The sequence below is a fragment of the Simochromis diagramma genome, unplaced genomic scaffold, assembly GCF_900408965.1.
Source record: "Simochromis diagramma unplaced genomic scaffold, fSimDia1.1 OVJJ01000753.1, whole genome shotgun sequence".
NCBI lineage: Eukaryota > Metazoa > Chordata > Actinopteri > Cichliformes > Cichlidae > Simochromis > Simochromis diagramma.
This window is the reverse complement of record NW_024387523.1, coordinates 10,977,445-11,239,201: the sequence shown is the minus strand read 5'-3', so window position 1 is coordinate 11,239,201 and position 261,757 is coordinate 10,977,445. Positions and strand designations below refer to the sequence as shown.

Below are 261,757 nucleotides of genomic sequence, written 5' to 3'. Positions count from 1 at the left end.
ACTGAAAGCTTGTTGTATAGCAGTTGTAGGCTTTAGTGGTGTGTGAGTGGTGAAGATTACGTTTTTGAGCAGTATGTTAAATGTGAAAAACTGTGGAAAGCTGCATGATAACAGAGTTGTATTTAAAAAAAGAAGACATGCACTTTTTACTTCTAATGTTATTATTAATTTAACAAAAATGCAGAAGTGTGTAGCAGTAAGTGCACCTCGTGATTCAGCAGCTTGCAAAACCACCATTAGCAGCAATAACTTTAAGTAATCCTTTTCTGAATAACTTTATCAGTCTTTCAGAGCATTGTGAAGAAATTCCTTCAAGCTCAGCTTTCTTAAGGTCCCGCTACAGCGTTTTCAATCAGGTTGAGGTCTGGACTTTGACTGGCTCGTTGCAATATTTTGAATCTTTTGTTTTTCAGTCATTCTGTAGTACGTTTTCTGCTGCGCTTGGGATTGTTTTTCTGTTTGGGCCAAGCTTTAGCTGTCAAAGAGATGGTATACAGAGGAGTTCTCTCAGTGATTCTAAGACTCTCAGGCCCTGCGATTACACAGCAAGCCCAAGTATGCTGTGTTTAATTTTCACTAAACGTGGTGCTTTACATTATTACCAGACATATCCACTTTGGTCTTTCTGGCCAAAGGACATTATTTCAGAAGTCATGTGGTTTGTTCTGATGCTGTTCTGCCATTTTCTTCTGAAGACGCTGTCTCTTGGCAACCCTTCAGTCCTTTTTGCAGTTTCTCTGATGCACAGTCTGACTTTAGGGTAAATTTCCTGGGGCATTCAGTCCTGGAAAGAATGGAAACTATTTTCAGTGTTTTCCAATTGCGAATAATCGTTCTCACTGCAGAATAATGGACTTCTAATTGTTTGGAAAAGGCAATGTAACCCTTCCCAAACTTGATAGGCAGCAGCAATTACTTCATTTTACTAAAATCACTGCTGATGTCTTTCCTCCTTGGCATTGTGTTAACACACATTTGAATGCTCCAAACCAGCAAACTGGCAAAACTTCAAGATCCAAGTCTTGCCACTTGGCAGCCATCATGGCAACACTAATGCTTTTTTGGCTGAACCCCCCCCTTTTTTTTTTTTTTTTGTTGACTTTTCTCAGCATCATTAAGTATATTGGTTTGCCAACAGCACAAACAGGCCCAACAATACTGTAGCATGGGCATGCACTGCAGTAATGATTTGGTATGCCTGCCAGCACACAGCTGAAAGTGTTATCAACCTCAAAGGTTCAATGCGCTTCACGTTTCCAGGTTTCATTGTTGATGGGTAGAGCGGGGCAGGTGCTATCAAAAGCATTTAGGAATTCTCCTTTATTTTTCTGTTTGGGATTCTTTGAGTGCCACGGCTCTCTCATATAATTTGCCTGATGGGAATTTATTGGAAGGTTAAAATACACACATTTCTTGACCTTTATTCAGGATTGTCCTTTAATCCAGTAGTTGTTCCATAATCAGTGGGTGGATAGCTTGGAGAAAGTGAAAACATTTAATTGAGTAATAATATTGTTCACATTCTGTGATTAGTTCCATTGCCGGGGGAGACTGCAGGCCACATACGGTGCCTGAACTGTGCCAAAAAAGGGGGGGAGAAGGAGAAGGGATTAACCAATCCACATACTTGCTCGATGGCCTACATCTCTGTTTCTCCATTTATTCTGAGCTCCTCATCGGTGAGCCAGGGGGCTATGAACGGGGGAGCAGTACGCGAGGTAATCTTTCACTCCTTTGCATAGCACAAAGACTTAGCTGGAGATAAGCTGCACGCCGCAGCATGAAAATAATATGAAACACTGCGTGCTTGACAAAAAAGTTTGAGAGATTTTAGAAGATGTAGAAGAGCTTATACACATTCAGGTATGCAGGATCGAACATAAAGAGAAAATATGTATGCATACGTTACTTTTAAATGTAGCAGCACTATGACTTAGGCTGTAAAATAAAAGCTTAGGGTAAATTCAGCGTTGGAACATGTGGGTGGTACATGGTTTATGGGATCCTGTGGTTCATTTACTCACTTCTTTTTGCACATAACAGGTAGCTGCTACATTCATGAATCAGCAGGTGATGGATGGAGAGGCACTTTAAAGCACTCAAAGGCTGGAGGAATGATGGACACATGAAGAGAAAAGCGAGACAGGAGTCGAGAGGAAGACGGCAGAGCGTTAGGAGGGAGACAAAGGGAAGGAATGGAGCGGCGGGATGTGAGAGAAAATAAAGCAAGACTGAAGATGGAAAAGGAGAGGGAGAATAATAGAACAGCAAGAAGTCAAGAAGGGGTGTTGCAGCAAGCTGGGAGCGCAGTTTGCATGGCTCCACTCTATGGGGGACTTTAATTACTTTTCAGCGTCACTGCTTCTCCTGGTCATGAGCTACATGCTCCGATCACCAGCCTCTGATTATCAAGCCTTTGTGAGGGCCTCCACCCGCTGTCAGGCTGTAATTAGGTTTGCGCTGGAGAGCGTCTCAGCATGTCAGAAAGCTTACAAAGCCATTATCCAAGTGCTCTCTTTTTCTGCAGGCGTGAACTCCTCTGTGCCGAGGAACTCAAAGGTGAAGGCCTTTACATACATCGAGTGTGTTAAATGTTATTTGCAGATTTTTCTTTTTTTTAAGGGGAATTACTTCAGTTTCCATTTGTTAGCACAGTGTTGAGGTTAAAGAAAGTACGTTTTCAAGGCTAACTTTGAAAGAGTAGAGTAAAAATGGGAACTGATTGCGAGAATAAGTGAGATGATTCATAATGAGACTGCATCGTTGTGAAACTCTTAACTATGCTCAGTCACTCTTCTAAAAAAGGGAATTGCTGCCTCACGCAACCACCTTTCTTCACTGTGTAGTTTAAAAAATGTCTTAAATATAAGCATAAAGTCATTTCAAACACACCTGTCCCCGTGGTCACGATGTGTGGATACATTTGCAGAAGGCCTTGATCGGTCCAACACACTACACTGTGATTCACCAACTTTCCTCTCTTATCACCATTTACACATTTTTTAACTTTATTTTTATTTGCGCTCTTAGACTTTTCTCGTTTCTGTCCTCATTCAAGCATGCTGTTTTTCATCCTCCAGCTATACTCAATGAAGTGTAACACCTACTGCACTTAGTACTGTCTTTAGAGTTTGAAGTAGAAAAAAAAAGCTGTTTTCATTTTGTTGCACCTCTGCAATGCATTTAAAAAAGTCAGCCTTCCTCTACTCCAGGATCATCTGAAACATAAAGTGAGAATTCAGGAAGCATTTTATGTTTCAATCAGTGAGTTAATGGCATTGTTTTGTTATGTGGCATACCCCAAGTATCAGCAGCAGTTCCTATTTAATTTGCTGTGAAAAGGCGTCTAATGCACTGATATATTTTAGAACATGCATCTGTAATCTACTCTGAAAACGCACAACTATGTTTCTCCTTAAACTGGGGGAGCACATAAACCTCTCTTTTATTCTCTTTCGTTACTCAAATTGGGGTGTAACCACAGACTGTATATAAAAGATGGATGGGCTTCGGGCAACATCACCTCTTGCTTTGTGGACTCCTCAAACTGAAGTCTCAACGGTACCTTTAAGGCCACCTAGATGTTGACTTTTTGTAGCCAAATTTTGCCAAATTTGAATGTGAAAGTGTTATGTTGCGGTACAGTGAAAAACAAAGCACACGCCTCTTCAGATCTAAGGTTTTTATATATCAGGACATAATAAAACAATGCATAGCAGGCCTGAAAATTGGGTAAATGCAACCTCAGATAAACAGCAGCATGACATATTACACCATGAAATCATTTTTTAAACAGCAATTAAGGTAAAACGCAGGGGAAGTAACAACCAGGCGCTGAAACTCAAACCCACTTGGTTAATACATCATCACCAAGTGTGAGCACTTCTATAAAAACAGAAGTTTTGATCATTTGTTGGCCCGGAGCATTCGGGCGTGTTAACACAAAGCCAATGAGAAAAGTCATCCACAGTGATCTTAGAGAATCATCCGGGGAAAAGGTCAGTTTAAATTCACTGTGTATCCCTGTCATATAAACAAACACCATCCAGATGTATGAATATAAAAAACTAAATCCACCCACACACATCCATTTTCTTGACTGATTATCCAATGCAGAGTCATGGGGGTGGCACTGGAGCTGCTCCAGTGGTCACTGGGCTAGTGCTGTGGTAGACCCTGGACAGGTCACCACTCTACAGTAGACATAATATACTCCAATATAAGTTAGAGGTCCTAACTTATTTTGTACCAAGCTGTACACGTGCCTTGAAATGCTATGAAGTTGGGCGAATTCACATGCGAGTCTACTGAGTCTGACTCACTTAAGTAGCGACTGGAGGAACTGCAGGAGGTTTCATTTTTCAACCTAAGCGGTTGATACTTGACTGTAACCCATGAGCCTTCTTCTAATTCCCGACAAAGAGATAAACCTTGCTCGACACCTCACAAGTGCGCTGTTACCTGCACTTGTCTGAAGGGCACACCTCTCTCAGCCATGTCATAAATCTGCACAGGGTCTCTGAGCCCCGTCCTTACCTTACAGTCCAGGGTCTGCATGCAGAGGAAAATTAAAAGTGCCGGACACTGCGCTCCATCCCACCAGAGTCAAAACGTTTAAGCTTGTTGCTCTTCTCAAGATTAGACAGATATGCATTTTTTAAAGTAAAGTTACATCACGTGACTCACTGAACTTACTGTGAAAGGAAAGCACAATGCCACAGTTCACTTTTAATACTTTTATGCCAGTTGTATTCACTTCAGGTCAGATTAAACCAGTTCAGAAACTGATAGACAACTGATGACAACATCTACATTTAATTCTAAAGGCCGAAAGCCCTTCCTATGAGACAAAGCTGTGACATACCTTTAATTAAACAAGTTATGACACTGGCATGGTTTAGGACAGCGTGTCTTTTAAGGTCAGTCACTGGCACATTATAAATCCCAAATGCCAGTCTCTTTACAGGAGATTTGAAGTGGAGAAATGAACTTAAGTCTCACAGCCGACCTTGAGGTAATTTTACCACTGAGCACACACCGCTGTGAGGATTAAAAGGTGCAGGTCTGAGAGCCATACAAGCTAGGCTGTATGCGGAGAACAAAACCTGGCAACCCAGACAAAAACCGTGTCAGTGTTCAAGACGAAACAAAACAATGCAGTAAAACAGCCCACGTCACAAAACTGCAAAACACATTATGACCCTAGAGAATTATTTTAAATAAAATATTTATTTGACGTGTTAGAAATGTCACAGTTGTGGTTACGGCATCCTGCGCTGGGGATTACAGCACAGGGTGGGTTCAGATTGTTAAACTGCGCATTTTTTATGGATTACATGTGGAAAAAGAAATTAAAGAATTTCTGCAGCAGGTGCAGAAAGGAAATAAGTATCTTAAGGCTCTGTGTCAATACAGCAGGAAGAGGCGCTTTGTTTCCACAATTGCATATTTGAACAGCGATTCACTAAAACAGACCAGTCTGTAACATATTACATGATGATATTCATCTGAGATTATGTCTACCTAATTTTAATACCTCCTAAGGGCTTGATGATTTTTATTAGGTCCTGACACCTTGGAATTGATAACACGTTGGATACTGACAGACCCTTACTCAGACATTAGACATGGATCTATGCTCTCGCACAGCACACTGACATTAAACTTCTCACATTTGCTTCTTGCCTTATGGTTGGTGAGCTGTATTATCTGCACTTAACAGTTTTTAACCCAGTAACATGTGCGGTGCCTCCCCGACAAAGGTTAGTCTGCTTTGCTGACTCACTGTTTTGTTCAAAACGAGCATACAAAATAATACAAATAAGGAAATGACGAAAAACTTCTCTTGTTACCTAGTGTTTCACCATCACTGTCATATTAGACCAAGACCATAATCTAAAAGTTCCTAAAATGCTTAGTAAAAATTAAATAAAGAGGTAGTAGGGGTTACAATTTTCTCTCATTTTGAACCAAGAGATAAAGTAACGGTCTTCGTTAATGCCAGTGTCCTCGCCAAGTTTCAGCTCACCACTTATCAAATCTCCTTTGGCCAGTAGTCCAACTTTCAGCTGAGTGTCACTGTCTTCTAAAATATCCTGCTAATCGTGAAGGAAACAGACAAAGGGGGCAGGAACATAGCTTCCTTGGCACAGTTAACACAGGAGATTTAGAAGGAAGACGGTTAACTAGCTCCCTGATTTCCACTACTTGGCTCAGCTGTCTGTTCGTAAAGCCTGACTGGAACTACTGCTTATGTGGAGCTCTGTATCCTGGCAACCATAGAAATGGCCAGGAGATGTGATTGGGACTTATCTCTGGCCTGAAGCTAAAACATCTCTGGGGGTGATTTCTAAGGCACAAATATGTCAAATTTCAAACCATCTCTTCGGTCAAACACGTCCATTGTTAAGAGCAGTAAAACTCCAGGCCTGGAGTTCCTTTAAATACGCTTCATTACACCCACAATTTACATAGCAAGTAATATCTTCTCTGGGTGGCAGATATACTAAAGACTCCTCGTATGAACTGTTTTCTGGTTTGTTTTTTCTTTTCCCATCAAGAGCAAAGTGTGTCAGCCACCTTTGGTTGCTCTCATGCGTGATAGTGGCCACGTGCCTCTTTTCAGCTTGTGTGCTTGCGTCTCAGCAAAGGCAACCATCAGAGGAGGCTGTGCTCCCCGATCAAACCTCCCTGACACATGGCAAGATTTTTGTCAAGCTTCTCTTATAAGGCGGCAATGCTACCAATTACCTTCGTCCGGCCAGCCAGCCATCTCGACAGTCTGACAGATGACTTTGACCTCAGCAAACACAGAAGGCTTCTTGTGGTTGACACATGCGGAGGTTGATGGGTTGCAGCGCGGGTATGGAGGACGTGAAACTTATTCTCACACCGAATCCAGTACAGTACAAGCCTCCAGGCAGGCAGGCAAGGACAGGTGACTTACCTTGATGCCGGTTCCGTTCGACCCCCTAGAACAAATGCACCCCCTATGTAGTCTTTTCACAAACACGCACAAATACACACACAGTGACATATTCCCTCTAATGATAGGGTTCATAACCTTCTTCCTGCTGAGGCTTTAGAGCTCAGCCATACTGTTACAGAGCCGTGAGCCATGCAGTCTCTTGTGGGAAGAAGTGTTGAATGTGACGACTGCCTCGAGGTAGAAATGTCAATGTGAGGGCAATATTAACAAAGTTCATTCATAGAGCTACCCTTAGCAAAAGCACACTGCAAACCACCTCACATAAAGCTGAAATAAAAACCAAATTGCATCAATAAAATGCTCAACACCAACAAAGAAAACAATAGCAGGACGTTTCCTTCTGACGGACTGTTTAGCTCTGGAACCGTGCAGGCTCCCATTCCACTAAAAAGCACCAGTATTCACTTGACTGTGCAACTTGTATGAACTGTGAGTTTTGGAAAGCATATATCCCAAATCCTGACTCCAAACATTGTTATTAACACTTCCTCCCATGGCACACGCTGTTAAAACACCCTCGTGTTAATCAGAATAAGGCTCTCCAGCGTTACGCTCCCCATGCAAAGACTTTATCCTTTGTTTTTTGTTGCTGATGTTATTATCATAATCAACCTTCTTGCAGCAGTGGAATTTCCTCTCCTTTGGCTGACCCACCACCGGGCAGAGTGATGAAAATGCACCTCATGAGTGTGAGCTCATTATTCTGAGCTTTAACCACACTGTGAATACAAAAACAGAGTGAACTTACCTGGGTAGGAAACATCATGCCCAATAAATAACAAAAGAGAATTATTTATGAAGAGGAGGGGTGGTTTGGTTTTGTTCTAGCTCTTTCCAGTTAATGACTATGTGTTCACTGCCACACTTCTTAAAATCTGCATCAGACAGGATGCTTAAACATCTAAAATTAGCTAAATATTTTCAGCAATTAGCAGGATTACTGTGTGTTAAATATTTGGCTCTAATTTTCTTTTTTCTTGAGCTGCACAGATGAATAAAGCAAACAATGCAGTCATAGCTCACTAACATTTTACAATGATTGTCTTTAGATACTTCTAACTTGAAGTTGTAGCTCTTAAAATATGTTATATCAGCAGGGACCTGTGGATATCAATTAAAGCCTGATGCTCACTAGTGTTCTCCATCATGCCGGCCTTGGGTTAGTATTGTGTTTCAAGGTTAGAATTTGAAAGTGGCTCTTGCGTTTGCCTGGCAACACCTGCAGCACAGGAGGTGAACCACATGGTGAGTACCTGACACACACCTTTTCACTAATATGCTTCAGGAGGCAGAGCAGCTCAGCCATAAATTGGAAGGTCAGCAGTTCAATTCTGCCTCCTCTCAATGTGTTTTGGGGCAAAATACTGGAGTCCGAAAAGGGATTAAAGTGGTCAAAGAGATACAAAAGCATGTTGTAAATTTTCATTTACCATCTCTTGACTCAGTTTAGATTAGGTTAGGGAAAGTATATATGTATTATATTTTAGTGTTTTCCCTGCCGTAGGTTATCGTAAACCTCATGTTTTTAGCTTTTGTGTGCACATTGCTCTCACAGAGCCAGCCGCCATATTTAACGTGATACAACCTCCTGGAAACTGTTGCCTCTGAAACTGGATTAAAAGAAAGCACCGCACCAAAAGCAAAAGCCTCCTTCTGTTTTGCTTATAGTTTTTCATGTTTGTCTACAAATACTTGCTAATTACTGGCCAAGCGGTAGCACAACTTGCGACGCAAACAGGAAATGAAGAGAGTTCACTTTCAAAGTTAAAGTTGTGTCTCAGAACTGCAGCCAACGTGTTTCGAAAAGTGAAGCTTTTGTTTTGAAAGCAAATCCCACTTTAACCCTTAGAGCCAAGCGTATCGTACATGATACATGTTTTTGTGAGTTTTTGAGACGTCTACATCATCAGCGTGACTTTTTTACCCTTAAAAAAATGATATAAATTGCATGACACATTTTTAATGACTAAATTGCAAAAATATGGCAAATGTAGAAAATGTGATACAAATTAAAACTCATATATGCAGATTAAAATTTGATATATTTTTTTATATATTTTGTCTAAAGGTTCAACAAACACTCCATTGTCAAAAAATGGCAGTCATGTTAATGACATATGGTTTGTGGTCATGTGTCCGCAAAACGTCAGTAGTTTTTACTTGCATTTCTGTATGCAGCAATAAACAGTTTTCACATGAGCTCATTCAAGCTCATTCAACATGCCAGGATATTTTTGCTTTGCCTGCAATCCAGCTGAGCTGTTACACAAAGGCAGTCATTAGCTCAATAAGTGATACAAAGGTTTTCCAACATAACAATAAGTATGTTCACATGAAAGGGGTCACATTGGTCCATATGGCTAATCACAAAGATGTACAGACCCACTGGCAACAGAAAAGCTGATTCTGTAATAATAAAACTGTTTTACTAGGAAAACATGAAGAGGGTTAAACAGAAAACCCAGACTGAATGCAACACAGCTGCTGCAGACACATCAGTATAAATATGATCACCCTATAAAAAAAAAACACTGAATTATTTAAAAATTGCTTGCAGCCTGGAAAAAGCAGGAATAAAGTTGCTTATAATAATTTATATTTGGCACCAAATTATGCTGTTTAGTGGAAGACATAAACTTTAGACCCTCCAAAACTTTAGCTCATCCTAATTTCCATGTATTGAGATCTAAGAGATCTTCCAGGAGTGCAGACACTCTGCTCAAGAGTATTGATTAGTTGGTGATTGGTTTCATAAATGTTGAGCTCTAAACTTGAATATAGTCTGTTCTAATGAAAGGATTTTACCTTATAATATAAAGTGCCTTCAAGTGATTGTTGTTGTGGCACAATATAAATAAATTGAACTGAACTGAATTGTTAAATGTTTAACATAAGTTACAGTGATGATGTATCTCAGTTAGAATCCAACCACCTTCATAATACTGTAAAGTGTAGAAGTGAATTCATATGTCATTTGATAAATAGAGATGTGTTTATGATGTAATAATATGTACATTTCCGTTTATATTTACATCAGGGGTCTCCAACTCCAGGCCTCGACGATCACACCTGATCCAAAGTAAAAAAAAATGGTTCTAGAGACCCAGAATGTAACAACGGACAATAACACAAACTGAACTGTGGTGATTCTTAAAGCCCTTTGATAGAGTTATTATCAACAATAATCTTGATTCAGAGAGCTGATGTAGCTCTGTGGTTTTCAAACAAGAACAACTAACAACTAATTTTGAAGCAACTTTTATAACAGCAGAGGTCAGCTGTGGGTTTGACAGCCTGTTGTTAAAAAAAAAAAACATTCAACATTCAAAACATATTAGTAGGTTATGGCCTGGAAATGGAATACGTACAATTATTTAGACTTACATGATTTGCCACCTGCCAGTTATCCAGATTGTTTTTGCTGATGGAAATAAAAATAAAAAAAGGAAACAGTGCAGCACTCTTCTTTAGTATTTAGAGAATCTGACCAGCTCTTATTACGGTCGCTTCACTCAGTTAGGAAGCTTTCTAAACAAATCTGACGACACTAACACAGCCTTACTCCAGTCGTGTTATTCGCCTGTTTGCAGATGAAACTAATTAGTTGTGAGCTGTTCCAACAGGTGTTTATTATTTATTTTTATTCATTTATTTGCCCTTGTTGTCCTTTTCTGAAATGTTTAGTTGGAATTAAAATCCATATAAACATATTTCAGTTGTTGTCCTTTAATAATTTGTTTTTCTTTCCTTTTTTTCATATCACTGTATCCTGTATTTATTTCCACTTTACATGCTGTCACAAGATTGTAATTTGAAGTATATATATATATAAAGTAAGAAATATCCACCTGAAGTAAAATTACTTTTCCAAAGTGACATTTCTGAAAAGAGTGACGCAGAATTAGAGCCATGATAAAGGTCAGAGTTCACCCTCACATGTTGGGGAGGTGACTCAGCCAGCTGTTATCCTTGCATTTGACACTCTTGGCATCTGGAAGCCACAAATTTATGCAAATGAGCAGCAATTAGTTTGTGGATGCTCATTTGGCCTAATGTACTCCCCAGACACGACTAGAGATCAAAGACGAGATAGCCGAGGGGTTTCCAGGATAGGCTAAAATTTCATGAATACTGATATGTCATGTAACATCCTGGCTGACCTCCCTGCAGTCAGAATTCTGCAGAATTATGTACCATACCAGAGGAGTCAATTTTCTCTTTTGGCAAAGCTGTTAGTGACAGCACCTCAACCGCCTGTGGAATCATTAGCAGAGGAAGCTCACCATACTGACACTATCTGAACAAATAGCCTCTCAGAAGAGACAGGTAAGCCAAAGCCTCAGACCCTGTGGAGAGAAATGTGAGTGGCTACCTCCTGAATGCTGATTAAGTCACAGGGGAGGGCATTCAAGTCCCAGCTGAATATCAACGATAAAATTAAAATGCCCCTACTTTCTTCAGTTTTCTCCTCGGTTTCCCTGAACCCCTGACCTCAGCTGCTGAAGTGAAAAATGAACAACAACCTAAGATCAGATTCTGAGAGTGATCGATTGCTATTCCGCTCCCATTTCACAATGAAAATGATAATGACACGCACTTGGAGCAACACCTTGGTCCCCAGATCTCCAGACAGATGGCATGTGGCAGTTAGAGCATGTCCTCAGCTGCGTGCAGCTGCCCAGCAGAGAGAGGCTGTCGCTCAACCATCTACTCGTCCCCTACACTCCGTCGGCCATCAAAATTATATGACCAATATGCTCCCTTTCAGCGGAGGCTCAGGAGAACATGCCATTATGGCCCGTTTACATGATGTGCTCCATCCAATATAACAGAAAGTGTGAATGTTTTGAGTTTATTTAGGCCATAAACCTTAAAAAACACCAGATCGAAGTGGAACAGACTCATTAAGAGCGTGTATTTTCCTTCATATTCATAATTTAATCCTTTCATGCAAACTTGCATCTCTGAAAAGGGCCAAAAATCAGCTGATGGAACCGAAAAGATTGAGCAAAGTCAGAAAATTACTTTTTTTTTTCTTTTTGCTCGAAAATAAGTGCAAGCAGATGACAGTCAAGACGTCCATACATTCATAATTAATGTGAAAATTGGCATTTTGGTGCAGTGCAATTTTCTGTGCTTTCAAAAGCATCGCACTTTGAACAAGTAATTACTCAGGCAGCTTCGTGAAAGTTGCTGTTAATTTGTTTGTTGAGCGAAAGCTGCAGACACACGAGGAGGAGAGACAGAATTCAAACCAGTTTTGGAGTACCGCTTTACTGCCTGCTACTCCTTTTTCTTGTCAGCCTTCTTGTGCTTTAAACAGCCTCTCAAGACTTTAAAACAGACTAATTATTTTAGACAGTGGCACTCCTGTGGCCTGGAGGGATCCAGCCCGATGCGGTCTGCATGGAGACTGTCACATAATGAGGGCGCAAATGTCGGGATGGAGGCAGGGGAGCAGACCTGTTAGACACATGCACACCGATGGCAACACAATCTTTTCAGTGTTTGCAGAGCATTTCATGATAACACCTAATCTTTGATTCTATGTAACGTGCTTATCTTTGTTTAGCATTTGTTGAAAATGCATTAGACCCTTACATTAGTTTATCTAATGTTGTGTTTCTCTTGTTTTGCTAGTGCTGGGGGAGCGTCTGTCAACTGCTGAAGTTTCATCATTTCATGGTGTGATGACAGGAAATATTTACTCTGAATTTGAGTTGTTATTTCAGTTTGATTCATTTGATTTGAGTTATTTTGGATGGTGTGACAGCTCAGACAGGCTCCATCCCTCCAACAACCCTGAGCTGGGTGGTTGGATGATGTTAAGTTCAAGCAAGTGTTAAATAAAATGCTTTGTTTCTTGCATAGTTAGTTATTTTGTCTGTTTGCTGGTCCCGTGTTCCAGTTCCTCTTTGTGCTCTGTTTGTTTATTCCATTTTCTGGCACTTTAATTTGGTCTTGTTTAAAGATTTGCTGTGTTGCGTTTGTGCGTTACTTTATCATCCAGCCTGATGCAGCTTCTGTTTATTTCACGTCTTATAATCTGGCATTTTTGTACAGTGCCTGTCTTCCTCGCGCCTGATCAGCACACATTCCATGTTCGTATTAGATCTTTGATAAATATAGTCCACTCTCTGGGCTGTTTAAAGCAATGTGGAGTTTGAATCTTCTCTTCATGCTTCCTCCAGTTTCTTTCCACATGCATGCATGTTAACTGTTTGGTTATCTGCCTTGTTAGCCCTGTGATGGATCAATGATCTGCCCCGTGTCCACTGGGATAGGCTCCAGTACCCACTACTCCCACAACCCCATTTGGATAGTTGGAAAAAGCAAGACGGAAAATGAATACATGTTTAACTATGAAAAAAAAACTGCTAGCTAATGGCAGAATTATTTTGGATGACTTGATTTTTCTAGTTAATGGATACTGAATGGTGACAACGGCAACTGCAAAGCAGTTAAACCTTAAATATGGAACTAGTGCCAGATTAAATAAAGCTAGCATCCAGATGTTTAGATATGCCTCTCTAATTAAACTTTGTCATCATTCGTAGATGAAATAAAAGCATAAAGTATTCATTTATGTAATTTGTTGAGGTATGTTTGTTCCTCCCTTTGAAAGCTGCCTGTATATGCAGCTGTTTAAACAGATAAAGGAGCAATAAAGAAGAAATGTTAGGCTACCACATCCTTTGACTCACAGAGCCCGCCCTTGTGTCCTCCAATTTAGCGGCTTAATGGTGCGTTAACACCACAGAGAAAGGACTGTTTGGTTACAGTGTGCAAATTTGCGTTTGGTTTCCAAACCTCACATCTCACAGTGAAGTGACTTTGAGAACAAAGTATTGTTCTGCAAGGTGAGCTAGTCTTCTGGTGTACAGTAAACTGTAGTGAGACACGACATGCGACACGTCAGGCTGTTAAACACCACGGATCGTTTTACTCAAAGGAGTCAAGCTTTAACGAACCTGTTCGCCGAAAGCTTTCTGTGAACAAGAGTTTAATAATTGTGTTTACTTAGCTGATGCAAATTGTCCTGGCTCCAGTTGGGGGACATTAAAAACAACACAATTAATTTGACTTCAGTACCCCCAGTAAACACAAGGCCCTCTCCTCCCAAAATGACCAGTTCAAAGAGCCACTGCCAGCAAGCGTTGCCATGGGAAAGACCAGTATAACGGCAGCTATAAACAAAGCACACACAGACAATGAAGCCACCTGTCTCTTCTGCATCTTAGCCCGCTCGGCTGAGCCTCTCATGTGTGGATCTCAAGCAAAAGACTTCCGCTTCAGGCAACGCTTTGGGAGAAATGCTCTGGCAGCCTTCCCGGTAAAGGGATGCGTGCAAACTTAGTGAGATAAGCACAAAGTGAGTCCAACAAAGCGTATTCTGTCATGTCATGATTGCAAGACTTTAAATTTTAAAAGAACAATTCTTGGAATGAAATCATGATCCATGAAAAATACAGAACTCAGTGTAGTTTTACTGCTTCTACTTGACTTTCTTGGTCTCATCCGACCATAAACTGTCTAGATAACAGACGCTGTCATTGTGATGTCATGTGCTGATTAGTTTGCTTAGCCCTCTAGAAGTCTCACGACTCAGCAGTAATCTTGAAAGGCCAGTAGGAAATTATTGTGGCTGGGTGGTTAAGGCTAGAAAAGTTAGCTGACTTTAGCAGTTACACTTGCTGTTGTGAAAATTTCCCATAAATTCCACTTTAAGGTGATGTGAGAGCCAGCCTCTGTTTTATGCCCCCTGTCAGTAATTAGCAGACAGGCAGCTGTCTGCTAATTAGTCTGGCCATGCCCTAAATAATGCATAATTTGCAATTAAGTTCTGGAAAAATGGACCAAAATGTTTTTTTATACCATTCTATAAGCATATTTCTTTCTTCTTTGCTGTGAAAATTGGTATTTTAACAACTGGAAGGAGCCCCGTCCCGTGGCAGACTGAGTCTACCCTGCCTCTCGCCACGCGACAGAAACAGTCCAACGGATCTTTTGGGAAAACAAGAAAAACCACATGATAGTGGTTTTTCCACTACGAGTTCAAAGACAGCCTAGCAATGGGCAGGCACAAAACAGGACACTTCAAATCTGATTGGCTAACGGGAACAGGTATGACAGTTTAAACGCAGGTGATACTAATAAGTGCAGGGCAGACGTTTAAAAGCAGACAGGTGGACAGGAATAAGGAACAAATTAAAACAGGAAAGTAAACAAGAAGTATCCTAAAACCATTTCAAAATAAAATACATCAAATATCGCTGATAAATAGGAACGCATCAGGCTAGACAACACAACAAGTCAAACCACTGATGCTCACCCTGCTTTCTTCTACATTTATGCTACTGTCACTCTCTATGTTAGCGTTTGCTATTATCCACTAATTGCTGCTCCATATTGGCTGCTCTTCAGCAAAGGTCACACAGTCTTGCTTTCAAATGAACGTTGGATCCATCTCAGAATGACCGCCTCATAAAATCCTCATTATTCAACACACCAGTAATCAGTCATTGTGATTTGCTGAATTGCGTTCTAGTTGATTTTACCCTGATCAGTCATTTCTCATTTCGGCCGTCTTTCAACTATGACATCACGCTGTAATCCTTGTCCTGGAGGCACTGGGAAATTTTCCTGGAATGACTCAAAAGACACAGAGAGTGGTGGCTGCGTTGCACCCGTGGCTGTGTTATTCACTATCAAAAAAAGGCAGGCGCAATCAACAAAAGCCTTTCCCAGCATCCCCTCCCGTTTGTCTAGACAGGTCACGCCACAGAAACAACAGGGCTCGAATATTAAAACGTTCACATTCCTTTAGTGCTCACAAACTTTTTAATCAACTTTTTGGGGGGGAAATGAAACCGCGGCAGCCCTCAGTGTGGGGGCAGTTTGTTGATCTTTTTAGTTTATTTTCTCATTTCTAGTAAAAGCTGTGTGTTCGTGCGCCCTTGTAAATCTGTATGTTGCTGTCCTGAAGTGGATTAAACAAGGTTGTTTATTTGAGGGCACTGATCTGCAGATATTTTCACTGCTGTAAAAACATATATTTTAATGGAATCAAGTGGACTTGTTACTTTTTTGTTGCTTATAAGAACAAAAAAACACAGGAATTCAAAAAGCTATTATGTGCTGTAGATGATAATTTTGTTATTGTACTCTAGTGTTATCATCATAGAAGTAGTTGAGCGTCACTTTCTTATAAAGACTTGGATGAAAAAATTCTTACTTATGCTACATTAAGCTACATTAAAAAAAAGACACGGGGGTGTGGATGGGGGGTTAGATTGGCTCTTCCCAGACCCCAGATGTCAGTCTATCCTTTAAATGAGATGTTTTGCCTGAAAACAGTGAGCGTAATGAATATTTGCCCTCGGGCCTTTGGTTATAGACTTTAAAGGAGTACATTGCAGTGCCTCATAATCCAAAACCAAGGACAATGATCTTACCAGCCATAACATTAAACAAGTGCTGCGAGTGTCTAACATCGCCATAAAAGTAACGAGCAGCAGTTGCATTGCAAAATGAGATATTTTTTGTGGGAAATGTGAAATATTTTATGATGAGCATTTTACTGATAGATGCTTTTTCAGTATCCAGGTGGTAATTCATGCTTTCCGAAGCATATATGTTGTTGCACAGTGGTATAAATGGGCTGACAAAGATGTTCCACTAAAAGAAAGAAAGACATACTTACACAGTCTCATCCTTGAGTTCAAAGCTTTCTTGGTCTATTTATGAGGAAAATAATCTTGTTAGTAACTCTTTAAGTGTCTTTAAATGAAAGTTAATCATCCCCCTTTTTTAATCTGTGTTCTCACAAAAGGAGTAAAGAAGCCTCCATGTGAGCCTCACAAAGAAGGACTTAAAGGGGAACTGATCTTCTGATGTATGCTGATGTTAGACATGGCAAAGTGTCACAGTATGTGGAAGAAATGTCCATGAGCTAAAAGCTTCAGACTGCTCTAAACAGTAGTGTCGGTTGGAGTTTTTTCTACTCTTGATTCTGTATAATGTCAGTGAGAGTGGATATCCAGCTCTGGCTGTCAGCAGAGCAGCCCCACCTGACCTGGTTTAAAAACCTTTTGTTTGTGTGGGGTAGCCAATCAGGGAGGGAGGCCTTTTTTGTCCCCCAGATAGAGGAACTGAGTCACACTAAGGTCCAATATGATGAATAAGTATTATTCTGAACTGTGACTCATGCAAAGCAACTCTAAAAGAGTTCAAGAATAAAATATGGAGCTGGGAATAAGTATAAGGTTTGTCTTTTGGGCTGTTAACGTGTTTATGTGAGTTCAACTAATCTCAACAACTCATCAGCATCCTGTTGAAACAAAGCCTACACAGCAGTGGAAGCAGGCAGAGCTGCTAGCGCTGACAGTTCTAATTGGGTTGCCTTGGCAATATCCGAACTTTCACATCCCATCAGGTGAAAGGACGGAGGAGACCGTTAACTCTGGATGACTTCTGCTTCCCTGTAATAGCAGTCGGACCGTCCTTACATCTACCATAAGAAGAAGAAGCCAGATGAAAATAACACACACTTGGTGATAAGAGTAAAGGTTCCACATTGGCTACCAGGAACATCACAGGAACACCGGAGTTTACAATATACTGGCTCACATGTTGCTTAAGAACAGAATTTTTTGAAAATGGAATCTTTATATAACTTTTTGACAATTTTTTTTTATTAATTAAATATTCATTTGCATATCTGAGTTTGTGTTCTGCTATTTATTTAGGTTTTTCAGGATTTTTCGTGTCCACAGTGAGGCCACAATCTAGGAATTTTCTCCTTTTCAGGGGTCACGAGCTAAAAACCTCAGCCGACTCTAAACGAACCATCTTCAAACCTCAGTGAGGAAACAAACTAAAAGGACAGATAGATAAAAACAGGGTCTCAACTGTCTCTCAGTCATTTTTGAGTTCATGCCCTGTAATATTGACCTAATCTGTCTGCAGTGCCACTCACATGGAGGCTGTTCCATCATTTTCACATGAGAGGATATTAGCTCTTTGCAGCCACGGCAGTAACATCTGCACAGATGCACTCCTGTCTTTTTAAACGACTCCTGGCTCACTACAAAAGTGTCTAATATACTCTGGAAAGACTGAGCTCAACAAGACTCCAAGGATGGTTTACCGTGTCCTAATTTGATTAGAGTGCTGCAAAGAATGTGAAAGCAACCTCTGGGAAAATGAAACACAAAGTAGCTTTAAGAGCCCAGATATCTCTCACAGTGGTGAACCACGTGAACCAAGCTATTTTAGCATGTTAGTTCCTCTGATAGGTTTGACAGGATGTCACATTTAAGAACAAGTTAAAAACATCAGAAAGCCGTGGTTTCAGTTTTACTGTATACTTGACATGTCAATGCAACCTGCAGTCATTTTGCATTTCAGTTGAAGTAAATGAAATGTGAAGGACATGAGGTGTAGGTATTTGTTAGAAGTCCCCCAGTATTCTTAATTTTTGTGGGTGAAGTAAAAATCTATTTATGCAACGCCTTTCTTTTTAGTGCTCAGATTGCAACCTATATATAAGACACTGATGAATATTTGCCTTGCAGCAACATCTGAGTTCTTTCACGAATAATAAACTGCACAAATAAATTAATATGTTCAAAATAGTTTGGAGTAATTGTTTGTTATGCACGGGCTTCAAGAGAAAACTGCACAATGCAGACTACTAAAATTCTAACTACTTACGCTTATCACTGCCATCAGTGAGGAACAATGTGCAGTCTTTCTGCCGATGTAAAGCTTTATCATCCCACTGGGGCTTTTAAAAACTCAATAACCATGTTCCATCGTGTTCTTAAGAGCTTCAGTGGAAACGGTTTACTGTCTGGAACACTGCAAAACTGAAAAGTGGGTTTATATGCAAAAACCAATGCAGCTTTTTGTATGATGGTCCTTTTGCCACCTGTTATTTGTTTGGAGTGCTAGTTAAATAGGAAAGTGGACAGATGGTCTAAAAAACACTGTAAACACTCGTTGTAGTTTGAGGAGGAGGGATTCTTCATTCTGTGAGAAGTTCTTCATCCAAACTTTCCTCCAGTTTGTTCACAGGGCCAAATCTTCACCTTATGACCTGTTGCTTCTGGCTGAATACAGTGCATATCTCACTTCTGCAAGCAGGAACACAGGCATGACGTTAGGGTCCCCTGAACAAATATTGCTTAAGGCGCTTTTTGTTAATTATTAATTCTGATCTACTTCCGGCTCCCTCTCTCTGGCTCCTGGAATCATCTCAGATTGTGGCTCTGTGTTTTTTCAGAGTTAATTAATGCAGGCATTTTACTTCCTGATAGTCTAAACCAGGAGAGAGCAGATTATCCAAGCAGCTTAGGTTACTATGGTGACACCTCTAATAAAGGTGAGCCCAGATGAAATGCAAAGCTACCTCATAATAACCGGTAAATCATGCATATTTCCACTAAAGAGCACAGATTTCAGCTTGTGCCTTTAAAACCGTGTGGTCAAATCAAAGTTGGAACTTCATGTTGTACTGAAAGCCACTTTAAACCAGCAATTTGACCTATAAATCCATCAGGGAACTGTTTCCCAAAAATCACAAATCAAGTAGGCAGTACATTTGTTTTCCCCTTAGACTTCCATATAGCTGGGTTTATTTTTACAGTCAGACCATAGACCATCAGTGTAAAAGATGAACATAGCATCCAGGTCTGAAAAATGAAGCCAAAAGTGCCAAAAACCTTCATCAATTTTAGTCAACAGGGATGTTTCATCTGTTTTTTTGTTTGTTTTTTTTAAAAAACTTCTGTTCCTGTAGGAAAACGTTGTGCGGCTGAGCCCTCCAGCAACTGAGTCACTCATTTTGAGACATACAAAATAGAACTTTGAGTCCATTAATGGGTTGCAAGATGTGTTTTTTACTGGCCAAAACCCAACCTGGTCACTGGTGGTGTGACAGTGATATTGGACAAAAAGGCCTGGCTTACAGTCTCTGGTCTAATTCATCCCGAAGGTGTTCTGTGGGGTTGAGGTTAGGACTCTGTGCAGGCCAGTCAAGTTCTTCCATATCAAATTCACTCATCCATGTCTTTATGGACATTGCTTTGTGCACTGGGGTACAGTTATGCTGGAACAGGAACCCCACACCAACAGGATGCCCCCTCCACCAAACTTTACACTTGGCAGAATGCCATCAGACAAATATCGTTCTCATGGCAACTGTCAAACTCAGACTCGTCCATCAGATTGCCAGGAGGAGAAGCATGATTCATCACTCCAGAGAACACGTCTCCACCGCTCTAGAGTCCAGTAGCAATGTGCTTTATACCACTGCACTGGCTTTGCGTCACGCTTTGTAACGTAAGGCTTGGATGCAGCGGCTCAGCCATGGAAACACATTGCATGAAGCTCTCTACACACTGTTGTTGAGCTAATCTGAAAGGCACATGGATTTTGGAGGCCTGTAGTAAATGATTCTGCAGAAGGTTGGTGACCTCTGCCCGCTATGCACCTCAGCATCCACTGACCCCAGTCTGTAATTTTACATTAACTACCACTTGTGGCTGAGTTGATGTCGTTTCCAATCGCTTCGCCTTTGTTGTAATACCACTTACTGTAGTAGCAAGTGTGTAGTCAAAACTGCACTTGTTGCACAGGTGGTATCCTGTTATATTTTTGTCATGCAGCACTGATAAAAATAATCAACTTCATTTTAAACATATATTTCCACTCTATGTGCTAGATCACTAGATTGATGTGGCTTTAGTTTCCTGTATTGTTTGCAGCAGTGTTGCATTCCCCTTTTTATGTGATCACAGCTTCACAGCCTGAAACCGAAAGCCTAATTTAAGAAAGTTAAGAACCACAGATTTTGTCAAACCAGCTAAGGTAAAGAAAGCCTGGCTGTGTACAACTTCCTTTATCTTATACCTCTGGTGATTCTGAGAACAAGAAGAGAGGATTAGCCAGAATATGCTTATTGGTTAATGACTTGTAATTGACAAGTGATTAACCAGTAAGTGTGCAGTTTCATACTCAGACCTGTCCCTCACTCTTAACATCAACCTTCAGAACACAAAAGGTGTTGATGACAAAACTCTTCTCCAATGCTTCACAGCAGGACCTCATTAACCAGTGAAGTCCTGCTGGGGTATGTGCATCCATGTTTGTTTTTTTAATACTGTCTATGATCCAGAGTAATCACCCCCTGCTGGCCATTTTTAAAAAACACAACTTTCAGGCACTTCTACGTGGACTTTACTTTTGTGACCCAGCATCTACATCCATCTTTTATGGACAGTCAACCAACAATTAAGAAAATGTATCATATGCAATGATGCACTGAATCCATATTGTGTTTCTCTTACTCTAATAATCAAACATAAGAGCACAGACAACAAGACTCATTTCAAAAAGAGACAACGATTCGTGGTTTACTTAAACTTCGGGTACAGATAACAAAGACAAGCTCCACAACATTTTCTTCAGATGTGCTGGAGTGAGGATTACCCTTAAGGGCAAAACGAACACTGCTTGTATTCAGCGAGCAGCTCTGACACTGCTGTCTGGGTGAAATGAGATGAAGTTGAACCACACAAGGATCGAGTAACAAGACACGCTATAAATAGAGAAAAAAAAAATCTGCTCTTCTTACAGAGTCATGACAGTTTAAGTCAGATGTGTAAAGCTTTTTATAAAACTATACATTCTGTGATTGGAGAGGCTTTTGGGAGGGGATGAAAATCAGGCTATTCAATTTATCTTAGATAGCTGAATTCATATTTGCTAAGGCCATATGGCAACAGAGGATGTTGAAGATTGTGGCGTTAAGGCAGTAGCGTCGATGTAACTAATAAAAACATGATGGACCAAAAATCCACAGCTGGACTGACAATATTCAGGTAGGAATTATGACATCTGTGCTTAACAGAAAACAAAGATATGGATGTTTGCTACAGGCTGGAGGACAGTGTAACAGATTGTGTTCGGTAAAGGCTACTCTACACTTAAGTTGCAAAGCAATTAGCCTATTTTGAAGAGCACGAAAAAGCGGGCATCATTCAGCTCCCGGCTCGCTTTTGATCTCCTCCATCCTGCTGTAATGAGCGGCCAGCTCCCGAAGCACGGCTGTCCTGCCCAGGTGATCGTTCCTCCTCTTCTCCATGATCATGTCCTCCAAACTCTGAAACTCCAGCACGTGCGGCTGTTTGCCCGTCATGAATATTTTCAACCTGTAGGGCTGCTTGCCTATGCGTATCTCCCCACCCATTTTGAACTCCCTCTTGCCGAACCTGCACCAGGCTGCAAAACACTCAGAGTTTCTCCAGCTCAGCTCCCGGTCCTTTAATCCCACCTGCTCCATCGCGTTCTGCACCACCATGTCCTGACCCAGAGCTTTGAATTTGTACAGCTCGTTAACAATCCGACACCTCCTCCCTTGACTCGCATCGGTCAGAAAGCTGTTCTTTACCTCGGCTCTGTGCAGGTGCACCACCTGGAAGTCTCCCACATACACCGCCCAGTGCGGGTACTGACCCGTAGCCACAAACTCCACCAGATCACCTGGTTTGCATTTGTTTAGCAGATTCTCTGGGGAGTAAACTTCCAGGTTCACCGACTTTGCGCTCTTCTCGTAAATGCATTCGTCTCTGTTGTAGACGGCGCATTCCACCTCGTCGCGCTGGTCGTACTGTTTCTCTTCCTGATTCGGGTCTTTATCGGAGCAGTCTACCGCGCAGCCGTCCTCCAGCTCGTCGTCGTCGTTGGAAAATATGTAAGAGACGCCGATCCGCGGACCGTCCTCGGCGTCCACGCCGTTGGGGTCCACTGTGGGAACTTCTGCGTAACTTAAATGCGACAGCCTGTCCATCTGGTTCCCCATGCCGCTGCTCACCTGGTAGCAGCTTGTGTAATGTGATCTGATGCCGAAGGCTGTTACCGGTCGCCAAACATCCCAACCATCTGCCACAAAAAGGCTAAAAAAACTTCCTTCGCCCTGCCCTCAGACAGGGTTTTGTCCAAATTACGCATAAGAGTAACTCCGTTTACCGAATGCGCCGATAACCACTCGGTGCCCCATCAACAAGTGGAGTTGGGAGGAAAAGACAAACTGCTTACAGATTCGGCAAGGACAAATATCCCTCAGGTGTAGCCTCACCTCCTGTTTCCCTGCGTAAAGTTACGTCCGCCCTCTGTCGCAAAAGAAACGATGAAAGCAAAATCCTCCACAGACACAACGACAGAGCGACGTGTTTGCCTACATACGTAGATATAAGCAGCTCAGGAACTGAGCAGCGTGCCACACCGGGTGACTCGGCATCAGCAGGGACTCTCTCCAGCTACACGCAGCGCCGCTTTTAAAGCGGAAGTGCGCGTAATTTTCACCACCGCATCTTTAATATCCGCTCCTGCTCTCTAATGAGCCGTTTCGTTCACTCGGATGCTCAGTTCATGCTCAGACTGACTCATTAAACTGTAAAACAATATACACAAACATTTTATTGTGTTAGTTGTTTGCAGTCAGATGGATCTACTTTGAGTCTGTTGGTTATTTTAATTGTAAATATAGTTTTGGAACTGAGGATATATGTATATTTGTGAGAACAAACAGACTAATTTTATGATTACTTTTTAGTGCTCTGGTAATTACTGCAGGCACACTGTCATGGTCTTAACATGTATGTAAGTGTTTGTGATGTTCTTTGATTTGTGGTGTGTATTGGAATGAAAGAAAATCAGTTAGTCAATCAAACTAGATCCTGGAATGATGAATCTATAGATAAGTGACTGATGCCTTGGTACAAATTACCACTGTCCTATAAGGGGACAGTGGAGTGGGGTGTGGGGGCGGGGTTCTAACATCTGGAGATATTTTTACAGTTTTGACCACATCTCTGTCCTTGAATGAGCTGAAGCTGCCAAGTACTTTGCCTGCTATCTCCTGGAGGGACCATAATATTTCCATTATGTTTGTACTGGCTCGTAGAATGCCTGGAGGTGCTCGGTTATGGACTATTTTCTCACCACTGTATCCCCTCCGTCGAAGGGAATATGCTCCCCGAAATGGCACACACTGCTACTGCTGCTGCAGCAACCTCTGTGTGACAACACCTGTATGTGAAACGGCTTGAGGAACAGGACAGGTGCTGAGGGCTGCGAGCAAACTTGCAGTTTAAAGGAAACAAATGTTACATTATGAAGACGAGCGAGAGAGAGACAAACTTTGCAGGGTGAATGACCCTAAGTGTGACCTCAGTATAGTTTCAGTGTCATTCTGTCCTTGGTGAAATGCAGAGTCACCTATTACAGATTTCTGCAGTTTAAGCAGGTAGAAAGGTCTCATTTAAGGACTCAACAGATTAGGAAGGAGACCTTTCGGCAGCACTCCTCCAGACTATCAGGTTAATTAAGAGACTGACCTGTCGTAGAGCTGCAGAGGATCACATTAAGTTATTTCCCCATAACCCCCGAGTAGTCCAGGATGAATTTTTTTCCAGGTTAGTAAGACTGTGGCAGGGTCACAAAGTGCATCTGTAATGCAGATTTCCAGGTCACAACAGTGCCACTGAGCGTTAGCACTCCAGATATGGATACAGCACTGTATGTAACTGTAATTCCACTTTTAGAGTTACATCAGCACATTTTTTCCGAGTTGAACGAATGTAATTAATCTAATCAGGCACAAGAGTTTGTAGACTTGTGACATTTGTGGCCCCCAGATGCTCCAGATGCTCTACTGGAGTATGAGGGTGTGCATGTGTGTCATTGTTTGACCCGATACTGATGCAGCTTGATTCAACGATCATCTACTTCTGATGACATAAAATGACATAAAAATGACAAAGCAGCAGACTGCTGTGTGTAAGAGGCTGGTGTAATTTCACCATTCACAAGCGTTTCATCCACTTCGGCTCAAGTTTGTGCTCATTGTGTGAATAAGCACAATTTTTTTTCTGGGCTTTTGTGTGCAGCTGTGTGCGCACGTGTTTTACTTTCCTCTTATTTCACTCTGATGCCCTGCAGCAGCCTCAGTCTGACACTGCATAAGATAGGAGTCAAAAATAACATGCAGAATGAATTCAGCAGATGTATTACACCTTTAGAGGATGAGGTTTTATATCAACGCAGGCTGAAGGTGTTGGGAAAGAAATAGACTGTTAGAGTGGTGACATGCAGCCTATTTGACCGCTTCTTGGTGCTTCTTATCCTCCGGTGGCATGACCCAGTTTACGCCCCCGGTGCCCCCTGGTAACACTCTGTAATTTGTGGTGCTGGGAAATTACTGGAGCAGGGAGGCCTGGGAGACACACTCAATTAGACAGGGCTCCACCTGTCCGATGGGGACACAGCCAGCCTCAGACTGACACCTTAATCTCCCCCCACCCCAAAATTGCGGGCTTTTCATAGCTTTTTCAAAGGCTGCACAAGCAGGTATTCAACAATGCGTTTTTCAGCTCAGTGTCCGTTAAAATCTATGAGGATAGTTGAATATGTGTATACTTGAGGCAGATGGACAGAGCATCCGGACCGCTGCGTCTTGCACACCATCTGTTCCACCTGGCTTGGAAAACATCTAATGGCCTACTATGGTGTAATGTGATTGGCCACAAGTCAGAGGCTGTGGGCGGTGGAATCAGTGATTCAAAACCTTCAAAAGTGTACGAGAAATAAAATACACCACTGCAGGATATTTTAATGGAGAGGGGGGAGGACAGAGTTTGATCTTATTACATATTTATTTATATTTTCATATACTTTTTACATATTTATCTGTAATAGTATGTAACCGGAGACGAGGCAAGATGGAGAAAAGGATAAAGGAAGGGCATGGTGAAGGAATGTCACTTTCTTCTTCTTTTTTTGTAACCAATGTAATTACAAGATCATGTTTAAATCTGTCAAATATCCACAGTCCCATTAAACAAGCTACAACAAAGAGTTCCTAAAATACCTGCTGACATATAAAACTAGCATTTTAAACACTGCGGTGGATGTATATCTAGGGGAGGAAGGGGGTAGGGGGGTGTATCTGGGACGACTGAGTAACTGCAAGTAGATAACAAACAGGCAGGACTGGGAGGAGACTCTTACAGTGAAAGGTAGGCGTGTATTAAAACACACCCGTGACGTGTACAATACTCACGCAACATACTCACAATGGTTTCTACAGTCATCATGCTTCAAAAAGGTCCTTGTGACAGTCGTTTTTTCCCCTATTTTAGCGTCACGTATCAGAAACTACCACAAGTGGGTCAAAAACAGAATGTAGATTCCTTAAAAAAAAAAAATGGAGAGAGAGCTCAACAAACTGGGTTTCCATTTTAAACGCAATAAAAAAAAAAGTACTCTATATTCTCAGAGCAACACTGAAAAAATTCACGATAGGCTTCAGACACTTTTTGGGCCATCACATCTCTGAGATGCTGGGCAAAGCATTAGCATTTCCATCCCCTGGGTCTGCAACAGCCTTCACAACAAAGTTGCCTTCTCTCTAGACTACAAACCCCCTTATTTTTTTTCAAAACATGGTGTAAACAGAATCCCCTGGAGAGTGAGCAAGGCTGGCCAAGAGTGCACTGCACAAAAGCTGATCCACAGAGAGGCAGAGAGAGATAGCTGGCAAGCGACAGTGGCAACAGCCCTGGGTCAAACACGCAGAGCTAACTGTTCCCATTCTTTTCAGTTTGGTTCAGTTTGATTCATTTTGTCAAATTCTTGATAATGGCTGGCAGGTTTTTTGATCCGACGTTGGTAATTTTTATTAGTTAGACACACTACATCAAATGCATATTAACAATTTAAAAAAAGAAAAAGAAACTTGTGAGATTTAAAAAAAAAAAAACAACCCCCCAAAAAAGGAAATAAAAAAAATCAGGAGATATGATCCCAGACCTGGTAGTTTTTGATTGGCTGAAAATAATAAGGCAACACCAAAATAAAAGAACAGAGAAAGGAGTAAAAAGAAAATAAATCATTATAAAGAAATAAGGTCTTTGGTGTTCTCTAATGGATTAAAAAAAAAAAAAAAAAAAAAAAAAAAAAAAACGCAGTTTCTCAGATGCCTCGTATGACACTTTCCTTTTGGTGAGCTCTAAAATCACGTGCACACTACAAATGAGCCAACATTAAAAAAAAAAAAAAAAAATTACATGATGTTACTTCATCCACAGGTTTGAAGAAATCCTGCACAGTGCAAATAATAAATGCCCCAAATATTGATTACAAGTAAAGAGGAAAGATTTTTTTGTGCAATAGTATCATGCATTAGATCACTTAACATGAGACAATACAGGGAGGCAGCGGGGTCTTATCAACCTGGTTAAAGTCCAAAGAATTGGTCCTAGAATATGCATATTGTCAAATGATTCCTGAAGAAGTCTGTTCAACACTTTAATGTTTATTTTATAGGTCTTTTTTTCTTTTTTTTTTTAGAACATCTATGCAATATTAACCATTTTACACTCTGCTCTCAAGGGTCACAAAACATCCATCGACTGAAGGGGTGGGGGTGGGGTGGAGTCAGTGGGAAAACAGCGCATTTGTTTCCAGTTAGATGGTCTTCCAGGTTAAATGATGTTTACCTGCATCGCTGTGATATAGTGTGATAATAGCACCACTCCAACAGATAACACTGCCTTGCTACGAATACGAGGAATCACAGAGGGGAGGGAAGGAGGACAGCAAAGAGGGTTGGTACTAGCGTCGATGATTCCTCATACAGTAGGTGAATGACAAAGTGCTGACGGGGCCAATTACCTTTGACTGGATACTGATGGACAAGAAGGTGGGGCTTACGAATAAGGGAGTTTCCTTGTGACTGGATTTAAAGATGCAGGGCTGGAACCACGAACAGGAATTTCCACAGTGAGACGTGACGCTGCGAAAAGACATTAGCCCCCTTTGTTGGGACGCTGTTTCCTCGTTCCTAAATCTGGAAGTTTTGCTGATGCTTTATGTCAGTTGGTCTTTCTGCAGGGCTGAGATGTCTAGAGGAGGAGGGGCGCGCCCGCTCCATTCCTTCAGCTGCCCGTCCTTGAAGAGGAGGTTGAGGGCGGGCAGGGGGACACCGGACTCTGGCGGGGGCTGGCTGAGAGGGTTGGACACGCCACTGTCCAGGTCAGAGGGCTGGCTGCCATCCTGCCAACACGGGGTCAAAGGTGACAGATCAGAACACCAGGCAGCGATATGAAGGGCAGGGATATATTTTTATAGGAGGAAAAGCCAGCAGAAGGGTTCCTGTGTGATTCATGAAACAGCCCACCATTTCAACCAGTAAATACTGCTGCCACGTCCTTTCGCTTAATCATGTTACCTTCGTGCTGCAACACCCTGATTCAGCTCTGATTACTTCACTTATTTTTTCCTTTGTCTCCAATTTCTGTCTTTTCTTTCTTTCTTGCACTAAATGTTCACCCAGCTCCACTTCCTGTTTTGCATTGTAATGTTCATGTCTTTAATTGATCACTAAAATTAAATAAACACCAACTTAAAGTGGACCCATTATGCAGTTCCTTATTTTCTGTCACATATGTACTATTACGATGTTGGATGCTCCTATTACACTTGGCAAAAGCTTCAACTAATGAGGTCGGCGCATGTGTAAGTAATCGCAGAAGGCTGAAAGCCGAGCTTACAGACTGCTTAAAACACTCTGATTGAGACCATTTTTTTCTACTTTTGTCTCTTTATGATTACAAAGAGAACAGATACCATTAATATAGTCATCCAAAGGCAACCAATCAGAAGAAAGATGCCTTAATGAGACTAAGGGGCCATATCAAGGCCAAATAGAAATAAATAGAGATTGTTATTAAAATGTGAATGAAAATCAGCACAACAGGTCTGTTTGAAGGTTTTTCCTTAAACTAGCTGTGGGTCACAACAGTGTTCATGAAGAGTGTGAACGTGTGTTTAAAGTGGTGAATAAGAATCACTTTAAAGCACTGAGGTTAAAAGTAATAACAGTTGTTAATTATGCATAAAACTGAACCCTTCCTTAGTTGCACTGCAATCAGTCTGCATTCAGTTTCTTCTTCACTCCCTGTGCATTTGGATGCCATTTTTATATGTCATTAACTTTTATCTCATCTTTTATCGTGTTTGTTTTGTCCTCCTCTCTAAGCTCTGTTCTTTCTCTTTTCTTTCCCCTCTGACCCTCCAACCAATCACAGAAGATGATTGCCACTCCCGGAGCTTGGTTATGCTGGAGGTCTCTTCCTGTTAAAGAGAGTTCTTCCTTTCTACTGCTGCCAAGTGCTGCCCATCACCTGATTGTTTGGGGTTTAATGTTGTAGGGTCTTACCACACAATTTAAAGCAACTTGAGGAGGCTGTTCTGAATTGACGATATATAAATAAATTGAAAATGAACAATGCTTAAATGTTAACATTAATTATGCTAAAACAACATATTTATATTTTTACCACATTGTACTTTCCTGTTATTATCCTCTTTCTGTCTCATAAGGCCCACGTGGCTCGTGTCTTGACTGGACATTTGGATGGATTATCAGTCTGGGACGCTTTTTAGATACAAACTGTGGCGATCTGAATCGATTTAAACAGTTTATGAAAATAAATGGATAAATTATTGTCAACCTGACATTTGCTCTTTTCACTGGCCAAGACTTTTACTTTTGAGCAGGATTTCTTAAGCGGACACCTGAAGAAACTGCAAAGTGATTTTACCTGGAATGACTGAACGAAGCTCAACACCTTGAGTGACAGTTTTCGGCTCGAGTGGAGTAGCTCTTGAAGGCTGAAACAACAACAAATCTTTAGTCAAGCATCAACACACGTCAAAGCTCCTGTCACAGTTTTTATGTAAAAGTTAAGCTTTAGAGGATGCTGCCTGATTTTGGTTTTTACCTCTCGTTGCTGCAGAGCTTGTGCGAAGCAATCTTTCGACACACTTTGCGGTTGAGCTCAGAGCTGAAGAGGGGCATGCCAAAGCACAGTTCAAGAGGGACCCACTCGTCTTCAGATGAAAGGGCTGAGGGGGGAAAAAGAGATTGGCAAGGGAAAGATGGACACAAATTACAACATAAGACACTGACAAGAGCATTTTGGTGTTGAATTTAGCATGGAGCCTCTGTCACACTTTAGCTTTAGCTCTTAGATTCTTCCCAAACACTTTCAACTAACAAACATCTGATTAAATACTACTGGAGATATCCTAATTAAAAATAACACACACTTACTGTCTGTCTTTCCTTTGCCTTCACCGTTGTTCTCCTCTGTCACAAGCTCAAAGGACTCAGTGCTGCCATTAGTGTCCAAGCCTCCACCTAGATGGGTGTCTCCTGGAAGAGAAGTGACAAAATCTAAGTCACAGTTAAGGCTTTTGAGTGTTGTTTGTGGGTAAATGGTAAGAGCTAGAATAAAGCCTATAAGACCTTCAACTGAGAAGCTTTTTTAAAATCATTTCTTGCCATTTGCTGGATTTACATTGGAAATTCATCTGTTAAAAAGCAGACCTGCAGTGTTGTATCTTTAACTTGGCGCGTTAAATGAGATTTGTGATCATTTACATCAAGATTCAATCAGCTGATCTGAAGGTAAAGGCTAAAAGTGTTCGATCCATATGCATTAGCAAAGGCAATCACAATAAAAGAAACTATTCTGCAGACAAACGGCATAATTAAACTGGACTGTGAGCGATATTTATCCAATCTGCACCATTAGTGCTATTATGGCCATCGCAGGTAAGGGCACCACTGCTAGTTCAACCCGGCATGCTTTCCATCCAGCACCCTCACATGCACAGCCGTAAAAAAGAAGTGCACGTGCGAGCTCTTGTTACCTCTGCACTCAGTGCTGTCGCTGGGCCTGCGGCGGTGCCTGTTGTTGGAGTTGAGCATGGTGATGTAGCCACACTGGTGCTCCAGATCCACATGCTCCTTCAGTTTCTGCAGTGCCTTGTGCACGCACATGTTGGAGTAGGAGAACTCTGCACAGGAGGCACACAACACACACAGTGGGATCATGTTAAACACCAAACGGGGCAAAGCTAACACTCAAAATGACACGATGCAAAGATACGACCACAATTTATCTGCTGCATGAGGCTGTTATGGACTGTGTTTATTCATTTGGCCGGTTACATTTGTTCAGTAAGCACATTAGGAGGATGAGACTTAAATGGTACTTTTAAGCAAATGCACAAAGAGAGGGATTTTACAGGATTCAAAATCTAACAGTGTTTGATGAGTTAAAACCCTCAAAGCTGAAAACAGTGAATGTTTGAGTCAGCAGAGAAAATATCACAGTTTGAAGGTATGCTTGTAATTTATGCACACCCTGCCAGTGAAAGTATACCAATGCTGATATATCATTAGCGTATAATACAGTATAACAGTATTATCAGTTAGCAATTTAAGGCTGTAAACCAAGGACACATTGCTACACTTTACCTAATCTCTCTGTAATGTTAGGAAGTACGAACATGCAAATAGAAAGACGTGAATACGTTTTATTTTTATATAATAATTTAATGTTCATTGACAGCCCTTTTAAGCTACATTCAGAGTCACCTTTAAAGAGGACATCAGTAGTAGAGAGACCATCCTTTACATTTAAGAGTAGCCTTTCAGGGTTGTTCTGATATCTGATTCAGATTCCCTCTATGCATCTTACACCACAGGTTTTCTGGCTATGAGTCACCGAGTCCACCAAAAGCAAACTGAAGACTTTGTACATTTCCTCTTCCTTTGGAACACATGAACCCAAGGTCAGATTAGGAGCACGAAAAATGAGCAGATGGAAAAAGCCATATTTCACAACATCAATAAAAACTTCAAATGGCCTGATATCTGAGGTTTTTATTGTGTTAAAATCTATTTTTGAAATGTTTATATCTTATTGAAATATGCTGAATTGTAGGACGGGGTTCTATTCTGCACCATGAATAGCCATAGGAAATCAAATAAAGAGTCTGCGAGGCCTCCTAATCTCCAATCTGTGGGTTTGAGTTTTCCGTTTCTGGGGAGAACAGTAGCGTGTCAAGAATACTATTGTGAAGCAAAAAAATCATGGTTTCATATTTTCTTATGAGAAAAACCCCTTTCTCCTGTTATTTCACTATCACCTCTCATTCTTTGACAGCCACAGCTTTCTCTGCATAGGTACACTTATGGTTCGCCGATGTTTAGCAGTGTTTTTAAAACAGTTTGATTTATTCAAAAACTTTAAATCTTTAAATCAAAAATAGAAAAGAAAATGCTTTGATTTCTGTAAAATAAGACAACACAGATTCAGCATGTGAGACAGTCGCGCCTCTGTGCAAAGTCAGTCTCCAAAGGTCCATTTTGAGCCAAGAAAATGTCCCTTTTTTAACATTTTGTCTGATTCAGTAAAACAGGACTCTTCATTATGGTTAAATGCAGGTTGGCTATTTGAAAGCTGCTATATCAAAACAATAGTTTATGCACAGACAGGTTCTTACCTCCCTTCAGATCCTCCTCATCAAAAGGGAATGGGATGTGCACCATTTCTCCATGCCCATGCATACCATGACCCTGTGGATTACATGCACATGTAGTTTAAATTACAATCAGTGCACATTTATACACAAACACAGCAAGAGTTGGTACAAAACGTACAAAAATGTCATCAGACAGCATTAAATGAATATTAAGTTAAATAATCTGGTATTAAAGGCAATATTTTATCCTCTCAACTTAAATGAGGTTTAAGACAACAACATAGAAAAATCAGCCTCATCTGTGTGAGTTTACCTGGATGAGAACAGCAGAGTGTGTAAGGGCATCGTTAAGCATTGTCAGCACGTTGGACGTAGGGACCACTCCAGGGTCGTGACCCCAGGAAGTTATCAATAACCTGTCATAGACCTGAAGAGAGAGAAATGGTTCAAGGGATTCAGCAATGAATAACTTCACTCATCATCAGATCTTTCCAAAGCAGCTTTCAACAAACTGGACAAAAAATAATAATATGAAGAAAAACACATTTTATTTAACATAAAGCTTTATAAATCATAATAAATTCTAATAAATGATAGTAGATGTGTAAAAGTGGAGATAGGTTTGCAATTTTACACTTCTTTTTGCCCCCAAATAGCTTTATTGTTTATGTAAATGTAAATACAGGTTTCTACATGTAGGACAGCATCTCAGTTGAACCATCTACCAGTTTTTGTTTAATTTAGAAGATCGAAAAACAAAAAAGAATAAGAGGAAACACGATTTTCTTCTAGTTCAACTGTCATGCCATCTTGTCAACCTCCCACTAGGTCAATATTAGCCGGTTAAATTAATCAAGGTTCCACCCTGCTGCTGATTTTACATGCCAAGGATTTTGTTTGGCTCTCTCAAACTGAGAGAGAGCTTTTAGATGAAATTAAGGTGTTATCCTCATGTCTCTGGTTAATTATTTTCACTCCATAAGTGACTTATGGACTGAAATTGTTTAAATGTGTAACTTCCTGCACTGCCATGAGAAGGCAGAGCAAACAAACAACCAACTCCACAGTAAGAGCACAGTTCCTCCACCCTTCGCTCTTCAGTGACAATCTCAAGCTGGCCCAGTCTCTCCTTTAATCAACAGACTCACACACAGGGCTCAACACCAAACAGCACTTCAGACTTTACAGTCTGTGTCACTTTATCAGCTTCTCTTTTCATTACGGAGGAATTCTGCCCGACTCTTCTTTACAACGTTGTTTCAGTTCATTGAGATTTATGGATATTTATTTATACACAGCTCTTTTAAGGTCCTAAATTTCAATCAGCTTGAGGTCTGGACTTTGACTGGGTCATTGCAGCACATTGGTTATTTTCTTTTTCAGTCATTTTGTTGTAGATTTCCTGCTGCGCTTTGGAACATTGTCCTGTTACATGACCCAATTTCAGCCAAGCTTTAGCTGTCAGACAGATAGTCTCGCATCTGACTCTGGAATAGTTTGCTACAGAGGAATTTAAATACTGTACTCTCCCCGAAGGGCTGTGGCACTGGAGGATTCAGGTTAACACACTCCAGAATGCTTCAGACCAGCAAGCTGCCAAAACTTCAGCTTTTATGAATACACTCACACTTGCTGATGATCAGTTAATCAAGTGCATTTGATTAGAAGCACCTGGCTACAACTTACACTCTTATCACCTGTGAAAGCAGTAAGAGTGTACTCAGTTTTTCACAGGACTGTGAGATCGTTTTAAGGCAAAACATTTTCTTATTTACCCCCGCAAGCCTCTACTCCATATGTTATCCCAGCGTGAGATAACCTGGTTCTCCTATGGAAACTCTCTGTCCTTCCACAGTCAATTTGAAATTCCCAAAAAATCAAAAATTGCTTTCACATGATTCTTATTACATGTTAAGTGTTAGCCCTGCAACAGACTGTCAACCTGCTGGCTGGCTGGCTGGCTGGATTGGCAGTTGGATTGCTCCTAGTTAGCTTTTGCCTTAAAACTAGGTCATTAGTGTTACAATGACCCATTAAAAATATTTTGCATGTTTTCTGAACCTATTGAAACACCAACAAATTAAGAGACATGTAGATAAAAGGTGCAAAAATACATGCATGCAAGCTATGGTCTAATAGGTCCATTTGCATGACATTACACATCTTCCCCTGAGAATCTACTATATCAAGTCATCATTAGGTCCTTGTCTCACAATCCCAGAGCTATTAAAACAAATCCCACAACCAGTAGGAAGCCTTTGAAGAGAAAAATGCAGGTTAACAGTGAGATATGACCAAGGTCCACGAGAGCCTTTGTTTAGAAAAGAGCTAGCCAGCGCTCTGATTACCCGTCCTTCCGACTCACTGAAGGTCAAAGATTTGAGAGGGTAGGTTTTAAAAGATGAGTGAAAATGTGACTCAGCCAACTGCTGGTCCAACACAGTACTGCTGTTTTTTAATCTGACTAGACCATGTCTCTACGCCTCTGACTTACACAGCTGATTAATCATTAGTTTGGACAAACCTGGAAAATGTCCGGCAGCTTGCGGAGCCTGGAGCCTTTGGAGAGCAGCAAAGACGGCGGGCCTTGGCCAGTCACATGATACAGGTACAGCTTGAACCAGATGGAGCTCACCTCAGGGATGGCTGGGCCAATGTGCTACAAGGAGAAACAAAAACACACACGCACTCATACATAAGTTTACAGAAGCAGAACTAACGCATGCACACTGGGCAGTTTTCCCATCTCATTCCTCGCATAAACTCACACTTCACATCAACCTAAAAAAATAACACAGGCGCATGACAATAATTGCGTCCGTGTTGTTCTTCTGTCTGAGGGGAAACTGAAGCTGCTATTAGAGACGTGAGAAGAAAACAAAGACGAGAATTTGGTAAATTCCACTTCACTGAGTCGCAGCAGTGTTAGAATAAGCAGCAGCGTGAATGGCACAACAAGAGTTTAACTTCTTTCCCTCTGTCTCTCTGAGCTCAGCTAGAAAGCTGGAGTGTGGCCAGGCAGAGGAATTACTGGTGAGCCTCGCCTCCTTTCCTTCCCTTTTCTCTATGTGTAGCCTTGTTGTTGGGGCAACTGCAGGCTGAGCACTCGGAGCACACACACAATCACAAATCAATCCCGAGCGCATGAGTGTGTACACTACAAGAGAAGGCAAACACAACCAAACGGACAAACTCATTAACTGTCAGCTAGAACACAAACACACACACATAAACGCACTCGACATGTACCCAAACATCCCAGCATGCCAAATAGCAGCCCTTCTGCTCTCCTTCCTTCCAGGCATCATACCTGAGGGGTGCAGCTGCTGATGGGTCTGATCTCGTTGCTGAGCGGTGCCATCGAGACCAGCAGCTTGTAGTTCTTGTTGAGGACGCGGCTGCAGGTGGCCTGGTCTAGACCCAGCAGGCTCTCACAGCGCAACATGTCCAAGGGGAAACCTAGTGAGAGGAAAAACATGAGAAAATCCTGACTTACCTCCTAAACAGGCTAATGCAAATGTTTATGCGCATTAAATTTGTAGTGTTGTCTCAGGATAGAGAGACTTAACGCCACAGCAAAAAATTTGCACTCCACCGGACTGTTATGATGAACTGGGAGCTTTGTTCCAACCATGCCCTGTCATCATGCACTGTGGGTAGTGACTAAAATAATGGGATTACAGATACAGGGAGTGCAGAATTATTAGGCAAGTTGTATTTTTGAGGAATAATTTTATTATTGAACAACAACCATGTTCTCAATGAACCCAAAAAACTCATTAATATCAAAGCTGAATGTTTTTGGAAGTAGTTTTTAGTTTGTTTTTAGTTTTAGCTATTTTAGGGGGATATCTGTGTGTGCAGGTGACTATTACTGTGCATAATTATTAGGCAACTTAACAAAAAACAAATATATACCCATTTCAATTATTTATTTTTACCAGTGAAACCAATATAACATCTCCACATTCACAAATATACAATATCTGACATTCAAAAACAAAACAAAAACAAATCAGCGACCAATATAGCCACCTTTCTTTGCAAGGACACTCAAAAGCCTGCCATCCATGGATTCTGTCAGTGTTTTGATCTGTTCACCATCAACATTGCGTGCAGCAGCAACCACAGCCTCCCAGACACTGTTCAGAGAGGTGTACTGTTTTCCCTCCTTGTAAATCTCACATTTGATGATGGACCACAGGTTCTCAATGGGGTTCAGATCAGGTGAACAAGGAGGCCATGTCATTAGTTTTTCTTCTTTTATACCCTTTCTTGCCAGCCACGCTGTGGAGTACTTGGACGCGTGTGATGGAGCATTGTCCCGCATGAAAATCATGTTTTTCTTGAAGGATGCAGACTTCTTCCTGTACCACTGCTTGAAGGTGTCTTCCAGAAACTGGCAGTAGGACTGGGAGTTGAGCTTGACTCCATCCTCAACCCGAAAAGGCCCCACAAGCTCATCTTTGATGATACCAGCCCAAACCAGTACTCCACCTCCACCTTGCTGGCATCTGAGTCGGACTGGAGCTCTCTGCCCTTTACCAATCCAGCCACGGGCCCATCCATCTGGCCCATCAAGACTCACTCTCATTTCATCAGTCCATAAAACCTTAGAAAAACCAGTCTTGAGATATTTCTTGGCCCAGTCTTGACGTTTCAGCTTGTGTGTGTTGTTCAGTGGTGGTCGTCTTTCAGCCTTTCTTACCTTGGCCATGTCTCTGAGTATTGCACACCTTGTGCTTTTGGGCACTCCAGTGATGTTGCAGCTCTGAAATATGGCCAAACTGGTGGCAAGTGGCATCTTGGCAGCTGCACGCTTGACTTTTCTCACTTCATGGGCAGTTATTTTGCGCCTTGGTTTTTCCACACGCTTCTTGCGACCCTGTTGACTATTTTGAATGAAACGCTTGATTGTTCGATGATCACGCTTCAGAAGCTTTGCAATTTTGAGACTGCTGCATCCCTCTGCAAGATATCTCACTATTTTTGACTTTTCTGAGCCTGTCAAGTCCTTCTTTTGACCCATTTTGCCAAAGGAAAGGACGTTGCCTAATAATTATGCACACCTGATATAGGGTGTTGATGTCATTAGACCACACCCCTTCTCATTACAGAGTTGCACATCACCTAATATGCTTAATTGGTAGTAGGCTTTCGAGCCTATACAGCTTGGATTAAGACAACATGCATGAAGAGGATGATGTGGACAAAATACTCATTTGCCTAATAATTCTGCACTCCCTGTATAAATGAGCAAAATAAGAGTTGGCCTTGTAGGGTAGCTGGGCTCAGCTGTATAGATAGGGTGATGAGCTTGGAAAGCATGGAGCAGAGGCCATCTGATTAGGATGCCTCCTGACTGTTCTTCTTTGGAGATTTTCCAGGTGCATCCAGCTGGGCTGAGATCTGGAGTTTTTCAGAACTTGCTCGAGGGATTATATCTCTCATCTGGCCGAGGAATACCTTAGAAACCATAGGCTGAAGGATCTTTTTAGCTAATCTTCAGTGAAAAAACTGGTAATCATGTGTCCTAAAATGTTAACTATTCCTTTGAAAAAAAAAAAAGGGCTTGAATAGTTATTTCTAAGTGTGGATGCTTTAGACAATAATGTGGTTGATGATTGAACAGAGCAAAGATTTTTTTTCTTGCTTAAGTTTTCAAAGGATATTTTTGGCATCCTTGGATTTAAAATCCTTGTATCTTGCAGTGGAACCTATTGAATCTAAGAGATGTCTATGATATTAAAGGGTGAAAGACAGGAGGGCTGGTTTAGCTGACTAGGTGAGTAGACGATCCCATGTGCCATAAGACCAATGCACAGGCCCAGGTTTGCATCCTTCCAAACACCATTTACTGCCGTGCCTTCCCCCTGGTCTTTATCCAAGCTTTACTGCATTCTCTCTACTGTCTGATCAAAAAATCCCCCAAAATAGATTTTAAAAGGGGGTGAAAGATAAATAATTTCAAAGATGCATAAAGTGACTTATATTTAATTAACAAAACGGGGATTAATAATCTACAAGATTTGCAAATGTTCATTCTGACAGTATCAATTGTTTCTGAGTGTTTTGTTGTAAAAAGTGATTTACCGCCATAATAACTCATCATTAACTACACCTGCAACATGGAAAATGGCACGCACACTTCAACTTTCTATTCTCTTTATTCTAATACAGTTATGAATGGCTGGTCCAATAATTAAAAAAAAAAAAAAAAAGTCTCCTCTGACTTTACCAAACGTTTTTTTTTTTTTCTTTGCTTGACAAATTTCCTTCACTTCCCAAATTAACAATGATCATTAGACTCTTTGGGGGATTAGTTTAGCTTCAGCCAGCAGGCTCTTACTGCTCTCACTCCTCAGCTGAGCAGCAGCAGCATGAGGAGCACACAAAGATAAGACAATCAGAAAGGAGGCACACGGCCAAACCAAACAAACAGCATCTGGTGGCGCAATGGAAGCTACACAGAAACTCAGAGGCTTGCTTTGTCGATGCTGGAGGACATACTCTCTTCTGCTCCCTCTAGAGACACAAGCTGAACAATACAGGTTTACTCTGTGTACATAGTATGCCGTTGTCTTCAGTATTTTCTGTGAGCATATTTAAGAGACAGCAGTGAAGGCCAAAAGAGACAATAGTGAGAGATGCCAGCCAAAAGCAGCACAACCAGCACAACCAGCAAAAAAGTAATGATGTATTGATTTTCTGAGATCACAGAACAAGTTGCTGAATGGAAGACATTTACAATTTTCTATAACTGCAGTCACAGCAGCTCAGAGTACTTTCTTAGGTAACAGAGTCAGGATAAAAACATGAACTCCTGATCAGCTGAAAACAGACCACCAGAACCACTGATGCACTTCAAAGTTACACTGTGTCACATTAAAAGAGAGCTTATTATAATTATTTCAAGCTCAGTGCTTTTGTTTTTAGACCCTATTATGACAGCGTAACTTTAATATTTGACATTAAAAATAATCATTGTTTATTTTATAACCTACTTCGGTGCTGCTCAGCTCATTTTATCTGAAAAAAGCTGCTTAGCTCTTCTTCCTGTAAACCATCTTTGTGGCTGACACTTGTAAACAGAAGGTTTGAGAGGATTAGCTAATTACAGCCAGAGCTGTGTGCCTGAGACCTGATCCCTGAGATGACCACATTAGGGTCATCTCGCCCTTCTATCCCATTATTATGATTTAAGAGTAAAGAAAAAAACAAAAACAAAAGCTGTGTGAAACCAAATATTTAAAGCAGGCTGAATCCTGAGATTCTGGCTCACAATGATAATGAGCATCCACCACTATAATTATAACAGTAATTATATGGATGTAACTGTAGCTGTAGATAAGGTCATCTAATAATCAGAGTTTTGGTGTTTCAGTTCATGCATGCCAAAAGCAAAGATACTGAACAGGTTTCCCTCCATGATACTGAAACAACAAAATCAATATATTATAGTAGGGCTGGGCCATATTTTATTAATCCTTTATTTATCCAGGTAAAAATCTCATTGAGATTAAAAATCTCATTTCCAAGAGAGACCTGCCATATCATACCGTTCACGGTAATACCGGTGTAATGTTGGGCAATGAGGAGAGTGAAAGTGGTTCGTTGAATGAAACGGATGGACCAGAACTGGTTTGTAAAAATGCTGCAACTTCAGTGGTGTGGAACTGGTTTGGCTTTCGTCCGTCAGATACACAACAAAGCGCTATTTTTGGTAGAGCATGCTAGCGGGCCGTCGTTATTACTGTGTTTTTTGGAAAATACGGCACACTTAAAATCAATCCTTTGATTTTTCTGAAAATCGGCAGTGCCCCTTATAATCCCGTGTGCCTTACGTATGAATTCTGGTTGTGTTTACTGACCTCGAAACGATTTTATGTGGTACACGGCGCTCGAAAATCTGTCAAATGTTTCAGTACGACTTTGCTAAGCTACGAAGCCGCACCGCTTGATGGATTGTCGGAGCTTTACAGCTATCGTAGGCAGGAGCCTCGCGGAGTGATACGTACTGTGCTTCAACATAATATTACTGTATTGTGTGTGTATAACCTCTTTTTAAGTTTTGTGGATATTATACATGGTTATGCTGAGGATATGTCGGCCAATTTCCACTGGAAATGCCTTTTGGTTAAATTGTCAGCAAGAATTTCCATTTGCACGGTAAAATTTTTATATAGCTTTAATGCACTTAAAAAACAGCTGCTTGTTTAAGTGAAAATACATTGATGGGGTTTTTTGCACTAACAAAGTTGAGGAGTTGTAAAGTATTTTGTGTAGCGTCAATTATATCGTCAGTTATATCGTTATCGCAAATTTTCAAATGTATATAGTTATAAATATTTTTGGTCATATCACCCTGCTCTATATTATAGATAGTAACTCATTTAGCTCACAATCGACCACAGTTCATAGGTAATTGTCCTTAAAATAACAAAAGTGACCTTGCCTTTGAGCACACTTCTGGATGAAGACCCATTGGATGATCACTGTATACAATTTTTACTAAAATCTGACCAACACTGTAAGACGGGTAGCCAGTCTTGTAAACTGGGGATGGACGGGTGACTGGTAACAGACCCCGTGTCCTCGTCAAAGTGCTCATTTGAAAATAAAGGCGGTGTAACTGCATAATTACCTATGTTTGGAATATCAGGTCCCTGGTCCTGAGTGAGTTCTTTGTTGTAGCGCAAGAAGAGAATGGTGTTTTTCAGGGTCAGAGCGTGGTCAAAGTAACGCTGAGCCTCGCCCTCTGCTGTGCTCTCCACCTGAGAGAAACAGAAACGAGTGGAGAAGTTCCAACTCAGAGTTTGTGTGACTGTATTCAGATGTCTGCATGTAGTGTTTGATGTCTGTACATACATGTGTATTTGTTGCACCTAGTTAGCATCCTCTCAATTTAAGCTAAGCTTTTGATGAGAGATTTTCTGAAAACAAGAAAGAAATTCTGATTTCTGGTCTCACCTTCTCCAGCTCAGCCAGGAAGCTGTCGAGAGTCTCATCCGACAGCTTGCCCACTTCAAACATGGTCACAGCATGACTCTTCAGGTTCTGATAGCATGACAACAGAAAACGATTAGATCAACAGTAAACATCCAATTTTTTACAAGATAAGTTTTGTTTTTTGTGTTTTTATATGATTAACAGCAGTGATAATGATACAAACATAGTTTGAGGTACTTAATTGCTCCAGATTTTGCTACTCAGCAATTTAGACACAGAGATTTTATTTTTCCAAAATAAAAATAAAAAGTACACTCATATTATAGTTCAGACTGAGGCAAACATCCCTCTGCACCATTCAGCGAGCAGCAGAACTCACATGCATGAGCAACACTGCATTAATGAATATTTTCCCTCTGAGAGATCACAGCACAACCACTATCTTTATCTTATGCTTGTTACCCCACCCTACCCCACTTCCACTGATGCGAAGCCTTCACGTCCACACTCTTTCACTTACCGGCGATAAGTTGCCCATCATCAGGAAGGCTGTAAGGGTCGAGTCAAAAAGGAAGGCGATCCTCTTGGTGGGTGCAGCTGGGATGCTCAGGCTGCTAACGCTACCTGTGTCTGCTACAGAGACATAAAAATATGCTGTACCACTCATGCATACTGCAGCAAGTCTAACAGCACAGCTACATGCGAGTTATTCTTTTAAAACTAGTGTTTTTATGATTAACTGCATTTAGAAGACGAAAACTAAAGCCTCTCTCTATCAAACAGGCCTGATTTACATGGAGATGTGACTGATCAACAGTCACTTATATGACAATATCCACTAAAGCAAATTTAACAGTGCCACCTTAACATGTAAAACAAAGTTAAAATCAGCTTAAATATGAGAATGTTTTAGAGAAACACCTATTAATGTGAGAATGAGTTTCAGAAACATGACTGAGCTTTCTTAGGGATTCATTAACACTGCTGCTTCAAACTCAAATCATAAAGTGCTCCGTGTGCGCACATCAGCATTTGCATACATTGCAGAATATGCCTGTGTGTGTGTGCATGTGTGTGTGTATACAGACCTTGGTCTTCCAGGCTAGTGGTGTCTGTATCTGTGGCTGAGGAGCCTCCCTCCATTACAGGACTGCCCTGCTCCCAGGACAGCAGCATCTTCTGGGGGTCCATAGTGCTCCTACAACAGTACATAACAGTACACAGTACATAAAGGACACTGTCACCACACCACACACTGTCACCACATCACACACTGTCACCACACCCTAGTAGTTCATCATGTCCTAAAGCTGGAGAAATTAAAACTCATTAAACATTGATGGCATTGAATTTTTATAAGAATAACGTTGGTGTGTGGCGGTTTCTGGAGTCTCAAACGCTCGAAGCTTCCATTAAAATGTTGGTTTTTCGTGTGCTCAACTGTGTAAATGTAAAAATGTATTTCAACAAATTGCACTACACTGAGGTTTCAGATGGTGTTTCGCTGACTGACCGATGACAACACATACTTGAGCCTGTTAACAGATGGGGCGTTCTTCCAGGTGGGGTGGAGCTGGTCTGAGCTGAACACCTGACCTTTCTTCACGGCGAAGCCGAGGCGACAGTACATGGACACTGCGTTCTGATAAAACACAGGAGAAGCACACGCAAATGATGCTTGATCCCACAAATAACATATCTGAAACCATATGTACACTTATCAGCCACTTTATTAGGTACACCTGTTTAACTGCTCCCAGTCACATGGCAGACATGTAACGCATGTATGGAAAAACGTTTCCTGGTTTAATGAGCCTCGATTTCTGCTGTGACATTCAGATGGTAGGGTGAGAATTTGGTGGAAACAACATGAAAGCATGGATCCATCCTGCTTTGTAAGGGTTCAGGCTGGTGGCGATGATGTAATTGTGTAGGGGAGACTTTGTGGCTCACTTTGGATGCTTTAGACCCACTAAGCATTATTTAAACACCACACATCTGATTATTGCTGCTAACCATGCAAAACCCTTTACTGCCATTAAGGCTGTTCTGAAAGCAAAAGAAGTCCAACCAAGTGCTGGGAAAGTGTATCTAAAGAAGTGGTTGTTGAGTGTGATAGTGATACAACAGAGAGAGATGCAATAATAAGGTAAGGAAAGAAGAAAAGTGGGTTACAGATTTTGCTCTAAAATGTCTTGAGACCGTCACCAGAAAATTTGGTATTTTTATCTCTCTCTTCTGGGAAACATTTCTTCCCGCATTGTGCGATGGTGCAATCTCTGATGACAACATCGCCCTTAGCTTTACCGCTGACATTTTTCTGACTAAATTTTCTTTTCTAGTACAGAAATCCACCCTGCAGTAGTAAGAGTAACTCAAAACTACGCTGTCTAGGTTCAGGCAGTTATATCCATACAAATTACAAACTTTTAAAGAGTTTATTAGCAAGATATTTTAATTCAGACCTCATTTAACATTTTAATCTAAATATCAACAGTAAATTAAAAATCCTGAAAAAAACAACTGTATTGTCAAAAAAAGTCAACCGTTTCAGTGCAAAGATGGACAAATGTCATAAAAACGTGTAGCCCAAGAAAACCAACCCCCTCAGTTTGAATGGCTTTAAGAGGATTTGAAATTACATTGTCAAATTATACTGTAAGCAGAGATGCCTTGTGAGAGTCTCAAAGTGACTAAAAGCAATCTGAATAGTCTTTTGCTTTCTTTTCTCCCTAAGAGCATCATCCAATTACTGGCTGCTGACTCAACTGGTCTCAAAAACTGAAGAAAAAAGAAAGGTAGTACAGCTGTACTGTACAGCTGTCTGGCCTTTTCATTATTTCCTCCACTTCTACAGTCATCAACTCGCCATGCTGTTAAGTCTTTTACTCAGACATGAGCATAGTGAGCTTGATTGCTTTTCACACCTTTACACCCGAGAGGTGCAGGCTGAGGTCAACTAGTCATCCTCTTATCATATCAAAAGAGGCCCTGGGAGGAAGTTTCTTTCAAATGACTTAGGCCATGAAGTGGTTATTGCACAGGAGGAAAGTTCAAACTCAAGTCAGGATGGGAAAAGTTTCTGCACAATGGAGACCGCTCAGACATCTCAATCATCTCAGAAGCTACAGGCCTTCTGCTGGAGACTCGCTTTAAATCGCTGCCTTCAACCACTTCTCCTAAGTGCTGCTTTTCAGTTGCACCAATGAGATGGGACCAAGTGATGATGGAGTGCAGCTGGAGCAGCAATTCAACAGGAATGATGCCGCTCAGCCCCTCTGGTAGAGTCATGGGTCATGATGGATCTAATCGTGGCACTCAGATACACGTCTGCGTGGGTGTATATCCCAACCAAAACGGCCAAATTGTGCTGAAATGTCTCCTCACTTGGCTACATATTATCAAAAGCTTTTTCCCCACCTCAGAGTTAGTCTCTGAAATTCCAAGACAACAAAAGTCCGATGTGATAGCTGCTTATCAGATAAAATGCCACAACGTCACATCCTTGAAAAGCAAATTCCTATTCCTATGCGGCAAAACATATTTTTCAAAACAAGCTGCTCCCTTTCTTTCATTTAATCTAAACGCTGCTCTGCCATGTGTCTTTGCAGACAAAGAGAAGCAAGAAGTACGTTTAACAAATCTCTTCTAAAGCAACAGTGGACGCGCAGAAAATCACTTCTGCATTTTTCTGTGAAAATTTTAAAAGACATATTTCTCAGATCTACCGTTTCCCCATTTCTCTTCTGAAAAACTGCACTTCAGTTACAGTAGGATGTGCAGATGCCTACCTTCACTAAGTCCAAGTCGATCTCCAACACATTTGCCAGCTGGGAAGCGCAGAGGGAGGCAGGATCAGGAGACACAAAAAAAGTGTTTGGTTGAAATGTTGATCGATAAACAAACACACACACACTCTCTTACTATGATCGCAGCAGCCAGAGGATAATGAAACACATTTCTAAAGCCTACCTCTGCTACGTTTGTTTGCTCATCAATGGACACAAAGATTTTGTACAGAAGCGTTTCAAAGTAATCGCCCTGGACCCGGTTCATGACAAACCCTTCCAGTGGGGGCACTGAAAGACACAAACAGTAACCAACAACTGTTCAGCAACTCTTTAAACACAGAACTGTTTCCGTTCCCTTCTTTTTAAATACACTACAGTACTGTGCAAACGTGTGGACTGACCTCCTCATCTCCCACATTGATCCCACACTGCTTCAACAATGTTGAGATCCGAGCTCTGGGGAGGCCAATCCATGCCTGATTGTGTTTCCCAATGTGTGTTTTTCTATGCAGCTATGAATTTACTTGACTGACAGTGTGTTTGGGGTCACTGTCATACTGAAAAATGAAGCTTTTGTCAATCAGATGTTTTCTAGATGGAATTGCGTGGTGGATCAAAATCTGATTTATAATTCCATCAATTTACCACGACAGAGCCTCCACCGTGTTTTAAGCCCTCGCTGATTTGAGCATCACAGACCTGTTGCCACTGATTTTCAGTCCAGTTCTTGTGTAATTTGGCAAACCTCAGCCTTTCCTCCTATTTGACAGCTATCCTTCCACTGAGACCATTTCTGATGAGGCTTCAGTGAGCAGTAGATTTATCAACTGAAATGCCATCTATCAGGTCCTGTGTCAGGTCTTTGCTGGATTTTTGCTATTTCTTAAAGGCATGGCTTGAAGATATTGTTCGTCTCATGCTGGGATATGCCAGGTTTTCAGCTAATAGTTGTTTGGGAATCATCTTGTTGGTGCAAAAACACACAAACTGTGTCATGTTTGACATTTTTCATTTTTCGACTATAGAAATGGGAACAAAAGAAGTGTTTTTGAGACAGGCTGACAGTAGCAAAATAACAAAAGATACAATTTAAAATTAGCTCTTCGCTCAGCAGCCTGGTACGTATAGACACATATTTCAGTTAGATGCTTTTTTTGTGCTTGAATGATTCACAGATCAGGTGTTAAGTGGCTTAACAAACAAATGCATTCTGCTGAAAATGGTCAGTTACAAGGACTGGAATAAAAATAAGTGAAAAAGGTGCCAATGTCCAAAAGAAAAACTTTTGCCAGAGAGCCTCGAGAATTGTTTCTTAAAAATCACTTGAAAAATTATAAGAAAATCTGGTTTCTTTAAGAAAAACATAAAGAAACTCAGGTTAGCTTGAAACTTTTGCACAGTACTGTGTCTGTAATACTCTTATAACACGTGATTTCAGATCAGTGCAAATTCATTCCCATAATACTTTTTTAGCTTTTAGCATTTCATTTATGTTCAATATTTAGACAGCAAACTTTCTTAGCCAAAAAAAATAGAATAGGGATGTTTAAACACACACACACACACACACACACACGTACCTGAGATGCAGCTGTCATCAGATATGGGAACATCTAAGTAGATGAATCCCCGGTTGTACAAGCCTACAGCAGAGAAAAAAACAGTATAAAATACTCTCTTTGTATATTTGCTGTTGCTATTTCCATGTGGAAACTAATATTATGACAGAACCTGTGCAGTTACTGCTTCATCAGAGTAGAATAATAGTATGCTGGAAAAACCTCAACCCAATAAAAATCTCATCAGAATATCTACACATATTCAGATTGCAAAGCGTCTCAGTGCATTTTATTCTATTTGTTGCCACTCAGTTACCAGCACTCCTGTGTAGAGGTTCATCACACTCAAACTGATCTCTAATTAACATCTAAGTTGCAAGAACACAACCTTCATCCCTGTGTTTCACCTCCGAAAATCAGTCCAACACACTGAGGTAAGACTGAATCTGCTCTTACTATAAACAACTAACAAGATTTAAACATTTGCCACCTAATTTATGGTTGAGCACGAGCAAATAGAACTGAGTATTTTGCTCACTTAAGACCACGTTGTACTCCATGGATCCTGCCAGCTGAGGACCAGAATCTATCATCTTATCAATGGCTTTCTTCTCAGCGGGAGAACAGATCTGCAAGTTGATCCAGTAAACAGATGACATTAGCACACACCTGTACCACAGAAATATGCTTCAAAAAAGGGTTTTAAAAAAAAAGCACCCATGGTAATCCAACTTTATATTATGTGTTGATTTCTGTTTCTTTATTTTTCTTGTGGAAAAAAAGAATTGTTAGAAAAATTCGCTCATTTATGTTTTAGGTTGAAAACAAAAACATTACACCAGTAATTCTTCACCGTCTTCACTACACTCATTTCATGTTGTTCCTTCTTCTCTTCATGTGTATGTTATCCTTCCTATGGCACATAAACATCTAAACAGACAGAATTACGCTAAACTTCCAACATGAGGATCCAAGCTTTCTCATCCTCCCTACCTATGTTCACCCAGGTTTCTTTGGCCTGTCTGTAGCTTAAACCACATCGCTGTATGTATTCTGTACGGCTGTAAAGAGCTTGAGGCAAATATGTGATTTTTGACACTGAGCTTTCTATAAAAAAACTGACAGGGTCTTATTGTACATTATTTAACTGAAACAAATCAAGAAGAAAAGAGTCAAATTTCTGTCGCACCCTTATGTCGTCCTCGGTGATGTAGCCTGTCTGTGCCACCCACCACGGCTCCACGGAGATCTCGACTGGTTTGGCCGGCAGTAGGTCCCGTGCTGTTTTCCTGCGGAAAAATTTCTAAAGGTGGAGACAAAGATTATTAAAGAGGGCTCAGCAATTAGCAGGTGAAGTGAGAAAAGTTAAAGATATTAATATTCTAACTACAAAGATGGACAAACTAATGGACAAGCAATCAAAGTAAATAAAGCAAAAAGGAGAATTTACTTTAATTCAAGTTGCTAGTCCGTACTGACTTTACTAACCATCTATGGTACACTGTCGGGCCCCAGATTGCAAAGTATACCTGGCTTCGTTCAGCTTAAACAGACTAAAAAGAGCACAGGTGTAATAAAACACATTAAAATACATATTAATGACATCTTACTTTGGAGGACCTGCACTGGTTCATCAGGTCGATGTACTGGTTTCTCCCAATGCCAAGTAGCCTTAGACCTGTGGGATGGTTGGAAACATGAGCCAGTCAACTTATCACAGGTGTATAAAATCAAGTCTGCCTTTACCAAAAATTGTGAAGGAATGAGTTTCCCAAAAGAGTTCACTAAATTTAAATGTGGTACTTTTATTATTGGATTTGCAACAAGTCACTTTCTGAAATTTATTCCCCCCTAAATGTTCAACAGTCAGTTATAAGTGGTATTATTGCAACGTGGACGTTTTTAGGAACAAGAGTGCAGAGGCACATGGTGCATAAAAGTCACCAACGCTCTCCTGAATCAGTAACTGCAGTTTTAAACCTCCTCTGACATTAAAATCAGCACAATAACCGTGCACCAGGAACTTCCTGGCATGGATCTCCATGGCTGAGCAGCTCCTGTCGGTGTAATGTGTAGGAGGCTCAGTACTTTTGTCCAGTCTAACCTGGCTGCAATGATCCTGCAATATTCAGTCTGGCTTCTTGTAATTACAGACGTAAGACCTAAGACGTTCGTCAAGAAGGAAAGTTTGAGAATCAGTTCCTTTTTAGTGTTTTTCCAACTTCTTTCAATAAAAGTTATTTCAGTAAAAAACCCTCATGAGGTTTGTTCAAAGTTTGTGCAAGTCCAAACAAATCCCAAACAAGTCCCACACAGATTCTCCAATACAATTGCCTGACACACACACACACACACACACACACACACACAAACACAAACACACACAGAGGCACACACACACAAACACACACACACAATCCATCCCCCAACCGGCAGATAGAGATAACAAGAGTAAGCGTGTGCATGCATATTTATTTCTAATCAAACGAACACATTTTTTCTGAATCTGAGGAAATTCTGGGCCATGTAGCAAAAAGTTTCATGTTACACTAAAATATTCAAATTTGTCTAAAACTCCCACCTCGTCCCCTCCCCTGTGCTGCGCTGGGTTGCAGGGGGGCAGAGTAAAACGTGCTGGGACAGGTGCCAACGCAAACAGGAACGAGTAAGATCGCAGAATCCTACACTTGCACCCTGCTGCTACACTGAGACACAGACACAACACACAAACATCCACCCACGTAAAACTCTCTCTCACACACTCTCACTGCCTCTCCATCCTCCCACTTCTGCATGACACACTTCCAGACTTCCTCCAGAGAGATTAGTGGAGTGAGGCCCCTCCGAGTACGGCTACGATCGCCTGCTGGCGGCCTTCTGCTTCCACGGCATGAAGGTCCTGCACTGCCAGGACTCAGCCACTCACTAGTCAACACCAAAGCCCATTTCAGCTGACAACTAAAAATCAAAGATCACAACCAGTGCCCATGACTTTTAACTAATTTTAATCAGGCTCCACAGTCATTTCCCAGAAAAACGCGGGTCCTCAGAAATGAGGCCATTTTTTAGGGGGAAAAGCAATTTTCATTATAATTAAATAGCATTTACACCAGCCAATTAAAACCCATGGCAATGCTCTGGTTTGGTTATGGAAACACAAAGCAATTATTTAGATTTGTTATTGAATTTAATAAGCGGGTTACAAAAGCATTCCTGTAATAAAATAACAAAACCACAGCAGGGTTTGGGCTTTGAGAGAATTAACAGCAGTTTTACTAAGAAGCCTTAAACCTCCAATATTCAAGAACCAAAACACACTAAAAACACTTAGAAAAATGAGTCGAGAAAACTGTACAGAGACAAACAACATGTGCTACTCATGCCTAAAAGCCAGGGTGCCAATCTTCATCTTTATCATCAGCTTTTCAAAAGCCAGATTTTCTGAGAAACATTTTTGACACGTTGCTTTAGTTTATCTTTCAAATGTGATGTGTTACACAAGCTGTCTCCCCTAAATAGAAAAAAAGAAGTAGAAATTAAGTAAAATAAACTGCCAATTATTTCTCTTGATTAACTGCTTGGTGTGAAAAATGACAGAAAATAAAAATGTATTCAGTTTCTAATTAATAAAAATGGGGTGGGGGGGGATCAGGACATGCTGAAATGCCGAAACAAATGAATGTTTGCCAGAAGAAATTACTTACACGACTAACTTAATATCAAAATAGCTGCTGAATAACTTTCTGTCAATCATCTTAGAAACTAATGAGAGATCAGTTTTGGTACAGGTAACACAAGTACAAAGGAAGTGATAGGCACCAAGAATAACACAGAAAAGCCACGCAACCGAAAAAGATCTGCAAAGAGGTTTGAAGGGCCTCTCCAGTGAGCTCCTGACTCTTGTTCTCACCCCTAATCTTGGATCTCTGGATCCTTTAATAACCATTCAATAACAAAAATAAACAATCAATAAGAAAAAAAAATTAAACAAGAACTGGGAAAGTTGGGGAGCCAGAGACAGTCAAGCTATTTTAAAAGCGTAGAAGAGAAGAAAAATAACTCACAGTCAGCTGCAGTGAAGTTGGGCAAAGAGTCGTAACTCTTCTCACTGTTCATAATATCCTGGAGGTGGAAAGAAAAAAAGAGGAGAAAGGAGAAAAAAAGAAGAATTAAACTAATTTTGTTCTCCCCTTTCTATGTCCCCTGTCTCTGATTAATAACAGGATTAGCAGATCTGAGCAGCCGTGCTAATTTCGACTCCAAGTTTTCATTAAGTGCTTAAGACGGATTATCAGAATATGACATAGCCTTTGGCAATTTAGTGGTCACAATTAAAGCTCAGTCAAGTTTGGTTTAGCGTGCAGCAGAAAGTGGGTGAAACCCCTCTCAGTGAGCTGAAAAATAAATGCTGTTCCTTTATGTGTATTTATAAATTAGGTAAAAGAACATTAGCCACATCTGTCCTATGAAATGGGAAGTACACTAAATGTGGAACAATCGAATGTGACAGTTGGTATCTGCACACAGAGTTGTGGTAATGGAAATACATCTGAGAGCAGGCTGTATAAAGGAATTACACCAACTATGTAGTCAGCCACAAAATTGAAGTAATTCAATTACAAATGCATTATTTTCCATCTCCAGTCCCGTGAACACAAGAGCTCAGTCTTTGCAATCTAAATGAAAATGCCAAAAGTCAAGGAGAACCCTTCTCCCTGACAGACCGGTTCTCTCTGCTTTATCAGTGAGTGTGAGCTGTCGTGCAGGCAAAGCTCAGACTGACTGCAGAGCAAACAGCAAAGATTTTTCCCGGGTGTGTTTGCCCTGGGATCAATCCTGTGCATGGCCCTGAGCTGGTAGACGAGGCTTTACTAGACGCTGACTGACACCTAGTGCCTGACTGATGACAGATCTGGGGAACATAGGAAACATAGAATATTCCTCCCTAAACCTACACAATGTCTTATGACGTCCTTAATCTTACCTTTTAGGTTCAAAATGAACCAACACACAATCATTCTAACCAATGACAATACACCCATTTATCCTTTATGCAGGGTGACCATAATAATCCAGCACATCTACTCAGGTGTACCAAACAATGCCGTATACTCGTACTATTCATGCAACAAAAGCACACTGAACTAAACAGCTGGGAGCTGTGAAAAGCTCAGATCCCTCTGCTTGTATTGGTCTTTTGGATTCCTTGTTTTGTCCCTGCAGTTCCTGCACTCATTCCCAGGGATGCCAAAAACTGAAGACATTGTTCATTTTAAATGAACAGAGACTGCATGTTTCCAGTCAATTAGAAAACCTTTGCCACTGAACAATAAGTATGTCTGCTCTGTTCCTCTGGGTTTACCTGCCCCATCGTTCTAAAACCAACGGGAACTGACAGAACGACAGATGTTCAGGTATACGAGAGGCTGTTCACAGAGATTATGATAATGGGAGCAAAGTTAATGCTCTGGTATTGCACTCTTCAACGCAGCATGAGTTGCTTACCTCCATGATTCCTATGTAATACGAGAACGGGGTGACTCGTAGCCCTTTGACCATGATGTCAGACAGGTGGTAGGGGTACAGCATCAGGTGGTCCCGGCTGTACTTCAGAAGCTCCTCATAATATTTGCGCTCATCCTTCCTCACGTGGCGCACTGCTCAGAAAACAAACAGCAGTCAGAGTGTACATACAGAAACGATCTCTCTACATCACCATCACATCTAAAGTGATTCGATGTAATACATAATGCACTTTATTATACAGGTACATACACATGTTTAGCCACTGTATGATTATTAACAGTACAAGTATTTTCAGTTGTATATTACCTTTTCAGGTCAAATATGAAGGATAATCCTATGATCAACACCAAAAGCAGAACAAAACATGGACAGAGCTAATAAGACATCACCCACAGGTGAGTGGAGTCCCATTTTTAACCCGTGTGCTTCCTGTTTTTGCTGTAACTTTTTTTGAAACCTGACATAATGAGTGAAAGTTAGTTCTAAATGGGAACCAGAGGATACTGCATGCTCACTCGCTAACTGACAAGCAGGATCCAATAGCCGTGCCCTGGTTTATCCTCCTAATTATCACCATAATTTGCAAAATAAACTTTGTGTTTTGCTGAATTTGCTTTGAAAGCAGAGAGTGGGATTACAGTTCCATCAGAGAAGTGTTTACTGAGGTCACAGAGCCATGAAGCTTAGTGCTGTTTTCCCATAGACTTTTATGAAATCAGAAGTCTTACTGCAATGATAAAATAGCACTGGGGTATGTTTCTCTGCAAGGTGATATGGTGAGAAAGTTTTTGCCCATCATCAAGCACTCTCTGGTGGGGTTATATTTATCCCGCCACAAACCACTGTCTGTCTATTAATCTAACACTCAAACATCATGTAGCTCACCCTGTATGTTTACCCCTGCTGTGTGTGTGGGGGGGGATAATATTGCTCACCTAGGTTATTGCGGAATCGCAGCTGGTTGCGGATGCTGTACAGGAGCACTTGCTTCTCATACTCACGCTGAGAGTTCCCCAAACTCTGCAGAGAAAGGAAAATGCCCAGGTCAACCACATTAATGTGTCAGGGGATGAAACCAAACAGGGCCTCTTTTAAACCTCCTGTTCTCCAGCTGTCTGTGAAATATTTTTCCATACTGGAATATTTCCTGCTATTAGATGTGATGTCATATGTGTTGAGAAACGTGTGAAACCATATTAACTGCAAAGATGCAATGAGGGATTTGAATTTGACACAGGCTAAGAGGTAGGTAATAAAGCAAGAAGCATCGTCTTGTGCTTGATTTTGGTAGCACATACCTACAGCATACTTCTAGTTACTTACAAGGCCAATACACTGGTTGGTATTGGACCAATAATGACCTTAAGCAGATCAGATATCAGCAATGACCTGTCTGATCCTCAATGGACAGTTTATGTGTCATGATGTAATCCACAGGTTTTAGAGCCACGGTAGTCCCTGGATTCATGATAACTCACACAAAAAATGAGAAGAGATATTTTAAATTAAAGGAAAATTAACAATGGAATTGGGGCATAAGCTTAATATTGTATCTAAAGCTGTTTTGAGCGAGAGAAAACTTGTTATATTGTGCACATCAGGCCAGATGTGTACACCAGGGGCCCCTGGAGTCTCACTGTTTCTGATGAGTAATCCAACTTTTCAGAGGGTGTATGAGGATGCAGCAGCTCAAACTGCTCATCCACCCACCTCCTCTTCACCGAGACATGTTGGCGTAGTGGCACAAGAAGAGAAGGGGGGGTCATGCATTTTACTGACTAACTGTAACAGCACATTTCAATAGCATTAAATGCACCAGGCACAAATACGTAAAAGCCGTATCTGCAGGTGACATACACGCTCTAAAATCATGTGGTGCCCCCACCCCCACCCAATCAAACAAACTGTCATGTGATGCCAGTGTGGCTTCAGTAGCTGGAGTGTAATGATGGTCAGTTATGGCTCCGGCTGGATGGTGAAGCCCTGCAGAGGACGGGGAGCGAGCAGTGCGACACTGACAGTTGCCAGTATGACAGAGAGCAGCCCCGGTGACATTGACAGGTTCCCCTTGCGGTGTCCCCCCTCTCTCCGTGCCCACAGGAAACGTTAAAAGTCGGTACCTGTTTGACGTTAGCTGGGAGCTTGTTCCACGGGTAATTCTGCCTGATGTGAAATTCCACGTCCGTGTTCATCGCTAGCTAGCTAGCTGGCTACAAGTAGAATTCCTCGAGACGATCGGAAACGGGCTCTCGGGAAAGTCCACGGTGACCTCGTCCCCCCCGGACACCCAGCAACCGAGCGAAGGGACCCCCGGTTTGAGGAGAATTTTTTTCTCCAGCGGTTATTTTCCTTCACAATAAACCGTAACTTCCTTGTTGTATTTTCGAAAGAGCCGTTCGTCACGCTCGTGGCTACTTTCGTCACTTCCTGTTGAGGAGTGACCGTGAACCTGAATGGAGCAGGAGAGAGCGGAGTTTCAAATGAGAGATGATGTTAGCGCCGTCCAAATCAATGGTTTATCTTAAAGTGCGATTATTACTGCATTATTTTTAGTATTTTTAGCACATGTGGAGCATTTTCCACCCCCACGGCAGCCTGTTTTAATCCTAATGAAGACGTGAAGCCAGAAAGTCAGGGCCGTCCTGACTGACTGGATGGGCCACTTTGACTGGGGGGGGGTGCATAACATAACTTGTTTTAATAGGTCTCATTTGAGATCATGATTTAAAGATAGCCTCACAAGCTGATGAGGACCTTCTTAGTTCCACAGAGACAATAATAACCAAATAATTAACATGGGCTTTGTTGTTACTTCAGTAACATGTGTTAAAATTTTCACGACTAAACCATATGACTTTAGTGTCAGAAAAAATCAGCTGAGGGGCACAATGACATTTTGGGATGGGCCTCCATCCCCCAAAACCTGTCCATATCACTGATGATGCAGAAAAGATATTCTTTTGTTTGAGGGAAAAGTCTAAGGAATAGCCTAAACCTGCAGGGCTCTGCATGTTTTTGGAATCCTGCTCAAACTGGAGTAAATATTATATATGTCTGTAGGCTATGAGCATATTTTTCACACTCATACTGTGAGTATTTGCATTTAGTGTGGGTCAAAATATTGATACAGCAGTATCTTATTATTGCTTCCACTTTATTAGCTGGGGGTGGGGGTGGGGGGGTCAAAAGAGGTTATTATTTAACTGAGACATTATTGAAATATAAAATTTATGATAATACACACAAACTTAGATATTTTGATGTAGCATATAATGATACTATTGGTGTTGATAAATGGTCCGGTACATGTATGTTTATATTATTTCTAACCAATTTCAGTACTCATAACACTTTTTTCTACAAGTCTCCCCTGTGTATCTAACATTCAGATTCACAAACCGTCTGCAAAATGTTGTCATAGTATCATTGTCCCACTTATGACCAACTCTAGCTTCACAGAAAGACAATACAATAAAACACAGTGCAATACTTGCAGATAAATTTGGTTAAAAACATAAATTATCGCCTCTAATCTCTTGTTCTACATGATTGTCAGGTTTGCATCTGCACAACTCTGGATTGATGTGGGTTTAACTACACAGTCATCTTTAACACAGGGCATTATAATTAGCTTAAGTAGCTGGAAATGCTGCCATCGTTTTCCTGTCAGACATAAAAGTGCAAAGCCAAAATGATCTGTTAAAACACTTCTATCACCTGAGCTAATTTTTGGAAAAGAAATTCATTCATTTTTTAGGTCCCCCAATCTGTCTTTCTCTCATTTTCACACAATAAAAAATCCTTTAGTGTGATAATATATCTTCTGTCCCAGTAGGTCTGTTATATCTTTATTCTGGTCAGAAAATATATACAGTATATTTTAATATTTCAGTGAGTGGTTAATGTGATCATTGTTCAGCAGCGGAAACAAAAGCAAAATTCAGGTTTGAAGCCGGTATGATTAACTAAAAATAGAAAATCATAAATCTGTCCCTGCACCCTGACCTGGAGTTTTTACAAGTTGTTTTTTGTTTGATTTGCAGTTTTGTTCTTACAGGAATCCGACGTGTAAGCATGAAACTATCACTTAGTGACTGGTGACTCAGTGTAAGATTTCACTGCAACACCAAAGTGGCTTCTGCTCTTGGGTCATGATATCTGGCTTGCTGACAGCTCACTTTCTTGCAGCTATGTCATTCAATCTGCCTGCATGTAACTTCAGTTCCCTGTCATATGCCGCTAAGCAAACATGACAGTAATTCATCTGCCTGGCAGACAACCGGCATAACTCCATGGAGTGCAGAAAGGGGCTGCAGATTGAGAATCCTCATGACATTATAGCTCACAGATAATATAAGGAAAAGAAGGTTTAAATGTCTCTGTAAAGTCACACAAGACTGATTTGAAAAAATATCACAAGAGGCTCAATCTGATCTCTGAAGGAAAGGAAATCTTTGCACCCTATTTCTGTAACAGTGTTCCCCAGCCTTCTCTGGCGTGTGATCTCTTAAAATAAAGCGTTGTCTACTTGTGAAACACCTCATCTAAGGCTACAGTATGATATAAAAGCTGTGAAAACACACATTGTTTCTAAACTAGAAGCATAGAGGTGGAAGAATAGTGTTTCTTTTTTTGAATTAAATATACATTTTTAAAAATATACTGTTAAAGTTCTTCATAGTCTCAAGGCTTTAATGTGCAGGGACTAAAGTGGGATTTAACAGCAAGGGGAAGCCTAAGTATGATCTGCTGTAGCCATGCAACAGCAAACAATGACTCACCTTAAAATAAATACCCAACCTGATTACTACTGTGAGCTGCAGAGGACATTTTTGCTTTGTGAACAGCGATCAGAACTTCTGTAACCCTGAGCTTTTCTCCTCTGCTTGTGTTTAATGTAAATAATAAAAAGGAAAGGAAACAAACTGTCAACTTTATTTACATTTCAAACCATCTGACATAATGTCTTCCCACAGCAGCAGCAGCTTGTTTTATTAAGTAATGTCTAATAATCAATTTTTTAAATTTCTTACAACAGCTAGTCTTTATGTACTGATCACGTAATTCCTCTAGAGACAGTACTTATTATTGTAAGACTCATTCACACTCTGAGTACACACAGGGGAGTCACAAAAAGTGATTAACTAATAAACTGCTTGTAATTTTATGAGCCTCACAGTTAACTCTCCACCTGCTAATGCACTGAGGTCCAGGCCTCAACTTTCAGAGTCACCGATCGCTATCAACAAAACATTTCTCCGTAATGTATTCTGTGCTTTTAAATTTGCATGTATTTTTGAAACTAGTACATGCTCATGCTAGAAGGTTTTGGTCCGTTTGTGTTGTTTTTAAAGTGATATACTTAATCACAAAGAGAGAAGTTTTTTTAAAAATAGGCTGGCAGATGTTTATGTGCTAAAAATGAGTGACTGTAGCCCGTTGCTAGGTGATTGCCAGGCATGTAGTTTAGCTTTTGTGGATGTAAGTGATGTACTGTCATGAAATAAAAAAGAAAAAAGAATGGTTTCATAAGGTGCTACAGGTGCACAAATGCTACAAAACAGGTAGCCTGCATCTTTTATGCATCATTTTATACAGAATTAAACTTTGGGAATAGAAATTAGATGTTACTGATGCAAAATAAAAAATTATATGACACTTTTATAAGCTCTTAGAGATGCATAACTGCTAATAATAGGTCATTTTGGCCAGTTGCTATGTGGTTGTCAGGCAACATAATGACATCATTACACATAATTCAGCCTTTTTGGATAGAAATTAGATGTTACTGATGCAAAATAAAAATTATATGACACTTTTATAAGGTGTTATAGGTGCATAAATGCCAGTAATGGGTCATTTTAGCCATCATGTTGCCAAGCTAAGTGGTTGCTTGGCAACATGATGACATCATGATATAAATGTGGACCTCCACGTTTGGTTGCTCAACTCTTAAAGGTATGGCAAATACTTCTTGATGATTTGACACACACAGTGCAATGAGTTAACTGTCAAACGGGTGATTAATAGCAACAGTGGTCACGTCCAGTTGTGCACGTTCATGGACACAAACAGAAACACCACCACACCTTGAAAACTGAGCCCAGTTCTTACAGCTGTTTCTCCTGATCAAAGTGGCCCATCAGCACCGTTCTATATTTGACTACATCCTGGGTTACACACATGAGGAAGGGGGAAGAGGAGGAGGAGGGATGAACTTAGACGGCACTAGAAGACGGACAAGGGTTAGCAGCTCGGGGACACTTTGATGAAAGACCAGCCTGGGTGGGAACAATGCCTGAGTCAGGACCCTGTGATGGTTCCCCTTCCTGCGGCTATTGTAAACACTCCCTCCACTGGACCCTGGCTGAGTTGTTAAGCTGGCAGCTGGGTACCAAACAGCGCTGTGTCACATGAGAGGCCCGGCTGGAGTCACAGTGGCCCAGGATACTATTCTTAGCTGTAGGAATGTACACAGTGGCCTCATGGCAATCTCCACAGCGCCTAACTGGAAACCCTTCCCTGAGTCACTACCCATTTTCTCTCTGGGTAATGCTTAAACTGTCTTTCATTTGGAATTAATCCTTTTTTTCTGTCAAGACTGACGACTTTGGATAATATTGGTCCTCCGAGGACAGGAGGTAAGGGCTGAGCTAATCACAGATACTGCTGATGAACTGGAATCATCTTGTTCACACAGATGTTTGTCTCAAACTCCTCAGTTTAACTCCAGTTTTATTATTAAATCTTCAAATGTGAAATTTCTTTTGTATTAGCATAACTCTTAGTTAAGAATCTATATTTTCTGGTTAAAACGTTTCCTCTTGTTTATTGGGCATTTAAAGGAGTGAGTCATTGCATTTTATGACATTTCTTTATTTAGACTGGAAATGTTTCTCAAAATTATAATGCCATGGTATAAACTGTCTGTTAAAAGTGTAATAATTTAAGCTGCATAACATGATTAATTCATCACCATCACCACTGTTGACTAAGTGATTAAGGTGCAGATGGATTATTTTTAAATTCAGATGCAGTTTATCATGAGAGGTTCTGCAGCTCCACCAGCAGCTCTTGTTTGAAGTCTGAGTTAAAACTCCCAGTTGTGAAATGCCACTCACAGCTATTGGCATTTAATAATATACAATAATGATTAGTGGTCTAAATATATCAGACAGGCTGGACCATGTAAGTGGGAGTAAATCGGTAGCTGGCACGGAGATGATTTGAAGACTTAATGTTGCTAATAGCCCAATGAAATTCATGCTCTTTAAACAATAGGATCACCACAAACCCTCCAGCCAGAGAGAGACACACTGGGACTAAGAGAGAAAACATGACATATAGAAAAAATAACAAGAGAGACTGTGAGGCCAGTCCAGAGAGAGATGGGTTGCAGAGACAAACACAGATGGTCCGCTGATACAGTTCTGTTTATGTTAGTGATGATGGGCAGCTTGATTACTGAAATAAGCCCTAATGGCACACGAATCCTGTGAGATCATTTAGACAGGATTTGGAACAGAAATCTGTGTCAGTCATTCACATTAAAGACAGCTGCTACGTGGGAGGTTTAAGAGTTTGAGAGGAGACGAATAAGTGAAAGGCTTTGTTATGAACCACATCACACGGTTTTCGAAGCATGCATGATTAAGTTGTTGCAAATACAAATTTATTAAAATCACACTTGTGAATCTAATTGGTGCACTTTGTGGAGCTCATGAATAAAGAATATTAGAGAGGAGGATGGATGGAGAACGGTTAGTAAATCAGGAAGGAGAGGATTAGGAAGGAGGAAATGAGGGCAGCTATCACGGTCCTGGAGAGTGAGAGGATGACTGAGCAATGGAGAAGAAGTGTACTGGTACTGATTTTCAAGAACAAGGGTTACAGAGGGATGAAGCTGATGAGACGGACTATGAAGATAGAGGAAAGACTTGTTGGAGCTAGGATAAGAAGAGAGGTGAGGATCAGTGAGCAGCAGTATGGCTTCATGCTGAGAAAGAGCTATACAGATGTGAAGCAGAGGTGTAGAGGTCGGAAGGAGTTGCACTGCGTCTTTGTGGAGCTAGAGAAAGCATATGAAAGGAGCAGCAGACATGTATGAGGTCACCGGTGACATGTATGGTAGGAGTGAATGATGGTTTCAAGGTGGGGGTGGGATCAGGGATTGGTTTTGTGTCCCTTCTCGCTTGCAGTGGTGTTGGACAGGTTGACAGATGAGGTCAGTTCATGAGCTATGATGTTTCCAGATGACATTGTGATGTGTAGTGAGAGAATGGAGCAGGTGGAAGAGAGCCTGGAGAGGTGGAGGTATGCACTGGAGAGAAGAGGAATGAAAGTCAGGAGGAGCAAGACAGAATAATGTGTGTGGATGAGAGGGAGACGGATGTAACAGTGAAGCTGTGTAAAAGATCATGAATGTGGATGAGTTTAAAATCCCGGGGTCAGCCATCCAAAGCAACAGACAGTGCTCAAGAGAGGTGAAGAAGAGTGTGAAGGCGGGGTGGAGTGGGTGGAGACGAGTGTCAGGTGTGATTTGTGACAGAAGAGTGAAGGTTTACAAGATGGTAGTGAGACCTGCTGTGATGTTTAGTGTGGAAATGGTGGCACAAACAAAAAGACAGGAGGCTGGGCTGAAGGTGGCAGGGTAAAGATGTCAATATTTTCACTGGGACTGACCAGAAATCAGAGGGACAGCTCAGGTAGAGCAGTTTAGAGACAAAGCTAGAGGTGCAAGGTTGAGATGGTTTGGACATGTGCAGAGGAGGGACATTGGATATATTAGGAATACATGAGGAAAAGAGGAAAAACAAAAATGTTTGATGGATGTAGTGAAGGACATGGTTAGTGTGACAGAGGAGGATGGTACACAGAGAGTAAGATGCAAGCAAATTTTAAAAAAAATGTGGTCGTCACTAATATTTATGTAGATCATCACATCACACATCATCAGCATAGTCGGTCATCCACTTTCTCCCACTGGAAAACAAAAATACGACATCAGTCACAAAATGATTCCTGCTTTGTCATCCCTTGTGCAGAATGGCCACCAGACCACAAGATGTTTTCTCTTTCAAAGATGCTGAACTTCCCTCTCACCTGCTCGCAAAGCTCAACGTCCTCCGGCAGGAGCGCATCCTGACGGACGTCCTGCTCTGCACTGAACACCAGGAGATCCCCTGCCACAGGAACGTCCTGGTGTCCAGCAGCCCGTACTTCCGCGCCATGTTCTGCAGTAACTTTCTGGAGAGCAGCCAGGCCCGCGTGAATCTGAAGGGAATCTCTTCAAATGTGCTCATTGGCATTGTGGACTATGTTTATACGGGCTGCATCACCATCACCATGGACATTGTGCTCCCACTCATGCAGGCAGCTTCCATGCTTCATTACGGAAGCCTCTTTGAAGCCTGCTCTGTGTTCCTCCAGGAGCAGCTGAGCCCGGAAAACTGCCTGAGTATGATCCGACTGTCTGAGATACTTCACTGTGAGAGCTTGAAGGAGAGGGCCAAGGAGATGGCTGTGAGGTCCTTCTCTGACGTGGCCGCTACAGAAGATTTCTGTGAGTTGTCTCTCCCGGAGCTCATGTGTTACCTAGAAGACGACCGACTTTGTGCTGAGGAGGAACAAGTGTTTGAGACCCTGCTGGCGTGGATCCACCATGACCCGTTCTCACGGAGGGGCGCAATCCACGATCTCTTCAAGAAAGTCCGTCTGCGCTACATCCACCCAACTTACCTCTTCCAGTTCATTGCCAATGATCCACTGGTGCAGAGCTCCAGCCTTTGCACTGAGATAATCGAGTCAGTCCGTCGCCTTATGCTTACAGTCAGCGCCAAGTGCAGCCGTGAGCTGAAGCCTCTGTGGACCACACCGAGACGTTATACCTGCAGAGAAACGCTGGTGGTAGTTGGAGGACGCAAAAACAACGAACAGACTTCAAGGGAAGCGTTACTCTATGACGAAAGGACTCAGCGTTGGCAGTGGTTGGCCAAGCTCCCCTTGCGCCTCTACAAAGCTGCGTATGTGTGCATTCACAGTATCCTCTACGTCCTCGGCGGGCTCAGCCTCTGCATGGCATCAGGCGACAGCTCGGTCAGCGCTACAGTTTACACACTCTCCCTCAAAACCAACCAGTGGAGGACTGCCGAGCCCATGCTGGAGCCACGATATGCCCACCAAAGCGTCTCATACCTGCACTTTATTTTTGTGTTAGGAGGCATCGGTGTAGATAAGCGCATCTCTCAGTCAGTAGAGAGGTATAACAGTATGTTTAACCAGTGGGAGGCCATGGCACCCATGCCCACAGCCGTGCTTCATCCAGCTGTTGCAGCCAGTGATCAGAAGATCTATGTTTTTGGAGGGGAGGACGCCATGCAGAACCCAGTCAGGCTGATTCAGGTAAGGAAGGCTTCAGTCAAAGTTAGCATTCAGTGAAGAACAGCCTGCGATGCTCAGGAAATCCAAAAAGGCTGATTGATGGTGTTTGTGCTGTTACACAGGTGTATCACATCGCTCGCAATCTGTGGTCCAAATTAGAGACAAGGACTGTGAAAAATGTTTGTGCTCCCGCCGCCGTCATAGACGACAAGATCTATATCATAGGAGGTAAGGACGCATTTTTACTTTTAAAAAACTGAGAAAAAAATGTTGTTCTCAGCAGCTGTTTTACACTAAAATATGGACTATATATAATATATTGCCTATAATATAGTTTGACTCATATTTCGACCTGCTTGGTCGACTTTGGGATTTGTTGACTATATGTAATTTACTATGACTTACCAACCATCTAATCTCCAGGGTACACCACGCGAATGATTGCCTACGACACCAAAGCCAACAAATTCTTCAAGTGTGAGAACCTGAAGGAGCGACGAATGCATCACAGTGCTACAGTGATCAACGGCAAGATCTACGTCACCGGTGGACGCATCCTGAATGGCCACGACGTCATCGAGGACTCGGACTGCTTCGAGTGCTACGACCCAAAAACAGACGTTTGGACCTCTAAAGGTTCTCTGCCGTACAAGCTGTTCGACCACGGCTCTCTCCCGCTAGTCTGCGTTTCCAACAGACCCAACCCACCATGACCCACCATCTAATCACAGATTGCTCCTTTTTATTGTAATCTCCACCTGCCCTTTGCCATTATTTATTGGCTTCTAACAGAAATGGGAAACCATGTCAGAGTGACACCATTCTTCCACGCAGCTCAGTAAAGCGGCATTTAAGGTCGGGCTGACTTTCATCTGCATCAGAGAAGAAGAGCTCAGCTGGCATGCAGAGGTGTCATTTCTAAGCATCTGGGGAGGAAGTGAACCGAGAACCCCAGAAATGATGAGAGGCAGCTACTCGGACACGTGTGTAATCCAAACAGCTCTTTAAAAGCTGTTTCCGCAGATGGATACACTTGTATAAAGCAAACTAAATGTGTTAATACTGTATTTTCCAAGATATTTGAACACAGCCTGTCACTCTGCAGGGCAGCTGCACTTAACTCTTGACAAAACTGAAACTGGTTAAATAATTTGCACTTTATAGGTCAAAAAATAATACATTCCTTATTGACCCAGATGTGTATCAGAGGGAACTGATTAATGAGAATAAGGGCTACTGCAAAGTTGTACTTGCTCTGATGTTTGGTGAAGTTTTGCAAAGAAGAACTTTTTTTTTTCTCACCTGTGGCAACTTTATTCCAGTCTTGGGGGGTTGATTTTCAGTTAAAACCCAACAAAGCTTGTTCTGTTTTTAAGATGTCTGCTTAAAACATGGCAGAACCAGTATGCAAAGATGTGACGTTTTGGATCAGTCCAAGATCTGTGAGCAAATATTTCAATGGTGGTTTACATTCATATTTCACTGTGCATGCAAATGTCGTTAGATAAAGACAACCTGTGGCCTGCTGTGAGCGGCCATGAGTAAAAAATGTTGCTAGAGATACTTTTTGTGTGTTTACAGGCTACATCAGACTGCAGGGGCAACCTAAAGGTGATCTGGCATAATCACACCAACCGATCTGGAATTCATTTTTTTATTCATTTGGGAAATCATAGTCATACAGAAAGAAATCCTTACCTGTCAAGACTTTGATTGCCATTACATCCCTCTGTGTCCTGCAGCCCTCTTGTCCCTCATGGAGCAAGCATTCAGTGTTTTGCTCCAGCCCTTGGTAGCTCCATTATTGGATAATTTGTGGTATACATCTTAATGTTTGAGACTTTCTCACGAATCAACTGAACAATGCATTGCTGCTACTTGCACATTAAGAGACTTCCTCTTTATTTTTGTATGCGGTATTACTTGTACGATGTGCATAAATGTTGTGTTTATGTACTAAAGAGAGAGTCAAACTTCTTATTTGTTGCATTGATTCTTTCTGCACATGAAAACAGATCAGCTGTGGCAAAATCGCATCTTAGTTCAGCTTATCGGTCTTCATTTTGAGCAGGTTCGTAATTTGCCTGCAGACTAGCTGAGTCACGACCCCCTCGTGCATGAGGGAACACCATTAATGCAGAAACATGTTCTGGTTGTCAGGTGACACATTTTCTCTCCGTACATCATTAAACACCAGTGCAAAACCCATTAAAATATTGGGATGTTCCTGGAATGTAGTGAATGCATTTCTTTATGTGAGTGTCAACCTCTTGACCCTTCAGGGCACATTCTCCTCATGCAGAGCGTCTGGTATGAAGGCTTCATATCCGGTTACCACTGCCCCCCTGAGAGGCTCACTGTTTGCAAGGTATATGGCCTACTTAAAACTAGCCCTCCAGCAAAGCTGACCTTAGGGGAAGAGATTTGGGATCAGATTTCACTCTTACGCTTTAATGCTTGTCCATTAGTGTTAGTGGAAATGCTGAAACTTGCCTACAAGCACTAACCAAATGGGAATTTCATCACTGTCTCTGAGTTAAATGGCTCCTTGTTAGCCTGGTCCCTCTAAATGCCTCTCTGTAACCCTGTGTGAATGCATTCAACAACTCGTGCTTGCAAAATGAGCTTAATGTCTAAACTCAAAATGCTGAATCCACCAACGCAGTGACTTTTCTGATTATGTCACCGGCAGTCACGTGCTCGGCTCAGTCAAACAGAGCAGAATGTAAGAAAGCCCAGTGAAACCTTCCACTGAGCTGCTGCTCGCACAGCCTTCTCAGATTGTTTACAGACTCTGTGTTTGCTCAATACCTTTCCATAGATACCAGTGTGTGAGGGTCACCCTTAAGGGAGGCTGTGGCCTGGGCAGGTTATTTTCAGTATCTGTTACTAACCCATTAAGGGGTAGCATATCATTGCCTATTCTGTGTGTCTCCATAAACACACACAGTGACTGCAGCAAGAAGAATTATATACATTTATATATATGACTGACATGCTTCATGTAAAATCCATCATTGAAGTCACTGAAGTGCAGACTTTCAGCTTTAGTTAAATGGGTTTAACAAATGTATTAACAGTTCCCCATTTTCAGAGTCTCAGAATTAATAGGTTAAACTAACATAATTTTAATTATAAGGATTGTTTTAAATATTTAATATCCGTAAACTCCACCAGATGTGCTGCATTTCTTGCCTTGACATCCTCTGCCTCTTTACTTTAGCCACCGTCTATCTGCATTCAGTCACTAAAAAGCTGCTTTCCTGAGAGGAGCTCCGGTGAGTGACTTGGCCATTGAAGAACATGTTGTGGTTTGCCATTTACTTTGGGTTGCTATTAATTTGTGAAGCTTTGTCCAGTTAGTTTTACGGCATTTGTCTAAATCTGAGCAGAGAGTATAGCTCTGTACACGTCATAATTCGTCCAGCTGCTTCAATCAGCAGTCATATTATGTATACACAGTGGCGGTTGCAGCGGTAGCCCATGCCATAAAATTACCTCGACCAGGTGTAGTATGCATGAGCGGTTTCTCTCCTTCTCCATACTTTTCTCTTCCATTATCCAGCTTCATCTTGGTGTCACCGGAACAAAGAATTTGTTTCTTGGACTGTGCAGGATGTTTTCTAGCAAATCTGGACTTCCTGTTGAGTGTAATCAGTGGTTTGCTCCTCAAGAGTGTTCTTGACTCGGTCAGAGGTTATTTGCGTTTCTTAACCATGAAAATAATTCTGTCATCATCTACTTCAGTGTTCTTACATGGCCTTTTAATATTGAATGCATTCCTTTTTGATTTGGCCAATTCAGAAATTTTGCCATCACTTTGATGCGTCCCAGCATCTCATTGAATATATTTAATTGAAAAATGAAGTCCAGAGTTCAACATTTGTTATCGGTTAATTGTTCAATTATTTTAAGCTTCTGAAAATGGATGACGATACAAATGGTATAGAAATGGTTAAAATTTCTAAACCTGAAAGTCCTCTGCAGTTATGTCCACAGGCAAGATGTGAAAGAAACAAAAACATAACATGTGGACATCCAAAAACTTATGGATCTGTCTGCAATACAGATCCTTTACCACCTGATGTCCTCGTGTCTGCAGGCTGATGGAGAGGAAACACGTTTCATTTTTATTTTGCCTCTATCGCCCTCTGCTGCCTAACACAGGTTTGCACAGTGCTCTGTAAGCCTGCAGGCATATAAGGCTGAATTCTGTAACAGGGCAACCGAGTCAGACTTAAGAATCATGATGATTTTATTAGAATTTCCTTGATAAACAAAAAAAACAACAAAAAAAAGCACAGTACAGCATGCACACGTTCCTTTACAGATCTCTAAAATAAAACTTATCAGATGGACTATTTCATTGGAACATGGCATCATCGTTGAACCGCCTGGTTAAGATTTGTGTTCATTTTGTGACAGCTTTTTTTTACCTCCAAAAACACACTTTGAACACGTGTGAGACTGTGTGATTTGAAAAGGCTAAAATATTGGTAAAGGATGACAGTCCTATACTTAAAGTGCCTACATTCAATTCAGTGGTGTGTTTCTAGTGGATTCAGTAATTAGTCCTTCCTGTGAAGCAGCCAGAAGTCGCTCACACATTTTCATTCATGAACTCTGGGAAAAATGGCACTATGAACCCCCAAGAGGTGAAACAAAAAAACATTATAAATCATAATCATTTAAGACATAAATGAACAAAAATAAACAATAAATTGATCCAGTAAAAGTGCTATTTGTGATTTAGAAGGGTATAACACTGAGAAGTTTATAAACTATACAAGAACAGAAATAAAACTTTATTATATTGACAGAAACATAATAACATTAATAATAATAATAATAATAATAATAATAATAACCAACAACTTTTTCCAATAAAGAAACTCTTGAGGCAGAAATCCTAAAACGTGGTAAAATTATACTTTGTTACAGATTTATATTAAATCAAGTTTTGGAACAGTTAAGATATACAACATGTACACACTCACGAACCCAACACGTCTGTGCTTCTATTGCCAGCCTGAATGGTGAGAAACCAAACCTTATGCACAGTAGGTCCGTAACTACAAAAGGCATTCAGAGAAAGAAATTACATTTTGGCACCAGGCACAGAATTGATTATACATTTAATTAAATACTAAAACCCACCCAGAAAAATAACCAGGCTATTTTTAACCCCTCAACGTGCTGTATCAGCCACATGAGATCATAGCAAATATACATTTAAACTGGCTTTAAAAAAAAAAAAAAAGAAAAAAAGAAAAAAAAGAAGAGATGTAACTTTTGGCATAAGTGTTGCTGGAAGAATCAGAGGGGCAGGGGACTGGCAGACATCTACCCCAGCAGACCTGACGGGAGGATCTACAGTGCATTTCTGTCAAAAGACAATCGTTTGTTCTTCCTGAGTGCTAGACGTAAACAGGAACTGGAAAACCTACTATGATTGGGCCTTTGAACTATTTACACGATACCACTGCACCTTTTGGCTTTCTGTGTCATTCGCTCCCACTCACCCTTACCCCGGTTCATGATGGTGACATCAGCAGCTCGATAACGTCACCCACATGCAGAAGCTCGGCTGCTCTCTGTGACCCACATTGCATCCCTCCTCTCAGCCAATCTGAGAGGAGGATGAAGTATCAGAAACTTTACTAGCTTTAGCTTGGAATGGACTGGCCACATGGTCACTTCTTACTTCTTTGCAAAACTCCACTTTATGTACACACATCACTGTGGGAGGGGTTTTTTTGTTTGTTTTGGAGTTTTTTGTTTTTTTTGTTGGTGGTTTTTTTTGTTTGTTTGTTTTTTTAGTTGAATGACAAAGCTTAACTTAAAGTGCACCGACCAGTCCGATGTTCTACAACTCATTGATGGTTCGCTCCGAAGGCCTGAAGTTGACAGAGCTGGACGACGACATGTAGAACGACTGGGTTCTGCGATTGAGGCGGGCCCGCTTGGTGGCCACGCACAGGCTGCGCCTGCTGGAGGTGATGATCTCTGTGATGAACTTCTTGCAGTCCACACAGACCTCCATGGTGACCCAGTCCTCAGTGAGCTCCTTGGGCAGCTCTAGCTCATCCTGCGACCGCCCGTCTTTGCTGATGCTGTGCTTGGACAACCTGAACAGAGACAACTGAGTGAATATCTGTGCACACACAGGAAAGCAGTCGCAGCCACAACACAATGATGCCGCCGATTATTAAGTCACCTTCTGCGCAGACTGTGCCGGGTGTGCGCAGACCCAAACGGCTGCTTGTCTGGCTCAGCTGGGGCAGATGTGCCTGTGTCTTCTTTAACCACAGCACTGGGACCCAGAGAGTAGATAGGCAGTGTGGAATAGGGCTTAGACGGCAGCCGCATCTGAGGCAAAGAGATACAAAACAACTGAACTAAAAAGGCTCAGGTAGGTCTTAAAGAATGAGTGTCAAATACCAAACTGATGTTTCAAGTAGCAGTTGACAGTCTCGTACCTTTTTCGAGCACTGGGAACACACAGGTCTGAAAAAAAATTTAAAAAAACCTGATAAGCTGGAAATTCGTGAAAACCACTTCACTGATTTTGTACTGCACTCCTGTCAAACTGTCAGTTAAAGCTTAAAACAGAAACTAATGCAGCAGAGCCAGAGAGACGAGCTCCCACAGTAGATAGTTTGGTTTCTTTAGTCTCGACTCAGACTTATGCAGTGCAGAAAGCACTTTAAATAACGTACGCGTTTGAAGAAAAACAATGAAAAATGGAGAACTACTCATATGCATCCAGTAGATTTATCGACTAATGAAATACCAGCCAGGATGTGCTGGGCATGTGGCTGTTTGATATGAGGCCAATTGGGTATGTTTGGTACATAAACATGAAAACTATAAATTTGGAAATCAGTGTCAAATACAGACTTTGTTTAAATGTTGGAGTCTTCCTCTTTAAGTCGAGCTGTCCTTTTAACAGCGATTCAAATTACCTTTTGCAGAACTGGCAGGTGTAGGACCAGGTGAAGATGGAGAACCTTTTAATCCTGCAAGAAAAGCAAAGCTGGACAGGGGAGGAGAAAAATTGAGGTGAGGAAGGTGCACTAGAGTTTCAAAATCAATGTGACAAATTATCAGTTTAAGAGAAAACCATAAGTTTACAGGTGGTTTTGTACCTTTCCTTTCTTGAGAGCATTGTAGACTTCTTTGTATTGCTGAAACTTCTCCAGCTCGGCCTTGACGAGGACCTGCCTGATGTGCATCACCTCTTCCACCGTCAGAGCCAAACACTCCGCCGGATAACAGAACTCCTCCTGCGGGGGAACATGCATCACATCATCAAACCATGCTCACAAACACACAGACAGTGATGTGTTTGACAAACCCAAACAAAAATGCCCCACTGCACACCACATCACCTAAACATGCAACGAGATGTGAGAATGGAAGTTTCACACCGCCGCTGTGAAAATAAATGCAGAACCTCCATGTGATGCAACACAACACCTCCCATGCTGGAACCACAACTCTAGGATTTCTTTACTTTAATCCAGATTTGCTTTATTCTCTGTCAAAAACACGTTTTGAGCTCCTGTTATTCACCAGATGTTTCCAAGGAAACAATCTGTAAGAGGATCCCCCATCATGGTGCCAGCTGAGCTCTCATCTGGAGTTTTACAAAAGAAGTCCACAGGGGTGAAAATGTCTCAGGGAGCACATCTACTGATCATCATCATTTACTGGGATTGAGTGCTTGTATAAGATCTGGCCTCATATATAATCTTCCCTGAGTTATTTTCAGTACGCCACAGATGTTGCATTCACTCAAGCAGTTACAACACAAGGTCCCATTCATCTAAAAAAAAAAAAAAAAAAAAAAAAAAAAAAAAACACAAGCCGATTGAATTAGACGCCATTCAGGATGGTTCCCCCACACAGTGCTTGGAGGTGATACAATTTGATATTTTGCAGTAGTGGCGACGTACCGAGCCCTGAGCGCCACTGCCGGCATCCACCTGACCAGCAGACAGAGGGAACAGGATATTTAAACAGAAGCAAGACCTTATATTCCAACGAGCTAATCACACACAGTACGCTCAGTAAAATTTAATACAAGAACTGCATGAACCCATTAGGTGGTCTGTCAGTTACATCATCAGCTTACAGCCAATGTTGTTACAAAGCATAAAATCTAATAAAAAGATATACAAAAAAAACTTCTGGATTACATCATCACATTCAAACATGCATGAGCACATAGGATTACTTAATTTTTAACAAATATATCTGGCTTGACGTTTCATTTTTGATCTCAATGTACCCCTCAAAAGGAAGGCTGTTCACTGACATTGCAGCTTTCCTTTCAGTCCATTAAAATCCTTTCACACATCCGCTCCCCACCTGAACTTCAATCAGGTGTACTCACATAGACCTCGGTCTCTGCCAAATCCTAGTACAAAGCTTGTGTGCTGCCTCTTGCGCACACGATACGGCCAGCTCCCTCAACTAAACCACACAGAGTACATCTAGCAATAAAAAACAGCTTTGAAGAAGCCGGATACAGTGATAGGCTTTAGGCTGCATCTTCCAACCTTGATGGCATTCCTTTAAATCACTTTCTCCCTTGCGTGCATGCATGCATTCCTTAGTACTAATTGTTAGGATTAGTGGACATTGCAAATAAATAAATAAATCAATAAACAGGAAATTGACCTAGTTACCTTGCCACTGGGATTCGTCATTAGCTGCAGCATTTGAAAATAAGAAATAATTTAAAGTGAGTCTTTGGAAGAAGATGGCTAATCAGAGTAAACATGTAAATGAGATATAACAGGAGTACGAGAAAGGGAGGGGATGCAACAAAGACCTGACTGTTCTACATTAACTAAAGAGCTTCAGCTTCTTATATGAATGAAGTTTGAGAGGGTGTTTTAAACCAGGGAAAAGCTGCACAGGCAGAAATCCCTCCCGCCAACTTCTGATGCACACTCAGTCATTTTGTTCTGGAAACAGGTCTGAAATAATACAAACTGCTTAACTCAGAAAGAGAAACGAGGGTTACCCCTAGCAGGCATCTGAGGGAGAAAGAGTTAACATCCTAGTATTAATGAACAGTAACTTTTTATTCCAACTTTTAAAAGTGACTCATCAAAGATGTCTTAGATTAATCTCGTCACTGTTTGTTGTTTCTACTGTCAACTGGACAGATCTTAATGGAAACAACAGAATCTGCAACATTTGTCACTAATTATGAAAGATTCTGGAAAGGATTAGGGATCGAAGATTTAAAATATGAAGTTCTCTCTGTGAAAGCCTTCTAATTCTTGACATGCATCACTACAGACTTTTAAAAGTCGAGTCTGGCTTAATTAGAAGCTCTGGGTTTGGCAGTGTTGGAAAAAAAATAAATAAATAAATAAAAAAAAAAATAAAGGGAAATACATAAATAGTGAGAATAAACCAACTTGACCAAAATCCTTTTCGTACAGCGCTGTCCTGTGCTTTCAATTAGATCCATCAACTTCACTAGAATCATAGGACCAAGCTCAGAGTCAGAGAAAACCAGTGACCTCACTGCAAACCAATGGCCGGTCACAGGACAGGAGTAAATTCAACAGACGTATTGTACGTCTGGTGCTGTTAATCGATGTAACCACAATAATGGGTTTCCATTCATTTTGATTAGCAAGGCTGATATTTCATCCAACTGACTGCATATTTCCAACTGGTGGGTCATGAACTGCATTCAGAAATGCTTCCGAGTATCTGCTTTTATATTTACTTTTTTTTTTTTTTTTTTTTTTTTTTTAAATCATTTAGATGATAAAGATCTGTCATAAACAGAGAGTCCAATAGAAATAGCCTCCACAAGGTAACGTACCAAAGACTTTGAGCTCTGTCTGGATGGTGGTAAGAAAGGCCTGACGCTGGTAGGGGACTCCTTCTCGATAGAGTGCCGCCTCTGTGAAGATTGTCGCTTGTCTGGCTGTGGGGTGGCGGAGACAGGCAGAAACTTTGGAGGAGCTGGAGACATGGGACACAAATATGCATGAAAAAGTCTGCCAGAGAGGGAACATTTAATTTGTGTAATACACTATGTTCAAAAGTTAATACCCTTCGTGGCTGCGACAGAGTCAGGAGACGTGTCTTCTATCAAAGACGTGGACATGCTGGAGCTGCTCTGTGTGGTTTCCTCCTGTCATCCAGAAAACGACATATTAGCAATTCATCGAAAATTCATAACTACCACAATCAAGTTTGTGTGCCTAATATTAACGTGTCATTAATAATTGTGAGAGCTTAGCTGCTAAATCAGAACGTCACTTTAACCATATTATAGCAATGTTGTGGAATACGATTCTTTTAGACATAATGATGCTCTGAGCTCAAGAAGCCATCACATACATATCTATTTTTTAAAAATATTTGTTTTATACTGTTTATTAGAAATTCTCCTTTTTAATTTTGTGCATGAAAAAGTTAAGATGGTTTGTTTTCTTTCTTTGCACCAAATAGGACTGTGTATAATTTTGTTGCTCTTTTGGCATAATAACCAAGATTCTGACGAAGTCACATGACACGCATGATCATTCGCAATCAATCATAAGAGTCAGACATCTTACATCGGAATCTGAGCCGTCCAGTTCTGCCAGCGTGGGCGCTTTGAGCACCCTCTTTCTCTGGCTAAGCGCCTGCCCGCCGCCCTGATTTGGTCCTGCTGTGCTGCTGGACAGTGAATGGGTGCTGCAGGTCAACTTCCTCCGAGCATCAGGAGTGTCTGTGGGTCAAACACAGTCAATTAAAGCGGGAAGATACAGCGTCCAACATAATAAACAGAGACACTGTTACAGATGTCACATGTACACATGAACCACACATCACGAGTCAACTCCTTCAGTAGCTGGTATTAAAGACTTCTTTACAGTGTTATGACAGGACACCACAGAGGCAGAATTGAGGAAGATAAACCTCAGCCACATGCCAACGGTTCAGATTTTCTCATCAATTTCCCCTCACTCATTTTCACGACACTCCTGCTTTGTCACACAGACTCCAAAGTTGCCACGACACGTCGGTCCGTGTGTGCTTTACCTGAGCTGCGGAACAAGTCCTGAGGAGTGCTGATGCTTTTCCCTGCACCTGCAGATGAATTAAGGGAATATAACCTTCAGTCGAAGCTCACACAGACGTTAACAAACACCAGACTAGAACCACGGGGAGGACTCGACAGCGACAAGCATCTGTCAGAGCAGAGGGCCTGTACAATGAAGCAGCATTTGCGGGCTTAGCGAGGTAACTCGGGGGGGGGGGGGGGTCCGTGAAGATCTGGAAGGCTGCCTTGTAGTTTTAATAAATATGTCTTCTTTACTTGAGCCTTTAACACCACCTGGGTTGCAGCTGGAAGAATAAACTTAAGACAGCCTTACCCAAGAGTAAATCTCAGGGACACATTAATCCAGTGGGTCTCAGAGTGTGGGCCATGAAGAATAAGGAGGTTGAGAGTCACAATTTATACATATCCACCCATCCATCCATCTATCCATCCATCCTTGCGAGAAGTATGCAGTTCTATGTAAATTAAACCACCTCTAGCTGGAATCAGAAAACCTGGGTTGACTTGGAGATGTGAAAACCTGCGACTGACAGCGCTTTGCGCGATCACAGTTGTAGCCCGCTTCATAGTACAGACCCCGGGTGTGAATTAACAGGACGCTGTGCGATAGTGCTCTATATTAAAGCTTAAACACATTGTGCGTAAACTAGAAAGCACAGAGGGAGAGGCGTACGAAGGGAAGTGCGGGGGAGGAAGCAGGGAAAGACAATGAGTGCAGCCACAGTGCTAAAAGTTATTCTCGTACATCATTTGGATCGTGGTCACCTCGTGAACTGTAACGCTACATTTGAACCGTCATCTCCCATTCTCAACCATTTATCTAAGGGGTTAGGCTGCTGACAGCAGCGTTACATAATTCTTTCACTTTTCACATTGAGAGGGAGGATTAGGATGACCAGCACGGGAGGCAAGCCGTAGAGAGAGTGATGATTTGTAATCTCACTTTACTGGCTCTGGCCCAATTGCCATCTCATAACAGCTATACCACAGACAGCCTCTGTGACTAGCATCTCCCCTAAAATATATCCCCTCCCTCTCTGGAGTTTGTACGTTTATTGTGTCCACAGGCTGCCCCAAAAATCACCCCAGCAACAGAACATTACCAACACAGTTTCACACATCCTAAGATTAAGGTGCACTGTGCTGACCCATCTTTCCTCTCACCTTCAGAAAGTGTCTTTATAATAAACAGCCAGTAAGTGACAGTAGTGTGTCATAAATGCACTTGTACAACACAAGCATGAAGTATGTGGGGTGTGTTTAAAATCAGGGAGAAGCAAAAATCTAAGTCCTAAAAAATAGCCTAGAATAAAACACGGGCACAACAATAGGATAGAACATAACAGGTGACATGAACTTTACCTGATGAGTCAAAGCTGTGAGACATGCTAAGGGGTCGCATGACTGACAGATATGCCCATATTTGGGAGGAAAAAAAGAAAAAGGAAGCAAAATAGAAAACAAAGAAAATGTTATGTTATAATGGACGATGATGTCAGAATCATCCCAGTTTAACACTTCCATGCGTTCACAACGGCTCCATAATCTCAGATTTTCATAAACAGTTTAACAGAATTGCCCCATATGTACGATTATACAACAACTGAACATTAGTTTACTGAAGTCACTTACAAAGGGATTGGTCTATGAACTGCACAGAACACTGGATGGTAAAGACTGCTGCTTTTTTAGCTTTAATTGAAACCATGTTCAGTCCATGTATAACCATTATATACTAAAAGAGGATTACGACCTATGTACTGCTCACTTCAAAAGGCACTGCATTACATAATGAGTAATGTCACAACCAGAGACCTGGGCATCTTTGGGCAACTGCAGTAACAGCTATACTAAAGACATGAAGGCTCACAGCTGCAGTCAGCATGATCCTTGTTTAAACACTGACACCTTTAATAAAGCGAGGAGATCGATGCAGGAAGCAGGCTGTTAGAGTACTCGTGATGGCTGCAGTTAAGAATGATTAATTCATGGATAAATGTTTTATGTCCTGAGTGGATGGGTTAGGTTCACTGAAAGCTGTCATGCAGAAAGTTAAGAACAACGCTCCCCCAGAGAGATTTCTTCTAAAGATCAATACATTTGCATGTGAGTCAGAGCAGTGCGAGTCTGTGCTTATATGTCAGGCCATAAGTAGAATCATTTCTGAGCGTGGGTTTGTGTAATCGTCATCTCACCCAGGCGGTTTCTGCGGATCATGTCGGGTGAAACCGGCCTCAGCTTCCTTTCCGCTTTTATGTCCTCCAGCAGTCGCTCGTGAAGGCTCCGGGGACGCGGAGGGTGTGGTTTGAGTTTGCGAGCAGAGACCTGTCGTGACAATCAGAGGAGTGCGTACTTGATTACCAAGATTTTCCTCTCACACCTCTGCTCTGAAAGAGTGCGTGATGACGTCGTTCAGCTATTCTCTCAGTCAAAATTAATCATTTAGCTAAAAGCAATGATAGACTTGCATGTGTCAACATTCACACTCAGCCATCTGGCATCTGCAGCATCGTGTATGGCAGGGTACTGGTATCATAAGTGACAACTAAATATTGATGTCACGGACTTCAGCGTTTTCACAGCTGTCCTGAATATAGACGACAATTGTCACATCACTGTCCAAGTTCAATTTTACTGTACTGAAAGTGGAGTACATGAGGTATACTTAAATACTATACCAATTACATACATGACACATGCTACAAAGGACCAAGCATTTTTTTTTAAGTAAATTTAGGATTCAATAATTAAACTGATGTCATTAAACCGTCAAATCTAGTATATAACAGAAGATTTGTTTGCTTTTTTTTTTTTTTTTTTTTTTTTTTTTTTAAATGCAACATTAATATGTCTGCTTTATTTTGCTTCTATATCTCTGTCATTTTATTTATTTACTTGTTTATTTTGCTCACAAAAGTTTTTTTTTTTCCCTAAACAAAGCTATATATCCATTAAAAAAAAAAAAATTCTCACACACACACACACAATAAAATACAATATTATTGTGTGTAATTGCAAATTAATGAATTCATGTATTTTTATTGATTTTGAGCCTCCATACTAGTTACTGACACCGTGTTCTGCACGACTCACAGGGTTGAGAGGAGGTCGTGACCTGATGAACTCCAGAATGACCTCATGTGCGCTCTTCTTTAACCGTGGAGGAATGTCCCCATTCACCTGGGAGAAGACATTAAAAGTAACATGAAGACGTGATAAAAAAAAAAAGGAAGGTCACGCTACAAAACAAAACCATCGCGTGTCTTTGAACTACACAGAGGACGAAAACAAAAAACCTCCAAACACCCTCACCATGACTTTTCGCAGCTTGTAACGTTTTGAACGGATGTCGTCCATCAACATCTCGTAGGGTGTGAGCTGGTACTCTATGGGTAGTGGGTTGTATTGGCGCTCCTGGACCTTCTTCAACTTTACACCATGTCTTAGATCTCTCATCACCTGTACCCAGAACCGTGCCTGATTGGAATACAAGCGGCACAGTTAGTGATGCACTTATGCATTTGCAATGCCTTTCACTGGTCTGGCCCACTCAAGATCAAAGTAGACTGCATGTGGCTCATGATGTACAATGAGTTTGACATTCCTGCCTTAAAGTGATAATTGATATCCAAGTAGATCTTCTTACCCAGTCTGCATTTTGCAGCTCATTGAGGTCTTTAACAGGTTCTTCCTGAGTCTCCCCTTCCATCTTCCGAAGGTTCTAGGCAAGATAGCAAAATGGGATAACATGGAATGTTAGCGAGGAAAAAAATGAGACAGAAAATGAGCAAAGTGATGGTAGCGAACTTGTGCCCAACTCTCTCCCAGACAAATATTAGGTTAAGGTCCTAGGCATATTCCCCATAATGTCATGGCAGCCTGTTTAATTAAACAAATGTGGATTCACATGACCAGGCGGATCCTTCTCATCTTGAAATCGAATTTATGCCAGAGGGGAAAACAACAAAAAAACAATGACCCAAAAAAAAAAAAAAGGTCAATGAACAACTAATGACTGCCATTAATATGTGACTGCTGAATCTGTTATGCAGAACTGTTCTGGGTGACCTACTTCAGTTGTGATACTGCTCAAGATCAAACTCATTCCTGACATGTCCAATGCATTCAATCTTTTTTCTGTGCTGGTTAATCTCAATTTAAAAATGACAAATTACCATAACACCAGGGTTTTAGATCAAAAAAAGAAGTCCCTAAGGGGGGAAAAAAATATATATATATTGTTATGTAATATTTTAACCTCCGGCTCCCACTGTTCCGACCTCTGTCTTTCAGTGAAAGTGATATGAAAGTTGCATATGCATCTCCCACCTTCACTTCCCTGGGGTCATTCCTGTTTTGAACGATGATAACATTTAGTGAGTCAGTGACGCCGTTTTCAATACATTTACATTGGTTTCTAGTCTGGCTGGCTCCCAAGAGAAGAATGCTGTTCACAATCTTGTTAGAGAAAAGTCCGAAACGGTGAGAGAAACTAAAAGAAAAACTGATCATTTCCTAATTTGGAAGCATGTGTGATGTGTGTGGTACAGTGTATGGTTGCTTATTAGCAATCATCCAGAGGCCTTTAAGGCTACAGCCAGTCCCCTATACACCAGTGGTCTGATGCAATCCTGTAAGCTCTTTAAATTGCTGTAATAAAGTTAAACTTGATTCTATAACCACACCATCTTACATAAGACTGTTTGCATGAATCATGCCTGCTACAGAAGCTAGTGTTCACAGTACATATTGTACAGCAAACCTACCATTTCTGGCTTTGCTACATGGTCTCCTTAAACTTATTTCTCTCTTAAGATCCCACCACAGCCTTTCAATCTGGTCTGTGCCACTGCAGCATCTTGACTCGTTTTCAGCCTTTTTTTTTTTTTTTTTTTTTTTTTAGATTTGCTGATTTTCTTGGGATCACTGTCCAGTTTCAGCAAAGCTTTAGCTGCCAGGCAGATGGCCTCACATTTGACTCCAGAATACTTTGGTACACAGAGGAGTTCATGGTCAACTCAATGTCTGCAAAGTGCCCAGGTGGCTGCAAAACAAGCCCAAACTGTCACCCTTCCACTCCAGTGCTTTATCGTTGGTATTAGTCGTTTGCGCTCATATGCTGTGTTATATTTATAAAGCTGCATCTAAACAAAACACAAGACTTTTTGAACAACATACTTTCGGACAGATGAGACAAAGTGGATAAGTTTGTCTACATTTGGAGAAAAGCTGTGCAGACATGATCTTTTTAGAGCGCAGAGGCTTTCTGTGACAACCCTTCCAAACAGGCCATACTTGTTCAGTCTTTTTCTAATTGCACTGCACAGTTTAAGGTTGAACATACCACCTGAGGCCTGTAAACTCTGAGACATGGCTCTTGGGTCTTTTGCATTTTTTCTGAGCAATGCACTCTGAACTTGGAGTGAATTTGTTGAGACATCCACTCCTGGGAAGATCATGCCATTGCATTAACACTCATACCAGAAACTGGCAAAACCTCTTTCCCCCCCCCCCTTTTCTTTTTTTAATATATAGGGCTGCTAAGACTTGCTGATGATCAGTTAATCAAAAGCATTTGATTAGCAGCACCTGCCTCCTGCTACTTAACCTCTTAATATGGAAGCAGTAAGGGCATATTTAGTTATTTAACTGAGAATCGTTTTTCCCCTCATGACTGTAAAAAATAATTTATATTGCTCTAAATAAAATAAATAAATACATAAAAAAAGGAAAAACAGCACAAGTGGGTATTCCACCCTAATAACTCTCAGCTACTCCAGTAAAAACATCCCGCTTACACAACTGTTCCTGTTAGGTTGAGCACAGCTACTTGAGAGAGGATGCCAGAACACGTCCATTCAGAATTAAGTTATGCCAAGCACTCGAGCTCATGGCTGGCCTAACAAGAGGGTCATCCAGGGACACCCACTGTCTCAGTCAATCTGTACTATAATCACTTCGTGGACTGTTGTTTCTGCTTCTGGGCACCACTCTGGGATTTTCTTTCCCCAGCAATAAGTCCGTTGGCCGAATAGATCCCTATTCCAGCAGTTTAAGCAAACATATGTACCAAACCAGAGTGGTAAAACTGTTAGAAAAGAGTTTGGTCCTTTCTCACAGTCTGTTCTGTCCATCAGTTTTTCTTAGCGCTCATGTTTATAATATGAGAAATTTGTGACGTGCCCTCTTAGTTCTTGAGTGACTTACATAAAAGTTCACCCAACTTTGGAAATGTAGCGATAACATTTAAGGTAAGTGCAGAAGACTGTCGCACTCATCTTCACTTAAATTAGCAATAACGTCATAATGTCACACATCAAAAGTTCATACCTCCTTGGCACTCCTGATCTTCTCCAAGAAAGTGCGCAGTTCTCTGCTCTCAGCGTACAGAGCCCGGCACACAGCCTGGTAATGGTTGGGGGCATCTGATGGACTGGGTAGGTGGGAAGAACATAGCTGTAGAGGCAAAGAATGTAATGTTTTACATATACTGGTGCTTATGGAATAAACAATCAATAAAGCTGCTTTATATCTGTGTGTGGATTGAAGCACACATTTGTCAGTACTCCAAATTACACACAAACCTTTATGTACCTTTGTAAATCATCTTTATGCTTGTGGATCATACACTTTGTACACTTTTGTAACCCTATTGAGACTAATTTAACTCCAATCTGGACCAAAGTGGGCATTTTAATTCTCAGTCATGCCTCATGCGTGGCTAAAGACTCGTGTGATGTTGGGGGAACTTGACAAAAATAACACTAAACCTGCTTGACCAGCTGGAACAACACTGCCTGACAATCACTGGTTGCGCACCATTTAAAGCTCCGACCTGCGTGGTATCCGAGTCCAATTGTTGTGACAATAAGAGTTACCTGAAGGAGTTATGCATGCGCTGTCAAATAATCTCAAAAAAAAAAAAAAAAAAAAAAAAAAAAAACCCGAACCAGATGGATGGCATATTTTCATTTTCAGGCAAAGGGCTTGGCAAGCTGAAAAAATGTCTGACTCTGCAAACAGACGCCTTCTTGTCACGATGGGAAAATAACAGGTGATATGACACCTGAGAAGTGAGAGTTAAAACATTCTTAAAATATCACAGCAGCTGTCGTTTCCATTGTTTCTACTGATAACAATTTTCTGTGGAAACATGCAAAAAAAATGTTTATATGGAAAAACCAAGTGAAACTGCAAAATAACAGCACGACTTCTGGAAATCAAGTGTGCAAACATAAGAATATGGAGTTAAATTTGATGTTAAACTCAGGGCTTCATTTGATGAGCCATAATTGGCATAAATGTGGCTGGATCCAAACCCCTAACTCACTTTCAGTAGAACAATACCAGCTCATGTAGCCTCCGTTCACTCCATTGTACAAGAGCAATGAGCAAACCCATTCGGCACTTTAACATTTAAATATTCCTGTCTAAGTAGGATGCCAGCTAGCAGGTCCTGTCATACTGTACCAGCTTCACGTTTCGCTGGAACTTCAAAGTGACATACCTCTGTTTGTCAGAAGAGAATAAGACTGGATGTAGACGTGCCAGATCTGTTCGCAGCCATGCCATAATGACTTTACACTGAACAGAGTGATTGCTGGAGGAGTAAGAGCTTAGGGAAGATGCACACAGGCAGCAAACAGACCTGATATTTGTGTTCCACATCAGTTTTATAAGGCTTTATAACACAGGGGAATGGGGTTAGAAGGTTTCACAGCCTAATACCAGTGTGTTTACAAGGCTATAATTACCCGTCTTATTCAGAAGCTACTTGGGGAATTTACAGTGTGACAGCTTCTATCAGGGGAAAACGTTTGTGCTGGGGTGATTACATGCGGCTGCACTGCTTTCTTAATAAGCCAGCTGTAAAAATGTGGCAAGCACACAAACTATACGGCAGTTTATTCCACACAAAACAGAAAGCCACACATTTCATATGCCTGCGATAGCTTTGCTTTATTTCAATTTGCTCTGCCATTTCAATCCATTATGGACCAAGTGATCAGACTGATGAAGCTCTACAGCAGGAACACTGTAGTTAATTATTAGAGTTATTAGAAGCAGCACGTGTTGAGAACAGATTTATGTACTCAAGGAATCTGGCAGACAAACTAAGCTCTCATTGCAAACCGATTACATGTGTATCTTAATAAAATAAAACCCTACCATGATGATGTCTCGATAGCTCCGGATGCTACTGATTGTACTGCTCGAGCCATCAGACACGAGGTCCCCTTCCTCCTCTTCTTCGCATTCATCCTCTTCTTCTGTGGCCTCGTAGCCCTCGTCGGGACAGGGGTCACTCTCAGTTTCCTCCGTGTTGGTCATCATGTCGATGAGGCGCTCCAGCGGCGGGCTGAGCTCGCGCTCTTCGTTTTCTTTGAGGCCATAGTCTAGAGCTTTGTAGATCATGACACCCAGTGAGTCAATAACCTAAAAGGAAGAGGTTGTGAGTTATTATTTTGTACAGGCCACCAAGTTGATTTTACATTTTGTAGCTTTAGGCACTCAGGGGCTTGAACATCAGATAAATTCTGAAACAGACAGTTGTACTTGCAAGTGTTGACTTTAATTATTGTGAGGATCACTTCTAAAGGTGCACACACTGACAACTTTCATCATCTCCTAAACTGGAACACCAAAAAGAATATCAGTCTTTAGCACATAGGTTTGCTTACTTTTTCTAGCACGCAATGTGAGGGATTACTCATTGTGTTAAAGGCATGAACAGTACAACGTTTATGCATTCGATAAGTCACATTGTGTTTTGAATAGTTATGATGAAAAGATTTCCACACATGAATGCTTCATAATGTCACGCGAGTCTCAGTCGGACATGTTTCCTGACAATAGAAAATGTTCTGCAGAGCATCAAGGAGGCAACAACCATGACTTCTGCTCACTGTGCGAGTTCTCTGGATAAACACCTCCTTTATTCTTACATGGCTCAATCGGATGTTACTCCGACGTGAGTGAATAGCAGCTCATGTGTCTCACAATCATCACAATTCACATGTAATGTGTGAACTACAGAAAGAAAAGGATACGTTTTCTTGTCACTAGTTAGCAGGATTGTGCACACTAATAATTAAAAATCCACTGAGACCAACAACAATGACCTTGACTGTGACTATGATCACAATTTGGGTGGTCATTGCATTTAAGTTTGGTTAAATTCTGACCAATACTGCAGAAGCAGGAGCGAACTGTGGCCAGACAACTTCAGCTTGATGAAATCAGACCACATTTAATGAGTAATCACGTCGGTCACTCCACAAACTTCCTTTATACTGTATTCAATGTCATATGTCCTCAGTATCGTATTTGCAGAAAGCAAATGCAGTAATACTCTGCTGTAAGTCTTCACTGTATTGGTTCAAATCGGTGGCTCTTCTTAGCTCGAGGGGTAAAAACATTTCTTTCCCATCTGCTGAAATCTGTTTACTCCAAGTTAACTATGCCAACATTATGTTCTTTCCAGCTGACAGACGACATTCAGCTTTTTGTCTCCTCCTGCTCATGCTCCGCTATAATTAAAAGCACACCAGCACATCCTCATGGAACAAGCCTCATTTCATAGTACCCTTGCCTTACTCAGATAAACAACCGTATCTACAACAAACCTCAGTTCACCTGAACGGACGACAGTTCATGTCTTCAAAGTGAATGAGTAAAAAGGCCACAGTGTATCCAACTGAAACTTAATTGCCATAATCCAGGAGATGATTTCATTTCATCACTGCCTTCTCTCATTAATTAGTAGGACATGACCTTCATTTTTTTCTTCTTTCCTGATGTTTCAAACAACTATCAGATCACACAAAACTGCTAGTTTTACATCAGCGCACTTAGTTCACTGATCTACAGTGGGGCAAAAAAGTATTTAGTCAGCCACCGATTGTGCAAGTTCCCCCACTTAAAATGATGACAGAGGTCAGTAATTTGCACCAGAGGTACACTTCAACTGTGAGAGACAGAATGTGAAAAAAAAAAAATCCATGAATTCACATGGTAGGATTTGTAAAGAATTTATTCGTAAATTAGGGTGGAAAATAAGTATTTGGTCACCTCAAACAAGGAAAATCTCTGGCTCTCACAGACCTGTAACGTCTTCTGTAAGAAGCTTTTCTGTCCCCCACTCGTTACCTGTATGAATGGCACCTGTTTGAACTCATCATCTGTATAAAAGACACCTGTCCACAGCCTCAAACAGTCAGACTCCAAACTCCGCCATGGCCAAGACCAAAGAGCTTTCGAAGGACACCAGGAAAAGTATTGTAGACCTGCACCAGACTGGGAAGAGTGAATCTACAATAGGCAAGCAGCTTGGTGTGAAAAAAATCAACTGTGGGAGCAATCATCAGAAAATGGAAGACATACAAGACCACTGATAATCTCCCTCCATCTGGGGCTCCACGCAAGATCTCATCCCGTGGGGTCAAAATGATCATGAGAACGGTGAGCAAAGATCCCAGAACCACACGGGGGGACCTGGTGAATGACCTGCAGAGAGCTGGGACCAAAGTAACAAAGGTCACCATCAGTAACACACTACAACGGCAGGGAATCAAATCCCGCAGTGCCAGACGTGTTCCGCTGCTGAAGCCAGTGCATGTCCAGGCCCGTCTGAAGTTTGCCAGAGAGCACATGGATGATACAGCAGAGGATTGGGAGAATGTCATGTGGTCAGATGAAACCAAAGTAGAACTTTTTGGTATAAACTCAACTCGTCGTGTTTGGAGGAAGAAGAATACTGAGTTGCATCCCAAGAACACCATACCTACTGTGAAGCATGGGGGTGGAAACATCATGCTATGGGGCTGTTTTTCTGCCAAGGGGACAGGACGACTGATCCGTGTTAAGGACAGAATGAATGGGGCCATGTATCGTGAGATTTTGAGCCAAAACCTCCTTCCATCAGTGAGAACTTTGAAGATGAAACGAGGCTGGGTCTTCCAACATGACAATGATCCAAAACACACCGCCCGGGCAACAAAGGAGTGGCTCCGTAAGAAGCATTTGAAAGTCCTGGAGTGGCCTAGCCAGTCTCCAGACCTCAACCCCATAGAAAATCTGTGGCGGGAGTTGAAAGTCCGTGTTGCTCGGCGACAGCCCCAAAACATCACTGCTCTCGAGAGGATCTGCATGGAGGAATGGGCCAAAATACCAGCTACTGTGTGTGCAAACCTGGTAAAGACCTATAGTAAACGTTTGACCTCTGTTATTGCCAACAAAGGTTATGTTACAAAGTATTGAGTTGTATTTTTGTTATTGACCAAATACTTATTTTCCACCCTGATTTACGAATAAATTCTTTACAAATCCTACCATGTGGATTCATGGATATTTTTTTTCCACATTCTGTCTCTCACAGTTGAAGTGTACCTCTGGTGCAAATTACTGACCTCTGTCATCATTTTAGGTGGGGGAACTTGCACAATCGGTGGCTGACTAAATACTTTTTTGCCCCACTGTAACCCTCGGTCTGAGGACAACAAGTGTCGGAAGTATTGGCCAGTCGACCTGAAACAACCTTGGAAACGTCAGATATCGTTATGACCGGGCCAAATGATTTCAGAGCGCAGTGGGAGTGAAGACATTTAGCAAAGTACCCACAAAAATTAAAATACTATTCCGCATGTGGACATCCTTTGATACTCAAAGGCTAAGGATACAGAGCACTTCACCTGAAGTTTCAGCAGCAAACACAAAAATTGACTTCAGTAAATTTTGCCATTTGCTGTAACTTCTGTGTTTATTTTGTTTGCCACTTGTCACCAGAGCCATTAAATAAATGCTCTGTCATTACTGCACTGCATATTCTATTTCCAGATGTGTATTGTTGAAAGAGGGAGGCGTCCCAAACAAACCAGACCGTTGCTGTGAGTGAAGCTAGTTCTGATGGGCATGGCTGGATATGCGCTGGTTTGGTGCCAAAAACAGCACTGCACACGTCTTTGGAGTCTGGGAGTGTACTACATGGAAGAGAAGGGTGTGGAGTGCACACGTTTAGGTATGTTAAGGTCAACAAGGCGAAAAGAAACTCATTTAATCAGACTGACTACTAAAATAACTGACACAAACCACGCAGTTCTAGAGTGTGGGATTTTACTTTGATACTGTACGATCCATTTTCACAGTTGTGACAATGTACTTGATGTCCTGGTACATCAAGGTGCAGCACATTGTAGCTTAAATGTTTTGTTTTTTTTGTTTGTTTTTTAATTTTGTTGTTTGTTTTGTTTGTATAGTCCAAAAGCCAAAACGGGTCTGGTAACATATCTGAGGAATCACAGGGTCAGACAAAAAATTCTGAACCCATGATCATGGTGAAAGATAGAGTTCTGAATGGGCATCAGTTTCAGTTAATTCAACGCCTTGGGATTTTAGAAACTGTATATAATTAATTTCCAATTTTATTAAACAAAAACCAACCTCTGCCCAACAATGCCCGGCCCAGAAATCTTATCTTCACAGCCAGCTATGCGTGCCGTTGCAGCACCCAGAGGAGCAGCAGCATGGCTCTGACCTGCTTTTATTAGCGACAGCCAAGTAATGACCGTGTTTGCACTAGCTTCGTCCACGTTTGTCAGCATTATGAAGTTGAGATACGATTACAGCATGTCGGTACAGCCGGACGAACATAAGCAGTAACAGCCCATTTATAAAAAGCAAGCTATTCTGCTTTAAAAATCACCTGAGCTCTGTTGGACCCCATGTGTGACAACAGAAAGAACCATGTGATCATAATGAGCATTAGTCCTCAACATATCTGCGTGGAGTCACAACACATCACTGTAAATTTTATCGATTTTTCATAATTTTCATTACTTAAGTGTATGATATTTTGGAACATTATGAAATTGAATAAGATCACCGACTCTTTATGAAAATATTTTCATAGATATAAATAAATCGGTAAGTACGCAAGCAAGGAAAGCGTCTGCTACTGTGTGCAACTCAATATTTTCTTATTATTTTATAATGGCTTTTTCTGACGTGAGCACCTGCTCTTCAAAGTCTGTGCACAGATATGCATATTGGATTATAACCAATAATACAATTTGTTTGCCTATTAAACATCAAAAGATTTAAAAAAAAAAAAAATGCCCCCCAGAAAGAAAAGATTTAAAAAATAAAAAAATTTTAAAAAATTAAAAAAAAAAAATTAAAAAAGCAGGAATGGATTCTCTCAATTTCCAAAAATCAACCCACCTATTCTCACTGGGAAAAGATTGCTTTCATAGTGTTACATCGTTATCATTCCTCAATCATCTCTGTGTGCAGTTGATAATCCTGTTCCCAGGCTAAAACAAATATCCTATTCCTTAGTGTCTTATTATGTAACCTTTTAATCCATCTGTAGTACAACATGCACCGTAGTGGGCAGGGAAACTAGGAAATTCAGGAGTGACCGTCTGCACATGGGGATCTCATTCACAGGCAAAAAGGATCATCAGCTTTATACTGCACCACGTATACATAAGAAACCTCGTGTATTCATGTCCAGGCTAAGCAGTCTCACTATACTACATGTCCAGTTAAGGAACATTTTCTGTAGTGGTGGGTCAAGAGTACGTTTAGCCAACAGTTGCTGTTTGAATCAAATTTTCTAATCAAACACAAAATTAGTTTCAGTGATTGTCCAGTGGTTCAACAGCAACTAACACAGTAAGGATCACTGTTTAATACAATAATTAAGCACCAAGTACAATATTCCCGATAATTTGGATGAATTTTGCCACATATGGTCCATACAGAATTATAAATGGCTATAAATCACACTTATGCCTCCAACCTGCAGCTTACATGCTTGATGCTTTCAACTGTATCAAAGTTTGAAGAATCTGAAGAAATTCTCTAAACATCTTCAAGAGATACTGAACTCACAAGAATGATATCAACCCAAAAATATCGGCAGCCACGGCTGTTGGCTGTGCAGATGTGTATAAATCTGTAGGGGCTGCATAAAGAACAGTTCAAAGAGTTCGGTTAACTGTACAATCTAAATTGTCAGCAGGTGTGAATGTAAGCATGAATGGTTTTGGATTAGGGTTAGGTGAACAGGATGTATCTCGCCTCTCACCCTATGACGGCTCACAGACTCCGACTGGAGTTAAGGTTACCAGACCCCAACTGGTAACCTTAACTCAAAGGGAGCTGAAGGATGGAAGAATCAGTGTTCAGTGGGAACGGGCCACAGGTCAACCAACACAGCAGCTAAATAATTCTGTTCAGCAACATATGGAGAAAGTTCCTTTGAGTTCAAGTCAGAAGGAATGGGGAAGAGGCATCTTATGTATCAAAAGCCAGACTTATTGAAAAGAAAACAGGAGAGGAAATAAGGAAAATATAGATTGTGGTGAGTGTAACTGAAAACAGTCACATCTGAAAACTTGTGATTCAGAGGATTGAGGCAGTGAGGTGGAGGAAGAGGAAGCATGTGGGTAAACAGCTGTGAAAGGCAGCCAGGAAAACCACTGCTGGGATTTAAGCTACAGGATAAGTGTGGTAGCAAAGTATTAGGTGAATAAGGCTCCAAGTAAATTCCCAAGCAGCCACAGCAGGTAACACGGGATATGACCAGTGTTTAAAAATGCCTAGTAGGAAATGCAGCAGGATGAGTCATCTGGGTGCCAAAGAAAAAGAAAATCGTAACACAGAATGAATTCAGCTTGAGCTCCGTGACAGGCTTTCTCAGAAAGTTTACAAGAATCCTCAAGATTGTGAATCACCAATCCACTCAAAATAGAGTGCACTTTCCCTCAACCTCCACAAAGAAAGATAGTAACCATCTGCATTACATCACTGCATGGGGAAAGTTTTTAACAATGAGGGATTTTACATAGAGAATCTACTTCCCTGTGCCAGAGGCATTATCTTAAGAATCTGTGACAAAATACAAAAAGAATTTCTCATTCATGAATAACCTTTGTCCACCTCACAGATTTCATGTTCACTCTTGAACCAAAAAGGCAGATCACAATTCACAATAATTGGAACATATTTTTAGTGTATGAAACCATTTAAAAAAAAAAAAAAGAAGAAAAAAAAAAAGAAAAAAAAGAAAGCAGATCAGCAAATTTGGGAGTATTTCCACAGTTAATTAGTTAAAACAGGTCTGTACTAGCTGCACACTCAGACAGTAGTTGTCTGACAATAAAATAAAGAACTCATAAGTAAGCACATTTTTTTTGTCTCAACAGCTAGGGAGGAGTGTGTGCGTGCATGTATTTGGTTGGAAAAGTCATTAATCTGTCATACAACTAACCTTGGTTGTCTGATAGTTAAATAAACCACAGAGCACCCCCCATTTCCTGTATGAGGATGGATATATATCTATCTATCTATCTATATATATTCCCCAGATTAGGCTCTGTGCTATGTTACTACCTGAAACATTTATATAATAATACACCCTTAAACAAAGAACACTTTGCCATATTCCTTCATTTCCTTGTTAGACCTACTTCCTTAACGCCAGTATGTTCCAACCACAAGCAAAGCACGCTAAATGTTCTGTTGGTTGCAAAAGCAAACAAATTCTTCAAGCACTCAAGCAATTTGAGGACAGAAAAGCTAAATAATTAGCATGTTCTTATACATCTAATGTGGCTTATGCTACCACTGGATCTGCTACCAGCTTGGATGATGAATTTTAATCCTGAGGGATAACTGGAAGGCTATTTGAAACCAATAAAAAGGCTTGGGTGTCAGCGACTGTGTTTTTATGTTGCTTTTTTTTAAAAAAAAAAAAAAAAAAAAAAAAAAAATTTGCTGATGGTGCACATGTTAACATGTAAAAATGGTCTGGATGCAAGCTACTTTGGCACAATATTTTGCAGTTTCCAGAATCTCATCTCAGTGTGATTCTGGTTCAGACATTCACAGTTCAAAGTGTTGGCTTGCATCAAACCTTGATGCAAGCCAACACCTACAAAAATCAGTGTTTCTTTTCCCAAATATAAGCATTTTTGGTGAGGTTTTGTCATTTTTACTTACTCAAATTCACCAAAATTAGCCTGGAAAATACACAGCCTATTGTTAGGCAAGCAAATACAGACTTTTTGTTTAACTTTATGTGGACCAATAGAGTTTATGCATATAATGAGCCTCCAAAGGACTATTTTAAGCCAGGAAACACCATGACTATGTAACCAGCTTTGCCATATTTTCATTGAACCAGCTAAGCAGACTAGGTTTAGGATGTTAAAGAGGGAGTTTTAAACAAAGGGTGAGAAAATGTGCTCCAGCAGTCTACATCGTGAGGAAAAAACAGTGTTTTACCAACATTAAAGCACAGAAACCTATTCTGCAAAGTGCAGTTCAATGTGGGTTTTTGAGCAAAACAGAACTCTTCCTACTACAGTATGTTTTATGTGTAGCCAATTCAAATTTTCACTATTTTAAATAGATCGCAAAAAACTCAACTGTTTACATTCTCTTGTATAGTTGTAGTTCTTGTAGTTGCATAAGCTGAAAAGCAGTACAAGGAGCAACCAAGATGGAGGGAAAACCATCAGTGAGTCAGCACTTACGCAGATGTGCAAAGAATGAGTCGTTTGTGCTGAAGAGCAGCACATCCTCACACGAGCAAAGCAGAAAGAAGTCAGGCTCATGTGCTGCTGAGACCTCTACCCAATTTGTGCAGAATTTACAACTAGTCTGATCATTAAACATAGTACTAGTCAAATAATCCTCAAGGTAAGGTTCAAGGTACAGGTGAGTAAACTCAAAGTTTCACTAGTGATTCTAAACATGCAGGTTGTTGCCAGCCAATGAAATAATTGGTGGGCCTTGCTTTAACTCAAGGTGGCGGGTCAAATCCCGTCGCCTATCACTTTGGGTTCTTAATAAGATCTGGTTGTATCTTTCAATGGCACTCACCTCATGCATATACCAAACTGCACAAACTTAAAGGCACAATTTCAGGAACCTGAAGTCTTCTTTATATTCTTTGACAACAGACTGTCAGCATTTTAAAAACGGCCTAGCAGCAGTCATGAACGGGACCACAGCTCAAGAAACTTGCTGAGCTTAAAAACATTTCAACTATAGCAAAAGCTCAAGTCTAATATTGTGTGATGTGGAAATGATGACGACAAGAGGAAATGGCCAAGTCACAGAGGCCAATTTGAGGTTTTTGGTTCATCTTTAAACTGAAAATGTAGATTTTATCATGGCTAATTTCAGCACCAGGCTCTATGATGCACGTGAACTACACGATCTTTTTGACACAGCCATAAGTTCGGATCTATGAAACGTGTTAGGTGATACTTGTAGAAGCATGTGCGAGAACAGCTTTCTGTGGACAGAACTGCCTGTACGAAGCCTCTATGTGACCTCCAACATTTCTTTTTATAAGAAAATTAAATTAAAGCATATCAATAAACTGCATGTCTGGCCCTTGATGTGGCCATTAATGAAATGAAATTTGCTTATTGAGGTTTTGCAGACACGTAACCACATGATGTTAACTTGTCCACCATCTTGGACAAATGACAATCACGATGACAATGTAAGATCGGGCAAATAAAGTCCCATCTGGCAGCCACTGGGCATGAGGGGAGAAATTAGGATTTCCTGACCAGTTGAAAGCAGTTGCATGATTTTTAAATGACCAGTCACGCAGGCCTATGAAGGTCAGTTCATGACCATCTGTCAGCCACCTGTCGTGAGGGAAGAATGTGCATTACTGATTTGGAGAAAAGAAAAATCCCTCCTTGTGATTGCTTTGGTCACTACTATAGTCAGTAACGCGGTTGTAATTTGCATGAAAGTGATGGACGTGTCTACAAACACTGTCCAGCTACTCTCCAAGCTGTAGTGGAACCGGAAATGGAGACAGTTTCCCTTTTGCAGACTACACCAACTATCCGAACAGATTCCTGGAGCAGAGGTAACACAATCGCACAGCCCTGGGTATCACTGCGGCCTTTAGATTTCACAAAGGCATCAGATAAGCCGCCTTCAGCATTTGCTGCAGCAGTAGAGTGAAGCCACCACAACACAGACAGTTACATAACCAAAGTTAAACCGTGAGGTCTTCCACTGCAGGAGCGGATGCTCAGCCTCCTCCGGTCTGAAGCATCACCTTCCCATTTCAGAGTGGGACAGAAGACGGAGCTTCTTTACGTCTTCAGGTCAAACTCAGCTGAGTTTGCATTCATCAGTGAAGTCAACTGAAAAACGCTGAGCCCTGAGAACAGTCAGCTCTGATGTTACATATGATCATTTCCACTTCAATAGGAAACTGGCATAAAAGCAGACACTGAAAATGCAGGATAACATTTTTGAAAGAAAAAAAGGCACATACAGATAAAAACTACACATGAGCTGAGACTGAATACATCACACAAAGAATTGGCTTTTAATCAAACAGCTTCAAGCCAATGGCAGTGTGTGGATATAATTAAAAAAATAATAAAAAAAATAAAAAAAAAAAAAATGCTCTGAAAAGCACAAACCTACAGAGTTTCAAGGCTGCAGTGAAATACACTAATCACCAGCTGGAAAAGTCCTCCCACTGAGTTTGACCTAAATGCTGTCAGAATCCCTAAAGTAGCTCTAAACACCACAAATCTGACAGACAGCTTCTATGGCACAGCAGAAAAACAGCTCCTCTTGTTCCAAAAACCACAAAGAGCTAAAGATCTGATAACTTTATAGACTTGACAGACCAAGCAGGAGAAAAATATTAATCTCTCAAGCCTGGCTGGACCACATAAAAAAAAGAAACAATAAAAATAAATACTGAGCAAGAGCTTCTTCAGTGTTAGATATAAATAGAAAACCTTGACCAGAATAGCACTAAATGCTAAACAGATCCCTGCGGTTTAGTTTCTGTGTGAATTTTCTTGTACAGGCAGAAATGTAACCTCAGGGACTGTAATGCCAGCCGCTTTAAAAGAAAAGCAGTCAGCATCCCCCCAAAAAAAAAAAAATCAATTGATCAATTTGAATAAAAGCAGGGTGCAACATAATGAGGTCACTGGTACATGTTGGGCATACAGGGATCCAACTGAGACTCACCCCGGGGGACTGCGACTGAATTCAAAAGTTGCGTCTACAAACAAGCATGCAGAAAACAGATCAGAACAATCCTCGGCCGTGCCTGAGATCTACATAAAGAAAACCCCGTTTCTTCCACAAATGTGCACTCTTTCGTCAAAGCTGACACAACTGAAGGGCAGTCTCTGCAGGGACAAGGCTAATAACCTCCAGTGACATACATAAGGGTGAAGGGAGAAACATCCAGCCCCTGCGCTTACAGAACCCTCATAGCAGCACCTGCTTAACCCGCTACAGAGCGGAAGTCACAACTGCACGATGCTGAAATGCAAATATATGCAATTTCTACCCAATCTGAGAAGCTTAATCTACAAAACACAACATGATGGTCCCCACATGGACTTTAAACTGATCTTTAAGGGTATAATGTTTTAAGCAGTAGAAAAACAGACCTAAAGACAGGTTGCATTAACTCCAATTTTCTGAGAATCCCTAAAGCTAAACCTCAGCCCACTACAATCTATATTAATTCCAAGGGTTTACTTCGAACATTATACTGGAAAACTAATCATTTTGGCCCCAAAGTGCAGATCTGGCAACCTGGGGACCTTGTAATAGGATACTACCAGTAATCTCACCTTAATCTTCAGATGAGGACAAACTAGGTTAAGCTTGCCCTGTAGGCTACAACAGAAGGTGCACAGTACAACTCAAACATTTTTTTCCTAAAAGATGACAGAGCACTAGAAGAGAAAGCCAAATATGCCACCGTTTTTAATGTCAGGAAAAGATGATTTGTTTCTCTAGCGTTACTGATTACCCATTACACCCATTTTTACTGGTTGTAAAGCAGGTGTTAACAAGCTAGTGATTGGCTCCAAAAACTAGAAGCAGAGGTAAGAGAGAGGGGTAGTGGCTGACTCACTTCCACAAGCGACTGAGACACAACAAAAACATGTAAAGTCAAGAATTAGGAGCACAGGAATTAGGCCATAAACACCTTTGCACCTTTTGTGTGCAAGGGATATAAATCAATTTTCCCAAATTATCCGAAGGCAGATTGGTCAGGAGAAAACAATGGGATGAATTTACAGTTCTAATTAATGTCAGAAGACTTTACATTATTAAATTAAGCTGAAACGCAGTTACCAGCTCTTAGAGGCAGGCAGTTACAGCAGTGATCGGATCACTAGTTGAGCATGCCAGCCCGTCCAGACAGACAATGCTAACATGCTTATGCTCAGCAGGTTTAATTTAAAGCATTTTACACGTATTGGCTATACTGACCGTACTGGCTATACTGACCGTACTGGCTATACTGACCGTACTGGCTATACTGACCGTACTGGCTATACTGATAGACAGAAAGACGCTACCCACTTAAATTAAATGTCTTTATAAAGTTTTCTGACAACACTATTATCATTCCCAGTTAAAGTGAAATTCAATTCACTTTAACTCTATTTTACTTTTGTGTTCTCACCCTTTTAGTGTCTGGCATTGTCTATTTCTGCAAGAGCTAGGTTCTCATGCAAATCGCCAATTAAAAAGAAATTACAAAAATACAATTTCTAAATTTAGATTTGAAAATATTTAAACTTCAGAGTGCTTCTAAAGGAAAAGTCAGATGATTGGTCCATATAAAAGCAGTGATTTTAAAAAATAAATTCCAGCTCTAATAAAACACATCAATGCTGTCACCATCACGTGGGAAAACTGTGCTCTGCCCAGGTGACAGGTAATTCCTCCAAAGCGCAAAACCCAGGGTGGAGACATGTTTTCAGTCTGTCAGCAGGATTACACAAAAACCAACAACTGGAGTTTCATGAAACCTGGTGGGGAAGTGGAGCATATCCACAGACACAACAAACGAAACTTGGGCGTCAATTTCCTTGATGGGTTGGATAGAAGAATTAATTTCCACTTGCAAGATGCAGACGGGAATTTTTTTTAAAGAGCAAAACCAATTTGCATGATACCTGAGCCAAAATCTTTCCCTCCTTTTTCCCCCCTAAAGAGATCGCTATCACTCTTTAAAAAAATAAATAAATAAAATTAAAAAAAATCAGACAAGAGCCTTTGGGATTTGCAGAAGATTCTCTCCAAGTGCTCTTTTGGTTACATTTGTGCATAAGCTGATAAACACAGTTTTTAAAGCCTTAAACCACATTTCCCTCAGTGGAACTTTCACGCTTTGAAAAACTTGGTAACAATAACTATCATGCAAGATATTATCACCACCAAAAAAAAAACAACCAAAAAAAAAACCCACACCCTCTTCCCAGCTTATTTGTAGAAACCAATCATGCAATGGCAGATGCATGAACTTGCAAAGAAAACCAACCCAAGTTAAGCATTTTCACTTCTAACCAAGCTGCCACAGGTCTGCTTCAGCCCTGAGATAGTCAGTGTTGACCATCAGCTGACGAAGAGAAATTCTATTTCAAACTTAGCCATGCAGGGACAGCTGCATACTGTGCATGCCTGAGATCACGTGAACAAAGACAAACATGAACTGCTCAGACCTGATGGACCAATTACACAAAGTATCCTCTCTGTACACATAATGAAGACTTCTCCTCCCAACATTATACAGCACATAGTGCTGGACAAACACACACTGGGCACATGTCCTTTTAACGTGGTTTTGGCGATTAGGTTTGACGCGATGAGAGCTAAAAATAAACCGATGAACAACAACATTCGGTGAACAACAACAGAGCTGCTCTTTTTAAGTGCAGCACAAACAATAACTGCAGAACAAACTAAAGAGCGCTATTTGTATTGCGCTCTTACCCACTTGCTCAGGTTTAAGCGCATCACAGGTCTGGCTGGGATGTGCTCCCCACCCCATATTTCTCCTAGTCTGTAAAGTGAAAATGGGCTAATGCTTAATATCTGCTTGCACTCACAAGACATGAGGGAATGTTTTTGTGCAGGGCCAGAGTGAACAACGCTGCACCACAACTGCCACGCCAGCCTATTTGTAGTGTTCCTTCTACGTAATGGGAGCAGTGATGGTCAGACTAATGGCAACAGATTGTGAAATTGTTTTGTCTGCGTTGAAGCAAATTAATAGTCTTCCTGTGAAATGAAAAGACTGTAAACATTTAATTCAAACGGTTAAGTAACGTCCACATGTTCTACTGGGATCACTGAAAGGGGGAGAAAAAAAAAAAAAAAAAAAAAAAACACTGTTCAAAACTGATTACTGGCTTTCTCTACCACAGTGTGTCTTTTGTCCCATCTTCCCCTCCTCACCCCACCAACCGGTCAAAGCAGATGACTGACCCTCCCTGCCTCCCTGAGCCTGGCTCAGCTGGAGGTTTCGTCCTGCTAAAAGGGAGTTTTTCCTTCCCACTGTTGCCAAGTCCTTGCTTACTGGGGGTCGTGTGATTGTTGGGGTTTACCGTAGGGTCTTTACCTTTCAGTATAATGCGCCTTAAAGTGATTGCTGTTATGAGTCGGTGCTTCTGCTTCACCTATAAATTGAATTAAATTGAATTGAATGTGAACTCACCTCTAATGACGTAGGGGCCGACTGGTATTCATCTGTAATGACAGCAGAAAGGAGAGTTATTCACTCATACAATGGAGGATGTCACTTATTGTGCAAGTAGCTGCCTGTAACAATCACCAAGTCAAACACACCCTCTTAATCATTTATGGGAACGCACTGTACAAATCATCCAAAGGCGCCTCGAAGCGAGGAAAACTTCACACGGTGTTACAAACCAAAATGGAGGTTAGAAGACGCGAGCAAGATTACTCAACGGCACTGAAGATGATTGTAAAAAGAGCAAGTTAATAAATTATTATGTTTTCCTCTCAAGTCACGGCACACTGCTCACACATCGCCTGAGGCAGACAGATGTCAAAACCAGCCACTGGGGGCTGCTTGTAGTAGTATTTTCATTCAAACATCGAAACGTTGCTCTCATTCTCTCGCTCTTGTTTCCATGGATACATTGCTTAAAATGGAAAGAAAAATAAAAGAAATCAATACCTCAAGTTTATGACCTTTCAATAAATACCTGCATAAAAGGTGAAATGTTACCAATTATTGGGTTTTGTTTTTTTTTTTTAAATAAAAAAAAAAAAAAAAAAATATGACTACACATTATCTTTCATGTTTTGGGGGGAAAAAAGAAAAAAAAGACTAAGCAAATCAGGGTCTCCACATCTCTTCAGGCAATTATTTTTCCACCCAGCACTGCCTCAAGATGTCCACAAAGCATCCTAAAAATCAATAGAAATAAGCAGTTCCTTTGTAACCAGAAGAAAAATATAACAATAAATCCAATTTTTAATGCCAACAGCATAAAAATTACTTTAAGTTTAGAAAAAGACTGCAGTTTGTGTTCAAACACGTCTGTTCATAAAATCCGTCTTACATGATGGAAAAATAATGCTCGAAATATCCAGTGTTTTAAAATATATCTCCAAAACATCCTGACCCAACATCTAAATTTTTCCTTTTCAATACAATTTCATATATTTCATATTCCCATAGTTTTGCGATGTGGAAAATAACAGCCAATGCGGGAGAGTTCAGGATTAGGATGTGGTTTGGGTTACAGTTATGGGGTCAGGGTTCGGTGTGTGTCGGGATGGTGTTTCTACATCGCAAAACTATGACATCACGATAATGTGACATTAATTATGATGATCTGGGAACAACACCAACACAGGGGTGTTGATACAGGGGTTATTTTCAGCCTGTGCAACAACTCTGTTGAGGGTACTACTGCTCCAAATGACTTCAAATCATTACAAAGTTTTTTCACTCATAAACAACATGAAAGAAAGAAAACGAGGAACTTTTAAAATTCCAGGTGCTGGGGGGACTAGGAATTTTTAACTACTGGTTAAAGTTAAAATTATGAACTTCAGCCCTAATTAAGTTACCTGAGGCAGCGAGTTGAGCTACCTATAACCACCGGTAAGAATGAGGCAATAGTTTAAAGTACAGAATGAAAGAGCAACAGTCCAGACTGTAAAATTAGGTCATCGCATATAAATGAGAAACTTTGGCCAGAGATGCAATCATTCTGCGTACTAACACTGGTGCCATTTAGGCTTCAACTCATAAACTATTCAAATAAAATTAGACTTCCTGCTCAAGGACACATCCATGATAAACATTTGTTTCATAGTGTGCAACAACTCTGTTGCAGGCCACTAAATAACAGCCAACAATTACTCATGAATACTCATTCGGGAAACACTGGATCCTCTGTTTGTCCCAGCAGAGGAGCGGTGGCTCAGCCAGGACCCTTGCAGGACAAGTAAATCTCAGCGGACATATTTAGAGGAGTGTAGTGTCAGCCTGACTATTCTGTTCATTCAAATAGCCTCTGTGCTGCTGAAAGGCATTCGCGGCTTTCACAGAGAGACACGATAATTAATCTGCCAAGTCTTTACCCATCACTACCCACAAGTCAAATAAATTTAGAAGGAAAAGAAGCTCCTGCTGGTATCGATCACTGAAATCAGGGCAAACGTCTCGTCTGATGCAGCATTCAGGAGAGGAGGCAAAGATATTCTTTCCCATGCTCCATGTGAACTGATCTGACTGCAGCATGTTCATCACGCCTCGATTCACCGCAAAATAAGCCAAGACTTTGTGCTGCTTATTAGTCCGATTCTGTTTGCTGTGCGTCACGAAAATAAACACTTCTTCGCTTGCTGAGATTTCTTGATAACCACCCACAGCAGCAGTCAAAATCTTAATATAGGCCAATATCACTAGAGGGGTTGAGGAGCTTATTGTTGGTGGTCTGGGAGCTGGCCAAATCATGCCACCTTGTCACTGACTCATAGCATATGCAGGTTGCATAAGCCCTGATTTTATGCCGGTGTGGTACACTAGCCACTCAGCTGCTGGATGCTTAATAGGTCTCACATCTCTCTCATCACCAGGCCTAATAGGAATCAGGACAGGGCCAAGCTGTCCCAAAAATACTCCAGCCACCAGCGAGGAGGAGCAGCAGAGGACTCTCCCCCATAATCTCGAACTGATGTGCACTCTGAAAATCAGTGCATCTAATCAACACATTTGTTCTATTTTTGGTGGTGCAAAGATGCTAAGCAGCACCGAGTGAATCGGTTTATTCTGAGAGCCAGAGTCACAGGAAGACAATATTACTGGTTAGTCTAGACAAGGCAGAGCTGGACAGAGGGGTCAACTGAAAACAGGGGGACGGAAAAAATAAGAAAGGTTCAAATAGGTTCCCCACATAATGTGGCTGCGCAGAAAGACACACCCAATCTCATCTCTGAAATATTAATGGAATGCAGTTAAAGGCATTACACACCTTTCTCCACACCTGAGCTGCTGTACAAGACTAAGCCTTTCTTCTGTGTTTAGACATACACTACAGTTTCATCTGTAGTTTCAGTACACAGAGACCTGCTGGCTTCTAATACGTTTTTCTGGTGTGGGTCTTATAGAAGTCGACCGTTTTCATCTTAGACATCTACTCTCACTTTAGATCCATCTTATCTTAAAGACCTCATTGTACCGTATCAACCAAACAGATCGTGTCACTCCCAGACTGCTGGTTTACTTATTATTCCTAGGATATTTAAAAGTACAATTTTGACGATCCTCCCTTAGTTACACTGCAATAGGCCTAGATTGCTGGGGCTTCCCATGATGCACTGAGTGTTTCTTTTTTACCATGTTTATACACCTCTCTGCATTACTTATTATTAACGTCTGACTCTCTTACAGTGTCTTCCTCCCTTCACCCCAAACCGGTCGTGGCAGATATCTGCCATCCCGCCTGGTTCTCGCAAAGGTTTCCCCCCACTTTCGCCAAGTACTTGCTCATAGTGGGGGGGGGGGGGGGGGTGTCATCTGACTGGTGGGGTTTTCTCTGTATCATTTTAAGGTCTTCACCCTACAATTAAAGCATCTTGAGGCAATTACTGCTGTGATTTGGTGTATAAATAAATCTGAATTGAATTAAACATAACTTGCTTTCCTATCTGTACAGCCAAGTACAGAACAAAAGTCTATTTACTACCCAAAAATATCTGTATGGAAAATGAGCCTGTATTAAAGCGTTCAAGGATCCTCTAAATCGCATGACGGAAACAAAAACACAGTGGATATAGAGGATACAGAGGATGTATACAGTCAACATGCGTACACAAACTTCCATCCAGCTAGATTTAAATTGCGTGGAACCTCTCAGCCTACACCTGGCACCTTGCTGTTGAATGGATTCTGCCTCCTGGCCCCAAATTTGCCCCCAATTCACCCCAAAATGTCACAACAAAGAGCAGCTGTGACTCATCTGTCTCCGGCCTCGTGCTTGTAGGGAGTGTTTTGTTTCACCGCAGTCTGGCACCCAAAAAGGTGCTCTGCAATTTGAACAGGTCACGTGATTTGTGTTTGCTGACTAACTGACCGCTGTACTCCAGGGGAGAGTGGCTGTGAGGCAGCCCTGCTCACAAACCAGTCTAAACAGAGCTTTAATATGAATCATGTTTGTGATGTAAATATCAGCCGCTGTTATGAGAACAAACCCGCAACGTAAATAATTCATCACACAAGCTTTCGTGGTCTTCCCCCCCCCCAGCAGCTATGCGGTGATCTATGATGTATTATTAATAGGCGCCTGTAAACAAAATCGCCACATGGCTAAAAGCAGGCAGCTACAACAACATGGCCTCTTCGTAGGGATGCTCCATTCGTTTGGCCTGTCAGGGATGTGGAGGAAAATGCTTTTTGTTGTCGTTGTTGACGGCTGCCTGTTCAAAGCCAGTCTCCCTCGTTTAACCTGTGCAGTTACTCATAGCACACAAAGCTAAAGCGGACACCTGCCCGGTCTTGGTTGGTTGGTTTAGTTACCTGCGCTGTCTTCAAAGTGCAGTTTGACAGTCCCGTCTCTCCCGAGCCTCACATTCCCGGGTCCCTCAATCCTTCTCGGGTGCTCGGCTGATGAGACAACGGCAGACTTGGAGCTTCTCCTCCGGTGTTTCTGCGCTAAAGTCCGACAACACTGGTAACACACTGCCCATGCCTGCTCCTCGTTTATCGGCTGGCTGTACAAAGCCAGGATTTCTTCTAAAGAGAGCTCCTCGGCTCCGTCGCTGCAGTCCATGTTCACGTCTCCGATGCTCAAATCGGCGGCGAAATTCCGGAGAACGGTGGGCGAAGTCACCATCCCGTCCTCAGTCCCCGGTCGCTTGGCCATCCTCAAATCATTTTTGTCCGCATAACGTAAAGGGGAAAACGAACAGGTTTGTCAGGTAACGTCCCAGAGCTGCCCAGCTACATGATAAGATGTAGCCTCCTCCGTCAGCCAGGTGTTATCTGTACCGTGGCCGTGGAGCACCAACGGTTCACACCGAGCCACAGCCAACCGAGAACATGATCCGCGCGGTCCTAAAGCCTGAACGTTTAATTACCAATCAACATCAGCAACATGCCAAAACTCCTGTCTTTTATAACTCACAGAACTTCCGGTGTGTAATCAAGGGTCATATTTTTTGATCAAAAATATAAATCAATAAATTATCATTTAAATTATATAAAAAAACTATCAAATATATTTTATTAAAAAAAAAACTAAACATGAAGTATGAGTCGACACACCTGATTTGGGCTTTTGTTTTAAAAAGGTGTGTCACAAAGGTCAACAAATCATGTGGTGGACTGTACTTACTCCTATAACTATTTTTCAAGGAAATGGGAATTGGGCGCAGATATTTCTTGAAACATTTGCAAACATACTTGGAAGTACAGGATTTCAGTCAAAAACAGAGTTTGTGCAATTCTAACCAGCTTCAAAGTCAATATTCAGTATGGCTGCCTTTAGTCTTCAACACAGCTTGAACTTGACTGATGGTGTGCTATTGTGTGTTTTTCTATCCATGTGTTTGGGGTCATTGTCATGCAGAAAAATGAAGCCACTGTCAATTAGATTCTTTCTAGCTGGTACTGCAAAGTAGATCAAAATCTGGTGGAAATTTCACTGTATTCTCAGTGTTTTACCCCTGTCCTGACCTCCTCCATATATACTGACAATCTTAACCAAAATTTCAAATTTGGATTCATCACTCCACAAGACCTTTTGTCACTGATTTTGAGTTCAGTTCTTATGTAGTTTGGCATGCCTCAGCCTTCCGTTCCTGTTTCCCTTCCTTATGAAGAACTTATTTCTTTACCATTACCAATGATGGACCAGCTGACACGGGACCTGACGAGTGGCCTTAGTGGCCTAACAGACTGCTTAACAGGCACAAAAAGGCCACCAAAAAAAAAAAGAAAAAAAAGAAACAACAGCAAAAAAAAAACAAAACACATTCCTCTGAAAATGGTCAAGTACAAGGACTGGATTAAAAATAATCGAATAAGCACCCAATGTCAAAAGAAAACATTTGAAAGACCTTCAGATCACCTAGAGAAGAACTATTGCTCATGACCACTTTAAAAATAAAATTAAGATGAAGTCTGTTTGCTTGGAAGCAAAGTACAAAGAAACTCATGACAGAAAACTGTTTTATAAAATGATTTGCTCACTCATCAGAGATTGTCAGAGTTGGCTACATAATGCTTGGGCAAAACTAATGAATTACTCTCTTAAAGGTAAAGAGACCATTACACATAATTACAATTAAGCCAATTTTACATTGGGAAATGTAGTCAGTAACGCTTTTGAAACTTTATCTTATAATTGAAACAGTTTATAGCTCAGTGCAAAACGGATGCTTTTCCAGTCTAATCACAATAGGAAACAGAAAAGGTTGATTTCTTTTAATTCGTGTAATGAGAAATAAATGCTCAGATCACTTGTTTTCCCCCTGGATTTCATACATTACAAAGCCAGCAAATATTTTAATGCAAAGAAGAAAAAAGTAATTTTGAAACATACACGTTGAGGTTTGTTTTGCCATCACAAATATGGCGCGGTCTGTACACATTTCATCACATCATCTAAGTAAAGTCATTAAAAACTCTTGACAAGCGACCATTATCACATGCACACCATTTTAATTCAGATTCTTAAATTTATTTATATGACCAACAGATTGGCCTTCATACAATCATGTAAAGCCGACAGCCTCCAGTAAGTCAGAGCTTTTCTTAATGTGGTTGTTACCACTTTCAAACCTCTTTGTGTTTAGATATTAAGACCTCAGCTGGTCAACTACGCCATCTGCTGGTCATATGATCTAATTTGCCAGATGCCCCATCCTGAAAATCCTCCTGAGTATGCTTGTATTTACATATGTTGGATAGGCTTTTTTTTTTTTAATTGATTTTTTTTTAATGGCTTGCTATTGATCAAGTTTGGGCAGAGACTTTGATTAAATTAACATAGCACCGATCTATACATGCAGACCGGTATTAAGCCAAAAAAATGTACATGTTACAATACTAAATATAAAGTGTGCATTTTACAACGTAACAGAGAGTAAAGTAGAAGTATTGAACACAACAGTATAAAGCAAACTTTAAAAATCAAACTCTGAAAGAGAACACAACAGCACTTTGAATCAAGATTAATTGTAGGCACATGCGGATGTGTTTGTATGTCTTGCGAAAGGCTGGAAAAGGCAGTCTTTAGCCTTCGAGCTTCACGCCTCCAAGTCTCAGCTTCTAAACAGCACTTCTGGTTCTTTTAAATGAAAATTACTTAGAGCATTGACTGAGGTTAAACAGCATCGGTATTAGTTCCCATACTACTGATAATCATTCACAACAAAAGGAGTATACTTGCACAAAGAACTGAAGCAAATTCTTAGGAAGGCCTCACACAGAACACACTGCTTGTAATTATCATGTGCATATGGGACAATCTGCTCTTTTTTTCTTTTCTTCTTTTTTGTTTTGTTTTTTTTTCTTCACACTGGCTGAAAACAATGACACATTCCCTGACTGGCACCATAAGCATGGGAGAGAAGCATGGTGTAAAGTGTGAACATTGCTCGCTACCCACTCTCTTCTTCGCACATGCATTTGCAATGGCACAACGAAGATGCAGCATCCACAGGTCTTTGGATGGAGACGTTTGCAGGTGCTTGTGTTGTAAATCACTGCAAACAACAGCCAGGATCTTGCAAAAAATAGAAAATAAAAATAAATAAATAAAATCAGCCACGCACGTCTTCAAATCTCCATCTTGTTCTCTGGAGAGGCACTCGCACCTACAGCCGTCTTCCTCCTCGTGGAGGTTCATCTTTCGTCAGAGGCGTTTTCAGGTTCTGGATCGTCACTGCTGTTGGCGCTTACCGGCTGCCCATCTTTAGACAAAGCGCTGGCCTCCTTTGATGACCTCCTTTTGGAGTCACGAGTAGGTTGCTGTGAAAAGATTTGGAATGCCACTTCATTTAAATGTCACCGCACTAGACAAACAGCGAGTGGGCAAAGATGGCCAATTGAGAGGTGAGTCACTGAGGTTCTTCCATGTGTGGAAGGTTAAATTATTAATACATATTTTTAACTGTCATTTAGAAAAACTGAAATATAATTGGTAAGATAAAATAATTTTTCAGATCTTTTTTTAAAGCTTATTTCAGTTTCGAAAACAACAAAAACATTTTCAATTTAAACCTCACAAAAAAGAGAGTTTCTGTTATTACTTTTCCTTTTTAAAAAGATAAACTCACCAATCACTTTATTAGGTACACTTTGCTAGTGCCCCATTCATACTGTCGTAATTCTTCAAGGCACAGATTCAACAAGGTGCTGAAAACATTCCTCGGAGGATTTTGGTCGATACTGACACGACAGGATCACGCAGCTGCTGCAGATTTGTCTGCTTCACATCCATGATGTGAATATCTAGTTCCACCACATCCCAAAGGTGCTCTATTGGATTAAAATCTGCCGACTCTGGAGGTCATTTGAATACACTGAACTCATTGTCTTCTTCAAGAAACCAGTTTGAGATCATCTGAGCTTTGTGATGTGATATGTTATAAGAAGCCATCAGAAGATGGGTAAACTGTGGTCATAAAAAGATGGGCATGGTCAGCAACAATACTTGGGTGGGCTATGACATTTAAACAATGGTCTGTTGGTACTGTGGGTTCACAGTGTGCCAAGAAAATATCCCCCACACCATGGTGCCTAAACCTTTGATACAAGGCAAGATGGATCCATACCTTCATGTTGACAACAATGACGTCACAATCAATGTCGCCTATATCACCTTGCTTCTCCATTCTGGTGCTCAGTTTGAACTTCAGCAGGCCACCTTGACTATGTCTACATGTCTGAATTCATTAAGTTACTGCCATGTGATTGGCTGATTTGTTGCATTAATGAGCAGCTGAACAGGTGTGCTTAATAAAGTGGCCAGTGAGTGTACAAATGATAATGGAGGGATGTTAATTTTATACCTGACGAAGGTCAGATGAACTGACATTTTGTAATATAATGAATGAGCAGTATGTGAGACAGTATGTGTGAACTATATTTAAGTGTCTTTACAAAATTTCCCACAGCAAAAACAGCACGATTAGCTCAAAGAGTTTCTGGTATGTACAATAAACGAATGCAAAAAATCTCACTAGAATAAGTTAAATCAGAAATATTAGGAATATCTTACATTTTTTAAATAACTGTTATTAATAAATGTTGACTCTGACTGTGAAGAAACAATGAAATGGCATCTCATACTGTTTAATTATTTGCTTATAGCTGTCTTGTAAATCAGCTATGAACATTATTGTTATGTAAAATTGCAAACAATGCTGTCAGGCCCTTGCATAAATGGCATGTGGATGGCTCGAGCTGATTAAGCTTCTCTAGCTGCACTCTATGTAAACATGTTAAAAGCTAATGATGAATATAGTTACACTTTAATGACGATGACGGTGATTTTGCAGGTTTGGTATGTGGCATTACTGGTGGTGCTCAAATCCTGCTCATGACCATGTGTGCAAAGATGTTTTAGGACTCACACATGCCAGTACCTGCTACCAGTGACACCTACATCACTAAAAGAGCGTCTGGGTCTCCTCTGGTGGTTGGAGCTGCTGGTGGTGAGGGCCTGCTTCCCACACTGGGTGCCCGTGTTCACCATCCTCTTCTCCCTTATGTTGGCTTCCAGAGGTTTACCTACAGGGCAGTGGTTAGTGTTTGAAATGTGGCACTCTTTCAAACATGAAAACAAGATAGTAGAGATGGCTGCGATGGCTGTGTCAGCTCGGTCAAGTTGTGGTGTGAGTGGTTTGTTTAGCTTGTGGCTGCACCCTGTCAGCATATATGGCACCTAAAGAGAATGCATTTGGATTTGCATCTTAATGGAAGATCTTTCTCTTCATTATTTTAGAGATGACGGAGGCTCTTACTGTTTGCTACTGGAAGAGGGGTCTCTACATCCGTGTTAGTAAGCCATGTCGATTCTGTTTCTCTTGTCCAGCTTTCATGGTACCTCGGCTCGATGATCGCGTCCGCCCGACTCCCTCCACAACCCATCGAGATAATCATCCACGGCAGGTGTAGCTGAGGCTGACGCGGGCTTAAACACGGCTCGCTTTGTCTCACAGCATCCGCAGCATCTCCTCCCTGGCTCTCTACTAAAGCTCCATCCGTGTTTCCATCATCGGTCGGCGGCTCTGAAGCTGCTGCTCTCCTCAAACAGCAGTGCCAGCTGACCAGCACGAGCTACCTGCGTCACCCGGAGAGGGCGGAGCTTAAAGTGGCTGCTGATTGGCCACGAGGGAAATCAACAGCTGCTATTGTCAGCATCATCACTACGGCCAGCATCCTCATCATCAACATGGAAACGTGTGTGCCAAACGAAACTGCTCTTTCTGTGTTTAATTAAATTTATCGAGTTAAATCTTTACAATCAACAACAAAACGTGGATGCCAGTTTTTATATTTAATAAGGCGCCAATAAATGACTTTTTATAGGGGATCTGCATTTGATAATAATGAAGCTTTAAATGGCTTAAAATACTTTATGATCAGAGTAAACATGCCCACAAATGCGTGTGTGGATGGATAGCTGTGTTTGGTAACAGAAAATGAATAATATGCTCCTTCTTATTAAGAAACACTGAATATGTAGAGTAGGTATTTTGTAAAAGACACAAAAAGCCAAATAATGAGAAAAAACAAACATGTGAATCATTATGAGCTTGATGTGCATCTTTGTGTAAAAACACGTGCATATACATGGACAAAGAGAAAAATAAGATGAACTTTGGAATAAGATGTAAGACAAAACCTCACACCCTCCTGATATCCCTCAGCATTGTCACTGGAATCAATTTGCATTCATTTATCTTTGTTTTGCATCTCTTTGAAGAGTCTGGTCATTTTGCACATGGTTGTTTTTGTCTCTAACTGATTAGTGTATGTTTTATCTTCAAGATACGCTTTTTGTTAGTGTATCTTGTATCAACAGTAACCTTAAAATGGTCCTTGTAGTACCTGAAACCACATCTTTATTTCAGAGAGATGTTATTTCCTCATAAATCATCACACCCCTTAACAACTTAGCCTTTATCTTTTTTCCCCATTACTTTATTGAGCAGGTTTACACAGCATAAAAAGCCAAAGTCAAGGATCTTTCATAGAGTATTTAATTTCACATTTATTTAAATATGTGTTTTAATTTATAGATATACTGACAATACAGTATTTGCACATATACACATTATTCATTGTTCTCAAACGGCTTGATATACAGAAATCACAGGAGCATAAGATCAGCGAACATATTGCTTCTTTGTACCGTAAAATGACCAGTTTCAGTGTTTCACAGGTTTTAGCTTGAGAAGCAGAAACAACTGTCAACATCTACTTACAAACAGGCATTCCTTACAGGGAGCTATAAACACGTCACTTTTAAAAAACTGAACAAACATATTCACTGATTTTGGAGGCTTGAAATAAATACTGTAGTTAACACGCACACTGATTTATTTATTTATTTTTATTCCCACTTACCCCACATATACCTTTCATGTTAATTTTAACAAGTAGGGTATGGAAGTAGTGACAGTAAAAACACTGTATTTTACATAGCATTTGAAGCAATGAGGGAATACCAACTATTGAGATGGAGGAAGCTGTTTACTTAAGTAGTGTGGTACAAACAGAAAAAAACAACAAAAAAGTTAGCTCTCATTTAAGTATGTTGGAACAGAAGTTGTGATTAGAGACCAGTTTACCTCTAAAACAGATCCTAAGTATAGTCGCTAATCAGCACTCTGATTCCTAACAACTTATAAGGGAGGAGACCCAGGAATGTACTAGGAACATAAAACACAGGAAAAGAAGGAAGAACACAAAAAAAACGTCTAGAGTAAAAATAATTTAAGGTTTGTGGATGTGAAAGTGTCACATCAGAACACTCCTGCACGTGATGATAATGTATCTAGACCTTGAAATCCAGCAGGTTGCAGTCGATCTTGTAGTAAACGTAGGGGTAGTACTCTTGCTGGCTCAAGTTCAGCCCCGGGATGTCCATGGAGGCCTGAAGGCAGAGAACAGTAATTATACAAGAGAATATGACAATACATTATCGTTCTCTTTGGAAAAATATTTTTTCCTCACTTAAATAAAGCTACAACCAACAGATGATTCCCAAGGGGATACACCCCATGCAGCACGTACTCCAGGGTTTAGTCCGGCTTTGTTCAAAGGCAAAAAAATAATTTTTAAAAAAATCTGTGCCTTAGTTTAATTATTACAATATGCTGTCCATGTGTCTTGTGGCCCAGCAGGAATCTCTAGAACTGAAAAATGAAACAAAAAAATCCCCACAAAAAAACCCTGCAGTTCCTCTAGTGACCACTTAAGGGTGTCCTTGTAAGTGAGTCAGTCTCCATCCTATTTAAAAAAAAAAGACAATAATAATTCCCATGTTACTTGGACAAAAAACATTTGTCTCCATTGCCCAATTTTCCCATTCATGATTCACTCACCCACCCAATGCCTCAGTCACATAGTTCTAAAGACCAATCAGCAACCCTTTGTCCCTTGGCCAGTTGTTGCCGGCATTTACTTTGAAACCAGTTAACTAGTACTAATGAACGCATCATGCAGGCCTAGAGACCGGTCAGTGATCAGTCAGTTATCTCTCCTCCACCACGCAACCGAAGGCCGCTGGGAAAAATGTGCATTCCCCAACCAGTTGGCAAGTGGTTGCTGCAGTCACCTGCAGCTAGCATGGAAGCATGGATGCTCTTTTCTACTCTACGTGAGCACTCAAAAGTGCTTTACGCAACACATCTCATTTACCTACTCACACACACATTCACTCTGGGATGAATGAATTGGGTTTTAGTACCTTACCCAACGTTATTTTGGCATGTAGACTGGAGTAGCCCGGGATCAAACTACCAACCTTAAGATTAGTAGCTGACCTGCTCTACCTCCTGTAGCCACTCCAAAAACAACTGTGACGCAAACTGGAAATGGAAACCAGTCACCTTCAAAGGTTGCAGTGCTAAGGCACAACTTTTACTCTGAAGATGAACAAATGGTTGCCAGGGGGTCATGAACTGGCCTCTAGGCCTGTCTGAGTGAGGTCAAAATTGTCTTAAGGTTAAAACTGCATTTTTAGGAGTCTACAAACAAACTGGTGACCTCATGGTTGCTGCATTCATCCTTTATCCAGTCTGTGTTTTTAGTATAAAGGTCATTTAGACTCGAGGTCATAATCTGTGGTGGATTCTTACTTTACTGTATAACACAGTCCTCAGATTACTTCATTTAACACTGCCAAAAAAAACAAACAAACAGGTAAGTAATGAACAAATGTGCTGCTGAGACTCACGTCAATGATTGCAGCACTGCTGTCCAGGTGCTTGTACAGGTCGTACAGCACCTCTCTGAGTTTCTTCATGTTCTTCTTGTTGGGCTGAAGCAGCATAGCCTGGAAGTTGACTGGCAGCCCATATCTATGAAATACAAGGTAACCATGAATTCGAGAGCCTGATGGTAAAGGATGCACATCTGTACATTAATAAATTCATAATCTCCTGCAAGACAACTCACCTGAGCACCGACTCCACAAACACGCGTAGAGCTTTTATGTGAATCCACGCGATGAAGGCCTCACTGAAATTCACCTTCAGCCATCGTACCAAAGGGCCCTAGATTAAATGCAACAACATATCATCAATTTTTACCATTCTTAAAAGTAAGGGTGATAAATACCACAGCAATATGAAAATGAAACAGCATGCTTACTTTCTGATTACTAGTTAACTATAAACAGCAGTTGCAAAAGGATGTACAGATGTACTACAAAAGCAATTCTTTCTGTACAGCGCGAGCTCCACTAACTACACACATTGTTACTGAAGTAAGCAGCAGGCATACAAACTGTTTCTTCTTGTCGGTGGACAAGCGTGTCATCTCTTCTTTGTCTGCCTTCATCTCCTCCTCATTGTACTGGAAGTCCCGCACTGTAAACCTGAGCCAGGACACACAGCAGAGAGATGGCTATCAGCTTTCACAGAGATGAGTATAATCAAGCACCTACCACACACACACACACACACACACACACACACACACACACACACACACACACACACACACACACACACACACACACACACACACACACACACACACACACACACACACACACACACACACACACACACACACACAAAATATGTTTCGCACACACAGTCGTGCACAACCGCAGCCTACTTCAATCCTCATGAGCCACTTATCTATTTATGGAGCATTTATAACTAAAGGAAACATTTGTCATTCAGAGAAAACACAAAGCTGGATTGGCTGGAGTGTATCAAGTGCAACACGCAACATAAGCTTTAGACATTAACTCTGAAAAGCTCATATTCTTTTGAGTAAACAGAAGTGGAAGAGTTTACTTGTTTTCTCTAGCCTTGTGTTTGAAGTCATCTACAGCTTTCCTGAAGAGGGTGACACTGAACAGACCGCTGTCGCTGTCTTCAAACAGCAGCCTGGAGATGAGGACAGAATGCACAAGAGGTGTGGGAAAATAAATATCAATACAGCAGAGTATTTGTGTTTGTGGAGCAACAATGCAACCACACAGAGATGCAATACATTTATATTTAAACGTAAATCTAATGTTTAAAATAAACATTATGTAATATAATAAAAATACATTTCAAATGCAAATCAAACTTTTTAGTATAAAAATAATACATTTCAATAAAACAACATTTTTACGTTTATTTTATTTAACAGTAATTTACTTTCTTCAGCTGCTGACTTTTGCAACTTTGCAAATTGGACTGTTTAAAATACCTGTAATAGTACAACGGTCCACACATGTTTGCACTCAGTTAAGTTGGACTACACTTTAATAAAAACAGTTCAGTTTGTCAGAAAACAAAAATGACTGAAGTGAGAAAAATACAGAAATTCATGTTAAACCAGACACTGAGAAGGTTGGAAAAACTGATACACTTTGGCTTGTCTTACCACCATGCCAGTTTAGAGGAGTTTAAAAAAAAAAAGAAAAGAACTGTTGATACCTGTTAAGTTGGATTTACTATAACTATAATTATACTATAAAGTGAAACATCCCTCACTGGTGACCATAGAAATCAACACTGGAGAATATTTTCAGCTAAGAATAAACTCTGTTTAATCAAACTATGCAAACTGTCTTCCTGCTGAGACAGCTCCAGATTTGGATCATCAGGATGTTGAGGTCACATTTGCCCAGAAAGTCTAAACACAATGTCCTAAATCACCTGGCCATGTTGACACAGGGTCAATTGCCTTCTACAGGTCAACCACGTAACGTCTTCTATTCTAATACGGGTCAAATAATTTTTTACAGTTCACACGTGAAATGGTTCCAGTTTTAATCAGAGTCAAGCACAATGTTAAACTCAGAAGAAGACACAGGAAGTAAAAATTCTGGTCTACCTCAACTGTTATCATAATAACATGGAACAGCTATGTGCAATTCATGACATGCACAAATATATTTAAAAGCAGACCTTTCTTGTACCTTTTGTATTTAGCAGCGTCTAGGGAGGACTTACTTGGTGGAGCGTGGTACGACCATTTCAGCCAGCGTTTCGTATGTCTTCTGCCAGTCAGCGTAGCTCGTCCTGATGAGGGTGAAAATGAGAAAATAACATCTTTGACTTTTATTTTATTTTGATAAAAAACATTCTCAGACCAAAATTAATAATTTAACCTTTTCCACAGCCAAATTCTGCACAGTTATGAAATTACCTGCTCATAAATTAATGATTACAAAACGTCTTCGCACTGTCTACAACTCAGATTCCAAAAACATTGGAGCCCTGTGTAAAATATAAATAAAAACCTTATGCAATTATTATGCAAATCTCATAAACCCCACAATTTACAGTAGGACATGCAAAACATCAAATGTTTACAATGACAAAATGGACAATTTAATTAAAATATGAGCTAATTTTCAGGTTGATGGCATCAAAGCATCTCAAAAAAAAGGTAACAAACGGCTGGAAAATTAAATGTAAGTGGTGGTTAAAAGAAACTGTTTTCTCAACATACAATTGTGAAGACTTTCTTTAAACATATCACCTGCAATACATAATATCAACAATGACTGAAAGAAGAGAAATCTCTGTGCGCAAGGAAAAAGGTTGAAAATCATTATTGGATGCACGTGATCTTCAGTGTCTCAGGCAGCACTGCATTAAAAAACATGCGATTCTGTCATTAAAATCACTGCGTGGGCTCAGGAACACTTCCAGAAATCACCATCTGTGAAAACAGTTTATTGCGCCATCTACAAATGCAAAGACTCCACACGTGAACATGGTTAGCGTTGTTTCTCGGCACTGCTTTATATATAGGAGAGTGACCTCTCAACCTCTGAGGATCTTTGAGCCTCTCTATGCAGGTTTCCGCCTGATTGGCTGAATCCATGGCTGGGCCAGGTGACATGCCAGCTGCTGATTGGTCCCTATCAACATCTGGTATTTGAAAAAATAAAATAACATAAAAATCCTACTCCCAGCAGCACTTTCCTAGCAGAAATGACAGCAGCAGCGTTCTGGTCCTGCCCTCGGCCTCCAAACCCTTGATAGTTTTGTGCATGTTTTTTGTGGAGACACATTAGTTCTGCTAGACCCTGTGACTGTTAGCTGGTGTTTATATTTTGTACATACCTTAACTCACTCAGTGTGTGTGTGTGTGTGTGTGTGTGTGTGTGTGTGTGTGTGTGTGTGTGTGTGTGTGTGTGTGTGTGTGTATCACTAAAGCAGAAGGGCTGAACTCCCTCTTCGTTTCTGGCTTGTTAGTGAGTTGAGTTTAGCACACTTTTTGTTTGGTTTTGCTTCACGTAGGGATTAGGTAGCAGTGTTCCTTAAAAGTTTTTATTTGTTTTTATTTGTTGTTTTGGCCTCAGTTCACCTTGAACTTTTTTTGCTCTGAGTTATGGGTATATTGGCCTTGCAAAACATGGACGCAATATCCTTTGACATGCCTCCTTGTCAAGGTCATGCGACACAGTAGTTTGTTTTTTTGTCTTTTTTTAGACATGGCCTTGTTTTTGACACTTGTTGGCATCAAATTCAAAATGACTTATTTTATATTAAAATGGTACATTTTCATAGTTTAAACATTTGATGTTTTCTGTGTTCTACTGTGAATAAAATGTGGGAATTATGAGATTTACAAATCATTGCATTCTGTTTTTATTCACATTTTACACAGCGTCCCAACATTTTCGGAACTGGAATTGCACCATGAATACAAGCGCTCAAGAAATAAGTATTCACAGGACACACACACTGCATACAATGATGCTGGTGCACTTACTTTGGGACGACCACCAGCATGGTAATCAGGTACTCTGAGTCCAGCACAAAGTCCTCTTTCTTCACTATGTCAGCCAGACTTCTGGTCATCAAGCTCCCCCTAGAAGAAAGACACATGCATATACACAGAGCACAAGAAAACAGATGTTGAATAAAGTTACATACAAACAGTATTGTTAACATTATTAAAGCTAAGATGTTTTCCACATTATGCTCAGGCAACAACCTAAAACATTGTTTTACTCTACAGTGATGAGAAAAAAAATCCTATACATGTGACAAAAATGCACATAACATACAAATTTTCAGTGCAACTCTAAATCCAGCTTTTAAAAAAAAAAAATAAAAATATATATATATATATATATATAGTGTCCATGTGTGAAAGCTCGTAATGCAGAGCACCCAATTCCACAATATCAATGAAACACAATGAATGAAAAATAGCATGGTTTTTGTTTTTGTTGTTAACTTTCATTTAAACAAAAGTGACTGTTGTGAGATGAATAATCTCTTTTGCATGAGCGCTCTGGGCCAACATAGGCCCATATTTATGCAGGGGTGCGCTGTGGTCTGAGGGACACACATTTCATTACGAGGCTCAGTGCAGATGACTATGTGCCCTTTAAATTCCTTGTAATCACACACAACTCTTCAACCATGCACAGAAGGAATCCAAGCAGACTTGAAACAAGTACAACAACAACAGCTACTCGTCCACTGTGTCCACAAACGTCTGTGCTAATGACGGCTGTTTTACTCACGCATTCTTCCTCTCCAGATTCTGCAGGTTTCCCTTTAGATTGTTGTAAGCCGAAGCTCTGGCCTTCAGGTCGTTGTCTATCTGAGTCACTTGCTAGAAAACCAAGCAGGTATGGGTGAATACATCATCGCTGATCAGTGCAGCTGGAAAAATCTGATACAGTCAGTGTACTCTGGGACAATTTATGTCTTAATACAATAGATGAAATCTCAACTCATCAACCAGGACTTCAGCAATATACAACACAATGCATTAATAATTAATTTACAAAGAGAGTTGATTTTACCTTGGAAATGATCTCCGAGATGTTTTTCAGAGACTGTTTGATCGGATATTTCGCCATATCCCACTGAAATCTGGTGACATAGGTGACCAGGTCAACTGTATCAAGTAGAAACAAGATCAAAGACATCAGCATCAATCTCCATTTCCATATACTTTAATAGCTGTAAAGCAAATAGACTTGTTTTTCTAAGAAGCTGCCTGATTACGTAAGCAGAGGTTACCTCCATTGGCCAACAGGTTCTCCTGGACTTTGTCTCGGCTGTCCTCCAGAACATCGGCCATGTACTGAGCAACCTTCTTTACCACACTGCATCCGATTTCAGGATGAGTAGTGAATAGAAAACGAGCAGAGAGAGCAGAAAAACGAAACAGCAATTAGCATGATTCTATCTAAATGTTCCTTTCACTCTTTATAAAACTGAGCTCACAACTCTTCCGCTGCCTGACAAACACATTACACAAAATTCTGTCATGTTTCAGTAAACTTTACCTTTCCACAAAAGTGTCTAGTTTAGCCAGCTCATCTGACAGGCCAACTAAGACATCCAGAGTCCCAACCTGTTAGAGGTAGACCAGAAAACATAAGCAAAAAGGCAAATAATGGCCACGCTGGTGTCCACCTATGCATTCCTCACTGAGGCCTTAGCCACAGAGGACTGCTGTGTTTTGGGGGTTTTTCACCTTGAGGTCAGGGATGTTGAACTTGTTGTTAGTGGAGAGGTTGTTGGTGCGCGTAGTGGCCACCATCAGCTTGTCCCAGGTCTGCTGGCAGGTCTTCTCCCCAGGAGCCGAGATCAACCAGAATTCTGTCATGGCTGCTGGCAGGAATTTTGTCCCCCGTGCCGCTGATGTAAGGAAGTTACTGAGGGTGAAAAAACAAGATTTAATTTTTTCATGTTATGTTTTCGATTTAGTGAATGGGCAGCACTACCTGAAATGCTACAGTAAAATCCTAATCTGATAATATAATAATACTTATCTAATGCTTTGGAGGCAGGTTATTCATTTTGCATCTTTACTTAATTAACATATGAATGCATGGCTTTTACCTTTTACTTTTACCTTTAGACCAGACCTGGGCCCAATGTTCGGCCATATCCAGGTCATTGGTTTTTCCTGATTGGCCCATTTGAGGTTGGTGGGAAATTGGAATTAAAATGTAAATAAGTATACATCATGCAGTTTGTCCTGTTTTCAGTCTCAAAACATTATTTGATAAATTCCTCACCATAAGCTGTAATGAGATAATAGCTTACAATTTTTTCTGATTTTTTTGGGAATACGCTATACAAATTTGCTGTCTTTATTTTCTTTTTTAATGTACATAGGTATGTTTATGCAAGCATCACTGCAAATGTTCCTTTGGAACCAACATTTATGAGAAATGTGAGTTTGCTAGTCCTGAAAGATGAGTGTAGAGTTTTTAATAAGACATGGACTGAAGTCAGAGGTAAAGCTGTGTGTTTGTTTGTGGAGAGCAAATTGTTGTTTAAGGATTACAGTCTAAATCGCAATTATGAGACTAAACACACTGAAAAATACAAGAACTTGACTGATGCATAGCGGGGACGGACGTCTGACATTTAGCCAACAAAGCTGCAAAAGCAACAAGGACTATTTTAACCAAGCTCATCCAGGAAGTGAAGACCAGCTGTGTGATTTCCCACAAAAATCGCAAAAACACAAGTTATCCAGCTTCTGATGGAGTTTACTAGAGTGTGTGGAAGACAGCTGAACTAATGTGCCTTGAGAAAAAAGAAAGATTTGAGAATATAACCCTCTCCAGGTGAACCAGAACAAGATGGTTCGAGCATATTGCTGGAAATCTGGAGCTTCAGTTAAAAATACGAAGCGGACAATTTTAACTTTTTGTCCACAACACAGCCCAATTAGTCATCTTTGCACACAGGATAGCCAAAGGGTTTGAGATTACAAAGGAGTTAGCAGCTATGTGCTCAATGAAAAGTAAATGTATTGGCTTTTATATAGTGCTTTCCTACTTTACTTGAGCGCTCTATACATGCCTCATTCACACAAGCCCTTTTTCCAACCTAAATGGTTCCTATCTGACATTCACACTCTGATGAATGCATCAGAGAGAAGCTTGGGGTTCAGTATCTTGCTAAGGCATGCAGACTGGAGCAGTCAGAGATCAAACATCCAGCTTTCTGATTATTAGAACACCTGGTCTACCCCCTGAGCTACAGCCACCTAGTGTTGTGCAGTCTTTGCTAAAAATGAACCACGTTGTTGATGTTGTAACTAAAATTGTTAAAATGCATGCTCAATCATCCAGGTAAGAAAATCCCAAAAAGTTGATTCTGTTTCTCTGGACGTACAGTTAGCTTCTTGATTCATTACAGGCAGAGCACTTTAAGTCAGTATCACTGCTAGATTTGTATTCTTCTCTCAAAGTTAAGGAGGCACGCTCAGAAGATGTGAGCAAACATTATCGGTACAAAGTTTAAGAAATACAGATCAAATACAAAAGATCAAATTAATATTGAACAGAACTGAGTTCAGTTCAATGGTGTGGCTATCCACAACAGACCCTGCTTTAAACTGTGTTCTCACATCTTTTGATTAAGAAAAATCTCAGTGCTTTCCGATCACTTTGCATTAGACAGACACACACGTCAAACTAACACTGAATGAGTCATGTAAAAAATCCTCTTTCTTCCTCTTTTGATTCTTATTTGGTTCTGAATCTTGAACTTCCTCATTATTTCCCACTGGTTTTAAAGAGTCCCACAGACATACAGAAGTGGCTGATTTCATCACAGCTACACAGGAGAGACAGACAAGTCTCCATGTCTGCTGACTGACTGTCATATGATCAACTTCTTGTTGATGCAGACCGCTAAATAGCGACCCTCCTCTTGATTAAACACACAGAACGGCACATGAATAGAAACCGCCGCTCTTTGATTCGTGACTCGGTAGCAAGGAAAGGAAAGAAGAAAAAAATCAGTGACAGCAGAATAAACCCGTTTCATGCAGTGTTAGCTTGCTGCTGCTACCAGCAGCTTGTTTATCAGTGTAGCCTCACGGTGTCACGACGTCACTAACCGAAGCACCGCGGTACTCACCGACGCGTTTAACGGCTTCAGCGCGCAGTCCACTCGGTATATTTCAGCCAAACACACGCAGTTTCCTGCACATAGCGCAGACAACAGCAGGTTTTAGACACACGGGGCTCCTTCAACAGAGCATCTCACTCAAAGTCAGCTGATCAGAGGAGGAAATCTGCGCGTGCGCAAACGGCTGTCACGTGATCAACTCCTCGTGAGCTTGAGTGGAACATGTCTTAAGCAGGTTGTACTAGGAGCAAGGAGACTTAAGCATAAAGTATGATTCATTAAAAGTAACATTTACCTTATATTTAAAAAATACTTATCAAACTAACGCTGAGCAAATAGTCGATGGTAATAAATAAATAGTAAAAGAGATCAACCTAATGGGGAAGTGGGAGAAAATTGCTAAAGTAACAGATACATTATACTAAGCTACTTAAAATAAGAGGTGAGAGTGCGAATCATAAATGTTTTTCGTGTGTGTGTGTGTGTAAGATATTAAAAACAAAAACGGAAAGAAAACAGCTGAAGGTCAAAAACTCTACTGGGAACTTTTGGTTGGAAAAGAGGGTAAAGCTTATATTTATTTTTATTCACATATTACACGAACTGTGTACTCACCTAGCAGCCGTGCGCCTGGGCTATTTTCAAGTATCATTAAAGTTACAGTATGTAAAATCTCACCATTAGATGTCAGTAAATTGGAGTCAGTTGAATTCACTTTTCTTGTCCCTCCTAATTCAAGTTCATGAACTGAGCTACAGTGGGTAAGTAGCTCTGCTAAATCAGGTAATTCCAAAATGCATTCAAAATATCTTTGTTTAATCTCTTTAATTGCTTTTTGGAAAAGTTTTTATGTTGGTCAACAGAAAAGAAACCCATTGTACACCGTGTGGGCTAACTTTTCATAATGTGGGACATCAGTACTGAATTTTGAAAACGGAATTTTATGCTTTTAGTTGTTTTTAGCAACCCAAAATATTCTGACAATATAATTATTATGATACTGAGAAGACAAATCGTCAAAGATGTGTTGTCAGATAAAGGTGGAGGTGTTGCTGTCCTTGTTCCCTTTCTGTAGCAGAACTTCAGAACAACCAGTCTGGAGACATTTTACATTACACAATTTTTGGAGTGTATTTGACAGTTTTTATTCCCGACTGTGATATAACAACAACATTTCAATGGAAGCAAGTAGAGGAATCTACAAACCCATTAGGGTATTTGACAGTTTTTGCTTGTACTGCATTTCAACAAATTGAAGAATTTGATGTGGTTTTTAAGCTGACAAACTGAGAATCGACTTAATTAGTAATAAGGAACTTCTTATTTCTTTGACAGGTGTTGTTCAATACACCCATTTACAACATGGCTGTGAAGATCTGCTGGCATCTTCCAGGCTACAGGGCTCAGGTAAGACCCACAGTTGACATAAAATATCAGGTAATATCTGAGGACCTGAGAGTGGTGTTGATGAAATGGCTCCTTTTATTTTTAGATTGCAATGATGATGGAGTTCCTTAGACTTCAGCAGGGGAATCAAATCCCATCACACATCACTATTGAAAATCTGAGAGATCTGTTGGTGGAGAAGAGCAAAGAGAGCAGAGCAGAGAGCAGTGAGTTACACTGATACCTACAGACCATCCCCGTCACACCTGACAGTCTGTTTGTGTTAAAGTGTAAATGCAGAGAGAAAACCTCTGTTTTGTTTTCTTTTTAAGGCTTTGGGAGTTTGAACTTGAGGATTTTGACTAAAAAGAAGCCAAAACTCTACTGAAACTGGTGAGACTAGAAAACTCACAAGACTTGTAGTAATTTGGAGATTTGTTTTTTTCATTATGTTCACATAATATCTAAACAAAACTGCACTGTTAATGTGTTTCCTGTTTCAGGGTAGTGAACATTATTAATAAAAATGAGGGACATAGAGTTTCAAGCCTGGATGCTCCTTAAATTTCCAGAGGCCATACCTCCTAAATTTCAGTGAGTTACATCTGACGTACGTTTGTTAACGGTCCAGCTACAGTGTTTCAATATTTCTGTGATGCTTTAAATATGTTTAAAAGATTATTCTTTTAACTTTTTAACTTGAACTTATTCTACAGAACACCTAAACTCCTCAACATGGTCAGAAATTACATTGAAATCCTTAAAGGGAAGAAGCAGGAGCATTGCTCCAAACTGCTCACCGCACAGGAAGTGGTAATAGGGGTAGTTCCCTGCATCCTGCACGGCTTCTGGGAGCGTCCTCCTCCCCCTCCTTGCCCTCCTTGATCCCTTTGGATCGAGTCTCCAAAACTATCACATCAATAGAAACCCAGGCCATCTTCTCCCGTGGCATCAGAGATGACATGGTCCAGACAATCCTGACAGAAATCAAAAAGAAAAATCCTTTAAAAGTTCTACTCAACAACATTGCAAACTTTGTACCAGTTCTGCTCACTACAACTGCTAATGTAGCGAAGAACCACATCATCATCATCATCACCTTTATTTATAAAGTACTTTTAAAAAAACACAGCTGACACAAAGTGCTGTACATAGGAACTATATAATAAAAGTACATAAGATACAAATAAAAGCCAAATAAAAGAAAAAGTAAAATAATTAATTAAATAACTAATTTCATTACAAGAGAAACTAAGTCTCGCTGAGGTTAAAAGGCAAAGAATAAAAGTGGGTTTTAAGACGCGATTTAAAAGTGGACAGTGAAGGGGCCTCGCTAACGTGCACTTGCAAATTATTCCAGCACAGATCTAGAGCGAGAGAGTGGGCTGGAAAGCCTGCAGTGAAATGCTGTATAAAGTGCTTGTACAAATAAACGTTGTGCAGGAAACTGTCTGCTAGAACAAAGCTGTTGCACGGGGATATACTAACAAAACAACAGCTTTGTTCTAGTCTCTCTAAATCAAGCATAACTATGTCTTATTTATTCTTTAGACCTGTACACTTGATCTTTATTCTGTACAGCTGAGCTATGACATACTGCCACAGATCTCTTTTAAAGCCATTTTGATAAGAAATTGTGTTTGAATAAAAGTGTTTCCTGTAGCCTTATGATGGCACTGTACCTGAATAAAAGTAACAGTTTTCTCATAGGGTTAATAACATGTCTACCAACTATTTCATGTCCAAATAACTGCTGAGAGTTACTTCAAAAGGGTTATTTAGATTTTAGATTTTCATGTAAACAAATAAACAAAAAAATTTTTTGTTTACATAAAAATCAGTCACTGTGTATATTTAACACTTAAAATTCGATGTGATGCCATTATCCTGCCTATGCCTAGCAACATAAAAAGGTCCAAAAAGGTTAAGTATGCAGTGTACTGTACAGAGATAGAGGTTGCTGACAAATTACCAATACCTGAAGATTGCTGTCTCATAGACATTCAGTGCCACCTAAAGGCAGTAACTGACAAGTAAGACAGCACAGCAGTTCCATGATTACATCTTACCACAAGAGGTCAGTACAGAAAGGAAGAAACTGAACTTTTGAATCACAAATACATTAATGTAGTGGACACAAATTATGCAGGTTAAGGCATAAAAAGGTACAGCGTAAAAAGGTAAGCGGGGTAAACAGGTTGAAATGAGTTTTTTTCTTTTTCTGCACACAGTCCAGTAAAGACTGTATACTTTTCCTCTGCTCTAAATGTGTGTTTTTCAGGCTTGATGCTTCTTTTTTTGTTCTGCACTTACAGAGATTGTTGCATTGGAAAATCCCAGTACAGTTTCTGAAATACTCAGATCAGCCCATTTTACACCCGCAGCAATGCCACGTTCAAAGTCACTTAAATCACCTTTTCTTCCCACCATTGTGATGCTCAATTTAAACTTCGGTGGGTCATCTTGACCTAAATGCACTGATTTCCAGCCATGTGACTGGCTGATTAGATATTTGTGTTAATGAGCCGTTGAGCAAGTGTACCTAACACAGTGGCCAGTGAGTGCATTTTAGTCATCGGGCCCTTTAAAATGTGATACTGCCATTTCTGTCTTAATATTTCTAGTAACACTACTTAAACTGCAGTGAGCACATGAAACATCGCTGCAGATTTCTTACTGCAGTCTTCACACAATGGAAAGTGTGTTAACTTTGAAAATATTTGTTAGTTATGGTGGCAAATTGAATTTATTTGCTACAAACAGTGACTAAATCTAATTTACTCCTGACCCCATGGGCCCCGATATGAAACTTGAAGCACATACTTTTATACTTCAGTTGATGGTTTTCTTGTCCAAATTGCCCAAATAGACTTTGAAGTTTTAGAGTAAGCTTTAGAGTAATTTTTCAGAAGTACAGTAATTTGTTTAGCTGTTTCTGCAATATGTGCAAAACAGTTTCCATGTTGTTTGGTTAAGCATTTCTGGGTCATGCTGTTTTGTGAACATTGTGTCTACTGCAGTGTCATAAAGCAAAGATAAGCGCTCTAGGACCTCTACGCTGTTTACAAACACACGGGTGAAGACGTGCAACACGTTGGTTGGGTGCAACAGAAAGTCATACGACTAAAGTGCCTGCAGGCTGTGTTTCCGCACTTATCTTTGCAGTGTTCCAGTGCTTTAGCGTCATACTGAACTATGTGTTTGTTGAAATTAATTTTACATCCCTTTTAAGCTGAAATTATCGCAGCTAAAATAAGGCTATGATGACCGTGACAGATCTTGAGGATCAAAGAACAGAACATTCTGAAGAACTCTCACATCTTATTTCATCACGTGACGAAAGCACCAATACCAAAACGTGTACAACTGAAACAGGGAGCGTGTTTTGTTTGCATGTTTTGTGTTCTCAGTGTCATAAAAGTGTGAGTGACCAAGCAAAGCTTTAGGAAAAGACTCAGGTGGCTACCTAAAGACAGGGCAGGTTGAGTGGGTATGACTTAATTAGATACCCTTTTAATCAAGTTTAACAAGTGCGGGCCTTATTCCCATGCATACATTCTCTAATGTTTGGCCTCAGGTTCACGTTCAGCTTCAGGTAACCCATAGTTAGATTTATTCTGAAGTGGGGATGCATCCATCTTTACATGCACACTGTCAATACAGCCACAACAGACAACAATTAATACAAAATAATACAAAATACTGAAAAAAACTGACTAAACATAACTTGGACTTGATAATATATTATTCAGCTGTGGTTCACCATTCAGCCTGTTAGTTTCTTTTCTTTACAGATAAGTATTTAAACCACTACACCAAAGAAAAAGATCAAACAAATTGAAATTGGTTACAGGCAGAAATGCTGCAATTAACAGAAATCCAAAGCACACTATTTTACTATTATACTATTGTAAATTTAATGTGCTTTGTTTTGTCACCATTGACTTTCATAAAGATAACAAATAATCTGAAGGTATTTGCCAACAGGTGCAAAGAATCCACAGTGATGGCATATTTATTGCATATTGTTTTTTAATGTACTTTGGAAATTGAACAGCATGGCTATAAGTATAATTTATATTTGCATTAATATGTTTATAAATAATTCCACTTTGGAATTCTATAACTAATAGTCAGACATCTCCTGCCTTGTCCATGTGATTTTTATATGCAAAGACGGTTGCTTACATTTTACAGCGCATTTGTGTTTAGTCGTAATGCTAATAAGACCAGAAGTTTTCTCTTTGGCTAAACAGAATACTGGAAGATAATCAGTAAATGAAAACCACAGATATAAGAGTATACACTCCGCACAGATAGCTATTTTCATCTGGTCTGTGTGTTTTTTCCACTAATGTGGTAAAAACTTGCTGTGGTAATGTTCAGGTATTTTCTTCCTTTTTCTCACAAGTTTGATGCAGACAGCAGACCCTTACTGGCACAGTCACAGAGCGTTTAAATACTGCATTCAACAGAAATCAAGAAAATATGTTATTTTAATCTGTTGTGTTCGTTGTTCATTCAAGGCGAACTGCTGAACTAAACACAAAGCAGGTGCAAAGTTTCAGCCACGCCTGAGCAATACTATTTATCTCTGGAAATTAGACAGATGCTGATAGCTGATATCTTTTGACAAATGTGACATTTAAAAACAATTACTGCTTTCTAGAAAATATTGTTTTGACATTCTGTTTATGATTTTACATAGTGTTTATGCCCTATACATAGTATTTTCCTATACATATTTTCCTAAATATAAAATATAGCAGCTATAGCTCTGTAGCAACCACAAAAGTGCGTGTGAGCTGTTCCCTGACAAACGGAGCAGTTGTATTCTTGAGCTCATTTACTGGGTGGCCTTGTTTGGAAAGTTTATGGTTATGCAACCTGAAAAAACATCACAGATGTACTGCAGCCTGTATAATTTTCGGAAATGCGTATTTGGTATGCGCTCACGAATGCAGCGCGTTAATTGGTCAAACTGAACGTTCAAGCCACGCCCACGAGCCGTTGATTACCTTTTCCTCTTCCCCAGCCTCCTTTTCCAGTCTATCTCCACCCCACTCTCAGGCAGAGAAGACACTACTCGAGCGACGCGCGTTCTTCGCCTAGACATATGGCAAAAACAGCCGTCTTTCTTTCTTATATCATTGTGCCCACTACTCTTTAAAAATTCCGCCGAAAAAGAGAAGACGATTTTCCAAAACCTTCTGGCCGTTATCTCACGTAAGTACAGCGAAGTACTTCGATTGAGTTCTTTGGGTTCAGCGGGCGGACGTAACATGGCGGGCTCGTCTTTCTGCCTTCTTGCTGCACATGACCGAGCCACATATTGAAATATGTGTTTTCCGGGTGTTTTCGTATTCAACTCAATGTATTAAGAAATTGTGACGCAGTCACGGCACCACTATGTAGCTTTTATTCGTTTATTGTGTCATTTAGCGGCTTGTTATTGAAATTTTAAGGACACCCAGCTCTAACGTAAGCTCCTTCCGTCGTCAGTTAGCGGTTCTGTCGTTTCCATGAACCTTTCAGCAGTGTGTTTTGTCACAATGGCGTTTCCTTTGAGTAATACAAATTTCTTTTAACTAGTCAAATGTAACGTATTACATCAATTTGCTCTAGTTAGGGGTTATGCTTTGTCTGCGCATTGAAATAATACTCAATTTGTCAAGTTGTGACACTGTTGTGAGTACTACAGCGCATGCGCGTGTTTTATTTGGACGTCTATCGCGTAAGGAGTACCAGCAGCCATAAAAACACTAACGACAGGGGTAATAGTTCAGTTACAGGCATTAAGTCGGGTGTAACTGAACCGATAAGGGTGTTGTGTCATTCAGGTTTTGACCCATGACAAATATTGATTGATTGATTGAATCTTTATTTTGAACGTGTTGAAAAAGTACAACAAAATAGAATTAAGAGACAAATGAACAAAACAAAAGGAAAACGAGCAACCACAACTCCAAATAACGTTCATGTTCAAAAAGGAGCTAAACATCAAAAGCAACAATCAGGATTGTTGAGCCTCCTTAAGAACGCTGTGCTACATGTTTCCTGAAAGTGTCTTTCCTCTGGATCTATATCTAATACTGAGTGTGCTTGTACTTCAGGGCTCCCCTGTCTCTGCACAGGTGTATGAACGCTACCCAGAGGGCCTAGGGGCGGCTCTTTACCGGGAGCACTTTGACTTCAACGCTGAGCCACCTTGGGATCCTAGCTGATAAAGGGACAGGTCCATCTCCTGACTTGTCCATGTGAGTAGCTATGCGTGTCTTATACACAAAGATGCATGCATTTTTATAGTGAAGGTGTGTGTGTGTGTGTGTGTGTGTGTGTGTGTGTGGGAGAAGGACTCAATTCTGCACACAAAACTGGTTTGTTTGTTTTAAAGGCCATAGTCATATATTCCTTTCTTCTTCTTTGTTTTTTGTTTTTTTTCCCCCTCTTCTCTCCAGTTTGTTGCATACCGGCAGGACCCATTGGCTCAGTCGTGACCCCCTGACTTGTTTATCTGCTCTTTATGATTGTCGGATTAACGGAATACGGTTGAGATGAAAGGACTCGCTGACCAACCCAGCTACATCATTGAACTACTGGAGGGAGGAGTGAATCTGGAAGATGTCATTGATGGACACATCTGTGAACAGGCTCTGGTCAGTTCAGCTTCTATAACACTCTTGAGGCTATCCCTGAATTCTATTTTGCATCAGTGAATTACTTAATCTGATGGGATTTGTAGTTATACATGTTGTTTGATAAATTTGTTTACCTGCACCCTACCTTCTTTCTGATTTCTCAGGTGGAGAAAAGTGCTTTTGTGGTGGGTGATCTCGGTGCACTGATGCGACAGCATTTGTGCTGGCAGAGCCTGGTGCCACATGTGCAGCCCTACTACCCAGTCAAGTGCAACAGCAGCCCTGCGGTCATTGAATTGCTGGCATCCTTGGGCCTGGGCTTCATTTGCGCCAACAAGGTAAGCTTTTTCATGTAGTTTTGACTCTGTCAGTAATTATTTTTAAGCTGCAAAGTGCTTCATCCTCTTATGTAAGCACTTCATTTTTTTTTTTTTTTTTTAAGGGCAATTACATTACAAGCATCATTGATTGGTAGTCAGCTGATGACTGTTATCCTTTCAACTTATGCAACGCATTTAGTACTGCTTTTGATTGTTTTAATGAGTGTGTGGTTTTATTTTTTATTTTATTTATTTATTTTTTTGTGCATCCTATTACCTGCAGGCTGAAATGAGCCTGGTGCTGGATCATGGTGTACCACCGGAAAGCATCATCCTCTCAAGTGTGTTCAAGCAACTGGCACACATCAAGTATGCTGCCAAGAACAACATCCAGCATCTTGTGTGTGAAAATGAGGCAGAGTTGTCCAAGATTGCCCGTCTGCATCCTAATGCAAAGTAAATGAGCAAACTTTTTTTTTTTTAATAAACGCAAAGTCCAAAAGAAGATCCATGGTCTAATTTAAAATGCATCTGACCCCCCTCCCACCCCTTCCAGGTTGCTGCTGCAGTTGACCACAGAGGCCCACGCGGCTGAGACCAGCATGACCTTCGGCTCCTCTCTCAAGAGCTGCCGGCACCTGCTGGAAGCAGCCAAGGAGCTGGGAGTCGAGGTGGTGGGGGTAACCTTCCACATCCCCAGCTCCTGCCAGGACCTGCAACAGGCCTACACCCATGCACTGTCAGATGCCCGCTGTGTGTTTGACATGGGGGTGAGTGCTGTCCTAATTATGAAATCATAACTCTAGTAGTAGACATATATTAACTTGATTCCCCACCACCCAGTATTCTGTCTTGAAATGACTTTATCTGATATGACAACTGTCTGTATCTGTATCTACTCAGGTGGAAGTGGGGTTTAACATGAACATCCTTGACATTGGTGGTGGATTTACTGGCTTGGAGTTTCAGCTGAAACAGGCAAGTAGTGAACTGAAGTGACTAATTTAGAAATGCTTCAATCTTCTTTTTAACTGCTTTATTAGCAAGAAGCTTATTATTAGCTAATAAGCAAAAGCATTTATTCCTATGATCCAGTCCTTTGTTTTTGTCTTTTTGTTTTTAATCTGAAAATATCTGATCTGTCTGTTCACTGTATGCAGGTTGAAACTGCAGTCAGGCCACTGCTGGATGCCTACTTCCCCCAGCTTTCTGGTGTGCAGGTCTTGGCCCAGCCGGGCAGCTTCTACGTGGCCTCCGCCTTCAGCCTGGCTGTCAACATTATTGGCAAGAAGGTGGTGACTCGCCACTGGGACAGCCTAGCTCAAGGTGAGTTACTTTACTCTCTGAGGTTGTGATTATTTAACTTTTCACACAATCAGAACCAAACTAGTTGAAGTAACTCTTGTTTTAGATTTCTAAAATGGTTATCTAATGTATTCACTCAGGTGAGAACAATGAGGATACTGAGTTCCTGTACTACATGAATGAGGGTGTTTATGGTCCATTTGGCCGCAAGCTGCTGGGAAACTCCATCCCTGCCCCGTCAGTACACAAGGTTAGTAGAGGAGACTAAACTCAATTCATGACTGAATAGATCATGTGATAGCACGCACATGGTTACTGTTGTCTGTTTTTTGCCTGTTTTGATGGGTTTTGTTGCCCCCCCCAGCGTGCGTTGTGTGCTGAGGAGGCAATGTATGCCAGCAGCCTGTGGGGGCCCTCACTGGACCCCTTAGACCAGGTGGTGGAGCGCTGCCTACTACCAGAGCTCAGTGTGGGAGACTGGCTTCTGTTCTCCAACATGGGGGTGTGCGGCCTAGAGGACCTAAGCTGCCTCTCCACTGCCCCCCCACTGCCAGTCTACTACACCGTCTCCACCCCTGACTGGTGAGTACGTTGGTGTCTGCCACTCATGAAAATGTAGCAACGATACGAGACATTAAGAGAATTGATCGTCACACTGTTGTCCTCAGGTACGAAATGCAGGAGGCCGGCGTGACACTGGGTGGCGCCATGAAGAACTTCTCGTTTCTCCCGTACAGTCCCTAAGTACCCTCTGCCTCTGTCCCATATTTTATTGCACAGATCTGCCTTACCTCTGCTTTCACTGTGTGAGAAGAGAGGTCAGTGTGGTGTTTGGGATGAGGGGTTAAATGTGGTCAACATTCCAGCCGCTTTGGAAAACAGCAGTGTCCTGTAATTTCTTCCAGAATTTCACTTTTGTACCTCCAGCAATGACACACGGTTGGTTGTTTGATACCTCAGTTCAAATTTTTTCCTGGAAGATGATCCTAGTTTTGACTCTTTGCGACTTTAATCTGTTTGCTAAAAGAACTCTTGCCCAAGCTTTTATGACATTATGCAACAAAATGGATGACTCTTTGGAGATGGGACCCCCCCACCCCTACCCCCACCCCCCCATATGTTTGGGGTGGTTTGTTTCCTAATTAAAATTCAGTTTACAAAATGTACAATTGATTTAGATCCATTGAATCACATGCTTTGTATTGATTACCTATCAATAGTTGTGTAGCTCCTGTGTCTGAGAACAGTACATTTGGTCTGTAGGCAATTTTTGAAGTGTTTAAAAGAATCACTGCCACGTGAGGACTCTGCACCTCGGACTCCTCACTTGGTGCTGCTTAAATGAAATAATGACAATGATGTATTTTTCTGTATTGCAGTTCACTCAATGCATCTTGTTTTTGTTTTTAATATTTATTGGATTCAGATATAATTTGGGCAAATTTAAAGCTCCATCCTTGTGTGTTTATTGCCCAGGTATTATTGCAATGGCCCATTTAACAGTGTTTTTGTGATAAGTTATTGGGTTTTTGTTTGGTTTTTTTGTTTTCTAAATGATACATGGATTATGTGTGCTGTGATTTCCATTTGTGACCTCAGTAGTTTCCTTTTACTCGAAAGCCCTGATGGAATTACTGTAGGAGATTCCCTCTGTGCTGATCTGTAGCTTGGATACAGGGACACTGTATTCAGTGCACTCCTTTCTCTCAGAGGTTAATCTGGTTTAAAAGGCACAAAATCTTATGTGGGTTAAAGGAAAAATACTGTGACACTTGTCGAGGGGATTGGACCTTGTTCACTAGCTCCTTTGCTGGCTCTGAAAACCAACAAAGGAAGGGGGGGGGTTTTCTCTCTCTCAATTTTTATTTTTTTCTTCTTCTTTTGACACATGCTCAAACACAAATGATTTGTATGTGTCAGATATGGATGTACATGTCTGTATCTTTAAAGTGAGAGATGCTAGTTGTACACAGACCTCTCTGGGGCAGTGCAAATGCTAAATAACATGACAGACCTTTCATGCCTCTGAAGTCGAGGGACTTCCTGCACAGTCTCCTCTACAGCTACATGTTCACTCATGTTAAAGATGACCTGAAGCATCAGGGTTTTTCTTTTTTTTTTAAATCAACTCTCGCCCCTGTGTGTCATGAGTGACTAATGTATTAATTTGCTTGTCTAAGGCACTAATGGACCATAGCCTGTTCTTTGACTGTACATTGTGCTCGTTAAAGTAATAAGTGATTAATTTAATATACATTTCTGACTGAAATCATTTCATCTGGTGTGTGTGTGGTTTTTGGCATTGGTGGGTGGAGGGACTGGAAATACAACATTGTTCCTGTAGGCCAGCATAATTTGGAGCTTTAGCAATTTGCTGCATCCCACAGCTAGGGTTATTTTGAAGACAATGACTTTACTTGGATATACAGACTCTTTAAATCTGAAGAAAACTACAACAGCCTAGTTATAGAGAAACCCGGCTTTTAAGTGATTCACAGATCTAGTGACATCACCTCATTTTTACTCTGTAAAAACTACAAACCCCTAACACGAATCTTGTGGTTAATAAAGTTAACAAAAATCTAATGCTAGTTAACAAAAGTAGACTTTAACTAAAAACTGAAATAAGTTGATGTTTTAAACAGCCAAGAATGTGCTGCACCAACCAGTATTATTCTTACATTTGTTTTATTGTTTTTAGTTATTGGTGTTTTTAAAAACAAAAAAAACAAAAAAAAAACTTTTTTTTTTAAGCTAAAATAATATGTGGACTATTTGTCCAATGCAAGATGTGGGAAGTTGCAAATATTCCTACGTCGTCACCTGGGTCTCAATCCAAGCCTTCCCTTGCTTGTGTTGATCAAATATTTTATTACTTTTGTGGTTGGGGTTTTTTTGTTCCCCCCCCCCCCCCCCCCCCCGGTGTTACTTCAGTTTGTTTGCTTGTTAATTAAAATTTAGGTTAAAATAGCATTAGTTTTGCAGTATTTACCAAATTAAAATGGGGTGATGTCATTGGACCTCCGCATCAATTAAAAGGCTCTCAAAAAGGAAAAAAAGCTAAAAATTTTGGCTGTTAATACTCATGGACCATGCCTAGTTAGATTTTGTCCAACTAGAATTAACAGTTTTATTCATATTTTTTAGTGGTCTGCGTATCCTAATAGTATGCTGGTAAAGTAATTTAGGTCTATTGAAGTTAGTTATGGATCCTAGCTTTCCCATTGCAGAAATGCTATCTTTTCAGCACTAAACTGACAGTGCAAATATATTTGAGGGGAAGGGTAATAACCATTTGCTGGCTGTCCACTAGAAGCACTCCAGCAGTTTATCACACTGCATTGCATCTTTAGACAGAAAGGAGCTTTTAATCACCTGCTGCTGTGGGTCCTGTTATAATGAAAACTGACCCGCTTGCGGGATTTCATCCTAAACATTACAAAAATTACAGTTGAGTTCAACCTGTACAGTGTTGTGTTTCCACCATACATTGCAACATTTGCGTATGTGTTCAAGCAGTGTGGTTCATTTTCAGCACTTAGATCAAATTAAGAGCTGATCCTTCAGATCAGAATGCCGGTGCGGCCACAGCTGCGCTGAGAGTACACTGGATAAAATGGATAAACCCCTGCCCTCACTGTTTGTAAATTACCTTGCATGCCCTGTCAGTGAATGAGACACCCAGCTCGGACCTGTTAGTGTTCTCTGAAGCTTCCAGTAAGATCTATGACAATATACAAAACGGGGTGTAATTTTGATAATTACATATTTATAAGAAAGATGTTTTAAGTGCAGACCATAAGAAGCACTGGGGCACGAAGGAAATATTGATGTGTTTTGTGCAAAGTTATTTCCTCAGAATAAATACACTTCAGAGTCAATTAAAGCTGCTGAATTATTTCCTCGATGTTGCACGTCAAAATCGAGTTAATCTGAGGGATGTATTTGTCTAACGGGGATCATTACAGCTCCTATCAAGTGTCTCATGTGCCTCAAGTGTTCATTAGAGAAGTGTTGCTTGCATTTTAATTGGTTTAAAAGATGAATAGATCAGCAGATGGATCATGCACAGTGCTTTCCATTGTGTTTGGAGTGTGTATTGATGAATTGGGCATTGTGCTTGACAGCAGTGGATCTGATTGTAATAAAAAATAAATGAATAAAATCTTGCACCTAAATGGTCTGCAAGGGGAAAATAGCTTAAATTCAAGGTTACCACAGACTCGATCGATCTGAAATTATATGCTTGAGCGATTCACATCATCCACTCTTTGACTGCACAAATAGAGCAACTCTGAGTCTGATTGGACCATTGCTAATTGGTCTAAAGTGAACACCCTTTTGTTGGTATGAGCAAAGGAAATCGCAAATTAAAAGAATGGAAATCTTTGTCTTCGCTAACTTTGGGTTGGAGACAATGCTAATCTAACTTAGCTGTTAGCCTTAGAGATACATATTGGAGTACAGTCATTATGTGTAAGTATGGCACTTCGTGTGTCCATTCTGTTTGCAGTATCTGACTTGGGTGTGAGCCTAAATCAGGCAATGCAAGTGTTGGTTATCAGGCCATTACAAAGAAGAGACTGTTGAAGAGATTATTGATTTGTTTATATTTCATCCAGTTTTTTCCTAAACTGACCTTGGTTGTTAAGGTTAGCATGCAGGCGACAGTCAGATAGGTGGTTAACACAGCGCTCAAGCTGTGCTTGAATTACCTGTAGGCGGGAAAAGCTGAAGGTAAAATTGTTAACCTGGAAATTGCTCTGATCAACTTTTACAGTTAGCTACAACTATGTATAAAATATATGTAACAAGATTTCGCAGTTGGTATAAATTACCACATGATGGTAACTAGCCATTTTGTCAAGTTGTAACTGTAAAACACAATAAAAAATCCTAACACTTAATCCTTTTGCTAGCCTAAAGACATCTAACCTACTCATTTCGCTTTCTCCCTCAATCAAAATGGTGGCTCAAAGTAATTGGGTACGGAAAGTAGCATGATATGACATCACACGCCAAAGACCACCCATTTAGCTCATTTTCTCGACACCTCATTGGTTGGGCTTGGGCATGTATCACGTGACTTGCTGCTGTGGGGGGTGGGGGTCGCAGGAGCCACGCCCCCTACCTAGCTATTAGATGGGAATGGTAAATGTGGGCTCACCAGGTCAGATGTGGCATGAAATTCAGAAAGTGAACCACAGAGTGCGTCACCTGGGCAACCGGGAGCCGGGCTGAGGGTTCCAGTGAGAGAATAAAAAGTTATTCGGGTTTTAGCAGGCGAGCTCTCCCATTGGTCAGTTTGTGCTGTATGCAAATGAGGCAGCTACGTCAGATCCTGAACTTCAGCGCCATTTTTTCCTCAATAGGGGGGAAGAAAGGGACAAAAGCTGGACCAAAAAAGAAAAAAAATAACTTGTCTCCGGAGTGGTTTCGCAAACATCACGTTTCATATTTGAGCAGGGTGTTCGTAGAGCGGTGTGCACGGACAGCGAATGCCGCTCGGGGGAGCGTCTGCGCGCAGCACCGCCTGTAGACGCAGCTCACTGATACACACAGTTGCGGGCCGGTGGAAGTGGGAAAACCCTTAGCTCTGTCGGTGGTGGCACAGCGACAACTAACGTTAATCTACGCTGAAAATTGGACGAGGTAAATATGTGCGAGGAGGCTGTGGGCATCCTCGAGTAGGCGGATGCGCCCTCGCCGTCTTAGTCACCGGCTTGTTGCTGTCAGCGTGCCTCCCCGGGCTTTTTTAGGACTTCAGTACGGCCAGCAGACACATTGTAGTGTTAGCATGGATGGCATGTGTGAGGGGGACAGGCTTTTAGTTTACAGGTGATCTAAATCTCGCACTTTTAACTGACTAAAAATAACTTTTTTTGTAGTGCTCACTGGCGAACGGCTTGTGTTTTTGCACAGATGCTGAGAGTGATATCAGTTGATGCACACTAACTGTTACGGCTTTTATTTGTGTTACCACAGAGCCTGTGCAGACATTATACCCATATTCAGCCATGCTGTGATTCTCATCAATCAGTACTAAATACAGGCAGGTTGTCACTATGCTGCAGTGGATTATTTAACTACATCATTATTACCCCGTCCGTTATTCCATCTTCATTTACTGTTTATGTGTTTTATTTATTGGCATAATAGGGTTATAAATTATTGATGTAATACTGCATACATTACCTGACCTCAGCTAACCTTTGTTATTCTGCCCAGTGTGTGCCATGTTCACCTTTTCACCATACTATTCACTTGTTTTGGGGCTACAGAAAATATTTTTACTAATTTAATGATGCTACAATTAAAAAAACAATGGTAATTTTGTAGGCTGGGAAATATGATGTATGTTTGCATTATAAATGCAATAAAAGCATATTTTGATAATTATTTTATAATTAATAGAAGAGCACGAATGCTTTGTAACCAGTTGAAAACTTATTTTCCTTTATAAGGGCTTGTGAGGAATCATGTATCAGGTCCCAGTTGGAAATATCGAAAAGATCCGCAAAGCGAGGAAGGCAGTGAAGAGCATCTTGAGTGAGATCGGCCTGGAAGACTGTCAGAACCTGCTGAAGGTAGGTTTCTGTCATGGAGAATAATCTGACAGATCTCTGGGCTTGAGTGTTGTTTACTCTGTTCTGCTGTAGTAACAGCAACTCAAGTAGAAAGAAAGCAGAACGTGCTGATTTTCAGAAATGGGTTAGCCCATGTTTGTTTGAAAATAACATAAAAGCATAACATACCTAATTAGTTTAATTGGTGACCGTTCAGCAACATGGCTGGGTATAAGAAGAAGTCTCTTCAAAAAGAATAGTGGCCCTCAGTGTAAAAACCGCAGCATTTGGGTGTTTCATCATCTACATTGTCGTAAAAATGTGGCGTCTTAAGGGTTTTGCGCTGGTTGTGGCTGCGATAGTTGCCCTAAGGAGGCCCGGGATCAGAGAGGACAGGGTGCTCAGTGGATTTTCTTCACTCATTGATTTATTAGAAATGCCAGAGACACAGGGGGTCGGCTCACAGCTGTTAGTGCCCTGCCAAGGCTTTGAGCCGAGGTTGGCAAACGTGTGGCTCCCGCTCCCTGCAGCTAAGACAAAAGAAAGAGAGAGAAGGAAAAAAATGACTTTATTATGGAGTAGTTATTTTTCATTTTTAGTTCTTGTATTTTTGAGTAATGTTTTACATTTTCCAGTTGTAAAAATGTTCTGCCTTTAAAAAACAAAAATATGAATCAGTTAAATCAGAGCCTACACCACCTTAAGTTTTGCTGGACCTGGTATGGATGTAGAAAAATAAATGGGTTCAAAGTCCCTCCCACTGTTTGTTATGGACTCCAACCCAAAAGAGGAAACATTTAAGAGGAAAGTGGAGAGTCTTACACTGTATTAGCAGATTCGGTGAGCTTGATCTGGATGACAAACTAGCAAAAAGAGAAAAATAAAACAAACAAGCACGTAGCATTGCTGTTATATTTAGGGAGGGTCAAAAATGTTTCTTTTGATGGTAAGGGTTGCCCACCTCTGCTGTGTGAAGCTGGTCACCTCTGAATGTTGAGAGCTGAATCCTGCATTTTTCTGTTGTCGATATTTTAATGGAAGTTAAGGTGTAGTGTTGGTGGGACAGGCTCTGTTGTTGCTCATTACATGACACACACACAGGACACACACACAGGACACGAACTGATAATAAACAGTAGTTTGTGCACAGAGATTGGTGCACACAGCTCTCAAATTCCACTTTCACATATTTTGTTTATTTTCATTCTCCGTCAGTGATGGATAATACTTACATAATATACTGACGTCTCTGAAACAATACAGCTGTTAAAGTCGAGTAGATCTACGATGTGTCTGAATCTCAGTCTTATGTTGTCCTGATGTCTCTGAACGTGACTTGGGATTTTTCAGACCAAAAGAAGTCTAAGCATCTGCCTACTGCTGATTGTGTGTCATAGCACCTCCTTCACTTGTTATAAATTCTTGCAGCATCACATCAGCAGAGTTTGTGAGAGTTTCTTTAAACTGAGACTGATGTGCACATTTTTACGTGTGATACAGCTTCGGTAAACAATGATTTGTGGGTTTAATCAGACATCAGATTTGCAGCTAGTTTGGCGAGCATGCGTAGTTCGTGCATTTCAATGTAAATTCAGTGAGGTTATAGAAAACGGCCAGGTGTGCAGTCATCCACTCGGACCCTCACACTAAATTTACATCATTGGGACCCGAGCGGACTTACAGTTGCAGAAAATATAGTCCCAGCTTTAGCTAGTACGCCCAGCTTGTTGTCTCGAATGTGCCCACTTTGGTATTGCAGTTCTACTTTGGAAAATCTGAATGTACCATATTCAAGTCTGTATACTTCACAAAAATGTGCAGAAAACCAACATGTTTGCAAGTGATCAAGAATATGAACAGTTGTTATTTTGTTTCCAGTGTTGTGGAAATTTGTCTGAATTAATAATATGTTAAAATATAGATTTATCAATGACAGAACATCACTTCAGTGGGGACACGTACGTTACAGCTATAGTTTCATATCCTCTTCACATAAGGAAGTACTGTCAACACGCAACTAGGCTGACCTTGTTGCTTATCAGAGAGCCAAAACAAACGGCAGACAGTACAGAAGGTTTGGGTTACAGCATTTTTCAGAGAAGTTCTTGCTTATTTCACTAAGATGATGCCAACCTACATTAGGTATATATTCCAACAGCATGACTCTGCAGTATGAGTTCAGTAGCTAAAATGGCCTGCCTGCGCTCCAGAAATGTCACCCACTGCAGAGATCTTGTACTCATCGTTGAAAAAGAGGTGGTAATATTGCATCAAGCAAGAATGAGGAAAATATGAAGCTGTTTGCCTCCTAAGTTCTCACATGTTTACAGGGTGTTGTTTAGTCCCAACTTCTCAAAATATTTTGCAAATGGGGTTTTTAGTCCCAAACACTCATCCCATTCTGCTGCATCCACACAAACTCATCACTGATTCTGCTTTACAGCTTTACACTGTAAAGTAGGGCTGGGCCATATTATACCGTTCACGGTAATACCGGTATAATGTTAGGCAACGATAGGAAAATGAAATATCGCAATAGAATATGAGTAAAACGCGCATGCGCAGTGCCTTTGTGTTCATACGCACATGGCCGATTGTTGAGTGAAACTGATGAACCAGAATTGGTTTGTAAAAATGGTGCAACTTCAGTGATGTGGAACTGGTTTGGTGTTTGTCCGTCAGATACACGACAAAGCACATTTTTTTTGCAGAACATGCAAGCGGCCGTCGTTATTGTCGTATTTGTCGGACTAAGATGCTCTTAAATCTGGGAGTAATCTGGGTCCTCAACTCCATAATCTTCAAGTCAAACGAACACTGCAGCATCACTGAGAGTCAAACTGTCTAAATTCTTTCATCTTTAATAAAACGATCAGCATTGCTGCTTTACCATGTGTAACTATGAAGTTTAACTTCCAGGCATCCATGAAAACAAAATTTATTACATTTAACGGAGTTAGAAGTTAGCAGGAAGCTAGCGGAAGTTAGCTCGCTAGTTTCGCTAGTTACCTAAGCATGATATTGCATGTTCTGACTGAGAGATTTCTGAAAAAATTCAAACGTACAGCTCTGCTATTACTTCCAACATAAATGAAGACAGGAAACTAAACAGCAGTGACATTTGTAGGGTTACTGAAGTTGGGCTAGCTGGTAAATAATGATGTGCTACGTGATCGCTAGCGACACAGCTATGTTAGCATAACATAAACAGTGAAGCTGGAGGACGAACACTAACACTTTTCCACTTATAAAAGTTAACGTTAAGCTTCCTGATAGTTAGAGACAAATGCAATCGCATGGCAGGATGCTGTAAACGGACCAAACTTCAGTCAGGAGAACAACTGAGATAATCCATCCACAATACAAGGTTAGTCATTAATATACTGCAACAACATGGGAATAGAGCAGCTGCCAGAGAATTGAACATTAATGAATCAATGGTACAGAAGTGGAGGAAGCAAGAAGAATGAGTTTAATAAAGTTTGATTTATCTGACTGCTTTGTTTCGCTTAATGTGCCTTATAATCCCGTGCACCTTATGGTCCGAAAAATACGTACTGCACACTGCAGTTTAATGTTGCAAAGCACCTCTTTTTAACTTCAGTGGATATTATACATGGTTATGCTCAGGATATGTCAGCCCATTTCTACTGGAAATGCCTTTTGGTTAAACTTTAAGCAAGGAATTTGCATTTGCACTGTTACATTTTTATAAAGCTTTAATGTACATAAAAACCAGCTTCTTGTTTAAGTGAAAATAAATGGAAGGTTGTCTTTTTGTGCTAGTAATGTTGTGGAGTTGTATTTTGTCTCGCATCAATTATATCGTCAGTTATATTGTTATCGCAAATTTTCAAATATATATCGTGATAAATATTTTTGGCCATATCGCCCTGCTCTACTGTAAAGTGCAAATGGATCCAATCGTCATGATCTCACGTTTACATAAGAGTAGCACTCACAGGGAGACTGTATGATGCTTTGTTAAATACTAAACAAGTTGGGCATTTTTCACTGACTAGGCTAGACAGTTAAAAATCAAGATACTGTATTAACTATTAATTGCATCCATTATTGCAGTAACAGTTTACAAAACTAGCTTCAGCTGCTCCCTTGACACAAGGAATCACTTGTAACTCAGTAGCTCTGCTTGTCTCTGCTCTGACGATGCAATGCACTGCAACTTTATAAAAAAAAAAAAACAGCAAATGGGGGAAAAAACTGCAAAAGCACAAAAAATAGAACGGGATTAGATAAAACAAAATCTCAAAAAACACAAAAGAAGTGCTTTACTTTGACAGAGCATCTACGGAAGTGAAAAGGTGCAGGTAATGTGTGTTTTAATTGGATGATTCATATAATCATGTTTGCTATTAGCCGTTTACTGGTGGTGCCTGGGCGTGACACGGTGGGACCACCTCATGAACATTAACATCTGAAAGCGGCTGGGCATCGCACCAATCACGGAGAAGAGCAAGGAGCGCGACTGCGATGGTATGGGCGCGTGGTCAGAAGTGACAAAAACTTGTTGACAAGAACAGCACTGCGACTCGGCAACCAAGGGGCAGACCAAAAAGGTGATGGATGGACCGAATTAAAGACTGTGAAGAAGATGGAGGTGGCTTTGCAGAAAAGCGGACCTCGCAGAGCGGGAATAATGCTAGGAGGAAGAAAAAGAAGCTATTAGCCGTTTACTGTTAGCTTGCCAAGTCTGCAGCTTTTCCATCTTTATTTTTTTTTTTGGCTCCACAGAAACACCTCTGTTATGTTTTGTGTTCTTTTGCAGCGTTTTTTCTATTTGCTGGGTTTTTTTTTTAAGTTGCAGTGTGTTTGGCACCTCAGGGCCACCGTAACTTCTGACACAAACTCGGATATAATTTTTGGTTCCTGGTGTAATTCTATAAATTAGGTTTTAACTATTAAAAAGTAATGACAGCTGCTTTAGGACAGAGAAGCTCTTAAAGAGTTTTTAGGCCTCAGAAACTGCTGCAGCTGGTGGCAGTGGCCTGGCTGGAGGTGTCATGTTTTCAGGTTTCCGTCTGCCCATTGGTCCTATTCTTGTGAACACGATACCTCAGACATGTCTTGAGGGAACTGCCTCTAAAATGACTTGAAAGGATTCGCTTGAACTCGAGAACAAACTTTGTAAAAAAGGTCTTTGAGGATGCAAATGAGCATGATTGGTCTGCTTGTAGATGAGGAAAAAAGAGTTTGAGTTTTAACCTTAAAACCAAATCCGTTAATTTTGGTGTTTTTAGCAATTTGATGAGTAAAATATTTAAGTAATAAAAGCCTGCTTTAAAAAAAATAAAAGTCAGTTGAAAAAATATTTATATGGCCGTTCTTGTGGTTTTCCTCTGGAGGGAAGGCCAAAACCCTCTCAGTGAGAGGCCCCGAACCTACATTTCACACTTCAGATGCTCAGTTTGTGACAATGATCTTTATCACCTTAAACCTCGAGTGACTGTAAAGATTGTCTTTGTTGCTGGGAGGAAGATGTGTAGAACATGAGGCTTACAATCTGTCATAGCTGTGTTCTGTCTGCTTTTTTTTTTTTTTTTTTTTTTTTTTTTTTTTAAATAAATACAGTTAAATTTCTTTAAAGTCTGTATTACTTTGTTTTACATGAGATGCAGGCTGAAGTGAAGGGTTGGCGGTTGGGGACACCATATCTAGGTTATTCTGTTGTTGTCATGGCAACAGGTGGGGTTGGGTGATGTGATGTGGCCTGATAACTGTCAAGAGATGTCTGTGGTGTTGGGTGAGCAGGGTAATAATGAATTGGCATAAGTGCATTAGACTGAATTAACCTTCGCTAAACACAGCTGTAAATGGAAGTTGATAAGTTGGAGTTTCACACAGTGTTTTTACTTTTATTTAAAATGTGTGTCTTCTGTGCAGGAAATAAATGAAAACTCTGAGAAAAACTCAGATGAAGATGATGCTTTTCAGGAAACTGAGTGGATGGATTTTGCGGAAGGATACTACAGCAGAATGCAAAAGAAGGTAAACCTGATATTTAAAAAAAAAAAAAAAAAAAAAATAATAATAATAATAATTTCTCATGCTGTGGATTCTTTAAAAGCACTTTTTTTGCCTCCTCTTACGCTTTCATTGTCTTTTCTCCATCCTCAGTGGCCGTATCGGTCTCGATCTCTGTGCTGCAGCCTGTGCAAGTACTCTTCACAAAACATCTACAACTTCAGGAGCCATGTCTCCCGCTGCCACGGTTACGTCCAGTCCTTCTGTGCGCTGACACCCTGCTCACAGTGCGTCTTCATCGGCCACCCCAAGGTTGTGAAGAAGCACATGCTGTTCTTCCACGCCAAACTCCCTGTGTCAAACACCCAGATACCGCTGCAGAGGGAAACATCTTTACCCACCCATCGTGGAAACGAGAGGTATCAGTGTCGAAGATGTGCGTTTCCCACCTCTTCTATCTTTGCAATGAAGAAGCACATTATTCTGAAGCACATGGAGAGTTTGGCAGAGCAGTACATCGGTTACAGGTTGCACCTTCAGGGGAATTCATCCGTCAAAGTGTATTGCTGCAAGATGTGCAAGGTGAACACTGGAACTCTAGACCAAATGTTGCATCACATGCTCATCGAGCCATCACATTATACAGTAAGCACACAAGTGCAGGTTCTGATTTATGAGAATAAGAACTACATTGTTAAACCGACTCCTAATGGGAATGGTTTGTTTGTGACATTCCCAAGTATTGCTCCCAAACCACAGCAACCTCAAATGCTCAATAGTAAATCTTTGGTCTTGCCAAGTAACGGCCAACCTGCTGGGACTGTAGTGACATTACAGCAAGTACAAGGGACTGCAAACAGTACCACTCTGATCTGTGCCCCTGGAACAAACCAAGCTTTCCTGCCACCTCAGGCCTCAGCGCTAGTGCAGCTAGCTAGTGCTGAGGCTAAAGGTTTGCTTCAGCCCGGTGCCACGATAGCCCTCCGAAGTGCTTTGCCCCAAGGACCGCCTATGGTCCAGCTTCCCACAGTTTCGAATCTTGCTCTAAAACAGGCGCCAGTGACCTTAACTCCCGCTTCAGCGCCTCCTTCAGCTCCTGCTCCTGCACAACAGACCCCACAAGCGCAGCAGATCCTCCTTCAGTCGGGACTGCAGGCGAACGTAGCAGCTGGACCTGGGACTGTACCCAAGCCTGCTGCAGTTACACACAGTTTAGCAACAAACCAAATCGGCCTACAAGGTACTATGTTGACTTCACAGTCTCTGCTGAGTCACCTGATCCCGACTGGCAACAAGGTGAACGGCATGCCCACGTACACTTTTGCTCCCCTGCAAGTAGCAGTGCCAGTCTCTCACAGCACAAGTACTGCCCTCAAGTCAGTTGAACAAATAAATTCCACGCCACAAACTAAGAAATGGATAACCTGTCCCCTCTGCAATGAACTCTTCCCTTCCAATGTCTTTGACATGCACACCGAGGTTGCCCACCAGACAAAATCTTCCTCGTCCAAGTCAGAAAGTGTAGCTGCGCGAGCTGCATTCTTGAAAAAAATGCCTGACAAAACTGTGAAATGTCTAACCTGCAAAATTCTACTATCAGAAAAGAGCGTCTTCCAGCACCTGCTGCATGGCTTGAATTGCTTGTACTGCTCAGCCTTGTTCTTCTCAATCAAACAGCTCATCGAACATGTAAAGCAGCACAATCCTACAAGCAAGGCATACTGTGATTTCCTGAGGCAGAAGTACAGAGTCTACTCAAAGGGTGCTGGAGGGATCCTGTTCCCTTATTTTGACGTTCACACCTCTGCGCCAAGAGAGATCCTTGGTGACGCAGAGGTCAAGCTCGCTTTGGTCACAAGTTCCCTAGATCTGATTTTCTTTAAGTTGCAGCCCAGCAACCACCCGGAAATCTGCTCTGTACCTGTCAAAGTCAACAGCTCCTACTGTCCCTTTTGTGATGAAAAGTTTCAGCAGGAGTCAGACTACTTGCAGCACCTGAAACAGAAGCACTTTGTAGCACCCACTATCCACGCTATTCTCAAGACGGAGGCTTTCAAGTGCATATACTGCAACGGCGTGTACACAGGAAAGGTCACCCAGCAGGCTGTGATGCTCCACATTCAGCGATGTCGTTGTTCACCCAAGCCACAACAACCACCCACACCTGCTGCAGCACCCCAGCCGCCACCAAAACCAGCTCAGCAGGTCAATCAGGCTTCCGGTCTCTACTTCCTTCAAGTACCACAAGGGCTGACTATGAAACAGACATTGACTCCAGCTCGCGTGACGCCAGCTCGTGTGGCTCCAGCTCGGGTTGCACCAGCTCGCTTGATTCCTATCGTGCGCCCCACAGAGCCTCCGGAAACCGAAGCAGAGCTGCAGTCGAAGAGGAGACTGGAAGCTGCGTGGCGGGAGGTCCTCGAGGCCAACAAACGAGAGCGAGAACACAGGGCAGCCATGCGCAAGAAGCGAGAGCAGGAGAAGTTGTTGCCTCCGCCAGAGCCCGAAGTTCAGAGCGACACGGCGGTCAAGCTGCTGCTGGAGCCCACCCCAACGGAGCGCCGCTGCAGCGAGGAGCGTAGAGACTTCATATCCAAATACTTCAACGTGAACCCGTACGCGACCAAAGCAGAGACCGAAGAGCTGTGCAAGAGGCTGTCTCTCACCAAGGCGGAGCTGGCGGCGCTCTTCAGCAAGAAACGCAGCAAGTGCATGAAGAGTCTCAAGAGGAACACTGCAGGCATCCTCCTCGGCTTCAACATGGCCGAACTGGGCAAACTCAAGCACAACCTGGTCATCCCGGAGCAGCAGCCTGCCGAATCAGCAGCTGACACGACAGAGGAGATGGAAAGCGGCGAAGACGCACCAGAACCGATGGACGAAAGTGGAAATGAAAAAGTCACAGATGGGGAGCAGATGGAATGAGCTCAGAAGTGCGTGAAAGTGGAACCTGAAAAAGTGCAAAAAAATAAATAAAAATAAAATAATGCATTTAAAAGAAGAAAATAAGCTCATTAATAATGACCACGTTTGTGTTAACAGTCATCTGAGAGGTTGATTATGCATTGTAAATGGATGATGTATAACCTTACATAGAAGCTTACCTGTAACAGAGGGTGGTTTATTAATGTAGCCTTCATTATTAGTGCTTTGTTTGACTTCAGTACATTGTCAGTGGTCCATATTTTTCCACAGAAATGCAAAGCCTTGTGGGAAAGCAGGTCCAAGTGTATTGTCTGATACATTGCATTTAGCTAGATACGATATCTCTTTCCACAATGGTTTCAACTTAAGTGCTTCTGCCTCTTTTTGCTGCTTTTTGCAATCATTATTTTTGTTCATTTGTATTTGGTGCACACCGCAACACAAACAAGCTGATCAAACCAAGTTTTCCCTTTCCATGTTTGTTTGTTTGTTTGTTTGTTTGTTTTAACCGGTTCTCACCTTTGCCTTTTGATTTCTGCCACTGGATCTTTTAAGATTACTCACTCCACTTGTCCCTCAACATTTATACAGTTTAAGGAGATTACTATCTTTTTTTATTTTCAATTTTTTTTTCTCGCCCAGCTCACCAGCTCATGTGGACCTACTGAGATGAATGCTCATCTCACAGTGTGGAAGTTAATCTTTTAAAGAATGTATAAGTGTTTTGAGTTCTGAAATTGCTGTTGGCCATGTTCCCCGCATGAGCCTTTGTTTTACTTTCAGATTAAATTATAATTTGTGCCATTGTGAAGTCTGCGCATTTCCTCAGATTTGAGGAAATTGTTCGGGAGATTCAGCAGAACCTAGAACGTGTTATTGGGTGTTCCCCGCATCGGTTTTCTGTTTTGTTTTCTATATACTTGTATTTTCTATAAGTCCAAGAGTATAAATATATTGAAATATTGGGAGGCGTTAAAATAAATACACTGTCCAAAGCCACTGTGGTGTAAACAAAATAACATTGTTTCCTTTTACACGAATGGTCCATTTTTATTTTCATTTTGTAATAAAAATGTAATTTTTAATTAAGCTGTGTTAAAGCATCCCAAGGTATGTTTTTATTTTCCTTTTTCCCCCCCCTGTGTGTAATTACAAACTGCAGGCCCCTCTTTCTTTTCCTTTTTTCACAGAAGTGAACAAACTGGTTTAAAGTCATAATACAGGCAGTGCATTATGTGTAATAAAAGGCGGACAAGTGTAGAGTCTTAAGGATGTGTCATCAGTGTTTAATATACCCCAGAGGAACACTGTGGTAACAAGTGTCTGCGCTGCATATTTTTAGTCTTTGAAATGAAACACATTTTTCAACACAATCTATTTGCTCAGCGGTGATTAAGACGTGGTTTGTGCTGGGCTCAGCCAAACGTCTCGTTATTAAATTGCATGCATTATTAAGTTCTGTCCACACAGTGGTGCCACTTTCATAACATGAGAGAGTTATTTGTGAAACAAAAAACATTTTTCCCTGTCCTGTTAATTATATCTCAGTCTCAATCTTGTTATATAATGGTAATCATTTATAATCATGTTTGAGGTTAAAAGGTTCATAATCTGCAAAAAAAGAAAACAAAAAAGCGATAACTTCCTCACCACAGTTCCTCCACCAATTAGCTGCTTTATATCTCATTCTGGTGTATTTCTGCTCACTTTCATTTCCAAGTTCAGGAACCTGAATTTGAACTGTTTAATCTCAGGTTCATGATCGTTGGGATTTGGTCCAGGATCGAGGGGCCGCTGTAGTTGTTGGTTTGAACGGCCTCCAGGCTCTTCTTGTACTCTACGGGGAGTCCGTGCTGCTCCGCGCCCAGACACACCACCTTACGTGAAACACAGAGCGTGATGCATACATGAGCAGATATTATGTTAAATATTACTTTTTGTTTTTGTTTTTTTAAAAAAAAGAGAGATTTGTGTTGCAATGTACAGTAACACTCCCTGGCCACTTTATTAGGTTCACATGTTCAGCTGCTAGTTAGTGCAAATCTCTAATCGCCCACCAATCTCATGGAAGCAACTCTGTGCTTTTACAGATGTAGACATGGTTGAAGATCAGAACAGGAAATATAGGTGATTTAAGTGACTCTGAACGTGTCGTGTTGGTGACAGATGGTCTGCTGATCTGCGATTTTCTCACACAAGCATCTCTAGAGTTTACAGAGCATATTCTGCAAAAGAAGAAATTGAGACTCTGTGTGAAAATATCTTGTAGAGGTCAGAGAATGAGGAAAATTAAATTTAATGAGTTGAACAACAGAAGGCTGGGAAAACTGTGGCTTGGTCTGATCAGTCTGGAGTTCTGCTGCAGTGTTCAGATGGTAGGATGAAAAATTAATGTAAACAACATGAAAGCATGGATCCATCCAGCCTTGTTTCAACAGTTCACGCTGGTACTAAGGGAGTGGGGGCTATTTTCTTTGCATACTTTGGCCTCTACTGAGCATTGTGTAATGCTACAGCCTACCTGAGTATTACTGCCTGAGTATGTCGCCTTTATAACCACACTGCAGCCATCTTCTGATGGCAGCTTCCAGTAGGATAAGACACCACGTCACAAAGCTCAAATCATGTCCACTCAAATGACATCCACAGTCACCAGATCTCAGTCCAGTAATGCACCTTTTGGATGTGCAGCTGACAAATGTGCAGCAACTGTGTGATGCTGTCATGTCAATATAGAGTAAAATCTCTGATGAATGTTTCCAGCACCTTGTTGAATCTGTGCTATGAATAATTAAAGCAGCTCTGAAGAAAAAAAGGATGGTCCAACCTGGCGCTAGTAAGGTGTACCTAATAAAGTGGTGGGTGAGTGTATCTTATTGCATTGCATAGTCTAAGAATCAGGGTGTTTTCCTCGCACCTGTTTGTATTGTGGCGAGGGAGGACAGGCGTGGAAGTTGTTCATTTGATACGTCCTGCAGAGCACGGTCCCGTTATCAGTCTCCACTGAGACCTCCAGTGGAGAGTATACACCAGCCTTCACTGCTTCCTGGCTAAAGAAGAACAAAAATTTAAAAAACAAAACAGTTTGTTAAAAGTACACAAATTAACTCAGAAATGGACCAATAGCTGCGTGTTCATGTGTGGCTCTCACTCATCAAGGCTTGAGAGGTGTTCGTTGTTCAAAGTCCAGATGACCCCCCACACTTCTGCGCCTGGATACGACTCAATGGTTGCCACGCCACCGTGCCAAGCATTGTCTATGTGTTCTTTCCACAGGCCAAAGTTCAGTTTGTAGTCCTACACACACACACACACACACACACAGAACAATGCCCAGTCATTATGTGGAGATTTGCTACTTCTAATGCTCTTCATCTGAGTGGGAAACACCTTTCTTACCTTTAACATTATCTGCAGCTGGATACAAAGTAACAGCATTCAACCAAGTCTCTTTGTTTTACTGTTATAATGTAAGAAGGGTGTTGTTTGTGATTTCAGCAGTGCCCCCCCCCCCCCTGAGCTTGTTTTGCTGTTATACCAGAGTCAAACTGCAGTACACCCGAGTCCTGTTATTACAGCTGGCACATCAGAGGAGGAGGTAGAGCAGCAACCTTTATTTGGCCAATCTAAGATGCTAATGCAGGAGGGGGCTGACTCAGTTGTTTTCCATGTCCTTCATTCCTTCAAGACTTTTGAGAAATAATAAATCGTCATTTAAACCGCTCGTTGACAAAGGAGGGTTGAAAATAACTAGTAAATATCTCCCTCTTGGTACAAACGTGGTTAATGTTTAAATTTGTTTTTGCTAGCTAATGATCTGACACAAACAGGGGAGGTGCAACTCTCAGATGAACTCAGCTTCATCGGCAACCAGTCAAATCAATTGTATAAACCACATTTAAAATTTTGGTATGATTTACGATAACTGTACTGTTTAATTTTCCATATAAACAAAAAGGAAGAAGGACTGCTACTGTTTACAGCTAAAGTATATAGTTTTTGATTTTATTATGAGCTCATCAATTTCCTATAGTTTTGAATTTTCTAATTAATTTGAATTTTTATTCAGTTTAGTTTGTTTTTTTTATTAGTTTCAGTGTCAGTTTTAGTCCTCCAGCATATGAAGGGCATGTGCTGGAGAAACAGAATAAAAACAGAACTTTTTCAAAGCAGTTGGCTCACAGTCTTGTTGACATCCGAAGTCTCATCGGGCAAGGTGTGAATGTAGATTTTTACCAAACTACAAACTACTCAAACTAGGGATATTTTCCTCTATGCTTTCTGTATTATTACTTATTATTATTTAGTTAGTTTTCCAAGTTAAGCTTCAGTTTATTAATTTTTTCTACTTTTTATTATTGCTGCGCCAGAAAGTGATTTCCAATGTTTCTTTGTCTTTATTACATGTAATATTTTTGCTTATGTTGATAAAGGCCCTTATGACTCAGCATTATTGTACCTACTCTGCGTCCTACATTATAATCAATCTAGTTCTTTTTTATACACACATATACTACACTTATTGCAATTTCCGATTCCCTTGTGTCCATATCTCTTTAAAAAATAATGTAAAAAAGACAGATTAAACTGATAAATTAAGGCTATATTAACCTCACACTGAAAAACACCTGATTGTACCTTCTACCTAATACTGACTTGATATCATTCGTGAAACATTTTGGACAGGTTATAGACGCACAAATCACTTTTTGGACGACACCTCTGGCTAAAATACCCGAGGTCCAGCTGCGTTCACGTTGCCAGGGAACGAAGGTGACGTCAAAATCACTACACTGTGAACTTGGAGGTGTTGGTATTAACCACGAGAATAGTTAAGACAGAGATTAATACGTTAACAATTTAACACACCGCACAACCAAGCTAAAAATATGTTTATATTTAATGCAACCAAACAAGCCGTTTCATGGTCCCCGAATCTCTCATAATTTCTAAATGTCACGAACTCGATAGCACATCATTGCTAATAGGTGGTTTACAGAAGCAATAATAAAGACTAAATACAATAATAATAAAGCTGTTTTTATTGTACACACCTTCAGGCGACCGGTCTTATAAAATGTCGCCGACGGGTTAGCCAGCTGTAGCCTTTCTTTCAATAAGTTGCTTCCGAAGGCGAAATACAGGAAGAAACCAGCGGCTCCCGACATCTCCATCTTACTTCGTGTGGCTCGAGACCAAACAGGCACGAGGAACCTCTATGTATTATGCTTCTTGCAACCAATGTTGGTGTACCGGAGGTGTCGGTTGCACCTGCTTGCCCGGTGGACTCGCGCAGAGTGCGCAGAATACGTAATTACGTAATATATATTTTAAATTTAATCTCATTCCAAGTTTAACAACCTCATACATAAACTCTATATGCTTATGTTATATTATGAATGCATTATTATATTATTATATATTATTTATATTTTAGAGTCGTTTTATTACTTCCGGTTCAAGTAACCCCTCTCAGACACACAAACAACCACGCCACTATATTTAATGTTAATTAATTGCATTAATTATTTTATTAATAGGACATCGCCATGTTTGTGTAACCTCTTACGTACAATTAGGTGTCTGGAAAACCGGTTTATCCTGAAATGGGTCAAAGGTCAACTATTATCAAATTTATTTATTTATTTTCACAGAAACGTACAACAATTATGGCAATCTCTACAAAGATTCTATTTTCCCAACACGAAATAGTATCAGAACAGGCTGAATTCCAACATATAGAAGATAGATAATGAACAGGAAGTACAAACAACAACAAGTAAATAAATAAAAACAGAATAGAAGCAAACAAAAAACAAATAAACAAAAAAACAAAAAACGTTATACCTTAGGGGTTTTCTAGCAGACCTAGTTCAATAATCACATGATTCAGAACCAGAGCTTGTTGTCCATAAATTTAGCAGATGAGAGGAAGAGGCAGAGTTCTTTGTGAAAAGTAAAAAAGGACGGCTTTGTTTTCAGAAAACGACATTTGTGAATGAAGAATTTGCCCATAATAATTATTACTTTAATAATTATTTAGAACATTTTCAAGCTTCTTTTCTTTTCTTAGAGAACCAAAGATAATATCATTTTTAGAAAATTCAAGTAAGTTTGGAATCTTTGGAAAGAGCCAGTAGTGCACATCGTTCCACAGGGCTTTACAGAATATACAATTATAAAATAAATGTTCTGTTGATTCAATATCCCCATCACAAAAAGAGCAAGAATTATTATCAATAGCAAAGCGACATCTGAGAAATTTTTTGGAAGGGTAAATACCAGAAGGGATTTTGTATTGGACCTCCTTAGCTTTGGGAGGAATGGGAAGTTTTAGGTAATTTTTTCTGATCTCTTTCTTTTGATCACCGGAGAACAGATGTGAGATGGAATTTGGATTGGATCTATAAGGGAAAAAAACATTAGTTAATAATTCCCTAATTTGGGAGGTTTTTAGACTGTTAGCTGTAATGTTATGCCCATTTACCAAGAGTTCAGGGAGGTCAGGGGATCTATAGTCAGGGTTTTGAAAAAGATTATATGCTGTACATAGAATGTTTTGAGGGATAGCCTTAGTAATTTTTTTTAAATTCTTTGTTATTTATTTGCAGATTATAATTGGCTCAACTATTATCAAATCCAGACAGAAACGCCTGGTTTAAGGAGTGTCAAGAGCATCTGGCTGCAGCCACTGTGGAGCTCCACAGTAGCTGGAAGCACGTGACCTCCACAGAACAGATGAAGTATACAAAACAACAGAACATGAACACAAAAAGCCAAGAGTAAAAGAAAAAGGTAACAATTATAAGAATACACGCAAAAATTCACATACATATATTGTTTTGAGAGCCTTTTTGTTGGTGGAGTCTGATATTGATTGTATGTACATTTCCACATCCTTAAAATAATGACAGAAATATGGTGTTTTGTTAGTAAACTTACATTTATGGATAAAAAATTTAGCTAAAAGTATTAAGAAATTTATCATAAAAAACCATTTATCATAGTTCTTGGGGAACTTAAAGAAACAGAATAAAACATTTTCCCATCGTAAAGAAAACTCCCTTAAAATATGGACAATAACAAACCTGCTAAATTCCTTCCAGAATCTCTGTGTAAAAGAACAGTACCAAAAAAGATGTGTCACAGTTTCTGGATGATCCCCACAGAAAGTACAATTAGTATTTATGTCCCTTTTAAATTTTACCATGTAGTGACTGGCTGGATAACATTTATGTAGAATTTTAAATGAGACTTCTTTCACCTTATTTACAATCAAATATTTATGGGGGACCATCCAGACTGTCTTCCACTTGATATCTGGAACAAATCGGTTCCAATAAGATGTTATATATGGGAGAGAGATGATATCTTCTTGGAATAAACTACGTATTCTCTTATTGCTGTTACCAAGTTCCTGTGAAAAGCAGATTTTTCCTATTGGTGACTCAGCTGGATCAGGGAGAGTGACTGAGGTAGAGATCGAGCTGTCAGTGTTTTTATATAACATTAAAGTCCCTGAGGGTATGGCACCAAGCACCATTGAGAATTCCTGAACACTGATTGGAAAATTATATAGTGCAATAAAGTCGTCTTAAGTAAGTAGTTGTCCCTCTTTACTAACCAGCTGAGCCACCAATAGGATCCCATTTTGGACCCAAGTTTCCAGGAAAAGTGATTTATTTTTATATAAAATATCTCTGTTGTTCCAGATAAGGTATTTGTGAGGTGAGAAGTTGTGTTTATAAATGAGGGTCCACGCTAAGAGGACCTGCTTATGGAAGGATGAAAGCTTTACAGGGAGTTTCTCACCATTGTAATTACAATTTAAAATTAAATTAAAGCCACCAAAACGAGAGAAAATATAATATGGTATAAAGTTCCAGATAGAGGTAGGGTTTTTAAGAAAATGTTTAGCCCAATTAATCTTGAAAGTGTTATTTAAAGTAGAAAAGTCTAAGACGTTAAGCCCACCTGATTCGTACTTATTCATCACAACAGTTTTTCTAATATAATGCGTACGGTTTTTCCATATAAAAAACGGTCAATATCTTTACTAATTTTCTTATCCAGATGTAAGGAGAGAGCAGCATATGTTAATCGGGATATCCCTTCAGCTTTAGTAATTAACACTCTACCTTTCAAAGACAAGTCCCTTTGCAGCCACCGGTTGAACTTTTTTAGGGTTTTCTGTATAATTGGAGTGAAGTTTGAAGAGCATCTTGATTTTTGGTCTTTGGATATTAACAGTCCCAAGTATGCGACTTCTTGTTTAACAGAGATATTACAGATAGTATTTGCAGGGCAGTCTTTAATTGCTAGTAACTCACACTTTTTTAGATGTAGGCATAAACCAGAGGCCTCAGAGAAATCACTAATCACAGTAAGGGCTGGAGGGATTTGGTTTGCATTCTTCAAGAAGAGTGTGGTGTCATCGGCTAACTGGCTGATGACGAGCTCCTTATCAGCTATGGTGATTCCTTGTACAACACTGCTTGAAATATTAGTTGCAAGAATTTGTGTACAAAGTAAAAATAAATATGGTGAAATAGGACGTCCTTGGCGAATACCACGTTTCAGGTCAAACCTCAGGGTGGAGCCGTTAATCATTTTAATAGAACTATTGCCATTTGTGTATAAGGTTTTGACAGCTTTACAGAAAAACTTGCCAAAGCCAAATTTTTCCAAACAGTGGAAAATAAATTGATGTTCAATTGTATCAAAAGCCTCATAAAAATCCAGGAAGAGAATGAAGCTATTGTCAGGTACCAGATCAGAGTAATCAAGTAAATCCAAAACCAGTCTAATGTTATTAGAAATGTGTCTGTTTCTCATAAAGCCTGATTGTGTCTCATCAATAATTGTTTCCAAGACCTCTTTAATTCTGTTAGCAAGTATTAAAGCCATAACCTTATAGTCATTATTGAGCAGGGAGATGGGTCTCCAATTATCAATAAAAAGTAAGTCTTTGTTTGGTTTTGGAATAAGTGTTATGAGACCTTGAGTAAGAGAAGGAGGGAGGGTGTTATTCTCTATACTTTCTGTAAAAACCTGCAGTAAAAACGGAGCCAGGAGATTAGAAAATGATTTATAAAACTCTGCAGTCAAACCATCTGTGCCGGGAGATTTATTGGCCTTAAGTGCAGAAATGGAATTACAAACTTCCTCCACAGTCAGAGGGCTGTCACAATAACTTCTATCTTCCACAACAATAGATTTTAGGTTTTTAATATTATTGAAAAATCCTGTTGAGACAGCCTCATTATATTTTGAGTCGTATAGTTTAGTATAGAATTCGGCACAGAAATGTGAAATTTCTCTAGGATTGTCAGAGACAATGCTATTAATATTTAGTTGATGAATAGAGTTTGTTTTTGATCTGTATTTTTCAAGTCTGAAAAAGTAAGCAGAATTTTTTTCGCCCTCCTCCAGCCACCTCTTTCTGGATCTTATAAAAGCACCCTCAGCCTTGCGTCGATATAAATCGTCCAATTTATTTTGAAGTTCTAGTAAATTTAATTTATCTTCCTCTGAGATTTCTTCTGGTAATAAGAGGCAATTCTGCTTATTACTTCTTGTTCTTCAGCTTTCCTTAATTTAGCAATTTGACTCCCGTATCTTCTCAAGAATTTGCATGCTTCAAATTTAAAAAGTTCCCAATTGGCACAAAAGGACTTCTCTCTGTTAGCTTTGTTCCAATAATAAACAATTAATTTATTAATCTGCATGTTAACCATTTTATCTTTTAGTAAAGAATTATTTAACTTCCAATAAGAGAATTTATGAGGTATATTATCCAGTGTAAACATTTGGAAGTTAATGTGAATTGCTCTATGATCAGTGAGGGGGGTGGCAAGTACATTAACGGTAATATTATCTTTATCAATACAGTCAGAAACAAGCCAAAAGTCAATACGTGATTGCCTGGATCCTGTCTTATTGCTCCAAGTAAAGAGTCTATCATCTGGAAATTTTTCTCTCCAAATATCCACAAGATTAAATTTTCCCATGAAACTTTTTAAGTTTGCACTGTATGAAGACTGCTGCCCTGGAGGCCACCTATCAACCGTATTGTCTAAAGCAATGTTAAAGTCTCCACCAATTAAGAGGACTGAATTTGGGTATTTGGAGAGCCAGAAATGAATTCTTTCTTCTAAGGAGTCAAGTAATTTATCATTTTCAGTTTTATTATTGTAACCATATATATTTACTGCAATGAAAGTACTGTTATTGTGTCTGATTATTGAGCAGAGGTAGTGTCCTAAGGTGTCACAGTCAGAGTGTAACACATCCCCAGAAAAAGAATTTTTAAGCGTGGCAACTCCAGCAGAACGCTCAGAGCCATGGGACAACCAGACTTCATTATCCCATTGTGATTTCCAAAAATTTGTATCAGCAGGTGTGGAATGACCTCTCTTGGAAAAAGCAAAAATCTGTTTTAAATTGTTTGGCAAACAAAAACAAAGCTTTGCGTTTACAGGTTTGTCCTAAACCCCTGGTATTAAGAGAAACAAATGAAAAAGACAAAGTTATTAGAAAAAAGAAAGAGAAAAAGTAAGTTCTAAACCTCTACAGCTAAGAATATATCTATAGAATAAGGGGACCGGGTGCTGCACAATTTAGGTAGTAGAACAGTAAAAACCCTGAGTGACTGAGCTTATAAAAATACAGTATTTAACTATCTGCTATGGTTTAAATATAGCTTTTTTGGCTGCAGCCAGGTGCTCTTGGAAATATGCTTCCCTTAAATTTTGTGCCTTTCCGGTGGAACCGACCCTAGCGACCAACAGCAGTATTGCACCTTCAGGTACTTTGGAATTTAGTTTTTTTATTTCTAAAACTAAATAAAATTCACTTCCATTTTATTCATAATTGCGGACACCAACCCAAAATGTTTGCTGATATTACTTAATGTTAAGAGCTTAGCCTCCATATGTGTACCTAAATGTATTTTTTACTTACTTTATTATTACCACCTACACACACAATGAACTGTACCCGCATACACACAATAATAACATGGACGGAACCACCACTCACAACCACTAGCACTTTATATAGCCTCTGTAGAAATTATCCACATCTCACTTATCTTAACTGAACTACTGTATAAATAATCTTTCTGTACAATACGATAATTTTTAAATCTACAACTTTATAACCTGCACAGTTCACACTTCTGTATATCTCATATTTCTGTATAGTTTTTCATATTTATATCCTGTTCATACTTATAGTTATAGCATATTCATAACATACATCATACCGTGTACATTATAACATACCATAATAGACCCATTTCTGTAATATACTCACATATCTATGTTATTGCTAATATATATTGTAATATATCTATATCATGGCAAAAGCACTTCTGGATGGATGCAAACTGCATTTCGTTGCCTTGTACCTGTGACATGTGCAATGACAAAGTCGAATTCTATTTGGCAGCTGAAGATCAAAGTTTTAGATCCTTTTTTATTTAACATAAATTAGACAAAGTGTAAGACTGTGTGCTATTTTATAATAACATTCTTCAGATTTTGACCCCTCTCACAACACAACCTGGTGCGTTTTGAGCGCTTCAAATTAATGATCATGATTTTAACAGAAAATTAACTAATTTCAGTACAAAGAAACTTTATTCAACCTTGTAAATAAAGAACAAAAGTTTAACCTGAACCCCTGTCACACAGGTATTGTAATAATGCACTGGAGTCAAGTTTATCCTCTTAATGAGGAACATTTTTAATGTACAAAATAATGAAAAACACACTGAAATTCACAAACTGTTTCCTTTGAGCAAATTGTGGGAAAAAAAAAAAAAAATTCCTGTACAAACAGTGGATGGTGAGATGCAGCTTTAAGGCCTTTGGATCATCTCCTTGGTCCACCCCGTCCTCTTCCTCTTCCTCTGCCACGTCCTCGTCCTCTGCCTCGCCCCCGTCCAGCCACTGAGAGGAGAGCAACAGATTTGTCACAAACATTCACCTACATGTGTTGAGTTGCTATATTACTATAAACATAAGGCAGGCTGTTCTATGCGCAGTTTAAAAATCGAATCTGTGCTACCCTATTCAATTTAAATCTGAGCATTTATCCTGATTTACTTCTGGTTTAAGTAATGTTTAATATATTTAAAAGAAAGTGTAAACACATTGCTTTGAACAGGAGTAACATTTCTTTGAGCAGCAGCATCATTTCAGGGTCTCACATTGCGACTAAACACTGTAGCATGGCTCTAAAGTACAGTAAGAGGAGTAAATATGAAGAACAAAACCAGGAGAACCAGTTTTCTGTCACATGTTTAAAGATGCACGTGTATGTTGTTGTTTAGTGTGGAAAATGGAAGATATTAGAACCTGAATAAAGGTATAAACTCAGCCATACTGACCGGTGTTTGGTGTTTAACCCCCAATAAATCCATCATCCTTATATCTCCAATCTAATTTTATAAGTTTATCAGTATCAACTTTGTGTCTGGTCATCTCATGCTGTGAAGACAAACTCACACAAACCCTGCTGAAACTCACACCAGCGATAACTCAGCACGAATCAATTTCCATTTCTTAAGGTGACCATATAACAGCCTGTATCTGACATTTTCTGGGCTTGATGCTCCCGTAACTACAGCAGGACAGAGTGTACAACAGGCCTGAGTACAAACAGCCCTATTAAAGATCACTTAGATACCACAATTTAAAACTGCATCAACTCTGAAAAACTTCCTATACACAAATTTAAAAAACACAGGCCCTGAAAATATAAACTTAATACTGCAGAAGTGAACAAATGTGATCACTGAAACAACCCTGAGCACCCAAGTGATTTCTAAGTGGGCTGTTTAACCACATGTTGATGTGGAAGAGACCAGGCACTAAAAAAAAAATCTGATAGTACAATTTGCACTAAACAGATTTTAAAAAGACGCAGAAAGAGCTGCGAGCAATTAAAAACCTGCTGGAAACAGGTTGTGGGTGAGTGAGAGCTTCAGACGTGACAGAGGACATCAGTGGAAATGCTTCTGAGGCATTTTATGTTATTGTTACGATAGACGTACCAGTCATTGCTCGCACCAACTGTGACGTCAGCGCACCACTGTTTTCATTTATGCTCACACTTTAGATGCGCATGAATAGCTACAATGTGTTCCTATATGCTTACACAACTCAGGGGAAAAAAACAAACAAACAAACAAACAAAAAACAAAACACCACAGCTTCAGCAGCGGTATGGAAGAACTGTAAACATCAAACACAGCGATCGTGCATAAGGCCGCTACGCTCCCACACCCACAGCCCTCGTTTGCTTTTCTGCACAAAGCTTCCAGATTTCACTTTTCCAAAGGACATGAAAAGCTGCCGTACGGATACTGGTTCATGTGACGTGTGACCCTTTGTCCACATGAGACAAGCGCCATGCATGTAAAAGTGTTGGGAAGTGACATTTATAAACCAGCCTGTGGGTACAAAAAAACAAGCCTTTAAAGACAACAAAAAGAGCCAGGTGCACAGCAAACACTTCCTCACCTGCTTCTCGCTTCTTGGACTTGATCTTTGGCTCGATGTCAACCAACAAGGTGTCCAACGGGAGGCTGTCCGGCAGGATAAAATAGCGGATGTTGTTGCCACGGATACTCAGCGACTCCAGCTGAGTGGGTTCCCGGTTTTTCAGGGTCATTTTCACCGCCTTCAGGTGGGTGTTCATGCTCACGTCGACACCTACGGAAAGGAAAGGAAAGAAAAATCTGAAAACTGAATACAGTAGATGGAAGTAAGACTGAGTGAGTCCAAATGAGTGTAGAAACATCTGTTCACGACTGTTCTGACTTCCATCCTCCACCTGTGTGCTCCAGTGTGGACAACTACAACTAAACTCTACTATATGAACATTATTATTATTTTACCTGCAATGTAACTGCTGCCTTATTTTTTTTGCTCAGTTGGTCTGACAAGCAGATAAAGAAAGAAAAAAGCAGTTTTAAGTCTTTCAGCTCAGATGTGTTCTGCACTTTCTGTGTTCTGCACTGCATTTTTTGTCAGCCGTTCTCACGTCCCTCATCATTGTACATCATACAAGCACTTGTCTAAAGTCTGTCTTTTATCCAGTGGCTGTGAAGGAAGAATGGAAGACTGTCATCACTGACACGGTTTAGACTAATGCTGAAATTATGGTTCAGACGTGGTGTGTTGGTTTTCCGTGGACAGCTCATCTACCTGCAGAGTGTCTTGTCAGATGGGGGATGTGTCAAAGAAGGGTGTCTGTGGGCCACATGTGCTGATGATCAACCAGCCGACAGTGGAGAAGGGCGAAGTTATGACATAAACACCTGAAGCGTCAAAACTATGGAAAGTATAATCTCACACCCTACCATCCCAGCACACACTGAGCTTCCCAGAGCACGCCTTCTTCCAACTATTAGATATGTTTACAGAATCAACTGACTGACTTTGCAAAATTGTATTTATATTATTCACACAAACCCTCCTTACAATCAGCACGATTATCAACACATTGTTTTGCTGACTCCTATTCCACCACTAGATGTCACTGAAACAAAGCTTTGAATGAATGAACCCACTTTCAAGTGGGTCAGTACTGGTTCTCTGCTTCATTTGCACATCACTACTTTGTTGTGTTTCTCCCATTCCTGGTGAACGCCGCTGTTACTTCCTTCCCCGTTCGAACCCACACAGCATCAGCTATGTTGACCACTGTGCAGTTTGGATTATGGAGGGCTGCACTGGAGCACATTTAATAGACATGATGTCACACAGTACACTGAGTAACCAAAAGCCAACTGTTTTATCTGATTGAGAGTTCTGTGGGAAATCTTTCTAGGTCAACATTTATGCTGTGTGTGGTGCAGTATGTGTTAATTACAGTGCAGTCATGTCCCAACGTTTCATATGCAGTGCCAGCTGATAGAAACAAATAAAATATCTTCGGTTACATCTCTTTACTGAGGTTATTTATTTATTTATTTTTACTGTGTTTTTCCACTTCCTCCTTTGACCATTCCCCCTCTTCCATTTTGATAATTTCTGCAATCTCCCTCCAGGAATTCACTGACATTTGTAAATCCTTATACTGATGCTATGATTATTCTTTTATTAAGAAATTAAAAAACAGCAGCGAAAAAGTACAATGCACAGGAGGACTTGATAGTGCGTTACCACTGAAGTATCACTGGGACATTAAAGGGAATACACAAGCATACGAACACTATGGAACAAATTTCACTTTTTATGATGCTCACTGTATTTACCAACAGAGGGAGCTGGGAAAGTTGCATTCAGCTAAAACCAGTTTATTGATCTTTAAAATTATTAATTGCAAACCTGGGACCTGCATACTTCGTTTATGTTTATATTTAAGTGAGCTATATATATATATATATATAAATAAAACATTTCCCAGCATTTCCACAGGACTCTAGCTTTAGGAAGAATTGGGTGCTGGCTTGAAAATGAGCCTTACTGGCCACCGTTACATTAATATTCTGAGCATTACTTTGAAACGCCTGAACTACAGCATTCTTAGTGGAATGAATTGGCTTAGAGTGGCAGCACAACTAATGAAAGCGGTAAGGAGGTGAGCCCAACACCTGTTTAATAAATCACCTCCAGCTGAGTCTTACCTGTGATGGTGCCGTGGACCTGAGTGCCGTTCTTCAGCTCGATGGTAACAGTCTCATGGCTGAGCTTCATCAAAAACCTGTGGGCATCGTGGAAGAAGATGAACATCTATGTTTGAGTTCAGCCTGGAAATGAACCAAAAACTAGCCTCAAGCTAGCTACTAGCTGCATAGCTTTCACCTGCAAAACAAAACCACCCCCGGAGTGAGACGACCTTATGAAAACCCGCTGAAACCCTCCAGAGTTAACCGCCATAACTAAAATAAATACTGGACTAGCTTTATGCTCCTGCTACTACACATTTAGGCTACGTTTATTTCGTTCGCTGAGTAGCAACTTAACCGAGGCCGGACCTACGAGTCTGCTAACGTCCACGAACCAAAGTACGTTTAAAAATCGTCGATGCATGCAGCTAATTCCAACTACCGAGCATGAGTTAACACTACAGGTGTAGTTTAACTGTGAGTGCGGTCATTCTAACTCCGGACAGGCTCCATTCATTCGGCCCGACGCTTCCCGCTCATATCTTATGCTCCTCTTCTCCGCTTTCCATCTAAACCCATCCAGCCGCAGCGCCTTCACTTCATCACCCCACGTTCACTCGTTCGTTAAATGGCGCATTACAGACTCCGCTTACCTGACTAGTTTCATGATGGTGATGGACTGTAGAGACAAATCCTCCACCAAAGAGAAAAATTGCAGCGATCGGGTGAAAACACACACAGGCCGCTGTAGTAACAATTACGTTTGACTCGCGCACTTACGACGTCATTAAAGGAGCGACGGCGATGAAGAAGAAGAAGACACGCTGCACGACAACACTGCCGCCTACTGGTGGAAGAATAAACAGCGTTTTGAACTTATGCCCCGAATCTAACAAATATTTGGATTTATTGAACTTTACAGAAGAAAATATTTAATAGAAGGAATGCGTATATACATTTTTATTATAATATATGTTGTCAAAGTGTCAACATTAGTAAACTATAACGACAGTAAAAACTTACTGTGTGTAAACTAAATAACAAATAATCAGAAAACGCTACAATATAGTGCAAACGTCTTGAGATATCCTTTATACTTTGCTAGGAAAATGGATCTTCTTGACAGACATCCTTCCAGTAAAAAAGATTTCTGATAAGACTGACCAGTAGGTGTATGAACTGAAGAACCAGATGCATTCCTGAGCTGTAAATAAAAACTGAAAGACCTTCAGAAAGCCTCAAGAACAGAGATCAAGAAGTTTGGCTGCTTAAAAGCAAAATATAAAGACAGCAAGGGGTGACTCAAGTCTTTTGCACAGTGCTGTGTCTTGTTTAAGTCTTTGGCAGTTTGGTCGTACTTAGTGAGGCTGAGATGCCGCATTGGATTTGTGATGTAATAGCTGCATATCTAAAAATTTTCCTCTTGACAGATTACAGAAATAAATCGTGAAACTAATCAAAGTGAACATTTTACACAATGAAAACAAATTAAAATAAAGAAAGCCTTCCCGAACCCCAAATCAATTAAAAAAAAAAAAAAAAAAGTAATAAAAACAAATGGAAAAAATCTAACACTTCTGTTCTCCTGAGGTGCAGCTGTGTTAAGTTTTTTAAATAAATGCAGTCTAAACCTAAAGATAATGGGTTTACTTATCATTTCCATGTACATGCTAAGAGCTGTTGCGGACTTGACAACAACATGAAGTGAAAAGACGTCGGTCTACCATGTACATTACGATAAATAGGAGAATAATCAGGGAACATGTTCCCTTTTCTTGCTGATGGAAGCTCAGAAATCAAAGCACTAAAACAAAAAAATAAAAATGTCACTGCAGTGCACTTTCAGTTCTTTTTATTGAGAGTAAACTTTGCACTGACACTTTCATTTTTAGTTTTGGCCACACATCAAACCCTTTCTTTTGACCAGCTGGGAATGTATCAAGTATAATCTGTGAGAGTGCAATTTCAATCTCTTAAACGCTGAAGATGTCAGATGAGGGAGCATTAAATCATAAACACTAATGCAACCGCTTGCGTGACGCCATCGATGCCACACACACAAAAAAAAAGGGAATATTTAGCCGCTGTCCCTCCGCAGCCCCACCACACATCCGACACTCGGCAGCATGTTTCTGCAAAACAAAGACGCAGCGTGTGCCCAAACACTGACGTGAATCCCCTCCATCCTCAGGGAGCGGAGCCTGAAATGTCACAACTGCCCTCACATCTCAGCGGGCTTCGTGCAATGCTATGAGCCAGCTACCTTCACAGTTCTCACTTTATCACTTCAGGTTTCAGAAAATGCTTAAAAATCAGTTTTAAGTGAGTCAGTTTGAGTTTTACAAAGGGTGTCTTTGTATTTGTTTGGCATGCCATCAAAGGACATTTAAAATCCCCACATTTATTCTCATTTCACTCCCCAGAGCACCAAATCAGTCCTCATCACAGCAGGCAGTGTTTAGTTCCCTTGTAAACATTGTATTTGGGCAATAAAGTTTAAAGATTTGAGGCTTGATGACATCCCAGCAGTTACATTTCCAAGGCGGCGTCAAATCAAAGTTCAACATTCACATAAAGTGTTTTTTTGATCATCGTGGAAAAGCAGCGGATTCCTTCAGAGAGGCTCAAAGAGGTTTTTCATTCAGGGCTGAAAATGTGGACGCTGCGACTCACCCGGGGGGGGGGGGAATTAAACAAAATCAGTGTATTGAAGTGTTTTCATCATCATCATCATCATCTTTCATTATGAAGCATGTTTAAAAAGCAATGACACTAATAAATAGCAACAGATAAATACAATCAGAACAAAACAAAGAAAAAGGCACACAGATCCAACAACTCTGGTCTCAACAGAAAGAAACATCTTCTCTATAATTAAAGGAATAAAAAGAATCAAATACAGCAGAAACCCAAACCCACGTCCCATCGATTAGAGCACACTGCAGGGCGCTATAAGTAGTGGAAAAGATATGATAAAAAGTTACATAAAACCATAAAATGTGCTCACATTTACAGTATTTGTTATGCCTGCTTTGGCTCAGAAACCGCACGACTCAAAGAACCAGCTCACACGAGCACCAAACAATAAACAGATTCATGAATCAGTGCAGCAGCGTTTTAACAATATATTCTCATTTATTTTACAGTCGTATAAACACCGTTTACGACAGCTTCGGTGAAGACAAAACTTGTGAAAGTGGCTGAAATCTCGCTTTTTATGAAAAATCAGCTTGTTTAAATGTGCTGCAGTGTAAAGTCAAACTTTAAAACACATTGTGTATAATCCAAAGTGATAAAGCATATCTTATTTTACCATCTGCTAACTGTTTACTCTTTTAATTGGTTTAACATTTAATAATTTTGATTGGACGACTTGTTTGAAGCACTTTAAAACTTTTGACTGTATTTTATTTATCAGGTTTAATAAAGTAAAGGATCATTCTGAAGTCAGTCTTCAGCTTAAAATGCCAAATTATTTCCTCCGTGATATTTGTAGTTTTTTTAAAATCAAAGCAAGTATGAATGATCTGAGGAGGTTAAATACTGGATATCATTATTCTCAGATTAATTTGATTGGTTGATGCATTACCTCATTTAATACCCACTGTATTTTGTGTGCTACGTGAGATCGGGTGCACTAACACTGAGCCAAAGTGGCAGAAAAACACTGTAAATCTCTGCAGATTAAACATGAAGATGCATCTTCGATACAAAACATTTGAAATGTGCAGCGAGTAGCAAAAAAAACAAACAAAAACAAAACAACACCCCCCCAGAACAAAAAAAACAGAACTCAATCTGCTCTGCAAACAAGCACCCACTGAACTTCCAGCTTTATGGGCGCTGCTCTGCAGCTGGGGCTGACCTCTGACCTTCACGTGCAGAGAGGTGCTGTAATAGTGTGACGTTTACGCAGCAGACTGTGCCAGCCTGCTGAAAAGAAAGATCAGGACTGTATTGGCACTAACACAAACAGGCACAGTGTGCATGAAGGTCCAGAAATCAGAATTAGGCCCTCTGATTGTACAGCACGCTATAAACAGGCTCCAAAATTACAGTTATCTTCATATATTTGGCTCTTGGAGCTCTGAACTGGCTTGTGGTTGGGTTAGTGTGAGAATCAAGTGTAGTTAAATGAGGCAAGTTTGGATTTCAGCATGAACAGCACCAAAACTTCACCCTGAACAAACTTAGGAGACAAAAAGAAGAGGTGGGGAATTAAATTAAAATAAGAAAAGAACTAAACTAAACTAAAACATGGAGCATTTTGTTGTGTTATGATATCAGTAGCTCTCCGTTCATGGTTTAAACACTTCAAAGAATAATTTGTCTGTTTTTAGAGCAGACAAAAAGCACTTAAAAATAATCAAAACGTGTATGACATCATCTTTACTGGACAGAGTCCGCAGGTCTTTAAGTCCTCTCTAAATACAGTATAATACATACAGTAAACACTCCACCCCCTAAACACAGGCACCACCATCACACATCTTGCATCATCCATCAGTGCTTCTCTCTGATTGGTTTTCTTTCTCTTTATCTCGGCTCTACCTTCTCTTTCTCTCTACATCTGTCACTTTCACACTAGGTGTTCCTGCTCCGTCCACTCTTCAGGTGACCGGTCCTCCTCTAACTGAAGGACGAGGTCTGAGTCTCTCTCCATTGCCGGGGCAGTGTGTGCGGGACTGTTTCCATGTTGGGAGTGTGAATGCGGGTGTGTGTGCGCTTCGTCCAGCGACAGGTCAGCCACACACCCTGCGTCCACACCCTCTTCTCCAGCGTCTCTTTTTTCCAGCTCCAGAGTGCTCGGCCTCGACGTCTTCACGCCCTCGGCTCCCGGTGGGCCGGTCGCCGACCCTCTGCCTACTTCCGACTCACCCTCCAGGGGCAGCCGGATGGGGGCGGAGGTCTGGCTCTCAGTCTCGGTGTGTGTGTCAGGAGAGGAGTCTGTCTCTGTGGTGGGCGGGGAGGGGATGAGAGCCAGGCTCTGCGGGTTATTCTGGGGGTTTATGTTGTTGTTAAACCAGGCCATGATGTTATCCAGCAGCTGAGCGCTGGCTGTGGGGTCCAAGGGCTCCAGGCTCTGAGGGTCACTGGGGGTGAAAGGGCCCCCTGGGGGAATCACTGGTGAGAGCAGCAGCTCTGGCTCAAGCTCTGGAGATGGGAGGCACAACTGGGTAGGGGGCTGGGGGTCTGATTTAGGGGGGCGTTCGACGGCGTAGGCAGCAGGGCGCTCTGCGGTATAAGAGCTGCTGTGTTCGGGGCAGGGGTTGTAGGAGCTGTCTGGTTTAGGGTTGCTGTTGTACGTGGCTGCATGTTCCCGGTTATAGGAACTAGGATGTGCGGGGTTTGGAGCGGGGAGGCAGGAGGCGTGTTCAGCCTTGGCTAAATATGCACTCGAATGGCAGGAAGTCTGCTCTTTGCTGTCATAACGAGGGTCTGTGATGGTGATATGATCGAGCACATATGGGGCAGTCAGTGCACTCTGATCCTGTCTGTGGCTGCTGGGGTTGCTGCAGGCAGGTTCAGTGGTGTAAGGAGCAGCATGTGTACTGTGTATGTATGTGTGGTGTGAGCTGAGCTGCTCCTGCGTGTTTGTGTCCAGGTCGTAAGGAGTGGTTATGCTCCCCAGTTTCATAAGGCTGTCTCCCAGCTCCAGCAGCTCTGCGCTGAGGGAGGGAGGAGGCGGAGGGAGGGGGAGGGAGCTGGATACAGAAGGCTGGGAGGTGGAGTCTGTCCTGTTAGGCGGATGAGGAGGATCCAGGATGGACGCGGGGAAGGATGAGCCTCTGGCTCCTGGAGGACCCTCTGTGTTGAGAGAGTGTAAAACAGCATCGACCAGGTCTCCCGCTGGAGCCGCTCTTCTCTCCTGATCCACCCTCCCCTCCATCCCTCCCTCCAGCCCTCGTTCTCGGCGCGACTCCTGCAGCGACAGCTGGATGGCCAGAAGGATGTTGGGATCGTCTTCGTCGAGCGAGCCGAGCGCTCTCCTGCGACCCTCGCCCCTCTCCATGCCTTCTGAAACACGAAATGTCACATTAAAGCACAGACTGCTGTGCGTGGCTTGATTACAAATTGATCCCAGTGATCGATGGCTCTGGGTGCTTCGACTGGAACAGACTGATGGAGCAATAAAGTAAAATCCCATTTACTGGTTGTCTTGTGCACTGACAAGACAATTTATTAATATAGGCAGGGTCCAGAACAGAGTGTTTGCCAATATACTGCCTGTACCGGCTGTATACAGAACAATAAATTAATGAACACTACGCTGTATTAATCTGAAATTTTTTTTTTTTTTGTTAAATACTTGATATAAGCCAGTTATACAGTGCATTAAAATGCTTGCCACACCTGTGTTGTCACTCCTCCTGCTGGTCTCTGGTGTGTTACTGCTGCTTCTAAGGCTGTGCAAACTCAGCATGTCTCCTCTGCGCCGTGGTCTGTGTCTGCGACGGTACTGGATGTCAGCATAATCCTGCAAAGAGTTATTCGAGTTCTATTATAAGAAAAAGACAACTTGAGGGAGCTATTTTGTGTCAGGCAGCATCAAAATCTCAAGCACAGAAAACAACATTCAGCCCATCATGCTCGTCCCTAAATATGCCAAAAAACTGATGAATTACCTGCGACTGTCTCTCTCTCTGATCTGCTCCCAGTACAGAGTGCCGACTTCCCATCTTAACACACATAAGCAAACTATGTCAGCTGCTGCCGCCGCAGTCATGCATTAATACGACCTCATACACAAGTAGGTCACTAAAGCGGAGGTTTAGGAAGTAGCATTAGCGAGGCATGAGCCAAGATATTAGCAGAACAAAGAGAAGTTAGTGTTTGTGAGTGTGGAGTGACAGAAGGCGTTTGTGTTTACCTCAGGAGAAGCAAAGCCAAGGTACTCCCAATCCCACGATCCTCCAGGGTAACTGAAATGAATGTTAGCACACAATTACTTTTTTTTTTAAAACACATTTGAAGCAAACTAAACAACACTCAGCTTCAGTTTAAGTTCTTATGCCACTTCTTTATCCCCTGAATCCCTCTAAGTGGCTCTATGTAGTGAATTTGTTAACTTGAGCCAAAATTAGAACCATATTGTCTCTCTGTGAGTTGTGTGTGTGCTTTCTTACTTCCTGCGAGGAGGCTCTGGAGAGTCATTGGGAGCGACGCCACGGGCCACTGATGCCAAGAACTCCTGCCTCTTCTGCTGCACCAGGCGGGCCGCGCTGATGATCTTATGGCACGGCGTCCTCAGGTACGGACGGTTGACCTTCTGGGCCAGATCCTCTACGACCATCTCTAAGTCAGTCTGGGAGGACAAACAGAAGAAAGTGTTGAACACCGTCTTGCCCCCGTCAGACTGTGTAATCGTCTTGCAATCAACAGTGGTAGGTTGATCGTGCTGCTCAACTTCTGCATGACCACTTGGTTGCATCAAGTACTTACACTTGCAAAAATAGCGCAATCACTGATTTTTCCTAATAAGAGGTTTCCATCCCATTTATAATCTAGTGTGACTGAAATGCGAAAAAACCCCATTAAACCGACTCTTTTGCATGTATATTTTAACAGATATACCCAGTCCTCTGTCCAACAAGGCCATAATACACCCCAAAATTTGTTTATGTTCTACACAGTTTACCCCTACAGAGTCCAGGAATCCCTGTAGGCACTTCAGGGGTGTTAGTCCTGTTCATGCAGAGGATGCACACTTGTTGGATATATATTAAAATACCTGCATGAGCTCAAATATCTCTTTCTGGGTGCTGCCCTGCTGGAGGAAGAAGCCGTATGGGTAAGAGCACTTCAGCACGCGCCGCGTCTTCAGCAGCTCAGTCACGCCGTCCTCAATGAAGCGTGTGTCTGGGGGAGTGCCTTCACCTGCAGAAGAAAAGACACGTGTTTTATAGCTAGCCATGACTTTAATGAGCACAGGATTAATGTCTTATGACCCGGACGCACCAAAGCTTGGGTGTGAGTCTGAAAGGCATGACCTATTTGCGCTTTGGCAAAAACAAATATGCTATTCTCGGGCAAACGGCTTGCAGCTGACAAGCAGTTTACTCAGACTTCTTTTGAATCCTTTTCATGAGATCAGTGCAGGACACTTACGGCTAATGAAGGCCCTGCTCAGCTGCTCCATCTTCTCTTTAGCCGTTTTTAGCAGCTTTTGTTCCAACTAACACACACACACACACACACACACACACACACACACACACACACACACACACACACACACACACACAGAGAAGAGAGAATACACACACCAAATGATCACGAGATGTTTCTCTGGAAGCATTTTAGATTTTTGGGCGAGGTTTGCATCGTTATGAACGTATCTGTCGAGTGTATTACCTTGTAACTGTGTTCATGGTTCTTGAAGCGAGTGTAGTAGTGCATGAAACGGTCCAGCTCCTGGAAACTTTTGTGCTTCTTTTCTGCCTGTAAAAAAGAAAAACTCTTACTTCATTTAAACTCCTGTGCGTGTGTGTGTGTGTGTGTGTGTGTGTGTGTGTGTGTGTGTGTGTGTGTGTGTGTGTGTTTACTCACTGTACTCAGTGAAAGAGACTGTATTCACACAAATATACAAGTTGTTCAGACTCACTCAGCTATACCTATTTAGCTGCTCATTAATACATATATCTAATCAGCCAATCACATAGCAACAGCTCACTGCATGTAGACAGGGTCCAGACAACCCTTTGAAGTTCAAATTGAACATAAGAGCGAGGAAGAAAGGTGATTAAAGTGATTTGGAACGTGGTGTTGTTGTTGGTCTGAGTATTTAAGAAACTGCTGATCTACTCTAAGGTTTACAGAGAGTAAGAAGAGAAAATATCCAGTGAGCAGCAGTTCTCTATGTGAAAATGCCCTGTAGATGCCAGAGGTCAGAGGAAAAAGGGCACACTGCCATGAGCTGATAGGAACACAACAGTAACTCAAACAACAACATTACAACTACGATATGCAGAAGAGCTAAGAACAGGAAACATACATGCTCAGTGAAATTTGACAGAGGATTGAAAAAAATGTTGCCTGGTCTGATGTGTTCCAATTTCTGCTGCCAATGACAAAGTCAAAAATAACATGATAGCATGGATCCATCCTGGCTTGTATCAACAATTCAGGCTGGTGTTGGTCATTTAATGGTGTGGAGGCCCCCTAGTACCAAATAACCATAGTCTAAACACCACAGCTGCTCCATCCCTATATGGCCACAATGTAAGAGTCTTCTGATTGCCACTTCCAGCAGGATTATGCACCTTGTGACCTCTGTGGCCTCCACAGTCACCAGATCTCAATCCAATAGAGCATCTTTGGGATGCGGTAAAACACGAGATTCACATCACAGCTGGGCAAGCAACTGTGTGACCCTATTATGTCAATATGGACCAAAATCTAAGAGCAATGTTTTCAGGGGGAAAGGGGTCCAACCAGGTACTAACAAACTGGACCCAAAAAAAAGTGTCCAGCAAGTGTTTTTACATCAGTGGAAGCTTATATGGGATAAAGTGTGTGTGTATTCTCCATTTTATGAGTGAGTAAGTGTTTATACCTCTACAGTCATCTCTTTGGACTGCTCTTCAAGCTGCTGGATGACCTCATAGCGAGTACAGCGATAGTAGCCACCTGTTGATGAGCTGTGTTTCTTCCACTCCTCCAGACAGATCCAACAGAAGTCATACTTACACTACACAGAGAGAAAAACATCAAGGTTAATTTATTAGGAATAAAATTAAATACAGAAAAAAAAAATTAATACACCGAGAAATCAACATTCATGCCTTTAAATGAAGACACACAGCAGACAGAGTTTAGTGTTTACCTTGGCACACTGCATGTGGTTGCAGCCCTCATTCTTCTGAATGGGAGACTTGCAGTTGGCACACGGTTTGGAGTTGGTCAGCAGCCACAGGCAGTTAGCAGCATCCTCATAGGCCTCGCTCACACCTGCCACTGTGGGAAAGCACACACAAACACACAGGTGGACGGCACACACATTAGCAACATCTCTGCAGTCTAACACCTGGCCTGCAGACACATTCCGGCACATTACGCAAATATTAGTGACTTAAACACCTGCCAGCATCACATAAAATACAGCAGGCACATCCAGATAAGACGTCCTGACAGCTGCTCTTAACTACCATATTGCTGGGCAGTTAAAGTTACAGTAAAACAAACAAAACAGCACAGGCATACACTCTTCAGGCTTCATCTCTGTGACTTTCTGGAGCCAGTTCCTCCACATCTGACAATCACATGGCTCGTGGGCCTCGCCAAGGCACTCCCTGCAGATACCGGGAGATAAAGAGAGAAGTTAATAAAGTCAAATCCAGCTAACCAAGACTACATAAGCATAAGAGCAAACACTGAATCCTAAGAGTTTCTGGGAATAAAGAAAACAGAGAAGGGAACACAAAGAGAGAAAGAAGTAAAAGTTTCTGATAAAACAGATTTGGCTGGCGTGGTTTCAGATTAAGCAGTAATAACTCTTTTTTTGCGTAGTAAGTTAAAACATGTGTATGCACATTTCATAAAACAATATTTATTCATGCCATTATGATCTGCGTGCACAATGCTGACGTTACTGCTCACACAGCAGCCTTTGTCCAGCTGCATGAACATAAAATGACTATAATATTTAGGTGTTTGGGTTAAATAACACACTAGCCTGTAATGTAACAAATCCAGACTTGTGTCCGACTTTGCTAAATTACATGTCAGTGACAGTGTCAATAAAACATGGCCATGTCTGAATCATAAATCCTGCAGCTTACCAGCAGAAGAGGTGACCCTTTCCACAATCAACAGCAGGTGAGGGCAGAAGGGGGAAGCTTGATGGGTCAGTGTCCCCCGGGCCCGGTCGGGTCAGCCTCACTGCCCGCTCGCAACGAGCTGCAGGACACCAACGGATGGATGGATTGTTCTCCACAAATGCCTGCAAACGGGGATGTTGGAAACAATGTCAGAGAACAGACAGGGAACGTGAAGAGAAGTGAATCAGAGAACCTTGAAGAAACAAAGAAAATGTCACTAAATAGTGCAACAAGAAACAGAACAAAGGCCCAGTCTTGAAGAGAAGGTGCAAACGATTATTTTGACTTCTACCTTGATGTCAAACTGCAGATAGCGCTGGTCCATCTCTCTGGAAACCACGCTCTCTATCACATGCACAGGCACAAGCTGGTAGCACTCATACGCCGGACAGAAGATATTATGAGCATCTCCCTCCTGAATCTTTACATTGAGGAACCTGAGAAACACACACACACACACACACAGAACTGAGCTAAAACACATCTGCTTCAATAAAAAACACAACACGCTTACACACTGAATGTTCATGCGCGTACCCTTCCCAGCAGGCTCTGCAGAACTCGTGGCCACAGGACATGTCCACTGGGTCCTCAAAGACTGAGATGGAGCAGAGACAGATTCCACACTGCAGGGGGGACGGAGCAAATCAGTCACTTGATTTCAAATTATATTTATTCTGTTGATAAGATTACTTCTCTTTGACATGTCATTTCCATCCTCATACACAGAGGAGAAATACAATAGCAGAACCAGTTCAGGATGTTCTGTCTTTGATTAACTCTGTACTTTTGAGGCCACAGATTGCTGGACTGTTGTACTTTAGCCATATCAGACGCTGGCATTTCTTCTACGGCCCAAACAGCTTTTATCTCTGCAAATGTTCCACCTCACAGGTCAAACATTCCGAAAACCTAACAGAAAACCTCAACGTTGATTTTCAGGCAGACTTCCTTAAGACTGACCAGGGCCGTGCAGAGAGGTTTAAAGGGGCGGGTGCTCAAAGTTAAAAAGGGGCACATTGAACCAGGCTGAATAACAACAACACACATTCATCAAGAATCTAATATGGATGGGAAGGGCAGGGCTGTGTTGATCTGAGACTGTAGACATTAAAAAGTCCATAGGAGAGATGGTAGCTGATTAAATGTCATGGGATAATAACAAAATGCAAAGATTGGTGACAGCACTTGGAACCATAAGGCAACAAAAAACTGTGAGAAATAATTTAGGCTCTGCCTGTGAATCACTCTTTGCTTCTCTTCTTCCTTCCATCCCATCATTTCATATATCACTCTCCACTTGCTGTCTATCTGAGAACAAGGCACAACTTGCTATTGCAATAAACTATAATCTAATTATCCACACCTAACAACTCCAGCACTTAATCTATAATAAAATGATGACAGAAAAATGTTATAGCCCTGCCTTTAGTAGCCTCACACAGCTCCTACTGTTTCCTCCTCATGTCCTTACCAGGCATGTCTGGACAATGTTATATCATGAGTAATATTTTTTTTAAAAATCCATCTAAATAAAACACACACATGCACGCGCACACAGTGACATTTTAGACCTTCTTCAGAATACTGTATATACTATGGGCATCACTGTGCTGATCCAGAATCCTTACATTATTATTTATTACTAGAGCTACAATAATAAAGCAATGAGGAGGGGGAAGTAATAAATATGAAATAATGTATTTATGATGATTCCATTTGTTTCACTATCCACTCTGTGCAGGGCAAAGTTTATTACATTTTTAAACCGTAGAGATACAATCATTTTACTGCTGTAAAATCCAAATTTTGTCTTATTTAAAATATAAATCTAATATAATCTGCTTCTTAATGTATGTTCTTTAAAATACAGCTTGTGTTTTTTAATATATTATAATTATAATAATTATTATGTGGACATGCATATTAGATCGTTTTTTAGTGAAATATAATCCCTCCAGAAAGGCAGGAAAAGCCCTGTAACTTACTTTAAAACTAAATATATTTCTAAATACTTTAAAACTAAATATGTTCCCTAAAACGGTGACAGAGCTACAGACCCATGACAGCCTTACACAGGTAGCCAGCAGCTATGACCAGCACTACTTGTGCAGTTAATAAAAGGACAGATAATGTTTGTCGCGCTGTTGCACACACAGCACGCTCGTTTATTTCAGTTCGTCAGTTGCCACAAGACAGCTTACCAACGTGTACGTAATAAGCTAATACTCCTGGGTGCTATACACTACAGTGTACGCTGTACACCTACTTACTGGTTTTGTCGCATCAGTCTGTGTCTCTGAGTTAACTTGTGTTTCTCCTACAGCTCCGGACCGCTAAAAATGCGCGTGCTCTTTGTGAGCTCGTTCCCGGCTCGTAACCAGCGCGTTCTGCCGTCAAGGGCGATCATTGGTTAAATGTGATCATGTGACTGATGCAAGCCAGATCCTTTTATTTAGCAAAACTGTGATTAATAGTTAAATATTATTGTTGAGGGGCACAGACAGGACTCCGCACGCACACACACATAAAAAAAAAAAAAAAAAAATTTTTTTAAAAAGTTGCCTCAACAAAAGGGCACTTTGGGCACCCATCAGGAAAGGGGCGGGTGCTCAAGCCCCTCTAGCCCCCCCCCTCTGCACGTGCCTGAGACTGACAGTAAACCAGAGGCTAATGTTTATATGGAATGACAAAGAATTACTGCTGATGGCCTTGATCCCTTTTTAGTAGGATTAGACATTAACCTGCAACCATTATGGGGCGATCGTGGCTCAAGAGTTGGGAGTTCGCCTTGTAATCAGAAGGTTGCCGGTTCGAGCCCTGGCTTGGACAGTCTCGGTCGTTGTGTCCTTGGGCAAGACACTTCATCCGTTGCCTACTGGTGGTGGTCAGAGGGCCCGGTGGCGCCAGTGTCCGGCAGCCTCGCCTCTGTCAGTGCGCCCCAGGGTGGCTGTGGCTACAATGTAGCTTACCATCACCAGTGTGTGAATGTGTGTGTGAATGGGTGGATGACTGGATGTGTAAAGCGCTTTGGGGTCCTTAGGGACTAGTAAAGCGCTGCTAATACAGCCAAAATACAGGCCATTTACCATTTACCATTATATAAATGAGACATCGTTTTCTGCCTTCAAAAAGAAAGCGCACAAAGAGTCTACCCTGTACGCCTTCATACATGATCTATTTTTCATCATGAATGACTGATGTTCTTATATTAACATATATCACCACTGCTCACCATGGCCAGGCCCTCCTCTCCAGGCGTGAGGCAGCTGTCGGTGGTAGAAGTGAGAGTGAGAGTGAGGGGAGAGCGTGGGGTCCTAGGAGTGCGGGGGGAGGGCAGGGTGTCCCAGGCGTTGTACCCGCTAGGCGGTGGGGTCGGCATGGTGACACCAGAGCGCTGGCAGCAGCCCTCAGCGTCGGACATCCAGGCTTCCAGAAGCTTTTCTCTGTCCCAGTCTGAGCAAGTCAAACGTTATTAGAAAGACTGAGACAAATGCATGCATCGTGACAACAGCGCTGCGAGGGTTACTTAAGGTCACATATGAACGTCAACTTTATGACAAACCATGTGCTCGAAGCAGGGCCTCTGCAGTGAAGAGGGGGGCTTGCAGCATGTCGGCTGTCTCTACAATCAACATGTCCTTCAGCCTGCGCAGATCCTGAATCTTCAACCCCTCGTAAGGCTGAGAGGATACAGAGGGGGAGAAATGTTAGGAAGAGAAAGAGAAAAACCGGCAGTCAGAGGGAAGGTAAAAGATGGAAACAAAAACAGAATATAAAATATAAGACTGAAAAATGTTAAAAGAAGTGAAAAAGATAATGTAGAAACAATAAAAAGGACTGGGATGTGGGGCAGTCGGGGTTGGGGGTGGAGGTGGGTGAGACAGATTAAGCATTAGCATGGATTTGGCTGCAGGAAGGAAGATCAAAATGCTATCAGCTGGCAGCAGCCGCAGCTATACAGCGGTGCTGGTGACCTCGGTTTAACTGGGACTCTGAGAGACGTGGTGTGTGTGTGTGTGTGTGTGTGTGTGTGTGTGTGTGTGTGTGTGTGTGTATCTGTGTATTACTATATACGTGTAAGAACCACTGTAAATTGTGGATTGTGAAGAGAGAACATCAACAAGGGACAATCTGGCTAAGAAGCTGGAGACCCGAGTAGAAATATTCTGAAAATCTATAAACAGTGTCTGCACAAATGCAGAACACAAAACACTAAGTACAGTTCAGGTTGGACACAGTGTTGAAACAAAATCACATACATGACCTTCAAAATACAGACAGCACATTTCGCCCCCAGATTGTTTTAATCTACACAGATTAGCAATGGTGACCTCACTGTCCTAAGATATATAGTCTTGAATCTGAAAAATAAACACACTGTACAAGTTCATGAGGGCAACCATCTACCTCTTTATCTTCACATGATTTCAATTTGACCTGCTATGCTTACGCTTCTTATTTTCTGTCATATTCATGTTACAATGATAAACGCTTATGTTGATGTCCAAAGTTTCAAATAATGAGGTCAACGTGCGTGTAAGTAATCCGTGTAAGCCTAAAGCTCAGGATTCAGAGCGCCATAAACGCTCTGCTTCACGGACAGAGCGCCTAATCTTGGATCTTTATGATATCAGTGGAAACTGATAACAATTCTCAATATGGTCATCTGAGGCACACAGCTCCGACTGTGAGACAGAAGCTCCTCGCCGTTTCGTTTTTTTGGTCACGATGAGCAACCACTCAGAAGAAAGCTGCCTTAAAGAGAGAGGAGCTAAAGCAGCTTGTTCCAGGCAGTAGACGAGCTTAAGTGCTGCACAAACATAAAATAAATACAGATTATTCTATACTGTGAATTAAGCAAAGCTATCCTTGATTAGTACTGTGCCATATCATATAATGGCAATAATACCGGTATAAATTCTGGGCTTGTCTCATTGTGCAACAACACAGACAAGCAGACACGTCTGAGAGCGAAAGCTACGTGTCATTCTCTGATAACAATTCAGTATCTAAAAAAGGAACCACTACAGTACTTTGCAAAATATGCAAGAAACATTAAATTTGTTTCACCACTTGAGGCGAAACAAACCATTGAGTACAACCAGGCTATGAAGAAATGCGAGGAGCAGATACTAGCAATCAAAACTTAAATGACTGCACCGAGTCCCGCTGGAGCGCTCACTAGCTGCACTCCATATGACAAGAAGACCAAGCTGTGGGTGGAAATTACTGATGCATTTATATGGTGGTAAATGAGGGCTTTAAGCAACTGGTTAAAAAGCTTGACCCAAGATATTTTTGTGCTTATGCCATGTCACTGCTATTGTACGTTCATGCTGCTGCTGCTCTGAATCAATGGCAGTAACTTAATGAAAAAGAAGAATGGAAATGCTGATAATTTCATTTGCACTAATAAATGCTGCTACCTGCAATCACAGATAATCTGCTATTCAGTATTTTGTTTTCTCCATTATCACCAAACCCTAGCATAGATATAGTCCACAAGTGAAAATAGGGAGCTGGAAATGCTCCACTTAAAGAGTAATCTGGTGTAATCACATTATTGCCATACATTTACCAGTCCTCATTATCTTCATAAAACAAAAAGTCGAACCTTAAATCTGATAAATATTTCAATTCTTGTTTGAATTTGTACACAAGAGTTGTTTTCTATGCAAAAATGTAATCATAAGATCTAAATGAACATGCTTGTGCACAGTAAGGATACTCCTTGTCAAGCAAATGTTTTAAAGACGCAACAGTGACTAAAAAGCTTAAAAATAACTTAGGCCAGCAGGGAAACCCTACATCGGGTAACCACGGTCTCACCTCCTTGTACTGCAGCAGGTTGGTTTCACCGTGTGCGTCTGTGTGTGACTGCTGAGCTGAAGAGGAGGAGAAAACCATCTGTGACTCCAGGCTGAGGGCCAGCTCGGTGTGGTGGTGCCGCTCGGCGTGATCGCATGGCGTCAGCTTGTCTTCGTCCTCCACAAAAAGGTCCGCCTCACTCTGGATCAGCAGCTAGAGGAGGGACGAGGCAACAAAAGGAAGGGGAGAAAGAGGGGAGAAATAGATAGAGAGAAACAAGAAATTAAGGCACTTTCAACAAATGACGCAGAGGAAGGAAGAGGCAAAGACAATGGGAGCAAACAGCAGGAACACAAAGGGGAAGATGAGAAAACAACAGGACAGGAAACCAAAAATATGGGAAAGGGGAAGAGATGAAAAAAATTACAAGAGGAGCAAAGGCAGACAGTGAAAGAGATTAAAATCAACAGGAGTCAAAAGACCGTTTTTGGTAAGTATAGATCAAGAAGGTTGAAGGAAGGATGCAGAAGCCAACGGAAAAGTCTTTAAAGTTTTTATCTTAAAAAAATCGAATTTCTGATTTTCACAGGGTCGTACATGTGAGATTTATGAAAACTTTTATTCCAGAAGGTTAATTTTCTGCCTAAGTGCTCGTTTGAGCTGGTAAAATACAAAGCAGATATACGAGGAGTTGGCATAATTCAAAATCACTGGATTGTAGATTATTTGACTGTTCCAGTTACATAAAATACAGATCACCCGCAGAGAAAATAGGATTTGAACTTAAATTGACCTTTGGGTAGTGACTACACATGCAAGCATTCATACAGGGTTAAAAGAGTCTGTTACTTAACAGACGTATCTGTATTTTACTGTCATTACAACCACTTCATATTCAAAAAGTGTATTTTAACTTTGAATCAACTAAACCACATTTTAAAAAAGGGTTAAATTATTGTTTTTTAAGCACTGCCCTGCTTTTTGACCTTTGGTTGAAGGTCAAACCTCTTTGTTGGACTCCAAACATTTTCATATGCATGAAAAACCCTGGAGTTTGAATAGCGTCCAAGACTTTGTCTCACCTCCACACAGCTCTTCATGCCTGCAGCGGCAGCATAGTGCAGACAGGTGCTGTGGTGGTTGTCGGTGGCGTTAACATTAGCTTTCTCGTACTGGCCTCCCTCTAGCCTGGCCCCAGTCCAGTTCAGGATCATCTGGTAATGGAAAGACACACCACATGTGTCAGCTGTGGCTTCATAGAATGCAGTTTATTCCCACTGCCATGCAAGCGTAGACACTAATCTATATTTGCCCCCCCCCGTGCGTCTGTACCTGCAGGCAGTCTGCACGGCGCTGCTCGTCCCTCTGTGGTCTGGCCAGTCGTGGTGACAGCGCTCCCTCTGGCAGCAGCAGGATCTGTGGGCCTTGGCACAGCACATGCAGGCAAGTCTCATTGTGCACATTGCGCTTGTTGGGGTTTCCTTCTTTGCTGAACAGGAAGGACCTAAATGATGCAGACAAGAATGAAGAGATTAGATAAAAGAGGGTAAAACCGGTTCAGAGGTATTCACATGTGAGGTGGAAAGAGAGGAAAGGCCTGACAGTAACAGGAGGAAGGCTTGAAGCCGAGTCAAAGAGAAGAGGAAGATGAATTATGGAAGTAAAATGGACAGTGAAATGAAGAGACAAGGTAAAGATGGCATAATATCGACTATTTCTGTTTAACATCTTTGAGATAATGGACATGCTGGCTGACGGGTGTGAGCGCAAACACACGCACACAAACACACACACTTAGCGAGTGATGGATGTGCCAGTTGCTCTGGGAGTAAGACTGTAGCTGCAGTTCTGTTTAGTAAAATAGTTTCCCCTGCTTTATGTCTGTGGAAACCTCCATTTACTGATTACCTCTCCACTCTTTTATATGCCTCAGCACATTTCCCTTTTCAAGTTTCTTTTTACATTTTAAAAACCAAAGTCTCGTTTTGTTTTTTCCCCCCACACCTTCCTATTTGCGATAAAGCCAGCGAGGAAAAACAGATTATTTTTCATCAGCGGCACAGCACAAATAGTGTTGCACATGAAATGACTCTCTCTAATGCAAATCCAATAAAAGGAGAAGAAAAAAAATAGGATGTCACAGGATTTACAATTGCAAGGACACCAGCTGAAAAGATTTTGTAAAGCCTCGCCCTGTCTTGCACAATTTGGACACGGCAGTCGATGCTTCTGAATTTGAAGTTTCTCATTGTGTAGTCCTTCAGTCTATTCCTCCACTGCTGCCCTGCTTTTCCACTTTTGACCCTCTTATCCTGTCAGCCACAAGCCCCTGCAGCTTCTCTCTAATGACAGTGCACTGCCAATTCATGCGCACAGCAATAATCACTAATTATTCCCTCCCAACCCCAACCCAATACCCCCTCCACCACCACCTCTACACACATATACATGCACAAATCCCGATGTTCAGGATGGATGGCCCTAATATAAGCAGGCTGTGGGGAGGTCACATGTTTTGTGTTGTTGCTGTGAAGTTATTAGTGGAGGGCAGGAAACCTCAGCGGAGTGTTAAAACTAACTACTTTGTCGTACACATGGCTGAAAAGCAAATCAGCTTGAGGAGACTCAATGCGTCCAAGATATAAATAAAAAAATTAATAAATGAAGTCGGCAGTTGAAATGTACTCTTGATTCTTTCAACAAAAGAAAAACAAACTGTTCACAATGACGTCCGAGTTGTTATTTACATATTTTTTCCTGTGACTTGTCGTGGAGGAAGGGTTACACTTCCTGAACTACACCCAGTTTTCCAGTAATAGGTCTACTTGAGATTTTCCAGTTTGCACTTCTCACGGGATTACTTGCCAATTCGACCCACAGAGACGACTAGCAGAGAGCGAATAAACACGAAGCAGATACGTGTTAAAAATAATCTGAAACAGACTCTCCATCCAGCAGCCCACGCTCGTCCTCTGTGAGTCTTTATTTTGTCTGAGATTTCTCGGTCGTCTCTCTATTGCCACTGTCCAACTGAACTGCTGGAACAAAGAAGCCTTTCCTCTGATGCTTATCAGGAGCAGAGTGCTGCGTTCAGCACGCCTCTCTGGCCCATTATAGGTTAGTAGGAAGGAACACAAATAGCACATGGATTGATTCACTGTGTTATATTCTCAGACGCATTAAGCAGTTGCCGAGTCTCAGTTTTTTTTCCACCTCCTTTAAACACACACGGCCGTGTGCACACATGCAGATAGACAGATAACCCCCCGCCCCCCGACCCCCTGTAATCATGGTAAGAAAGGCTAAGAGAGAGGACAAATGTGAGCAGGAGGAGGAGGAGAGGAGGAAGACTACTGAGTCACTGAATCAGCTGTCATGGTCAAGGCCAGCAGCTTGATTATCTCTGCAGGAGGTAACAAAGGCCCACTGGTGTGCTGCTTGCTATATTTTTTCTATAGTTTGACCCCTTTTCTTAAGGCTGTGTTTGACTTAGTGACTCTGTGGTTTTTGTCAGTCTGTTGACTTGATTGCTGTTGATGGTGCTGTCTGTCTATTTCTGCGAACTCTTGTTTAGAGAAAGTGTGCAGGCGGTGAAACTCCTCACAGCACAATAGCCATGCAATGAATTCAAATCTTTTAATACTCTTAAAGAGGAACTGTAGTGATTTAGTACCGCACTTCATTAAACAGAGAGACTCACAAGAAAGAGCTTTAACGGAATGTACACAAAAGCGGATGGAATTTCCCAGTAAGACTTGCATAGTACTGGAAACACACTATTCCCAGAAAGCCTTAGATCAGATCTGCCTCTCCAGCATCCTTATCAACTTCTCAAAATTGTAATACAAGCTTAGTCCACATACTCTGTGAAGTCTATGAAGCTTTACATGAGATGACCTGAACAGCTGTATTTTCAGACATTAGGAAGCTTCGTGCTGATGCAAAAATATTCTAACAAGAAGCAAGAAATGTGCCAGTGAAGCTAAAAAAACTGAAATGTTTTAGTTACTTTATTTACCAGGATGTTGTGTTTGTCTCTGACTTCACTACAGTGTGAATGTCTCGCTAGTTTCTCAGTAATTTCTCTCACCAGATTTCAGTTTGCGGCTATTACTGCGTGTGTGCGAGAGAGCAAGCAGGCGGGGCACAGTAGAGCAAGCAGCATGGTAGCAGAGCAGGAGTGCTACTTGAGTTTATGACAACTCGTTAGCCTGCAGCAAACATCCAAGAGGTGTTAATTTGTCGAACAACCAAAGGCGGACAGATGCTGGAAGCTACATAGACCACAAGTAGCTCAGTGTCTGATTTATAGAGGAACCACCTAAGGCCTCAATCACACGGGCTTAGAGATTGGTCAGTGACCATCCGGTCAACCACCGTTCACAAAGGAAAAATTTGTTGGCAAGCGGTAGCTTGAAGCTGCTGGTTTTTGATAGGTGAAATTTGTCGCAAAGAGGATACTGCACTGACAGCCACTTTTCAACTGCTTTGGTTGCTAGCAGGTTCGTGTGATTGCTTGTAGTTTGTATGAAAGATGCCGACTTGTCTGCAAATGCTTGCAAAGTGACAGTGAAACTGTGAGATGTGCGATGCAAAGTGAGACTGACAAACGGAGACCAGAGACTCTCCCATCCCCGCCATCCACTGTTCTTTCTGTATATTTAGGGCTGTGCAGTTTCTATGTCTGGAATGGTGATTGCACAACTTTTACACAGAAGGCTACATTCTCCACTTCTGGTTTGTGAAGCATTCTCAAGTGTCACTACAGCTCTTAAGAGTAAATACCAAGTGTTTACAGACAAGTCGGCATCTTCCACGCAAACTACAGGCAATCTGCTATCAACCAGAGTAATCACAAAGAAGTTTTCAATGCAGCACTCTCTTTGCGATCAATTTCCAGCAACCATTCGCCAACCAGTCAGGGAATAACATTTTTCCCTAGCGACCAGCAGGGAGCAGCAATCAGTCTCGAGGTCTGCGTGACTGAGGCCTAACAAATCCAGGAGGACCAGCTCGTTTCAAAGACAGCAGGGGAGCAATACTTAAGCTAAGTTTTCTTCTGTGCTGAATAACACAAAACAAAACAGAATGACAGAAAACAGCTGTTGTGTGCACGGTCAGCCTAGAAAAAGCAGTTCTGATAACAGGTTCCGTGAACTCATCGCGTATTAAAACAACAACAAAAAAAAATAAAAATCAGAACCTTTAACGAGACTCTCAGAAGTGCTCATTCAAGCCATTGGTCATTTTTGAGATGGTGGCTTGCAGTTTTATATCTTATAAAGTAAGTGCCTTTAAGGGTCTAACTACATTTTATTTCCACAGCTCCTCATGGCTAATGCACTTTCCCCGCTCCCTGTAACATCATTTACATAATCTTACAGTATATATGCGACTGGCATCTTTGGGCCTCCGCACATTAAGTGGCCTTTCTTGCCATCAAAGGCAATTACAGATATGGTGATTCTCAGAAATGTCTTAAATCTGACATGCTGCTAATTGTTATTCAATTTAACATGACTCACTGCCCTCCTAACTGCACTGGATAACTGCTGCATTGCATGAGACTGACTTTTACCTGAGCAGACGTGTCATGGCGTGGCGGCACACATAGTGCATGGGTGTGTTGTGCTGGTACTGCTCTCCATACGATGCGTTTGGGTCCAGACCGTCCCTGAACTGAGGGTTGCCCTCGTACAGCTGCCAGGCCAGGGCCTCGTCACCATTCACAAGGGACTTGCGGAACTTGGTGGCTGTGTTTCCCATCGCTTCGGGCTCGCAAACGGCCACCTAAAACGAAGCTGTGGCCAATGCCTCACTACTCCTCTCTTCCTCCTCCTCCTCTTTCTCCACCCCCCCCCGTACTCCACAGGTCACGACTTAGAGCAACATGGTTCAGCGTTTCCTTCCCTGCAAAGAAGAGAAAGGTGGGAATTGATTAGAGAGAAAATGAAGGTGGAAAGAAGGAATAAGAGCAGATGAAAAAAAAAAGGCAAACAATCGATTGAGTCCATTCATTGATTAGCTTTGTGTTAGATGGACAGATGCCATTTTATAGAAAATAGAAAAGAAAACAGAGGGACAGAAAAAAAAAAGACAGTTGTAAAGAAGCCAGGCCAGAGGGGAAGGTTGATGATATCCAAGCCATTGATTTGTTAGTTGGTTGATGAAAGACACAGTCGATATTACCACAGCTGACCATTCTGGACCATTGTGTCCAGTTAGGTCACTGTTGTAAGATAAAAAATAAAATAAAATAAAAAACTGCATGTCTTCCACTGTTTACATGCTCTTCTGCTACTGAGACTCTGAGAGTGTGTTAAACCATGCAGCACTAACATGTTGGACCCAAACCAGTTTTACTTTGCCCCTCAGCCGCTAAACTACAGAATCACAAGCGTCACAGCTATGGCTGCCCCAGCAGAGCTTACTCTCCCAGCAACAGCTTATAAACCTACTGCAGATTCACAGGTTATCAAAATAAATGTTCATGCCTTTTTAATTTGTCATTTATTAAATTTTCACGGCACATTCCGCACCACATCTCTGTGCATTCATCATTTGTTTGAAGCCAGCTCACCTCCTGCAACTACTTTTCCGAGAATACGTGCTTCTTTTGTGGTTCGGACTCCTTCTGACATTTCTTTGGAGGTGGAGGGACATCACAGTAATTGCTTAAAGGAGCTTGCTTCTTCGACATCTTTAAGAGTTCTAAACAAATGTCTGTCCTCCTCCTGAAAATCTTATGTACGCAAACACGCGTTGCAACTTCTTATCTTGTGCCCGTTTTTTATTTTGACAGCGAATGCGCACCTGCGGACCACTTATGTGCAGCCCTGGTTATTTCGCTTGTCATATTGCAGCTACAGAAATTCTTTTGTCCATGAAACCATAAAGCTGCACTTTCTTTTTGCCTTATAGTCTGATTTGTCATAACTTTTCCGTTTTGTGGTAAGCTTTTCTTTGGCTGTCACTTCTTCACCCTGACCCGTCTAATTTGGCTCAGCAGAACTAAAATATTGTGGCGAGCTCAGACAAGGAGGAGACGGAGGTATCGTTTGGTCTTGCTTCCCGTGAGCTAGCCAGGGAGCACAGCCGTTTATTGACATCTGCAGAAGAACACTGCCGTTAGCTAACTGCTCAGCGCAGCAACAGCACAGCAACAACAACAACACACAGGGCGCCCTCTGACCCCGAAAGGACACACCGTTGCAGCGAGAGGGCGTCACCCGTCACTATGGCAACATAAACAAAACATAACTGTACAAACAGAACCCCGAACAGCCCTGACCCCCTACATTATATATATCCTGCTGCTTTTACACACGCACTCACATAACGCTCAGCGATTCTCTGCGCGATCAACCTCTCACATGTTTAAGCTTGCTGCGGGAGATTTCACTTGTCATGTTTGCATAGTAAGCTAACGATTGATAAGACGATGTCAGAGGAATTGGTGCGCAAATTATCATCACTCACCAATCAGTGCTGTCGCTCTCTATACACAGTTCGCCCGATTGCAAAGTGAAAGCAAAAAACAAGCGCAAATTCAAACGCGATTTCAATATGTCACATATTGACAGTGGCTCACCGATGCCAATGACATAATTACCCAGCTACATTTCCGAAAGAATGCAAAAGCATTGACATATATTTTTCCTTCCTACTATAGGCCGAGGGGCAGGGCAGAGATAGATTTTGGTAGCCTGACTGGAAAAATCGCTAGCCCCAGGACAAGAGAGTTTATTACAGAGAAATGGCTCTTTCCAAAATAAAAGCAATACTATACGCTTCTTCTGGGCTATATTCTCAGCAGCATATTAAACATATCAGGTCCCCATAAGGAGAATCATGTGCTAACGGCTGTCTAAATGACTCGGGTAAAGTTTGTAGCATGCGTGCTTGTTGTTTTTGTCTGCTTCCACTTGTCTTTGCACTAGGATGATGTCGGTGTAAATGTGCAGTCATATTTGTTGTGTTCCCACTAGTGCTGTCAGCGTAAATCTCGTTGAAATGACGTTAACGCCACAACATGGCAAATCTCCATTAACGAGCTACCGCGGATGCCCGTGCATGGGGCTGGACGGCCAACATGTTAACGAGCTACCTGCGCTAACACACTAGCTCCCACCCATGTAATTGAGCATTGCGTGGCACATCCAACATACTGTTTTACTTTAGTCCATGACGCGCTTACCTTCAGGGTCATACCTTACATGAAAACCAAAATAGTTCCAAACGCCAGATCTGAATGAGGGTGGGGGAGGTTCAATTTGCCATGTTGCAAGGAGAAATTTGTCACTACCCGATCCGTACCGGAAACCCGATCGGTACCCCGCATGCGCAAATCTTACGTCACTTCCTCTCTTTGTCAATATTGCGACATTCAATATATTTGAATGATACGGTTAGCGCCCAGTTAGCTCCTAGCATTTCTCAACAGCTCTGCCTCCTTTTCGACTGCCCGGGACATTTAAACAATGGATAATCCGTATACAAAGAAATTCATGCTTTTCTCCTCAACAGAGAGTGTCCCCCGATTGAGCAACAGCGCCGTAAAATAAGAAGAATGGCGCCTAATTACAGAGTTAATAATGCAGACTTTGTAATATCTCACGTGTAGATTCATCAGCCAGATTAAGTGTTTACTGACAATTGACAGTGATAGCGGACATCATCATCACTATTCCAACAATCCTCTCCTCACAGACAAGCATAAACACACTCGACTATCCCTAAATCAGATTTAACACACATTTGTAATGACGATAATTCAGTTTAAAATAGGGTTTATTCGCTCGGTCAGCAGGTGGCGGTATCCTCGTAGTGTACGAGGATACCGCCACCTGCTGAAAAGGAAGTAGAAACCTTTCGCGCATGCGGGGTACCGATCGGGTTTCCGGTACGGATCGGGTAGTGACAAGCTTAACTTCTGTCTGCTAGCTTGCCCTGCGCTCAGTGAATCTGCGTTCGACTACTCCGCCTAGGCTGCACTGTCGAGCGCAGATCCACTGAGCGCTCAACACAGACAGCATCTTCAGAAGGAAAGTTGATAAAATAAATTAAAAATGTTGTATTGTTCGATACATATGCGTACCAAACAGAAAGCACTGTATCGAACGGTTCAATATCGATACGAGTATCGTTGCACCCCTAATATATCCATCTATATATATCTATATCTATCTATATATATCTCAAGCAATATAAGAGATGAGAGATATGGGACACAAACAAACACTCTGTCCTTTCACATATTGTACATTATCTCTGCTTGATGTACTCGTCTTCTCCACCTCTCCTTCTTTCTCTCTCTTACTCACAAACACTTACACAGTTTGGTGTGCCTTTAACACACAGTAATACATGCTGTAATGAGTGGACTGTGTAATGAGTGCATGGGCCTCTGTGTGTATTGCGCTGTTGAGGGTATCATTACAGTCTTCATTCTATAGCCATCTGTCTGGCCTTCACAAAGAGCCTCTTTTTAGCCCGGCTACAGTTGGCCGCTGGCTGGCCGGGCTCTGGAACATTTGAATAACATGGCTGACTGCCTCCTTTTCTTTGCTGTGACAGAAAGGGACACAGACAGGAAAAATACACACTGACAGACCGGTGAATAATAGCCACTGCAAGTTCTCTCGTGATGCACACAGCAGACCGGATCTTGTGTGTGTTTGTGTATATCTGCAGGGAGGTCGTGGAGGGGGTCGTGGGGGGTGGGGGGGTGGGGACTGTAGTTAATAGGTCAGTCTGTCTGTTTGGCTCTGTTTTGTGCATGCTGGTTTACTTCTAGTTCACTTCACATCTCCACATACCTCCCTCTCTGTCTCTCATACTAAATAAGGACAGGAAGTTTGGACATGAAGGAATTTTGGAATTCCAGCGATCACAAGTGCCGCTGTTCACAGTGGGAGCGCAGCTATTGACTTTATTACACATCATTCGATGGTGGGGTGGAACTGAGGCACAGTAAGTGTTCCACTGCTTGTTAACTTGGCACTCATCTGCTAGGCTGAATTTCAGAGGCATGTTTTATGAATCACGCTTGAAAGTCAACAATATTTAGTTAGCCTCATAACACAGAGCTACTCAGAACAGGCCTCTGATACATATGGTCTTCCCCATTTTAGGCAATGCAATAGTTGTGACGTAATGACTCATGAGCTCAAGAATCCTAAACACATGAATCCCGTCAGATGACTCCCACTAACAAGGACTCAGTCATGGTGCTCGAGCTTCTCGGAAACCCAGTCAGCAACACACCCCCATTTAGACCGAATCATGCAAAAAAAGCAATTTATGGTGAAAGTTTGGAAAGAGTCTGCAACTATTGCAACAAAACAAGTAATGGATTGCTCTTTGCTTTCTTTTTTTATAGACAAATGAATCAGTTAATATCAAACAAGATTTAATGTCATTAGGATTTTGACTAGCAGTTATTTTTTACTTATTTATTAGCAGTCTAGTCTCATCCTTAGTCAATAAAATGACAGAAAACTGTTGTTTCAGTGTCATAAATTGTAAGATGACACAAAAAAAGACTGTCCTTACTGACCAGTGATTTATAATAGCATTCATACCAGCAAATCTGAATTTTAGAGAAGACAGAATATGGCAGTGTGTGGCTGAGGGACCAGGTTGTGGATTATTTTTCTGCTGATCCAATAACTGACTAATGATTTGAGATCTAATTACAAAACAGGCATTCAATGCTGGTTTCAGTCAGTCCTGTTAGGCAACAGCTTAAAAGGAAAAACCATACCCTTTTTCCCCTATAGTATGGGGATCAAGTTGCTCGGTTATGTTGGTGGTGGGTTGGATGACAATGCAACCATTTGTAGGGCACACTGGGTCACTGAACAGTTTAATACGCATGAAAATGATAATAATATTATTTAAGTCCAACTGAAACACCTATTAGGAGAAATTTTGGACTGATGCAACAAATTTAGCATTTTCGTGTTTATCAAAGCTGGAGGGCCTTCCCGAGCATTTTACAGCCAACCCCAAAGAGTCCTGAAGCTGTTCTGAAAACACACACACTTTGAGGGTTTCCTTGAATTTGCCAATCTTACGTTCCTCTGATTTTTAGGTTTTACCAGTTATGATGTGCTGCAAACTATTGTGAAAGTAAATTCAAAGAGGATCAAAGCATTTACGTTCAACCTGTCACCATGTCACAAGCCTAATTTAAAGCGATCGCTTTAAATGAAAAACAAAAAACAATCAAACATACATAAAAGATGACAGCCACTGGAGTGTTGCTGCTGTTATCAAAAGTTGCTGTCAGCTGTAACACGTCAGTGGTAAAACCTCAGCCAAACTCTGGGCAATCAAGCCACTCTATAAACTGCTGCGGGACAATGTATGGTCGTTAAAAGGGGCATAAAACTTGTGAGTCAAAGGCAGAAGCTGCGTTACAACATTAATAATAATAAAAATAATACGATAATACAGCGCGACTGACTTCACTAACAGCTGGGCATTTTACCAAAATTAGCTGGGTTGCCGTATATCGGCTAAATATTCAGGTCAGACCTCGTGTGGGTGTCTCCGAAGTGTGTCAGCATGAAATGGAGCACAAAACAAACAGTGGCCGACTTCTCTCTGCATGTTTGTGTCCATGCGGCCCCTCGGTTAAAGCTCCTTTGTTCAACACCCGTACAGTCTGCTTGAATTACTACCCCAACTGGGAAGCGAGTGGTAGGTGTGTAGTTTCTGTAATGCTGCCGAACAAAACGCTTTGCCGGTAGTTTTAACGTTTTCACAGGCTGTGGCGGCGCCGCTGGGAAGCGTTAACACCCAGTGCAGCTTACCTTTCTGCCGTTACCGACGCTAGCAAAGCGTCTATTTTCCTGTCTCAGGTTAACGTTAGCGAGATATGTTAGCCTCAACTACCTACAGCCGGGCAGCATCTCCGTCGCTCTACTTACACGGCCGTCTCACTTGGTCACTACTTCATTCGGAAACTTGCATACATCCAGGGACATTATCCTGTGGCTGTCATTCGCATCCCCGGCTGCGGTTCCGCTGGACCATCCTCTCTGCCACCGGACCCGGTGGGGACAATGATGCTGTTGCCGACAGCGGAGGGGCGAGACTGACTTCTTCGTTCTCTGTGTTGTTGTTGCTGCCAAAGGGAAAAGCGTGTTGCGCATGCGCAGCACTAACTGTCACGCAGAGAGCTTTCACCGGATTGGTCGGCTGTCTGCGCTCGCTGGTTGGTTGGTTAAGGTCAATATCAGTTAAGAAAATAAAAATAATAATAATAATAATAATTTTAAAATGTAATTAAACTTTAAAAATCCGAGAAGAAAATTTAAAAAGAAAAAAGAGAAACAATAACAACATTTATGATGACGTACATGAAGGCATGAGAAATACTTTATTTGTCCCATATTTGGGAAATTCTTTTTGTTTTAGCAGTAACGAAAACAGGAGACCTAGCTGGAGGTGCCAGAGCTGGAAATCCTAAGCCCAAAAGAACATTCATGGGTGTAGTGAAAGAGGACGTGCGAAGGAGTGGTATGAAGGCAGATGATGCTACAGTGGCCCCTACCGGAAGCAGCTGAAATGATGATGATGATGATCATCATCGTCATCATTTGTGTATGTTATTGGTTGCATGTAAATGCCTTTTATCTCTCTGATTTTGTTTATTGACCTACACCACAACTCCAAATGTCTTTTAGTCACTCAGTCTTTTGGTGTCACCAGCTCCAATAGTGCTCTACCAGCAGACCAACAAACTACACTGCATTCTCAGCAACCGAGTGAAAGCCAAGCGCCATCACTTTGCTGCACGTGAGTTTTGGATACAGCCTCTGCATTTGGCCTTCCAGTACAACTTGTAGGTGTGAATGCCTAGGTATTGGACTGCTCCATCAAGTCAACATCTTGTCCCAGGACAGAAACGGGGAATATAGCCATCCTCTTTCAGAAGCAGATGATTACTTCCAGACCACCCCACAAAATCACTCACCAGTGCGCTGTACTAGTAAAAACAACTGAACTGTTATGTTATTTGCCACAAACACTTTGGGGTTAATTCCTTGTGTGAGTTTGACAAATTACCAGTGTGATATATATGAACATAAATGATCATAGGCCAGGAAAGCATTTTTATATCTTTGTCCCCTTACCCTGCACCCTGAGACAATGCACCACATTTTGATTGGCTCAACTTTACAAGTCATCACATGTGAGAAGTGCATCTAACCCTAGTAACACCTCAAAAAGGAACAGGAAATGCACAAGTGTATAAAGAGTTTAATATAAGAGCATAAAATGAAATTTCAACTTCAGTTTTGATATTGAGATATATGATCACACAGTCAAACCTTCAGCCTTTACAGCTTGTGCACATTTATCTATTTAGTTACAAAATGAATATCAAAGATTCCCCCAAAGATTTTGGTGGGATGTGATAACCACAGTTGCAATTTGGGAAATGAACAAGGCGCAACTTATTTATTTGCTTGTTTAATAAAACCTCTCCATAAACATCATAACTTCAGTGTGATACAATATAGAATTACATGCATAGATTGTAACACAAAGTGCAACTAACAAGAAAAAAAACTAGATCAAAGTACTGTTTGATGTAACCACTCTGTGTTTTTGAGCATGCAATGTAGGTACACATGCAGACATATAGTTTGCACACCTCTGTAATTAGTTTATGTTGTGAGAATTTGGGGCCAATCAGAAATCTGCTTGTAAGTGTCTGAGTCATTCTGACCCATGAGCAGTGAAACGGTATCACGGCATTGTTAAAACTCCTGTTTTAATATATCAGCATCACATGTTTCACGTTTTTCATGTGAAACCTTTGTCTGCTAAACGTAACAAATACATGTGGTGAGAAAAAAAAGCATCAGATGAGTGGAATGATGACGCAATACCGATAAACCACCCATCCATACATCCATACATCTTCTTTCGCTTATCCGGGGCTGGGTGGCAGCAGCAGCCAAAGCAAAGAAGCCCACCTCCTCCAGCTTATCTGGGGGAACACCAAGGTGTTCCCAGGCCAGCCGAGAGATATAATCTCTCCAGCGTGTCCTGGGTTTGCCCCCAGCCTCCTCCCTCCTGATAAACCAATTCAAGTAAAAGTACAGTAACTACAATTTTTGGATTATACCTCAAGACATCACACCAAACAAACCAAGAAAATAATCAGGACACACCTTCAGGTTGCACAAAGCCCAAAATAAACACACAACAGTGATGAAATCTTATTATTGCTAATGAAGGTTTTCATATTCCTTATTATTATCAATAACTTAGATAATTATGAATAAACCAGCTCATTAAGGAAACTTTTGTGTGTAAACTAGAAAAGAAAGATCTCAAGAAAACAGCAAACAGACTGCCACTCTCTTTACACCTCGCTGTTGCACACACACACACACACACACACACACACACACACACACACACACACACACACACACACACACACACACACACACTACTTATCATTTTGATCATCCTGACAGCACAAGCCAAAACAACAGGCCTCACACAGGGTTTTTTCGTGGGGTTTGGACCTCCGTCTCGTAGCGCCTGAGTCACCTTCTTCATTCTTATCCTCCTCTCCATAGCAGTTCTTCCGGATTTCAGAAAACAATCTGAGCAGAGCCTCTTTCGCCTCTTCCTTGTAAAAACCGGGGAGATGAAAATTATCGTCTTGGCATCGCCGGCAGGCTTGTCCAAAAGGCCGCATGGTCACCGCCCCCTTACCGCCTCTCAGCCGATAACGGAACAAAAGCACCACACGCACCGAAGGCCAGATCCTCCTGCAGGATGCACACTGAAAACTGTGGGAGAAATTATGACTATAGACTCTGGTCAATGGTGATTTTTCAGGTTAGTAACTCTGTCTGTGTCCCATCAATGCTTTGAACTGATGTTTTTCAGTTTCAGATTGCCACGTCAGCGGAAAGCTTTAGTAATGATTCGCTGGGTCAATCATACCATGCTAATCGTCAGAGTCATAATAAAGCAAGATAACTGTTCAATTATCGCTGTAACTAAATTGCAGAACCTGTTTCCCCCACAGAATAGCATTGTTTTAATACCGTCCACTGCTGCTCCCTGTCACACAATAACCTCGACAGGTGACCCACCTGCTCCCATGAACATGAATAAGGTGGAGACGGAAAAAGCACAAGACAATCTTTCAATTTATACCCACTACCTGAAAAACGATTGATGCCTTTTTCTTTCCAGCATAGTTTCTACTATTATTATTACTACATACAGTGTAAGGTAAATATGATTTTATTAAATTAAACATACTTTCCATAAGCGCAGTGGGAGAAGACCTTCCAGCCTCTCTTATTTTCCTTCTTGGATAATTTGTCTGTCTGTTTGTAGCTGAAGGTGAGCGACCATGGCTCTCCATAGTCCAGCCCATTATCCCCACAGAAGAGCTCCTCAAAGGTGTGTGCCCACAAGGAAGGAGCCCAAGCTGGACAAAGAGGAGAGGGAAGGACGTTAGGCTTATGCTATACAGGCAAATCACTCTTTTATTTGTCATTACAAGAACACAGGAAACTCTTTTAAACGCCTTGATCAAAACAAATATGCAATGCATTAATTACAAATCAATCAGCCATATACGCGTTTAATAAAGAAACAAATAGTAGGCTGGTGTGTTACCTGTATATCTCGATAGTCTGATACATAAAGTCTGATATTTGGAGACCTTCTGGGAGACGAAATGAAACTTTGACATGAGACAGAGTTTGACTTGTGAATGCTGCTCTGCAGGCAGCCTCTGTTTATTTATGCGTGATGTGTGGAAAACGAAACTTAGAATTCACGTTCCGTCTAGCGACTTGTGCTGCTAGTGTGAGATAGTGCACATCTTGAACTCATACCAACTAAATACACGGCCAGTATTGCAGATACCAAACTTATAAAGGTTTATGTTAGGGAGAGCAGTGTGATCGTGATCTATGAGATGAATCATCAGCGGTTTTCCAAATTCTGAACACATTTTAATGATCTCTAAATCACCGTAACTTTTACCTTCATACTATATGAGATTATTTCTTGAGTCTATGAAAGGGCTGTGACAGTGGGCTCTGTCTCTGTGCCGAGAGTCTGGGCCATGTCTGGGGGATTTCCTTCCTCCTCTCTGCATTTATTTTTGCTGCTTGTTCCGGGTGAAAAGTCTTTGCATGCAGTTACTTTATCTGGGAGAATTTGCAAGACTGACTCTATAGCCTGCAGTTTAGTATGACTCAGGCTGTACCTTGGTTTGCCATGCTGTTAGAATTTGGGAGCATTCATAAGCTTCCCTGACAGCTAAAACTGACCATTGTTACTTCTATGGCATGTACGTTTTAGTATAATACCAGCATTTCTGGTTTCATGTTTTTACTTGTATCTGGTATGACTAGAAAATAAATGGGGTGGAAAAAAGATCTGATCTATAGATGAATGCGAAGTACAGCAATTTATAGCACGTCTGCCACACAAAACAAATCCATAACAAACCAAACACCATAAACAAGACTTGATCAGACTTTATTAATAGCCACAAAATACAATGAACGCACACAAACGTGATATGATCATATACTGCACCATGAATGTGGATCGTACTCTTAAAACTGTTAACTTCACGTGCAAAACAGATAGAGTATCCCAGGAACCAGTAAACAAGAAAAGAGTTTCTCTGAGCACTTTTAGCACACACACACACACACACACACACACACACACACACACACACACACACACACACACACACACACACACACACACACTCTAGTTATCATCCTTGTCATCCACACAGCAATGGCCCACACGGCATGCCTGGCACAGGTGGTTCTTGTGGGGTTTGGTCTTCGCTTCAGACTCTGATGATGGTCTTCCATTGTCTTCAGCCTTCTCCTCATCCTCCTCATGGTAGCAGTTTTTCCGAATTTTGTAAAACTGCCTGAGGAGGGCTTGTTCCACCTCTTTCTTGTCAAAACCAGGGAGATTGAACTTGTCACCTCTACAGCGAAGACAGGCCTGACCAAAAGGACGCATAATCACTGTCCCTTGGCCCCCCAGCAGCCGGTACCGGAACACCAACCTCACCTGCGCTGAATCCCAGGTCTTTTTGCAGGATACACACTGAAATCTGTGGAGAAATGATTACATGCTGTGAGGTACACATTTATTTTTATGTACTTACATTTATAGCTTGCTTTTTCCACATGTAGTAACTGAGCCTCCCTATGAGTCTGTGGCTCAAACAGTATTGTGTGGTTCTCTGAGTCACCATAAAGAAATTACATTTAGCAGCAGAACCAGTTTTTTAATCACAGAATGACATTGTTTTGATTCTGTGTGCAACCTCCTCCCAGTCACACGATCATTTGTCAGAGAACCTGCACACTCATGTGATCAGAGAGAAGGTGGAGATGGAAAACTACAACTACACCCACAGTCTGAAACATGTTGCCTCCTTTTTTTCTTCTGGTTTTGCTATGCTGTTGCTATGGATTTATATATTTTTATATATTTTTAATATTTTTATGTTGTCTTGCTGTTGTTTCACATTTTCAGTAACTATTACTTTACATATGTTTACGTTTTTATTGTTTATAAGTTAACATACTTTCCGTTTGCTTGGTGAGTGGAGACCTTCCAGCCTTTCTTCCTCTCCTCATAAGTGATTTCATCTGTCTTGTTGTAGTTAACCTTAAGAGTCCACCGGTCTCCATAGTCCAGCTCACTGTCATCATCCAGCAGTTCATTGAAGGTGTCATACCACAAAGAAGGAGTCCATTCTGGACAGGAGAGGGAAATAAGTTAGGCTGATGATCTCAGTGAATCATACACTTTTACAGAGATCAGTGTTATTTAATGTTGTGTAAAAGCAGAAGAAATGGTGTGCTGTGATGTGCAAGTGATGCACACCTAATCAAAAGAAATGTTTCACTGCCGCAAAATAAAAAAAAATACATTTCAAAAGTTACCTGTCGATGTGGCCATGTTTCTCGATGTTTTGTTCTGTAAACCGAAGAACTTCTGGCTGATGCGATAAGTCACTGATGCTTATCAAGTCGCGAATGTTGCTCTGCTGCACGAAGCGTCTCTATTTACATCCTGAGAGCAGCTGTGCGTTTGGAAAACGAAACTTAACATCGCTTTCATTTTCCATGCAGCCATGTCCGATCTAAACAAGCCGGTTACAACAGAGCATGCTGTTATTAAACTGGCTACAAGGCACATTTCATTATTTTAAAGATTAATTTTGGTGGGTGTGTGCTTTTCATGTCTAATCATGTGTACTAGTAATCACTTATAAATCATGTGTAGTTTCAACGTTAACCACATTTGAACTTCATCTACAGTGTAGATGAGTGCGTCATGTAAAAGTGCAGTAATTTCTGCCTCACAAAACAAATCCAGAAAGTAATAAAATCCATAAAAGAAGACTTGATCAGACTTAAGACTTTATTAGTAGCCACAAATACAATGAAAATCACACAAAAGTAATAGAATCACATACAGTACAATTAATGTGTATCATATAAAGACTGGTAAGTTTAAAATATGAAGGAAAGGTTTGTGTGCAAAATGCATTAAAAAATCCCAAAAGAACACCCCCCCCCCACACACACACACACACACAAACACACACATTAGTCATCATCTTACGCGCGCGCACACACACACACACACACACACACACACACACACACACACACAAACATTAGTCATCATCTTACGCGCGCGCACGCACACACACACACACACACACACACACACACACACACACACACACACACACACACACACACACACACACACATTAATCATCATCTTCATCATCCACACAGCAAATGCCCATGCGGCATGCCTGGCACAAGTCCTTCTCGTGGGGTTTGGTCCTCGCTTCAGACTCTGATGATGATCTCCCACTATCTTCATCATCATCCTCCTCGCGGTAGCAGTTTTTCCGAATTTTGTAAAACTGCCTGAGGAGGGCTTGTTCCACCTCTTTTTCCGCGAAACCAGGGAGATTGAATTTGTTGCCTCTGCAGCGAAGACAGGCCTGACCAAAAGGACGCATGATCACTGTCCCCTGGCCCCTCAGCAGCCGGTACCGGAACACCAACACTACCCGCGCTGAAGCCCAGGTTCTTGTGCAGGATGCACACTCAAAACTGTGGAGAAACGATTAGACTGTGTTAGGTCCAAATATATTTTACGCGCTTGCATCTATATCTTGCTCTTTCCACTTGAATAGCTACGACTCTGGTTGAAATAATACTGTGAGCGCCACATAAAGCGAACAGACACTCATGTATTCATATGACCTGCATATTTGAAAGTTTATAAATGTAGGACGTGCGGCACATACTTTCCACGGGCGCAATATGTGGAGACCTTCCAGCCTCTCCTCCTCTCCTCCTCGGTGACTCTGTCTGTCTGCTTGTAGTTGAAGTTGAGAGTCCACCGGTCTCCATAGTCCAGCTCATTGTCCTCATTCAGCAGTTCGTTAAATGTGTCCAACCATAAAGAAGCGGTCCATTCTGGACAAGAGAAGACGATAAGTTAAGCTGATGCTGTCACAAAGCAAAGCGGTCTGTTTTACAGTACACCAAAGATCCAAACAACCAGCACAGGTGCAAATTCTAAACTAAACCATGTTACCTGTGTCCATGTTGATCGATTGTCTGTTGACTGAAGAGCTTCCAGCTGATGCGATGAGTCGCTGATGTTGTTCGAGTGGTGAATGTGGCTCTGCTGCTGGAGCGTCTCTGTTTATATCCTGAGAGCAGCTGTGCGTTTGGAAAACGAAACTTAACATCGCTTTCATTTTCCATGCAGCCATGTCCGACCTAAACAAGCCGGTTACAACACAGTGTGCTCTTATTTAACTGGCACATTTAATTATTTTGTAGATTTTTGGTGGCTGTGGGTGAAAACTGAATTGGCTAAGAGGGTATCAGTGTATGATCGCCGCCTAACATCACGGGCAAAAGTCAGTCGGTCACCTTTGTGCTTTAGTCAAGAACAGTCAAGAACTACACAACCTCATTTGCTTTTCATGTCTAATCATGTGTACTAATCACTTATAAATCATGTGTAGTTTCAACGTTAACCACATTTGAACTTCATCTAAAATGTAGATGAGTGCGATAAACAGATAAACTGAGAGTATTCATGTAAAAGTGCAGTAATTTCTGTCTCACAAAACAAATCCAGAAAGTAATAAAAGCCATAAAAGAAGACTTGATCAGACTTAAGACTTTATTAGTAGCCACAAATACAAAGAAAACCACAAAAGTAATAGAATCACATACAGTACAATTAATGTGTATCATATAAAGACTGGTAACTTTAAAATATGAAGGAAAGGTTTGTGTGCAAAATGCATTAAAAAATCCCAAAAGAACCCCCCCCCCCCCACACACACACACACACAAACACACACATTAGTCATCATTCTCATCATCCACACAGCAAATGCCCATGCGGCATGCCTGGTTCTTCTCGTGGGGTTTGGTCCTCGCTTCAGGCTCTGATGATGACCTCCCACTATCTGCATCGTCACCCTCCTGGTGGTAGCAGTTTTTGTAAAACTGCCCGAGGAGGGCGTGTTCCACCTTCTCAGGTGTGTGTTTGGAAAGCGAAACTTAACATTGCTTTCCTTTTCCATGCAGTCTCCACTATTGCATCATTTACTTGGACTTTTTCCTCTCGATTCAGTGTAGTTTCAGTTCATTTCCAGAGTGTTTGCTCTTTTCAGTTTAGTTTTTATTGTTTGCAAATGTTTCAGTTTCAGTTTCAGTTTTTATCGTTCATGCACGGAGGACATATGTCAGAGGCAAGAACATCTGTACAGGTACAACAATAAAAACAAGCAGCCACTCTTAGTCCTGTAGACAACCATAGTCTCAATAAATGCCTCACCAGGCAAGTTTTTATTATTAATATTACTCATTTATTTACGTATTCATTTATTTCAATAAACTAACAGATACTGAAACTCAGGATATTTCATGTTCCTATTCTGGGCTTCTCTGCTCGGGCTGCTGCCCCTGCAACCCGGCGGAAGTCTCAGCTGACTGAAGATTGATCAGTGGTTGTTAATCAACGGTCATGAGAATTTGCATAATTATGATGAAGGAACTGACCTCACCAGGGCCGTGCAGAGAGCTTTAAAGGGGCGGGTGCTCAAAGTTAAAAAGGGGCATATTGAACCAGGCTGAATAACAACAACACACATTCATCAAGAATCTAATATGGGCAACAAGGCAAAGCAAACGTAGCCGATGTTTCACCTGATGGGTACAATGTTGCTGTTGAGGGGTTGCTGCTGATAGTGCTGGAGGGCAGGGCTGTGTTGATCTGAGACTGTAGACATTAAAAAGTCCATAGGAGAGATGGTAGCTGATTAAATGTCATGGGATAATAACAAAATACTAAGATTGGTGACAGCGCTTGGAACCATAAGGCAACAAAAAACTGTGAGAAATAATTTAGGCTCTGCCTGTGAATCACTCTTTGCTTCTCTTCTTCCTTCCATCCCATCATTTCATATATCACTCTCCACTTGCTGTCTATCTGAGAACAAGGCACAACTTGCTATTGCAATAAACTATAATCTAATTATCCACACCTAACAACTCTTGCACTTAATCTATAATAAAATGATGACAGAAAAATGTTATAGCACTGCCTTTAGTAGCCTCACACAGCTCCTGCTGTTTCCTCCTCATGTCCTTACCAGGCATGTCTGGACAATGTTATATCATGAGTAATAATTTTAAAAAATCCATATACATAAAACACACACATGCACGCACACACAGTGACATTTTAGACCTTCTTCAGAATACTGTATATACTATGGGCATCATGGTGCTGATCCAGAATCCTTACATTATTATTTATTACTAGAGCTACAATAATAAAGCAATGAGGAGGGGGAAGTAATAAATATGAAATAATGTCATTATGATGATTCCATTTGTTTCACTATCCACTCTGTGCAGGGCAAAGTTTATTACATTTTTAAACCGTAGAGATACAATCATTTTACTGCTGTAAAATCCAAATTTTGTCTTATTTAAAATATAAATCTAATATAATCTGCTTCTTAATGTATGTTCTTTAAAATACAGTGTGTGTTTTTTAATATATTATAATTACAATAATGCATAATTATGTGGACATGCATATTAGATCGTTTTTAGTGAAATATAATCCCTCCAGAAAGGCAGGAAAAGCTCTGTAACTTACTTTAAAACTAAATATGTTCCCTAAAACGGTGACAGAGCTACAGACCCATGACAGCCTTACACAGGTAGCCAGCAGCTATGACCAGCACTACTTGTGCAGTTAATAAAAGGACAGGTAATGTTTGTCGCGCTGTTGCACACACAGCACGCTCATTTGTTTCAGTTCGTCAGTTGCCACAAGACAACTTACCAACGTGTACGTAATAAGCTAATACTCCTGGGTGCTATACACTACAGTGCACGCTGTACACCTACTTACTGGTTTTGTCGCATCAGTCTGTGTCTCTGAGTTAACTTGTGTTTCTCCTACAGCTCCGGACCGCAAAAAATGCGCGTGCTCTTTGTGAGCTCGTTCTCGGCTTGTAACCAGCGCGTTCTGCCGTCAAGGGCGATCATTGGTTAAACGTGATCATGTGACTGATGCAAGCCAGATCCTTTTATTTAGCAAAACTGTGATTAATAGTTAAATAGTATTGTTGAGGGGCACAGACAGGACTCCGCACCCACACACACATTAAAAAAAAAAAAAAAAAAAAAAAAAGTTGCCTCAACAAAAGGGCAGTTTGGGCACCCATCAGGAAAGGGGCGGGTGCTCAAGCCCCTCTAGCCCCCCCCCCCCCTCTGCACGTGCCTGGATCTCACAGCCCTTTGTTCCTTCAGTGGGCTGGTTTCAGGCATTGTGCAAATGTACTGTTTATAAGGTTGGGGAAACCTGCAGTCAGCTGAGACTGAATAAGTCACTTGGATGAGTGACGAAGCGTTTCTCCCACTGAAAACGCTACGTCCAGATGAACAGAATCAACTTCTGGACAGATAGGATAAACTGAATCAAATGATAGTGCACTATCACTGCTGCTCATATCAGGAAGTGCATCCAGTGCAAAACCTGTGCCAGGTCAAAAGATGCAGATATGGGAAACAAAGGAGCTCCTGCAGGAGTCAGGAGAGTGTCCTGAAGTGTTACTTATTACCTGACATAAACAACTGCTTAAATATGAAGTTGAGTTTTCTCATGTGTTCCTGATTCTCCTGTGACTTTCCTCTGCGCTGTGGCATTCTTATCTGAAAGCACTTCACACCCGTGGGGAATTTTCTCCTGTGTATTTTGTAAAAACACCCCGGAGCACAGTCACCTTCAGCAAAACTGCTGCATGTCTGTCCTGATAAGCTCTGTGATAACTATAATCTTTGGCTCATTCCTGAATGTTTGGATGAAGAAGAAAGCTTATCAAACTTTTCTAATTGTTTTTACCCAGTTTTAGAGCTTCACAGGTGATTTTTACTGTTGTCTATTAATTTCTAGTAAATTAAGGGGAAATAATATATATTTAGTATTATGTCTGTATTAATGATGCTTTGGATGCATTTTATACTTGTGCCTCTGTGTTCTGTGGTTACACAATATTTGTGCAAAAAATAATGAATGAAAATAATTGAAATGTTTGTAAATTATTCTTTGAAAGTGAAAATATGCTCTAAACTTTCGCTGTTAAATATTTTTCGCTGCTCTCCCTTTTTGACTTTACACGGTAACAACAATAGTAAATTAAAATAAATGAAAACAATGCAAGGTGCTCAGAATAGGAAGCCTGAAGTCATCGAACCAGTATTCGTGCACACGTATGTCAGTTTAGTAGTTCAGGCTTTAACATTCCTGTGGACTCGAGCTTCCTGTGGTGTTTTATATTTTTATGTGTAGTTTAAGTTTATTATCACGTTCCCTTAAAAAAAAAAAAAAAAAAAATCAAGGCCAGCAGTTTTGTAGCTCAGCTCAACATAATGACAGTGCTGGATTTTTCCATATTTGACTCAGGTTACTCTAAATTTGTGTTACGTGCAAATAAATCCTTCCTGAACCAAATCTCTCCTCTCGTCAGACATCTTGAAACATCTGCAGGAACTTTTTTTGGGCAGTTCTTTTGAAGGATGATCTAAATTAATTTCAGCTTCTATAAAATCCCATCCCATAAATCCCATTTATTCTCATGTCTATTACAGTAAAAGATCAATTCAAGAAAAATAAAAAAATAGATCGGAGAAACCCAACTTGATCACAATTTCACAAAATTTTATTACTTAATTAGTACAAATACAATACAATAAAAAATATAGAAAATTTATCATATCTGGTGATTGGTCCTGTTTTTTTGTTGTTGTTTTTTTTTTACCACACCAAGAACCTTCATAACAATAAAAAGCCTTTAAACTTCAAATTGCTGAAGAAAATTTCATGTGCAAACTGGAAAAGGAGGCTGTCATGGCACTCACACTTTGATAGACACGCACACGCGCACACACACACACACAAACACGCATGCACACACTTCTAGCTGTCATCCTGACAGCAAATGCCCATACAGCATGCCTCACACAGGGTGTCCTCGTGGGGTCTGGTCCGCACTACGGTGGACTCTGTGGATGACACATCATCGTCATCATCATCCTCGCCGTAGCAGTTCTTCCTGATTTTGGCAAACATCCTCAGCAGAGCATGTTCCACCTCATTCTCGGAAAATCCACCAAGCTCGAAACCATCTTGGCACCGACGACAGGCCTGACCGAAGGGCCGCATGATCACCGTCCCGCGGCCCCTCTGAAGCCGGTACCGGAACAACACCACCACTCGTGCTGAGGGCCAGGTCTTTCTGCAGGACGCACACTGAAATCTGTGGAGAAGTGATTAGATACAGAGCACAGAGTTATTTTCAGCCTAGTAGTTATCGCTAACCTTGCTATCTCAGTGTAGGCGTTCACTTTTCCCATATCGCAGCTGCTTTATCATATTGCTCTTCTAAACCGTATGACTTTCCAGCCAGATGACTTTATAGGGGAGGGTGGATGGAGCCAGTATGGTTGAGGTTGGATGGAAGGATGATGACAAATCACCACAGGTCAAATCAGTCCTTTTCCCCTTCTTTCTCACGCTTATCATTTGCTTATTGAGGTGTGACTGCCACGTAGAGATAAACCACGAGGAATAAGAAATGATAAGACTTTTTGTGCAATCCTCAGTTCTGTTTCTAGAAAATGAACTGCTTCTTGCCCCCCTTGTTCCTCATTAATTAAATGAACGTTGTGCTTCCTTTGAGTGGAAAACAGACTAGGAGACACACAAGGCTTTAGTGGGCAGTCTGGCACCTCATGGGTCCAACTTTCTTTCTGATTTTAGGTTAGAAGAAGAAACTCGCTCAGGTAACTTATTTAACCAGGTGGCAGAACACGTTTCTCTCCATTTGAGTAGACTGCTTTGTGAGACAGCTGTCACACAGACATGTCATCAGATCAGCTGTTTGCTCATGTGGACAGGAATGGGTGGAGACTGCGTAACCATAGCAAGGAAATATTTGTATCTATGTCTCCTTTGCAGCATATGTATTAATATTTTCAGTGACTGTTACCTCACACAGGCTCTATTTGAAGGAAATTAACGCAAGAAATGTTGAGAGTATTCAGGGAACGTACTTTCCACGGGCACAGTGGGCATAAACCTTCCAGCCTCTTTTCCTCTCGTCCTTGGTGACTGTGTCTGTCTGGCTGTAGCTAAAGTTGAGAGTCCACTGGTCTTCATAATCAAGCTGATTGTCCTCATACAGCAGGTCATTAAAGACGTCCAACCATAAAGCAGGAATCCATTCTGCACAAAGGAGTAAAAAAAGAAAAAGAAAAACTAAAAACACAAAAACAAACTAAACTACACAACATCACTGTCATTTGGATAGAAAAAAGCAAAAATTAAGAAAAAAAAAAAGCAGACAGTGAAAAATAAATGTAAAAAAATCATCAAGCTCATCAAAAAGCTGTTTTCCCCTCCTCGGTTTTAAATTAAGAAGTTTAACGCTGCTACTTAAATGCTGACGCAGCAGCCATGGTGATCAAAACAAACACTGCAAGAAATTAAAAAAAATATTTTTTTCCACCTCATATTAATAAAATACTCAATGAAATAAATGATGTCTTACCTGTGGATCTGCCCATGCTGCTCGGCTGTGGATTAACTCTGTCCGCTGAGGTGAAACGTCGACGTGAAATAATCAGCGTTTGATTCGTGAATGTTGACCTGCAGGCAGCTTCTGTATATATGCTCTAATATCAGCTTTGGCGTGGAATCGAAACTTAACATCAGTTTCATTTTCCCTTCAGTCTGTGCGAAAATATGACGCAGAGCTCGCGAAACATCAACAACATAAACAAAGTGTTTGCGCCACAGTTTGATCCCAGTTTTCCTGACGTTTGAATATGCGTGCCCTATTTTAGAAGTGGATTTTATGAATAATCTACAGCACTGAATCATGCACAGAGTCGTCAAAACATTAAAAAAGGGCAGCACAATAATGTGAGACTCGGTTAAAAACATGATTTCATTTATAGCAATATCAGTGAAAGTGTAACAATAAACCTCAGAATTACAAGATGGGAGTTAACAACAGTTTATTTATTTATCATTTTCCACAATTGATCAATTATTTTACCCTTTTCAAGAGCTCCTTTTGTATTTTTTAATTTTATTGCTATCAATTCTAAGGAAAAACACGTTTAGTCGCCTTCGTCAGTGGATTGCGTTTATTATTCGAGGTTTTTGTTACATTTTGAAGGGATTTGCAAACTATTTTAAACTTCAGCTAAGAACACTTTCAAGTTCCGCCCAGTAGAGGGCAGTATAACACAGATAGCTAACACCATGCTCCACTGCTGATGATCCTCTGGAGCTCAGTGGAAACAAGTCTCTAAGGACTCTGGACTCCTGTCATAAGATGGTTTCTTCTAAGCAGGATCAGCTTTCCATTACGATACGTAAGTGTGGTTACATATAACATATTTAGTATGGCTGGAAAGTTGGGGAGAGGAACCACATAAGGTCGTACTGATGACTCTAAATGACCCCCACAAAAGTCACCTGCTAAAAACATCCACAGATATTTTCTGTCTTCAGTGATCAGGGTACATTTCTCTAAATCCAGTCATAGGTCGAACTGTCTCGTCAGCCTGTTTTGTGGCAGATAGCCATCATTACATCGCTGCATGTTTACACCTTTAACATTCTTAGTCACCTGCTGGTCTGCAGTTTTATCCTGCAGCCCACATATGACACTTTGGCAGAGTTCAAGTCAGAGTTATTAGTACAAACAGAACCTCTTGAGATTTGCAGTCGTGGTCAGAAGTTTGCATCCACTCATTAGTGACTTAAATCTTAATGTGATTTTGAGCTTTTGATAAATTCTTTGAACTGTTCTTTTTCCAGGGTCGAATGACTGTATATCACACATCTTTAATAATAATTGGGTGCACAAGTATTAATTTATTTTGGATTTTCTCTAATCCCCACAGGAGCAAAATTATATATACACTCACTTTGGTCTTTTAGTAAGTGGTGCTGAAGGCTCTATAGTGTACTTTAATTTAAAATAGCCAAGAGCTGTAAACATCACATGACTGACTACAACTGGCAGTTTCTCTTTGCAATCATAAAAAGGATTTGCGTAACTGCACTCACTGGATTGACTGATACTCAGAAGAACAGGAAAGTTCAAGATCCATTTCCAAACAAGTACTGATTCCAAGATCATCAGTTCATACATTTGCAAGTACAAGTTTATTCAGATATGTCGCTACTTTGCCAAGGTCTCTGGGAAGACCCAATCTGTCACCCTCAGTGACAGGAAATTGGTTTGGAAAAAAAGCTATTGTGCCAAGATTGACCATGAAGGAGAGGCCACGTGCCTGTCAAGCATGGTGGTGGTAGCATCATGCTGCTGTTTTATTGCTAGTGGTACAGGTACAGTGTACAAAGTGGATGCACTTCTTCAGCTTCTTTTCAAATCTAAGGTAGGTGTTGGGTGTACCAACAAAACTGGTTTTGGATTGGATAAAGCAGATTAACCTTAAGCTTTTGGCTTTTCAAAACACCAACCTCAACCCTCCTGAAAATTTGTGGACTAGGCTGAACAGCCATGTACGTGCCAGTAAACCAACCTATCTAAATGAACCCTCCTGCAAAGAAGAGAAGTCAAATATCAAGCCAGAATAGAACCAGAAGCTTGTTGTTGAAGTGCAACTTTCAAAGGTGCAGAGAAATGACAAAATATTAGTGGGGCTGTATGTATGGATACTTCTGACTCTGTATGGATTAGAGAAAATCCAAAATAAATTCAAACTTGTGCACCCAATTCTTGTCTTTTAAAGTTATTAATATTGTTCGTGGTACAATCTTTCCACTTTGGAAAAAGAACAGTTCAAAGAAATTATTAAAAGCCCTAAAATTACCATGGCATTCAAGTTAAAGGTGAGTGTCTCTAAACTTCTGACCACAACTGTGAATCTGAAGCACGTTTCATGTCTAATAAGGTTCATCCAAAACCACATTATAAAGGTCTGAACTTCACTTAGGAGTCAGCAGTGATCCGTGAGGTCCTGGAACAAATCTGTCTTGTCTGGTGACATTCATGTCCAAAGGTGGACCAAGCCCTCTAAAATATGTCATATTACCTGATATAAAACTATATTTAAACCCCCCCCAAAAAATAGTTGTTAAAGGGAAGGCCTCGGGTGTTCTTGTTTTCCTTTCCTTTTTGATTGACTGAGCAGCAGCAGGTCACAGCAGGCTTTCAGTCGAAAGGCATCCAGCTTTGATAAATCAGCCCCTTGTTTGCTCAGACTTTGTGTCCGTCTGTCTGTGAAGTTATGCACATTGTTTCATAAATAATCATTACCATCACATGTGACAGGTGGTAATAATAGCGTTAAAACAACAACACCTGCCCAAAGTATGCAGTGGCGCTGGTCTGTCATTTCTCTGCATCGCACCAGCAACACATACTTACTGTAAATGAAAACGCTGCACTCTCATTGGGGACTTTCCTTCTACCTGAGCTGTTTATAGTTCATAACAAGGGCCCGCCCAGTACTAAAAATGAACAGAGTCTCCTTGGAAGGCTTTAGGCGTCAGGCTTCAGGCTCTGGATGAAGCAGAAACGCACACAGTCACACGCCAGTTTGTCAAGCTCATTAAATTAAATTTAGATCCAATTAACAGGGATTATGCAGGTGTCATCTTTTGGAACAACATAAAAAATATAATCAGGTCATTAAACACTCGGATGCACCAATATTTATCAATATTTATCATCAGACCCTGGGTAGTAATGGTGAATGCAGTGTTGTATTGTTAGCATTAGACTCCACGTTTACTCAAACTCCACAGAAACACAGCTCCCCCCCCCCACACAGCCACCTACAGTACAGTGTACTGTACAGCGTTGGGCACCTTTCCTCTCGGCACAGTGGTGTAAAGATGACCTCAAAGCCTCTGGCTCCGGGGAGTCACCTTATACTCCGGTGTGACATTACATCGTGAGAAAAGCATGCTGGGAAAGCTCACAGAGAGCAGTGTGGAGACAGACAAAGAAGGGCACACTCAAAGAGCAACCTCCTCTTATTGTTGCTCCTAGAAAATGGTGATTAAGTCTGCACTGGAAGCTGCAGCAGACATGGACACACGCGGTGATAAGACATGAAGTCAGATACAGATACTCCTGATTTTGACTCATATCACTCTGTTCTGCACTCTGAGACTAAAGGAAAAATGTGACTATGAAACGGTCACAAAGAGAAAAATGCCATGGTTTATTAGGGTCTCCTAGCAACACAACAGTACAGCCTTCTTGTTTGTTTGACTGATCACATGACGTGAACTTTGCGGTGGTTTTGGGGCTTGTGGTGCTTTTGAATTGCTTCGTATTATACACACAAGCACAGCACCATGAACATAAATGGGATGGACAAAAATGAGAAACGCCTCCTTTAATGGCATAAACACAACTGTGACATTTCTTTACCTTTTGCTCCCAGGAGGGCCAGCCAGTCGTGAGCAATGGTTCTCTGTGCTTTCTGAAGGTTTTTCAAAGTTTTTCCTTGGACATTGGCTGCCTTTTCTCTTATTTTCAGTCCAGTCCTTGTAACTGGCCATTTTCAGAGAGTCTTGTTTGTGTTTTTACTTATTATACTTCTTAAAACCGACGTATGAATCAGCATCGGCGTAAAAAGGCATCCCTAACTCAAGGGATGAACCTGTGTTGTGTTTACACTTAACAGAGAATCAAGGAATCAATTCTACATTTTCTTTAGACATTTTATTTGGAGAGGTATTCTCAAAAACTAATTAACGGAAAAAAAGTTTATCTGGCAAATATTGACTTTCCAGATCCTTCAATAAGTCGCTGCACCTATTTTTCATTTTCCTGGCAAAGCATAAAGAAATGAGGAGTGTCTCAAAACTTTTGCTCTATCTATCTATCTATCTATCTATCTATCTATCTATCTATCTATCTATCTATCTATCTATCTATCTATCTATCTATCTATCTATCTATCTATAAAAAAAAAGGTCACAGGATTTCTTCATCTTCATCTAATTCTACTGTCAATATTGAAGAAGCCTTGTCAATAAAGGTTTTTTGAATTCAAATATACCTGACACAGCCTACTAAGCCAGCCCTGCTAAGGTGCAAGCTTGGATTTAGCTCCTGTCTGGACCTGCATACCTGTTCCAAGCCGGCTGGGTGACTCAAGAGAGGGAGGAGATCAGGGGGGAAGAGAGAGGTTGAGCAAGGAAGAGAGAGTGTGTAAAAAAGAGAGAGGGAGCGAGAAAGCGAGAGAGAGGTTGGGTGTGGTGAGATGCCTTGAGCACATTCCTGGCAGCTGCCGCGCCCTGTGTTTCAGCGTCTTTGTACCTGCTAGTGTTTGTTATCAGAAGCCGATCATACTTTCTCTCATGGCCCTCACTTTGATTTCACAAACATGCATATAGTATGGTTTCCCTTGTCTGCACTCACACAACTGTATGCACACACTTCTTAAGTCCATTGTGCTTAAAGCGCGAGCTCAGGAATATGGCCACTGCAGCGTATGTGAGTACATGAGTACTTTACAGATTAGGACATGGATGAACAGGCAGACACTCAAACAGGAGACACACCCTCGGGAACAGGACTGAACATAAGCCATAACTCTGTGTGTAGGTGTGTGTGTGTGTGCATGTGCGTGTGTGTGTGTGTGTGTGTGTGTGTGTGTGTGTGTGTGTGTGTGTGTGTGTGTGTGCGCGCTATCAGGGGCCTATCAAAGAAGGTGTGTTCTTTATGATAGATGATAGATGATTTAGGACAAAGGACAGCCAAAGTGCGCACACACACACATTTCTACCTGCACAGCACTTTGTTTAATGTTATCACTACCGGTGCATTCGAGTACAGGTGGAGAGCCCAGAGAGAGTGAAAAGGCAAACAAAAACAGACAAAAGAAAAGTTAAACTGATAAAAGACTGAAACTGAATGCATTTACTTTGTATCAGGAGGAAACACATCACAATAATAATTCATGTTTTCAAGTTTCAGAAAAATCCAAATCCAACCTCATCTCCAGATGATGGTTGGCAGAAATGACCCTGGATCCGTGTGGGATTTGAGGGGTACAAACTGTTGGTAGTGCCTGCAGAAACGACTTTGTTACAGTGGACTCTTATAGAAATGAGAACTCTGGAAGTCTGCCGAGTCAGCACTGGTGTTTTGCCATGGAGAAAAACAGCACACTGACTCATTTACAAGGATTCAGACAGGAACACGTTCTCCAAAGAAACCACTTTTTCCTTTAAAGCAGCCAATGTAGCATTTGCAGAAGACAAACTTCTCCCTAACTGCCCATTTGGTGTATTTTTGTGAAATGAGGAATCCCCGATTTAAGGGGATGCTGTGGTTTTAGCAGTTACAGTAAAATGCATTAAAGGTAGCGAGGAATAACTATGAAAGATCTTAAACACGGCAGCATAACATCTGATCGTGACAAAGCAAATGAAGCTGTACACAGCAGAATTGTCTTTACTTGAAAAATGCTTCACATTTTGCCTCAAAGAAATGAAACAGGATCAATTTAATTTTTGGTTTTAATGTGCAGTGGACTAGGATGTGTTACAGGAACTTAACATGGTATAACAAAATAAAAGAGCAACATTTAATATAAGTTAAAAGCACTTTACTTAATTTTATATATTAAAAAAACATCCATCCATTCTGTCTCCCTTCTGGAGCCTATCACTACTATCACGGGGTGAGAGGTGGGGTACACTCTGAACATGTCTTCAATCTGTTGAGAGACAACTATCACACCTACAGCCAGTTATAGTCGCCACTTAACCTAATATGCACACTTGAGAAAGCCAGAGTACCTGGAGAGAACCCACACAGACACGGAGAGAACATGCAAACTCCACACACACCTCAGCCATCTGGTGGATTCACGCCCAGGACCTTTTTGCTGTGAGGCAACCAATGCCATACCACCCTAAGCACGGCCGATCTCGTATTATCTTGGAAGCTAAGCACCATCGGCGTAACTTTGTGTTGAACATTGGGTGGGTCAAGATCTCTGTCTAAATAAATAAATAAATCTGGGTAAATTCCCAGATGATTAAACATGCAGCTATTTTGCTGTTAATACCTGAAATGAGTAAAGAAAATCAACAGCCTATTTATGCAAGATAATTCCATCCATCCATCTTCATCCGCTTTATCCGGGGCCGGGTCGCTGGGGCAGCAGCCTAAGCAGAGAAGCCCAGACCTCCCTCTCCCCAGCCACCTCCGCCAGCTTATCCGGGGGAACACCAAGGCGTTCCCAGGCCAGCCGAGAGATATAATCTCTCCAGCGTGTCCTGGGTCTGCCCCGGGGCCCGGGGTGGGACATGCCCGGAACACCAACCCCAGGAGGCGCCCAGGAGGCATCCTTGTCCGAACCACCTCAGCTGGCTCCTTTCAATGTGGAGGAGCAGCGGCTCTACTCTGAGCCCCTCCCAGATGGGCGAACTTCTCACCCTATCTCTAAGGGAGAGGCCAGCCACCCTTCGGAGGAAGCTCATTTCCGCCACTTGTATCCGCGATCTCGTTCTTTCGATCACTACCCACAGCTCGTGGCCATAGGTGAGGGTAGGGATGTAGATCAACCGGTAAATTGGGAGCTTCGCTTTTACACTCAGCTCCCTCTTCACCACAACGGACCGGTGCAGCGTCCGCATCACTGCAGCCGCCGCACAAATCCGTCTGTCGATCTCCGGCTCCCTTCTCCCATCACTCGCGAACAAGACCCTGAGATACTTGAACTCCTCCACTTGGGGCAGGAACTCCGACCCGGAGTGGACACTCCACCCTTTTGTCCGAACCACCTCAGCTGGCTCCTTTCGATGTGGAGGAGCCAGCACCTCCATTTGGAGGTGCTAATCCTCATTCCTGCTGCTTCACACTCGGCTGCGAACCGTTCCAGTGTGAGCTGGGTGCAAGATAATTCATAATTTTATTTGGGGGGGGATATTGGTTGGGTCTTATGATGGCCATAACCCCCCTAACCCCTCTGCAAATTACGCCCCTGCTAAGCACAATTGGGCAACATTTATGTATTACACAGCTGCTTTTAAACACTTGTGACAGATGGATAGCAGCACCAGTGAAAGGCAAGGTTGATCTGCTATGATGTATGGTTTGGAGATTGTGGCACTGACAAAAATACAATAGGCAGAGGTGAAGATGTTGGGATTTTCATTGGAGTGATTAGAATAGCGACAGCTCAGGTTCAGGAGTTTGGAGCTAAAGACAGGGCAGGCTGAGATTGTCTGGACATGTGCAGAGGAGAGATCTTTGATGCACTGGACAAAGGATGTTAAATATGTAGCTGCCAGGCAGCAGGAAAACAGGAAGTGAAGAAGGACATGCAGAGGTGTGGTGTTACAGAAGAAGATGTCAGAGATAGGGTGAGATGGAGGCAGATGATCCCTAAAGCAATCCGTAAAGGGAGCAGCAGATCAGAAAAACAGTCACCCAAAGACACTATGTTGTTAGGTAATAACCCTACAATAATACAGAGGAAACCCCAAATGTCAAATGACCCCAAATGCCAAGCACTTGGCAGCAGTGGGAGGGAAAAACTTCCTTTTAACGGGAAAGAAACCTCCGGCTGTTGACTAAGCAGACCTGGGTGGTTTTGAATTTTTGTTTTGTTTCTCTTTCTTCTTCCTTTCTCTCTGACATTTTCTCAGGTGAAGTTGCTGGTCTCTCTGCCTGAGGCTGGTGTCTGTCAGTGTTATTAGTAACTGAGGTATCAGGCTTCAAGTAAAAGATGGACAGATGCTTGCTATGGTTAATCTTAGGCTCCCTCAGTTTGTGTCATCTGGCTCAAGAATCAACTTACCTGCAATCTGGTAACAACTCAAGTTGTTGTGGTTCACGTTCGCACCTCCAAATGTCTGTGACCCACTCTCAGGATGTTTGCCCACTTCACAGTCTCAAGAAATGAGTTGATCTGGTTCTATTTACACATCATCCTGCTTTATTCACCTCCCGGACAGCCAATTAACTCTCATTCTCTCCCCTGACAGAGCTCAGTGATCCCATTTGCATTGAAGCCGTTCTTCTTTCCCAGCTACAGTCCTTCATCTGCTCAGTTTCTTTGCAATAAAGTTTACTTAATCAAAAGCCACTGCTTGTTGAGTCTGCTCTTTTACATTATGACTCCAGCAGAACGAAGCTTGGGGAGGGGCAGCCATCTGTCGCACCGTTTGGGAGTGAGGGGAGGGAGACAGGACAAAGACACATTGTGGAAGAGAGCCAGAGTGAAAAGAGGTGAGTGAAGGAGGCTCAGTGCATTATGGGAATCCCCCAGCAGCCTAGGCCTATTGCAGCATAAGTAAGAGAGGATTCAAGGTCACCTGATGTAGCCCTAACTATAAACTTTAACAAAAGTCAAGTTTTAGGTCTAATCTTAAAAGCAGAGAGGGTGTCTGTCTCTTGAATCCAACTGGGAGCTGGTTCCACAGACAAGGGGCCTGAAAGCTGAAGGCTCTGCCTTCCATTCTACTTTTAAATACCACAAGTAAGCCACCGAGTTAGAGTTGGAGTCCTTCACAGTGGTGATATGGCACTATCAGGTCTTTAAGATATGATGGAAAGAAGATTAAACAGGTGGTGATCTCATCTCTGTCATAGTCCTCTGATGTAGTACACGTTGCAATTACAGGTTCACTGGTTTTATTAACATTTAAACAGCAACAACCTGCAGTATGAAGTATATCTCTCCTCCGTAAAATTTAAAGACTAGACAACTGAAACATTGATTAAAATACTACTAATTACAGATTTGAGGTAAAATATTAACACTGATTCTTTGCACTTCTTTGGTATATGTGCAAAAAGCATAGATAACTACATTCAGGGACATAATTTCTTCTTTAAAGGTTAGTGAGTTTAAGGCTGTAGTTTAAATTAAATAAAGTCTTGCTTGTGTTTATAATGTAGCACTAAAATCCCTGATATGATGCATTTTATTGATGGAGAGTTTCAAATTGGTTGTTTTACTGACAAAACATTTCGCAGTGCAAACAACACGAGAGCAACCAAAAGGAGCAAACATCGGACAAACATGTCAAAGAGTCAAGTGCAAGGATGAATAAAGCATTCATTGTACGGATCGCCAGTTGGGCCAAACTCCTGCACGGGCACGGAAAAAGTTTGCGAGTTTGGAGAAACTTCCTCTTTTGCTTGAAAGTCAGCAGCCATGACATAAAAGCTACTTTTGAAACGTGCCCGGGGGAGAGAACTTCCAATAGTCTTCCACTCCCAGCGATCAACTGGTCTGGGAGGAGTCTCACCGGTGGGAAAGCCCTGCCTCGCAGGAGTCGCCTCGCCGCTTCCGTCTCCGTTTATTGTGACAGCGGCTGCTGCAGGGTCACACACCGCCGGGACGACACTGAACCCGGGCCTGGAGTCCGCGCAGAGTCCGCTCTGTTTGCCGATCGGCGGTGGAGGGTGCACGCAGCTGGAGACGGGGGGGAGGTTTGGGTGGAGTTTTTTTGTCCGATCCGAGGACGGGAAGGAGACTCGCATCAACGGTTTCACCGGGAGGAGATAAAGCCGTCGGTGCACAGAGAAAAGGAGAGGAGGCGAGTTCAGCAGCAAAGTGAGGAGGTACGAAGTTTTGTTGAGGGACAAAAGAACCATTGTCTCGTCCTGCTCTGTTGTGATCTGTCCAGTTTTATATTAACCTCTAACTTATTATCTCCTGTCTTCAAAAAGCGTCCTATTTATCTTCTCCCCTGTCCATAAGCGTGAAATGTGGACTCTGTGGATTAATAAAAAGTGAAATGCAGCCTACTTTCCTCATTTCCTCATAAGCCGCTGGAGGTTTACACAGAATTAAGTCATCCAGGTAGCTGCAGTGCAACAGCGATGTTATTACAGCCCGCGTACACAGAGGGCTCAGTGCTGGGAGGCTGGACGAGACAAACTGTGCTGCTCTTTTTCCAGCCCTGTGAAGACTTTCATAAAAGACCAGAAAAAAAGCATGCTTACAACCTGTTTAGTGCTTTGTCTGCGTGGCGCTGTAGGAACTACAGCTAATAAATAATGCTTGAGAGGGCAGGGACACTTTTACAAGTGTGTCTAATGCACTGGTTGCACAACAGCATGCACGCACTGCCAGTCACTGTCATTAAAACCAACTTGAAATCCTTCCAGTAACACAAAGGCATTAGCCTGTAACCGTAAAAACTTGTTTGTTGAAGAAAGAAAGAAACACTTCAGGGAGAATAAAGGTTTTAACCTAAAAAAAGAAGCAAAATTAAATGTGATGCAAGAACAACTCACTTTATGTTCAAACTATTTAGTCCAAACATTCAGAGTGCATCTCTCTTTCACACCTACTCCCTATCTAAGGCTTTGGTTTAAGGGTTTTTTTTACTGTGTCTTTATTACAGGCACTTTGGCACTTTTGTTTTGACTTGAGTGTGTATTGATTGTAAACTTCACCATCGCATGCTTTTTCCCTCACTTCGTTCAAAGTGAGTCACTGTTCAGAAATAGCACGACATGTGGTTATAATTTGAAGAGTAGTGGGAATGTTAGTGCCATTTTCCCCCTGCGCTGGGTCTGTGCATGTGCATGTGTGCTTCCTATTATAGGTTTAATCTTGTCACACATTGGCCTTAAGGCCAAGGCTGTGTGCCATTCATTAATTTGTTTGCACTGCTGTGTGTGGTATAGAAAACGGGGGTCTGGTTACAGAGGTGCTGTTATGTATGCGTGAGGTTTAGTGTGTATGAAGTGGAAATATTTTGATGCCATCGCTGCTGGGTTTTCCATACAGGATGACTGCAGGCCTTTAAGGCGGTTGGAAAGATGGCGGGGATCTCAGTGGACCAGTTTTTCTAGCAGTACTGCTACATTAAAACCCCAGCTACACACACAACACAAAGGGGAGGATGCAAGCTGCCGTGTGTTCTCACATACTGTATGAATTCATTTAAGCTGTCTTTTGTGTAGCGTTCAACAGCCACGCTGAGGTGTGATGATATACAGGGAGACAACCAGCACCGTGTGTGTGTGTGTGCACTTATCTACATCTCTGTAGGTTCATCTGACAAAAAAATGTCACTGAAAGGTTCTGACGGGAGCATCTGGAGATTACTGGCTCATCTCTCCAAACCTGTTTTTAAGTATTGTTTTCTCAACCTGGGTTCACACACCGAATTATCACACAGCACGAACCAGCCAATGGTATGCCGGATCAATTGGAGTGTTTGTTTAGTGAGGTGTGTTCGGATGCGAACGAGAGAAAACAGACAGAAAGAGGCGGCGAGGATGTAGTTTGTGTTTTTTTTTCTTGATAGTTTGTGTCCTCGGGCTCGCTTCTAACGCGTCTCATGATTCACATGTCAGGACAAATGTAATTTACACTCCCTCTGCTCTTCACCTTCCAGTTTCTCTCCTTCTTTTCAGCATTTGCGCAGGAATGCTGAGAATGGGCCGTTTGTACGCTTCGTGAGCAGACGCTGTGCACGTCTGAATATTTGGTTTATCGGCTCAGAGACGCCGAAGTCTTGCTGCTGCCTTCATGTCCTGTCTGCCAGGGTTTAGTGTTTCAGACCGGCCTTTGTTTATATGGTACATTTAGGGCAGCCTCGTCCTCCTGTGAGCCTCTGAAAGCTTCACAACAAAGGTAGTAAAGACAGGGATCCTGATCATCATGAGACACTTTCTGCAGTTTGATGCTCGCTGCAGTTGCTATAACAGCAAACAAAGCAGCAGTATTTGTTTGAATATCCTACCAGTAGGCCAGGTGAGCCGGGGAAAGTCTGTCATGCTTCTGACATTGTGTTATTCATCTGTTGCCCCACTCTACGGTGACACAGCGATGACGAGGATGCAAAGGAAACCCCCATCCCCCTCTACCCGCCTTGGCTCTTTTTAATGCCACCATGCTTCTGAATTAACCAATTAGGTCATTTCCTCCCCAGGCTGCCTTCCTTCAAGCTGCTGTCAACGCTTTTGATAATCACTTGATTACAAAAACAGTAACACTACCAAAAATACTTCTTGTTAGTTATTTTTGCTACATTTCTTTCTCAAACGTGACAGTGAACTTATTGCTTGTTCCTACAGATTAGGTTTGTTCAGCTTGCACTCTATAATACAACTTTCCATTCACGAGGGAATTAACTCTGACTTTTGGACTGTTGTGTTGCTACATGTGAGTTTTTCTCTTATTTTGCATCTGTCATCGGTTATGCACTTCATTTGCAGCTTCAGTGCAGTACACCTATGTACACAATGGGCACCGTGGTGCTGCAAATGACTTAGATACAAAAAGCAAAACTAGGCAAATCAAATGACTTGGAATTCAGGGGCAAAATAATTCCATGCAACAAGCATGTGTGCCCCGGCATTCCTCCCTGACCACCGTGGAGCATGGAAAGCCAACGGCTTGCCACAAAGCCCTAATTTCAATGGCTCCACATGAATAGGGAAACAGGATGTCAGCCATTTTGTCAGCAGATGAATCACCATCTTGGCAGTCTGTTGCAAGTTATCCCCAGGCCACGCCAACCAGGCTACTCGATGACTCACCAGGTCGCTGAGTAAACCGGGTTGTCCCACTGATTGTGGGTTAGGACTTTCAGCCCTTAGCTATCACCATCATTAATCTCTCAAGTGTGCTTGGAAGTTTGCAGAGAACATGTCAAACACACACTTGTAAAGCAGGTACAGCCTCACTAAATACTTACCCACCCTACCTGTCAGACCCCGGGTTACACACACGCCCTAATTTGCTCAGACTGTAGGTGTATCCACTTCCTCTTTCGACCACATGCTACATAAGAAAATAAGCCACGTATGTTTCCTAACATTGCCAGCTTACTTTAAATACTTAAGCAGCGTGGTGGTTGTTCACTCTTTTCTCCACCAGAATGCAAAGCCTCCAGCATGCAGCTGTCAGGACCACATCAAACATCGCTCAGTGGGTGCACTGGTTGGCTCAGTGATGGTTCATAATATGCAAGTGTGCTGTGGGTTGGAATCAAGCCTGGGATTTTCATTGTTTCTTTATCTAATGCCAAAAAACCCCCCCTCAAAAGCCAAATTAGGTTTTTAGTAAAGTATCTACTTTACCTTTCGAAAGCAGGTACATGGATGTACAAAAGTGGCCAACTAAACACTCCACTGTTTTATTTGGACATCATTTACAATCAGCAGTAATAGATGAAAAGTTAATGGGTTTATTTGTTTGCTGGACGACACTGTGGTCGAGTGGCTGTCTCATTATTAGCTATTTACCAACATACAAGTATCATTAATTACAACAGCTGACAAGTGAAAACTTAAAAGTAAAGAAGAGATGGGAGAGACCATCAACCACAGTGTGAGTGTTGATGTTGCGTAGTTGGTCCATTCTGTTACTTCCCTGTTGGGAGCTCGTGTTTGGAGCTCCACAAGCAACCAGCTGATCCAAGCAGAGTTGGACGGAGCATAAACGACTATGACAATGAAACAAGATTATTTTTAAATTGCACACACACACCCTTAATGGTGAGTTTTGACATCTTGGTATATATTAATAAGGATGGTTTGATGACCTTATAGTTTTGATGACCTATAGTTCGGTAGCGGCCACCATGACTAACTAATGCAAATCCAGTTATTTGTTTTATAAGCAGGCCTGAAATATGACAGAAACCACTCAGTTCAGACTTCAAGGGCTTTTCTTAGTAAGCTGTCATGTGTTAAAGAGTTTAACTGACAAATATCAGTATTGGTTGGGCTCCAGTTAGCATTGTTGACTCACTGCAAGAAGTTTCCTGGTTTCAGTCCCGTGGGGACCTTTCTGTGTGGAGTTTATGTTTTCCCTGTGCCTTTGGTAGGTTTCCTCCAGGAACTACAGCTTCCTCCAACAGTTCAAACACATCTATGTGATTCTAAACTGCTTGTGTGCAGGATGTCAGGCAGAAAACGTGCGCAAGAAAGGATGGTTTGCTTGATAAGATTAGAAAAGTGCTATATATTACATTTTACAGCTCAAATTATGTGAACATTTATGTTGGTTTTCGGTGCTTCTTTAGCTGATGTGGTTTAGCTGTTTTTAGCCTCTCACCAGCTGCTTTTCCTAACCTTGTTTTATCTGATGATTGTATTCAGTCGCGTATGAAACTAGAAGGCCACACAGAGAAATAACACTTAGGCTAAACCTTTGTTTTATCTTGTTTTTTTTAGAAAGAGCTCGAGATCACCATCACATCATTCATTTTCACATTTTTGAAAGCTTCATGAGATTGTTTGTGTGTTTGTGTAGGTGTGTTACCCTTGCTGATAGATGAACAATCAAACCTGCGTCTTAGTCACGCCAAAGTCACCTCTTAAAGTTTGGCATGTGAATCATAAATGTCACTATCTCGTTCTCGTTGAAACAGGCGTATATTCACACAGTGTTATGTAACAGCGGACCTGTGACTTCTTTAAGTTAAGTCATGCCCATCTAAATAAGTTTGGTTGCCATGACCGGCAGATTTTTCAGGATAAGGTCTAAGCAGCAACATGAATTATGACGCACCAGCGTGGCAAGTTTACTGTGATATGAAAGAACCTGTCTCTACAACTCCTCACGCCTTTCCTACCTCTCCTCTTGCTCTCTTTAATCTCGTCTCCTCCCTTTGCTTTTTCTGTATCCAGCTGTTCCACTTTGTTCTCACCTTTATATACAGTCTTTCAATAAGCCGCACTGAAGGTTGATTAATCGCTGGTATTATTAGAGTGAAGTCTTTTCATTTAATTCAATTAATCATACTTGAGAAATATGATACTTTTACCTGTTCTACGTTTAAGTTGAAGGAGTTGCTCTCTCATAGCACCATTCTTTTATGCATGCTTTCTTGAGTATTACTCATTACTACCTGCAATCCCACACAATGTCAAAAAGTATTGTTAGTTTCATAAAAGTATTCTAATTGTGTAGGCAAGCAATAAGTATCTGTTACAGTTGTTAACATTGTGATAAATTTGCCTGTTAAACTGTTACTTGCTGCTAAGCCGCCGTTGACTCAGCGACAATAGTTGCTTTGTGTGCGTGGTTAAAGGTAACGTCTGTTTGTGTGTCCAGACACAAAGGTCTTTTCCTCTCAACACCCAAGGGGATATTTTGTTGAATCATAAGTATTGTGTCTCATGGATGGGGGAGTGGTGTGATATTTACAGTATGTGCAAATAGAGTACAAAACCAGCTGTGAGGACGTTAATTATTAATTATTGTGGGACCTCATTTTATATTTTCCTTTTCCTTGCAGGTTTAAATTCCCCCTTCCTCACCTTTTTTTACTCCTGAGCCTTAAACTTTGACCTGACCCCCTCCAACCATGCCGCACCGGTCTCAGAGTTCATCGATAGGCGATAACCCTCTCGACCCAAATTACCTTCCTCCGCACTACCGTGAGGAGTATCGTCTAGCCATTGATGCTCTGATAGAAAACGACACTCAGGTAAGCGTTGCTCTAATGCATGAAAACACATACACACAGCTTTTACGATCTCCTAAACTTTTCTGTCCCTTCGCACACCAGGGCTACTATGAATTCCTCCAGAATGCAGATATGGCCGGTTTTCTGGCACAGCCAGAAATTGAACACATCAAGTCGACAATCCAGGGGCCTAGCCAGCCCACCGGTGTCCTGGAGCTGACGTACCACGAGGGAGGCGTCGAGGCCGATGGGTCTTCGGACACCTACTGGCCAGTTCAGTCGGACCTGGCTGCCCCGGGGCTGGATCTGGGCTGGCCGCAGCACAGTTTTGTTGATCCCACAGAGGTCACAACTCTAGTCAACCCCTCTGATCCTGACATGCCGAGCATAAAGGAGCAGGCGAGGAGACTCATCAAGAACGCACGCCAAGTAAGCAGAAGAGGATAAGAATGTGTTAAAACATGCAGGAGTGGTTTTGTTTCACCTTACAATAGAAAGAAAAATCAACCAAAAAATTCAGTGTTTATAAATTCATATATTTAAGGTGCCGACTCAGAACATGGCACATATCCAGTTTCACAGATAAAACACGAGGAGCTTTTATTTATTTATAGGTAATACTGCAGTACAAGTCTTATTACATCAGAGTGTTATTACCTTAGAAGATAGCGAGAAGAAGCGAGATAGAGAGCTGCCAGGGACATGGTGTGAGCGACGGTTATGTTATCTCGCTGCTGAGTTCATCTCACTTTTTATGCTCTCTGCCAAGTCTGCCACCACGCCCTTTCAGAAACATTTGTAACTGGCTGGCCTTTAGCTAAATAAAATACCTGATTAATGGAAGCGAGAATGCCAAATCCAGTGAGCAGTCAAACCTGTTGGTGTGGTGGGTCGTGTGTGTAACTGTCCTCCATTTTTTGCCCATGTGTTTATGAAATACATGTCTGTATCCTGCCAAAACTCAGAGTTAACTGTCAGCAAGCACACAGAGGACACTCAACAACACCCTCTTACTGCATTTTATTCATAAATCTTATATAAGCCTTTTTTAATGGTTTTTCTTCGTTAGTGTCCTATCTGTTGCTTCCACTGGTCTGTGCTGAGTTCTTGTGGCTGATCTTCCCACCATGCTTTCCACATGTGGGTGTGAAAGGGCAAAGAGGTCCCAGGATAGCCAAATATAAATATTAATTACTACAGATCAAAATACCAGACTTCCTTTTGACTACAGTTGTCCTGACTGAACTGAAATAGACTTTTGTTGATTAAAGAGGAAAACTTTTTTGTGTGTTTGCTCCTGCTCCAGGTTATCGCTGTGGTGATGGACATGTTCACAGATATTGACATCTTCAGTGACCTCTTGGACGCAGCAGGACGACACGTTCCTGTTTATATTTTACTAGATCAGCTGGAGGCTCATCACTTTGTCTCTATGGTCCTCAACTGCAAAGTCAACCTGGAGTTTATTCCGGTCAGTTTGAATTTTATGATATTATCTGGAAACAACATTAAAAAGAAAAAGGCGCTAACAGCTGGGTCTTGTTATGTATTTGCTTATAATTATCAGATATGCATGTGTAACAGAGTTGAAATTCTGATTTTATAGATGATACGTGTCCGGACTGTGGCGGGAATACCTTATTACACCCGGACAGGGAAATCATTTAAGGGGCAGGTGAAAGATCGTTTCCTGTTGGCTGACTGCAGAGCTGTACTCAGTGGGAACTACAGGTGACTAATTTAATAGTATTAATAACATCAGCACTCAGTTATTCTTTAAATAATCTTTGCCTCTACTGTTCTTTATGTTATAGTTTCATGTGGTCCTATGAGAAGATCCACCGCTGCATCGCCCACCTCTTCCTTGGGGAGCTTGTTGCCACCTTCGATGAAGAGTTTCGCATTCTGTACGCTCAGTCAGAGCCTCTGGTTATTGACCCAAACAATACAGCGCTTACTGTCTCTGATCCCAGCAGCACCGGCAACTATTTAGGCAGCCAGTTTGGATTAAAGAGGTCCCAGTCTTTGCGTAACCCAGTAGGTTACCGAAGGCAGCCTGAGATTCCCCCTGCCTTCCCCTATGGTGACACTGATCGTAACCCCGTGCTTCCTTTCCGGAGAAATGACGCGTTTCGTCAAACCCTGGAGCCCGGGACAGGAATTACTATTGGAAAGTATTCACAGCAGCAGTTTCGTCTTCAGCAGTCATTCCTGGAACAGGGGCGGTCCATCGTGTCCAGGCAGATGGAGATGAGCGCCAGTGCCTTCAAGAGGCACAGCTATGCAGAAGGAACCCAGGAAACATACGCGTCTTCAAGACAGTTTATGCAGCAAAGAGTCATGAACAATCTGGACGAGACAAACTTCCACAGGTAGGAAAACCTTTAAAACCTCTTGCTGTGATCAGAATAATGCAGAATTATCACATGGACCATAAACATGAAATGTATGGTTTATTATTAAGTTATTAAGCAATAAACAATATGTGCTGCACTTTCGTTACAGAGAACAGATTCAAAGCAGCCATTTTTACAGTGAAGGGCCCGGGCCAGGTTCTGGCCACGGACACTTCGACAGACTTCGAGGCCGTCCTCCGCACCTCTCCATTGACCAGTATTCAGATTCAAGTTATCGCTCAGACCAGGAGCCTCCACCTGGGCAGTATGGTAGAGACTACTTTTCATCTGAGGACCTGAGAGGACCCGAGGGCCACAACGCCCCTCCGTTAGCTGGGAGGTATGGGGGAGGATCCTCCCATAAGAGGCCAACCATAGGACAGGCGTATGCTTGTCAGAGCTCACCAACACACCCCCACCCACCTGAGAAGAAACACTTTAACAAACAATTTGATCAAGAGCATGAGGAGGACTCAAGTGCAAAGCAAGGCCTGAGAAGCTGGAGAATCCACTCCTATCTAAATACTTATGAGGACACTGGAGAAGAAGGCCTGGCTCAGCCTATGGGTCCTGATGCTTTTGATGAACCTTCTCAAGCTGTGCAACCAACTGAAACTGAAAGTTCAGCTCCACGCTATGGAATAAAAGAGCCACCAAATGTTCCTCCCAAGCCCAGACCTGATATCCTGAGGCCACGTTTTGGAAAGCCTAAACTACCTGAGAGCAGCAATAAAGACTCTGGCCTACCAGCGTCCAAGGATCTACTTCCTTCCCGCCTTGTACTGGACAGAAAAGAGAGGGAGGAGGAGAAGGAAAGAGAGCCAGAGAGGAGTACAGCAAGGGAGGGGGGCACAGATGTGGAGGCGAAAGGTGCTTCAGAACTCCTTCTATCCAAACACGAGTCATTCCGGTCGCGTGTTAACCCGCTCCTTCAGCGCAGCTCTCGACTGCGCTCCTCACTTATATTCTCATCTTCTAAAGCAGAGATACACAGTGGTAGCTTAGGTCTAAAACCAGCGACGGAAGAGGATGAGGAGTTGGATTCAGTGCGCACTTCATCCATTGTGGCCCAGATTCTAGAAAAGAGGAGGTCATTAACTCGTGAGCCTTTTGATTGGCGAAGGAAGACCGAGGAGAAGAAGGAGAAAGAAGAAAAACAGGAGAAGCTAGAGGAAAAGGAGATACGGTTAAAAGATGAGATTAAACCTAAAGAGGAACCTAAAGAAACTAATGAAAAAGTAAACACAACATTTACGCTTGAAAAACCTAAAGTCACAGATTCATCATCTCTGAACATGAATGATCCGGCCAGCCGTTTGCAGTACTTCAAAGACCTAGCTGCCAAGACAAAAGTCTCGAAAACAGAGACAGAGCCATCGCTAAAAGCCTTAGAGCCCGCTGAAAAAAGGCAAGATCTTTCTGATAAACCTCCCAACATTACAACAACTTTGAAGACCCCAGCTGTCACACTCAGTACAGCAGAGCCTGAGCAGACAAAGCCAGACGTCTCAGCAAAACTGGCTGAGCTCAATAATCGCAGACCTTCAGTCAGTTCATCAAGGCCACCACTAATCTTTCCCAAGCCTTTTGTAAGCTCACAGAAGCCTTCAGAGATAGTGCAGTCTCAGAAAGAGGAGAATGCATCAGAAGGTCAAAAGAAAGATCTATTCAAGTCTCTAAAGCCTCTGCATTCACCTAAGATCTTCAAGAAGGAGCCGGTGAAACTTAAAGGGATAAATCCTCGTCGCATCTCCTGTGGGGAGGAAATTTTGACCACAGATGCTACAGACGCAGAGAAGACTGAAATGAAAAAGAGTCGCTCTCACAGTTCTTCAACTCTGTCACATGAAGACTCTAAGGAAGGGCTGCAAAAGGTTATGGGCTCTACCACGTCCATCAATACCATTGGTGAGGGAAAGGGTGAGGGTAAGACACTCGACTTCCTAAAGAAACAGACTCAGAGGCTAAAGGGATTCCTGGGACCCAAGGACAAAGAAAAGAAAACCTCAGGAGAGGATAGGGGCATGAGCACAGTCATAGAGGTCACTGACAATTCGAGCAAAAAACAGAGCTCATCGTCTAAAGATACAGCTTCTACGACCGCTGATCAATCCACCACCAATCATAAAACATCAACAACCGGAACATCTGTCACGTCCCGATACCAGCCCGCAGGCGGCTCTGTTCTGTACAGCAGCAACTTACGAGACGACACCAAAGTCATTCTGGAGCAAATCTCCGCCAACAGCCAAAAGAACCGCCAGGAGCGGGAGGAGACGGGAGGGAACAAAGATGGAGATGCTGGAGATAAAGGAACGGAGAAACAGAGCTCCTTAAAAAGGAACCGATTTCTGCGACCACAGGGCAACAGCCAGGAGCGGGAGGGACTGCTGAGGAGGATAGAGAGCCTGAGGAAGGAGAAGAAGGTCTACAGCCGTTTTGAGGTAGTCTATCACAGTAAGGGAGATGTTTGCAGCGTAGATGGGAAAGCAATATGAGGAAAAACAACAACACAAAAATATGTTTAGGTGTAAACCACCAAGAGGGGAGGGAAAGGAATCCAAGAGGGAAACCAGGGTTTTAGCTTAAAAATGATATATTTTGAAATGTTTGAAAATAGTGTTTGTTCTCAAAAAGCAGCAGATGAATGTTATAAATTAGCTTCTGAGCAGTGACTGGCTAAATGTGATTGTCTTATATGTACAGTAAGAGACTGGCAAAACCACAGTTCATCACTGTTATGGTTTTTTATACTACTTTAAAGAGAATCTGCTTTCAGAAAAAATAATTAACAGATTAAGCTGAACAAATGCAAGCGTGATTATGGCGCACAGAGCACGGTACGTCCTGCTGAAGGCCAGCGAGGAGGAAAGGCAGGAGGTAAAGAGATTTCACTGTTATCCCTGTTGTTCTGTTAACAGATGGGGAATAACCTGGGATAACGAAAGATGGAGGAACGACCTTTTACACGGAAACTTATTTAATGCAAGACTATCAAAAAACCTCCACTGTCCACGTTTGTGCCAACGACACTGTAAGAGTTCCTCTGGGCCTTAACACTACAGCGTTTTCTGGATTTTTCCACAAGAAGTAATAAAACTTGAAAGGACGACTTATAAAATGGTGAAAACAAACTCAAGTCATTGAGTCTGGAATGTGCCTTTTTGCCAAGACCTTGTTCTATTTTTTTGCCTTATATGGTGACTGAGAGAAACAAGACTCTACTTGGATACTGGCTTAATGGGCCGGTACATGTCTCAAAAAAAAAAGAAAGAAAGGTAGCACAGGTTTACCTGTAAATGAGCTTTTGTGAACAGGACTAAAAGACGAAAAGGGAAGTGTTGCATCTGAGAATCAAAAACATATAATGTGCCAGTCACAAAACACGGCACACGTGTAGTACCAGTGTTGTGTGCAGGCCACTTTGTAGCTGGAGGTTGCTTGAAACTGAATGGGAGAAAGTGTCTTTGTGGATTCACCATGTGCCAGTGGCCCATTGAGGGTTTTGCCAAGGTTCTGGTGGGGGGTCATTATTAGTAGTAGTATTAGTATTAACCTGGACAAATAACCAAAACATAGGAATAAAAAGACAGCTGATGAAGAGTAAAGGGTAGAGAAGAGTGAGATCAGAGGGTAGAGTCAGTGTGAAAAGTGTGGGAGGAAAAAACTGAATCAGAAGGTGAAAATGTTGGGGGACTACAGTTTGGATGGATGGTAGCGGCTGTGGTGAACGTAACACACTCGACTTCTTTCTAATAAGTCATATACCCACTTCTCAGGGTTGAAAATAAATAAATAACAATTCCTAGGAGATCTAGACGCTTCCATGGAAAGGGGAGTGGTGTTTATGTGTGTTAGTGTTCGCCTCATGTAGCGTAAATAAATATGCAAGAATTTCTAGTTGGCCTGAATCAGAGTAAATAATAAAACAAAAAACTGACCTCCGTTTTCCTTCTTGAAAACCAAGAATTACCTCTACAAGAAGGTATACAAGAAAGAACAGGTATATTACACAGTACTGGAGCAGCGCCATGCTTCCTTACATAACTCATTTAACTCCTGAGAGCTACGCCCTGCACAGGATTCCTAACTCCTTTGTTGGTCGGCACAAACTATTAAACCAAAGATTTACTGGCCCCGTGCTGCCTGATATCTCGACAGGGCATCAAACCACTTACGGTTCACTGTGTTTTTGCTGAATACGTCAAAAAAGATTAAAGTATATGTTGTATGGCTGTAAAGACACTTCTGGGTGAGGGTGGGGTGACACTTGTTTTCTACACAGGATTATGCTGTAAATGTTTATGTTAAAAAAAAAGGGGGATTGTTTATATTTTAAGTGATGAACTAGATTGTGATCGCCCTCACTGCGCTCTGAACGTGCCTTGTGTTTATTTTGGATTATTTGAATTGAAATGTGAGAATGTGGTTTGTCTGTAAAATAGAAAAAAGAAGTAAAACGAAAAAGCAATTGGCATTAATTCGGGGAAGTTATTGTTGCACAGGTTTAATGTGTTCTTTTTTAAACCTCAGATAGTATTACATTTTGTTTGAAATACTGCAACAAACTCTTGCATTAAATCTCTTTTAAAATTGAATGCAACTGTGTCTCTGTGCATAAACATGAATATATATATGTATATATATATGTATATTTATATATATATATATATATACATATACACGGCAGGTGTGCATGTAAACTGCAGGGAAGGGTTGTGCTACTTCTAGGATTTCAGAGTGATGAAAACAATGTTACAACAATTCAAACAGGCTTTATAGTTTTTAAATATATGAACACAATAAATAACCTAGTATCAAACAGATGACAGTTTATAGCATGTCTCTATGTGAAAAACACTAAGAGATCAACCAGAATTTATCCCTACAGAACATATATTATATGATATGAGAAAAAACATCAGAAATACCCAGAATTCTGTGGTCAGATATCTCAGCTGGATGTCAGGAGTATAAATAATCACTTAGTTTGCAGGATTCCAGCTGATAAAGCTGACAAGACAGATGTGTAATCACAGCATATACCTCTGATTCTTTAAATCAGAGCAAATTTACTCCTGAGTCTCTGCAGCTGCTTCCTGAGCCTGCTTCTGGTTCTTCATCTTTTCCAGCTCCTCATCGAGGTTGTGCAGCTGAGTGAGCTTTAGCTTTTCTGTCAAAACACAGAACAAATTCAGTGACAGTGCTGGAAAGTGAAAACAAACGCTGTATTCACACACATACAACATTTGTGCTGAGAGAAGAGTGTGCGGAGATGCTTACCAGCTGCCAACAGCTGGCTCTTTGTATTCTCAACACTCTTTAATTCATCTGGGAGTCTCTCTGGAGTCTGAGTAAAGTCATAATAATAATATAATAATAAAGTCACATTTGAATCTTCTCACAAGAGTTGTGGAGAGAATTTAACACAAACACTTACAAAGACATAGTGCAGATTCTTGTGCTGGTCTATCAGTTGATGAAGCAGGTTTTCAAATCTCATCCTGCAGAAACATGAGTTTCTAAATGTGTAACAACAGCCAGAGGTTTTTCACAGAAAACGAGTCTTTGCACTATTAAACAGTACCGCAGTTTTCGGTGTTTAAGCTTGACATCCTGGATTTCATATCTATACTGCTCCAGCAGCTCCTCACTTTTCTTATTCAGTTGTAAATGTCTGAAACACACACACAGATACAAACACAAAATACAATAAAACTTAAAAAGATTAAAACTAATAAAAGATTTTCAAACAATAAATGTAATAAAAAGCAGATTCTAATCATAAATAAAAAACCATTATATCTCTGACTACCTGTTTACACTGACTGAATGTGGGAAGGTGCATCCTTTTCAGGTATTTAATTGAATAAATGGGCAGATTGTGGGCAATTAAACACAATTGAAAGAAGAAGCAAAAGCTAAGACAGCAGTATCGGGCTGTACAACATTATCTAACTATATAAAGATTCAACCCCAAATAAAATAAAAATTAAAAAAAGTATCCAGGATGCTAAAAAAGACAGATTACTGCCATCTAGTGTTCAACATCAAAAAACACAAATGAAGCCCATTGATGGTTCAGCAAAGAATGCTCCTTATGACTGAGCAGATCCAGTAAATCTCTTCAAACTTTCAGCACGGAGCTCACCTGGCAGCGTCCTGCTCAGACTCTTCACACTGAAACTGCAGCTTATTGCACACCTCTGAAGAAACAGACGAGCAACTATGTCCATCAGTGGGCTCACATTTAATGCCTGTACACTTATAAATGATGAACTATACGTGTACAACTGTTTGCCACTAACACTTGCATACCTTCCTTTTCTTTATGGATTGCCTCCAGTTGGAAGACTTTAGTTTGTACTGTGAATCAAGGACAGTATCTCAGCTGCTGGTTTAGTAAAGACTGTGTGAAGATCATTAACTTTGTGTCTTACAGTTTTCCAGCTCCTTCTCCAATGAGTCACTGACTGACTTTGTCTTCTTAATTTCTTCTTCCAGGGCTCTTTTACCTTAAATTGAGAACAATGCCTTAGACACAGCACAACAACATTACATAACATAGGTTTCCCAACAAATAATACAAAGACAGGATAAACTTTGCAAAATATTAAAATTACATTTCACAAGTTAATCAGAATGGCTCTTAAGGGGTGTTGCTGTTCCCCAAAAGAGGGAGATACTAATCATATCTCATAGCTCTCCATTCATCATTTTCTGCAACTCCATAAATGGAGTAACAGGTAAGGATATACCTCACTGACAATACCCAACCATAGTTCACAGAGACATTATGAACAACGCATATGCATGTTTTACTCACGGTTTTAAATTTCTGTGTAAATATTTAGCACTTACATTCTGCCTATAGCGCTATAAACAGCACGGATGTTATGTAAATTTGTAAAGAAATTGAGCTATATTCTATAATATTTCTGTTAAAGTAAACAAGGGAGCGCGTATTCATTAGCATATCGCTATATACTGCGCTTTCATTGGTGCGCATCAATAACGTTTGTATCCCTCCGTAAAAAAGTTGTTAACGTGTTTTTCACGTTGTACGCGTGTCTCATCACTTGAGGAAACATGAAAATGTCACAAATTCGCATGCTATCGCGATTTTTGTCCAATATAAGGAAAATTATACGGGGCTTGCTACCGGAAGCGGAACTTGTGACTACCTCCCATTTGGATAGAGACACATTATGAGCTGACAGACGGACTGGTTTGTACTAAACACATGTACTTAGTTACATGCTTAGTACTCCTACAGATCAAGTGAATAAGCTCATTATTCGACAGATAAAAATGACGCCAACGGCGGATTTATTAGTTATCTACAGGCCTTTGTATAACGACACGCATGCGCGTCGCTATCGCAGGTCAACACGAGAGGGAAAGACACGACAACGAGTTCGTTTGCTTTACACGAATCCTTCGATTAAGCCAAATTTACTGCAAACACAGCAAAACCAGGCCCACAAGGCTTCCGATAAAACCCAGAGTCGTTTATCATTTTTATTATTATTAGTAGTAGTAGTAGTAGTACTAGTATCATCATTATTGTTATAGGCGAAACATTGTTCGTCTCCCTAAAACTCGTCTGAAAAAACCGGGGAGAAAAGGATCACCGGCAGATGTCGCTATTGAGTCTGAACAGTCTTACCGTAAACGTTATATATCTGCCGTCCTGTTAAGTAATACATTTAGCAGCTATTCAAAAAACATCTGATAGAACAGATCAATCATACATTACCCTGTTTAAGCCTCCCGAGTTTTCCGATCAGCTGTTCAACCTTTGGCTCGTGCATTTGTCCACCTGAAGCGCACGGAACCGTATCAGGCTCGAGGTTTTGAAGTTTATCAGTGTGCAGTGAAACGTCAGCTGGTTTACCTCCTCTCAGCGGTTTCACATTAATCATGTGCTCGATGCTGAACCCTGTCACGTAATAAAGTGAAACGTTAGAGTCATGAAAACTTGTAATAACTTTACCTTTCTATAATATTCTTACTTACTCTGGTTATAATCTGGTAATAAGTACAAAATAAATAAATAAATAAATAAATAAATAAATAGTTACTTTTATAAATCATCTTTAACCTGAGGTTAAATTTAAGCAGGTAAGGTTTTCTGGCTAGCTTGAACACCTGCCCGATAGGTAGCCAAGTGGAAACGCTAGCTTAGTTTTTTTGCTAACCTAAATAAAGACTTATTTAGGCTAATATGAGAGCCTTTAATGCTTAAATTAAGATGATGGTAGAATATTTCACAAAGAGGTTATACTTAAGGGGTAAAATACTGAACATTTACTTTAAAACCTTTGGCAAATATGAAACCAACGGTTGTTTAGTTGTTTTTTTCAGGTTACTTTTTAGATCAGTGTAAATTTCTCTCTCCAGCTTAATGTACATCGCTTTACCTTCGAAATCACTCATCTCTATCCTGACACCACCTTGTTTTCTTTTTAACTGACCACAAGAGCAACTGACAGCTTAACTGACGCGCGAAGTTTCTCCTCCTTGCTCTTCATTGGTGGGGCGGCAGCACGAGCCGCAGTACTGACGGGCGCGTGCACAGCACTGCATGATATTTAGCCCTTTTGCTTATTTATAGCGTAAAACTTAATATTACAATAAATAAATCATAGCTGAAAAACAGGGTGGTATGTGCTTTACCTGGTAATTACAGTTTCACTATAAATGTTTTTAATTAGCATAAAGCAGGAGCAAGACAGGCTGTGCTGATGGAATTCATCTCTTTAATGTGATGCGGGAAACATGTTCGTGTCCGAGTGCATAATTCATGTTTAAAATAATGTATTCAATTATGACTGTTGGAATTTTTTCAATACCCCCCCAATGCAACTGTCTAAATAAACTGACCAAGAAGACCATTAAAAGGGTGATTATAATATGTTATCATCATTATTATGTACATAATACACTTTTTTTTTTTTTTTTTTAATATTTATTATTTTAATTTTTGCTGAAATACTAAAAAAAAATGTCCTGAAATGTGATGTTTCTAGGAGGTCAGGGTAGCACAAAGGTTTTTATTCATCAATTTTTTGAGTGAAGTTAACCAGAGCAATATGGAAGCTCCTTTCCACCACTGAAAAATGGATTTAATAAATTCACTGACTAAACGAAAGGGTAAAAAAAAAAAAAAAAAGAAAAAAACAGAAAGAAAAAAAGAAAGACCATTTCAGTAAAATTTGATTACTCAAAAATGTTTTCATTTTCTCACCATTTCCAGTACTAAGGCTCAGCTCTAATTTGTAAAGACTTTGTGATACCAACACTGAAATTTTAATATAACAAAATTTTTTTACTTCCAAAAGGCAAATCAAATTTGGTGTTTATATTTTCCTCCCTTTAGTGGCAGAACCAGTCTTCCACAGAGCCAACCTACTGCACTGGCTGTGCTTTGTTTTTTTATTTAAAACAGAGAAGTGTTATTAATAAGGCCCAGAATTTTGTATTTCCTTTACGTGATCATTTTATCACAACTGAAACACAAAAATCAACACACAGAGCTCAAACTTGTTAATCACTGTATCCATTTTAATGAAAAGCCAAACAGCTGTGTAGGGGGGTTTAGTTCAAGTTTGATTTGATGCAAATATACAATGCGAACAGACCTACAAAGCCCAAAACTTACTTTACCTATACACACCACTAAGGAGCTCTATATACAGACATGTTAGTTGAATACAAACACAGGAATTTTAAAAATAGTCTAATTGGGGTTCAATACACCAATGTGTCCCCAAAACAAGAACAGCTGTACTGTGTACATTTTTCACACATGCAGACGAGGAAAGGGTCATGCAAGGGGTGAAAAAAATCAAAACAAGTTAGAGAATAAAAATATTGTTTCATTCAACTTCAATGTCATTGCATGTATTTTGGCTTCCAGTGCATTAAGATTTATTCTGTGAGTTTCACTTTAAAAAAACAAAAACAAAAAAACTGCAGTCAGTAAGTAATGGTTTCAAAATGCTATTGTGTGATGACGTTACAGTCTCCAAGTTTCCTCTAAACCTTGCACCAAATTCAAAGAAACCCCAGTATCTACCACAAGTTCAAAGTTTCATGTCTTTAAAGCCCAGTACGTGTCTACATTAGTTTTTAAACATGGACAAAAACTGCAAAACCAAAAATAATATTAGTTATTATGACAAAGAAACCCATACAAAGAGTAATTTTTAATTCACATTAATGACCCCCCCCCAAAAAAAGGAGTAAATTAAAGAAACGGGGAACTTAAGAGAACATTTCAGGTTTTAGAACAACAAAAAAGAAAAATCCTCATTTTGAAAAGATATTCTGTAATAATACAATAATTTATGTTCATTTATGTTACACATCCAACAACAAGCTTCATTCTTATGCCATTCAAAACAACTTTTACTCGTTGCTGGACACATCCATATAAATTACTCCAGCACATCTTTCAGAGGTAGGGGGGATACTGGCATCATATACAGTAAAACACATCAACTATTTACAGCTGTGACAAGCAAGCTAGAGGCATTCCTCTTATAGCTGTAGATAACCATACCACGTCTTTAGTTGTGTTTCCAGTTTGCCATGCAGAGTTACTTTACACCAGCAGGCTGAAAGGGAGAGACAAAGTTTGTGAAAACAGACAGTCGAAGGAAGATGGCATTTCTAACACTAACTTCTCTTTAGGCAAAGCTGGTTTCATCTGTGTGTCGGCATAATCATTCCTGCTCTTTTTCTATTCAACTTCTGCAGCAGAGCCTGCATGTTTAATTCTGCCATACGAGAAGTCGAGGTGTAGGTATAGACATAGCCTTCTGTGTTAATAGAAGCAGAGGACAGTTAGAGCAAGCACAATGGTCAAAGGTGAGGACAGATGATTATGCTCTGTCATTAATTGCAATATTTTTATTCCACTAAATAAATAGTGCCCCTCTCAGCTGACTGTCAAGACCAGCTGCATCATCTCCTCAGCACCTACTACCTCTTAAAAATAGAACTCTGTGTGATGGGAGAGGAAACAAAAGGGGATCAAATAAAGTAATGAAGTCAACGAGAAGGGGCATTTTAGCAACATTTCAAAATAAAGGGAGGCGTTCCCCATCTCCCAGCTGTTCTCCTCTAGGTGCTGCCTCACTCGCGGGAGCGTCCCACGATTGCCAGGATGTAGAGGAAAATGTTGATGATGTCAGTGTAGAGGTTAAGTGCGGCAAAAATGTATTCCTCTGGACTCAGGGCCAGCTTCTTGTTTCCCAGGAGAAGCTGAGTATCAACAGCCAAAAACTGCACAGACAAAAGATGGAATTAGTACACTTTGTATACAATCTATTTGGTCGTCAACTGTTACTTCACATACTGTGGCCATACACTAATAAGGCATTGCATTATGACCATCTGCCTAATATTATATTGAACCCCTTTGTGTGGTGATATCTGGCACCAAGATGTTAGCAACAGATCCTGTGAGGTGGGGCCTCACATCCCACACATGCTTGATTGGATTGAGATCTGGGTGATTTGGAAGTCAAGTCAAACTCGTTGTTGTTCTCCTCAAACTTTTGCTAAACCATTTTTGTTTTGTGGCAGGGTACATTATTGTGCCAAAAGAGGCCCCCACCATCAGGGAATACCGTTTCCATGAAAGGGTGTCAATGGTCTGCAACATTGCTGAGGAAGGTGTTATGTGTCAAAGTAACATCCACATCGATGGCAGGACCCAAGGGTTCTCAGCAGAACATTGCCCAAGGCATCACATCGCCTCCACCTGCCAGGTAAGTGGCGGACATGCACCCGGCCATCCACACGAGGTCAAAGAAAACACGATTCATCAGACCAGGGCCGTTCTGATGCATGTGCGCCCTGACTGATCAGTGGCTATGCAGCCCTATATGCAACAAACTGCGATGCTCTGTGTATTCTGACACCTTTCTGTCAGAACCAGCATCAACTTTTTCAGCTGTTTGAGTTACAGTAGCTCGTCTGTGGGATCGAACCACACGAGCCAAGCTTTGTTCCACATGTACATCAATGACCCTGTCACTGGATCAACACAGTTTCTTCATTGGACTGTTTTTAATACAGTGACCACTGTGGACCGGGAACACGTCACAAGAGCTGCAGCTTTGGAGATGCTGTGAAACAGCCGTCTAGCCATCACAATTTGTTCCTTGTCAAACTTGGTCAAATCCTTACAATTGCTGATTTTTCCTGCTTTTAATGCATCAACTTTGAAGAGATTAACATTCCCTTGTTCCCTAATATATCCCACCCAATAACAGGTGCCATGATGAAGAGTTAGTTGGTGTTACTCATTTCACCTGTCTATGGTCATTATGTTATGCCTCATCAGTGTATGCTGCCTTAAACTGCCATTTGCACACTGAACATGATAATGTAAGGTATATCGTTTTGCTTTAGTTAATACTGTCATGTATATTTAAAAGTGACCTCAGTTTTGTAAAAGTTTACTTTGTAACCCTTGCAAGCCAAATATTTCTCACCATTTAGCAGGGCACTGTCAAGAAATGCAAAAAGCTGATAGATAAACCACTTGGATGCGTAACAATCCTTCAAACTCATAAGTATTTGTTTTTCTTTTTTTTTTGTACATAGAAGGCGAGATATATGTGCGGCACTTACGCAAGTGAAGAGTAGCGCTCCCAGTGAGGCATAGACGATGTGCAGGATCTTGTGGCGGATGAAGATGCACAGGATGGAGAAGAGCAACAGCACGATCAGACACACGAACAGCACGCCCCGACAGGAAGTAAAGTCATACTTGCTCTGTGAAAGAAAAAGAAAATAGAACAGAAGAAAATTAAAAGCAAGATGTTTAAAAATGGGAGACACGGCACTCTACGGTTAAAGAAATGTAATTCTGAAGGAGCTTTTATACACAGTCTGAGTATTTGCTTGTTATTGACTGGGTAAAACACCACAGTGCGAACAAAAACAAACAAATGATCTCTTAAGAGAATGATGTTTGGATGCTTTTATGGACACTCAAACACATTTACAGAAGCAGCTGTCTGTGCGTGCTGACCTGTAGCGAGAAGAGGACGACGGTGAAACAGACCACCGCGGTGATGCCCACAGCCATGATGACGCTGTCTGTGTCATAGAAGCTAGCGATCATACCCACCATGTAGGAGAGACTCAACGTCAGGATGGACTGTACGAAAGAAAACAGACAAATTACTTATAAAACTGTTTACAAAGAAACATTCAGCTTTCAGAGTGAGAGAGGTCACCTCTTATTATTACTATAAAATCAATCTTAACAGGACAACCTTGTGTGATTTCCATCTGGCCTGTTTTGATGTTTATTCATCTAGATTAATTTGATGTGAGATGTCCAGTTTTGGCAGTATCAGCTATATGATGGCACTTACTTAATGGGTCTTAAAAATACATTTGAAAAGCTCAGCAGCAAGCAGTCCATTTCCAGAAATCAAGGCCTGCAGGTAGCCAAAAATACAGCTGCAGAATGGAATGTATACATAGCATTCCTTTCACAACTGTCTAAGCTGTAAAAGGAGTGGAAGGAGTTTGGAAAAGTTCTCACCAGAGCAACCAAATTCCAGGGGTGCTTGCGGCGGAAGTCACCACAGCAGCTGAGGACAATCAAAGACACGAAGAAGACTGCGTAGGACACGTAGTACGTCCACGTATTCTTACGCACAAATAACTTGGCTTCATCGACAAAGGTGAAGACAGCAACGAAGGAGAAAGTGATCAGCAGCTGCACAGTGAGAACCATGAAGACCTGGAAATAAGGAGGAATTAAATTACTTTGATTAGGGATCTTGTTTTGGTTGGATTGTGTGTTCACGTCAGTTATGTTCTATATTCATCTGGTAGAAACAGAGGAACCTACTTTTCTGATGAAGGCTTGTCGGATGTTCTTGTCCTCGAATCCGGAGTTGGTGAACTCATCGTTGTCGTAATAAGATGGAGGCCCGTCACCATGATAACCAGGGCTACCTACAGGTGGTGCTACGAAAACATTAGAGCATGATAATTTGGGATTAAAAAGGGAAGAATACATGATGTTTTAGCACATTTTGACTGTCATGTGTCATTTTGTTAGCTAAGTACGAGAAGAGTGAATATTTAGATCTGTGGACTTTTTGACTCTTATTGCTCATTAAGAGCTCTTTACACAGATACACTATTAGTTTTCTAATGATCTTTAGTATAACCACTCACCCATGGGGTCTCCAGGAAAGCCTGGCTGTGCAGGTCCTTGCTGATATGGCCCCTGAGGGTACGGTCCCTGTGGATAGGGCATCTGAGGGTAGGGACCGGGAGCGAAGCCTGGGCCTGCCTGGGGAAAGCCAGGCTGTCCGTATCCGGGCTGTCCGTATCCGGGCTGCCCATATCCGGCTGCAGGCGGGTAGGGCCCCCCTGGGGCTTGGCTGTAGTTTGGGGGGGGCACACCGAACCCTAGCTGAGGGGGTCCATAGACATCATTATGAAGTGGGTTGGTCTCACCCATTATGGGGTACCTACTCTTGTCCTGGGACATGATGTAGAGAAAAGCTCACTCTGCTTCAACAATCTCTGAAAAGCAGAAAAGCAAAAATATAATGTAACTACTTACAAATATGTACAGAATAAAAGCACATAATGTAACACCAACATCTCAGCCAAACTGGCAAAGACACAAACACCGCATCTGCTTGATTAAAAGGAGAGAGGCGAGTAAACAAATTCAACAAAGGGAAAGGCAAAGGCACTAGGCAGACCAACAGGATGTTCAAGTTTTGTTTCATAAGCAAAAAGTCAGCTATTTTATCATTACCCGGAGCAAGAGCAGGCCTAGAATTAGTGTTAGCTTGCATCATTGAGGCAGCTGAATGTCTGCCTCTGGGTGCCATCACATGAAGATCTGGTTCTTGAGACAGTTACATCAGTGGTAAATACTACAAACATACTGTTTTATGTTGTTGTAACTAGGGCTGGGCTATATCATACCGTTCACAGTAATACCGGTGTAATGTTGGGCAACAATAAGAAAATGAAATATCGCGATAGAATATGGGTAAAACGCGCATGCGCAGTGCCTTTGTTTACATGCGCACATGGCGGCGACGCAGAATGAGAAGAGCGAAAGTGGATCGTTGAATGAAACGGATGAACGAGAACTGGTTTGTAAAAATGCTGCAACTTCAGTGGTGTGAAACTGGTTTGGCTTTCATCCGTCAGATACACAACAAAGCACTATTTTTGGTAGAGCATGCTAGCGGGCCGTCGTTACTACTGTGTTTTTTGGAAAATACGGCACACTTAAAATCAATTCTTTGATTTTTCTGAAAATCGACAGTGCCCCGTATAATCCCGTGTGCCTTATGTATGAATTCTGGTTGTGTTTACTGACCTCGAAACGATTTTATGTGGTACACGGCGCTCGAAAATCTGTCAAATGTTTCAGTACGACTTTGCTTAGCTACGAACCCGCACCGCTTGATGGATTGTCGGAGCATTACGGCTATCGTAGGCAGGAGTCTCGCGGAGTGATACGTACTGTGCTTCAACATAATATTACCGTATTGTGTGTGTATAACCTCTTTTTAAGTTTTGTGGATATTATACATGGTTATGCTGAGGATATGTCGGCCAATTTCCACTGGAAATGCCTTTTGATTAAACTGTCAGCGAGGAATTTGCATTTGCACTTAATTTTTTATATAACTTTAATGCACTTAAAAAGCTGCTTGTTTAATTGAAAATACATTGATGGGTTTTTTTTTTTGCACTAATAAAGTTGAGGAGTTGTAAAGTATTTTGTCTAGTGTCAATTATATCGTCAGTTATATCGTTATCGCAAATTTTCAAATGTATATCGTGATAAATATTTTTGGTCATATCGCCCTGCTCTAGTTGTAACTGTGAAAGAGGCACTCACAGCTTCACAGGTGTGTAGCTGGTCTCTAAGTGAGCTGGGTGTGGTCCAACCACTAAGTACACAAGGGTGTTTGAAGCAGGTGTTGCACACTCAGTAACCTCATGTCTATAGGGTGAACTTCTTTTTCTTTCAGCTGTACATTTGTTTGAATTTAATGTTTCAGTCTGTTTAAATCTAATCTTTGCCTCTGTCAGAGCACTTTGTAAATCGTAAAGGTAAGTAAAATCACAGTATTAAAAGCCAGGCTAAGTTTATATATAGGTGTGGTGACAAGCACATGTCTTCTGTTAAGGCTGTTTGTGCCACTGAAGCACAGCAGAGGTGGAAGAGACCAAAGGGTATGACCTCAGACTGTGGTATTTCAGTGTGAACCACTGTAGTGCAGCATGAGTTAATGTCAGGAAAAAAATGGCCAAAGGTTACTGTCTGAACACTAGACAAGACACTTGCAACACACTCCTCTGTGAAGAAAGATAAGGGGAGGAGTGTCTGATAGTCCTAAGTATACAGAAGTACAAACCAACATAGAGGAACAAAAACAGGAATATGCCACAATGTTACACAAGTTGGTGGCAAAGACCGCAGACCCTAGAAAGACAATTTGACAATACACATATTTAGCCAGATAATGACAGTACACTAACATTGTTTGAGTAGCCCCACTACTACTCTTAAAGGGATAGTGTATTATTGTTACCAAGACATCTGAAGTAGGTAAAATAAAGGAGTTTTTATTTTATTTTCTTTACACAAACAACAGATGAATCTTTGCTACTACAGATGTATGAGGTTTTGTCAATAAATCCGATCTGAGCGAAAACTTTCAGAAGAATGACCGGTTACCCTGAAATCTACTTAAAGCTGTCATGGACGTGAGAGGAAAAAGGAAAAGAAACTACAGTACAAACATTGCTCACACACTGGTGCTGAAAGTGTTTCCATGGATGCAGGCGCCGCCTTGGTAACTGTATGTATTATTAATCTGCTTCAGGAGGCAACCTGACATATTGGCCATTACTGCAGTGACCCTCCTCCCACCTGGGCTCCCCGCACAACTTGGGTCAACAGGTTTATATCCTGTAATCTGTAATCTATAATGCTAACAAGGCATCTAAAACCACAGAGCTCCACAACAGAAAACAAAATTACTCTGCAGAGAGGTGCACAAGGCAAGCAGTCGCCATCTTCCAAATGTGCTGTGCAGGTTTCATAATAAGGCCTGAAGTCCCCAGAGGAGAACTTGCTCAAAGGGCAGGGAGCCAAAAAGCCACTGAGTCAATTGCTGACTTCAAAAGAACACCTGGGGTGCTATTCATTATGTTAACGTTTGCCTCATGTCCTCTCCTTAAATTGGGAAAACGTTCTCTCTTCCCCATAATAAATTACTTTCTAATCTGTTAATTTGACCTTAAGCAAACAAGGAGAGTGGAGGCTTCTAGAGGAGATTAGAGAGAGGAAACCTTTTTTTTTTTTTTTTTAAATCAAGTGCATGACATTTAAATGCCACTGCTTAGAAATGAATATTTCTTCCATCATTGGATCCTTATCCTTGCATCACTTAAACCATTTTACACATCCAATCAATGAGAATCAAGATGAGATATCCTCCACATTTGCCTTCAGCCACACATGTAGTAAACAGCAGGAGATAGCCAGCTTCAGATACAATGTCCTTTTCTGGAAATACTGCATCGGGTTTATTTTTAGGGTGACACTGTGGTTGTGTATACAAGAGAAGAAAATCACCCTCTGTTAGGACTATAGCTCTATTCTTACAAAGCTACAACTGGGTTATGGAGGACCAGGAGAGTCATACACATTGACATAAATCTTTTCATGAATGAATGGATATCCAAATTGTGCAATAAAATATTAATTAGTAAATTAAGTAGCAAATTAACTGTTAATGTATTCTATTTATTTAGACATTCAAGTGATGCATTATTTGAATATTTAATGGACAATAAAAAGAGTAGTTATAAATACATTTTTCAAACTACTAATCCATTAATAAATAGTTCAAATACAAAAGGGATTTACAAAAAAGTCAGTAAAAACATTTTCAGGTTCAAAAAATAATAAAAAATTAAATAGTATTTTCAAAATCTTTTAACGTAAATGGATAAAAAAAAAAAATCAAATTAGGAATACAGTTTTTCAATTCTATTTCTTTTCCTGGGAGCTATTGGACTAGTTTCTCCATTTAGCATTTCCATGGCTCTTTTTCTCCCTTTGAAAGTCAGAAAAAAAAACCCATGTGGTGTGATGTAAGAAGCTCTCCAATAGGATGTGACCTCCTGGATGTTTAAATCGATGAATTTTACTCTGATAGCTTTGCACGGCTAAGGCATTTTTTAGAAGTGTTTGTGCATGCTTATGCTGATGTTAGAGTGTGAAAATATTACATCCCAGCAGTAGTAGCTAGCTGACATTTTTTAATAAACTAATGTGCTTGTCACAAGAAGCTTAAAGCAGCTAAAACTGTTAGAACCAGGAAGGAGCCCTGTTACAATTCTACACAGAATTACAGCAATGACTGAAACCTACAACCTTAAAAATGAATAAAAAGCTGTCTCTAAACACTCATCAGTTCAGATGTTTTTACACTACTTTCTGACACTTAAGAGTTAAAAGAATTGAAATAATGATACAAGTCAGTCCAAGTAAGTCACTGAAAATAGATGACATGTACAGTTTTAGTTGTTACATGACAGCTGTTCAGGCCCACTTTTCAACTTTTAGTTTCACTTTTCAGTCAGCATACTACTGGCACGTAGAAGGTTGGGCTATGTGCTGCTACTTTATTGAAGGACTGCACACAGGCACTTCTGCGTAGGTTTCATATTCTTCACTGTTTACAGCCAAATATAAATGCATACAAAAATGCACAATGAGAAGCAATGGTGGAGCAGACTGCAGGTTACCTTTATAATAATAGAGAAGCCTGTGGTGTTTAGACTACACCTACTACGTGTACAAAACTGTAAACAGTACAAATACACTGAGTACTGAAAAAAAAAAAATACAGGAGGTGGATGGAAGTATCCATTCATTTCCAGATCAATCTAGTAAAAGTTGTTTACTCTTTCCCCTTCCTCTCTTTTCAGGGCACACCGAATTAACGGTGAGTGTTATGCAACACTGCTCCATTTCACTCTGGCAAATGCATCCGGACTCCAATGTGCATCCTCATGATCCCTATCTGTCCATCAGTAGGACAGTGCAGTGAGACACTGCAGACAAACAAGCTGGCAGTGCTTCACAGTGACAGTCTGCATTAAGATCATAACAGATTACAATCATTATCTGAGGAGTCAAATCCCTCCCCGAACAACAATGGTTGCATAAGAGGGATGCAGTATACACCCAGTAGCATATTTTTTGTTAGATTTCTTGAAGAATCCAATATGTGGTCAATGTTAGCTTACATAAAAAGATTACCCTCCCCTTGTATAGACAGAAATATTAGTCAATTAAAGTAGCCCTGGTGAAACTATAACCAAAGAGGCCTTAACTAATTATGTGAGTCACCCAAAGCATGTGATATCCACCCCGTCCAATGTTTACAAAAGTGTGAGTGTGCAACTCACGGACACTTCATGTACACTTTTCAAAGCTATACACATCCCCATTTTATCAGTTACTGATTTTAACTACTCTGGGGTTTTTTTGGTTTTTTGTTTAAAAGGGAGCTTGTTAGGCTTTGAAATCCATCATTAAAGATAACATTAAAAACTGAGAACATGAGAGAAAATTTTGAACTTCACAAAAAAGCAGCTTCAAAGTCCTTGTAGCTGACTGCTCACTTGCTTCTCTTGAGTAAAGCTAAAACTTCAGGATCTTTTTCTATTAATTTGTAACAGCTTAATGTAAATGATTACCTATATAAAACTTTGGTAAAACTTATCTTTCCCAGTTGCATAAATTCAAAAAACATCAGCTGTTTTTATATTCATGTTACATTTAACAGCCGTGACATCGCACTGTGTTTTTGATGCTGAATTTATCTGCACTGCTCTGTTTGTGGCTATGTAGAATGGATTACCTCCTATAATCCAAAGTAACAACACAGAGTTCAAAGAATACGACAATAATGTCAGAAATACACATTAACCCTCAAGTTCAAAAGTTCAATTCAGCAACCAGTAACCACAACAGTTTCACTTCACCGTCTGGGAAAGAGGTTGGTACAGTCACAGTTTTTCTTTTTTTTTTTAGAGTGAGTTTGAGGCATGGTTTGTACAGCTTTACAAGCATTACGTGAGAGATTTCAAATCCTCTTAGGACAGACGCTCCATCGCTGTGGATAAAGACAGTGCTGCTATCCCTGGCTTCTGCTGATAGCTATCGCTAGTGGAATTAGGTTGAACGGAGGAACTCAGTGGGCTAGACAGAGAGCCAAGTTAACACAATTAGGCTACCACAATACATCGACAAACCCACATTCAAAACATCACGTACATGCCTGAGCCACACAAGAAGACAAAGTGACAAAACAGGAACAGCTGCACAAAGCAGTGGGGCCAGTATGGAGGTGAAATATCTGGCACTGCAACAACAAATGAGAAGTGCTAGACTTGAAAGTCCAACATATTTAAAAACAAAGCACACAACACTACAATAAAACTGTTCAACACTTCCTAAAATCAGAAAACCCAAAAGCTTTTCAGTTATAGTTTGGGTTAGTTTTCAACTCAAAGATGTGACTGGCTGAGCAGGAACCCTTTGCTTTTCTTTTAGTCGCTGTAGCATGACTAAGTGATATCATCAAAATAAATGCTGTTTCACAGTCACATGGTGTTCATGTAACTCTGCTGCAAGCCTGTTTTGCAACATAAAAAGACCCCACGTGCTTTAAAACCACTACAGAGACGACTGTGCTTTAAACCAAACCCCTCAGCTGACACTGTTCATGTCCTATTAACGAACAGCTAACTGGACCACTTGGCTGAGAGAAGCCTACACTGAGTTGCTTCCTACCAGCCAGCCAGCGCAGCAGTATGATACTGTCATCGTGACATACCATGTCAGCAGCAGCTTTGACTTTGTCAAGCCTGCAGACACCTTGCCTTGTGGCAGATGGATACACTTTAGGTAGGTAGGTTAGCACAGAATAGCAACAGACTGCCACCACTGTGGCATAAAAAAAAATCTACTCAGTTTCTTCTGAAAGTAGAAAAATTACATCATTATAATGATATTTATTTTGTTCTCATAGTTCTATATTAAGAGTTACATATTTCAGCCGTTTTTCCTCATTTGACGTAATACTCTCTCATTGCCGTGTGAAAGTTAATATTGTAACAACATAATAATGAGATACTGAGTTTTTAAGCTCACAAAATTAATGTAACTTAGACAATAGAGTGCTGTAGCAAAACTGCAACTACAAGAAAGCTATTTATTACTAGCTCAGAGTTAAAAATCAAATATTCACTCTCTGAGGGGTTGCCAGTTTCAGGAGGTGGTGCTGGCAAGAGAGATGAACTGTTGGTTGTGTGGCCAAATCTTATGCATCTCCAAATGTTTAATGCAACTCCTCTACAATATTTCATCATCATCAGTAAAACACTACAGCCATATAGAATTCAGTAATCAAGGTATAAGATAAGATAGATAAGACAGATAAGATAGATCTTTATTGTCACTGTTACCAGAACAATGAAACGCAGTTTGGCATCTCTCCATTTGCGGCTGTAAGTTTTTACATTCAACATTCAAGCAAGTTAACCTACAACTGTACAATATTTTTCTCCACATATCACAGGATCATGGTTTTGTCTTTCTCTGTACTTTATCAATACTCCTGTCAAATGAAGAATTGACAACTAAAACTGTCAATAATTTATTTGGAGGTTTGTAATTACAAAAAACAACCGAAGATGTCGCTTCTTTATCAAACTGGGTATATTTTAAAGGTGTGTGAATTATTCATGGAGGTTAGAAACAGGACATGAGTAATATAACACAGTCATAGTTTCACAGTTTTAGAGCACATATCTCAAAGTCTAGGCCAAATCTAGCAACCCATATCAGGATAACATAGTTTTTATTGTAGCCTCTCCTTTTTTCACATTGTATTTTTCATGCTCAGCCCTCTGAAATATTTTGTTCAACACCTGTTACATATATGTGCAAGAACAGTGGTTTACACATTCACATAACTAGCAAAAGAGCCTTGGTTCGTGTAAGGCGACTCTAGGATACAGCAGTATATCCCCACGGTTTGAGCTGGAGGGAGCCAGAAGTCAGAGTTTCTTTCTTCCAAAAAACATAAACAAAAAAACCCACCTAAATATTTGTCAAGGGCTGCACAACCAGTAAATACTAAACGTATAATTTAGTATATATATAACTATGATGACACAGAAAGATAGCGATTGCATGCGACTCAGCCCGGATTCTACCTTCTGAATCCTCGTGATTAAATAATAAAGCCCCTGCTATGAATACTGCGATATCTGCTCAGTCACACACTGAGAAACACCACAAATACTCATAAATACGACGCAAACTCACTGATAAAAAAAAAACACCGAAATGTCAGAAAGACTAAACTCAAACAGAAATCCGGACTAAAAGTGGAGCAACGCGACATGTTTAGATGAGGTGAGCGACTCTAAACCAAAAACGAAAGCATGCATCGAGCAGTCTCTTTTTTTTTTAATGCTGCACCTGTATTTAGGCGCATCCCCTGCAGGCCTCACCAGCGCTGATAAATGCGACACTGCTACCATCTACTACATGGCATTCACGAATGTTACGCCCAAGCTGCCGAGACCACCATTAATGTCGGAGCGTGGATAAACTACGAGCGTGTGGGCCACAGAGACCCGACAGCACCGAGCTAGCCTCGCCATGATGAATCCAATCTGGGTTAGCTACGTTTTTCGGACGCTGACCACACGCCTCGCCCCCAAGCTGAGGACACCGAGAGCTCCTTTTAAAGCCAAATTGCAGTTACACAGACCTTTTGGTATCTGGGTACAAAATGATTAACTAATAACCCTAAATAACAGTATGTGTTTTTGGAATTTACTGCTTTCTATTCCTCTGACAGTTGGCGATAGGCAAGATGCTGACGATTGCTAACAAAAAAGAAAAAGGCGCTCATCATCCATACGTGTTAAATAAAGGGGGAAAATTACTAATAAAACACAAAATACTCATTAAAAAACATTACAGCTTTTTACCTGAGGTAAGTTTACTCCGAAGTAACTGCCGAAATGTACTCTCGCCGTCTCCTCCTCCTCCTCTGCGCTCGCGCTGGGTTCTGGACAGCGGCCCCTGACGTTTTCGACACAGCGTGGTCACGTGTTGTGTGGGAATCACCAGTCATTACAGAAAAACGACACAAATGACTTCACAAACTGCCAGATGACATGCTTTTCCCTCCCATAACGTCATCGGGATAAAGACAAAACAGAGCCGCTCAATTAAATATGCAAACAAAATGCTTCTGTGGAAAGATCCAGATTAATCTGGAAATTACTGCAGGACTCATGCTGGTCTTAAGTCACGTGGTTTATTATCGGTCGCGTTTACGGGTTTTTCTCTTTAACCGAATATATTCACCTGCTTTTACTTTGTCGTTTTCAGATAGGAATTTATAAAAACAAACACAGTTTCAAGATTAACTGCTTTGTAAGTTTGGCTTGTGCTCCCTTTGGGCTTTTTAATTAAGTGAAAAGAGCAAGGTTTTCCGACAGCGATTCACTGATAACTACATTATGTTTAATTTTGTCATTAATTTCAGTATGTGATGTAGTCTGAACCGTTAACATACAGCAGGACGAGTCCATGCTTTCATATTTATGTCAAATTCTGATCCTACAGTTTGAATGTTGGGGCAGAAATTGAGACTCATCAGACCAGGCAACATTTTTCCACTCTTCTGTTGTCCAATGTTGGTGAGCCTATGTGAACTGTAGCTTCAGTTTCTAAGGACCTTGGAAAGAAAAGCGACTGGACTTCTTAGGTTTCTTGAAGATATTTTACAGTCAGTTTTAGCAACAAAACTGTTGGAGGAGAAGAAATGTGTAAAAAACAATGTTTACTTTGTTTTTTTCTTTACACAGCTGTTCTTTTACAGAGACACAGAGTCTGAGTTCTTCCACCTGAAATTGTTCATAGACATTTAAGTGATTCAGTGTTAAACATTATAAAATTCTGTACACATCAGAACAACAAGTAGAATTCTTGCTGGCATGTTCACAAATGAAAAATAATCACTTATTAGATATAATGAATTCACCAAACCATCTATTTGCATATTTTACATGTATCTGCAAGTATTCTGCACCCAAACCACTGGTTCAATGTTCCTAATGTAGTATTAAAACATTAAGCCTCTAGACCAGAGTCAACATGAGAAACCAGGGCTTATTTTAAACCGACAGACGCTCCTGAGACAAATGCTCAAACTTACTATTTAGCATATGCACTTTAATACAGAGCCTCTCTACAGACAGACAGGCTAATCCAGCCTTCTAAGAAAAGATTTCCAAGTTTTAATAAAAAAAAAATACACACATTTACATATATTCACACATTGGTATTAACGCCTAGAATTGATTTTACATATATATATATATATATGTCACAGACAGTGAATAAATCCATGTCTCCATGGGTAAAATCTAAATGTAACCTAAGAGGTGTTTGATCTGCCTGTCAGAATCGTTTCTAGTCCTAGTCTGAAGGAGATCAAAGCAAACTTTGTTGTGTGTTTAAACACACGTGGCACCGGACCCCTATGTAACTGCAGGTATGACAGCAGTCACTGGTTGCAAGGGCGGCCCCGAAGAAGACTGTCCAGTCCAGTCTTGTTGATGGTGCCATAGGCCTGCGAATAGCTGCCTAGTTTGGCTCGTGGGTCGCCAGCTGCTGCCACGTTACAGTTAGTCTGAAACACTTTCTTGCTGAACCGTGGTGGTGGCCGGGCCTCATGCACCTGAGTGGTGGAGCGCTGGTTCTGCATGAGAAGAAGAAAAAATTAAACCTGGTCAGACACACGTGACAGTCACCAAGTTTCTTTTCTTGCCCCTAAAGCCACCAAGTTTCAAAATAATCGCCATCTATTAAATCCTCAAAAATGTTTTAAAAGTCACTTCATTTCTTTTAAATTGCGTCTGTTCTTTCATATAATATTTTACATGGATGTAGTGGACTGACCAGACGTGCTGATGTGATGTAAAGCCCAGAAGACAATGATGTCTCATCTTTGCGTACTAACGGGTTATTCTGGGTGTGGTTTAGGGATGAGGAAAAGGAATGGTTATGGGCCACGGGGGCTGAGCGACCACGCTGGAGAATCTGGTCCATCGACTAGCAGAAGTAGGGTGAGGAGACAGAGAAAAGTACAAATGGTAAGAAGTACAAAAATAAACAAGGCTTACATCACTAAAGGAAAACAAAGCTGAAGTGGACTGAGGTCTGATGCTTACTACACCAGCGCTGGTGCCCTCTGTTGGTGATGCAACTGCATTACTGTAGCTGCTCTGTCCCACTGGTTTCCTGCTGGCTGCAGTGGATTGGTAGGAATGAGGAGGACCACCTGGACTACGAACAAAGACATCTGAATGAAGAAAACAAGAGTTTGAGGCAGTATAAACACAGCTGTTGTACTGTGCTTATTAAATACCTGACTTTCTGATGGCTTAATAATTATGCTTTTCAGGAATTTTCAAACCCCACCATTTTTTAAACAAAAAGACAGGTTTCATATTTTACACCAAAAAAATAAACTCTCATACTTGGGGCATGTGTGATGGGGTTATATGTAAGTTTTCCTATGCCAGGGCCAGCTAGAGGGCTCGTCTTCTCTGCTGCAGGTGGGGTGGATGCATTCACCGCCTCGGTTTTGCCAACTCCTGTACGTGGAGGTGCATGGGTCGTCTCGTCAGTTTTTTCAGGTTTTGGTTTTCTTTCATCATCACCATCTCTGATGCTGTTTGCAGCCACTTGGCTCTTCACTCCTTTATCACACTTCACACTGGGCTTCTCACTGCTGCTGACACAGCTTCCTTCCTTTGGCTGGATCAACCTCAACATCCCTTGGTTAGTTCTCCTCTCCAGTATCATCTGCAGGTTAAAAAAAGATACAGACTCTAGCATTTTAACTAGTTTGATTAACTTCCAGTTGTCTCATTTGTATAGAAAATTCAGAGACCATGAATGTTCAAGCATGATCACACAGGTCTTGTTTTAAAGCTACCTTGTGTGTCCCATGAAGCACTGAAAAGCCACCTTTTGTTTTTAAACTGTGGAACAGTCTGCCTTTTGTTATCAAATGATGACTTCTTGAAACAGATAAGCACAGTGAAGCCAATTCAACGCATTCTTTAGAATGACCAGCAGAGACCAGAACATTGGAATAATTGTATAATTGCAGTAGATGTATGGAATTATACTGAAACTGAAGTAAAGCCAGAGGTTTCAGAAGTTGCCTTGGAATCTTTCGGTTTTCAAAATGTTTTCAGCATTAAAGTAATGCAGTGAAAACAAATATGGATTAAAACAGCTCTTGTATTGCTGCCACAGTGTAACTCAGGTTAATGCAGTAACCTGAACCTGACCATCACAGAGGTTGAGGCAGCACTCCTTTGAAAGTGTTTTTCTGTGACGCGTTCAAAACTGTCAAAAGTCCGTTTATTAAAGTGAGCAGATTCGAGCTTTGAGAGCAGAGTTACCCCTGAGAGCATGAACCTGCTGCATCGCTCACACACCAGAAACTCTCCTGTGTGCGAAGGCTTCGTTGTGCTGTTGAATTTACATGTGAGTAAATTCATTTTGCAAGTGGCAATGAACACCTCCGCTCGCGAAAGTAAATTATTTCCTCCTGATTACATTTTTTTTACTGCACGCAGCTTTTGACATAAATATAATTCCATAGTTGTGTCTTAAGGCCTAACCATGAATAAGATCTCCAAATTCAATGTGCCACAAAGTCCTCTGTACATTTCATCAGCTGCATTTGTTTACATGCAGCAATGTTAATATGTATCATGCCTGCTTTATAAATAAATATAATACAACTCATGATCCGACTGAAAATGCTCAGCTTGAGGATTTCGCTTGGGACTAAATTCACTAATTGTGTGATGGCACAGTAACTATGTCCATCTTTTATATACAGTCTATATCTTAATATTTAGAAAAGCAAGCTGAAAGCCCTAAATTCTTAATTTGGAACAACGTTACAGCACATTCTTATGCTGTGAGGGATTTCATTTGTTCTTGACTCATTTTTTGAAATGTATTTCTAAATTTTGAAACTGTATTGTTTTCTTACATTTGCTTTTTTCGGTCTTGCTATGTGAAGCAGGCAGAGTTACATGTTTGTGTGAAGGGTCCTACAGCCTACAGAGCTTTTTCAGTAGTTTTTTGTAGTATACCTCAAAGTAATCTGATGTACTCAGTACTCAAACTCAGTTATAAGTCACACTGTACCTCATATAGTTTGTTGCGGTATTGAACCACAGATAGCTGGATGTCATCATCCACTGGCAGCACTACGTCGTAGTTCAGTGTTGGCTCTTTGGCTGGATTGTGAAATCTTCAGAAATGGATAGCACACTTATAAACATATGACAGCACACATGAACATATAATGACAGTAAAATCATAAAAACCATTTACAGATTACAGATTTACCACAAGGGGAATAACACACAAATCTATTCAATCTGACCAACTGAGCAACAAGAAAACAGAATAAAATTTGACCACAGCTCCTAATCCAGGGGCCAGTCTGATCCTTAATACCTGGCTAAGTATGGGTGTTGGAGGGCTTGCTCTGCAGTTAGCCGCTTGTCTGGGTTGAAAACCAAGAAACCCTTCAACAGGTCGAGAGCATCGGGAGGCACAGAAGGCTGAAGAAGATCCTCCAAAGGCACCTGTGGTCTGGTGAAGGATGAACAGATGAAGGAGAATAATTAACAGGGGTTTATTATAGTGATCTGTCTTTCAGTTTCTGTGGCCTATTTCACCTGCTGTTGCTCAGTTTACTGTTCTGCTGCATCAGTGCTTCTGCTCCTTAAGTATTTAATCAGCCTTGCTTCCACTTGTAAGCTCTAATTCTAGTTTTTATGCTGAAGTGGAGGAAATTTGTTAACCTAGCTCTGTGTTAAGAGTGACAAGGTCAGCTGAGGCCACGCATTAACTGTACACACTGTGTACTCACATAAAAATAAAGGGCAAAAAACGCGGGGTTAGTATTTAAGATTACCAGATTCAAATAGACATTTGATGAATAATTTTATGATTTTCACAACATAAATTGCAAACATAAAATATTGTCTTACTTTAGTAACATTCTCTGTATGACAGAGGATCCATATTCTGACTTGATTGCGAGAATATCTGAAAATTAAGGCATATTTAATCAATCCAAAGTAAAAGTAAAATGTCAAGCAGTTAAATACATTTAATATGGACTTTTGTGAAGCCACCTTCTGGGCTGGGGTGTGGAATGGCACTCATGATCTTCTCTATTTGGTTGATGGTGGATGTCCCAGGGAACAGGGCTTTTCCCAGCAGCATCTCTCCCAGGATACAGCCGAGGCTCCACATGTCCACGCCTTTAGTGTACCTTTGGAAAATACGCTGATTATTCAGAAGCACCGCCTAAATTTAACGTTTAGACTCATTTCTGTCAGTGAAAAACAAGCGATAGCAGCAGACGCTCAACACAGTCGGGTACCTTGTGGATCCCAGCAGGATCTCGGGAGCTCGATACCACCGTGTGGCCACGTACTCCGTCAGTGTAGGATTCCCACTGTCCTCTTGGATCTGGTTGAGCGATCTGGCCAAGCCGAAGTCACACAGCTTGACAACACAGTCAGAGTCCAAGAGCACATTGGACGGCTGTGGGAAACAGACAAGAAAAAACATTCTTACCAAAGAGAATTTTCTCAGGTTTCCAGTGCTTGCTTAAGAGATGAAAATGTGAATATGAATGTTCAGTGAGCAGAAAATGTGGGATGAAAAACTATTTTGTGATGCCAAGGACCATTTTGTGAGGTCAACTCAGCAGAGTTTACTGCACAAACCTGCATAGGATAAGGAAATGCCACAGTTTTACACAGGCCACAAAGAACAAATAATTAGATCATTAACATGTGACAAGAGCAAAAGTGCACTGTACATGCATGATACAGGCATTCATTTGGGATTTTTCTAATCCAAATAAGAGCATGCTTCTCACATTCTCACATCTGTTCCATCTGCTGTACCTTTTGGTCCCGGTGGATAACATTTCCTGAGTGCAGGTATTTCGTGGCTTTGAGGAGCTGGTACATCACGTAACGTTTATGGATGTCTTTCAGTAGGGTGCCTTTCTTTATCACTGCATGCAGGTCAGTATCTGGTACAAAAGCAGAAATGGGAAAAAACCTGTTATGGGTGTTTATGTAATGATCCAATTCTAAATAATCATTAGTTATAAAGATAACCATCTATGGTGTTATTGAACATACAAATCATCTATGAAATCACACACGCTAATTTTAATGCAATGGCATGGCTGAAATCAAATGAAATGTAAGCAGTGGGAGTCTGCACTGTAATGCTGCAGTACTGTCAAGGATTAGACTGCATAGACAGGGAGGGCAGTCTGTGGACTCAGCAGTAAGACAGCGCAGCCGGCCAAGAGAAGCAGAAGCCCACACACACACACACACACACACACACACACACACACACACACACACACACACACACACACACACACACCTTTTCAGTGCCAGGTTAAGCTACTAAGAGCCCCCGGGGCCTTCCTCATGCTGCTGTGTTACAAGTTCAGATGATGAGCTGGGCTTTACACTCACCCATATATTCAAAGATGAGGTAAATGTCTTTATCGTTCTGTGCTCTGATGACATTTAGAAGCTTAACGATGTTGGGGTGGCCTCCAAACTCCTGCACACAAAAAGAAAAGGTAAATATGCTTACTCTCAAACACAAAACTCACACTCTGGCTACTGTTTGACCAGTAATAACTGGCAATGGTTTTGTGACAAGGTTGTGCAAACAGCAGGGGAAGGTCACATGAAGGTAGGTCAGCAGATAAGGAGGGAAACATTTATGTGATTTATAAAAACAACGTGGAAAAACACATTCCCTGTTTACTTATTTTGATATTTCAAAAAGAATTCATAATGATTCTTAAGAATATTATATATATATGCAACAGTTTTGTGGAGTACTAACAGACTGAACATGTCACTGGTTGAGTTATAGAATATTATTAAATTCAACTAAAGATAATTTACATGTAGAGAGATCCAGTACAGTCGGTGAGACTGAGACTGACATTATCGTTGTTTCAGTCTTCATAAATGGAACTAAAAGACATGACAGTGATTTGGAAAAGTGTTAAGATTATTTGACAGGAACATAATAAATACTTTGGTTACCTGGAGGAACATGATTTCTCTGAACGTTCGCTGTAAAAAGAAAAAAGAAGACACTGAGGTCATGATCAAGAAATATGCAGCTGTAAATCAGGTGCACACAAGCCACCTGTCCTATGCAAACATTTACTAAACTTGTCTTTAAACAGATAAAGGAGGAAATTAATACCATGTAATACCCAGGATGAGATACAAGCGAAATCTAAGAAGTGGCATGACAATCGTGAAGCAAGTAGAGCTACTTCTACTTTTGCTTTAACAATTTATTCAAATGATCGCTTTTCAGTCAAAATGAAGTGGACATTTGAAAGACTGCAAGCAGGAAATGCTTAATTTCAAGTACTTAAAAAGAAAATTATGGAAAAATAAGAAGCCGCTTTTAGGCCCAAGGGGTCGTGCTGACAGAGTTCTTTCATTTGTTACAGCAGCATTTTTTTTATTGTGTCCTGAAAACGAGATTATTGAAATTCCACTTCTTTTTCTTATATTAACATATCTCGGGGATTAAATGTGTAGCTACACTTCTTACACGCACAAAAAGGGGAGTCTCACTTTTTAGGCCACTCAGGATCAAAGTGAGCTGTATCTGGCCCATGGTGTAAAATGAACTTGACATCTCTGCTTTAGAACAACAGCATTGTTCCACTTACTGCAGATCACATGGTACACACCTGGGCATCTGTCCTGTTTCTGAAGGCATCAAAGATCTTTTTCACAGCCACAATCTCGCCAGTCTGTCTGTCAACTGCTTTCCAGACAATGCCGTAGGCCTGAGGAAAACACAAAACGCAAGTAACACGTCACCGGGATGCTTCTTGTACCTACAGGATTGGGCTTATATCCTGTGCAAGATTTTAACTATAAAAATCAAAATATGAGAATACTGGCATCTGAGTTCAGTTAGGACCACTGTAAGTCAAAATGATAACTTATTCCTGCACATTTAAGTAACTATAAATGATTCCCATCTGCACTGTGGACTTGCTCTCCCCACAGCTCCATGTGCATACATGGAAAAAAGACAGAAAGAGCATCAGCAAGAACCCAGCAAGAAAGAAGGATTCTGAGTGGATGTGGGTTGCAAAGCAGTTTGCAGATGTGCAGCTATAGTGGGCAGGGTAATGCAGCTTTAATAGTACTGCCCTTATGAGTCTTACCAGTAGGATACAGCGAACTAACCCTGCCTGACATCATACATTCAAGTAGCTCTTCTACCAGCAGCTAATCCTATATTCATTAATAATTTTGATTTTTGCATGTATTTAAAACCAGCTAATATGCTGTTTATGTAGCGTCACAAGCTGTGTATTATTCCTGCTGGACTAATCTTCACTCCATCAGGAATACAAATCCACTATATGCACCATGTAAAAAAAAACTCTTGATCTCTATATTGAATAAAACATGGATGACATGAGCTCTTTGACTTCAGTGATAGCAGGGTGTGAGCAGCGTAGTGAAGCCAAGCATAACAGAGGCAGCAGTGAGGCAGGAGATTATAATACACTCTAATGATACGTGGAGGAAAGAGCACTGGGGATGTGTTTTCTTTTTTTTTCTTCTTCTTCTTTTTTTTTAAATCAAACAGCTGCAGAAAAACAGACCTATATAATACACTGACATTTTTTAAACCTGGTATTTGAAGCTATATTTAAAATAAAATAAAATACATCCACATTATGATTTTTGAATGCATCTGAAGTCATCTGATCAGAGCTGTTCAGCATCACAGTGCAGGTGTAGGATGCTGCCTATAGGTGCAACAGGTTGAACAGCTGTGGGTAACATGAGTCACAGCCACCCTCAGCATGTCCAGCCAGTTATGTGGTTTCTACGTGGCAGCTATCAGCTGGCTATTTAGAAGCAGAGCAACAACTTGATAATCTCCTGGGGCAAACGGTGGAAAGAAACCAGGCTGTTTTTAGAACTGTGGAAACTACTGGAGACAAAGAAAAACAAAAACAAAAGGGATCTGGACTCTAAAGAGAACAAGTGTCCTCACACACCAGCTGATCTGCAAAGAAAGAGTTTATTTTCTTGCTGCCAAAGTAAATAAACCTCTTGCTTAAAACACTGGTATCCACTGAGAACTGTAAGTCTGGAGAATTTCAGGAATTTAAAGGCTTAAGTGCAGAGGAAACTTTAACTGAATTACTGCACATGAAGGCAGAAGAGTTAGAGACTGCAAAAGAAAAAGAAGACTGCAGTGAAACTGTTTTTTTTCCCCCGGTTTGCTCAAACAGCAACTTGGAGTTTCGTTAGTACCGTAACTGTACAGCCTGAGCAAACAAGTTCATTTCCACTAAATTAAAAAGAGAGAAAAAGTTGCTCACCCCTTTTCCAAGTCTCTTCTTGATGTCATACTTCAGAGAAATGTGCTCTTCCACATCGGAGATGTTTGCTGATTCATATTTTTTGCTCATTTTTTCCATTCACTTCGTGCTCGTGCTCATTCAGTAATCATCACCAGGCTCTTTGATCACTCCTGGAAGAGATCAGGAGACTCTGAAAGCTGGCAGCCTGGTGGCGATGGCCGAACGAATCAGGAGGGCATCGTGCAATATTTCCATAACAATCAATAATTTGAAAGAATCTTACGTTAACAGGCGGATCTCTCTGCAGTGCAGGATCTTGGATCTCACCTGGCAACCTTCATGCGACCATATGAGTCATACCCCGCGTCACTTATCAGTCTAGAGGCGGAACAGTTTTTACCTCCATTTAGCGCCTGAAAATTACACCTGATTCAGCCTGTGCTGTGCAGTATCTCTTGTTATTTATTAAGGTGAGCTCCCACTGCTCTCTGCCTCTACTCTCAAAGGTCCTGCAGGAAACACACGGGCCAGTTTTGTCTTTATTTGTTGTCCTGACAACGAATACGCTACTGCTCGCAGGTCTTAAAGGGACCGCCGCACATGCGCCGCCTGCGTCGCTGCTGTCAATGTGCTGTGAGATAGTCAAATTGTGCAATCGATTACCAATTACCAAAACCAATAGCGATACTTTTAACGGCAGCTTATGTAGGGGAGAACAGGGCCTCACAATTTATGAGATGACTGAGTCATTTATTGCCATTGAGTTCCCCGACCAGGCCGATGCGGTGAAAGAGCTGAACCACCAGACACTGTAAAAGCATGGTTCTCACTTTGCAGGATGATTAGTTAACACAACAAAGCACACCTTTAGGCTTTTCATGTATTTTGACCTTAAATGTGTCTTTCTCTAAGGCACTTTGGGTCCACTTCTGTTTTTTAAATGTGCAGGTGACCCTGAATCCACCCTCATTATGATGGAATCAGGCATCACCAACGTGTTTATATACCACTCTTCATTTAATTCTGGGTTATTATTCATCTCTGGCTCTGCATGTCTTTGCCTGTCTCCCGCCCCTCACCCCCAACCCGTGACGGTAGATCGTTGCCCTTCCCTTAGCCTGGTTCTGCCACAAGGTTCTTCTTGATGAAAGGGAGTTTTTCCTTCCTATTGTTGCTAAAGAGCTTGCTCATCGGGGTCGTATATTATTGGAGCTTTATATTATTGAAAGGTCTTTATCTTACGATATTAAGCACCTTGAGGCAACCGTTGTTATGATTTGGTGCTATATAAATAACATTTAATTGAAAAAGCAAAACAAAAAAAACATCAGCAGAACCCGGCACAGAATATAACAGATTAAATGAGAGACAGGATGTGGAGAGGAGTTTGCAGATGTGCATCTACAGTGGCAGGCTAAAATAGCAACTTAAATAGCACTGCCTATATTATTCTCACCTGTTGGATACAGGAAGCTGATCTGCAGTTGAGCCTGACTTCATGGCCTGTCTGAACTACACTGCCTGGCTGCCTACCCCTCCCTGAGTCTTGTTCTGTCAGAGGTTTCTTCATGTTAAAAGGGAGTTTTTCCTTGGTGACAGTATACTGTCACCAAGTTTCCTCATTTAGATCTGAAATGACCAGCGGTAGCTGTAGCAATCACTCATTTCTATGCTGCCACCCTTTATAGTCGGGACCTGGAGCTCCTAAACAGCTGATAATTCTGGAACACAAATTGGACAAAGATTCTCACATCATGGAGGTGGAGCAGGAGTTCCAGGCTTTTCTGTCTGACCACGATACCACTGTGGTCCTCACAAACAAGGCCAGACTTCAAAAAGAGACGGGCAGCTCCAGCTCTCCACAGTTAGGTAGAGTGCATTAGACTCTACTGCCACCTGTGGTCTTTACCAAGTGGCGTTTCATTTAGCTTCTGAGCAAACTGATGTTGACTTGTTTGAATTTTCTATTTATTTATTTATTTATTTTTTTGTTTAGATTAAACGTCTTTGAAATTTTTTCATGATCAAAGCAAAGTTAGACCACATTAGTTTTGATATTTTTGCACAATAGAGTTATATTCCTGCACAAATTGGACTCGAGCATTTAAGGTATTCATGAAAATATGTATATATATGTATATATATATATAGTAATTGATTTTTTTTTTTTTAAATCAAAGAGACATCCAATAATAATTTAAAATGTTTTTTAAATGTCTTTGATTCATGGTGACATTATTTGCATGCATATGTTACCTCTTCTACAAATGGCTATTGTACCACAATTGACCAAGCCTATCCGTTATATCAGCAGACGTAATAGTTAAACTGAAAGATGCTTTTTCCCCTCGCTTTTCAGGAGGTTATCAGACTACCTGTCCAATATTATATAACCCTCATTAAGCCCATACTTAGGCAACTGCGTTGATGTATTTTTGTGGTTTTTGTTCAGAACTGGAAAAAAAAAAAAACCCAGAAAGTTGCATGTTACCTTCTCCCCAAGAAAGAAGAACTGTTATTTTAATCTTGCTTATTAAAAGCGTATCTTATTTGTTGATATTTGTCACTGTCCGTTCGTCTTATATTCATTTTATTTTCATGTTGTTGTTGTTTTAGGAAACGAAGGTCACACGCACTGAAACTTGGTATCTGAATAAAAATTTATGGTAAGCGGAACAGTGTGTTGTGTTTTACGTGTCGGGGTCATGTTTTATATAATTTTTTTTGGCACACTGACTCCTGGCTGAATTATTTAGCAAGCCCCTCTGTTTGTGGTAATCTGGTAACATGCACGTCTAGTGATTTCTGGCACTATTATACTTTTGTAGTCGACTCTACTCCCAAACACAAGTCCGACAACAAATTTGTCATAAGAGTTCATTTAAGGACGATGCAAGCACAAATCTGATCAGAAATGAACGAATTTGATCATTGTACGTAGACTTTGCAGTATCACCTCTTTGACCAGGTCAGATTTATTGTAGCAACGGCCCCTAGCAACGCACGGGACCCATGGAGACTGCAGTGTCTGAGTGAAGGAATGCAAATCTACAACAGTCGATAACACATAGACAACAACAAGAAATCCAGAAAAACACAGCTGGTGAATTTATGAATTTTTGATTGACTTCACATCGTTGCTTTAAGGTGAAAATGGGATGCATGAACTCCACGATCACCGCGGTCCAAACGCTGACAGTGAATGGAGACGAGGTAGGCTGGGTGTCCCACCACCCACTAGTAAAACTGGGGAGAGGAGCTGGTGTTTGTTTGTGACAGTTTTTAAAGAAAATTCATAGAAAGTTGTAAGGGAAGTGAAATTTTCCTTATAGACCTTTTGAACATAGATATTTATTATGAAGTCCTCTCTCTAGCAGGGGAAAAAAACATTTTGTTCCTTTTTTTGGAAAAACAGCAAGCTGAAAGACTGGTATAGCCCAACTCTCTCACATAAACCATAAAGTTAAGGCAACAAGGGCAGGTGCCTTCACAATGCAATATCAGTGTTAATATATCTTACTTTTTATAAAGACTAAAAGTTTAGGCTTGCTCTTAAAAGCTGAAGAAGAATCCAGTTTTGTCTCATTGCAGTTTCCCATTAACTAATTCTTAATGCAACTTTTGTTGTTGTTTTCAAAAATGGGGATTATTTATACACATATATATCTATATATATACATATATATAGATATATATATCATTATTATTATTATTATTATACGATTATAATAAAGAAAAGAAGAGACAAATGAAAAGACACATTTTTGGTCAGGTCAATTGCAACAGATTTGATAAAAGTGGTTTCCCCTCTAAATCTCATGAATGAATTTATATGTTTCACACGAACCTCATAGTTTATACCATAGTTGAAAAGCATTCCTTAAAAATACAATATGGGGCTCAAAGAAATCAACTTTTTATGTAGGTTTATTTCACACTGGACTTGTGAACTTGCGCAGTAAACTGTAGTTGTGTTTTATGCTGCCGGGTTAGTTTAATCAGTACCAGTGTACACTATAAGAAAATAAAAGGTGAATATGTATTTCGGTGTACTTTTTTTTTTGTAAAATGTAGCTGATTGAGACTGTGAAGTAAACCTATATGACAAATTGATAATACGTTAACACAGATGTTACCACGACAAATTCATGTCTGTGATACCACAGGAATGATGTCAGGATTTAATAATGTCCCCTTTCTGCATTTATTTTCTGTGTCTGTGCTGTCAGGATGACACAGGAAGTAAGGTCAGCAGTCGTGGAGACTCAGCTGTGTCAAAGGGCACAGCAGACAGCGGGGTGGTGATGGAGAACAGAGAAATACCTGGTGACATACCTGGAGCAGTGCCCCGAACACTCCCTCTTCTAACATCAGAGAGCATCAGAGAAAGTGAGTGGACAGAATTACACAGGACAGTGAGTGTGTAGTCTGACTCATCAGGCTGTAGAGAAACAGCTATTTATTACTTTTCCAACTAACACTAAAGGCCATATTCTTGATCTTATCTAGTGTTCTGGTGTTACTCCTCAGAACTGTATAGCATCTGACCTTCCCATACCTGAACTGGTATCTTACTGCAGTAATAGATTCCACAGTGTTATGGATATTTTTTTCCTTTGACTGTCTCCTTTATCCACTCTGCTCCCTGGTTCACCTCAGAATTGCCCAAGCTTGAAAATACATGTTGTCATCTGGAACGCTTTCATACAAAGACTAGTCTTATTGTTCATAAAACTATGTATCAGGAACAAATGGGCCACTTTAAGGGTGCCATGTCTACAGCTAATATTTATGGAATATATGTATGGAACATTAATCAAGTCTGGTGAATGGAATATTAGGATTTCCATGGCCTTTTTTTCAATACCAAGAAGAGCAATGTCCATTAGTAGCTGGGTCTAGATAATTCCACATGTTGCACACTGTGATCTGCCTTCCTCTTTCCCAGTTTCACTCTCTCAACTGTTGAGAAAATATCTGGATTTGCTGATAAATCTTAACCTTCTACCTGTTGCCTTGACCCACTTTCCACTCAGGCAGTTATATCCTGTTTATTTTGTTCCTCTCTCACTCATTGAATAACTGACATTATCCATTTCTCCCTAATCTCTGCCTTTTTCCTTTACCTCTAGCTGTGATAATTCCAACTCTTAAGAAATCGAGTCTAGACCCATCCAATCTAAATCGTTTTTGTCCAGTTGCTAATTCACCTTTTCGTTCAAAAATTCTGGAAAACAACGGTTGCTGTTTAGATATACTGTCACCTTACTAACAGTCATCTCTATGAGCAAATTGAATCTGGTTTTCAGCACCTTCACAGTACAGACAGCCCTGGTCCTTTAAGCCCTTTAAGTCTCTCTATCTCTCCATCTCTCACCTCCAGGTCTCTATGATCTTTTGCACATCACCACTCCATCCTGTTCTCTGAGCTCCTCATCCTCTGTCATTCTCATTATACCTTCTGCACTCCTGACGACCATGGGCGTTAGAGCTGGCAACCGAGTGGCTCCTCATCTTTGGAACTCGCTCCCAAATCACATTCGGAACACTGATTCTCTCCCTCTCTCTATAACCACTGTTAAAACACATCTGTTTAAGCTTGCCTATTCCGTTTTATTTTAATTCTGTGATGTATTGACTTTTTTTTCCGATGATGTCGTCAACTGTTATTTTATCTATACTGTGATTTTGTTATTTATTTGCTTGTAAGATGTCCTTGAGTGTATAATATGTGTTTGTTTATTTCTTGTTTTTTTGTTGGTTTGTTTTTCCAGACGTACTTCTGTGGGATAATGAAATAACTGAACGCCAGAAGTCCCACAAGATCCTGGAGGAACTGCTGAATCAGGGCATCATCCCAAAGGAACAGCACAGAGAAAAGAGCAGCAGGGTTGGAGAAGCTTACAGCATCATGGTGAGTACCTGGTGTGCACAGCATGGTACGACCTTACAGGCCAGTTATCTGACAGCTTTACTGCAAATGGAGCTTTACTTTTAGTAGAAAGACAAGCACAGTGATATAAACAGGGTACATATTCTAAAAGATGCATTTTTTTCTCAACACATCTGACAAAGGGAAATAAAAACTTTTTCCATAGCCTGACTGCTACTGTCCCTGAATCTGTGGCATCCATAATAATGCTGCAGTTCAACAAACTTTTACTAAAGAAAAAGAAAATAAGGAAGAACACCATGAACCAAGCACAAAATGGGCTGCCTGATTCCATCTTTGCCCCTAAACTCATACTCATAAGCTAAACTATCCGTCCATTCCATTCTGCATATTAAATTCAGGGTCACGAGTGTGGGGGGTTGGGGGCTGGAGCTTATTCCGTCTGCCATAGGGCGTGAGACGTGGTACAGACAGGTTGCCTGTCTAAAAAGATGCATGAAGTGTTTTCTGTCATTTTCTGTGTTTGTATGCATCAGCTGGACGACAATGAAGGTGCCCGGCGCAGGCCTCCTGCCAGACTGGAGTCTCTGAAGGTGAAGAAAGCTCAGAAGCTACACACCAGAGAAGAGTTTGAAGAGAAGATCCGGCTGGCTGAAGAGAGACGCAAGGTGCCGTGTCTGCGTGACCATTTTCCCCAACACCTCAGCTCTGTCATGTCTTTTGGATGGTTTTGTTTTGTTTTTTACCAGAGTTTTCTTAAAAAAAAATTATCTTGCACTCTCCACTCTCTTTCAGTTAAAAGAAGATAAGCTCAAGATGCGTTTAAGGAGCAAGTCTGCACATGTCCGTGTCCCCGCCATCATCTCCAGCACCGAGAAAGACAAAGACACGTCCATCACCCTTGTGGAGACGCTAGAGGCACCACATCCCAGCCAGGTGATGCGTGAGGCTGCAGAGGGAGGAGAGTGGGTGAGAGAGGATGGAGATGGCAAAAGGGAGTGCGAGGAAGAGGCGAAGAAGGCAGGGAAGAGAGAAAGGAGAGAGGAGGGAGGAGATCACCGAGGGGAGGGTGCAGAGAGGGAAGTTGAGAGTAGAGAAAAGGAAGAAGAAGAAGAAGAAGAAGAGATGACCCAGGTGCAAGAGTTCACAGCCTCAGGGGAGCTGGAGTGTGATTCTAGCTTCCAACATGCAGATGACAAAGAAGAAGTATTTTAAACTATTGCACAAATCAGCCATCAATCAGCACAAGGGGGTACGGGAAGAGGAACTAAGCCAAAAATACATTCATTTTGCACAGTTGAGAGTTGTTTAAACTTGTAAAATAAATGTATTAGCAATGTGTACAATGTATATTTAATGTGTGATTGAACTTAATGTTGAAGCTGTGAAGGTTTGCAGAAGAAAAACATGAAAGCACATTGGAACATGAGGGTTTTCCATTAAATTCAACGCATTTTACCTCACTGAACACTTTAATAAAGATTAATTGATGCACTTCATACCAAAAGACCAAATCGATTTTTGTGAGTGCTTTTGGTTGTTTGGTCTTTGTTTGTTTGTTTTTTCACTATAACTGAGAGAAATTGCTGTGTTATCCTCTCACGTTGCTGTGAAGGTTGTACTCTGTGCAGCTGTTCTGTTGGACATAAGGTGGCGCTGTTTGCAACTTGTCTTATAGAAGAGTTAGCGCACCTCTTCTATAAGACAAGCCATGAGTGCTTTTGGCAACATGTGAGGAAGGGCTTGGTGTAAAAAGATGTGTTTAAGGCAAAGTAGGAAATCCCCATTTTCTCGTTTTTTATGGTTCAGAGAGTGTGTGAAAAACAAGTGTGTGATCAGTCATTTATTACAATCCATAAAATGTAAAAGCTTTAGAGGTTAACCACAAAAAACCCCAGAACACCAAAACATATTTTTGAATGAGAGGTTAGGGCTGAAACCTAAGTGTGACTGCTGTGGCCATTCAGCTGTTTCCTTGACCTTTGACCTTCAACTTTCCTTTGCCTGACTGGCAAATGATTGACAAGCACAAAGCTCAAGCTTTGTGCTTGAAAGATATTTTAAGTTTTAATTTCTCTAAAAACAGCCAATATGGAAACAGCATTTACAAAGTGGACTTAATGTTTGCAGTGGTTCAAGGTTCCTGGTGATAAAGAATAAATTAAGCTTTCATTGGGGGGCGGCATATTGTTAGAGGATTCAGACTAGTCAGCATGCTGCAGAGACAATAAGAGCATGCAACCTAACCGGATCCCCATTGTTGAGCTTGAGAAACCTGATATCAATCCCCCTTTATTCTGACTTTTAAGGGCGTGTGGCTGCATTAATAAAACAGCAAGTGAACGGAGACACGGCAGAAAGGCGCTTTATCAGGTTGCATTTCATTGTGATGTGACGTCCTGCAGGTGGAGGTGACAGCAACACTGGCTCTTGTCATTCTTTTAGCTGGAAGAAGACAGATTTTGGTTGGAGGTGAATAAAAACGCAATTAGTAATCTTTACTGATCTGTGTTTCATAAAGTTTAGACTGGTCATCAGTGGCTTCCCACATAGGAATGAACAGCACTTGGTAATGCTCCCACCGTAAATGTATCTGCTCACTGTAGGATAGATGTACGTATGTAGGCCAGCTCGCAGAAGTGAGGCACCATGAATGATTAATAGAAGAGTTCACTCTCACATTACCGGAGTTGAATTAGCTCTTCTGGGCTGTTCGGGAGGATATTGAGAGATGCAGCAGTATGGCCTCATCGGACACTGACACCTCTGTTTCAAACTTTTTACACTGGACTAATGACCTTTCCACTCAAGAAGCAACACAATTAAGACTCTCTAAAGACATACCCCTCACGTATTGTGCATGACTTCTTTCTTTACTTATTTATTCAACAGGGACAGGCATGCCATTAAACAGCAATACACCAAAAATATAAGATGCAAGCGCCAGATTATACCAAACTACTAATTCACATCTGTAGTCCCAGCCATTCAAGCTGGACTGTGAATCTTCTCAGAGGATTTTCAAAGGTGTTGATCTGCTGTTTATAAAAGGGCTGAACTCTTTTTCCCCATTCTATTTGTGAATAAATAAATAAAGTTTATTCTATAAATGTAAAATATCTAAAACTGTATTTGCAATAAACTGTCAAAACTAAAAGATTGCCAGTAGAAAGTGAGTACGGTTTACTTGAGTTTAAAGTTAGTGCTATTTGTTCATTGTGAGTCCAAAGTACTTAAAATAACTTTATTTTTCTGAGAGATCACTACTTAATTAATCAGTTCAGCTCACATATTAGTTGACATTAGTTCAACTGAGAACTAAAACACTGTGGAGGGTGAAAAAACCCCCCAAACATCCAAATTATTTTTCACTTGAGCTGTTCCTGAGTCACAGGTACTTTTTGTGCCAAACGTATCATCAGTAGTGGTGTGCGGATCGATACTGAAATATCGATTCTTCCGATACCAGCAATTTATGTTCTAGAATCGATTATCATATTATAATATCGATATTTTAGTACTCTGGGGTAAATTTGTAGTTTTTCCATTAAAATGAATGCAGTGGAAAGAAACTATACAATTCGGATGGTCTAATTTGGAAGGAACTACTTCCTCTTACGCCTTTCATAGTCATATGCGGAATACGGCTGTATACATGTGTCGCAGCCCCTGGCATTCACACTCACAACAATGGCTGAGCGCAAACAGAGTCCTGTGTGGACATGTTGTTGTGGCAACACCACTGACCTCGTCAAACACCTCGGAGTAAATCACATCACAGAATATGATAAGCT

General features: G+C 41.1%; 20 protein-coding genes and 1 non-coding gene across 41 annotated transcripts; 5 read left to right on the top strand and 16 right to left on the bottom strand.

Annotated features, from left to right (window-relative positions):
- Positions 1-19,770: 19,770 nt before the first annotated feature.
- On the bottom strand, positions 19,771-23,332 carry lratd2a (LRAT domain containing 2a). Its single transcript, XM_040020805.1, has one exon. It carries the CDS (start codon positions 22,851-22,853, stop codon positions 22,029-22,031), a length of 825 nt encoding a protein of 274 aa, XP_039876739.1. The 5' UTR covers positions 22,854-23,332; the 3' UTR covers positions 19,771-22,028.
- Positions 23,333-27,391: 4,059 nt separating this feature from the next.
- fam91a1 (family with sequence similarity 91 member A1) lies at positions 27,392-54,651 on the bottom strand. 2 transcript variants are annotated; one of them, XM_040020804.1, is made up of 24 exons: positions 54,338-54,651; positions 53,153-53,237; positions 52,197-52,348; positions 50,756-50,813; positions 48,302-48,369; positions 47,881-47,994; positions 47,230-47,320; positions 46,713-46,775; positions 45,314-45,420; positions 45,133-45,171; positions 42,871-42,983; positions 42,430-42,539; positions 41,862-41,971; positions 41,363-41,449; positions 41,037-41,166; positions 35,703-35,851; positions 34,917-35,051; positions 32,706-32,819; positions 32,414-32,486; positions 30,773-30,919; positions 30,171-30,272; positions 29,839-29,962; positions 29,659-29,728; positions 27,392-28,108 (listed from the first exon to the last, which is right to left on the bottom strand). In XM_040020804.1, exons 1-24 carry the CDS (start codon positions 54,407-54,409, stop codon positions 27,923-27,925), a joined length of 2,499 nt encoding a protein of 832 aa, XP_039876738.1. In that variant the 5' UTR covers positions 54,410-54,651; the 3' UTR covers positions 27,392-27,922. The 2 variants fall into 2 exon arrangements, with proteins under 2 accessions (XP_039876738.1, XP_039876737.1); XM_040020803.1 differs by having other exon boundaries at positions 41,862-41,974; positions 54,338-54,650.
- A 3,401-nt stretch (positions 54,652-58,052) lies between these two features.
- klhl38a (kelch-like family member 38a) lies at positions 58,053-64,766 on the top strand. 2 transcript variants are annotated; one of them, XM_040020188.1, is made up of 4 exons: positions 58,053-58,858; positions 61,262-62,618; positions 62,720-62,825; positions 63,021-64,766. In XM_040020188.1, exons 2-4 carry the CDS (start codon positions 61,263-61,265, stop codon positions 63,308-63,310), a joined length of 1,752 nt encoding a protein of 583 aa, XP_039876122.1. In that variant the 5' UTR covers positions 58,053-58,858; position 61,262; the 3' UTR covers positions 63,311-64,766. The 2 variants fall into 2 exon arrangements, with proteins under 2 accessions (XP_039876122.1, XP_039876123.1); XM_040020189.1 differs by lacking the exon at positions 58,053-58,858 and having other exon boundaries at positions 60,998-62,618.
- A 2,068-nt stretch (positions 64,767-66,834) lies between these two features.
- spire1a (spire-type actin nucleation factor 1a) lies at positions 66,835-101,116 on the bottom strand. 7 transcript variants are annotated; one of them, XM_040020180.1, is made up of 20 exons: positions 100,559-101,116; positions 96,218-96,249; positions 81,853-82,119; positions 80,014-80,139; positions 77,330-77,404; positions 76,996-77,160; positions 76,777-76,863; positions 75,879-76,008; positions 75,046-75,087; positions 73,662-73,709; positions 73,193-73,347; positions 72,684-72,765; positions 72,451-72,593; positions 71,291-71,314; positions 70,556-70,585; positions 69,746-69,883; positions 69,563-69,633; positions 69,077-69,104; positions 68,815-68,966; positions 66,835-68,725 (listed from the first exon to the last, which is right to left on the bottom strand). In XM_040020180.1, exons 1-20 carry the CDS (start codon positions 100,902-100,904, stop codon positions 68,464-68,466), a joined length of 2,403 nt encoding a protein of 800 aa, XP_039876114.1. In that variant the 5' UTR covers positions 100,905-101,116; the 3' UTR covers positions 66,835-68,463. The 7 variants fall into 7 exon arrangements, with proteins under 7 accessions (XP_039876114.1, XP_039876116.1, XP_039876115.1 ...); XM_040020182.1 differs by lacking the exon at positions 70,556-70,585; XM_040020181.1 differs by lacking the exon at positions 71,291-71,314.
- Positions 101,117-102,973: 1,857 nt separating this feature from the next.
- si:ch211-215i13.3 (brain and acute leukemia cytoplasmic protein) lies at positions 102,974-107,137 on the bottom strand. 5 transcript variants are annotated; one of them, XR_005694336.1, is made up of 4 exons: positions 106,012-107,137; positions 105,622-105,778; positions 103,861-104,014; positions 102,974-103,769 (listed from the first exon to the last, which is right to left on the bottom strand). XR_005694336.1 is itself a non-coding variant. In XM_040020192.1 (4 exons), the coding sequence occupies exons 1-3, from the start codon at positions 106,148-106,150 to the stop codon at positions 103,889-103,891; spliced, it is 390 nt and encodes a 129-aa protein (XP_039876126.1). In that variant the 5' UTR covers positions 106,151-106,698; the 3' UTR covers positions 102,974-103,769; positions 103,861-103,888. The 5 variants fall into 5 exon arrangements, 4 of the variants coding, with proteins under 4 accessions (XP_039876126.1, XP_039876127.1, XP_039876128.1 ...); XM_040020192.1 differs by having other exon boundaries at positions 105,654-105,778; positions 106,012-106,698; XM_040020193.1 differs by having other exon boundaries at positions 102,974-104,014.
- A 102-nt stretch (positions 107,138-107,239) lies between these two features.
- Positions 107,240-117,759, bottom strand: atp6v1c1b (ATPase H+ transporting V1 subunit C1b). The gene is made up of 13 exons (XM_040020190.1): positions 117,589-117,759; positions 115,181-115,361; positions 114,990-115,057; positions 114,721-114,806; positions 114,501-114,595; positions 114,216-114,307; positions 113,453-113,551; positions 111,679-111,747; positions 110,527-110,619; positions 110,003-110,096; positions 109,676-109,773; positions 109,455-109,578; positions 107,240-108,149 (listed from the first exon to the last, which is right to left on the bottom strand). The coding sequence occupies exons 2-13, from the start codon at positions 115,310-115,312 to the stop codon at positions 108,051-108,053; spliced, it is 1,149 nt and encodes a 382-aa protein (XP_039876124.1). The 5' UTR covers positions 115,313-115,361; positions 117,589-117,759; the 3' UTR covers positions 107,240-108,050.
- A 6,243-nt stretch (positions 117,760-124,002) lies between these two features.
- Positions 124,003-128,285, top strand: azin1b (antizyme inhibitor 1b). Its single transcript, XM_040020432.1, has 11 exons — positions 124,003-124,191; positions 125,079-125,222; positions 125,424-125,621; positions 125,768-125,941; positions 126,207-126,379; positions 126,480-126,693; positions 126,827-126,901; positions 127,084-127,249; positions 127,369-127,478; positions 127,593-127,810; positions 127,897-128,285. The coding sequence occupies exons 3-11, from the start codon at positions 125,520-125,522 to the stop codon at positions 127,970-127,972; spliced, it is 1,308 nt and encodes a 435-aa protein (XP_039876366.1). The 5' UTR covers positions 124,003-124,191; positions 125,079-125,222; positions 125,424-125,519; the 3' UTR covers positions 127,973-128,285.
- A 1,335-nt stretch (positions 128,286-129,620) lies between these two features.
- Positions 129,621-143,970, top strand: adnp2b (ADNP homeobox 2b). 3 transcript variants are annotated; one of them, XM_040020430.1, is made up of 5 exons: positions 131,778-132,880; positions 133,214-133,280; positions 133,693-133,815; positions 139,696-139,800; positions 139,930-143,970. In XM_040020430.1, exons 3-5 carry the CDS (start codon positions 133,708-133,710, stop codon positions 142,699-142,701), a joined length of 2,985 nt encoding a protein of 994 aa, XP_039876364.1. In that variant the 5' UTR covers positions 131,778-132,880; positions 133,214-133,280; positions 133,693-133,707; the 3' UTR covers positions 142,702-143,970. The 3 variants fall into 3 exon arrangements, with proteins under 3 accessions (XP_039876365.1, XP_039876364.1, XP_039876362.1); XM_040020431.1 differs by lacking the exons at positions 131,778-132,880; positions 133,214-133,280 and adding an exon at positions 129,621-131,704; XM_040020428.1 differs by lacking the exon at positions 133,214-133,280.
- A 1-nt stretch (position 143,971) lies between these two features.
- Positions 143,972-148,007, bottom strand: ggcta (gamma-glutamylcyclotransferase a). The gene is made up of 4 exons (XM_040020433.1): positions 147,756-148,007; positions 145,853-145,998; positions 145,619-145,751; positions 143,972-144,578 (listed from the first exon to the last, which is right to left on the bottom strand). Exons 1-4 carry the CDS (start codon positions 147,873-147,875, stop codon positions 144,423-144,425), a joined length of 555 nt encoding a protein of 184 aa, XP_039876367.1. The 5' UTR covers positions 147,876-148,007; the 3' UTR covers positions 143,972-144,422.
- A 6,317-nt stretch (positions 148,008-154,324) lies between these two features.
- snrpd1 (small nuclear ribonucleoprotein D1 polypeptide) lies at positions 154,325-159,108 on the bottom strand. Its single transcript, XM_040020500.1, has 4 exons — positions 158,977-159,108; positions 158,342-158,418; positions 156,231-156,422; positions 154,325-154,655 (listed from the first exon to the last, which is right to left on the bottom strand). The coding sequence occupies exons 1-4, from the start codon at positions 158,988-158,990 to the stop codon at positions 154,579-154,581; spliced, it is 360 nt and encodes a 119-aa protein (XP_039876434.1). The 5' UTR covers positions 158,991-159,108; the 3' UTR covers positions 154,325-154,578.
- A 160-nt stretch (positions 159,109-159,268) lies between these two features.
- On the bottom strand, positions 159,269-187,000 carry LOC120726702 (ankyrin repeat and IBR domain-containing protein 1-like). 4 transcript variants are annotated; one of them, XM_040020493.1, is made up of 21 exons: positions 186,891-187,000; positions 180,533-180,864; positions 176,287-176,458; positions 176,037-176,168; positions 174,976-175,167; positions 172,709-172,826; positions 172,379-172,599; positions 169,681-169,769; positions 169,436-169,580; positions 169,105-169,265; positions 168,527-168,615; positions 168,150-168,280; positions 167,880-168,014; positions 166,679-166,765; positions 166,433-166,499; positions 166,056-166,201; positions 165,451-165,629; positions 165,195-165,246; positions 164,950-165,003; positions 164,678-164,801; positions 159,269-164,443 (listed from the first exon to the last, which is right to left on the bottom strand). In XM_040020493.1, the coding sequence occupies exons 2-21, from the start codon at positions 180,718-180,720 to the stop codon at positions 162,903-162,905; spliced, it is 4,023 nt and encodes a 1,340-aa protein (XP_039876427.1). In that variant the 5' UTR covers positions 180,721-180,864; positions 186,891-187,000; the 3' UTR covers positions 159,269-162,902. The 4 variants fall into 4 exon arrangements, with proteins under 4 accessions (XP_039876427.1, XP_039876429.1, XP_039876430.1 ...); XM_040020495.1 differs by having other exon boundaries at positions 159,269-164,341; XM_040020496.1 differs by having other exon boundaries at positions 159,269-164,338.
- On the bottom strand, positions 184,445-191,362 carry LOC120726703 (receptor-transporting protein 3-like). Of its 2 annotated transcripts, XM_040020498.1 has the most exons (4): positions 190,624-191,362; positions 190,261-190,432; positions 189,703-189,779; positions 188,212-189,612 (listed from the first exon to the last, which is right to left on the bottom strand). In XM_040020498.1, exons 1-4 carry the CDS (start codon positions 190,697-190,699, stop codon positions 189,431-189,433), a joined length of 507 nt encoding a protein of 168 aa, XP_039876432.1. In that variant the 5' UTR covers positions 190,700-191,362; the 3' UTR covers positions 188,212-189,430. The 2 variants fall into 2 exon arrangements, with proteins under 2 accessions (XP_039876431.1, XP_039876432.1); XM_040020497.1 differs by having other exon boundaries at positions 184,445-189,779.
- Positions 191,363-191,480: 118 nt separating this feature from the next.
- On the bottom strand, positions 191,481-193,630 carry LOC120726704 (receptor-transporting protein 3-like). The gene is made up of 3 exons (XM_040020499.1): positions 192,942-193,630; positions 192,581-192,752; positions 191,481-192,100 (listed from the first exon to the last, which is right to left on the bottom strand). Exons 1-3 carry the CDS (start codon positions 192,955-192,957, stop codon positions 191,740-191,742), a joined length of 549 nt encoding a protein of 182 aa, XP_039876433.1. The 5' UTR covers positions 192,958-193,630; the 3' UTR covers positions 191,481-191,739.
- A 70-nt stretch (positions 193,631-193,700) lies between these two features.
- Positions 193,701-194,755, bottom strand: LOC120726700 (receptor-transporting protein 4-like). Its single transcript, XM_040020490.1, has 3 exons — positions 194,626-194,755; positions 194,333-194,504; positions 193,701-194,135 (listed from the first exon to the last, which is right to left on the bottom strand). Exons 1-3 carry the CDS (start codon positions 194,633-194,635, stop codon positions 193,781-193,783), a joined length of 537 nt encoding a protein of 178 aa, XP_039876424.1. The 5' UTR covers positions 194,636-194,755; the 3' UTR covers positions 193,701-193,780.
- A 4,614-nt stretch (positions 194,756-199,369) lies between these two features.
- Positions 199,370-201,541, bottom strand: LOC120726701 (receptor-transporting protein 3-like). The gene is made up of 3 exons (XM_040020491.1): positions 201,179-201,541; positions 200,682-200,853; positions 199,370-199,885 (listed from the first exon to the last, which is right to left on the bottom strand). The coding sequence occupies exons 1-3, from the start codon at positions 201,192-201,194 to the stop codon at positions 199,546-199,548; spliced, it is 528 nt and encodes a 175-aa protein (XP_039876425.1). The 5' UTR covers positions 201,195-201,541; the 3' UTR covers positions 199,370-199,545.
- A 9,318-nt stretch (positions 201,542-210,859) lies between these two features.
- Positions 210,860-224,023, top strand: fam83hb (family with sequence similarity 83 member Hb). 2 transcript variants are annotated; one of them, XM_040020066.1, is made up of 8 exons: positions 210,863-211,213; positions 216,859-217,050; positions 217,132-217,458; positions 218,336-218,500; positions 218,636-218,760; positions 218,844-219,401; positions 219,535-221,869; positions 222,347-224,023. In XM_040020066.1, the coding sequence occupies exons 2-8, from the start codon at positions 216,928-216,930 to the stop codon at positions 222,365-222,367; spliced, it is 3,654 nt and encodes a 1,217-aa protein (XP_039876000.1). In that variant the 5' UTR covers positions 210,863-211,213; positions 216,859-216,927; the 3' UTR covers positions 222,368-224,023. The 2 variants fall into 2 exon arrangements, with proteins under 2 accessions (XP_039875999.1, XP_039876000.1); XM_040020065.1 differs by having other exon boundaries at positions 210,860-211,213; positions 219,535-224,023.
- A 125-nt stretch (positions 224,024-224,148) lies between these two features.
- On the bottom strand, positions 224,149-227,998 carry si:ch211-199g17.9 (uncharacterized protein LOC108180085 homolog). The gene is made up of 9 exons (XM_040020072.1): positions 227,849-227,998; positions 227,185-227,367; positions 225,866-225,940; positions 225,744-225,791; positions 225,577-225,631; positions 225,013-225,102; positions 224,866-224,929; positions 224,709-224,775; positions 224,149-224,598 (listed from the first exon to the last, which is right to left on the bottom strand). Exons 1-9 carry the CDS (start codon positions 227,862-227,864, stop codon positions 224,498-224,500), a joined length of 699 nt encoding a protein of 232 aa, XP_039876006.1. The 5' UTR covers positions 227,865-227,998; the 3' UTR covers positions 224,149-224,497.
- On the bottom strand, positions 226,062-226,194 carry LOC120727310. The gene has a single exon (XR_005694494.1). It is a non-coding gene; the product is annotated as a U8 small nucleolar RNA (small nucleolar RNA).
- A 973-nt stretch (positions 227,999-228,971) lies between the features above and the next one.
- Positions 228,972-242,722, bottom strand: grinaa (glutamate receptor, ionotropic, N-methyl D-aspartate-associated protein 1a (glutamate binding)). The gene is made up of 7 exons (XM_040020070.1): positions 242,535-242,722; positions 233,643-233,996; positions 233,311-233,429; positions 232,999-233,199; positions 232,477-232,605; positions 232,074-232,217; positions 228,972-230,717 (listed from the first exon to the last, which is right to left on the bottom strand). Exons 2-7 carry the CDS (start codon positions 233,959-233,961, stop codon positions 230,568-230,570), a joined length of 1,062 nt encoding a protein of 353 aa, XP_039876004.1. The 5' UTR covers positions 233,962-233,996; positions 242,535-242,722; the 3' UTR covers positions 228,972-230,567.
- Positions 242,723-243,858: 1,136 nt separating this feature from the next.
- mapk15 (mitogen-activated protein kinase 15) lies at positions 243,859-252,722 on the bottom strand. 2 transcript variants are annotated; one of them, XM_040020067.1, is made up of 15 exons: positions 252,354-252,722; positions 252,089-252,240; positions 250,427-250,525; positions 249,759-249,788; positions 249,171-249,261; positions 248,577-248,707; positions 248,045-248,208; positions 247,794-247,933; positions 247,647-247,704; positions 247,108-247,245; positions 246,793-246,898; positions 245,097-245,424; positions 244,788-244,918; positions 244,516-244,668; positions 243,859-244,315 (listed from the first exon to the last, which is right to left on the bottom strand). In XM_040020067.1, exons 2-15 carry the CDS (start codon positions 252,185-252,187, stop codon positions 244,121-244,123), a joined length of 1,863 nt encoding a protein of 620 aa, XP_039876001.1. In that variant the 5' UTR covers positions 252,188-252,240; positions 252,354-252,722; the 3' UTR covers positions 243,859-244,120. The 2 variants fall into 2 exon arrangements, with proteins under 2 accessions (XP_039876001.1, XP_039876002.1); XM_040020068.1 differs by lacking the exon at positions 252,354-252,722 and having other exon boundaries at positions 252,089-252,347.
- A 2,007-nt stretch (positions 252,723-254,729) lies between these two features.
- Positions 254,730-259,938, top strand: stmnd1 (stathmin domain containing 1). The gene is made up of 5 exons (XM_040020071.1): positions 254,730-255,283; positions 256,300-256,459; positions 257,845-257,984; positions 258,500-258,631; positions 258,759-259,938. The coding sequence occupies exons 1-5, from the start codon at positions 255,224-255,226 to the stop codon at positions 259,176-259,178; spliced, it is 912 nt and encodes a 303-aa protein (XP_039876005.1). The 5' UTR covers positions 254,730-255,223; the 3' UTR covers positions 259,179-259,938.
- The last annotated feature ends 1,819 nt before the right edge of the window (positions 259,939-261,757 follow it).

Coding starts and splice junctions, on each gene's coding strand:
- lratd2a (XM_040020805.1), bottom strand. CDS start 22,853: ATGGGGAACCAGATGGACAGGCTGTCGCATTTAAGTTACGCAGAAGTT.
- fam91a1 (XM_040020803.1), bottom strand. CDS start 54,409: ATGAACACGGACGTGGAATTTCACATCAGGCAGAATTACCCGTGGAAC. Junction 53,238..54,337: donor TCCCAGCTAACGTCAAACAG/GTACCGACTTTT, acceptor CTTTCTCTGCAG/AGTTTGGGGAACTCTCAGCG. Junction 30,920..32,413: donor TGAGGAGGATCTGAAGGGAG/GTAAGAACCTGT, acceptor CCTCCTGTGCAG/AGTTCTCCTACTCCAACATG.
- klhl38a (XM_040020188.1), top strand. CDS start 61,263: ATGGCCACCAGACCACAAGATGTTTTCTCTTTCAAAGATGCTGAACTT. Junction 62,619..62,719: donor ACCCAGTCAGGCTGATTCAG/GTAAGGAAGGCT, acceptor GCTGTTACACAG/GTGTATCACATCGCTCGCAA. Junction 62,826..63,020: donor CAAGATCTATATCATAGGAG/GTAAGGACGCAT, acceptor TCTAATCTCCAG/GGTACACCACGCGAATGATT.
- spire1a (XM_040020180.1), bottom strand. CDS start 100,904: ATGGCCAAGCGACCGGGGACTGAGGACGGGATGGTGACTTCGCCCACC. Junction 77,161..77,329: donor AGCTGCAAAATGCAGACTGG/GTAAGAAGATCT, acceptor TATTCCAATCAG/GCACGGTTCTGGGTACAGGT. Junction 69,634..69,745: donor ATGCTCTCAAGAAAGGAAAG/GTACAAAACCAC, acceptor TCCCCTGTCCAG/CTTTGCTTTTCTTGCAGGAT.
- si:ch211-215i13.3 (XM_040020192.1), bottom strand. CDS start 106,150: ATGATTATCTCGATGGGTTGTGGAGGGAGTCGGGCGGACGCGATCATC. Junction 105,779..106,011: donor CCCTCTTCCAGTAGCAAACA/GTAAGAGCCTCC, acceptor ACTGCCCTGTAG/GTAAACCTCTGGAAGCCAAC. Junction 104,015..105,653: donor CCAGACGCTCTTTTAGTGAT/GTAGGTGTCACT, acceptor ATCTTTTCACAG/CAACCTACTCGTGACTCCAA.
- atp6v1c1b (XM_040020190.1), bottom strand. CDS start 115,312: ATGACAGAATTCTGGTTGATCTCGGCTCCTGGGGAGAAGACCTGCCAG. Junction 115,058..115,180: donor TCAACATCCCTGACCTCAAG/GTGAAAAACCCC, acceptor TACCTCTAACAG/GTTGGGACTCTGGATGTCTT. Junction 109,774..110,002: donor CCGACAAGAAGAAACAGTTT/GTATGCCTGCTG, acceptor CATTTAATCTAG/GGCCCTTTGGTACGATGGCT.
- azin1b (XM_040020432.1), top strand. CDS start 125,520: ATGAAAGGACTCGCTGACCAACCCAGCTACATCATTGAACTACTGGAG. Junction 126,902..127,083: donor TGGAGTTTCAGCTGAAACAG/GCAAGTAGTGAA, acceptor CACTGTATGCAG/GTTGAAACTGCAGTCAGGCC. Junction 127,479..127,592: donor CTGCCCCGTCAGTACACAAG/GTTAGTAGAGGA, acceptor TGCCCCCCCCAG/CGTGCGTTGTGTGCTGAGGA.
- adnp2b (XM_040020431.1), top strand. CDS start 133,708: ATGTATCAGGTCCCAGTTGGAAATATCGAAAAGATCCGCAAAGCGAGG. Junction 133,816..139,695: donor ACTGTCAGAACCTGCTGAAG/GTAGGTTTCTGT, acceptor TCTTCTGTGCAG/GAAATAAATGAAAACTCTGA. Junction 139,801..139,929: donor ACAGCAGAATGCAAAAGAAG/GTAAACCTGATA, acceptor CTCCATCCTCAG/TGGCCGTATCGGTCTCGATC.
- ggcta (XM_040020433.1), bottom strand. CDS start 147,875: ATGGAGATGTCGGGAGCCGCTGGTTTCTTCCTGTATTTCGCCTTCGGA. Junction 145,999..147,755: donor ATAAGACCGGTCGCCTGAAG/GTGTGTACAATA, acceptor GTGTGTGTGTAG/GACTACAAACTGAACTTTGG. Junction 145,752..145,852: donor CACCTCTCAAGCCTTGATGA/GTGAGAGCCACA, acceptor GTTCTTCTTTAG/CCAGGAAGCAGTGAAGGCTG.
- snrpd1 (XM_040020500.1), bottom strand. Junction 156,423..158,341: donor GGTCCACGGCACCATCACAG/GTAAGACTCAGC, acceptor TCCTTTCCGTAG/GTGTCGACGTGAGCATGAAC. Junction 154,656..156,230: donor GTCCAAGAAGCGAGAAGCAG/GTGAGGAAGTGT, acceptor CTCTCCTCTCAG/TGGCTGGACGGGGGCGAGGC.
- LOC120726702 (XM_040020493.1), bottom strand. CDS start 180,720: ATGGGAAACACAGCCACCAAGTTCCGCAAGTCCCTTGTGAATGGTGAC. Junction 172,600..172,708: donor GGCCCTGCTTCGAGCACATG/GTTTGTCATAAA, acceptor TGACTTGCTCAG/ACTGGGACAGAGAAAAGCTT. Junction 165,630..166,055: donor AGATATTTGAGCTCATGCAG/GTATTTTAATAT, acceptor TTGTCCTCCCAG/ACTGACTTAGAGATGGTCGT.
- LOC120726703 (XM_040020497.1), bottom strand. CDS start 190,699: ATGTCAAAGTTTCATTTCGTCTCCCAGAAGGTCTCCAAATATCAGACT. Junction 190,433..190,623: donor CAGACTATCGAGATATACAG/GTAACACACCAG, acceptor CTCTTTGTCCAG/CTTGGGCTCCTTCCTTGTGG. Junction 189,780..190,260: donor TCCCACTGCGCTTATGGAAA/GTATGTTTAATT, acceptor TTTCTCCCACAG/TTTTCAGTGTGCATCCTGCA.
- LOC120726704 (XM_040020499.1), bottom strand. Junction 192,101..192,580: donor ACTCACCAAGCAAACGGAAA/GTATGTTAACTT, acceptor ATTTCTCCACAG/ATTTCAGTGTGTATCCTGCA.
- LOC120726700 (XM_040020490.1), bottom strand. Junction 194,136..194,332: donor ACATATTGCGCCCGTGGAAA/GTATGTGCCGCA, acceptor GTTTCTCCACAG/TTTTGAGTGTGCATCCTGCA.
- LOC120726701 (XM_040020491.1), bottom strand. Junction 199,886..200,681: donor GCCCACTGTGCCCGTGGAAA/GTACGTTCCCTG, acceptor ACTTCTCCACAG/ATTTCAGTGTGCGTCCTGCA.
- fam83hb (XM_040020065.1), top strand. CDS start 216,928: ATGCCGCACCGGTCTCAGAGTTCATCGATAGGCGATAACCCTCTCGAC. Junction 217,459..218,335: donor TCATCAAGAACGCACGCCAA/GTAAGCAGAAGA, acceptor CTCCTGCTCCAG/GTTATCGCTGTGGTGATGGA. Junction 218,501..218,635: donor TCAACCTGGAGTTTATTCCG/GTCAGTTTGAAT, acceptor CTGATTTTATAG/ATGATACGTGTCCGGACTGT.
- si:ch211-199g17.9 (XM_040020072.1), bottom strand. Junction 224,930..225,012: donor CTTAAACACCGAAAACTGCG/GTACTGTTTAAT, acceptor ATGTTTCTGCAG/GATGAGATTTGAAAACCTGC. Junction 224,776..224,865: donor AGAATCTGCACTATGTCTTT/GTAAGTGTTTGT, acceptor GACTTTACTCAG/ACTCCAGAGAGACTCCCAGA.
- grinaa (XM_040020070.1), bottom strand. CDS start 233,961: ATGTCCCAGGACAAGAGTAGGTACCCCATAATGGGTGAGACCAACCCA. Junction 233,430..233,642: donor CTTTCCTGGAGACCCCATGG/GTGAGTGGTTAT, acceptor ATGTTTTCGTAG/CACCACCTGTAGGTAGCCCT. Junction 232,606..232,998: donor CCTGGAATTTGGTTGCTCTG/GTGAGAACTTTT, acceptor TCTTTCGTACAG/TCCATCCTGACGTTGAGTCT.
- mapk15 (XM_040020067.1), bottom strand. CDS start 252,187: ATGGAAAAAATGAGCAAAAAATATGAATCAGCAAACATCTCCGATGTG. Junction 247,934..248,044: donor ATCCTGCTGGGATCCACAAG/GTACCCGACTGT, acceptor TATTTTCCAAAG/GTACACTAAAGGCGTGGACA. Junction 244,669..244,787: donor AGGGCACCAGCGCTGGTGTA/GTAAGCATCAGA, acceptor TACTTCTGCTAG/TCGATGGACCAGATTCTCCA.
- stmnd1 (XM_040020071.1), top strand. CDS start 255,224: ATGGGATGCATGAACTCCACGATCACCGCGGTCCAAACGCTGACAGTG. Junction 256,460..257,844: donor ATCAGAGAGCATCAGAGAAA/GTGAGTGGACAG, acceptor TTGTTTTTCCAG/ACGTACTTCTGTGGGATAAT. Junction 258,632..258,758: donor TGGCTGAAGAGAGACGCAAG/GTGCCGTGTCTG, acceptor ACTCTCTTTCAG/TTAAAAGAAGATAAGCTCAA.